A 260,536-nucleotide genomic window follows, 5' to 3' on the forward strand; every position below is an offset into this window, starting at 1 on the left:
TACTTGGGGCGGTGTGGTAGCCTAGTGGTTAGAGCGTTCGTTCGTCACGCTGAAGACCCCGTTCGATTCCCCACATTGGTACAGTGTGTGAAGCAATTTCTGGTGTCCCCCAACGTGGTATTGCTGCAATATTGCTAAAAGGGGTGTAAAACTAAACCCACACCCCATTTTATTGTATTTGGACTTCCAGATGCCCGATGCTTGAGATGTGTTTTTTCTATGTGTAGGAGGTAAGGGGGTTTTCCCATCCACCCAGCCTTTTTATTATAATATAGTATTACCAGAAACTATTGAGAATTTGGAAGTTCTAGTACAAACAACCTTGACCAGCTATCAAGTGCTTGGTTTTATTCAAGAGAGACAACTCCGTTAATCCTTTTTCATTAGTTTGTGAAGAGTTATCCCCCTTTGTTTACTTGCTAGCAGACGACATTTTCAGTGATCCTCAGTATGGATCATTTAGAAAAGAGGAAGTTGATTTTAGAGTATTATAACAAGGACATCAGATAAGCTAAAGTGATTTCAAGTAGAACAGGCATCCCTTTGTCCACTGATTATCGTGTTTTGAAAAATATTGCAAATGGAAATGGCATTGAACACCAGGGAGGCGCAGGTAGGCCCAGAAAATTGAGTGTCGGTGACAGGAGGCGGCTTGGTATTCTTGTTTCTAAAAACAAACGAAGGAGTTTAGAAAGCTTAAGGCTGGATATGATTGATAGAGGAACTGTGGCTGTCTGTAAGGAGACAATTAGAACTGAGCTGCATGCATTGGGTTGGCAGAAAAGTCGAGGAATTCCATCACCGATCATGAAGTCTGAACAAAAAGAGCGAAGGTTGAACTGGTGCTTACAGCATAGACATTTTAACTGGGACAATGTGATTTTCTCAGATGAAAGTTCTGTGTGGCTGTTTCCTAATACACTGAAATTCTGGACCAAACAAACTGAAAAACCTTTGTATCAGCGCCCAAAGTACAGTCCGAAATTTAACGTTTGGGGTGGCATATCTCTGTTAGGGGCCACGCCCCTCTGTGTATCTGAAGGGAATATGAACAGTGAGCGGTACACAGATATTCTCGAGGGACATTTACTTCCATCTGCTCACGTGTTCTATGGAAATGTTTAGATTTTCCAACAGGAAAACAACCCAAAACATCGCTCAAAGCATTCACCGGCCTGGTTTCGGACCCAAAATATGACATTATTAGACTGGCCAAGCTATAGCCCTGACCTAAATCCAATAGAAAATGCTTTGGGACTTATGAAGGAAAGAGTCAATAAGAACAATCTGACAAATATTGCTGAAATGAAAGAAGAGGTGGTCCGATATTGGGACAGCATGTACCACGACTTTCTAACTTCTTTGATCAGTAGTATAGCCTGCATTGCTGCCCATGGTGACTTGACAAAATACTAACTGTTCACCTGTCTTTGAATCTGGAGTTATGTTCTGCTAATATTGCCATTTAATACGTGAGTAATGAGTGAAAAAAAAATACAATCTTTAAATTCTCAATAATTCCTGGTTGTACTGTAGATAGGATTGATCAGCATAGGGCTGGATGAGCGGGAATAACCCCAGATAAGTGACTGCTTCAGAGAATAGTCCCATCAACAACAGTGTTTGTACAGTCTGGTACTGCAATGATCGTGTGGAAACATATCATATGTACTACAGTCAAATCCCGACGAGTCGAATGCCGGTGTCTCGAATATTATGCATAACTCGAAGTACCTGTCGGTCCCGACCATTCCCTGTTATAGTTGTCATCATGAGAAAAATCAGAATAACATTCTTATATACCACCAAAGATTCTATAAAAATTATAATGAAATGCTGCTATCGGAATTCAAATTTATTATATTATTTATATGGACCTAGACTCAGCCACGTTCTCGTATGTCATCGTATCCCAATTGTGTAGATCGATGCCCATTATTTCAATCACTGGATTGTCTAGCCCAGACTCGATTATTTACAGGCCGCCGCCATATAGCAGGAATACTGCAAACAAGCCAACCAAATCACTTTTATATATATGTTACCTACCAGTCACAGATCATGGTTTAATATTAACACGGATACCCCGCACTTTATGTATATATTTTCCGGCTTACCAAATTGTCAATTCAAACAGAAAAAAAGAAAAGTAGCCCGTTAGGCGTATAAATGTAATAACCAGTAAATGTCAACCCGTGATGATCCGGATCAGAATTGGGTCCCGTTGTTCAAGGCGATCCTACCAAGGCGATCCTACCAAGGCGATCGTAATCGCTGGAATGACCATGTTGATACCATGTCTCTCCATTTGCGTAGATCGATACTCGTGATGTCAATCAACAGATTGTCTGATCCTCGATTATTTAGGGGCCGTCGTCATATTTCTGGAATATTGCCGAGTGTGGCTTTAAACAACAAACACCAATAGATCTCAGCATAATTATTCAGACCCATGTTTTGTCAGGCTTCGCTGGTTATGGGTTAAATATGTATATGTTTAATACACAGCTCCCCAACAACGCATCTTGTTGCAGGAGCGGGTTGTCACGGTGTATGACCCAGCTGAAAGACCCTGTAGGGAGTCTGGGTTGGAAGTGGTCATAAACAGCCGACGAAATAGATCCAGGGGTCAAGCTAAGAGACCGCATTGTACTTGTCGTGGTATTGTGATGTGGGTCATTGCTCATATCAATCATTGGATTGTATGGTCCACGTCCAATTATTTACAGATACAGCTGGAATATTTCTGAATGTGACCTTAGTTTCTGAGGAAAAAAACGATTTTCAAGCTTTATGATCATAAACGTTTACTTCAAGGATAAGTGTGTCAAGTTGCAAAGATCACACACAAAAATGTTATATGTTGTTGTGGGGTCAAGACACTTGATATTGGCACACCTGGGTGAAAGATCTATGTGACCTTACAAATTTACATACCAAGCATAAATTTTCAGCATGGCAATGAAATCGAGTCTGATGCGAAATTAGCAATATTCCAGCCGGGGAAACCAGAAATGCATGGGCTTCACACATTGTGCCATGAGGGGAATCGAGCCCGGATCTTTAGTGAGACGAGCGAACGCCGGGGCGGTGGGGTAGCTTAGTGGTTAAAGCGTTCGCTCATCACGCCGAAGACCCGGGTTTGATCCCCACATGGTACAACATGTGAAGCCTATTTCTGGTATCCCCCGCCGTGATATTGCTGGAATATTAAACTAAACTCACTCACTCACACATTCACTCACTCACTCACACACTTCTACATAGGCTCACAAAAGTCGTAGTGCTAAGAATGGTTTGTGCAATTGGGCCCTGGGCAGTGTACAAGTCGACCCGTGAAGATCCGGGGTAGAATAGGTCTTCAGCAACCCCTGCTTGCCACAAAAGGTGACTATGCTTGTCGTAAGAGGCGACTAACGGGATCGGGTGGTCAGGCTCGCTGACTTGGTTGACACATGTCATCGGTTCCCAATTGCGCAGATAGATGCTCATGTTGTTGATCACTGGATTGTTTGGTCCAGACTCGATTATTTACAGACCGCCGCCATATAGCTGGAATATTGCTGAGTGCGGCGTAAACCTAAACTCACTCGCTCGTTCAGTGTACAAGTCCTACCTTGAATGACCCTGGATCACGGTTAGGTACAGTGGGTAAGCTTTACGAAAACAGATAGGGATTTAGAGGTAACATGCGTACATTGATCGCAATGGATCAACAGTTAAGCGGATGAATCACTGCGGTAAAACCATAATACATGATACATGTGTATTACTTCGTAGTCGTAACCAGTCGTATATACGTGGCGTAGCTTGACACGGTTGACCTGACTGATCAGCTGGTCGATAACCTTCAGGAATCAGGTTAAGTACCTACACGTCAATGTTAAGTCATTGTTGTGGTATAGAGTGAGTGAGTATGGTTTTACGCTGCTTTTAGCAATATCCCAGCAATATCACGGCGGGGACCAGAAATGGACTACACACATTGTACCCATATGAGGAATCGAACCTGTGTCTTCAGCGTGACGAGCAAACGCTTTAACCACTAGGCTACCTTACCCGCCGCCCCGGTATATGGTGAGCTACCATGGTCGAATGTACTGTTACATGCATTATGATATGATGTACCATGTTTTGCTGTCAGTGTACCACTGATTCCAGGTTGAATATATCCTCAATAACATCATTATTGAACGCCACAATCAGCAATATTTCATATATTTGACGGCGGTTTGCGATGGTAGCCATAGGACGAATCTGTTAGAATATGCAAGGTACCGCCGTGATATTGCTGGAATATTGCTAAAAGCGGCGTAAAACCATACAAATACAATACAAAAACAAGCACAGGTTGCTAGATAACTCAAATATATGCATCCCCAGAAATGCCAAAGGGCTCGTAAGGCAACTATACATATAATCATGGTCGGTCTCTGTGGATGGTCAAGCCAGGAAGGTTAACAGGACATCTCTGCTGTCTGCGGCGTTAAACAACATTCACTCAGTTTGAGTCAGTTTGACGCTGTACACGATACACGCAAATAAACTGAGGGTAACAAAAAAGGTAACATAGGAAAGTGCAAGTGTTCATTCTTTTCCAGATTTCGTCACAAGCTTTGCATTGCATTGTGGGTGAAAATCTGAGAATAAGTACACATTAATTTAGTTGTAAGTGACTCATCTCAATACGGGGAATCACCAAGTGAAACCTACGAATATAATCAGCAAGAATCTGTAATTCGGATCCGGGCACGAATAAGGGAGGAAACTCATTACAGGGAAATATGCTGCCTCAGACGACGATAGTCGGACGATGTAGAAGCGAGAACCGATGGGCATGCATGTCAACGAGACGATGAGCGAAAATTTGGTGATTAATCGTGCTTGTCACTGACACAGACGGGTACTAGTACTTCACTAGTGTCTGTATATACTGCCTCTGCCGGAAACACAGGACGGGCGCGTATTGAACTTGACACTTCTACTGGACGGCGAGTCGGAGTATATTACGGTTATGCAATTGGTGGTACAATGTCGACCTATATAGCCTGTCACTCTACAGGTTAACCTTTAGACATATCAAGGCTTAATGATGACGTATGCACCCATGTTATACTGACCGATATATGTGGAAGGCGTGCTGAAGGTCAAATTTTCGCAAACACGAACTTTGGTATGACTGGTCTATGAACCTACTAGTTCCTGGAGCAATCTAGAGAATCTGATTAAATTCAAGTAAAACAAGACGAAGTTGAAGAGTGGTGCAATGCACAATGAGTGAGTGAGTGAGTTTAGTTTTACGCCGCACTCAGCAATATCCCAGCTATATGGCGGCGGTCTGTAAATAATCGAGTCTGGACCAGACAATCCAGTGATCAACAGCATGAGCATCGATCTGCGCAATTGGGAACCGATGACATGTGTCAACCAAGTCAGCGAGCCTGACCACCCGATCCCGTTAGTCGCCTTTTACGACAAGCATAGTCGCCTTTTATGGCAAGCACATGGGTTGCTGAAGACCTATTCTACCCCGGATCTTCACGGGTCGGTGCAATGCACAAATTTAAAACTGTTAAATCTGCAGTAGAAGCGGTGATAGACTACACATAATCCCATTCAACCCAACGATCCAAAACACTAACGATATATTTGATCGCTCTTCTTAAAGGATAAAGTGTTTATGTAATTATTTGCAGCAATCCGCAAAGGTCCTGGTTAGGGACAGTTCATAATATATCGCTTGGGGTGGGTGGTGTGGTGTGGTGATGATGATTTTATGGAGAATCATGTACAATGTACAATGAACTGAGTTTGGTTTTACGCCCTTTTCAATATTCCGTAAAATGTCACACATGTGCCCACGAACCCGGGTCTTCGTCGTGAAAATAAATAGGCTACCCCACCGCCCCCTGCATGTACAAAATAAATGACCCCCTGCTTGTCATGTACAAAATCAATTTTAAAGCATTATTTTAAACATATTTTTATGTACAAAATTGCTGACCACCCTCCCCCGCCCAAGTACGCGTGTACAAAATTGCTGACCCCCAGTACGTGTGTAAAAATCCTACAAAACTGCTGGCCCCCTAGTACGTGTGTACAAAATTGATGACACCCCCACCCACCCACGCACCCCTCGTTCGCCAGAACAAAAATGGTGACAACATCACTCCGAGCCATACATTATAAACCGTCCCTTAGAATCGGTCTTCAGTAAACCATGCTTGCCATACGAGGCGACTGCTCGGGCTCACTAACTTATCTGTTGGGTTGTATTGCAGCTGCGCAGATCGATGCTCATGATGTCAGTCACAGGATTGTGTGGTTCAGACTCGATTATTTACAGACCACTGTCATAAAGGTGGAATATTGCGGAGTGTAGCGTAAACCAACAAACAAATGTATTTATGGATCGAATAAACTGCTTTCTTCACGGCATATGTACATTCCATACCCATCAAATACTCCCCTTTTAATACGAGCCGTCCATGTATTCTTTCCGTCAGTGATATTGTGGGTAAGCACTTTCTATATATGTGTCAAAGAAGACGTGTATGTTATGCATGTGCGCCACGCCCATTTATGTACGGTCAGTGATCCCATAGAAGCTGAACATTTGTATACAGAATATATAGCGGTGTACTTTCTTCCTTATGTACATGCATGTATGCATACATGCATGCGTACATAAGTATGTATGTGTGTGTGTGCACGGGGTTTACTTTCTTTAAACTATTTGAGAGAGAGAGAGAGTGCGTGCGTGTGTCTGTGTGTCTATAAACATTAAGTATATTTGAATCCGGAGTTGCCGCATAGCTACAGCAGTCTAGGCCGTTACTGCTGCACCGAGAATAACTTTACAAAGGCGCTGAAAGTGTAAGTAGGCAAGAATACGCCTTCATCTATTGACAGGCCATCAACGAAAGGACATTGAGATGCTTTCTCAGTTCCGCCCATGTGAGCGTTCGAAAACAGCAGCTCAAATTTCCTACTTCACGCAAGAATTATCGTTGTGACGGTGTCATGTTTCAAAATATCTTCACTTGATATGACTGTTTACATTAGGTGACATTAACGTATTGATTTTCATGATCATTAATATGTATGACGACTTACTGGGAGGGGCGGTTGTGTGATGCACATTTTCTCCTCCACCGCCATATATAGCTAGAATATTGCTGAGTGTGGCGTTAAACAACAATAAACAATACAACATCTTTTGTCCTCCGCCATGATATTGCTGGAATATTGTGGCGTAAAACTACACTCAGCCACTCAACATTCTTTTCTTGATTATACTGACCTCTAAACATTTCGCGTGTATGGGGAAGTTTGGAAATGCATTGAAAGTAGTTTGCTGTTGTAAAGATTATTTTTTCTCTAAACAAACACACCAACAAATAACTTGGTGAATAATTCCCAAAAGATATCACTCATGCTTTAATATGCATGCGGTCGATCTATTAATTATGCACCGTTTCATCAAAATGTATGTAAAGTGTGTGCGTGCGTGTATGTTACATAACAGCACATACTAGTACTCATTAATAATCCGCACTTTTATCCGGGTTATCACGATTGCTGCGGTGGAGTTGCCATACAAGAATACTTATGTGAAAAAAACGGATGCAATGAACGTTTCTATTCGCACTGTAATTTGGGGTCCGTGGCCGTCCGTCTCACCCAAACCTTTTCCTACACACGTGGCTCGTATCCATAAATGACTTTGGAGATATGCTTGGTTATATGGCAATCGTTTATCGATCGCAGAATTCTAAAAATAATACCTGTATTCCACATTGGTACGGAATAGATCCTTCTGTCGAATGACAGAGACAAGTGGGTGTATTTGCGTGACGAGCACTTGTTAGTGAACGCGGATTCTGATTGGTTGCGAGACCCGGATAACCTCGATGACGCCATCAATGGCGGAGTGATATGGTATATTCTTATGATGAAACTAGTACCCTTCTCGCTTACTGATGTCGTTGAAAGTACTGTTTTTTCATTTATCGGGTTAGCAATTATGAAAAGTACTTGCAGCTGGGCGATGACACTGTCATTTGCCTACTTTTCGAATAAAAAATGAATTATCATCCTAATTTGGTAGAAAATAAGAATGAGAATATTCTCCTAACAACATATGTCTCTCGTGGGAGCTTTTCTCGGACGAAGCGGAAGTAATTTCACAAGGATGACTGCGAACATATGTATTATTGTCCTTTTGTTGTGTTATTGAATTGGAAACTACTTCCATGTTACAATGAAGTAATTTAATAAAACTAGTTCCAAGAATACACCCTAACTGCATATTTAAGTGCCTGGACAGTTTCATTCAAGAGCTATTTGTAATATTTCTCAATATATACTAGTTATAGTTACAGACAATAATACACGAAAGAAAATTAAAAACTGTTGAAACAAACTTTCTTTTACAAATATATGTTCGTTAAATCAGAAATATTATAAGGCATTAATTTCTTTAGTTATGTATATATCCTCAATACTCCCCAAGTCAACCATTAATGGAGATTTACAAAAGGGAAGGCAGAGAAGGATAAGAAATAAACTGTTCGTATTTATCACAAAAAGGTTTGGTTTTAAGATATTTTGTCATATCCGCGATCACGAATACCCTTTAGTCTGAATTAAATACACGCTTTAGCTAAGTAAACACAATGAGAGGGTTATGTAACCACTCAGCGATTAATTAATCAGCTTAATTAGTGCTTGTTCAACTCCTGCAGTTTTCACAACACTAGCAGCTCGTGTCAGTAGCGCACAGTGTTCCTTAAATGCTTATTCCATTGTTTAACGGTGTGTTGTGTGTAAATTGTTATTTATCTTTGTATGCTTTCTAAATAAAATAAAGGCAGAAATAAAGTATATTTCAATAATAATTGTAATTTCCTTGTACATTTTACATTTGTTACAAGGGATACGTCTAAGTCTGATTTCTTTAGCCATTAAAAATTACAGATTTTCACAGGTTGCCTCCGTTTTCTGTGCACCAACAGACGTTTTGTGTTATTCGTCACTGAGAAACAGTTTCAAAGAAATTACTATTAAGGCTATTCCCGGAACTACTTGCGCAGAACCTCTCCACGGCGGCAGCCATCTTTGTAGATAAGTGAAGACGGTCAGCGGTAGAAGGCACCGGTCATTAACGGTTAGGGCGATATTTGGCAACACAAAACACATCTCAGCACCTGGTGCACACCCAGACACCGAGCATCTGCTGAAGCGCAATGACGCAGCTGCTTCCCATCCGATTTCAGGAGCATCTACAGGTGAGTCTGTCATACCGGTGGTGATGTCTCAGCGTTACACGCCCCTAATGATGGAAGCCAGGTGCAAATACACACATTGTCTAGGTTATAAATGTTACCAATCGCATTGTCATCTCTTTTAAGATGAAGTTAGATCATGTATGCAAACAATAATGCACCAATCTCTGGCATATAGTGGTCTTCTTATCTGTTCATTCTTCGCTGCGATCGGGTAAAATCGACTCGAGTGTTGATGACTTGGCAGTCGTGTGATTCCAAACCAGAAACCGGAAGACGATTTTGTGATTCAACCACACATATTTTTACGCATATAGTGCCACATGCACCTTTCCTGTTTAATAAAGACTGGTAATATAGGTACGTGGGTATGTATATTGGTATATTTTAGATGTTTACGCCCCCTTTCTGCACGTAGTTTTGATATAGGAATATTGTTCTCAGTGCAGCAGACGTGTAAGGGGCGTGAGTCACTAGTTATTTTTGTCAATTACAAAAATTACCGGTGTTTTAGTCTAAGATTGTTGATAAGGTGCTTTGAAGTGTCAGGCTAGTATAAGGCTGTCTGAATTCTTTTTCATATGTAGAATTTTACATATCAGCTATAGCCTATTGGTGTCAATGACATCCAACTCCACCCCTTCAACATGTACCTTGACCCATTCGTAATGTGTAATGTATTTACGTCTTCTTTGGTGTATGTAATTAGGTGATTCATAGAAACCTTTGCATTTTGTATAGTCTGTGAAGCCACTATATTCTGATATGTGTTTTTAGGACAGCTCTATAATTAAAGTAACAGTGATCAATCGTTTTGAAATTGTAATGGCATCAGTCTCACATCCATGTATGTATTAAAATTCTATGCATTATTGGTAACAAAGCAGTTGTTTGAATATAATTAAGTAATCTTGAAAGTTATCTTGAGTATTGTTCAATCTTTATACCATATCCACTCTCCTATCACATAGGTAAAACTGACAGCTTGTGGTTAGGTAACGATTATGTGATCAGTGTAAACAAGATGAGCTATCAATACCCTGTGTTGTTTGATCATTGAAACATGGTGCAGATTTTGGATGCCAAGGTCATATTCTTTATACACAAGTACTCAGGTGTTTTTATTAAATGCCGAAAGATGATAGAGAAACAACAAGACATCAACTTTTAACTATACAAAATATGTGTGCCTAATTTGGCCTCTTTATGTTTCAAAGACATTAAACTAAATTTATAGAGGTCACCAGTATTACCACATAGTGATTTCCTGTTAAGATTGTACTGGAAGTCCAGAAAACTTTGAGTACCTTTGTATGGTATGCTTGTATGATGATGTGTCATGTTAATATGCTGATTATGTAATGTGACATTATTGATCATTAGGTATCACCATATGAGAAGCCTAATGGTTAAAGCATTAGATCCAGAGGCCCAGATAAGCTGCGTATCCGGGTAAAATACGCATAGAAAATTTCGAATTACGCATTGAAAAATAATTGTTGCGTACCAATTACGCATTTAAACTGTTAGATACGCAAAGAGTTTAAAACAAATGCGTACGGAATATACTTATAAAAATCGCTTGCGTAATGAAAAAGACATCAATTGCTGTCAATTTGTACTGTTTGTATAGGACAAGTGTTGTACTGTCAGTATAGGATGACTGATTTTTTATGAAATCATTTCCCTTATATTAAAGTTGGTTTTGAGTAGGTATCACATAAGGCAGAACATACCTGCTTAGTAAACTTACTCAATGACACAATACTTAGGTGTGTAAAATGACTGAAATACGCACATATTTGAAAGCAGTGGGTAACGGAAAATGAAATACTCACTCAACATTCATAATACCCACTCCAAAAAAATACAGTGGGTACAGTACCCACATTAGCTAAATCTTATCTGGAGCTCTGAGATCATTAAGCCCTTGATTTGGTTCTGATTCCTCACATTATTACAGTTCATGAATGTGTTTTGTCCCTAACCAGGATAGTGCTAATATGTTGCTCAAAGTAGTGTTAATCGGTATTTATTTGTTGAATCTTTTACTGTCATTCAGGTCATTTGTTAGTTGTATATTTTGAAAGTCTGTTACACTCATGCATTGATGCTATAATCAGTTGTACTCCATGAATGTTAGTAAAAGGAAATACTTGAATCTTGTCTGTTAATGGTTTTTCATGGACAAGTTTTCTGACTTAACTTCCCAAGAACATGATGGGCATTATTTCTGTAGTTGACTATTTCAGGTGTAATCGTACAAGGAACCAAATGATGTTATAGAAAATAATCTGTCAGTTGAAGTGATTTCCCAGTTACAGGTATCCCATGACTATTAGCATTTCAGGCTTTAAGTTATTTAGGGAAGTCACAAAATATGTTCAAGTACCTGGAGAGCTGAAGATAGCCCCAGCAATTCATTCTTGTTGTAAGAGATGACAAAATGATCGTGTGGTCAGATGCACAGAGTTTTTAATGACACATCATTCCAACTGCAATTGCCTCCCATAATCCCAATTGTATGAAACAGTTCATTTCAATCACTGGATTGTTTGATCCAGATTGGATTATTTACAGAATCATCATATGGTGAGGGGGACAGTGGGGTAGCCTAGTGATTAAGGCTTTCGCTCGTCACGCCGAAGACCCGGGGTCGATTCCCCACATGGGCACATTGTGTGAAGCCCATTTCTGGTGTCCCCTGCCATGATATTGCTAGAATATTGCTGAAAGCAGCGTCAAACTAAACTCACTCATATGGTGAGAATATTGCCTGGTATAGTGCTAAACAACAATTAAATCAATATACTGTGAAGTCTTATACATGTTCAGGGTTTGCATTTAAGCCTGAGTGTCATGTTACACAGCTGACACAAATGTTGACTGATGTTGATATGCAGTCAAGACTGATATGGCCTACTGGGGTGAAGGGTCCTTTGCAGCCAATACAAACCACCTACCTTATGTATACCAGTGCATCATAATGTGTTATATATCCAGTATGTCTAACCATTTAAGAGAGCAAAGTGAACTCAATGGCTATCCAGCATCAGAAAACTATAGCGTGTACCAAACATGAATTCTTTGGTTTATCATCTTTTAGATTTGAGCACTCATCTTGAAAGTTAAAACGTAGCTGCTCTTGAAGGGGCTTTCCTGCTGATGATTTAGGGAAACAGCAGTTTGTGATGTGGATTACATAGATGCATAATGACAGCAGTTTGATAATATTGTATTATCTGTAAAAATGTTAAAGATGTCTTGAAATGTTAAACTCTACACAGGTAAAAGAACTCATGGATTTTTCAAGCATTATATAATATATTTACTTAATATGATCTGAGACCGCCTCCGTGGTGTAGTGGTTAGAGCGTCCATCCGGAGAGCGGAAGGTCGCGGGTTCGATCCCCGACCACGTCATACCAAAAGACGTTAAAATATTGTACTTGTTGGTCCCTGCCTGGCGCTCGGCATTAATGGGTACAACAAGGACTGGTCGGTTTGGAGTCAGTATAATGTGTCTGAGTGGGGTATTCCTGCTTCACTGCGGCATGGTATCTCAGTGGGCTAGCACTATAAAACCAGCTTCTGTCTGGGCTAGTACAAGCAGCCGCACATATACACGCATGCACGTCGTCATATGAGCAAAATATTCTCAAGTACGACGTTAAACCCAATTTCACCTCACCTAATAGGATCTGAATGACATGTTCATCACTAAAGCTGGCTTTATTCAACAGCTTGGATTTCGTGCCAATTCACAGAAAATGATGATCAGTGATGATTATTATCAAAAATGTTGCATATTCATCAAGTGATAAATAATGTATGTGGAATAAAGTGAATTGCTAATATCAACCAAATGAGATTAGTATCATGGTTACATCAAAACATTATTTGGAAGACCTTGTTATGCAATGTTATTTTAGTGCTTAGACATGTTTTTTCTTTAGATTTTTTAAAATAGTTGACAGATAATCATTTATCATGTTTAGTGGTAATATTGAATTTATTGGCAATGTTGGTTGGTTTGGTCAAATTGGCAGGAAAAATAATTTCTGGTTTCCATTTGTGAGTCTGTTCTGAAACATTAGCATGGAGCTATTTCTGATTATGTGCAGTGAAATGAAGTGTGAGTAAAGATTGGGGCTCCTCCCATCACATGGCCATCCTCATTAGAGTGGCTTACACAACATGGGTTCCCACACAACTGAAAGACAGTGAGCTTGTCAGTTTTAGAATGTCAATGTATTGATTAAGGACTATTGAGGAATAATGTATGATTAATGGCAGAGTGAGCAGATTTTGGGTCAAGTTAAGTGTAGTGAGATCAATAGCTACATGAATAGTTATCCACAAGTCGTAGCCATTCCATGCTGTGATAGAAATCCATTCTACACTCACATAATTAAGATAACCTGATAACCTGAGGAGAAGTATGTTATTTCTGTGTACTACAGGCTGGTCTCTGCATGGCTGTGTTGTAATGGCCAGCATTAGCACATCACTAAGTCAAGCTGTATGACATGGAAATAGGATCAATCGACCATCGTACACCTTGCATGTTCTAGTGGGTATAAAATATGTCTTACAATTCTTGGCTGTGAACGGTGGTTTTGTAACATAGCTATGATAGTAAAGGTTGATGCATGATTGATGTTTTATGGATTATTTTCATGGGATTTGTACAGCTTTTTGGATTTTAGATTTTGTTAGACCTTTTCCACTTCCATGTGGAATATCCATCTTAATGTTATTCTCTTTTCATTACTAGGTGAAAAAATATGACTAAACAGTGTTTTACCCACTCTCACCCCATTACTTGATCAGTCATGGAATGTTTGTGGTTGTGATGTTTAATCTGAAGGAAAAAGAAAGACTTGATATGACTTTGGTCATGGCCAATTTATTTTATTAGTTGTGGACTTGAACAAATTCAAATTCAATTTTCCCCTTCTAGTCGTAGATCAACGGTGTTGTATCTATTGTGGCCATTATAAGAAACATGTATTTTTAAAACTTGTTAAAAATCTTGAGAACATGTCATCAGGAAAGCACATAAATCTACATTAAGAGGTACTGTCAGTCTTTTCCCTTGTTTCGCAACAGTAATTTTCATGAGTAATTGATGTTGAATTATTTCTGACAATGATCATATGAAGGAATGAAGTTTCCAGTTGACTTTCACATAGAACACCAATGTCATGGTGCTTTCAGAAGTAATATTGACCATGTATTCTTTCAAGGTCCTTTTTACAATTAATCAATATCAATATTATAGACAGTTTTTCTCAGTTTTCTAAAGCTAACTGCATGAATGAGTAGGATAAGACCAAATAGTGTTGATTGTTCAGAGTAAAATAGTTTTGTTCTGAAGTAGTCAGCTTTTTCTTTATTGCAATGGAGCAAAAACAAAAGTACTAATGGTTTCAGAGTATTATTGCATTGTCAGAAATGCTCAGTGTAATTTGCATGTAGAAAATGCTTGAAGAAAGTAACTAAACTTCATTTGATCTTGACATGTTTTTTTTATATTAAAGTTCCATTTCATTGCATAAATCAGCTGAGATAATTTCAAGCTGTATTCTCCATCCTTGCTATTAAGACATTATAAAGATGGTGTTTCTCTATCCCTTTCACATCTTGAATCATGTGGTAGTGGTTATTTGTCCGCACCAAACTGATTTATAAGCGGAGTTTTTGATTGAATACTTCTTCCTGGTGCTGCCATTGACCAGAATTGACGCAGCTCATTGTTCTGTGAGTTGAGGGCGGAATTGATTTGTGCCAGGCTGCAGTGTAGAGGAATCTTGTCCCTCTCTGACCTGCTTCTTCTGATCAATCAGCCGGCAGCGAGGCTCTTTATCAGCCCATACTGGTACTTTAATTTTATAAATAGCCAGTGGTCACTGTCAGGTAGAAAACCATTCTAAAAAGATACTTGAAGGCATAGATTTACTGTGCAGGATTTTAACCTACTTGCACACAAATAAGCATGAAACTATCATAAGATCAGTCATATGACAACAATGTGTGCAATTGTCCTATGTAGCTTATTCAGCTTCAGTTCCTTTATTTCTTTATCGTGATTAATGCATAAAGGCACCTCTAGCCAATTGCAACTTAGACATGCCTATGACTGGTGTGAGCTAATGTGATGTGACACATTGAGGTCAGCACATGAACAGATATAACTTAGGAGTTACCTGAATCAGTAGTTAAGCATTTTTTTAAAAAGAAAAACCCAGGTTACTGAACTTCGGGAATGACCTCAGAGTTAATGTGCAATGGTTTAAGCAAATTCTGGAGGTCTGTATATAACATCATGTTTGATTATCACTGTCAGAAATTGACAACGAGAATTATTGTGGGGTCATGCATACAAAACACGGTAAATCAGGGCTCCATATAAGGGGCGTATGTACGGATATAAAATATGCATGATACGGAAGAACATGTTTAGGAAAAAGTAGCAGATACGCACCACTGCAATGGTGTACGGTCTTAGAATCATTTACAGTCGTATTTAACCGAAAAAAAAGTATTGTTTTATTGTTCGTTGAACTGTTTACACAAGAGTGGCAATGTTGTGGTGCATACATGAAATGAAACACAAGATTACTGATATTCCTTTAAATTCCATTCAGTACTCTAAATGTACTCTTGAAGTTTTCCAGTACTCTTATATTGAAAAAGTAAGGAGTACGTACTCCTTGTTCTGTGAGTTGAGGGCTGAATTGATCACTGTCAGGTAGAAAACCATTCTAAAAAGATACTTGAAGGCATAGATTTACTGTGCAGGATTTTAACCTACTTTGAAAAATTATCTGGAGCCCTGTAAATGTTTTTAGAAATTCAGCAGTGGTAAGCAAACTTCGTTCAAGTGTTAAAAGTAAGACCCTTGATAATACTTATTAATTGTTATATACCCCTTTCTGAACTGGTAGAATTTATTTTGTAATATACCCAAGAACAAATTGACTGTCATCTGGATTTTTGGTTTAGTAGCTGGTGCTTTTATTGATCGCATGATTGGGCAAGAATTTGGTTTAGTGGGTTGAGCAGGGTGCCTAATTAGGATACATTATGTTTAGACATCATGTTGGGGTTAAGAATATGAACATATTGTGGATTTTGTTCTTACATTTTGGGTTAGTTCATCATGACATCAAGGTTAAATGATACATTTTGAAGATTACGCAGGTTTCGGGGAAAATGTCTTGGCATCACCTATCATTATCACACCCATCATTCAGTGAACAATATTAAACAGCTGAGTTATTTATTTTTTAAATGGTGATGGAAATAATGCCATTCATCTGCTTGGAAACCTCTGTAGTAGTGCAGACACTTGTACTGATATCCAAACATTGACATTCTCTGGAAAATGGCTGTAATTGCTGTTAGTCATACACTTGATAACAGCTGCTAGTTATGTGTATGAGTAAGCTAGTACTTAGTTGTGTTCTTGTAGGTCAGCATTGTGGGCTCGTGCAGAGCTCCAGATAAGATTTAGCTCATGTGGGTACTGTGCCCACTGTAATTTTTTGGAGTGGGTATTATGAATGTTGAGTGGGTATTTTATTTTCCATTACCCACTGCTTTCAAATATGTGCGTTTTTCAGTCATATTACTTACCTAAGTATTGTGTCATTGAGTAAGTTTACTAAGCAGGTATGTTCTGCCTTATCTAATCAAAACCAAGTTAAATATAATGGAAATGATTTCATAAAAAAACACTCATCCTATATTGACAGTACAACACTTGTCCTATACTAACAGTACAACTTGATAGCAATCAATGTCTATTTCATTATGCAAGCGATTTTTAAAAATATATTCCGTTACCATATATTTTAAACTTTTTGCATATCCAACATTTTAAGTGCGTAATTGGTACGCAACAATTATTTTTCAATGTGTAATTGGAAATTTTCTATTCATATTTTCCCCGGATATGCAGCTTATCTGGGCCTCTGGGCTTGTGGAATTCAAGTTTTGATGTCCGTATCATATTGTTTTGGTCAGAAGTAGTTCTGCTCTATATAAAGTAATAATTTTATAACCAAATCTTTCTCGAGCAGAGCATTTATCACCAGAGCTAATGTTAAGCTTACCATCAAGAACAGTATTGCTGAGGCTAATCAAAAACATGCATTTTTTTTCAGGCAATATGGAACCAGTATGGGTCACTACATCGGGTTCTTTTGTATTTAGTAGAATTTACAGTGTGTAACTCGGATGGCTTGTTTGGGACTGATGTTTCTAGCCATAAGTTATCTGGAAGACACATGTGTTCTGTTTGTTGCCAAAGTCAGAAGTTTGTTGGGAGGGATGCAACTAGCCCTGTGGTTTGAATAATCTTGTCCAGTGTTATTGGTATCCAAAGGGAGAGTGGAATTTTTGTTCCGTGTTATGTCATCACTTGTCTAGCTGGCAAATGTTTTAGTCTCTTTCTCCTTTAGTTGCATCACTAATAGAATTAGGATCCTGTACAGAGTGGAATAAGTTCCAAGGTGTCCTTGTATTATGTAAGAGACCAAGAAAATGGAGTGATCAAGGTGACTTGCTTGTATTGTCTGACACGGTTTCTTTGTTTTGCAGCTCCAAAATGTTGGCATCAACGCCGCCAACATTGGTTTCAGCACCCTCACCATGGAGTCTGACAAGTACATCTGTGTGCGGGAGAAGGTGGGGGAAACGGCACAAGTTGTCATCATTGACATGAACGACACAGCCAACCCCATCAGGAGACCCATCTCAGCTGACTCCGCCATCATGAACCCAACAAGCAAAGTCATTGCACTGAAAGGTAAGACTGACATTGACACCCTTTTAACGAGAGCTAAAGAGTGATGAATTGGTAATGATCCTGTTTAATATATGATGAGTCTGTGCCTGTACCACTTGAGTCTACTGCATTCTAGAACCTGTCCTTCAGCGTCATTATTGGAAGATCTGTATCTTAAAATGTGAATTGTTTAATAGTATTGAAAGAGTTTTAAAGACCAGGGCCTAGATTTACGAAGCTCTCTTAGAGCTAAGATAGTCGTAAGTGCCATACAATAACATTAACTTACTACTATCTTAGCGCTAAGAGAGCTTCGAAAATCTAGGCCCAGGATAATGTTTTCTTCACTTGTATCTACTTAATAGCATGGTATCAGGTAGTATGAAGACCTTTATTGAAGATTTATTTCATGTTTCTGCAGTAAAATGTGTATTTGGCCTGTAGAGTAAAGTTATTTAAGGAATCTGTTGCCTGTCATTCGATAATTATTGACCTAGTAATACTTTTGAGGGTTCTCAAATAAAATGAAAAGGTCAGGTTCAGGCAGTTTAGACATGTGGACACACTTCACACATATTGATAAGACTAACTGAATCTGTGATATTTCATGCTGTTGTACAACATTCAACAACTGCAGCAATAGATCTGTATTGTGTATATATTTTCTTGTACAGCTGGGAAGACCCTTCAGATTTTCAACATAGAGATGAAGAGCAAAATGAAGGCCCACACAATGACAGACGAAGTAACTTTCTGGAAATGGATCAGTGTTAACACCATCGGTCTCGTCACAGACAATTCCATTTACCACTGGAGCATGGAAGGTCAGTATCTTGTGTTGTCTTGTCTTGGATTCATAAGGGATCCTTGTTGGAGATTATAGTGTTCTGCTACAAATTGAATGCATGGGGACAGGCCTCCCTGGCTCTTGGTCTACTTCAAAATTTGGTTACATTTTGAAAATAGTGGGGCCAATGTTTGAGATGAGGTAAATTTATGCCTAGTGATGTACGAGTGGACTAATATTGAAACTTCAAAAATATAGATCTAAACACGGCAGTGTTTGCTGTTATCTGTAACTGGTGCAGAGTTCAAGTACAGCTACTGTTACACAGTGCTTGAGTCACTTAAAGTTAGTTATCAGAGCAAGAACTTGGCAAGGAACTTCAGGTATTATGAATCAATTTCCTCTGTTTACCGATCTCCAGTGCTGTAGAGTGAAGATAATATCCAATTCAACAGGTGCAACACGTTCAGCTTTAACAAGTTTGAGGTTGTCCACTCCTTGGAACTGTGTATGTTCCTTTGTTGGGTTTTTATTTGATTCTGGGTATTGAAGCCCTTTTCACAATCTGCTGAGTGAATATTGTTTAGAAATTCAGATGGTTTAGAAAGGAATGTTTGTGATGCTCATCAATGAGAAACCAGAGACTGGACAATTTACAACAAGTGTTTTCATCATACTTCGCTCTTGCCTTGTTGCCACAGGATCAATAGGTGCAATACATTTGCTTGTAACTTCTTAGGCTTTTTCCTCCCCAAACTGGTTGATCAAAGTGTTAATCTGATGTCATTAAAATGACTGAGGTTGTCCTTTCTCAGGAAGGATATTGGAGACCAAGCACACCAAATGCATAGATCATGTTCCTGTTTTAAACAGAATTTCTGTCATCACTTTTCTTGAAAGTTTCATCAATGAACTTTTTCTTCATGGAATTAATGTTGTGTTTCCCCTAAACACAATGGCTGCCCTTGAAGATAAGCTTATGAGCCTCTGTTGTCATATGTTCATTCTGCAGCAGTGTATCTGAATGCTTTCAAACACCATCCAACTTTGTTGTGCTGTTTGTAGAAGCTATGAAGTAGTAAAATAAACCTGTTAATGTACTCTGGATGTGTCTCAGGTAGTCGGTTTCATCTGCTGCTTGTGAAGTGACAAGGGCCAAACGATGAGCAATACGCTGAAAGCTGATTAGCATTAGATTGACTCTGAAGCAATGGCCAGTAACACCTTCAATCGTACCTGTTATCCCTCTTTATGTCTGAGCCCAAACCCCTGACTCGGTCAACAGAAACACATTTCCTCTCACAGAACAGCAAGTGCTTCAGCAACCCTTTAACCAGGTGTGGACATGATTTCAATGATGGTAACATAATGTGTAGATGCTACAGATGTCTTGCATCTATTGTCCTGGTATGCACAACCAACTTCTTTTTGCCAACTTCTGTGCTCTCATTGGCAAATGGACTTACAAAGAATGACCTCATCAGCTTAAATTCCAGTTGCTTCTGAATAACATGTCCTAATGATTGGATCATTAAAATTATGTCCAGCCAGTGAGAGGACCCCCTTACACTAATGGATTTGATCACTTGCTGCTTCTCAAACCTAAAATGAATTTTGAAATTTTCACTTCATTGCCAAATTTGTTCAAGAATGTAGGCCTCATGTTGAAGTAAGTGACTTACAATAACTCTTGGTGTGTGTGCACTGACTTCCCACACGTCCATGTGGCTTATCTCAGATCTTCCAGGTTTCAAGAAGATGAGTTTATCTGGGTACAATGAGTCACCTTTATCACACAGATATAGACGTTGTGGAGTCTGACTCCAGCTTGCTGTGGCCCACTTTGATGGAGATACTTAATCACCTTTGATTGGAACTATACTGGTACACTTTGATCCTTCAATATCAGCGACAGTCCACCAACTTGCCCTTGTTTATTAGGCTTAAGGAAGTATTGAACTGGTAGTTATTGCCAACTGCTGACTACACCACAGTTTGTTTGATTGGTTTCTAAATTGTCTTCACCCACCTACAAAACAAATCCTATGACCCAAGTTCATTTGTAATAAATTCTGATCAGTGGGGTAAATTGTTCATCACCAAAAAACTTTTTTAATAAGTAACTATCAGTAAGCTGACAGACCTGTTGTCTTTGTACATTGGCTGTGAAAGAGAAACTGTGAAACTGAAAGGAAGGCATTGAGGCATAGAAAAAAGTGCAGACAATGACAATATCATGACGCTGTACACCCATAAGGCAATTTTTGTTTGGCTTTTCCAATGTCACCTATTGAAAATAATTTGTTGCCAAATGAATATGTCAATGGTTTAAATACAATCTGAACAAAAATCAGTGGTGAGCACTTCAGTCGATTGTGTTTCACAGTTTTCAATGAATCCTCCCTTTAATATAATCTAATGTTGAGACATATTTCCTTGTATTTTATTTAGTTTCCATTTTGGGGTTTTTTTTTGTAGTGTTTGAGTCAGTTTTCATTGTAATTTTCTTTCCTTTTGACTATATATCATGTTGGATCCTAAGCAGTAAAATATTACGTGAACCATATTTCAGGCTGACAGCATCTGTTATAATGTGAGTCTAAATGACAATATGCAATATGTATTATGTGCAGGTTTACTTGCCAACATTGTAGACATGGTGGTCATTAGTTTAATTGTTTCATGAGGGTTAAGTTGTGCACATTTCAATTCTGACAAATAGTCCAGCATTCAGACAAACTTATTCCATAATCTCCAAATATCTTTACTAGATTGCACAGTTGGTTTATTTTGTAAACAAGAACAGAACTATCAATAATAAGCACAGGGCTTGAGAGTACTTGGGTTTGAAAATACAAGAAGTAATGAATTTGATAATTGTCTCATATGCTCTTTCCCAAAATCATTTGACTTGATTAGTTCCATCAAATATAGTTAACACAAAAACTTATAACATGTTTGAAATTTCCAAACTGAAACTGAATAATTAGTGAAGACCATGCTGTCATGTTGCAGGAACTTTGTCAATAATGGTGTCAACAAAACACACTCACTCTAAATTAATAACATTGCAACCTGATTTGGCTTTGGTTACAGTCTTGACATAGATACCCAGATGCAATACAATAAAGAAACCACTTTGGAGAGTCATGCAGCAACATGGAGGAGACGGTGTCGCCCAGGTTAACTTCAAAGCTTGGGCCTGAGTTGCCGTAACCTTAATGGTTGCCTTGGGTGGAGATCCTGGTTGTTGTAGCAAATATCCAAAGAGAACTATGGATTCTTACTTAAGATCCATGCTTTGTTCAGCTGAGTGCAACAAGAATATTGCATGTCAGTATTGATCAGGGTGAGCTTGGAAGACTGCAGAATGCATTAGCACTATACTGTGGCAGATGACACAATGGGGGAATTTCAAAAGCTCTAGGCAAGATTCTTGCAAGATAGAGATAATGGCCTCCAAACATTTAGATATATAGGAACATCTGGTGATCACTCAGGACAAAGCAAGTAGGGAGGAGAATGTTACGTTCTTAACTCATATGGTATGATTGCAAGCACAGTGATCGGTGTTTATTTCTGAGACTGCCATACTGTGTTTTGAACGTGGATGTGTTTGTCTCGTCGATTTGACAAGACTAAAGTGAATTGAAACTGCTGTTTTCAGTCAGTGTTTTAGTGACAGTGGATGCCTTTGTGACAAATTGGGAAAAAGTATATTTCAAATTTTAAGAAGCTGATTTTTTCATACAGTTGTAAATGCTTAAACAAAGATTGTGGTCTATACTGACCAACAAAATATGTTGAGCTTTAGGCATGTCGGCTGTGGGGTAGCCTTGTGGGAAAATTGTTTGCTCGTCACGCTGACAACCCTGGTTCAATTCCCCACATGGGTACAATGTGTGAAGCCCATTTCTGGTGTCCCCCAGCCGTGATATTACGGGAATATTGCTAAAAGCAGCATAAAACTAAACTTACTCACTTTTGGCGTGTCAAGTTGATATTTGTAAGTCACTCCTTGGGTATTTTGCTGTTAACTATTGGGAAAATATCTGTCAGAGCAAAATGGAAAAATCTCTCCAGCCTGTTCCCAATGTGCATAACAACCTTGGTAAATGGATTATTTGTTTTTATACCTTTTGTTCAATTTTGTATTGATAATAAATGGTGGGTTTAAGTCATTGCCGTTACTCAAAATTAGATGAAGATTAACAGGGTGATGGTCCCTACCCCTTATATATATCAATTCAGTAACAACACATTGAAGGACCACAGAGCCTCATGTTTTCCATCACTTTGACAGTTTGGCAATGATCTTTATGTACTATATTATTTGGCACCATTTCATAAACTTGATATATGAAGGTTCTTTGAGAGCAAGTAGCTAAATACTCACTGTCTGGGCAACCATGAAGATTTGATGGTAATGTCAGTCCTACTTGTTTTCTTTTGTACAGAGCAACTGTTCTCTCTATTAAGGTTTACTGGCAGCAATTAAGTTGGCATAATGGATAAAATAAAATCACTTCTGTAGAAATAATTATCATGCACTTGAGTTTTTGTCATGCAGATGCCGTTTTTGAAACAGGATTTGAAATTTATTCATAAACGCAAAAAAGTCATTTCTAAATTGAAACTGATTTATCACAAGAACAGGAACCTCTTTTGTTAGCCAGATTTGTTGCAGGATTAGCACAATAACTTTACGTTGATGGCAAGATTTAGCACAAGAATTTCAAAAGAACTTCACTTCAATGGCATGACTAAGCACAAGAATTAGCGCAAGAAGATCTCTTTAATTGGCAGATTTTCCAAAGAATTAGCATGATGACATTACTTCAGTGCTCACATTGTTCACAAGAACCAGCACAAGAACTCCTCTTCAGTTGCATAATTTTCAGGATATATTCTCAATATTTAAGTCTGGATTGGAGACAGTTATAAATGTGCTCTTTACAGGTAATGATGCACATGTGGTGGCTGGCAATGATAGGTTGGATACACTTGTCGCTGTAGATAGATTCAAGCATAAGCCTGCCACAGAACATTAATGAATACTGAAATTTGTTAAATATTGATTTTTATCATCTCATGTTGATTGTCAGTTGAAAGAAGCTTTGTCTTAAATTTTCCATAACTCTGGCTATTAATAAGGCTTTTAAATTTGTAGTTTTATTTTGCATTGTTGTTTTGTCATCCAAAATGTCCTGGAGTTATTGTTCAAATTTGATGATGAGATGGGAAAATGTCCAGTCAAACAATGATAGTCATTGAGTCCTGTTTCCATTTATCTGCAGCATAATACTACAGTGTTGAACATGCTACTTAAGTTTGTCATCATCATGAATGAACAGAGGTAGATATGACAATATCAATGAGTCCATACACATACCAGTTCTTGCATCATATTTATGATATGATATATTTTTTTCTGTTTTCATGAGCTAACCAGTTCAGTATCTATCAACAAAAATCGTTCAGCAATGTGTCTATTGAATTTCTTAGACTTTGACAACAGTAGTGGGAAAGACGGTATCAATATTTGAATCCTTTGACTTTTCTGTGAACCGACATGGCCAGTCAATGATTGCTGCTGTGTAGAAAGCCTCTGTAGACTTAGGAGGACCATGGTTGACCCCCATCTTCCTGGAACAAGGGAGTTTACAGACCAGATGGCAACTTTCCTTACTGAACTTGGGGTGGTGGGGGTAGCCTAGTGGTTAAAGCATTCGCTCATCACGCCGAAGACCCGGGTTTGATTCCTCACATAGGTACAATATGTGAAGCCCATTTCTGGTGTCCCCTGCTGTGATATTGCTGCAATATTGCTAAAAGCGGCGTACAACCATAATCACCCTTATTGAACTCAGGTGGAATTTTGTGGCTTTGTTGTATGGCAGCTCCCAGTAAAACAATGTGATACATAATCATGATCTATTTCATAATGAAAGAGGTCTTCCTATATGGACTGTTATTAGATTACTAGACTGAACAGACATCGGGCCTTGGACTAGTGACAACATTTTACCTTCAATGCTTGTGGGGCTTACTAGTTATTTAGATGGCCCTTCCGACTTTCCTCGTACATCATCCGGACATGCTGTGATAATACTGATAAACTAGTCCTTGGTGTGTTAAATCAAGTCCCAGTATGGAGAATAGGGTTTTCAAAAAGGGACAATCAGGTAGATGTGCAGAATCCTGTGTCAATGAGAGATGTTTTTGCAGGAGACTCCCAGCCACAGAAGATGTTTGACCGCCACAGTAACTTGGCAGGCTGCCAGATCATCAACTACAGAACAGATCCTAAGCAACAGTGGCTGTTAGTCGTGGGCATTTCAGCTCAGGTCAGTCCAAATGAGGTTTGTGTTAGGGTTATGTTTGCAGTTTCCCAGAGGAGTGATGATGATGGTGGTGGTGGTGGTGGTTATGATGAAATTTATGGAAAATATACTGGTACACGGAATAATGTGAAAAAACCTATTTCGACGTGAGATCAATGATAAAAAAAATCAACAATTAATTCTGAAAAGATGTCTTTTGAAAAGTGGTTTGGAATTTAATCATTTACAAGAATCATAAGAAATTTTGTTCTTGGAAAAATATTATTTGAACAAAATCACAGCGAGGAAATCCAAATGTTTTTGTGTGTTTTAAGAACATTTACGCTGGAATTGGTAGAGACATTTTCAGATGAGTAATTAACTAATCAGTATGCATCTTGTGAACTAAGATGAGTAGAATTGTTATTGAGAGGTTTAACAAGGGAAGAGTTGTCATCACCCCTCTGGTGGTAGGTAGTGTTTTTCTCTGCACCCAGACACTTGGTGGAGGTAATACAGCACTGACACCTGTTTTTGTCAATAAAGAACTGTTTGTATGGATCATACCAGATGAGTATGTGGCGATATATTTTATGATGAATATTATCCTGTCACAATATTAATATATAATCATGTTTAAAAAATGTGTATTCATGTTGTGAAAGTGAGATGGATTTTGTATATGTGGCTTATAGATACACAGGTTCTTTTGCTGAAATCTATGACAACTGCACAGCATGTGAAGCACTTTGCGCAAGTTTGACCTGCATGTTTTTTAAGCTAAAACATCTTCTCAGTGCAAGGCTGCTATGGAACGTGGACCTCAGCCACCTTGCTAGCAGACTGACCTGGATTACTGCCACACACACACACATTTGGTACAGATTATGTCATCATGTTGGCAGTGCTACTCCATTCATAACTGGTGGGGATGAGGAATCGACCCCGCTACCTGGTTGTGTATGCTTAGCCTTCCCTGATGTAGACTTGTACGTCACTGCTTGGCAAAACTGTGTAAATCTCTATACAAATATACCACTGAGGTGATGAGTCCATTTGACACTTTGCCAGACTTGGATGTTGTGAGGGATCGTATGACAGGTTTCTGAGTTGCTGCAAGTACAACATTCTATTGCATGAAAAACTGATTACGGAAATCTTTGGTGCCACATTATGTCTTGTAAAAAATACTATGAGAATATCATAGCTGAACATGTTGTATATTACACACTTGCTCAAAGCAATCTACAAAGTTATAAAATGTCTTTTGAGAACAAAGGTAATATACTATCTTTGATAACTATCTTGGCAGTGTTGAAAAGGCCCCTTCCGTTTCCTGCATTTTAGGATTCACTGCTTGTCTCAGCATGGTTATCTCATGGATTCATTCTCATTCAGGCCAAATGACTGTGCAAACGTTTTTGTTATTTTTGTCTGTTGCTTTATACACAAATGATACCAGATGTGATAGAAGTGTTTTTATGTTTCATGGGTTTAATTAAAGAAGTATGTCGTGATTACTTCATGTATATATTGTCCAACTTGATGTGTCATTCAGCAAAACCGTGTCGTTGGGGCCATGCAACTTTACTCTGTGGAGCGTAAAGTCAGTCAACCTATCGAGGGGCATGCCGCAGCATTTGTGCAATTCAAGATGGAAGGAAATCCTCAGCCATCAACACTGTTCATCTTCAGTGTCCGGGGACCTCAAGGAGGGAAGGTAACAAAACCCTTCTTCAGCTTTCACAAAACACATCTTTGGAGAGAATAAATCATCCTGGTTGGCAAGTTATAGCTGCAAATCAATCATTCTGTTTCTGCTGGGGTAATAATATAGTGTTAACCTTGGTATCTAAAGAGCTGCTACATGCTGAATTTGTGCAGGGTTTTGTAAAATATTTCATGGACATATATGGCCCATTGAATGTATGAGCTTGGTTCCCGAAATATGAGGCAGATAACTCACCCCCATGAAATCTAAAGCAATTTACAAAATATATATCTTCATTTGATTTGTATTGTTTATTCTATTCTCACTGAAGTGGTCAATGAAATAAGAGGCTTTTACTGTCAGTTTTCATACATTCCATTTTCACTTTCAGCTGCATGTAATTGAAGTTGGACAGCCACCTCAAGGAAACCAGCCATTCCCCAAGAAGGCAGTAGATGTGTTCTTCCCAGTAGAAGCTCAGAATGATTTCCCTGTTGCTATGCAGGTAACAGCATGCTGAAAATATAACCAACCATGAATCATTACTGTTTGAAAGTCTGTTTCAACATGTGCATGTTTTGAACATTTGATATTCATTGAAGAAGATAATTTTAATGTGCAGAATTGAAAAATCAGTGCTAGGTTATATATTAACACTGTACTGCTTGTGGATAGTGATGGTTTGAAAGGTTAGCGGCTTTCTTCATTGAGTGTTGGTAATTCAGTGTTGCTGTCAGTTTTACCAACATACTGAAATACTGTCCGAAGTGGCGTCAAACCCAACTCCATGTCTAGTTGAATTCTCAGAGACAGCAGTCAAAAACTTTGTTTCAGTGATTCTTTTCAAATAAAATTGATTCAATAATAAATTGATGAAATTTATTTATGATTATGTATGGTTTTGAAACTAAGGTGTGTTATTGTTTGTTTGCAGACAAGCCAGAAACATGGCATGGCTTTCCTCATCACCAAGTACGGCTATATCCACATGTATGATATTGAGACTGGAACCTGCATCTACATGAACCGCATCAGCAGTGACACCATCTTCGTCACCGCACCACACGAGGCCACTAGCGGCATCATCGGAGTCAACAGAAAGGGACAGGTTAGTTACTGTTCTATAGTTACTATTTAAGCCTCTTATATTGCTCCAAAGTTCAGAGATTCTTGTGTCATACTGCTTAGCACTGTTTCCATCCTTATATGATAAACAGACAATTTGGTGTACTTGCAGTGTTTGTTCTGGACTTTTTAAGGCCAGACACGGCACCTCAAATTGACATATTTGCTTCAACATGTCAAAATCGAGATTTTGATTTTTTTCGTATAATTAACACATGTACTTAACGATACAACACGTTGTTTTCGATAAAGAGTCTTATTTATTGATATAAACCCCTACAAACATAATCGTATATGTGATAATATTCAAAAATGTGTGAAATCAAACCCTGAAAACGCCGAACTTTCACCCCTTACAACGCCCTCCCAGCAGGGACGAACCCATTCATGTTATACATCGCTGAAAGCTCATCGTGTCCGCCATGTTGTTGGTCAAAAACATTCTAAAAATAGATGTTCCACGTGAGGATATCTCTACTTTCCGCGATGGGTATTCTGTGCGAAAACATCCTTGTAAGGCGAAATATCCCACAATGCAACATTCGGACAAGGCGAACTATCCCACAATGCAACATTCGGTAATCTTAGATTTACATCCTTATATGGTAGCGTATCCCACAATGCACCATTCGGCATATCAACAAAACATCGTCCTTTCCGGTAAGCATTCAAAATGGCGGCTGCTTGGCGAAAACATCGACCGATAAACATCGGTATTTGATATATTCTTGACTAACAGTTGTTGTATTCTATAAAATGAGAAGAACACAGTCAAAGCAGCTACACATTAAGAAAAGAGGCAGCTGCGACAGGCATGCTTAAAATACAGTGTCAAAGATCCGACAAGTTTTGACAGCAGCGATCAAGCATGTGTTTAGATTTCTGACAGCTTCTACATTTTCGATGCATCGGAAACATCTGGGGACCAGCCTTTGAGGAAAACATTCCCAATGGAGTCAATGAAGGTAAGAAATAGTTTTTATTGAATCGAGATTCACATAGAACTTTCAAAATTTAAAGTTTTTGAGAACCTCCGATCTCATTTCCTTGTCAATGACAAACCTACACCTCAATCAATGGATGCGAAGGGATAGAGTTTGTGTTGAAGCAACTGACTACTGAGTGGTTGTTGTATGGTGTAGGGGAGTTTTATGTCTTTTTTTCTTTGTATATGAATTGCTTCATGTATTTGGAATACATCCCTTCAGTAAACTGAGACTTTGAATATGTTTATCTCGTGCTAAAGTAGGAAAAAACCCGACCAAATTTATTTCCTTATTTTCTCCATATACGTCATTTTCGATCTTAGTGAACATAGTTCTCAGTTGTTACTGGCCCGATTTCAATGAAATTTTGTGTACATATAGCCAATTGATTACTTTATGCAATAACAGAGAGACTTTTTCAAATTTGTTGCCGGTTTTCTATTTAAAAAATGAAATATGAGTGAAAATCAACCCCCAAAAGTGATTTTTTTAAAACAAATTTTTAAATGAAATAACAGTCTTTTTTAAAAATATCTTAAGCAAAAGTTTAAGTTGATTACAAATACTTGTTAAGCAGTTTATCATTTACTGATAGTAAGAGCTGACAAAATGGACTGTATGGTGACTCATTGACCTGGTTGATTGCATGGCTTTGTATCCCAATGATGTCAATTGCTGCTCACTAAGTCAGTAACCAGATTTTGGGTCTGAACTCAGTCACTCATTGTCCGTCCACATGAAGCTGGAATAGTGCTGATTTCAATGCACACACAGTTTAGTTGAGCTGAAGCTTAAATATATCTAGATCATTAAAAAAAGGCAAATCAAGTTGTTTATGAGAGTCAGAAAGATCCATTGTATCCTATGTATGGTACAAGCTGTCTCTATGATGGTGTAACTGTGATGTGTCTTGTGTCAGGTGTTGTCGGTGAGTGTGGAGGAGGACAACATCGTGCAGTACATCAACACCACCCTACAGAACCCAGACCTGGCTCTCAAGGTGTCATCACGCAGCAACCTGCCTGGAGCTGAGGACTTGTTTGTCAGGAAGTTCAACAACCTGTTTCAGAATGCACAGTACTCAGAGGCTGCTAAAGTTGCTGCGAGTGCACCCAAGGTGATTGCATGACTTTTTGTTTGTACACTTATTGACAGGAGGTGTTACAAATGTGTTGTTAATTATTCTGTGGTAAAAAGCTAAATACATTGAAAACTGCTTGGTCAGGACATTGCCAGTCCATCTACATATTTTAGTGCTATTTGTCTTTGCTAGTGATTTTGTAGTCTATAATTATCTTACTCCGTGGTTTTACTGTAAGCAGTATCATCTGGATAAAATGGGTTTCAGTTTGCATGTAAATTGTCGGCCGCCTTGAAATATTTCCTGTCTCATTACTAGTAAAGGTATTTGACAAAATTGTCTACCAAAAACTTACTGTAATTGTTTCTCTCTAGGGTATCCTGCGAACCCCCCAGACAATCCAGCGTTTCCAGCAGGTTCCCTCCCAGCCCGGCGCCACCTCCCCACTCCTTCAGTACTTTGGTATCCTGCTGGACAAGGGGCAGCTGAACAAGTACGAGTCTCTGGAGCTGTGTAGGCCTGTATTGCAGCAGGGACGTAAACAACTCCTTGAGAAATGGCTCAAAGAGGAGAAGGTACGTATAGCTTCAGCATGCCGTTGTATTAGACAAAGTGGCATTTATGTGTGAGAATAGGTCCTCGGCAACCAATGCTTGTTGTTAAACCAAATGGATAGGGTGATCTGACTCTGTGACTTGATTAAAAGCAATATTTAATGAAGACTTGTTCTGATTAATGATCCTGTCAGTATCATTATAACATACGTGTTCTGTTTCCAGCTTGAGAGCAGTGAGGAGCTTGGTGATCTTGTGAAGCAGGCTGACCCAACACTTGCCCTGTCTGTCTATCTGAGAGCCAATGTACCAAATAAGGTTTGTTAATCTCATTACTCTTCTTAACAAGATAGGATCCCAGAGTCTCTCTGTAATGTGGCCCATATTTTTCACTCAACCTATGGGTATTGAGATCAGTTTTATGCTTTGTAAGTGAAAGAATATAGTATTTATAAGTAATATATATAATATAGTTATTCATGATGAAAATATTGATTCCAGGTGATTCAATGTTTCGCGGAGACTGGTCAGTTCCAGAAGATCATTCTGTACTCAAAGAAGGTGAACTTCACACCTGACTACATCTTCCTCCTGCGTAACATCATGCGCATCAACCCTGAGCAGGGTCTGCAGTTTGCACAGATGATGGTGCAGGATGATGAACCCCTTGCTGACCTCAATCAAGTAAGAACACAGAAATGTTTGCCTAAGGACCTGATTACAGGTGTAACAACGATACCACTCACTCTGGCTTTGTTGATGTGATGCCATTACCAAGGTCAAGCTCAAATCTTGGGTAAATGTGTAAAGTCAAAGCGTATCATGGGTGTCATGTTGACTTGTAAACACATTTTCAACATGGAAGGTATTTTGTCACTTCACTACACAGTACAGCTGAAACATTGTGTAAGTCATTTTAGATTTTCACTCACTCATACATCATTATAGCTGATTATGAATTGCAGTTTTCTGAATATTCTGGTGTCTAGTTTGTCACCAATGTCATTCACGTAAGAACTATCACATCTTGTACTGCAACTTAACACTCTGTTTCAGATTGTGGATGTATTCATGGAGTTCAACCTCATCCAGCAATGTACATCCTTCCTGCTTGATGCCCTCAAGAACAACCGACCATCAGAAGGTCCTCTACAGACCAGACTGCTGGAGATGAACCTGATGTCTGCACCACAGGTACTTACAGACCATGGGACACTAGCCCATTTCAGTCTTGTCCTGTGTATAGGAAACATTTCAATGTTTGGTTAAAGTTTTACAGGTCCTTAACCATTAAATAGGTTTATTGGACCACTTTCGGGCAAGCAAATTTGTATATCACACTGTACCCGTGTCCAGTTGATATTCCAATGTTAATTATGTTGATTATTTAAAAAATCAACAAGAAAATGGCCGGTATAGTGGAAAATTATCGGGGCAAGTGATTTTACATGTGCCACTGTACCGGAGTACACTAGCAATTTTAAAGTTATTTCCACCCCTGGACTAGTGTCTATTCTTTATGCTAATATTGTACTTCTTTGGATTTTGTTTGGTATCTTTCTTTGGAGTAAATTTTATTTTGTATCTGAACAGATCAGAAAGTGACATAAAGTGAAGTTCTGTTGTTATTTTGCAGGTTGCTGATGCCATCCTAGGTAACCAGATGTTCACACACTATGACAAAGCACACATTGCCCAGCTCTGCGAGAAAGCAGGTCTCCTACAGCGGGTGAGTGCTACTTGGAATAATAGACTAATCAGAAATGACAATCATCCAAAACTGGCTTCTACAGGAGATATCCCTTGGTTGAGATCAGAGTTTTAAACTTTGACTCTTGCTGATTTATTTGATGTAAAAAGACATTCGGCTGAGATTATTTTGTGTACCATTATGATATGTCCACTAAAACATATTCCAGTTGTGTGTAATGATATGATTGACTTTCTCTGTGCAGGCCCTGGAACACTACACAGACTTGTATGACATCAAGAGAGCTGTTGTACACACCCATCTTCTCAACCCAGAGGTAAGTCTGCCTCCCCATATAGGTTCTAATTAATTACAAGGGTGATATGGCTGGTTAATTGTCCTTGTTCTTTTCCCCACATTGGTACAATGTGGAAAGCCCTTGATATCTACTGCTTATGACATGGCTGAAATATGGCTACAAGTTGTGAGATCATACTATAGTGTCAGAACAGCTAATGAGAGTTTGTTCTTTACTCTTTGATTGTGCTGAGGGACGTGTGATTAGAAAACCACTCATGCATTAGGCTCAAACTGTTGTCTCTTAGTTGACTTAGCGTAGAGTTAGTCCTGCTCTCATGCTGGTTGTTGCAGACATGAATCAGGTGGCCAGTGTGTTAGTAGAAAATAGACATGCTGACTACCATTGATTGATATCGCAGTGTTATAAATGAGTGACTTGTTGTGCAGTGGCTGGTGAACTACTTCGGCTCACTGTCTGTGGAGGACTCGCTGGAGTGTATCAAGGCCATGTTGACAGCCAACATCCGGCAGAACCTGCAGGTGTGTGTCCAGATCGCATCCAAGTATCATGAGCAGCTTAGCACACAGAATCTTATCGAGGTCTTCGAGTCTTACAAAAGCTTCGAAGGTAAGTCCTGCCACTGAATATTCACTGTGTTGTGTTTATTGTATGAGAGTTGAACAGCTTCAACAGTTGTGCCAATATGATATGTATATTGTTTAGAGTGAGAGGTGTTAAGGGTTTCCACAAAGCAAGAGGTATGTCAGATGTTGTCTGAAAATCATTGGCCTAATGCTTTCGGGTCAGGGAATGTTTCATATCTTAAGGAATCTGATTCAAGGGAATTACAGATTTGTGTCCAGCAAGTTATTGTTTGCTGGACGTCTGTGACTCCTAGAGGAATGAGACCTCAGACAGACCTTTGCTTCAATAAGCAAAGTGTTTCATTCGAGATCCCACATAGGACATTAACGTATTGTAGAATGGTTCCTCAAAACTTTGAAAGACACGTTTAATCCAATTATACAACAAAAGTGTGTATTTTGTTCTGCTAAATGCTTGTCTCCTTCTTCTTGTGAATGATAGTGGAACACTTGAAATCCCTTGAAGTTCCCTTCTAAAAAGCAGACGTAAAATCATCACTCACCCAAGAGTGGCCTCCCTTGCCCCTTTGGCGCCCTTTTCGTCACGTGACCAGCCATGTTTTGTCACTCTCTTCTTCTTCGCCCTTGAGGACGGTTGTGAGAGCACTGGGTCCCTATACGGCACATATCCTTTTCTATTTAGGACCTTTACATCAAAATTATTGCTGTGTACGGCTTTTAGGATTGTATTCTACTATGTGGTTCGAAATTTGATCATCGTTGTCAGAAGCATCATCAACCCTGCAGCAGTCTCTTCAGACATCGCAGAACTTCAACCCGGGGCTGTTCATGCAACAGTTTACAGACCAGATGATGTCGATGATGGAACGCCGCTCGCCAAGCAGGAGAAAGCTGCTACGAAGACCACTGACTACTACCCTATGGAAGATTCAGCAGTCTCTCCACGCGCACTTGGAAGAGAGGGAAGCTCGTGAAGGCTTACGCACCCGAAGATCTTCCCCATCTGAAGTTAGGAGCCTGGACAACGCTACCAACCTCAGCTCATTCTTGGACGTCCCTGAAGGAGTCACTAAGAATTCTCCACGCAGAAGCAGATCGAGGCGTTCTCCCGAACCCTACAGACGTCGTAGATACGGGTTGTCATCACCATCAGACCCAAATGCACATCGGGAACCTGCACTCAGGCACTTCACATCTTACAGAGGGGAAACTATGTCTAAGAATCAACTTTCAAGAAGGCCTAGAGAGACATCTGAAGACTCCAGGAAGGATACATGATCACATAGGGATCGTTCACCTGCGCACAGTTCGTCATACAGATCTTCACAGAGGGACTCGTGTTGTCGTGGATCGTCAGGGCAGGAGATGTCTAAATCATAGGAAGAAGGTGAAGTCATATTCTCCGATACGGAAGTAACTTCATGAATTGCTAATGGCCTGGCCCCGATTTCTCGAAACAAACTTAAGTCTGAGTTTCGACTTAAGTTAGAGTTTTTATTCAAATTTGAGAAAATGCATTTCCCAGAATGAACTAAAATCGATATTAAACTCAAACATAGTAGAAAATTTGAGTTTGGTGGATAGATTACTTAAGTTGTTTGGGCTTTTTTATTTCAAAAATGCAGTTGAGTTAAAAATTCATCTATTTCAAATTGTCCAACTCAGTTTGAAATTTGAGTAAAAACTTAAATTTTTCCTTATCCTGACTCATGCTCTTTTGCTTGTCTTCTTCTTCTTGCGAACATAGTGGAACACTTGTATCTCCTTATTTGAAGCTCCCTTCAAAATAAAATCACTAATTGGTACTCACCACGAGTTGCTCCCCTTTGTCTCCCCTGGCGGAAAAAGGTGTCGCCACCCTCTGGCCATGTGCTTCACTCTCTCCTTCTTAGCCCAGTGAGCAGGATGTGAGAGCGCCTTGTGTCTCCTTACACATATATCTTTGATAATCTCTTAGTTTTTTACCTCTCATAGGTTACTATAGAGGTATAGCTAGTATCCTTTACTATTTGTATTGATTAATTATCATTATTTCTACTGTTTATTCACGTGTATTCGTGATTGTTCAGCTAGCTCTTTACGTTCATGAAAATCTGTACGATTTGTAGATTACGTTTTCTGCCTCGATCCACATGTAATATGCCCTAGTTGTTCTAATACGTGTCGCGTTTAATTCACGTTGCAGTTACTGCATTAATTTATCTCATTCTGCATTTAATAAATATCATCTTTCGTCTTTAAGGCGTGCTGCAGATAGATCACGCAAACAAGGGCAAAACATGGCAGAGAGTCCAGATATTCCTTCCAGTCAGCTGCTAGCGATCGACCCTCTCCGTCTGGTGTTCTGCTAGAGACCCCTGCGGCGAGAGAACGTGGGGCGCATGATCCGTTACCTCGAAGAAACGACCGGCCTCCCCAGACATCCCGTCATTGCAGACTAAGTCTAAAGAGGGCCTCATCGTCGTCTCAACGCAGATTGAGGACACTTCCAGGGCAGCGCGATGACTTCCAAAGGGAAATTCACGAAGACAGCAAGAACTTTCTCAGCGAGATCGTTCCAGCAGCAGAGTTGGGCCTCTACGATGATCAGCCGATAATCATCCCCGACTTTACGGCAGAAGAAGCGACCCGGTGTCAGCGACTGTGACTTCTGCAGAGATCTCCATGCAGCCTGATGCCTCTACACCGACGTCAGGCGCCATTGATGTGAACCCCATCGCAGAAAGACGCCCGGCGACTTCGTCACAGATCATCCCAGAAGACATGATGCGGCAGATTATGAACATCATGGAGGACCACTACAAACTGCGCAAGCGCAGCGTCCGAAGCCAGCGAAGGCTCCAACGTGAACAGCACCCCAGAGGCACCCCAGTCAGCGTAGCAGCCAAGACGATGTCACCTTCGGCGAAGGAAGTCCCGCACCACCTTGACGAAGGACCTAGATGTACAGCCGGCGAAGGCCGAAGGCGCCTTCGGGAGCGGAGATCATCACCATCTTCGATTTCATCTCTAGATATGGACTCAGACCATCAGACATCACGGAAGCCTTCGCGAAGGTCATATCATCGATCCCCGGACGGACGCCAAATGAAGCTTCAGCTAAGGCATTCGCGAAAAGACATATGATTCCAGATCTTCATCGTCTAGAAGAACATCGAGGGACTGCCGAAGAGCTTCGCGAAGCTATCAACATTCACCTCACAAGTCTCGAGAAGATCATCCCATAGGCGATCTCCACTCCGTTCATCACCAGGTCGATCACCCATCAGATCTCCACATAGAGCGCGCACAAGTCAACTAGATCGCCACAAACCTCATCAGATATTCAGATAGCTACACGCGGTCGAAGAGCATCTACAATTTATTAATGATGATGGTTTTGAGGGATGATGGAGGAATCATATTTTCTGATGCAGAGATACGGTATTGGATGGTCAATAACCTAGATCTCACATCACCATCTAAAAGTGGCAATACAGCTCAGGACGTATTTGATGAAGGAAGATGATCCAGATGCAATCACTCTACCCCCGATCGACCCGATTGGCAAAAGTGCCACAGAATCTAGATGCAGCTTTCCAGAAAGCTACGAAAAGTTCAGATACCATCTACCCAACTTTCAAGCCAAGAAGTTCTCCACATAACATGGACTCCTTCTACAAGGCCCAGGACATCGATGAGAACTATAAGATCATCAGCGATGTAAAGAACAAGATTTACAAGATGGATGATGTAAGTTGGCTCATATAGAAACCATGATTCTAGACGTATGTTCTTTGGGTTAAATAGATCTAGGACGATCAATGAGACTCTTATTACTAGATTCGGGATTCACGGCCGACGGAAGATGATAGAATGATTTATTCTGCCTTACTTATGCAAAAGAAAGATCAGCAGTTTTAGCGGATCATCTTACATCTGTTTCAGCAGCACTGACCTTAGCTTCGTCGTCAAGGCCTCCTCAAGCTCCTGTAATTGGGGAGAACTTTTACAGCCCCACTTTTATACAGCCCGTGGTGCGACAACATCCATCTTTGGCGGAGAAATCGACAAAGGTCAAGGAAGTCTCTAAGGATTCCAGGGAAGTCCTTATGATTAGATCGATGGACACACTAGCCAGCGTCATTCGATCAGAACTTCACAAAGATACTCAGGCAGATCTAAGTTCGCGGGCCTACAAAGAGCAAGAGACAGGAAGATAGCCAGCTCTAGAGGTAAAGATTCTTTTAGAGTAGCCCATATGGCAACTATAGAGGAGGATCAGGAAGAGGCAGGACACCCAGAGGTTCCCCAATTATAGACGGCTGAAACACAGGTTCGGAGCGACTGGAGTCTTCCACCCCCAGCCGTTCCAGTACAACCAGCTCAAGTGGGTGGGCGCCTCCAACTACACTGGGAAAACTGGGAATACTGCAAGATCCTTACGTCTCCAACATTATTCAACACGGTTTGGTATCCCTCTACAGGACAAGCCTCCGCTGACAATCAAACCCCAAGTTCGATTTACAAGCAACAACTACCAAAGATAAAAGAGGCTGTCTCATCACTCCTATCCAAACAGGCCATAGAAGTAATAGATCAAGCAAACGTCGAACCAGGTTTCTACTCCCCAGTTTTCCTAGTTCCCAAGAAAAAACTCCACGGAGAAATACAGACTCATCTACAACATGAGCTTTTTCAACAAGAACTATCTACGCAAACCACCGAAGTTTAGCGATGATACATTTACCTCAGTTACGCCAGATGATTCGGTCCTATGGACTACATGGGCAGCATAGATCTACAGGATGCCTACTTGCACATCCCCATTCATCCCCGATTCCAGGAAATACCTACGATTTACTCTAGAAGGGCTACATTACCAGTGGAAAGTACTCCCATTCGAGATATCATCAGCCCCTGGCTATTCCGCGAGGATAACGAAACCGATTATCAAATTTCTACATCGTCAAGGGCTCACGCGAGTGCGTTTTACCCGACGACGGGATACAAGTAGATCAAGATCCACTGCGTCTCAAACTACAGTTAAATTACATCATAAAGCTACTAACACAACTAGGTTGGTTAGTAAACTTTACGCAAGTCGGACCCTAGTACCATCGAGAAGACCTACAGTTCCTAGGTATTCGATTCATCACAAATCGCAACCGTATTATGGTACCAGAAGACCGTTGGCTCAAGATACAACAGACCATTCCACCAGCTCTACTCTCCGTTACCACTGCGACAATGGCAGAGCCTACTAGGTCTTCTCACATCAGCCCAAGACATGACTGTCACAGGCAGATTACAGTTACGTCCCCTACAGGTCTCATCAACGCACATCTCAACGATGTACAACCATTCAGTCTACGAAACATCTCAGACCACATCTACTATGGTGGACCAAGAAATCGAATGTCTGCGAAGGGATTTGTTTTAGCAGAGCAGGAATACAAAACCCATCTGTATGTAGAGGCGCGTCACTCCAAGGTTGGGGAGCTCATCTCACCAACCACACGATATCAGGGTTATGGAATCAGCAAGAATGCAAACTCCATATAAACAGTCTAGAAATGAAAGCTGTAATCAGCGCCATTCTACATTGGAGCACATTTCTACAAAATGGCAGCCTAATGATCCATACAGACAATTCGACAGTGGCGTTCTACATAAACAAGCAAGGCTCAACGAGATCGATGAACCTTTTGAACCTAAGCTTTCAACTGTTCGATTTAATACAAGATCTAAATCTACATGTCAAAAAGCAGTGCACATTCCCAGGAGCCAGAAATATACTAGCAGGCGCTCTCTCGGCCTCATCTACCATCACCGGACAGAGTGGATGATCAACCGGAAATTTTGCACAGATAATCAAGCAATTAGGGCCGCTAATAGACCTATTCGCCACGCGATTCAACAATCAGCTACCGACATTCGTGTCACCAGTCCCAGACCCCAAGCTTGGGCAACGGACTTCTAAGTCTATCATGGAAGGCCTCAATGCGTGCAGCGCTTCGCCGCCAGCAATAATACCTCAAGTATTACAGAAAATCAGACAAACACAGAGCCTACAACTCACTTTAGTCAAGCCTCTACTGGCCGCCAGAACGTGGTTTCCATACTAATTCAAGAAATCGGTCAACCAACACTGGAGCTACCCAAGCGCTTAAACCTGTTAATTCATCCTCACACCAAACAAGTGCACGGAAACCCAGCAATGTTCCAACTACACGTATGGACTGTATACAAATGTGTTTAAACAAGAGAGGATATTCTGCCAGGGCGGCAAAAGCAGTCAGCAGCGCTTGCTTTACGTTACTCAACTCAGTATTTGTGCGACTAACAAGTGGCACAGTTTCAAAATTATGCAACAAAGAAAGGGTTTACAGCAAGAGAGGCTTCACAACCTCAAGTGGCAGACTATTTGTGTTACTCCACGCCAAAACAAACATTTAAAAGGTTCAACGATATCAACATATCTTGCAGCTTTAGCTCTGTAATCACCATGAGAACGGGTGTCAAATTGACAAGATCTCCAGAGTTACTGGCCTTACTAATGAGCTTCCGATTGGAGGACCAAAGCGGAAGTTCCACTTCCAGCTTGGGATCTGAATGTAGTGTTACAACACCTCACGAAAGTGAGGTCTATGAATAACAGGAATCGACAAACTTTGAATTTCTCTCACAGAAAACATTGTTTCTGCTATCGCTAGCCACAGCAGCAAGAATGTCTGAAATTCAGCTCTGGATTACTGTAGAGGATACAGTTTGATGACAATCATAACACAGCACCCTCGGATTAAGATGGGATTTCATTGCAAAGAATCAACTGCCAGGTCAACCAGACAGATTATTCCACATCCCGGGCTATCCTCTATTCTCGGATCACAAGATACACAAGACCTATCACTGTGTCCGTAAGAGCTCAAAGTTTATTCTGACGATCCAAAACAAGGAGAAGATTTCTCAAGCGTTTATTCATCCCATTATAAGCCCACGAATCAAACAGAAGTGTCACGGACCTACAATATCTATTTGGATAAGGACTGTCATTCTCCTCCTGCCTACAAGGCAGCAGGCTTGGACCCACCAACAGCATCAAATCCACATGAGATCAGGGCACTGGCCTCTACCCCTACACCTACACGGTAACTGTTCCTTGAACACGACATGGAAGGATGCTATTGGAAATCTAACATGGTATTTGCTAATCACTACCTAAGAGACATCACTACAGAAGATGTCTCTGGCATTCCTCATTTCGGACCACTGGTCCTCGCTCAGCAACTGACAGTCCCTCGTGAGGCGTTAAAATATTAGCCTCACAAGATTAATATGTATTTTATACATACTCATCTAGCTTATAACTCTAAGGAGTTTTAGGGCTATATATATGTTCAGCTTAAGTATTCTACCTTAAGCATATACTTGGATATAGTCAATTTCAGTGCCTCTATCAGAGTCACCTATATATATATATATATAATTTATATGTATTGTTCAATATATTCATAATGTAATTCCCTTTAATGGCTTTATATAACCTATGGTTTTCTTTTATACAGGATACATCCTAAATCTAAGACTTCATGAAGTTCCGTGAGGGGGATATTACAGTATATCTATACAAAATCACTAATTATAAATCCAAAGTATTCTGTTACCCACCTCCGTTCAGTTAGGATGCTACAAACAAAAGAGCATGAGTCAGGATAAGGAAAAATATGTAAATTTTAGAGTAAAATTGATATTTTATACTTTATCCTGACTCATGAGGTTAGCCCTCCCATCCTCCCCACATAACACTTTGGATTTCCCTGTAAATTCAAGTGTTGGGCTCGCTAAATCAGGAGAGAGTGGAGCACATGGCCAGAGGGTGGCGACACCTTTTCCCGCCAGGGGAGACAAAGGGGAGCAACTCGTGGTGAGTACCAATTAGTGATTTTATTTTGAAGGGAGCTTCAAATAAGGAGATACAAGTGTTCCACTATGTTCGTAAGAAGAAGAAGACAAGCAAAAGAGCATGAGTCAGGATAAGTATAAAATATCAATTTTACTCTAAAAATTACATGTTTGTTTCGTGAAATCGGGGCCTGGACCTAGCATCACCTTCCAAGGACACAGACAAAGCGTTTACATACAAGATGTCCAACGATGATTTCGACACCTCACCTTTCCTCCTATCGACCTGATCTCCCCAGTACCAGACAGTCTCAGCTCAGCCTTTGATATGGCTACCAAGTTCCAGAATCAGCATATCCCGACGTTCAACGCCAGGAAATTTCCCTTACATCACATGGAACCCTTCCTGAAGATCACCAGAGATTGATGAGCACTACAGCATCATCAACGACTTCTGCTATAGAACTTACAAGATAGAAGACAAGAAGCTAGCGCAACTGGATACAACTAGACGTACCTTCTTCGGACTAGCCAGGTCTAGGGCTATAAACGAAGCACTCATCTCGAAGTTCAAGAACTCCACCGCCGAAGACGACCGGATGATATATTCTGCGCTACTGAAAAAGGACCACCAATTCATGTCGGAGCATCTAGCATCCACATCAGCGGGCCTGACTCTCCTGAGGATCGTGCACCTGGAGTGAGCGGTTCACCAACTCCTTATACAGAGCCCCATGGTCAGCATCATCCATCTTCGGAGGAGGCATTGAAGAAGTCGCCGAAGAGGTTACACACGAATCGAGGGAGGTCATGATGATAAAGTCCATAGATACCTTGGCAAATGTGATTCGCCAGACGTCCCAGCGCTACTCCAACAAGTCCAAGTTTGCAGGAGTCCAGAGAGACAGATAAAAGAGGTTCTATTCGTCGCCAAACCGTAGCCCCCAGAAGTAACCCCAGAAGAGGCTGAGCACCCAGGGGTGCCAGGGGAACCAAGCACTGAAGGACAGGTTTGGAAGGACTGGAGTCTTCCACCCCTAGCCATTCCTGTACAACCTTTGACAATGGGTGGACGTCTTCAAAGGTACTGGGAGAATTGGGGAATACTACAGGATGACTACGTATCCCAGATACTACGCAGAAGGTACAAGATACAGTTAGAAGCCACCCCGCTGCTTACAAGCAACCCGCTGGCCTTCAACTACGCAGCTGACCAGACAGAGAAACTGGACGACGCAATCAAGACTTTACTCAACAAAGATGCTGTAGAAGAGATAAATCAAGATCTCATCATGCCCTGTTTTTACTCCCCAATTTTCCAGGTACCGAAGAATAATTCTAAGGAGAAGTTTCGGCTCATCTACAACATGAGGAAATTCGACCAGGAGTATCTCTGCAAACCAGCAAAATTCAAGATGGTACATTTTCCTCAGCTCCGACATCTCGTTCGTCCAGCAGACTACCTCGCCAGCATAGATCTGCAAGATGCGTACCTCCACATCGTGATACATCCAGACTCAAGGAAATACCTAAGATTCCTTTTCAACGGACATCACTTCCAGTGGAAGGTTCTACCGTTTGGAATATCTTCGGCCCCCTGGTTGTTTACTCGAGTGACCAAGTCCATCGTCACATATCTACATCGTCGAGGTCTACGCACTGCTTTTTACCTGGACGACGGAATTCAAGTGCAAGATCCCAGTCAACTCAGACAGCAACTAGACTTCACCATCAGGCTTCTCACTCAGTTAGGATGGCTGGTAAATCTCAAGTCCGAACTGGAGCTGAAACAGGATCTTCAATTTCTAGGAATACGACTCATCACGCCGGTGAATCGCATAGTCGTCCCAGAGGATCGTTAGGTCATGATACAACATATGATATCTCAAGCAATGCTCTCTCCGTTGACACTACGTGCTTGGCAAAGCATGCTCGGTCTACTCAACTCAGGTCAAGACGAAAATTCAAGCGCCTATTCATCCCCTTATCCACTGAGACGCGGAGTCTCACGGACAACGATATCGATTTGGACTAAGGGCCTACAAAGCAGCAGGACTTGAGCCTCCAAGAGCCTCCAATCCCCACGAAAACGGAGCCCTGCCTTCTACACTTGCTCTGCATGGAAATGGCTCGATTACAACAATAATGGAGGGCTGCTTTTGGAAATCGGACACGGTGTTTGCCAACCACTACCTCAGAGACATTGCCACTGAAGACGTCTCAGGCATTCACCAGTTTGGGCCACTTGTTGTAGCACAACAACTAATGGTTCTACAAAGGCGCTGACAAAAATTTCACGCTTTTATCACGTGACTTGTGAAAACCAACGCTCTGGAGAGCAAATGGTGAAAGTCCATGCACATGTCTAGGACAGGCTAGCATGAGTGATAGACCCTGTACTTGTATAGGACATACTCGTACATGAAGAAGGGTCACATCTCCACTTGATGCATGCATCAAGAGATGGAGTTGCAATAGATAACTAATGGACTCCGACTCATCAGATGGAAGTTGGAAGAACAGAATCATCAACAGTGCCGTCATAAGTTCCTATGGGGGGTAATACAGGACGTAAATCAATAACCAGTGAATCCAGAAGTGGCCTGACCCACCACAGATTCCAACGGATTCTGCAAGCATTTAGCATGGGTCAGGATAAGGAAAAATATGTAATTTTCTGACTAAAATTGATATTTTATACTTATCCTGACTCATGACGTCAGCCCTCCCAACCTCCCCTCTCATGGCACTCTGGATTTCCCTGTAAATCCGGGTGTCGGGCATTCATACGGAGAGAGTGACAAAACATGGCTGGTCATTTGACGAAAAGGGCGCCAAAGGGGCAAGGGAGGCCACTCGTGGGTGAGTGAGTTTACGTCCGCTTTTTAGAAGGGAACTTCTAGGGATTTCAAGTGTTCCACTATCATTTGCAAGAAGAAGGAGACAAGCATTTAGCATGAGTCAGGATAAGTATAAATTATCAATTTTAGTCAGAAAATTACATTATTTTCTAGTTATTAAACCAAGTTTGTAATGAACTGAATAACAGCAGTTCAGGTAGATCATGCAATTCTGGAAGGGGTTACTGACTAAAGAAGTGAAATGTGTATAGTTAAGTCAGTCATTAAATCTGTCTCTGTTTTACTGTTGAGAGGAGCTACAGATTTGAGTTCTACAGGTTGTTCATTAAACTAGTTTTGTTCCAACAAAGTTTTGTTTGAAGGACATCTGTTACTCCAAAACAAAAGAGACCTCAGACAGACTTTTGCTTTCATAGGCAAAACGTTTCATTCGAGATCCAACACATCACATTAATGCACATTTCAGAAGTGTGACAGAATGGTTGCTATATGCTTTGAAAGAAATTTAATCTGTTCCACTAGTTGTCTATCTGTTTCTGTGCCTCTTGTTGTCAAACTGTTACTCAAGGTTATCAGGAATATGACCAGAGTGGTCTTGTTTTTGTAGGTCTCTTCTACTTCCTGGGATCCATCGTGAACTTCAGCCAGGATGCTGATGTTCACTTTAAATACATCCAGGCTGCCTGTAAGACTGGGCAGATCAAAGAAGTGGAGAGAATCTGTAGGGAGAGCAACTGCTATGACCCTGAGCGGGTCAAAAACTTCCTCAAGGTAAGACTGAATACTTGGTGAGAGAAGCTTTATGATGTTGATACCTCAACCAGTCATACATTGGTAGAGCTCACTGAAAACTCAAACATTTTAGCATGACATGCCTAACAGAAGCAAGCCTGTATGATAACATTTCCTCTTCTTGGATATGGTAGTGATGGTGAACTAAGTTGTTCCCATGGTTTCTAATTCTGAACAATTCTTTATGACGAGTCAAGGTTTATAGAACCCGTACTGACCTGGAAATAATTTTCAGATGTCTGTCATTTAAACCCTGTGTAGTCCAAAGAGAATCGGGAAAGCTAGTTGCTGACCTATTACTGTTGTTTCCAGGAGGCCAAGCTGACTGATCAACTGCCACTGATCATTGTGTGTGACAGGTTCGACTTTGTACATGACCTGGTTCTCTACCTGTACAGAAACAGCTTACAGAAGTATATTGAAATCTATGTACAGAAGGTGAGTCTTGTGGTGACATGCGACACCAACTTGTCTTGATGCATGTCGTCTTATGCCAATCATGTAGAACAGTGCTCATGATGTCTGTTTCTGGATTTTCTGGTTCCAACTCAAGTATTAATGACCAATATCATATGGCAGGAATAGTGCGTTGTGTAACATTAAACAACAAACAAAATGTAGGCCAGTTCTCACTGTGTTGGATGTCCGAAGGATGTTTGAGTAATTGAGGTTTCAATATGTATTCAATCTTTTACTGATTTTACCTTAAGTATGACAAGATATGCAGATAAATAGCTCCATTCTGAGAAATCTGGAATTTTTAATTTGTTCAGATGCATTATGACGTGAAAGTTGCGACACTGTGATGTCTGTCTCCAGGTGAACCCTGCCCGTCTCCCTGTTGTTGTGGGAGGTCTTCTCGATGTAGACTGTGGGGAGGATGTAATCAAACAACTCATCATGGTGGTCAAGGGACAGTTCTCCACTGATGAACTGGTGGCTGAAGTAGAAAACAGAAACAGGTACAGCTTGTCCTTGGAGAATCACCAATAGGAAAAAAGAATATGGCCTGAGCATTTCTTGATCAAAGAATTCTAAAAGAAATGCTTTCGCTGATAATAAGGTAGACCCACATGGGGATTCCGCATTGGAATAGGTGCCCAGTAACAAATCATTGGACTGGACTGAATGATATGAGACACAGTGACAGTGTCGATTGTGTTACTGCATCAACCTATAAACAATTCAGGAAGAAGTTTGCATGCTGCTTATTGATTGTGTCATTAGGGATCCTAAAGACTGCTAGCAGTTGTGTGTGATTCTGAAGATTCAAACTGTTCAAATACTTTTGTGTAAGAGAAATATGTTTGTTACTTTTTATTTCCCCCCTCCCCTGGCATGTAATGCGGGGGATATAGTCGACGTCTTGTCTTGTCCTTAATCATTTTGTTTCCAGAGCATGACTCAAAAAACGTTCAATATCTCAACAAAATTTGGTAGGTTTATCAAACAGATCCTTCAGTGGTGCCTCTTGCTATTTGCAGATTTTTGGCATTTTTATTTTTCACGGTTTCCATGGAAACGATTCAGACGTAGTCCCAAAAGGGAGGGGTGGGCTTCTTGTCTGGAGCACAACTGGAAAACTTCTTAATATCTTTCAGCAAAACTTGGCAGATATGTGAGGCAGATCCCAAAGTGGTGCCTTTTGCTATTTGCAGATTTTTGTGATTTATTATTTTCTCAGTTTCCAAGGAAATGATTCGGACTTAGTTTTTAAAAAAAAACATAAAAAAAGTCAAGCTGGACTTAAGTAACTGTCAGATGATTTGTTTTTTCAAATATGTGGGGGCCGGGGGGGATATGTCATCTTTTGATGACTCTTGTTGTGATATGAGGTTTCTGGTTATGACTGGCTGCTGATCTGCTGTGTTCTCCTTCAGATTGAAGTTGCTGTTGCCATGGCTGGAGACAAGAGTACACGAAGGAGTGAACGAACCAGCTACACATAATGCTCTAGCTAAAATCTACATTGATAGCAATAACAACCCAGAGAGGTTCCTCAGGTATGTGTACTCATGGCTTACGTGTAAGAGACTTCTTGTCATAGTAAATCCTAATCCAAGGTAATCATAGGCAGGCCTACCAAAGAAACTTTCCCACTGTGCAGAAAAACGCAGAAAAGCCCACATTAATCGTGGAAATAGCAACATAAAAATAATACCTCGCTACTGAAACAGTGAAAACGGTAACTTTAAATCGCTAACACTGCATCATAAAATGAGGAGCCCGCAACTTCGATTTTGCGCATGCGCACATGGAAGAGGAAGTCTCGACTGCATGTTGACATTTTCCAGCATGGACAAAAGTTACATTCCTTTTTAAGTGTTTCTGTTGTGTAATTTGGCATATATCATCATGATACTTGTGTGCACACTTGTTTAGTTTACTTTCCATTCATATGAAACAATTGACAGCAATTATTTCGACATATTTAATATTTTTTTTACGCGAGGCGATTCACGGTTGCTCGGAAATTGGAAAGAAGCCCGGATCGTAATGCGCATGCGCAGTAGAGGTCAAAGCTCGCTGATAACTATGAAACTATGAAAATGTTGCAGTTTCATAGTTTTTCGTTGCAGTTTTTACTGTTTCAGTAGCGAGGTAATGTGTTTATGTTGCTATTTCCACGATTAATGTGGGCTTTTCTGCGGTTTTTCTGCACAGTGGGAAAGTTTTCTTTGGTAGGCCTGATAGGTAAGACTTTCCCTTGTAGTTTTCAGTAGCTGCCATATTTGGAGAAGTTAGTAAGTATTTAATTGATTGCCCAGGGATTTACAGGAAGCAAATTCCTGTGTCCTATACACATAAAAATTGACAGTGGACGCAACTAAATTTATTAGCTCATCCACAGGGCCGCTGAAAAAGTCCAAATATGTTGTGTAAAAATTCCAATCAAGTAATATAAGTTATCACTCAGTTAGCAACTAGCTGGGTTATGGCATCATTTGCAGTTTAATTACTGTAACAATGGGATATCATGATACACAATACAATAGCAGTATTAATAATAATATTAAAGTGTAGTCCAGGACCCCTGAAAATTAGAGTATGAGTCCCAAGCACCCTTAAATACAGGACTCGAGGTAAATCCCTCCATTCCAATACAGAATAATCTATGCAAGTGTATTTTGTGTCTTCTGGTGTTATGCATATTTGATGCTCACATCCATCTTTTGTGAATGTAAAACTGTTTAAAAAATATTGATGAGAAGTAATTTAATTGGATTTTAAGACAGTACATTGATGTCACTTTGGTGATCCATTGTAATGATAGTGATGTTGACTTACAGAGAGAACCAGTTCTACGACAGTGTTGTCGTTGGAAAGTACTGTGAGAAGAGAGATCCTCACTTGGCCTGTGTTGCATATGAGAGAGGACAGTGTGACCAGGAACTCATCAAGGTATTTATTTCATTGCTGAATTTAACTGGGAATGATACATCCAGATGACCAGGCTTCCTGTGTAAAGTTTCACACATAAAAGGACCTTCATGTCTTTTTTTGAATTAATGATAAAAAACAATAGCTTACAAAAACTTGTGTGTTCTGAGCATTTCAGAGATAAATTTGTTCATGGTAATATTTGAAATGTGAGTTCTGACTATATTTTTAAAATGTCATTCACCTCTTTTAGTTATCTGTAATTCTAATTGAGTTTGTCTAATAAGCTAGCTGACAAAAGTGGATATGATCAGATCAAAATCTGCAAATGATATAAACTTCTTTAGACATGCACTAACAAGATGTGTATTTTCTAGGTGTGCAACGAGAACTCACTGTTCAAGAGTGAGGCAAGATACCTAGTTAGGCGAAAGGATGTTGAGCTGTGGGCTGAGGTACTCCAGGAGACCAATGAGTACCGGCGCCAGCTCATTGACCAGGTGGTGCAGACTGCACTGTCTGAGACTCAGGACCCAGAGGAGATCTCCATCACTGTCAAGGCCTTCATGACCGCTGACCTGCCCAATGAACTCATTGAACTACTGGAGAAGATCGTGCTGGAGAGCTCCGTGTTCAGTGACCACAGGTAGATGCCTGCATCTATTTGTTAAAAATAGACAAGTCCTTGTCCTAACACTAATGTTTAGGAGAAAAATAGTGGGATTAGATACAAATACAGTGTGAGCAAGCCTCAAGGAACCAGGGACCTTCCATAAACAAACACTACTCTGTCGGTTGGTTGGTTGGTTGGTTGGTTGGTTGGTTAGGTGAGCCAAATTGAAAAAAAAATATTCAGTCATTCAACAGGACCAATTTGGATTACCCACATCAGTAGTATGTGAAATCCAGCCATGAGATTTGTGAGAACTTTGTCCTGACATTTGCCATTTTGGGGATGTATGCTCCTATGCTGAATTTATACCACTGATATAAAGGAAACATTTATGACAGATTTGTTAAATACCTTTCCAAGTAACCTCAGCGTTGTTATATTTACACTGACATCATATTAAGTGAAGCCTTTTCTCTATGAAGTTTCTTATATTCCATCCCTTGATACAATTGCAAAAAAGTTTGCCCTGTGTAGTATGTACATTCTAAGGCTGGTACATGCATAATAAATGACAGGTGGATACTTTGCTGAAGCAGCATATCAGCATGTTAAACATTACCTTCTGTAATCTCTGATTTTAAGGAACCTACAAAACTTGCTGATTCTGACCGCAATCAAAGCTGACCGTACTCGTGTGATGGAGTACATCAACCGTCTCGATAACTATGATGCACCAGACATTGCCAATATCGCCATAAGTAATGAACTATATGAAGAAGCTTTCGCCATTTTCAAGAAGTTTGAAGTCAACACATCAGCCATCTCTGTAAGTTGTCTCCCCTTTGTACAAACATTTGTATAGGGGCATGGGTAGCCAGGTCTTCCAAATAGCTGCAGTTTGCTGTGTCAGATTGCTTCTCTGGTGTGCCAGATTCCTATGATAATAGGTTTGAATCCAATATTTCCACTGATGTTTCTGCATGTGTCATCACCATACCCATGCTGGTGTGTTTCACTTACGTGATAAATATCTGAAACCTGTATGAACTCCAGCCTTCCTCCCATTTGAAGCTGACTCACTGTAATATAGCTGTGTACTTTTAGAACCAGACTCAATTTCTAGACAACTTAAACTGTTTAAACAGTGATGTAACTAATTTCATGTCTGAATCAATAAAAAGATGTTTCGTTATAACTAAATATCTTGGTTAACTTCTTGTTTCAAAGCTTTTGTTCCTTCTGTGTTGACAAGAGAATTTAGAACTGTATATCTATTTACAGGTTTTGATAGACAACGTGAACAACCTTGACCGGGCATATGAATTTGCTGAGCGCTGTAACGACCCAGCCGTGTGGAGCCAACTGGGTCGTGCCCAACTGACCAAAGGCATGGTGAAGGAAGCCATTGACTCCTTCATCAAGGCTGATGACCCCTCACAATACATGGAGGTGGTGCAGGTGGCCGGTCAGAGCAGTAAGTGACACTTTACATCTGTTCAAAACCTTAGGGCATTGAGATACTGAGTCGTCGGCTATGCAGAGCTATGTCCCTTTGGAGTGGTAGTTTCCTGTGATCCTTGGTTGAATTCCCTGATTTTGCCTGATGATAATTTCCTAACCTTGTATGTTGGTTTTACCATGATGGTAAACATCTTTGAGGTGTCTTCTTATGCTTTCTTCTTACATTTATCTGACATGCTATTGACTGTTCAAGTGCTCCAGCAAACTTATTCACACACACATTCACTTGATGCACTTTTTTTACAAATTTCCTTTGTGTAATTTTTTGAGAATATGTTTTGGTGTGCTTATTCTACTTTAATATGTTGGTGTCATGCTATGTCAGTATTCCAGCGAATATATGACGTTTTGATTGGTTTTCAGACAACTGGGAAGACCTGGTTAAATTCCTTCAAATGGCCCGCAAGAAGGCCAGAGAAACATACGTAGAAACAGAGCTAGTGTATGCTTTCGCCAAGACCAACAGGTTTGCAGACATGGAAGAGTTCATCTCTGGACCCAACCATGCTAATGTCACTCAGGTAAGAAAATAATATCAAAATACATCATTAACAAGAGCCCAGTTATGGTGACTCAGCATTCCCAAACTATGCCAGCCCTTCTTTGGTAACAGTTCTGATGGCAATGCAAGATCAGCTTGTATTGGATCGTATATTTAGACCAAACTGTACTGGAAATAATGCCAAAATACAAGTTCATCCTGAGAGATTTACTGTTTCCTTAAGCATTCTCTGTTGTGATCCTTGGTCTGAATGTGCCAAGTCATCCATCTTGCAGTTCTTGCAGATTGATTTTTGATGTTTGAAGAGAACTGAATTGCATTGAATCCTTCTGTTTGTAGGTGGCAGACCGATGCTTTGATGACAAGATGTATGAAGCTGCTAAATTATTATACAACAACGTGTCCAACTATGCCCGATTGGCTATCACTCTTGTCCACTTGGGAGAATACCAGGGTGCTGTTGATGGGGCCAGGAAAGCCAACAGCACAAAAACATGGAAGGAGGTTGGTTAACACTCACTTGTTTCTCGAAGTTTACCCAAAAGCGTTAGGTAAAACAGTTGCCCCAAACGCCAAAGTCATTGTTCAAAATTGAGGACAAATGTCAAGGGACATTGCTCAGAGTAATGTTAATCTTCATAATTGTGTGGGTTCATGTGGTTGAAATATAGTAGCCATTATCTTTGAGTATCTCACAATATATTGCATTTTGCAGGTTTATGTACATAGTAGTAATGGAAGATTTATGTTGCACTCACATAGTTCACCCCATGAATTGTAATCAATCCCAGGTTGTAGATCGACTTAGTTTTTGACATTTCCAGCTCTGACAGACATTATCAGTTCTTTCATGTTTACTGGTAATACATGAATAAATGTTTCATGTTACTGTTTTTCAGGTGTGCTTTGCATGTGTAGACAATGAAGAGTTTAGGTTAGCTCAGATGTGTGGACTGCACATAGTCGTACATGCAGATGAATTAGAAGAACTTATCAACTATTACCAAGACAGAGGATACTTTGAAGAACTTATTTCCCTCTTAGAGGCAGCTTTAGGTAAGTCCTTGCTGTTCACTGTTCTTGACCCCTGTGGGCATGCCACATTAGAAAAAGTCAAAAGGTGACTCCTTGGTTCAAATGGTCTAAGCTCATGAGATCAATCTCTGAAGTGTTTAGACCAGACATGATTACCTGCATGTCACCATCATAGAGCTGCAATAATGATTAGTATTAGATTAAACTAACAAGGTTATTGGCCTTACTGTATCAGTTGATGTAGATCCATTGAGATTGAAAAAATAGGTTCCCAGTACAATTTATGTGTTATGACCACCAACTGAAATGCGGATTTGGGGGCGGTGGGGTAGCCTAGTGGTTAAAGCGTCTGCTCATCATGCTGAAGACCCGGGTTCGATTCCCCACATGGGTACAATGTGTGAAGCCCATTTCTGGTGTCCCCCTGTGATATTTCTTGAATATTGCTAAAAGTGGTGTAAAACCATATTCAGTCAGTGAAATGCGGATTGGGTGCTTTTGTCTTGGGTGGTGTCCCACCTGAATGTGTTTCAGTGTACTCCTACAAGATGGATCGTAGCTCACTGGATGTAGTGAACAAGTAGACTGTTTGGCCAGCCGGTTGTGATGTACCTGGATTGATAAACCCAAAGCCTTAAACAATATTCACTCACTCATGCTTTGTCCAGTCCCTTGTTCAATTCATAAACCTTCCAATCTTAAGTTTAATCTGGGTGAAATAGTAGTTTAAATCTTGGAAAGTGTTGTCAGGGTATGTGTTTGTGTTTGCAGGTTTGGAGAGAGCACACATGGGTATGTTCACAGAGTTAGCAATATTGTATTCCAAGTATAAGCCTGAGAAGATGAGAGAACATCTAGAGCTCTTCTGGTCCAGGGTCAACATTCCAAAGGTGAGGATGCTTTATCATGACAACAGTGAAAGTTAATGAGAAATGGGGAAAGCTATTAAGCTTTATGACATACAAATATAGAAGAATGTGTTGTTGTACAGTACAGTATGTCCTGTCGGTAAAACAATATTTCATCATTAATCGTACTGGAATGTGGAACAATGTTAATCTGTACCCTGTTTTTTTAGAAACCATACTTTCGAATGATTTTGTTGGCTAAGACTAAATGTGATTGAAGCTATATTGGTGTGAATTCTAATTTCCTTAATGTGGAAAATATTCATTCTAATATGAATATTCTGGGAACAAAACTATGCATGTTGACAGGGTATCAAAATCATGTTATAGCAATTCCCACTTATTTCACCATTAATTATGAAATTAAAGAAGTTGAGTAGATCCAGCAGTAACATTGAAATATAGGACTCCATTGTATGGTATTGTATTTATGTATGGTATGTGGTGTTGATTGCAGGTTTTGTGAGCAGCCGAGCAGGCTCATTTGTGGTCCGAATTGGTGTTCCTGTATGACAAGTATGAAGAGTTTGACAATGCAATCCTAACAATGATGGCCCATCCTACAGAAGCCTGGAGAGAAAGTCAGTTCAAGGATATTGTCACCAAAGTTGCAAACATAGAGCTGTATTACAAAGCTATTCAGTTCTACCTGGACTATAAACCAATGTTGCTTAATGACCTGCTTCTGGTTCTAACGCCCAGACTCGACCACACTCGCTCGGTCAACTTCTTCACCAAGGCTAACCAGATCCCCCTCGTCAAGCCTTACCTGCGGTCTGTTCAGAAGAACAACAACAAGGCCATTAACGAGGCTCTTAACAACCTGTTCATTGAGGAGGAGGACTACCAGGGACTTCGGGCATCTATTGATGCATATGAAAACTTTGACAACATCTCCCTGGCCCAGCGTCTAGAGAAGCATGAGTTGATTGAATTCAGGAGAATAGCAGCCTACTTGTACAAAGGCAACAACAGGTGGAAGCAGTCGGTTGATCTTTGCAAAAAGGATAAACTATTCAAGGTAAGGTATCACATTATACATAAATGTAGGGAAGGCATGGCAACCTTGCTCATTTAAACACAGTTCATGAGGGTGTAAGTCGAAATTTATGCTGCTTTTAGCAATATGCCAGCATTATCACGGCAGGGGACACAAGAAATGGGCTTGACACATTGCTTCTTGTGGGGAATCGAACCTGGTTCTTCGTCGTGACGAGTGAAACCTCTAACCACTAAGCTACCTCACTACCTCTCTAGTTCCTTGAGGATTTGTTGGAAGAGTGGGTCTCACACATTTTGTTTTTCCCTGACTAGGGACTACAGAGATACTCCAAGATTACATAAAATTCTTGCTAGTGACCTTAAGTACATTCAAGGGGATTGATCAGAAGGTTGAGGTATGTGACTGCAGACCAGGTACTGTTTCCAGAAAGGGTTTCTGTCTGGCATCACATGCAAAACAGTTGCTTGCTTGCACCCTATGTTTTAAGGGCAGGTCCAGTTGAAACAATGCCCAGTTCAGGCCAATTGTTGACACAAAGACCAACTTTCACATCTAACTGTTTGCCATTGTTTCCTTGATAAGGGATGGTTGCAATGTAGGACCTTTTGGGACATCAGGACCTGATCTGACAGACTGTAATCTTCATATACTTGACTATATATGTTGACAATGTATATTGACTTGTGTAAATGTGACTTGGTGACCAACCTGTTCTCTTGTTTCAGGATGCCATGATGTACGCCGGAGAATCACGACAAGTGGATATTGCAGAGGACCTGATCGCCTGGTTCCTGGAGAGTCAAAACAACGAGTGCTTTGCTGCATGTCTGTTCCAGTGCTACGACCTACTGCGGCCTGACGTCATCCTGGAGCTTGCTTGGCGACACAACATCATGGACTTCGCCATGCCTTACATGATTCAGGTCATGAGAGAATACATCGGCAAGGTGGGTCTGCATACTGACTTTTACACACTACACGACTCCAGCAATGCAATCTCAACTACACTCAGTACTTCTCTGCATTTCTTCAAGTCTGAACATTTTGTTTTAAGTTTCCTGAAATCATGCAAATATTTAGGCGATTGTTTCTAATCTCACATGATTCAGTCCTGAGCTACTCTGTTTGGTGAACCATGAGACCATGATCGACTGTTATTCCACAAATCCCCTCTTCTTGTGGTTTCTTTGGGAACTTTTGCATGTATACACTCAAAAGAACAATGCTTAATTATAACATCAATTACGCTCTGAGCAGATTCAAGCTTAAGAATGTCCTGTTTGCAAATTGTTTTGTCCCTCTTTTGATTTTCATATGAAAGAAAGTGTTGGTTATTCTTCATACTTGACTTATGATCATCAAAGCAAGTTGAGATTGGATTGCATTCTGTTCTGCATAGTTTATCTGAAAGTTACGAAAATGACCGTGAAATAAGCTAGGTGTCATTCAGCGTAAGTACCCCCTGTTTACGATGTTGAAGTTGCTCCCTGCTTTCAGGTCAACAGTCTAGTTGTGAAGGTAAGAAGTTGTTTCAGCTCAAGGCTCTGCTGTCTAGTGCAGTTTTATCTGTCACCTATTTTGGACGGGCTGAACATTGTATTTAATTCTTGTGAAGGACGTCACATCTTTTTCAGTCTCCGGGCGAAGAGTACTAGGGTATCCCAAAGTCCTCCGCTGGTGGTAGTAGGGATCCTTGACACACCCCATGCATTTTCACTGTCCCTGTTTGCGACTTTAATTTTTAGTCGATTGGAATGAGTGTGCTTTTTTTTAAGTTGAATTTGAGTTAACTTAAGTGTGCATTTATTCTCCTTTGTTGCCACAGCTGAAATGCACACAGCTTGAGTGACATAACGATGGTGACAGTTTTGCATGGGGTGTTGAAAGGGATTTTTCTTTTATCTGATCAACAATACTGTTAAAATAATATTTGGTCATAGTCTAGGATTTGCCTTAAGTCCTTTTGAACACCTTTTCATCTTTTAGTGTGCCTCTTTTGCACTGGGTTTATTTCAGATCCTTTTCCAAATTTAATTATTTATAAAGAATGTTTGACTGAATCCAATCGTTTTGCAGAAATTGCTTTTCCCTATTTTCTTAACAGTCTGAAATTGTTTATTTGTTAAATAGCCTAACGCTCCCGTCTCCAGAAATGAAAGAGAATATTAAACAAAACTGCAAAGCTTATCCATTAGGCACTGTGTCATCCTAATATACTTACACCAACTCTTGCTTCACCACATTTCAAAGTCTGTGCAGTGTAATTGGTTTTGCAACACATTTGAAGTTTGGTTGACATACAAATTTAGGAATGGATTGACACTTTTTGCTGAATACTGCTAATACTTTCTAACAAAACATTTGTGTATTTTTCACATTTGGAACCACATCCATATTTGAGATGAAGCATAGCATCATTTCATTTTTCTGTGACATAACAATTACAGTTTTACCAGATCAGTTTCAATAAGCTTTCTTAAGACCTCTGATTATTGCCTGTTAGTAATACTATCTAATGCTGTAACTAACAAAGGTTTGATAATAAATGCAGACAAATGCTGCTCTATAGAAGAACACAATTTGCTTTTAATACAACTAATAAAAGAAATCTTTTTCTGACCAGTTATTGAAGGCAAGCCTCTTGGATGTAAGGCATATTCAAGTCAGTTTGAATTTGTTGCTTTCTTTCCATTTTGTGGAAAGGAACTTTTCCAGTAACTTTTAGTCAGTAGTACCCTTGAGTATGCTTGTCTTCAGGGAATTCCACTTGTTTCTTTTGACCCCAGCCGAGCCCAGTGCAAACCAACCAATCTGAATATGGACTGACTGACTCCTATATAAACTCCTCCTCCCATTATCGCAGGGCTAAAAATCAGCACTGAGTACAATTAGCCATGTCCAAATAACCGAAACCTGTTTTCTTTGTAGGTTTATTGGTCTTGTTTGATTTACTAGAAGCTCAGAGTTTTGTGTTATCACTAATAGGTGTAGACTTTCCTTGTTAAATTCTACCCCAGCACTGCAGTTGGAACATGTAGATACTGTGCCAGGGCTGTCTTCCTTGTGTGTAGGGCAGAGACCAAAGAAGGATAAATGTGGGATATTTGGGGAGCAGTTCTAAAGTTTGATTTCAGATAGTATTCCTTCAGTTTTGAGATACCTCCTCCTACTTACCCTAGCTACTTCATGTGAAGGATGACATCTTTAAAGAGATTTTCAGAAAGGTTTACAGATCATTGTACCACTGCATTATTGTTTATACAGAGATGCAATGCACATTTTGAGTAAATGTATGGTTAGATTTTATCTGAAACCCCCTTGAAAACATGATTTCGATGGTGAACTTACGTACATGTTCACATCCTAGTCTGTCTCACAGTCCCTGAACCCCATTCACTACTGCCTAGCCCTCTCTGCAAAGCTTAAGCCCTAAGCGAAGCAAGTCTAGATTTCCTCAGGTTGAGGGCTCCTTTTGAATTTAAATGTGTTTGTTTGAAACTTTGTTACTATCAAAATTATATGTATTCAGAGACTAAGTGTTTGTCTAGTTCACATCCCCACTCCCCAACTTCAGGAATGAGAGTTTTATCTGACATCAGTCTGTTGAACTGCTCCCTGTTAATGATGTGTGTGTCCCAGTATGTGTGCCATGCAGGCTTGTGATGTGTGTGTGACATCTGTGTTCTGTTTTTCAGGTGGACAAGTTGGAGCAGTCGGAGGCTGTGAGGAGTGAGGAGGAACAGAAGGCTGAAGAAAGGCCCATTGTCTTCTGTGAGTAATCTCCCCTGTCCCCCTTCTTAGCATTACAGTAACAAAAGTCAACATGTTCCTAGACCAGTAAATCATGGTGTTGGTAGAGTCGCTCCTGATCTGGCTGAATTTGTGTCACAGTGCTTGACATTGTTGATTGTAGTTAAGTCTACCACATACTGTTTTGTCAGGACTAAACTTTATTATGTACGGAATGTTGCAATGCAGTTGCAGTATTGCTGTCGGTGACGTAAAACAAAAGCACACACCAACAGTTTCCATGGTAACCTGGTAGTTTTGCTCACACAGACATCCACCCAATTCCATTCCATGTATCTTGGAACCACACATTGAATCAGGGAAATTTCCGGTTAGTTACCAATATATGTGTCACAAGAATCAGCCAAAATGGATTGGTTGTCAGGTTTTGTGACAGATTGACTGTGTATTAGACATGTATCATTACTCAATCATGCTTGTATTTCAGTCGCTGGCTTGTCAGGGTCTACATACACAAAGCAATCATAGCACAGAGACTAATTAAAGGCTGTTAAATGTATAAGTGTTATGATGGCCTTTGGGCTAAGGTCTCTTTGGAAGCAGGCCCTGGTTCTTTGTTGATATGATGTGAATGGAATATTGCATGTTGGAGCAACTTTCTCTCTACAATCAAACGTAATCCCACTGACAATACCAGGTTCTGTCTAAAACCCTGCTTTCCTCCTCTTCCAGCTGAACCTCAGTTGATGTTGACAGCCGGCCCCGGAGTTGTCCCCCCTGGGGTTGTTCCTCCCCAGCCTGGCTATGGTGGTGCATATGGTGCAGGACCAATGCCAACAGGAATGCCGTTCGGCTACAGCATGTAGACAGCCAGTCAGCCCTCATCACTGCCTGTCTGACAGTCTGGCCTAGTCCCTGGACCACACCATTCACTCATGAGTCGAGCAGTGTAATATAAGCTCCCACCTGCCTGCACTTGTGTCATTTGGCTGTATCGCCACCCATCCTCGCGACAGGGAGGCGGCAGCGTTAGAATCATGTGATTACTGGCTTGCTAGCATAAGTCATAACTGAATCAGAACTCAACTGGTGTAATAATATGAAATTTTAATCCCTTGTATACATAACATATTCACATTCCTTTATGAAATACAGATGTTTGCAAATTTTCTTTTTTTTTATCTTGACTGTTTATTTGGAGCCTTGGCTCTTCGTGTGAGCTGCGTAAAGATACTCTTTCCTGACCTGAATCACTCTTGGAAACCATTAGTATTTATTGTTACATCTTGATGATGGTCATAGCTGTTTCCGATTTCATTCAAGCATATTGGCACACGTCAGGGTTCTAGACAAATACTGGGTAGTATTGAAGTTAGATGTTGATCTATTCGTGTGTGTCCTTGTTAACTGAACTGCCTCGTATTGTATGGTTGGAACAGTCAATCACTGAGTGTCTGCCGAGTGCGAGCCAAGTTACAACTTCAAGTAGTGCCATGAGCCATATAACATATGGGCATAAGTATGTACGTGTTAGTCACTCTGTGCAATTAGAATACTGTCTCCTCCTGCCTGCTCGGGAGAAGCATGCAGCTATATGAATTAGAAGCAAATGTCTAGCATTCAGTTTCCATGGTGTAAAGCGGCGACCGACTGTGACACCGGCTCCTACCCGGAGTCCATGTCGTCACAGAGATAGTAGGCTATGTATATTGTGCATGTAACTATAGAATTGAAACATATGTAAGTAATCGGCTTTGTTGAGTACTAAACTGTGCAGAGCTTCAAGCGATGCAATTTGTGAACTGTGAATGCATCGGGCTGTATTTCTTATTTACAGGTCCTTTGTTATGCGTTTGTTTGGTTGGTTATGTTGTTTCTTTGCAATGTACAAAATCTAAATAATTCTGATTTTTAACTAGCCACGTGATCAAGGTACATAACAGTTATATTCATGTCATTATTATTACATGTTACCAATGTGTATTATTATTAATATTATTGAAAATGGGTTTATTATATTATTAGGCAAATCATGTTGAACCCTACTTTGGAAGGGTAGAGATGAAAATAGTGTAACATCCATTCTCCTATAGACCTGCGTCCTGTTATCAAACATGAAGCTGAATTAATTCAAAAGTCGGACATCATCTAGGGGTTACTACCCTAGAAAATGTTGTAGATGTACCAGATACACGTCATCAATAAATAATGTATAAATATAAATAGCTCTTCTGTTGTTTTCTGCCTTTGAGCACAAGAAGGAAAATAGTTGAATTCAAACTGTAAAAGAACGTGGCCTCCATAGTGACACTTAAACTGTTGGTGTAAACGGCTTCACATATCTCCAAAGATTGTAGACAACCTTCCTTCAACAATCATCCCAAACCACTCGGACTATTTCAGAATGAACATTGAATGACTTCATAATTGGTTCATAATAAGTTGTAATTTGTTGCTCAACACAAAGCATTAACGCAGGCATAGGATGGTGGCCTGGAAATAATCAAGTGCTATGAACAAACTACTATTCTGAAGGTGGAAATTTATGGATGTCAACTTTTGTGATAGAACACATTTCACACTATATTCTTACTTGTTCATCAGATGAGTAATCATATACTCCAAAAGATTGTGTTCCTTATATTATGGATGTCAACTTCTGTGAAATGAGGAACACGATGTCAGAAAAACTTTATATGTCAAGTCAGACATGATAGGAAACCCTCATATATATATATAGATAAGACATTGTTTGGTATCCTGTATTTACAGCTTAACCAAATGTCCTGCAATATAAACTAATAAAACTATAGTAAATTACTATAATATGGCTTTGGGGAAATAAGTTGTTCACTGGCCTGAAAGAAAAGACATGGGCCTCAATAAAAATTCTTTGATTAATCTCTGGGAAGGGAATATTTATCTTGAGTAATGTACTATAATGAACCACTTAGTGCTGTCGGGATTTTGTGTACAAGGGGAGGTAACCCAGTCCGGATTATCTGAAGGTGCAAATGAACACGCGCTTCCATCAACATATGCATAGGCAAGCACTCTGTTTTGTCGCGAAAGGGTTTGTACTGGAATGCTGGTAGGGGTGGGAGGGGGTCGACAATGTTTGCCACTGACATTATGATTTGTTGTTTTATGTAATGCCCAAACTACAGACACATCGGGCAGGTTCTACACCAATGTGTCTGTATTCCTATAGTGACTCGCCTATGTATATTTATCCATATATTAATATGTCGAACACCGCCATATAGCTGGAATATTGCTGAGTGCGGCGTAAAACTCAACTCACTCACTATATATCGAACTGTATTGAATTTCACTGTACACACATTTCTGAAGATCCGTTAAAACATTGCAAGAAAAAAACACTTTAAAATTATTTTCAAAACCAACAAAGCTTTATAAAGAGTGTGAGTGAGTGAGTTAGTTTTACGCCACTTTTAGCAATATTTCAGCTATATCACGGCGGTGGACTCCAAAGATGGGCTTCACACATTGTACCCATGTGGGGAATCGAACCTAGGTCTTCGGCGTGACGAGCGTACGCTTTAACCACTTGGCTACCCCGCCGCCGCCTTCATAAAGAGACAGTATGCCGCTTACTTCTAACCACACAAGTCATATCAGTGTACACAGCTGGTACCAATAAAGTAGACTGACATATTACATAGCATGCATAGCCACTCGCGCTCATAAGCCTAGAGATCAGTATTTGGTTGATTAGTCGCTCTTTTCACGAAAAAGTCGCAAAATCTAGTTCACATTTAAATATTGGCGTCCGAGTACCGGATAAGCGCTTCATGGCATCCAGCATACTGCAGCTCGCTATCCAGGATGCCTCTTGATAGGGACTTAATGGTGTGCGCAAAGTGCGCAAAATCGAAATCGAGAAAACATCATTTGATCACCCGATCTTGTCGACGTTCACGACACGCATGAGGTACTTGGAACGTAATCTCAGCCGCTCCCATCCCTCATATCCACCCCCCATATCCCCATCCTCATTGGTCTGTATCAAATGTTATGGATGAAGCGCAGTAGATTAGTTTAGCAAAGGCTGACATGTACCGGAATACTTGACGTATATATTTAACTTTGAGTGTATGTTACATGAGTGCAACAATAACATGTCAGGGTCGTCATCGTCATTATCATCCTAGACATGAAACACATCATCATCATCATCATCATCATCATCATCACCGGGGGTGTTGTTAATGCACGCCATCGTATCCCAATTACGTTGATCGATGCGCATTATGTCAAATCACTGGATTGTCTCGCCCAGATTCGATTTTAAAGACTGCATCATGCGGCGTTAAACAACATGGAAACAAATCATCACCGCTGAAGCTACTGAGAATTAATCCCAGGCGACCATATCATCCACTCGACAACAGGAGAACATTTTATGTCTGCACGAGACAAACAAGTCCAACCCGGGAACAAAGGGCGGTGAGACCTCTTAATTTGTGAATCAATAAACACATCTCCCAACACCGGCATGAATATTCATAAAGGAATCATCACAGGGAGCAGGTTAGTGTCTGTATACACACAGATGCGGCGACAGGTGGGTGTAGTCCCTGTCGGCCACCTCCGTCAATAATTGTCTCCATTAGTCTTGGTATAAGCACAGTTGTAACTGGTTTCCCATTGTCGTTGCACATACACAGAGTGTCGTCATAAACTTACTACACGGAGAGCGTCTGAAATTAGGACTATCTTAACACACATGGTACTGATTATCATAACTCGTGGTCACTTAAACAGTAAACGTTGAACAACTGATCTACCTTGGACCTTTTGCTGTCCAAGTGAGTGTCACTGCGGGAACACCAGACATGGGTTTTACACATTGTACCCATGTGGGGAATCGAACCCGGGTCTTGGGCGTGATGAGGGAACGCTTTAAACACTAGTCTATCCAATTTAAAAAAAGAGGTACAATAGAATCAGATATGTACGTTGGTGACTGCTGATGGGTGAAGGAAGCCAGACCCCCCCCCCCCCCTCTCTCTCTCTTTCTCTCTCTATCTATCTATCTATCTATCTCTCTCTCTCTCCAGCAAGGTTCCCCGTCCATTACCAACTGCTTTGTGCCCATCACGTTCCGTCACCCCACCCTACACACCTCCCTGTAGTATTCCAGCCACCTTACATCCAGAGTTCCTACCACAATATTTAGACAGACTAAGATGCACCAAGACACCCAACCCTACTGAAACTCCAGCACTCTCCACCCGTTACATCCTTGCCCCGTGTTGATGGAAACAGGGTAGATTACCCCACAACCCTACAGTCCATTCACTGACCCATGTCACTTCTAAACTGTAGCCGGGTTTAATCATGAGGCTGAATATCGTCAGTGTCCCTTTACAGGATCAGCTATTGCTGTGTGTATCCACAGCGAACACCACTCTACACTTTAAGCCGTGCTTGTATCAAGATACGACGGACCGACTTGGTATTCATAACCATCGTTTGGTCTCCCGACAATGTAGGGTCATTGCCTTTAGGGACCCGGCGTTGAAACCTCAGACGGTCTTAAGTACGTTTATCGTATAATAAGAGCGTTCCAAAGCCCTGCCATAGACGGCACTCAGGAACATATACTGTTATTGAAAGGGAGGTCAAAGACGGGCAAGCAAATACATGACTCAGTTTTGTCCTTGTGTCTGGTTCAATAAGAGATCGTGTCTGGTCAGATTCATTCCCGGCACATAAACTCTGTGCATTGTCCGATGAGTGAGTGACAGAGTGTGGTTTTACGCCGCTTTTAGCAATATGCCAACAACATGACGACGGGGGACACCAGAAATTGGCTTCACACATTCTACCCATGAGGGGAATCAAACCCATGTCTTCTCCGTGAGGAGCGAACGCTTTAACCACTAGGCTACCCCACCGCCCACATTGTCCGATGAAATTTCACACTTCTGTAATTGATCTAGCCAGTTGTCCCAATTTTGACAGACCTCGGCTCACACATGTTAATTAATCCATGATTGTGGGAGCTACTGTAACAGAAGCTTCGGTTGCGACTAAAACTGAGACTAAAACAAAAAAAGACTAAAACTAAAACAGTTTATTCTTGAAAGCCAATCACTTCATGAACAGTCATGAACTCTACTCCCTTGGGAGAATACTCACGAAGATGTGCACCACTCATCTGCAATGTCTGTCTCTATGGCAACACAATCAAAGCTTTATATTATAAAACTTTGTAAAATTAACACTTACATGCATGTTTTGTATGTCACAGTAGTGTTATACACCACGTACTACGAAGAAACATCAAAGCTACGAAACTGCTGACTGTCGGGTACCCATATAATATTAGGAAGTTGGAGACTGACCTCGCATTCAAATGAGCGTGCGCCAAACGTTTAACATCGCGATATGGTCTCATTCACACCGCCCACATTCACCCGGATTGTGTCTATCTTCGTCAGCACCATACCCGAGCTCAGGGGTTTCACCACAATAGCGAACGTCTATGACCTACAGGGGCGGTGGGGTAGCCTAGTAGTAAAAGCGTTCGCTTGTCACGCCGAAGACCCGGGTTCGATTCCTCACATGAGTATAATGTGTGAAGGCCATTTCTGGTGTATTGCTGGAATATTGCTAAAAGCGGCGTAAAACTACACTCACTCACTCACTCACTCACATAAAAGCTACATTACTTCGGGCTCTCCTCCCCCATGAAGCAGACGTGTCGTCACAGAACAGAAACATTGTACAAAGAGGAGAAACATGTTTTGAAACGTCGTTCAACAATGTCACTCACTGCTAAATGAGTAGATGCTGTCTTGTCGGACCGTCCATCTCCGTGTTTAGGTCACGTCTCTGTAGCGTCTGACGTCGAGCAGTAACTGTGAAACTTACGTGCACTTAGATTTTACTCCACTTTCAGAAGTCAGGGTGGGGGACACCAGAAATGGGCTTCACACATGTTGGGAATCGAACCCGGGTCTTGAGAGTGATGCCAGAACGCTTTCGCCATAGGCAACAGAGCTTACCCCTACATACACTAGATTGCTGCTTCAAACATTTGATAGTAACTATTCCCATGCTCTGAAGTAACTTCAACTATCCGCGTGTTACTGTACAGGTGTAATTATGAGTATGTTACTACAAACTACAAACGACCACACTCAAGTCATCTTGAACGGTTGGATGGAGGGCGGTTAGCCGAAGGTCCGGGTTCGATTCAGGGTATTGCTAACGGCGGTGTTAGTCCACTTATTTACTCACGCAAATATAATGTGGTAGGATACCCGATAAATCAACCAGATAAGATCTGGGATAGAACTATAAATAAAAAAGTACTTTTTAAATATTTTTTTTATAGTCTTCATCAACCCAGGCTTGTCGTAAGAGGCGACTAACGGGTTCGGGTGGTCTGGCTCGCTGACTTATTGATACATGTCATCGTATCTCTAGCAGTCTAGCAGATCGATGTTCATGAGGTGAATCACTCGATTGTCTGGTCATGAGTTGATTATTTACAGACTGTCGTTAAATAACTGGAAAACTGCTGAGGGCAGCGTTAAGCAAACCAACCTGATCAAGTAACAGCTGCTTTAATACAATCGTGCACAGTGTGTGAAGCGGTCGTAAAATAGGAGTATTCCCTCGACCTATCAGGGCGACTTCAGAAAGACATACAGACGCCCTGTTGTCATCAATTTGTACAGCCGTCTCCTTCCAAATACCATTCCCTAGATAAGCTTAGATCATATTGATCCCGTGGCGGTTGTTAGAAACAAATGTCAGTGGTTATTGTAAAAGGAAATGACAATTCAAGTTTCAAAGGGAGACCCGTAATTTGCTACCGTATTATGAAGCTAATGTGCTCAGAGCGGTGATGTCAGTACCAAGCTTGACACCTGGCTCTCTGCTGTCGCTCTGATGAAGTAGATTAGCGATGAGACTGTTGTAATGGCCGGTAATGTTCCTAACTGTTTTGACATTTTTAATAACCAGAGACCGGATATATATGGATGTTGGGTTAGATTCCGTTTTGTACACATGAAATGTATTCTGTTGTACGGAATACCTCGGTTGTCAAATGTATTATCTTGCACGGAAATACCTCGGTTGTCAAATGTATTATCTTGCACGGAAATACCTCGGTTGTCAAATGCATTGTCTTGCACGGAAATACCTCGGTTGTCAAATGTATTATCTTGCACGGAGACGCCACGGTTATCAAATGTATTATCTTGCAGGGAAGTACCTCGGTTGTCAAATGTATTATCTTACACGGAGAAAGCACGGTTGTCACATGTATTATCTTGCACGGAGACACCACGGTTATCAAATGTATTATCTTGCACGGAGACACCACGGTTGTCAAATGTATTGTCTTGCACGGAGACTTTAAGGTTGTCAAATGCATTATCTTGCACGGATACACCACTGTTGTCAAATGTATTATCTTGTACGGAAATACCTCGGTTGTCAAATGTATTATCTTGCACGGAGACACCAAGGTTGTCAAATGTATTATCTTGCACGGAGACACCAAGGTTGTCAAATGTATTATCTTGCACGGAGACACCACGGTTGTCAAATGTATTATCTTGCACGGAGAACAAGACGGTTGTCAAATGTATTATCTTACACGGAGAAAGCACGGTTGTCACATGTATTATCTTGCACGGAGACACCACGGTTGTCAAATGTATTATCTTGCACGGAGACACCACGGTTGTCAAATGTATTATCTTGCACGGAGACATTAAGGTTGTCAAATGCATTATCTTGCACGGATACACCAAGGTTGTCAAATGTATTATCTTGAAAGGAGACACCACGGTTGTCAAATGTATTATCTTGCATGGAGACACCACGGTTGTCAAATGTATTATCTTGCACAGAGACACCACTGTTGTCAAATGTATTATCTTGTACGGAAATACCTCGGTTGTGAAATGTATTATCTTGCACGGAGACACCAAGGTTGTCAAATGTATTATCTTGCACGGAGACACCAAGGTTGTCAAATGTATTATCTTGCACGGAGACACCAAGGTTGTCAAATGTATTATCTTGCACGGAGACACCAAGGTTAATTTTTGTCAAATGTGTTATCTTGCACGGAGACACCACGGTTGTCAAATGTATTATCTTGCATCGAGACACAGGTTGTCAAATGTATTATCTTGCACGGAGACACCACGGTTGTCAAATGTATTATCTTGCACGGAGACACCATGTTGTCAAATGTGTTATCTTGCACGGAGACACCACGGTTGTCAAATGTATTATCTTGCACGGAGACACCAAGGTTGTATTATCTTGAACGGAGACACCAAGGTTGTCAAATGTATTATCTTGCACAGAGACACCAAGGTTGTCAAATGTGTTATCTTGCACGGAGACACCACGGTTGTCAAATGTATTATCTTGCACGGAGACACCACGGTTGTCAAATGTATTATCTTGCACGGAGACACCACGGTTGTCAAATGTATTATCTTGCACAGAGACACCTCGGTTGGCAAATGTGTTGTTATCAGTGGGGCTTCCGGATACGACGTTAGGCCTCCAAGGTTCGGCTGCTTGACAGGATTGTATCTCAACTGCATGCGTCGACGTTTTAGTCACAGGTTTAGACTCGATTACTTAAAGACAGCCATCACATAGCTACAATTTTGGTGTATAGGGAGCTTAGCAACACACAAACAAACAATCAAACAAACAATGTATGCAAGAAATACTTCTTTTGTGAAATTGTGAAAAGGAAAATGATTACAGACGCATTGTCTTGGATAACCAACAATCAAACAAAGTATCTTGCACAATGATGTCAGTCAAACACATTGTCATGTACAGGCACACGTTGTCAGTCAAACACATTGTCATGTACAGCCACATAATGTCAGTCAAACACATTGCCGTGTACAGCCACATATTGTCAGTCAACCACATTGCCATGTACAGGCACACGTTGTCAGTCAAACACATTGCCATGTACAGGCACACGTTGTTAGTCAAACACATTGCCATGTACAGCCACATGTTGTCAGTCAAACACATTGCCATGTACAGCCACACGTTGTTAGTCAAACACATTGCCGTGTACAGCCACACGTTGTTAGTCAAACACATTGCCGTGTACAGCCACACGTTGTCAGTCAAACACATTGCCATGTACAGGCACACGTTGTCAGTCAAACACATTGCCATGTACAGCCACACGTTGTCCAACACATAGTCAAACACATTGCCGTGTACAGCCACATTGTTGTCAGTCAAACACATTGCCATGTACAGCCACACGTTGTCAGTCAAACACATTGCCATGTACAGCCACACGTTGTCAGTCAAACACACCAGCCACACGTTGTCAGTCAAACACATTGCCATGTACAGCCACACGTTGTCAGTCAAACACATTGCCATGTACAGCCACACGTTGTCAGTCAAACACATTGCCATGTACAGCATTTGTCAGTCAAACAGCATTGGCACACGTTGTCAGTCAAACACATTGCCATGTACAGCACACATTGTTGTCAGTCAAACACATTGCCATGTACAGCCACACGTTGTCAGTCAAACACACACATTGCACATGTACAGCCACACGTTGTCAGTCAAACACATTGTCATGTACAGCCACACGTTGTCAGTCAAACATATTGCCGTGTACAGCCACATATTGTCAGTCAAACACATTGCCGTGTACAGCCACACGTTGTCAGTCAAACACATTGCCATGTACAGGCACACGTTGTTGGTCAAACACATTGCCGTGTACAGCCACACGTTGTCAGTCAAACACATTGCCATGTACAGGCACACGTTGTTAGTCAAACACATTGCCGTGTACAGGCACACGTTGTCAGTCAAACACATTGCCACGTACAGCCACACATTGTCAGTCAAACACATTGCCGTGTACAGCCACACATTGTCAGTCAAACACATTGCCGTGTACAGCCACATGTCAGTTGTCAGTCAAACACATTGCCATGTACAGCCACACGTTGTCAGTCAAACACATTGCCGTGTACAGCCACACGTTGTCAGTCAAACACATTGCCATGTACAGCCACACGTTGTCAGTCAAACACATTGCCATGTACAAGCCACACGTTGTCAGTCAAACACATTGCCATGTACAGCCACACGTTGTCAGTCAAACACATTGCCATGTACAGGCACACGTTGTCAGTCAAACACATTGCCGTGTACAGCCACACGTTGTCAGTCAAACACATTGCCACGTACAGCCACACGTTGTCAGTCAAACACATTGCCATGTACAGCCACACGTTGTCAGTCAAACACATTGCCATGTACAGCCACACGTTGTCAGTCAAACACATTGCCATGTACAGCCACACGTTGTCAGTCAAACACATTGCCATGTACAACCACACGTTGTCTGTCCAACACATTGCCATGTACAACCACACGTTGTCAGTCAAACACTTTGCCATGTACAGCCACACATTGTCAGTCAAACACATTGCCATGTACAGGCACACGTTGTCAGTCAAACACATTGCCGTGTACAGCCACACGTTGTCAGTCAAACACATTGCCACGTACAGCCACACGTTGTCAGTCAAACACATTGCCATGTACAGGCACACGTTGTCAGTCAAACACATTGCCGTGTACAGCCACACGTTGTCAGTCAAACACATTGCCATGTACAGGCACACGTTGTCAGTCAAACACATTGCCATGTACAGGCACACGTTGTCAGTCAAACACATTACCAGGCACAGCCACACGTTGTCAGTCAAACACATTGCCAGGTACAGCCACACGTTGTCAGTCAAACACATTCCCTTCTACAGCCACATGTTGTCAGTCAAACACATTGCCGTGTACAGCCACACGTTGTCAGTCAAACACATTGCCATGTACAGCCACACGTTGTCAGTCCAACACATTGCCATGTACAGCCACACGTTGTCAGTCCAACACATTGCCATGTACAGCCACACGTTGTCAGTCAAACACATTGCCAGGTACAGCCACACGTTGTCAGTCCAACACATTGCCATGTACAGCCACACGTTGTCAGTCAAACACATTGCCGTGTACAGCCACACGTTGTCAGTCAAACACATTGCCATGTACAGCCACACGTTGTCAGTCAAACACATTGCCATGTACAGCCACACGTTGTCAGTCAAACACATTGCCATGTACAAACACAGCGTTGTCAGTCAAACACACTGCCGTGTTGTCTGTCACCGTGGTTTCGGACGCATATTTATATCCAGGAATGAATGTTTAGTTTAGGTCCGGGGTGAATACCGGAGTGATTTTTGTTTAGCGCCACAGTCAGAAATATCCCAACTACGTGTTTATCAAAGTAGACCGGAGATACTCTCAAGAGAAACCAGAAGATGATATCACGAGTTATATTCTCGCCTTAAGGCACGCAGTTAAACAAGTGACCGAGTGGCAGCCTGACCACGACATTCTATCAAGTCGCCTCTTCTCAAATTTTACCCGTGAGGATCCAGGTTACAATTGATTTTCAGTAACCCATGCCTTTCGTAAAAGGCGACTAACGTGATCGGGTGGTCATCGTATGGCGTAGATCGATGCTCAAGCTGTTGATCACTTGATTGCCATTATTTACAGACAGGCGGGGGACGGTGGGGTAGCCTAGTGGTTAAAGCGTTGGCTCGTCACGCCGAAGACCCGGGTTCGATTCCCCACATAGGCACAATGTGTTAAGCCCATTTCTGGTGTCCCCCGCCGTGATATTGCTGGAATATTGCTAACAGCGGCGTAAAACTAAACTCAGTCAGTCAGTCAGACAGACAGCCGCCATATAGCTGGAATATTGCTGAGAGCGGCGTTAAACAACAAACCAACCACGAGCACCAGACAATAACCCCGCTCTCCCATTTTACCAGTAAAGGATTTGCCATGTGCATATTTTCTGGCTGCCAAAAAACTTTAAAAGTCATTACAAAATCAAATTCATGTTTTCATGTGTGTAGAATTGAAAAAGTTCCATCGAAACCCGTGGCTACCTGTAACAGTGTACAAGGAACATAGAAACAGCAGACATCGTGCGCTGATTAAAACTCTGTCTGCTGTCGCCAACCACCACTATTCCCGGCGGCAAGTCGGTATAGAAGATAATCAAATAGGAAGGTAAACCACCTGAGAAGCATCAGGTCCCCGCGGTTACAACCGACACCATTGTTGCGTTATCGCCCAGTTGTCGACACTTGAACCTGAAATGACAAAGTTCTCTTCTCACAGCGCCATGATACTATGACCATTAATAACTCTCCCCGGGCCTGTGACCACACTTACTGCTGACCTCAACTGGCGGGAATTTGCAGCATTTCCGGTGACGGTTTTGATAAACCTATATCTGTGTCAGACACAATCATAGTCATAGCGTCTTGTACTCTGGCAATGGCAGTTGACGATGTTGTTGATTGTATGCGTCATTCACAGGTGTTTCTGATAAAACTAAGATTGAACGTAGATCAGCTCACTGGGTTAGGTATTGGGTCTGGCATAATCACACCACGAAATCTGAGTTTAAATGAAAACTTGCTTGATACCAGCGCACACTCCTGCTATCGATTTGGATCCACCCGGGATATTCCTACATAATCACTCGACCTGATATTGCATGACGTCACTGGAAACCGTACAGCACCGACACCCCCGCACGAAAGACTATTACTAATACTCCGCCCTCTGTATTTCCTTTACATTGCATAAAAATAATTTATTTGCTCTTTTCTTGGAGACAGGTGTCAGTTGGATATTCATTTCTTAAAACAAATACACTAACGTACCTAAGAAAGTATACACTTGGTGCGAAAGTAAACGCGGTATCATTTCGGGCTCTGGGGTAGCCTAGTGGTGAAAACGTTGGCTCGTCATGCCGAAGACCAGGTTCAATTCCCCACATGGGTACTCACTCACTCACTTACTCACCCACTTTGGTGTTAAGACGTCACTGGTGGTTAATTTATGATTCCATGGAAAGTATCAAATTACAACATGAAAATAAACTACAATCCGTATATACATATTACATAAGTACGAGCGTAGCTTTACCTTTCACAAAATGACCTCTCCGGTTCTGTAGATTTCACGGATTCCCTTTTGGGTCTTGTTAGACGTACCAGCACTACAGACCATACCATTCTCCTGTCCCTCTGGAACCGAAGGTAGTGCCCTGGCATAGTTTCAGTCATATCTGACTAACCAGTATCAGTCCGTGGTCATCAATGGTTTAAGATAAAGTCGACATCACCTTCAATATGGAGTTCCCCAGGGTTAGGTCCTAGGACCTGTGTTGTTTACTACGTACACTTTACATGTATGAGATATGGTGGTGGTCCGATTATTTGAAATAATCGAAGATTGCTCGCAATGACAAAACGACCAAGCAATCGATCATGTTTTCTCATAATCGAACACAAACAGTTCTGGACCACATGTTCAAAAGGTTGATTTTGTCTCGACATTGCATAAGCCCTACAACCTCGTTCCAAGTCATGATTAAGTTTATCTTAACAACTCCAGGAAATGTATGTTCTTAACACACTAGTCATCTTTTAAAGATGTGAAATTTGCAAATGCATTTCGTGCAATTTGCGAAAAAAACCCGAGAGAACTACATGGTTTTTTTCTTTATTTTTTGTGCATTAACAAACCAGGAAAGTTTGACAAATGATGCTAACCAATTATTTTCGATGATTGATCGGTCGTAATGAACCAATCATCAATTATGAGATTTACACCAATTCCCAACACTTCTTCCTTTACAAACTGGATAGTGCACCCAGCACGGAATTTGGGAGTTATCTACTCGGGGGACTGAGCGTCATACGAGGTGTATAACCTGTTACAGCGACATGACGCGAGAACGGCAACAAGTGAAAGACTGCTTAGTATCGCCTGCGTAACACTGGTCAGATCCGACGCTACACTGGCAGAGAAGCAACAAAGACAATCTTCTATGTTCCGTGACATTTCGCCTGTATTACTGCACTTCGTTGTTGAATGGATCAAACAAACAATGCCTGGAAACCATGCAGAAAGTGCCAAAATCAGAGGCCAATGATAAGTGACGCCAATCTTACACCAGTTGCACTTGCTTCGAATTCAACACAGAATTCAAAACAAACTTCTGATTTTCGTACTTAAAATCCAAGCTCCAAGCCCAAGGTTTGTCATCAAGCTCCATGTACCTGCAGGTATGTATGCCAGGTGCCAGCGAGGGAGAATACTACAATCCGCTTCCTCTCAGCAGTCAACTTAGCCCAAACCTCGAACATCATTAGGAGTTTGGCCAAGGATCATACTTTTAGGGATCATTTCTATAGTATGCATCGCCATGACTTCAGGTAAAACTGACCGCCTCCGTGGTATGTAATGGTTAGAGCGTCCACCCGGAGAGCGCAAGGTCGCGGGTTCGATCCCCGACCGCGTCATACCAAAAGACGTTTAAATATGGTACGTGTTGGTCCCTGCCTGGCGCTCGGCATTAATGGGTACAACAAGGACTGGTCAGCTCGGAGTCAGTATAATGTGTCTGAGTGGGATATTCCTGCTTCACTGCGGCATGGTATCTCAGCGGGCTAGCACTATATAAACCAGCTTAAGTCTGGGGTAGTACAAGCAAACGCACATGCACATACACGCATGCACGTCGTCATATGAGCGAAATATTCTCAAGCACGACGTTAAACCCAATTTCACCTCACCTGACCTCAGGTAAAACTGACAGTCTACCAAACCACGAGGACTAACTCCCAGATCACAAACAGAAGATCACTGACTTTCAGACATTCCAGGATGAAGTGAAAATCATGGTGTTTCAAAGACGTTCACTTTTGAGCAACGTTTGAATTTAGACGCCTTACAAATTTGAACTTTTTTTATTACAATGAATTTTCGAGGATGGGTACACTCTTGGAGGAGACTATTGTCGTATCAGAATGCAAATACTCCTTATAGCTTGCCTGATGTTCAGCAACTCGGCAATATCCGTATGAGGGCCGTCTGTAAATACTCGGGTCTATACCAGATAATCCTGTGATTGACATAATGAGCATCTGTCCACACACATGGGATAAACTTTAACAGACAAACCAAACGAAAACAACAATTAAACAAGCAACCAAACCCTAATAGTGGTAGTTTGTAACAGAAATATAACCCATACAGACACAAAACGGTGGATTGAGTGATTTTGGTTTATAGCCGCTATGATTGTAAACGATACCGACGCAAAGAAGAATTCTATTTAACACACTGAAACTTGTGTCTTTCCCTATCTAACATGTCAGAATCCTGCGTGAGTGATTCGGCGACAAACAGTGCGACTTTGGCCTAAGTGAGTCAGGATCAAAGCTTACTATATTTTCTGCGTATCACGTCGGAATCTCGCGAGAGTTTGGTTTCGGTGACAAACAGTGCGACTTTGGTCTACGTGAGTCACGATCAAAGCTTATTCTATTTCCTGCGTATTATGTCAGAATCTCACGAGAGTTGGGACTTCATAAGACACAGTCAGATGCTGGCCAGCGTGAGTCAGACAACGTCAGATTACCATTTTATCAATTCTAATTTACCAATGAATTTAATATTCAGCTTGAGAGAATTTTGTAATCTGAAATTGAGTTATTGCCAGAACAGCTGTGGGGGGTTAGCCTGGCACAAATAGGTAATTTCTTTCTCGAAGTGACACGATCGTGATTTTTGGTGTAAAATATTGAATTCAGCAGCCCAGTAGAATCAATAACATTTGAGGAGAAGAAAAGTTATTCTGTTCCATGAAGCGAGTAATTATATCGACAAGTTTTGCACACTTTCATTTTTTAAATTTCGAGTCAGAACGACAAACCAAGCATTATTGGTTTCACATTGGCCTCATGGTGCGGACATGTCTCCGATAGATGGAGGAACGAATATTGTTTTACGCCGCTCTTATTAATAGTTATTATATAGCACTATCACGACGAAGGACACCAGAAATGGGCTTCACACATTGTACCAATATGGGGAATTAAACCCGGGTCTTCGGCGTGACGAGCGAACGCTTTAACCACTAGACTACCCAAATACCCCGAGAGCTGATTACACGGGGTGATTAAATGTATGTTCCAGTCAGTACCATCTATGTGAAGATGGCCTGGCCACGATAGTCAGTGGTGGATATGAAAACCTTGCACCTTGTCTGCTTGATTGGCACACAGAAGGCAGAGGCCGAGCTGTAGCCACCTCGCTTTTGAGACCCATCGGATTCTGGCGATCAGTCCTGAGAATGAATGAATGAATGAATGAATGAATGAATGAATGAATGAATGAATGAATGAATGAATGAATGAATGAATGAATGAATGAATGAATGAATGAATGAATGAATGAATGAACGAACTAACGAATGAATGTTGTTTTATGCCTGAATCAGCAATCAAACAGCTACATGGATGTCTCAGTACCGTGGAAATAATCGAGTTGAATAACGCAAGCCGGCGGTGTAATAACTCGGGAACACTAAGTCACTCATTGTAATAAACTTAATTATAGCAGGAATAAGTGAGTCAGTGAAGATGGGTTTACCCCGCTTTTAGCAATACTCTAGCAATATCACTGTGACCAGTGACCGCCTCCGTGGTGTAGTGGTTAGAGCGTCCGCCCGGAGAGCGGAAGGTCGCGGGTTCGATCCCCGACCGCGTCATACCAAAAGACGTTTAAATATGGTACGTGTTGGTCCCTGTCTGGCGCTCGGCATTAATGGGTACAACAAGGACTGGTCTGCTCGGAGTCAGTATACTGTGTCTGAGTGGGGTATTCATGCTTCACTGCGGCATGGTATCTCAGTGGGCTAGCACTATAAAACCAGCTTAAGTCTGGGCTAGTACAAGCAGCCGCACATACACATACACACGCATGCACGTCGTCATATGAGCGAAATATTCTCAAGTACGACGATAAACCCAATGTCACCTCACCTGTAACCAGCAGACCACCCAAGTAACCTCTACACCTCTAACGGACAAAGACATGTATAAGACCGATAAACAAAAAAATATATATACAAAGTTGTGGGTGCACTGAGCCCGTCGATACGCCTACGTTGACGGCAGAGGTCGAGCAGTCAACAACAACAAACAAATACAGGTATTAAAGGGTTAAGATGAAAGTACAGCTATCTGTCTATACAGACTATAGTTTATCGATTTGTCTCGACTAGCTGACCTTTCACCTTCACATTCCCAGACAGATGATTGGCCACTTGGAATCTCGTGCTGGGGTAATCCACGTGTTCATCATGTTCGTGCAAACTGACTCTTTAATCTGGGTGTTGACACGGAGCGATGTGTTTTCTTCTCGGAGATTACACTCTATCAGCTAATATATTTCAACAACCGAGGTACTAGAGATATGTTTGCGGCGCCGAATGGCAATGTTTGTCTCGCTCGCACTTTCAGTTACAACCGTAAAAACGATGATTCTTTCTGTAATTATAGTCTGTTTGCAGTGAAAACGTACCGATGAATTTCGAATAACGTGAAATTAAGATTGTGAATCCTCATAATTTTACCTTGCCAATTGAACATTAAAATCTCAGAATTTTATTCAACTTAGGATAAAAGTTGTTTAACAACCGATCAGAGATTCAAATCGCTGTCTTTGGTTTGTATTACAAGGGGGTAAGCGCAGTAGTTGGAACAGTGAAACAAATGCACGTGTGGCACGTGATGAGCGTGAACTTCGACCAAACGTACATGTACTCGTTGTTTCATTTAATGTGCATATCCCCTTGTAATACAAACCAATAATATCGATTTGAAACTATGATTGTTTGTTAAACAACTTTTATCCTAAGTTCAATACAATTCTGAAATTTAAATGTTCAATTGGCAAGGTAAAATTATGAGGATTCGCAATCTTAAAACTAAACTCGCTCACTCACTGACCACTCAGTCGCCTCTTTCAACAAAGGTTGCATACGACCAGTTCTAGCATATCGAATCCTGAATCTGCATGGAGCTCTGTTTAGCAATGGCGTGGCTGCTTCCGGGCGCAGAGCTGAAATTCACGCAGCTGTCTGATCCGGTATAAACAGGAAGACAGTAGAACTTCATGCACGAGTTATCCATGTCTTTAAGATTCAAAAGACGTCATTAAATTCTGATGTTAATCAAGGCTGGCTTCAAGTATTGAGTCATGAGAAGGCAATGGTTGAGTGTAGAACAACGATCGACACACTTCGCCGTCGATGCTCAGTTTAGTCTCGTACTGTAAACACGAACAACTTGGCCATGTAGACCATGGCGACTTGAGAACATTAATATACGCGATACAATGAAACAATTACAAAATCATGAATGGGCTACCTTCTGCAAATGGCCGTAGCTGTGTAAACTTTGAATGCTGTTTTTATTACTATAAATTTGAAGCACACCTGTCTTTGTTAAGTGGACAGATGCAACACACTAATCTTGTCAATCGCGATTCGTTCTGTAAAGTTGCGGCTCTTGCTCGCGCCAGGATGTGCTATGAATGATACTGGATTTCCACCATTGAAAGAGATGCACTCACTCACTCACTCAGATGCATTTCACGCTGTTTCTGGAATCGTTAATACGTTCCAGACTGCCCCACATCACTGTCCGGTCCACTTCATAGTATTTAATTACTGTATACGGACACAAAATCCATATGCGAGCCACGTGAAGAAAATGGACGCCGTCCTCTTGAATGACAATAGTTTGCGCTGTCTGTATTAGCACGTCCCTCTCAATAGGAAGAATAGCCGAAAAACAAATTAACCCTCAGGATCGGTGGACATTGTGTCGTTCGTGCGTAGAATGTGAAGGAGCAGATTGTAGGGGCACAGATTCTAACAATAAATAAGTTTATTCCCTAAACCCCCTAGCAAATCAGGGCAATCAGTCCGTGATGAGCCAAACGGCATGTTTATGTACACTGTGGTTATAGGGTTTCTTCAGAAGGGAGGCGGTCGTCTTTGTATTGCGAATGAAGACGTGGTAGACAACGTTGCCGGTGGGGTACGTTGTTGGTGGGGGACGTCACGGAGTATACGTTTGACCTTACACTGACCTCTTCTTGTCCCTTGACCATACGGGAACATCTTTTTTTGAACACACAGTGTTGTCATTTGAAGCGGAGGTTCTCGCTGGGGCAAACACACTGTGGAATCCTGCTTGTTTATCATGCTCGATGAGCGGTTGAGGAGATGCGGTCAAGGACTGTTTGCTCTATACTGTATCTTTTATATGAAACTGATGCGCAGTTGGGATAAAATAGGTAACCTAGAAATGTGTTATGAAACTTCTCGTACTCGTTGTGGTTCGTGATATGAATAGGCCGTGTAGACCCAGATATACTTCTATGTAAAGTAGTTGAAACTTTCAACAATTTTTGTGAAAGAAGAACATTTGTTTTTATTAGTTCATACTACCAAACACCTTTCTGTCGAAAGTATGGTTGTCTCGAAGAAAAAGAAACTTGGTCCCTGTATTCTATAGTTAGTCGGCCTTTGACTTTTTGCGTGTCGAACCTCGGGACAATATTGAAGTATATCCTTAGGTCCCTTCAACTTGGAATCAAGGGTTTTGACGGGAATATTTTTTTTAAATTGTTCAGAATTACGTTGGGGCCACAGGCTGTCCAGTATTCGAAAGCTCCGCAATTCGCAGTGTTGTATCGTCTCTTGGTCACGCCAGAAACCTTCGCTGGTTGGATCACAGTTCTGAGATGTCTACACACCTGTTCCCGTGGATTTCACAAAGTGGTAATCGAGAACTGCGCCAACAGTTAACTAACACGCCGTGTCGTAACTGCTATAAGTACTGTCCAAAGTCCTGTTTAACCCAGTCAAGTCTCTTTTGTTAAACAGAGGGGATGACGGCTAGATGCAACAGGGTATAGTTATAGAAGGCGAGGCATTTGATATCATACTGGCTAAATGTTATTTCCGGTGAAGGCGAAGGACAGTTAAACTGGTTCTACTGGCGGCACGAGACGCAAGTTAAGGGAGACAGGAGCCTCGTCAAGAAGAAAATCACCCGATGATCTGCATAATACTGTGTACATGGGTGGATCCGCCAATGCAAAACATTAACTTCAATGTGGTCTTTAGTCATTTCAAAAGGCTGGTTCGAACTCCCTGAAAACCCCCACCCTCTTGGATCCGCCAATGGTGTATATCATTGGAGCAAGCGATCAGAGTTAGTGAGTATAATATTTTGACGTAAATATTCCAGCAATATCATTTTGCAGAATACCAAAAATGCTCTTCGGACACGGGACTTCAGCGAACGCCTTAACCACTAGGCTACCTCAACGGCAACAGAGATCCATCGCTCTCGTCGTTAAAGTCTCACATGAAAACTAGTGTTGGGAATTGGTGTAAATCTCATAATTGATGATTGGTTCATTACAACCGATCTATCATCGAAAATAATTGGTTAGCGTCATTTATCAAATTTTCCTGGTTATGTTTGTTAATGCACAAAAAATAAAGAAAAAACATGTAGTTGTCTCGTTTTTTTTTCGCAAATTGCACAAAATGCATTTTTGCAAATTTCACATCTTTAAAAGATGACTAGTGTGTTAAGAACATACATTTCCTGGAGTTGTTAAGATAAAATTAATCATGACTTGGAACGAGGTTGTAGTGCTTATGCAATGTCGAGACAAAATCAACCTTTTGACAAATATTGTTATTGCAAACAAGTGGTCCAAAATTGTTTGTGTTCGATTATGAGAAAACATGATCGATTGCTTGGTCGTTTTGTCATTGCGACCAATCTTCGAATATTTCAATTAATCGGACCACCACTAATGAAAACCTGTCTCGTCAAAGAAAACGAGCCATTGCAGTTCTCTTTTCACTTGTTGAATACGATACAGCGCCATGAACATAAACACAGTACGTAGAATCTGATGTGTTATATATATATATATACAACATATTTCGGTTCAAATGAAAACGATGAATGATTAAATATCTCGAAATAGAGATAAGTGCACAAAACATAAATAAGACGCATGGCCCTGAAACCTCTGTACCCAAAAGGATCTGAAACCTGGCGTTTTATGATCAATCACGAAAAAAGTTGTTTAAACTATCATGTAACATTGTTCTATTTCCACGCTTCACGGGGCGGTGGGGTAGCCTAGTGGTTAAAGCGTTCGCTCGTCACGCCGAAGACCCGGGTTCGAATCCCCACATTGGTACAATGTGTGAAGCCCATTTCTGGTGCCCCCTGCCGTGATGGTGCTGGAATATTGCTAAAAGCGGCGTAAAACCAAACTCAGCCAGTCCACGCTTCACACAGAGGGGTGACAAATGACTGGTGGAACAGCGCCGGCTTCTTCCTGGCTGGTCGGGATAATCTCACGTGGCTGTGCTGAGCTGCACCTAAATTGCGCGGTGGCGCTGTTCCACTTTTGTGCACTTATCCCTATTTCGAGTACTTCTGTACTTGCATCACAGTGTTGCAGAACTCACGCCATATTTCTTGTGTAATGTAGGTCTTCCTCGATTACCCAGTGTGATAAATATTTCGAGTGATTATATGGAAATATATCATGCTGTATAATCGAGGATGGTTACACAGGCAATTTTGTCATTTTGCTAATTCTCATTAAGATTAAGTTACATTATAGTTGGTTCGACCCCAAAGGACTTTAAAGGCAGGTACTTATTGGTATCTTGCCTGGCGCGCGACGTTAAAGGCGAAAAGCAAAGACTGATGGGCTCTGATTCCGCTTAGTGAGACAGCGTAGGGCATCCACGTGAAACAGCGGCATGGTGGTGTCTCATTTGGCTGGCACTAGAATACAGGTATCAGTCCGGACGTGTACAGACATGCACGTGCAACGTATGTCGCTATATAAATGCAGTGATACTGAACGCGACGTCAAGCCCTCTTTAACGTTACTTCATCTAAATTGTTCAAATATGTATATGAAACATCTATGATATTTTAATATGTGTCCAAGTTACCGATTCCCGTAGAGGTGAGGTGAAACTGGGTTTTACGTCGTGCTTTGAGAATATTTCGCTCATATGACGACTCGCATGCGTGTGTATGTGTATGTGCGGCTGCTTGTACTAGCCCAGACTGAAGCTGGTTTTATAGTGCTAGCCCACTGAGATACCATGCCGCAGTGAAGCATGAATACCCCACTCAGACACATTATACTGACTCCAAGCCGACCAGTCCTTGATGTACCCATTAATGCCGAGCGCCAGGTAGCCTGTCTCACAGTCCCTGAAACATATTATTTTCCCCAATGCTTAGCCTTCCCTGCAATGCTAAAGCCCAAATAAAGCAAGTCTAGATTTCCTCAGGTCTCTGGTCTCGCTGGTGCTCCTTTTCAATTTAAATGGGTTTATTTGCTACTATCAAAATTATATATATTCAGGGACTTAACGTTAGTCTAAGCGCCAGGCAGAGACCAACGATTCCCGTAGAACACTGAACTGATCACCACTGACAAACATATCACCACCTGGCCACCGTTCGTACGGATAACATCTACCAGTCTCCTCATGATGGCACTCGAGCGTCGAATTCCCAGCATCGGAATCCTCTGCCATTCTTCATGTAATACCTGCGTCAATTCCTGCAGATTTTGAACAGGAGGATAACTAGCTCGAGCTTGGCGTCCAAGATAATCCCAAAATGTGTTAGATAGGGTTCACATCGGGGCTCCTTCCGGGCCATGGTAATGTTTCAATAGCGTTGATCTGCAAATGGGCGATGACCCCTCGAGGTCCAGCGTTGTCATCCATGAATATCGGATGACTGGTTGAGAGTCGAACTCTCCGGCATGGGTCATGGGATTGCATCTGGCCAGACGAATCAGGACTCGGGCATCACGGTAAGTGGTCTCCGGGTCTTGACCAACCCTTTACTTCAACGGGGGCTAAGTGCGCTTAGGAAATATATACTACAGCACGTGGATATGCGCCCCACAGCTTTTCGGATATGCGTGCTTTAGGCGTGCATTCCAGTAAGATAGGGTATGATCGACTGTTTGGTTTCAGGTGGTGCTTTCCCTTGGTTTCAGGTGGTGCTTATTAATGCTCATGTATGTATGTGTAACAAATTAATTCTCGTATAGGGGCAGTGGGGTAGTCTAGTGGTTAAAACATTCGCTCATCACACCGAAGACCCGGGTTCGATTCCCCACATGGTTACAATGTGTGAAGCCCATTCCTGGTGTCCCCAGCCGTGATTTGCTGGAATACTGCAAAAAGCGGCGTAAAATCATACTCACGCATTCACTAATTCCCGTACAACCTCGACAAAAACTAGCCGTGGTTCTCAGCATATGGCGCAAGACCGATACAGTCAGAATCAATATCCATCGTAAGTCTGCAAAACTGGACATTATTAACTATATTTGGCAATTTCTAACGGTAATGGATAATTTGAAGAAGATCAGTCAAACCAATAGTCCAGATTGGTTCAATCTTCGGGACAGAAAATAGTCTCATAAGGGACCATATTCCAGTCATTAGTTAGAAAGCCATTACTGAGACTGGTTCTTTGATGGTTCTTCCATGAACCATTACACAATATACCAACGATAAGATGTCTTTACCCAAGAGAGGCCGAAGAAGGGAGACAATCCTTGAAGAAAGATCAGGATACGATAATTAGGAGTATAGCAAGCAATCGCTTACCGTTGCTGCAAGGTTAAACTGATAAATCCCCGGGTGTACAGTTATTCCTTATATTAGGCTTTTCGGAGAAACGTGTTCTTCTTACCTAAATTATCAGAAAATATCTTCACCTAATACTCAATGCATGGGAGACTTATGCACGTTAGCCATCGCTGTACGGAGCTTGGGAACATAGGTCTACACTCAACCATTGGAATATATAACACGGGAAACAGGTTAAGCACCCCCAAATATACTGACCGCTTGTTAATAAGTTCAGCTTGTGTATGATGGACGATACATATGGTAATAAGTACCATTTGAGAATTATTTTAAGTGTACTTGGCGCAAAGTGTCACCCAAAGACACCATGTTGAGCATGTCCTGAAGCAAATTTTCACAAGCGCAGTTTGTGCACGTACCACATGTCGGTATTTAATCTGTATGGTTACAATGTATAATCATTTTCTGCCACAATGGTACGAAGACGATTATCAGATGGCCAGAGATGGCAAATTATGGGTATGGTATGCCTTAAAGCAATTGGCCGGTAAATGATCATGAATGTCCACTACGCTCTTTTCAGCCGTTGTCAGAACATACAGGGAAACCAATAGGGATAAGCTTCGTCAACCTTCTGGACGACCTAGGTTGTCATCGGATCGTGAAGATAAGACACTTTGCGGCGCATCCGATAACAACCATTCGCCACAAGCACTGTTCTGAAGTACCACTGGATACCATTTCGCCGGGTCTCTACGAGAACAATCTGGAATCGCCTAAGGAGAGCCGGGTACAGCTCTAGAAGGGTCGTCAGACGTCATCTACTGAGCGATCATCACAAACAAGGACGTCTGTCTTGGTCTGAAGACTACATTGGTTCTTCTTCATGTAACTGATGGACGCTTGAGTGTTTAGAGGCAGCGAAATACAGCATTTGGAACCCCCGGTAACACATTTGGGGCGACGGATACAAGTACGGACACCACCTATTCAAAATCTGCGTGAGTTGGAAGCCAAGAATGGCGACAGTTTCCTCTGCAACAGATACGAGTACTACTGTTTCTTGTCATAGGGACGCATCACCGTGTCCCGGCGTAGTGATACATTATGGTGATGAATTATGGGAAGAGCAGTTCAACAGTGATTGGACCAGAAAATGGAACCAAGGTTCAAACAATCTAGGTCCTTTCTAGTTCCATTCAATTCATCTAAAGCCAACTTCGTGTGTCTGATGACTTACACTGTGTGTTGGATATCAATGTAAGAAGTACTGATTACCCAGTTTATACTGAGACACCGTCTGGGATACACACAGGGCACTAATTACAACCATTCGTGACCAGTCGTGTCAATCCGGAACACGCTGAATGGCGACTCGTGTTTCTCTTGTGGCCATTTTATAAACATGGTTCCGTCTTCTCGCAAAGTACAGATTAAAAACAAACCTAGTACGCTTGTCTGCATCCGCCTTTCCTGAAGAAGCTTGACTAATTTCTAAGTGTAACATTATTGCCGTTTACTCCTACATGTTAATCAGTAGAGTGAAAATGTTGTCACTGTCACTTTTAGTATAAGTTTAGATTGAACTAAAAAAACATGTATGCATGTTCACTTATTTTTTAACCAAAGTATGTAGTCGTACGTGTAAATAAAACTTAAGAAAAAATTTATATATTGGACATTGTTTTACCAAAGTACATAGTTGTACGGGCATTTTGACTTGTTCATGATGTTTGTGCGCACATGAAAGGGGTGTAACTCGAATTCTAGCACGACATTGTGTGATACTCGATTCTGATTGGCTGAGAGCTCATCAAAACCGTACATAAATGGTTGTTTAAGACCGCTAATTGAAGTGACCGATTCACCGCGTATGAATACAACGAACTCGTTGACCCTATTGTTTGTAAACAAACATGTGGGACATCGGCAATTTTTATCTCGGCAGCATCATTTTAACGCTTTCGGTTTTTAAATTACATTTAGCGGTCTTAAATCAACGATAAATGACCGCAAAATTGAAAACAGAGTAGCTTTATCTTCTAATTACAACTCCTCGCACGCTGCCACTGCACAGTTGTTACAGCGGTCTCTTAATGATCGAGTCTTTGATCTGACAATCCTGTGATTGACATCATGAGCATCGATCTACGCGAATGATTGATGACATGCTTTAACCAAGTCAGCGAGCCTGATTACACCATCAATTTTGTTGTGGGGGAACTACATCCGGAATAACTATGGCGCTCTGTAAGTAGGAATTGGTCATAACTGTCCCTGATATGTTTGAAGTTACGACAACGATTACCCCATTTCGGGCATGTTGTAAAAGACCTACATAACGTCGGGTTTTAATCCCACATCAGACTGTGATGCTGTGATATGAGTGATATATTGTCCCAAGTGGCGTTTTACTAAAAACAAGTGGGTCGCCTGCATTTTGTCGTGTTCTCAATCTCAATCAAGTATTTGTTTACTCCTCGTCCTTTATGTGAACAACTCACTTCATGTGTGTTTGAGCTTGAAAATCAACTCACCTCATGTATGTCTGAGCAGGAAATTGAACCCACCTTACGTATGTCTGAAATGGAAACTCATTACTTGTACAAGAAAGGCCAGCAGAGATTGTATTTCTTCAACGTTTAAACAACTTTAACATTGTTTGTTCTCTTATGGTACTGTTGTACAAAACATTTATACAAAGCATTTTAACTTTTAACTTAAAAAATTCTTTGATGGTTTGGTAACCTGTCTGTTCATAATAAAGCGAAACTCAACAAAATTGTTAACAAAGCACGCAAAATTATTGGCACTGAGTTAATAACATCTATCGGCCTACTTTACGTGCAGCAAATCATAAAAAAGTGCAGCAAATTGCAAACGACAGCTCTCACACTCATTTTTACGATTTTAGAATTTCTTCAATCAGGTCGTCGTCTGCCGATAGCTAGAACAAAGAGGTTCCGTCACTCTTTTGTACCAGCCGGTATTCATTATTTTAACAACAGTTAATCATCAATACTTCAGGGTCACCTTATCGTCTTACCATCATGTATACCATTTCACACCACTGCTTTTTTACCTCAATATTTACTTCATCATATCCTACTCCTGACCGGTTTTAGTGATCTTATCTATCTATTTGTTTACTATCTCAGTGCTTACTGAAATGTGATGTACTGCGATTCCTTGTTTTGTTGTCTCATGTGATTTACGATGTAACCAAAATTTCCTTTGGGATAATAAAGTATTTTCTTATCTTATCTTATCTTATGAGCTGGTAACTCAGATCACCTTTCGTATGTCTGAACTGGAAACCCCCTTTACCTCATAAATGTCTGAAATGGAAACCCCTTCACCTCATAAATGTCTGAAATGGAAACCCCCTTCACCTCATATATGTCTGAAATGGAAACCCCCTTCGCCTAATATATATATATGTCTGAAATGGAAACCCCTTCACCTCATAAATGTCTGAAATGGAAACCCCTTCACCTCATATATGTCTGAAATGGAAACCCCTTCACCTCATATATATATGTCTGAAATGGAAACCCCCTTCACCTCATATATGTCTGAAATGGAAACCCCTTCACCTCATATATATCTGAAATGGAAACCCCTTCACCTCATATATGTCTGAAATGGAAACCCCCTTCACCTCATATATGTCTGAAATGGAAACCCCCTCACCTCATATATATGTCTGAAATGGAAACCCTTTCACCTCATATATATATGTCTGGAAATGGAAACCCCTTCACCTCATATATGTCTGAAATGGAAACCCCCTTCACCTCATATATATATATATGTCTGAAATGGAAACCCCTTCACCTCATATATATATGTCTGAAATGGAAACCCCTTCACCTCATATATGTCTGAAATGGAAACCCCTTCACCTCATATATGTCTGAAATGGAAACCCCCTTCACCTCATATATGTCTGAAATGGAAACCCCCTTCACCTCATATATGTCTGAAATGGAAACCCCCTTCACCTCATATATGTCTGAAATGGAAACCCCTTCACCTCATATATGTCTGAAATGGAAACCCCCTTCACCTCATATATGTCTGAAATGGAAACCCCTTCACCTCATATATGTCTGAAATGGAACCCCCTTCACCTCATATATGTCTGAAATGGAAACCCCTTCACCTCATATATGTCTGAAATGGAAACCCCCTTCACCTCATATATATATATGTCTGAAATGGAAACCCCTTCACCTCATATATATATGTCTGAATGAAATGGAAACCCCCTTCACCTCATATATGTCTGAAATGGAAACCCCTTCACCTCATATATGTCTGAAATGGAAACCCCTTCACCTCATATATGTGGAAATGGAGCCCCTTCACCTCATATATGTCTGAAATGGAAACCCCTTCACCTCATATATGTCTGAAATGGAAACCCCTTCACCTCATATATATATATATGTCTGAAATGGAAACCCTTCACCTCATATATGTCTGAAATGAAATGGAGCCCCCTTCACCTCATATATGTCTGAAATGGAAACCCCTTCACCTCATATATGTCTGAAATGGAAACCCCTTCACCTCATATATGTCTGAAATGGAAACCTCCTTCACCTCATATATGTCTGAAATGGAAACCCCTTCACCTCATATATGTCTGAAATGGAAACCCCTTCACCTCATATATATCATGTCTGAAATGGAAACACCCTTCACCTCATATATGTCTGAATGAAATGGAAACCCCTTCACCTCATATATGTCTGAAATGGAAACCCCCTTCACCATATATATATGTCTGAAATGGAAACCCCCTTCACCTCATATATGTCTGAAATGGAAACCCCTTCACCTCACATATGTCTGAAATGGAAACCCCTTCACCTCACATATGTCTGAAATGGAAACCCCTTCACCTCATATATGTCTGAAATGGAAACCCCTTCACCTCATATATGTCTGAAATGGAAACCCCTTCACCTCACATATGTCTGAAATGGAAACTCACCTGAAGCAAATCTAAGCTGGTACTCCACACACTTCATTCATGTCTGAACTGGAATCTCTGCTCATCACATTCTATTTCAGTCGCCACCAGCAGTAATATTTCATCGTGACACAGTATCAACGTTTTATGATAAACGTCACTTGCCCGTTTGTCTCACCCTCACCATAACCCGACACATTCTGATAATCCCCCAGATTTCGAGTTCAGATGGGTCTGTGTACCCTGTTACTTTTGTGAAAAACTATGCGCGATTTTCCAATAAACCCAGTACTACACCTTTCCCAAAGCCAGTCACCAGACTATGAAAGAGCGCCCTTACTGTGCACAGATACGTCTAATCCTGACCGAAAAAACTAACCAGAGCGTCTTCACAAAAATTGCTTCGTCAGCATTTGGTTGACCTGGTCGAGTTGACAGACAAAGCTGATGTGGCAATATAAACATTGTCGACAGTCAGGGTTAACCCAACAGGTGTCAAAGAATGTCCCCTAGAGACTCTTGTCTGACACCCTCCTTCCAACGTTTCCTCTTGATACAGTTACGGGTGGAATTCTACCCGGGTTCAAAAGTAGCGAGACAGATGTTATCACAAAACCAATTGTGTATCTATTTAAAGGTGTACAGGTTTTGTTGGGTCAGGTCTTTAATCTTTCCCCCAGCGAGATGGTCTGCAATTGAGGAATCTACTTGTTACGTTTCAATTTCCACTTCATGCAAACAGATAAATTAGCATATGTATGGTCAACCTGCAGTATCCAGCATGCACCTCATCCACAATGTTAAGCTTCCGTGGCCAACCGGCCATACTCTAAGGTTCAATAGGGTTAATTACACGCGGGCAGCTGATCTGTACATGGCTGTGATGATGGTCATGATAATAAGCTGCTGATATTTCATGTATATTGTCAACAGACAGCTGTGATTTAGAGTACATTAAGATAACTTTAACTGACTGTCAGGCTGCCCTGTAACTCAGAGAATATACAAACATGTCTATATTTCCCGATAAAACCCATACCCCATCAAAGTGCCTACGACACTTGTATTCTGTTTACCCTTGAATGCCAATCTTTTTTGTATTGCAGTAATGATGATGCCTTTGTATTGATTTGTGAACTTGGTTCCATTTAGAAAACAAGTGTTAATTACATCTCATAACTATGACGCTTGTTGGTGTCACACCTAGTTCAATTACATACTGTTTCCTGGTTTACTGTTGCACTTAACCAAACACAACCTTGGAAACAACACATAACACTACTGTATGTTAGCCTGGAGCAGTGATTCTGTCAAATGTGTGAAACCCATTACAGGGCGCAACGTTGCTGGGCCTAGATTTTCGAAGCTCTCTTAGCGCTAAGATAGTCGTAAGTGCTATACATTAACATTAACTTACGACTATCTTAGCGCTAAGAGAGCTTCGAAATTCTAGGCCCTGGTATGTATGTAATGCTTCAGACAATACACAGGAAACTAATGCAACATATACAATGCACAGAAAACGATTTGTTTTTGTGAGTTCCAATAACAACAGGAAGACAAAGTCATCAATATCCCCCGCAATAGCAAAATACTCTTCATGAATATGTGTACGTGTTATGATTATGTCAAATGTTTTGGTGTGTATATAGAAAAGTGGAAGGAGAGTATTGAAAGGTTTTAAAAGTTCGGCTTCAGAAAGGAGCACTACCACCAATTTCAGTCTAAGTCAAGCTTGTTGCCATGGAAACGCCAAAAATATTTTATTCAGAATTCCAAAATTACCAAAAGGCACCAGTACATCACTAGACCAATCTATGTGCCAAGTTTGGTGAAGAAATAGTGAAAGGTTTTAGAGTTCTGCTCCGGAAAAGAGCACTACCACCAATTTCAGTCTAAGTCAAACTTGTTGCCATGGAAACGCCAAAAACATTTTATTCAGAAATCAAAAACTACCAAAAGGCACCAGTACGCCACCAGATCTATGTATGTGCCAAGTTTGGTGAAGAAACATTGAACGGTTTTAGAGTTCTGCTTCGGAAAAGAGCGCTACCACCAATTTCAGTCTAAGTCAAACTTGTTGCCATGGAAACGCTTAAAATATTTAAAGCAGAATACCAAAACTACCGAAAGGCACCAGTACACCACTAGACCAATCTATGTGCCAAGTTTGGTGAAGAAATAGTGAACGGTTTTAAAGTTCTGCTCCGGAAAAGACAAATATGCACGGACGGACGCACGCATCCACGGACGGACGCACGCACGCACGGACGGACGGAGTCCATTTTATACCCCCCGCAAAATGCGTTGCGAGGTTAATGACAGGGGACACATGTCATCTGTAGGAAATCTAGCCTGGCCCCTAGTAGACCACTACCACTAGACCACTGTGCTATTCTACTGGCAGTCCTCTGAGAAGTCTTGTAATCTTTACAGGCGATTTGGCCTCACGGCTTTGTATCACAGGCATCGCATCTTGTAAGACCCATTTTCATTCAATCTACTTTTTCTGCTACTTTGGTTCTCCAATATTCCGATTCATTCTAGAAAAAAAGCATTGCTATAAGAATGTCCGAAAACCATTGTGCAGTAGCTTCACTTTAATAGCGCACTACTTTCGTATCGATGCATTTCATGATCACAGTATACGAGAAGTGTATGTAGTGATATTGTAACACAACGGTCATCAGTAACGTCAGTTACGACCTACTACTCATACCTAGTCTGACCCTCCGCAAATATGTGTCAGTCATATCTGTGGATTATCAATTCCTTGATCATAATAGAAACGAGATAATTTCAAAGACGATTTATTAAACATTCTAAATCCACAAAGTTTCGACCGAAGCAGGAGAAACGTACCAATGCATCACTATCGGAAAGTAGTCCGCCATCATCTGACCTAAGGTCATTTACCATTTACTTGCCAATCACGAACCTGCAGTTTCATCTCACACGTGTTTGGTACAGAGGTGTATGAAATTATCACTTCCACCTTCAGCCATCTCTATTCTGAAAACCCCCCAACTTTTCGGGAAACCAAAAAATGATTTCAAACTGATCATTGTTAACTTGCTGCAAAGGGAAAACTTGATACTTTCAGACTTGGACACATTCAGTGCTAAAGAATTTACCTCAGGGATTAGTTTTCGAATCTATATATGAACCAACGACAATCTGCTGTGCCATATTTCGCAAATACGAAAACAACGAGTAGCTCCAGACTGTAATTAGAGTGACATCCCTTTCCCTATAATGAGACTTCGCAGTGGACGGTGATCCATGGTCACCAAGTGGGATAAATTCATCTCTACTTATCCCTTGGCAACGAGGAGTCGTAACGAGTTTAGCAGTGCGACCGTTATGCAAACCCAGCCTTAAGTACAAAGTACGGAATTGTAGAAAAAACATAATGGATTAAAAAAAGACATCCATATTTTTTTTTCATTTCACAGACACGGAAAGCAGTTTCCCCTTCCCAAAGTAGGTTTGTGCCCTGTTGACCGAACCCGGCAATATTTCTGATGGTCGTGTGCGTGTTTGGAACACGCACATGACAACTTTTTTTGAAAATCGTTTATATTAAGTGACACAAATTCAACTTCATAGTTTTATACTTTCTCTCTTTGTGCAGATGAAGAAGAAAGAGGGTCAATTCATCTTAAAGCAGCAAACAGAACCGGCGTTTAGCTCCTGGAAACTTCTCATTGAATAATGTCCATGATGTAACATCTATACTGACACGCTATTGGAAAACGTAATTATTGTATTTTTGTAGAACGCATAGTTTCAGTTAGAGACAAAAAAGTAGTGCTGGAATGTTTTGAGAGCCATTACAGTTTAAAGCTGTACTTGTTTATGGTTTTAGAACTAAATAAGGATCATCGCTGATAGTGTCTGTTAGCCACTGGCAACATTACTTTCAGATTGGTATCATTGGAAATAGTGGCAGCACAAGAATTGACACAAGAAATACAAGACAGACACAATGATGATTGAAAATATGCTCCCATATCTATACAGCTGGCACTGAAATAGAAATGTTTTGAACTAGCTAGTGGGCTGGTTTCACCACCGATTTGAACACGATTCCAGTTACAAAGTGTCCGTTTGTAGATTACAGATGTAAGTGTTAGCGTCGCAATGCATGTTCCATTTTCAATATGGTTGACCCAACATTCAGTCTTCAATGAACATGTTAGCCACTGAAATATTTGCTTGTTGCGTTCTCTGTACTCATGACCAACTATAACCTAAAGCCTTAATTCGGTTCTGTCTCACCCCAAAATACATCCGACAATAGCATGTCCCCAAATTGCATGCGTCCTTTGAAAAAACCTCATTCCGTACGGTGTTGAAAGTCAATGACGGTCGCTTGGGAAATTATCATTGGTAAATTATGAGCATTTTTTGCATTAACTTACTGTTTACAGCAATTTCTTTGGGCAAGAAAACAATTTGCTAGTCCAGTTGGTCTTGGAAGTGGACAATTTTTTCGCATTTTTAGTCACTTTTTCTGCTCCTGTCTGCTGGTAATGATACCACTGTGACTAACATTGCATTGTCTTCCAGAGTCTTTCAGACCAACTATTTGAGCTGTCCCTGAAGTGTCAATGCAAACGGCGTTCAGCTCGTATTGGTGAGGCCGATGAACGTATATATTGCTGTAGATTTGACAGTGTGAGTTAAGAATGTAAAGTTGCATGTGTTGCATCATCCATCTATCCATCCATCCACCTGTTCATTCATTCATCCATGCATTCATTCATTCATTCATTCATTTACTTATTTATGTACTTGTATATTTATCAGGAACAAGATGAATGGCGACTGGTGTTTTTCTTGTGGCCATTTAGTAAACTTGGTTCCGTCTTCTCGCAAAGGGGCACAGAATAAAACAACTAGTCAGTTTGTCTACACCCACATTTCCTGAAGAAGCTTGAATGTTGTTTAAGTGTAACATTATTGCCCTTTACCAATATATGTTACTCAGCAGGTGGACATGTTGTTCCTGTCACTTTTTTTGTACATGTTTAGACGTCAGCTTCCAAATATATATATATATTTGGACAGATTTCTTTCACCAAAGTACATACGTGCATTCAAACTTACTGGGCACTCATCTCACCTCACGCGTTCCATGATGGAACTCACCTCACCTCATCTCACCTGATGTGTTTTATGATGGAACTCACCTCACCTCATGCGTTCTATGATGAAACTCACCTCATGCGTTCTATGATGGAAATTCACCTCATGTGTGTCTTTCAAGGAAACTCGACTCACCTCATGCGTTCTATGATGGAAACTCACCTCACCTCACCTCACCTCACCTCACCTCATGCGTCCTATGATAGAAATTCGCCTCATGTGTGTCTTTCGAGGAAACTCGACTCACCCCATGTGTGTCTGAGCTCTAAGGTCTGCTCACCTCACATATGTCTTAGTTAGAAATTCAACTCACCTAATGTATGTCTGAGCTGGAAAACTCACCTCACCTCATATTTGTCTATGATGGAAACTCAACTCACCTCATATGTGTCTATGATGGAAACTCAACTCACCTCATATGTGTCTATGATGGAAACTCAACTCACCTCATCTGTGTCTATGATGGAATCTCATCTCACCTCATATTTGTCTATGATGGAAACTCACCTCACCTCACCTCGCCTAACCTCATGATGGAAACTCAACTCACCTCATATGTGTCTATGATGGAAACTCAACTCACCTCATATGTGCCTATGATGGAAACTCAACTCACCTCATCTGTGTCTATGATGGAATCTCATCTCACCTCATATTTGTCTATGATGGAAACTCACCTCACCTCACCTCGCCTAACCTCATGATGGAAACTCAACTCACCTCATATGTGTCTATGATGGAAACTCAACTCACCTCACCTCACCTAACCTCATGATGGAAACTCAACTCACCTCATATGTGTCTATGATGGAAACTCAACTCACCTCATATTTGTCTATGATGGAAACTCACCTCACCTCACCTCACCTCACCTAACCTCATGATGGAATCTCAACTCACCTCATATGTGCCTATGATGGAAACTCAACTCACCTAATGTATGTCTGAGCTGGAAAACTCACCTCACCTCATATGTGTCTATGATGGAAACTCAACTCACCTCATATGTGTCCATGATGGAAACCCAACTCACCTCATATGTGTCTATGATGGAAACCCAACTCATATATTTCTGAAACGAAATCTCTGCTCACCACATGCTATTTCAGCCTCTACCAACAACAATATTTCACTGAGACACAGTATCAACGTTTTCATGACAAACCTGACATCCCCGTTTGTCTCACCCTCCTGATAACCCGAGACATTCTGGTAATCTCACAGATTTCGAGTTCAGGAGGAACTCTGTACAACGGGATACTTTTGTGTAAACAATGCGTGACTTTCCGATAAAACCAGTCTACACCTATCCCAAAGCCAGTTACCACAGGGTGAAAGTGAGCTCTTACTTTACACGGATATTTCTAAACCAGACCGAAAACCTAACCAAAGTGTCGTTATACAAAATGCTTAGTCAGCATTTGATTGACCTGGTCGAGGTAAGGTAACAGACACAGCTGATGTTGTGGCAATATAAACATTGTCGACATTCAGGGTTACCCCTAAAGGTGTCAAAGAATGTCCCCAGACACTCTTGTCTGACACCCTCCTTCCAACGTCTTCTCTTGATACAGTTACGGGTGGAATTCTACCCGGGTTCAAAAGTAGCGAGACAGATGTTATCACGAAACCAATTGTGTATCTATTTAAAGGTGTACAGGTTTTGTTGGGTCAGGTCTTTAATCTTCCACTCTGCGTGACAGTCTGCAATGCAACATCTGCATGCAAACAGAATATACCCACCCGTTTCGAAATCTACTTGTTTCAACTTGCCATGGGTACCAAGTTATTGGAGATGGGGAATTTTTGTAGTGTTTGTGAGGGAACTGAGTCCCATCTGTCATGTTTGTTATTTGATACAATACTAATTAGCGTATGTTGCTTTTCCGACCTTCTGTTTAGTGCTTGTTGCGAAGACTGTCGACTTTGAACTGAAGTGTTCAAGCATATCCATTCTCTAGAGTGAAATGACAAGGTATTTTGTTTGCAAACTCTTTTGTTTGTTTTCTTAATACAAGAAATATGGCGGTGGTGTAATTTAGTGGTTAAAGCGTTCGTTCGTGAAATTCCGAGGTTCAATATTTCACAGATTTACTTTCATGTGGCAATGTTCTTTGCTGTGTGACAATGTCCCAAGTGTAATACATTGTACGTGTCATATTCAGTGAGGGGGTGCGGTGTGCTATATTTAGACTTGTACTAGATCCTGACAGAAAGATTTGGAGAGAGCTACAATAAGCCTGAGTGTGGAATTGTCTGGCAGCTCTTTTCTCGGTATATAAGAAGGGCAACTCCTTCCTCTGATCTCCGATACATCTCAAACCAAAAGAATACCAGTTGTGTGATTACTGTATGCCCTGAAATACTCTGTCTACACCTAATTTTGGAAGATGGATTATTGTCACTGAGTTTCTTTTTTTTTTGCTACAATCACTGCTCTTGTATTATAAACTGACGTTCAAAAGAAAGTACACACCTGATTCTTTGGTATTTTTTTCCCCTTAAAACAGCTTTATTATTTAAAAAGTGTTCTGATTCTGCTTGTCACAAACATTGTGCAAGTGTTTCCAAAACACCACAGATATTGTACCTAATTAAAACATTGCTAGCAAAATATTTATAGTTTTAATGGGAATAGTCCCAAAACACCAGGTGTGTACTTTCTTATTCACGTCAGTATAGTTGCCTTTGAATACCACCCTTGTTACGACTGCTATAATGATACCTTTGTATAGATATGTATTAATTTTTTAACTTTAATTTTAGAAAGCAAGTATTAATTACATTACATAACAGTGCTTGTTGGTTTTACACCTAGTTCTATTACGTACCGATTCCCGGTTAACGTTTAACGTTTCAACCTGAGAATCAACACAAAACACTACAGTATGTGAAACACCTTTCTCGTGTCGGGCGGAGTGATTTTGGTGGAAAATAATAAGACCATATTCCCTCACTCACTCTTCACGCAAAAGGTCCTGTTAATTCCCGACTTGAGTATAATGTGTGAAACCAACGTCTGGTGTCTTGGACGCAACCTAAGTGGCATGTAGGTAATGCAGCCTAAAGCAATTTTCACAGACTATTGCAGCATAAACAATGCAGAGAAAAGAGTGGAATGAAAAAGGATTTGTTTTGTGGTTTACACTTATAATGACAGGACACATTTTACAATTTTACCTATCCCGTAATAGACAGCCCCTACCTCCAGACTACTGTGGTGTTCTTCAGGTAGCAATCGGAATGGTCTCGTGGTCTTTACAGATACAGCGCGGACAATTTGGCTCCATGGTTTTGTAGTAAAGGAGAACTTGGCCGGGCATATTGTGAGACCCAGAAAGTTTAGGTAAATCTACCTTTTCTGGTATTTATGTCTGTAAGATTCTGATTTATTCCATATAAAATCATTGCAACAAGAATATCTGACAACCAGTACACAACACCCCAACATCAGTGACAACACCCCAACATCATACGATTTTAGCATCCCATCGAGGTATATCTTGTCCATTCTCATGATCACAGTATAGAGCACTGAGAGTTAACACATAGGTCGTGAACAGCATCAGTTACTGTCTACCACTCACACCTAGTGTCAACCTCTGCAAATACGATCAGTCTTTCAACGAAAGCATGAGAAACATATCACTACGTTGCTATCAGGAAAGTAGTCCGTCATCATCTTACCTAACGCCATTTACCATGGACGAGCCTAACCATGAGCCTGCAGTTCCATGTCACACATATTTGATACCAGTAATCTCAAATGGGTTTCTCACCCACAGATGTGTATACAGTTATCTCAAGCGATCTCTGTTCCGAGAAAGGTCCCTTTGCAATAATGAGGCTTCGCGACCATTATGCCAATCCAGTGTTGAGTACGAAGTACGTAAATTGTAGAAAAAGAATAAACGTGAAGCAACATCGGTAGTTTTTCATTCCACAGACATGAAAATCAATTTCCCCTTTACTTAATAGGTATGTACCCTGTTTGCCAAACCCGGTAATATTTCCGTTGATGATGTGTAGGAAGGCATGTTCTGAACACGCACATGGCAACTTATTTAAGAAACGTTTATATTAAATGACACGAATTCAACTTCATAGTTTTATGCATTCGTTTTTTAGTGCAGATGAGGTAGTAAGAGGGTCCATTCATCTTAAAATGGCAAACAGAACCGGCATTTAGCTCCTGGAAACCTCTCAGTGAATAATGTCCATGATGTAACATCTATACTGACACGCTATTGGAAAACGTAATTATTGTATTTTTGTAGAACGCATAGTTTCAGTTGGAGACCAAAAAGTAGTGCTGGAATGTTTTGAGAGCCATTACAGTTTAAAGCTGTACTTGTTTATGGTTTTAGAACTAAATAAGGATCATCGCTGATAGTGTCTGTTAGCCACTGGTAACATTACTTTCAGATTGGTATCATTGAAAATAGTGGCAGCACAAGAATTGACGCAAGAAATGCAAGAAAGACACAGTGATGATTGAAAATATGCTTCCATGTCAAGAAAGGATTATATTATATAGGTATGACTGTTTCAACAACTTTATGGTTTGCAGGTGGCCAAACACCGTCACAGTTGGATGTGCAAAGATTCGTCCCTTTGGCTTGGCAGAAACTATGATCGTTGGTCCGAATCCTCGATTCTCTGTTACAGTTTCCAGGATTGTCAGTGCCAAACCTCTGAGAGTGTAGTGAAACCTCACCCACTCACTCACTCATTCTTAGCACTTCACGCCATCCATGAAAAGAACACCCAGACCAAAAGTAGTTTGGTTTTTCCAAAAGTGATATTGATACGGCAACAGGGTATCCGTTTGTAGATTACAGATGTAAGTGTTACCGCCACAATGCATGTTCCACATTGAGTATGACTGACTCTACATACAGTCTTCAGTGAACACATTAGTCATTGAAATATGTGTTTCTTGCTTTCTCCACACCCATGACCAGCTATAGTGCAGGCCCTAATTTCACTCCGTCTGCCCCAAAATACACCCGACAATAGCATGTCCCTAAATTGCATGTGCCATGAAAAAACGCTCATTCTGTACGGTGTTGAAAGTCAATGACGGTCGCTTGGGAAATTGTCATTGGTAAGTTATCACTTTTTTGCATTAACTTACTCTTTACAGCAATGTCACTGGGCAAGAAAACAATTTGCTAGCCTATGGATGCAGTTGGTCGCGGAAGTGGACAACGTTTTTCGCATTTTTAGTCTTTTTTCCTGCTCCTGTCTGCTGATAATGATACCACTGAGACTAAGATGACATTGTCTTCCAGCGTCTTTCAGACCAACTATTAAAACTGTCCCTGTAATGTAGAAAGGTGTTTAGCTGGTATTAGTGTATTGCTGAGGCCCAATGGAACATTTGTATATCTGTTCTCAACCTTCAAACCGCTCTGTTCTGAAAAAGGTCGACCTTTCGGGAAAACCAAACAATACATTGAAACAGTCAATTATTTGTTGCTAAATTGCTGATATGGGGAAAATTGTCAATATTATAAATTTGACAAAGAATACAATTTACCTGAGGGATTAGTTTTGGAATTAATATACGACAATCTGCTATGCCATTTATTCGCAAAACAAAATCAGCTAAGATATCTCAAAATTGTAATGTACATTAGAGCGAAAACCCTTTCCCTAAAATCAGGCTTTACAGTGGACAGTGATCCATAGTCCCCTGTTAGAGGCGAGTGGGATAGATTCATCTCTACTTATCCATTGGCAACGAGGAGTAGCAACGAGTTTAGCAGTGCGACCGTTATGTTAAGCCAGCGTTAAATACGTGCTTTTTGTACAAAAAGCATAATGGATTAAAAAAGACATCCATATATTTTGGCATTCCACAGACACGGAAAACAATTTCCCCTTTTCAAAGTAGGTATGTGCCCTGTTCGCCGAGCCCGGCAATATTTCCGTTGACGATGTGTTGGAAGCTGTGTTGTAAACACGCACACGGCAAATTTTCTTTAGAAACATTTATATTAAATAACACAAAGTTTGACTCCATAGTTTGTATACGTTTTTCTGTGCAAATGAAGTAGAAATTGGGTCAATTCATCTTAAAGCAGCAAACAGAACCGGCGTTTAGCTCCTGGAAACCTCTCAGTGAATTATGTCCATGATGTACAATCTATACTGACACGCTATTTGAAAACGTCATGATTATGTCTGTCGGTGCATTTCGTAGAATCCATTGTTTCGTTTAGAGACAAAAAGGTAGTGTTGGAAAGTTTTGAAGTGTTCACAGTTTAAACTTGTATTTTTTATGCTATTAACATCAGATAAGGAAGTGTCTGTTCCCCAATGATGACATTACTCTCGGGGATTTGTGTATTTTTTAAAACAGGCCGGGGCATCTCAAGAATGTGACATAGAAAATACATGAAAAATTTGATTGATATTATGCTTGTATATCAATTGAGTTATTACCAAACCCAAAATGTTTACGTTTTCGACTGAATGGGTTGGTTTTAATGACACTTTGAATATAATCCAGTTTTATGACAGCGTGCGACAATAATGTCTGTGGAACACTCGGGTTTAAGCAGGTCTCGGACGTTTTCCACACCGGTGAAACAGGTGAGCACTGGTTTGGTCCAGACATACCTGGAGTGAGTGAGTGAGTGAGTGAGTGAGTGAGTGAGTGAGTGAGTGAGTTTAGTTTTACGCCGCACTCAGCTATATTTCAGCTATAGGGCGGCGGTCTGTAAATAATCGAGTCTGGACCAGACAATCCAGTGATCAACAGCATGAGCATCGATGTGCGCAATTGGGAACCGATGACATGTGTCAACCAAGTCAGCGAGTCTGACCAGACATACCTAGAAACACAATCGGGGGAAAACGGGATTCGAAACACAGTCATAAGTTTCTCGTGTGCTCCAGGGACGACTATGCTATCAGTGCTCACACACACTGACGATAATCCCCAGTTTATTTACACTATGATGATGACCTTATCGTCATCAATTAAATGAATATCGGGACAAAACATATTATATGAAAAAGATATTTGTTTCTAGATGCTGTACATGTTGCCGTCAAAACGAATGTTCCACATTTAGCATGGCTGACCCTACATCTTCAGTGAACATATTAGCCACTGAAATATGTGTTAGTTGCTTTCCCCGTACTCATGGTCGATGAAGGCCTTAATTCGGTTCTGTCTAACCCCCAAAATACATCCGACAATAACATGTCCCCAAATTGCACGTGTCCTTGAAAAAACTCATTCTGTACGGTGTTGAAAGTCAACGACGGTCGCTTGGGAAATTATCATTGGTAAGTTACGACTTTTTTCGCATTGACTTACTCTTTACAGCAATGTCTCTGGGCAAGAAACAATTTGCTAGTCTAGTGGATGCAGTTGGTCGCGGATGGGGACAATTTCTTTTCGTATTCTTTAGTCTTTTTTCCTGCTCCTGTCTGCTGATAATGATACCAATGTGAGTGAGATGACATTGTCTTCCAGCGTCTTTCAGACCAACTATTAAAACTGTCCCTGTAATGTAGAAAGGTGTTTAGCTGGTTATGGTAAAGCCTATGTACATGTAAACTCTTCAAGAAAAGAAACGCATAAGCCAATTACAAAATTTGCTAGTCCACTTGGTCTTGGAAGTGGAAATTTTTTCGCATTTTTTAGTCACTTTTTCTGCTCCTGTCTGCTGGTAATGATACCACTGTGACTAACATTGTATTGTCTTCCAGAGTCTTTCAGACAAATTATTTGAGCTGTCCCTGAAGTGTCAATGCAAACGGCGTTCAGCTCGTATTGGTGAGGCCGATGAACGTATATATTGCTGTAGATTTGACAGTGTGAGTTAAGAATGTAAAGTTGCATGTGTTGCATCATCCATCTATCCATCCATCCACCTGTTCATTCATTCATCCATGCATTCATTCATTCATTCATTCATTTACTTATTTATGTACTTGTATATTTATCAGGAACAAGATGAATGGCGACTGGTGTTTTTCTTGTGGCCATTTAGTAAACTTGGTTCCGTCTTCTCGCAAAGGGGCACAGAATAAAACAACTAGTCAGTTTGTCTACACCCACATTTCCTGAAGAAGCTTGAATGTTGTTTAAGTGTAACATTATTGCCCTTTACCAATATATGTTACTCAGCAGGTTGACATGTTGTTCCTGTCACTTTTTTTGTACATGTTTAGACGTCAGCTTCCAAATATATATATTTGGACAGATTTCTTTCACCAAAGTACATACGTGCATTCAAACTTACTGGGCACTCATCTCACCTCACGCGTTCCATGATGGAACTCACCTCACCTCATCTCACCTGATGTGTTTTATGATGGAACTCACCTCACCTCATGCGTTCTATGATGAAACTCACCTCATGCGTTCTATGATGGAAATTCACCTCATGTGTGTCTTTCAAGGAAACTCGACTCACCTCATGCGTTCTATGATGGAAACTCACCTCACCTCACCTCACCTCATGCGTCCTATGATAGAAATTCGCCTCATGTGTGTCTTTCGAGGAAACTCGACTCACCCCATGTGTGTCTGAGCTCTAAGGTCTGCTCACCTCACATATGTCTTAGTTAGAAATTCAACTCACCTAATGTATGTCTGAGCTGGAAAACTCACCTCACCTCATATTTGTCTATGATGGAAACTCAACTCACCTCATATGTGTCTATGATGGAAACTCAACTCACCTCATATGTGCCTATGATGGAAACTCAACTCACCTCATCTGTGTCTATGATGGAATCTCATCTCACCTCATATTTGTCTATGATGGAAACTCACCTCACTTCACCTCGCCTAACCTCATGATGTAAACTCAACTCACCTCATATGTGTCTATGATGGAAACTCAACTCACCTCATATGTGCCTATGATGGAAACTCAACTCACCTCATCTGTGTCTATGATGGAATCTCATCTCACCTCATATTTGTCTATGATGGAAACTCACCTCACCTCACCTCGCCTAACCTCATGATGGAAACTCAACTCACCTCATATTTGTCTATGATGGAAACTCACCTCAGCTCACCTCACCTAACCTCATGATGGAATCTCAACTCACCTCATATGTGCCTATGATGGAAACTCAACTCACCTCATATTTGTCTATGATGGAAACTCAACTCACCTCATATGAGCATATGATGGAACCTCAACTCACCTCATATGTGTCTATGATGGAAACTGAACTCAACTCATGTGTGTCTGAGCTCTAAGGTCTACTCACCTCACATGTGTCTTAGTTAGAAATTCAACTCACCTAATGTATGTCTGAGCTGGAAAACTCACCTCACCTCATATGTGTCTATGATGGAAACTCAACTCACCTCATATGTGTCTATGATGGAAACTCAACTCCTCTCACCTCATATGTGTATATGATGGAAACTCAACTCACCTCATCTGTGTCTATGATGGAATCTCATCTCACCTCATATTTGTCTATGATGGAAACTCACCTCACCTCACCTCGCCTAGCCTCATGATGGAAACTCAACTCACCTCATATGTGTCTATGATGGAAACTCAACTCACCTCACCTCACCTCAACCTCATGATGGAAACTCAACTCACCTCATATCATGTTCTATGATGGAAACTCACCTCACCTGATATTTGTCTATGATGGAATCTCACCTCACCTCACCTCACCTAACCTCATGATGGAAACTCACCTCACCTCAACTCACCTCATGCGTTCTATGATGGAAACTCAACTCACCTCATCATGCGTTCTATGATGGAAACTCAACCTCATGTGTGTCTGAAACTCACCTCATGTGTGTCTGAGCTCTGAGGTCTACTCACCTCACATGTGTCTTAGTTAGAAATTCAACTCACCTAATGTATGTCTGAGCTGGAAAACTCACCTCACCTCATATGTGTCTATGATGGAAACTCAACTCACCTCATATGTGTCTATGATGGAAACTCAACTCACCTCATATGTGTATATGATGGAAACTCAACTCACCTCATATGTGTCTATGATTGAATCCCAACTCACCTCATATGTGTCTATGATGGAATCTCAACTCACCTCATATGTGTCTATGATGGAAACTCAACTCACCTCATATGTGTCTATGATGGAAACTCAACTCACCTCATATGTGTCTATGATGGAATCTCAACTCACTTCATATGTGTCTATGATGGAAACCCAACTCACCTCATATGTGTCTATGATGGAAACTCAACTCACCTCATATGTGTCTATGATGGAAACTCAACTCACCTCACCTCACCTAACCTCATGATGGAAACTCAACTCACCTCATATGTGTCTATGATGGAAACTCAACTCACCTCATATTTGTCTATGATGGAAACTCACCTCACCTCACCTCACCTAACCTCATGATGGAATCTCAACTCACCTCATATGTGTCTATGATGGAATCTCAACTCACCTCATATGTGTCTATGATGGAAACCCAACTCACCTCATATGTGTCTATGATGGAATCTCAACTCACTTCATATGTGTCTATGATGGAAACCCAACTCACCTCATATGTGTCTGTGATGGAAACTCAACTCACCTCATATGTGTCTATGATGGAAACTCAACTCACCTCATATGTGTCCATGATGGAAACCCAACTCACCTCATATGTGTCTATGATGGAATCTCAACTCACTTCATATGTGTCTATGATGGAAACCCAACTCACCTCATATGTGTCTATGATGGAAACTCAACTCACCTCATATGTGTCTATGATGGAAACTCAACTTCACCTCACCTCACCTAACCTCATGATGGAAACTCAACTCACCTCATATGTGTCTATGATGGAAACTCAACTCACCTGATATTTGTCTATGATGGAAACTCACCTCACCTCACCTCACCTAACCTCATGATGGAATGGGGCGGTGGGGTAGCCTAGTGGTTAAAGCGTTGGCTCGTCACGCCGAAGACCCGGGTTCTATGATGGAATCTCAACTCACCTCATATGTGTCTATGATGGAAACCCAACTCACCTCATATGTGTCTATGATGGAATCTCAACTCACTTCATATGTGTCTATGATGGAAACCCAACTCACCTCATATGTGTCTGTGTTGGAAACTCAACTCACCTCATATGTGTCCATGATGGAAACCCAACTCACCTCATATGTGTCTATGATGGAAACCCAACTCATATATTTCTGAAACGAAATCTCTGCTCACCACATGCTATTTCAGCCTCTACCAACAACAATATTTCACTGAGACACAGTATCAACGTTTTCATGACAAACCTGACATCCCCGTTTGTCTCACCCTCCTGATAACCCGAGACATTCTGGTAATCTCACAGATTTCGAGTTCAGGAGGAACTCTGTACAACGGGATACTTTTGTGTAAACAATGCGTGACTTTCCGATAAAACCAGTCTACACCTATCCCAAAGCCAGTTACCACAGGGTTAAAGTGAGCTCTTACTTTACACGGATATTTCTAAACCAGACCGAAAACCTAACCAAAGTGTCGTTATACAAAATGCTTAGTCAGCATTTGATTGACCTGGTCGAGGTAAGGTAACAGACACAGCTGATGTTGTGGCAATATAAACATTGTCGACATTCAGGGTTACCCCTAAAGGTGTCAAAGAATGTCCCCAGACACTCTTGTCTGACACCCTCCTTCCAACGTCTTCTCTTGATACAGTTACGGGTGGAATTCTACCCGGGTTCAAAAGTAGCGAGACAGATGTTATCACGAAACCAATTGTGTATCTATTTAAAGGTGTACAGGTTTTGTTGGGTCAGGTCTTTAATCTTCCACTCTGCGTGACAGTCTGCAATGCAACATCTGCATATACCCACCCGTTTCGAAATCTACTTGTTTCAACTTGCCATGGGTACCAAGTTATTGGAGATGGGGAATTTTTGTAGTGTTTGTGAGGGAACTGCGTCCCATCTGTCATGTTTGTTATTTGATACAATACTAATTAGCGTATGTTGCTTTTCCGACCTTCTGTTTAGTGCTTGTTGCGAAGACTGTCGACTTTGAACTGAAGTGTTCAAGCATATCCATTCTCTAGAGTGAAATGACAAGGTATTTTGTTTGCAAACTCTTTTGTTTGTTTACTTAATACAAGAAATATGGCGGTGGTGTAATTTAGTGGTTAAAGCGTTCGTTCGTCAAATTCCGAGGTTCAATTTGTCACAGATTTACTTTCATGTGGCAATGTTATTTGTTGTGTGACAATGTCCCAAGTGTAATACATTGTACGTGTCATATTCAGTGACGGGATGCGATGTGCTATATTTAGACTTGTACTAGATCTTGACAGAAAGATCTGGAAAGAGCTACAATTAGCCTGAGTGTGGAATTGTCTGGCAGCTCTTTTCTCGGTATATAAGGAGGGCTAACTCCTTCCTCTGATCTCAGATACATCTCAAACCAAAAGAATACCAGTTGTGTGATTACTGTATACCCTGAAATACTCTGTCTACACCTAATTTTGGAAGATGGATTATTGTCACTGAGTTTCTTTTTTTTGCTACAATCACTGCTCTTGTATTATAAACTGACGTTCAAAAGAAAGTACACACCTGATTCTTTGGTATTTTTTCCCCCTTAAAACAGCTTTATTATTTAAAAAGTGTTCTGATTCTGCTTGTCACAAACATTGTGCAAGTGTTTCCAAAACACCACAGATATTGTACCGAATTACAACATTGCTAGCAAAATATTTATGGTTTTAATGGGAATAGTCCCAAAACACCAGGTGTGCACTTTCTTATTCACGTCAGTATAGTTGCCTTTGAATACCACCCTTGTTACGACTGCCATAATGATACCTTTGTATAGATATGTATTAATTTTTTAACTTTAATTTTAGAAAGCAAGTATTAATTACATTACATAACAGTGCTTCTTGGTTTCACACCTAGTTCTATTACGTACCGATTCCCGGTTAACGTTTAACGTTTCAACTTGAGAATCAACACATAACAGTACAGTATGTGAAACACCTTTCTCGTGTCGAGCGCAGTGATTTTGGTGGAAAAAATAAGACCATATTCCCTCACTCACTCTTCACGCAAACGGTCCTGTTAATTCCCGACATGAGTATAATGTGTGAAACCAACGTCTGGTGTCTTGGACGCAACCTAAGTGGCGTGTAGGTAATGCAGCCTAAAGCAATTTTCACAGACTATTGCAGCATAAACAATGCAGAGAAAAGAGTGGAATGAAAAAAAATTTGTTTTGTGGTTTACACTTATAATGACAGGACACATTTTACAATTTTACCTAGCCCGTAATAGACAGCCCCTATCCCCAGACTACTGTGCTGTTCTTCAGGTAGCAATCGGAATAGTCTCTTGGTCTTTACAGATACAGCGCGGACAATTTGGCTCCATGGTTTTGTAGTAAAGGAGAACTTGGCCGGGCATATTGTGAGACCCAGAAAGTTTAGGTAAATCTACCTTTTCTGGTATTTATGTCTGTAAGATTCTGATTTATTCCATATAAAATCATTGCAACAAGAATATCTGACAACCAGTACACTGTGCAGTGACAACACCCCAACATCATACGATTTTAGCATCCCATCGAGGTATATCTTGTCCATTCTCATGATCACAGTATAGAGCACTGAGAGTTAACACATAGGTCGTGAACAGCATCAGTTACTGTCTACCACTCACACCTAGTGTCAACCTCTGCAAATACGATCAGTCTTTCAACGAAAGCATGAGAAACATATCACTACGTTGCTATCAGGAAAGTAGTCCGTCATCACCTTACCTAACGCCATTTACCATGGACGAGCCAACCATGAACCTGCAGTTCCATGTCACACATATTTGATACCAGTAATCTCAAATGGGTTTCTCACCCACAGATGTGTATACAGTTATCTCAAGCGATATCTGTTCCGAGAAAGGTCCCTTTGCAATAATGAGGCTTCGCGACCATTATGCCAATCCAGTGTTGAGTACGAAGTACGTAAATTGTAGAAAAAGAATAAACGTGAAGCAACATCGGTAGTTTTTCATTCCACAGACATGAAAATCAATTTCCCCTTTACTTAATAGGTATGTACCCTGTTTGCCAAACCCGGTAATATTTCCGTTGATGATGTGTAGGAAGGCATGTTCTGAACACGCACATGGCAACTTATTTAAGAAACGTTTATATTAAATGACACGAATTCAACTTCATAGTTTTATGCATTCGTTTTTTAGTGCAGATGAGGTAGTAAGAGGGTCCATTCATCTTAAAATGGCAAACAGAACCGGCATTTAGCTCCTGGAAACCTCTCAGTGAATAATGTCCATGATGTAACATCTATACTGACACGCTATTGGAAAACGTAATTATTGTATTTTTGTAGAACGCATAGTTTCAGTTGGAGACCAAAAAGTAGTGCTGGAATGTTTTGAGAGCCATTACAGTTTAAAGCTGTACTTGTTTATGGTTTTAGAACTAAATAAGGATCATCGCTGATAGTGTCTGTTAGCCACTGGCAACATTACTTTCAGATTGGTATCATTGAAAATAGTGGCAGCACAAGAATTGACACAAGAAATGCAAGAAAGACACAGTGATGATTGAAAATATGCTTCCATGTCAAGAAAGGATTATATTATATAGGTATGACTGTTTCAACAACTTTATGGTTTGCAGGTGGCCAAACACCGTCACAGTTGGATGTGCAAAGATTCGTCCCTTTGGCTTGGCAGAAACTATGATCGTTGGTCCGAATCCTCGATTCTCTGTTACAGTTTCCAGGATTGTCAGTGCCAAACCTCTGAGAGTGTAGTGAAACCTCACTCACTCACTCACTCACTCATTCTTAGCACTTCACGCCATCCATGAAAAGAACACCCAGACCAAAAGTAGTTTGATTTTTCAAAAAGTGATATTGATACGGCAACAGGGTATCCGTTTGTAGATTACAGATGTAAGTGTTACCGCCACAATGCATGTTCCACATTGAGTATGACTGACTCTACATACAGTCTTCAGTGAACACATTAGTCATTACAGATGTAAGTGTTACCGCCACAATGCATGTTCCACATTGAGTATGACTGACTCTACATACAGTCTTCAGTGAACACATTAACCATTGAAATATGTGTTTCTTGCTTTCTCCACACCCATGACCAGCTATAGTGCAGGCCCTAATTTCACTCCGTCTGCCCCAAAATACACCCGACAATAGCATGTCCCTAAATTGCATGTGCCATGAAAAAACGCTCATTCTGTACGGTGTTGAAAGTCAATGACGGTCGCTTGGGAAATTGTCATTGGTAAGTTATCACTTTTTTGCATTAACTTACTCTTTACAGCAATGTCACTGGGCAAGAAAACAATTTGCTAGCCTATGGATGCAGTTGGTCGCGGAAGTGGACAACGTTTTTCGCATTTTTAGTCTTTTTTCCTGCTCCTGTCTGCTGATAATGATACCACTGAGACTAAGATGACATTGTCTTCCAGCGTCTTTCAGACCAACTATTAAAACTGTCCCTGTAATGTAGAAAGGTGTTTAGCTGGTATTAGTGTATTGCTGAGGCCCAATGGAACATTTGTATATCTGTTCTCAACCTTCAAACCGCTCTGTTCTGAAAAAGGTCGACCTTTCGGGAAAACCAAACAATACATTGAAACAGTCAATTATTTGTTGCTAAATTGCTGATATGGGGAAAATTGTCAATATTATAAATTTGACAAAGAATACAATTTACCTGAGGGATTAGTTTTGGAATTAATATACGACAATCTGCTATGCCATTTATTCGCAAAACAAAATCAGCTAAGATATCTCAAAATTGTAATGTACATTAGAGCGAAAACCCTTTCCCTAAAATCAGGCTTTACAGTGGACAGTGATCCATAGTCCCCTGTTAGAGGCGAGTGGGATAGATTCATCTCTACTTATCCCTTGGCAACGAGGAGTAGCAACGAGTTTAGCAGTGCGACCGTTATGTCAAGCCAGCGTTAAATACGTGCTTTTTGTACAAAAAGCATAATGGATAAAAAAGACATCCATATATTTTGGCATTCCACAGACACGGAAAACAATTTCCCCTTTTCAAAGTAGGTGTGTGCCCTGTTCGCCGAGCCCGGCAATATTTCCGTTGACGATGTGTTGGAAGCTGTGTTGTAAACACGCACATGGCAACTTTTCTTTAGAAACATTTATATTAAATAACACAAAGTTTGACTCCATAGTTTTTATACGTTTTTCTGTGCAATGAAGTAGAAATTGGGTCAGTTCATCTTAAAGCAGCAAACAGAACCGGCGTTTAGCTCCTGGAAACCTCTCAGTGAATTATGTCCATGATGTACAATCTATACTGACACGCTATTTAAAAACGTCATGATTATGTCTGTCTTTGTGCATTTCGTAGAATCCATTGTTTCGTTTAGAGACAAAAGGTAGTGTTGGAAAGTTTTGAAGTGTTCACAGTTTAAACTCGTGTTTTTTATGCTATTAACATCAGATAAGGAAGTGTCTGTTCCCCAATGATGACATTACTCTCGGGGATTTGTGTATTTTTTAAAACAGGCCGGGGCATCTCAAGAATGTGACATAGAAAATACATGAAAAATTTGATTGATATTATGCTTGTATATCAATTGAGTTATTACCAAACCCAAAATGTTTACGTTTTCGACTGAATGGGTTGGTTTTAATGACACTTTGAATATAATCCAGTTTTATGACAGCGTGCGACAATAATGTCTGTGGAACACTCGGGTTTAAGCAGGTCTCGGACGTTTTCCACACCGGTGAAACAGGTGAGCACTGGTTTGGTCCAGACATACCTGGAGTGAGTGAGTGAGTGAGTGAGTTTAGTTTTACGCCGCACTCAGCTATATTTCAGCTATAGGGCGGCGGTCTGTAAATAATCGAGTCTGGACCAGACAATCCAGTGATCAACAGCATGAGCATCGATGTGCGCAATTGGGAACCGATGACATGTGTCAACCAAGTCAGCGAGCCTGACCAGACATACCTAGAAACACAATCGGGGGGAAACGGGATTCGAAACACAGTCATAAGTTTCTCGTGTGCTCCAGGGACGACTATGCTATCAGTGCCCACACACACTGACGATAATCCCAAGTTTATTTACACTGTGATGATGACCTTATCGTCATCAATTAAATGAATATCGGGACAAAACATATTATATGAAAAAGATATTTGTTTCTAGATCACAGATGTAAATGTTGCCGTCAAAACGAATGTTCCACATTTAGCATGGCTGACCCTACATCTTCAGTGAACATATTAGCCACTGAAATATGTGTTAGTTGCTTTCCCCGTACTCATGGTCGATGAAGGCCTTAATTCGGTTCTGTCTAAACCCCAAAATACATCCGACAATAACATGTCCCCAAATTGCACGTGTCCTTGAAAAAACTCATTCTGTACGGTGTTGAAAGTCAACGACGGTCGCTTGGGAAATTATCATTGGTAAGTTACGACTTTTTTCGCATTGACTTACTCTTTACAGCAATGTCTCTGGGCAAGAAACAATTTGCTAGTCTAGTGGATGCAGTTGGTCGCGGATGGGGACAATTTTTTTTCGCATTCTTTAGTCTTTTTTTCTGCTTCCTGTCTGCTGGTAATGATACCAATGTGAGTGAGATGACATTGTCTTCCAGCGTCTTTCAGACCAACTATTAAAACTGTCCCTGGAATGTAGAAAGGTGTTTAGCTGGTTATGGTAAAGCCTATGTACATGTACACTCTTCAAGAAAAGAAACGCATAAGCCATTTTTAGAAGAATTTATTGTATTAGTTGAAGAGTAATTATTTCATGTAATTTCAATGGTAAAAAGGTGAAAATTCACACGTCAAAGGGTTCGCCAATACAACAGCAGCCTTTATTGTTGTGTTTCTGTTTACTGGAGTCCACGAGATGGCGTCAAAGTCAGTACTTTGTATGCCCACCATTGGCATCAAATACTGCTCGGTACCGTCTCGGCACAGACTGGATCAGTCGACGAAGTCGCTCTTGCGGAATTCTTCCCCACACTTCCTGCAATGCCACGGGAAGTTGTGGAAGTGTGTGAGGCGTGTTTTGACGTGCACGTCGATAGAGTTCATCCCATTGGTGTTCTATCGGGTTTAGATCTGGTGATAGGGAAGGCCATGGCAAGGTATTGACTTTGGAATTGGCACGTGACGCGTGTTGATTGTGAATTAGCGTTGTCATGCTGGAACAACTCCCTCTGTCGGTCCACACTCAGAAGCATGTGAGGTGCAAGTACTTCGTTGAAGTACCGATTTGGTTTCAAATTCCCCTGAACCACCACTAAATCAGATCTTTGTGTGCTGGATATCCCTCCCCACACCATGACACTGACTCCACCGAATCTGTCGACCTGACGAATACAGCTAGGGGCAAAACGTTCATTTCTCCGACGGTAAACATGCTGTCTTCCATCTCGCCGGTGAAGAAGAAACAGTGACTCACATCCAGTTTCTAAGGTTCCAGTTCCGGACTCTACGACTCCACCGCAAGCGATTGCGCCGATGGAAGTCTCTCAAAACAGGGGCGACAACTGGCCTTCTTGGTCGAATCCCAACTTCACGCAATAAACGAATCCGGACACTTTGGTGGGAAATTCTTCTCAAACCAGGGATACATTGTGCAGTCTCCACGGCTGTGGCAAGACGATGAGGCAAGTTAGCAGCACGGATGTAGCGGGCCTGGGCTTGGGTGGTAACTCTGTAACCGCCGCTTCTCTAGCAATCTTGGGTGGAATTGATCTGGAGGAAACGATCCGAAAGGCGAGATATGGAGCTCTGATGAACGTTGAAATGTCGGACAACTGCAGACTGCGACTCCCCAGCTTCAAGGCGGCCTATGGCGATGTTTCGATTGGATGAGGATTTCCTCGTTTCCAGACAAAAAAAGAATGACAAAATTAAACACAACGTTCGACTTTTTATAGTCACCGATACCGCAAGCTTTTCCGCTTACTTGCACGTGCAGTTTGCTTTGCATGTATTCTTGGTGACGTTTTGACGAATATCTCTTCAAACGCTTCTAAAACAAGGGGAAAAGTTAAATTGCCCCGTTTTGGCGCTGAAGCTGTTTACAATCACACAAAGAATGTAGTATACAATCACGCAAAGATATAGTATATTTGTATTGTTTTTGCCGCATTGACGCAGCCACATGAGTCTAATATTCTCAAAATCACCTGTGCGTTTCCTTATTTTTGAAGAGTGTATGTTGCTGTAGATTTGTCAGTTTTGAATCAAGAATGTAAAGGTTTATGTCTTGGACATGTATTCGGCTTAGTAACGCTGAATGACCACGTTCCTGAAACCAAGGTACTTTCATGCTACACTGTCCAGTAGAGCATTGGTCGGCATTTGCAGGTGTTCAATATCACGAGGTTGTATATCCATTCACTCGCCCATTTCCTCATTCATTCATTCATTCATTTATTTATTATTTAACGCCACACGCCAATGCGCCGAGAGCTTCCGGTAGGTAGCGGAAGAAGCCGAGTGGATCCGAGTGTTTTGTGTTTTGTGCTCACGTAAGTAGGATGCCGTTAGTCGAAGAGGCGGTTCAATTAGCCTCGCGGTTTAAGCGTTCGCTTGTCACGCCAAAGACCTGGGTCGATTCCCCACATGAGAACAACGCATGGTGTCTGTCACAGCGATATTGCTTGAATTTTGCTAAGAGCGGTGTTAAACCATACTCACTCCGCCTGTTTGACAAGTGGGCCATGTACTTTCAGCTCGGCCAATGATATAGCTTGGTTTACCGAAAATAAGCATTCTTACAGGTTCGTTCTACATAAAGACTGAAAGCTACGTGGGGAATCCTGATAGATCCAGACAAGTCTCATATCCACCAGTGAAATAAACAATCTCTGTCTAAAGAATTACTTCAGCTTTTCATGATTAATGGCCAAAGTCTCCACCATATGTGATCAATCATAACCGCATTTGCCCCCAAACTGCCCTTTAATTGCACATGTTGCTAAATCCAGAGGAAAAGGAGTCTGGGTGTTGAAATAGTAGACAAGTCTGCAAACTGTGACTGGTATACAAACATTCCCGTGCATATATGAACTTTAGAAATGTTTGCGGTTGTGACCCAAAATATGCATAATTTCTGCTTGCTGTTGACGTTGTAATTAATTTCTTGGATGGAAACGCAATCGAGGCACGCAGACCGGAAGTGTGGGTTCCAAGGGCGAGACAGCTGACACAAGCGACAGATGAATGTGACAGACGAGGTATTTGATTGGCTACCTCCCAGACAGATTTTGACGGGTAAGTTAAAGTAGACATGGAATCCATATGTTGGCGGTATCATTTCGGAAACCAATATATTGATATAACGAATATATCATGTCAAGAACACGGGACATATTGTAACAACATTTCCTATAATGTTTGTAGAATTTACAAATATGTTTTTTTTTAACATTTTACGGAAAGGGGTCCATGTTGTTGTTGTTGATAGTCCCGCTCAGCAATAAAGCTTAGTTGCATAGCTGTATCCTGTAAGTAATCAAGGATCAGACTAACCAGTGATTGATATTATGAGAAATAATAAACGCCGTCTGTGTGCAATGACATGCGACCGCCTCCGTGGTGTAGTGGTTAGAGCGTCCACCGGAGAGCGGAAGGTCGCGGGTTCGATCCCCGACCGCGTCATATCAAAAGACTTTAAAGTATGGTACTTGTTTGTCCCTGCCTGGCGCTCGACATTAATGGGTACAACAAGGACTGGTCGGCTCGGAGTCAGTATAATGTGTCTGAGTGGGGTATTCATGCTTCACTGCGGCATGGTATCTCATAGGGCTAGCACTATAAAACCAGCTTAAGTCTGGGCTAGTACAAGCAGCCGCACATACACATACACACGCATGCACGTCGTCATATGAGCGAAATATTCTCAAGCACGACGTTAAACCCAATTTCACCTCACCTCACCTCACAGTGACATGCAGTCTTTAAAGCATCCAACAGACCTCAAGATTAATGCTTCGTCTCTGAAATATCTGGTTTGTTTTGGGGTTTTGCATAACGGAGATGGACGATTGGGAAATATTATACATAGGTTCAGGACTGAGAGACCTCTTCAGCGGTCTCCTACAACTAGCACAGGGTTCTATGGTCTTATTCTAACCTTGGATCCCGGCAGAACTTTGTAAATAATTTACAATAGCTGAAGGTTAGAAATAGATTTAAGAACAGCTGATAAGATAAACAAAACTACACTGACTTTGTTTGAAAGTATAAATGTATTCGACGAACTATGGCCATTCCGACTACCGAGCGAAGGAATGGTTTAACTCTGAAGAAATAGCTAGGCCTTATCCCCACTTTTCTGTGCATTTTGGAGAAAAGAGTGATGTATTTGTCAATTGTATGTTAAAATTCCATACTCAGAAATATCATTAGAAACGGCTTTATATAGTATTTTGTTCATGACATTTTAAATAAATGAAAACTAGTTGCACTCTGTCTCATGTGCAGCTGGTGTCTAAAGGTATCTAACAGCAGCTCGACAGGAATATGTAGAAAGCTCGCATCAGACTGACTGACTGAGTTTGGTTTTACGCCGCTTTTAGCAATATTCCAGCAATATCACGGCGGGGGGACACCAGAAATGGGCTTCACGCATTGTGCCCATGTGGGGATTCGAACCCGGGTCTTCGGCGTGACTAGCCAACGCTTTAACCATTTGGCAAGCCCACCGCCCCAGCTCGCATCAGAGTCCTAGTAAGCATGTCTTATCACTATAACGTTTGACATATTCGTCTCTCCGTGTATTCAGCGTTTTCTCGGAACATTTTTTTAACCGAATATTTTCGTAGCTCGTTTACAGGATTGGTTATGAATAGATTTCATCACAACCGTCCATGCATTCAACGTTTGTGTTCTCATAGCATTTTGTGAACCGAATATTGTGTTTTCGAAGCTCGGTTACTTCAGGATTGTTTATAAATAGCTTTAATCAAATCACAACCAAGTATTAGACGATAAAGTGTGCGTGAGAGAGTGGTTGGTGACGTTGTTATATTGAACCTTTAACAAGATTGCAGACACTGGGGAACATCTAGAATGGACGTCACGCTTTGTACCGGTGTTCGAAATGAAAGCAAGGTGACATATGGGAGCTGGTACGTGACATGTTTCCTCGAAGTCGTGACTCAAGTGACAACACAGTGTGATACATTTATACATATCAATTGGTTGTATTACATGTTTATTTGATAAAGACTGTTTAGACCTATTTTTATTAACTCATTTTCGCCTCATCCCTCATCTATTGTCCAAACATCTCATGTATATATATCACCCAAAATTACTTTTCATGTACCTCTTGCTTGATATTAGAATCTGTCGAAACGTCGCCTATACAGAATAAAGAAGTCGTATATCCATAAGAATAGTCCTCATTCTTCAAAGACTGTTATCCCATGGCTGACCTAGGTTTTCGTCCAAGTTGTTTGGCTTCCATCTTCACGAGGCAAGGGAGTTAACTGAGTTCAAACTGGCCTTAGAAATCAGTTAACTCCCTTGCCTCGGGGAATTGTTACGTCAGTAATGGCGCCAGTCTAAGGGCAAAGAAATTGTGTTTGGTCGTTAAACAATATTTTGTCTGCAAAGTGAGATAGATGTAGGCTTTTCGCGTTCAAGATGAGAGCGAGGTTATTTCTGTGTGTTTGGACCAATGTCGATTTTGACACAAGGTTAGGGCTGGGCTACCCATGGTACTTGCTGTTTCCTGGGGTTTGTGTTTAAGATTATTGAACTTATGTAGAAAGTGAGTGCGTCTCTGTGTCCGAACCAATGTCAGTTTTAACGCAAGGTTCACGTCAACTACCTTTGTACCCTTGTTACAAGACCCGTGAACATCCGGGTTAGAAATTGTTTTCAGTAACCCATGCTTGTCGTAAGAGGCGACTAACGGGATCGTTGGTCAGGCAGGCTGACTTGGTCGAGGCATGTTATCGCATCCCAGTTGCGTAGATCAATGCTCATGCTGTTGATCACTGGATTGTCTGGTCCAGACTCGACCAATTAGAGACCACCGCCATATAGCTGGAATATTGCTGAGTGCAGCGTAAAACTAAACTGACTCGCCTTGTTACAATATGCTACTTGTTGTTTCTATGGCTGGAACAATACATTTAGCTGATAAAACAATGCATAGAGACATTGAGTTCACCCAGACATTTTTTAATCACGTTTATGCCAAACTGAAAAGCGATGGTAAAATAACAACATGGCACACACTGGCAAAGAAAGTGTTTATTTTAGGCAAACTCCACATGTAAACTTCGTGTAAACACCGGCCTAAAATGCTGTGAAATACAAAACTTTGCAACAGCCATAAAAAGAGTCTAAAAATTCAGTACTTATCAACACTTGATGACGTTGATCTATGTTTAAAAATAATTTGTACAGTTAAAACTTATGAATGCTTACATACAATTGTAATGAACGGAAATGCGTAGATAATAGTATATACAAGAGGTACAGAGGGCTACTAGGGCATCTAATGTAGGATAATTATGTTATTAACCTGTGAGATTGCCTTGAACATTGGTTACACAAATGTCAATAGGTTTAATCAGTCAAACAGGAACTTGAGTTGGATGCATTTGAATATGGGCTTCCTTTTTGCTTGAAGCTTTCACTTAATTGCTACAATTATGTATGTTTACTCAATCTCAAAATGCAAATGATACATAACCGTATTCTAGTTTTCCTTTACAAAAATATTAATTTACAGAGATTGTTGAAGCACATTTAAAAGATTTTGGCCCCACTGCAGTACGAACGTGGACTACCAAATATGGAAAACCCAATCACATGACTGATGACCCCTCAATCTGCCACTGGACACATGACTTCATCAAAGACTGGACATGTAAACATGGAAGTCACATGACCATGGCAACCATGGAAACAATCATGTGACTGGCTGGTCACCATAGCAACTTAAATGTTGCCATGACCTTTCAGCACCATTTTGATCAGTGTTCACTTTGAGGTGAAAATTAAAATTTTCTGAAACAGATATAAATAATAAAATGTTGCTTGATAATACACTAGCGTGCAATGCTGAAGCATTTGTACAGATCTAACTGACAATGCTGAAAAATTAAGCTCAATACCATGCTAATACTGACAAACTAATAGGTGTTAGACAGGGCTGTCTCTTGTGCCATACTCTTTCATGCTTTCATGCATCTTTTCTATTCAACGTCTCCCACTATCTGTAAATGTAAAAAACTAGAAGTGTTCCACCACATGTAAGACCAATCACACATCAAAAACCTACCTACACCTGCTGATTAGAATTAATTGCATGGAACTGAGATGGAGAAGGATTTCTCGGACATGACAACCTCATCCCATGTACAAATTAAAAGGAAACAGCATTCTCTTCAGTCTTTCCTGAGTATAACCAATATCTTTCACAAAGGTATTTATGCACTTGCAAGATAAATTTCAGAGACCAGTCCTTTTGCAGCTGTGCATATTTACACTAGATTGTAGCTTGATGTGTATGTTGTGTGTAAACTACAGAGCTTGATGAGGGGATGACTAATACTATATGATAATGTTCCTAACAGAGGACAACAATGTATGTTATCTATACAAAGACATGAATGCTGTGACAAAAATGACCTATGACTAAGCAGCTAACAGCATTCGTATTTTTATTTAAATAATTTTTTGGGTGGTTTTGAATACATTTCCAGCATTCACCAAACAAAATGTTTGAAATATTTAAAAATAGGGCTTTTGTTATTACTGGTGACAATGACAATATTTCTAGACCATTACGCTCACATGTTCCCAAATGCATTCAAATATCCTGACAATGTAAGCACACCAACGTGTATCCTAAACACAACACTTGACAACACTTATACACTTCCTGTAGAAAATTAGAAAGTTGGCCTTTGTACATAGACAGCACTAGGATGACGGGGGTTGAATAATATGTTAAACATGTTAAACAATAAATAGCTGCAATGAGTACACTGTAACACATCATTACTGAATACATCACACACACAGATGGTACAAGATGGGTACAACTGGTGGTACAAGATGGGTACACACTGATGCAAGATTCCTGGAAGCCTGGGTCATGCTGGCTACTGCAGTGCCAAATATTCACATACTGTATCAGTAAAGAGTTTGGCTAAATCAGGCTAGCTATTCTCGAAATGTTCGTAGCCCTATGAACTTCTTAAGCCCATTCTACACACAGGCTACGATCAAAGTTAAGAATTCTTAGGGCTACGAACGTTTCGAGAATAAGGGCCCTGTTCAAGATGTGAACAAGGTACTGAGAATCTTGCTTGTCTTATGTCTGTAGGAATCCAGTAATCTATCCTCTGACCAATGAAACAATTTATTGATGTGCACTTTCACTTGTTAGTAGACTTAATGAACTATCTGAATTGAGATCCAATGGAAAGATCAGCGTCAAATTGAAATTCACAAAATTTAACAAATACATGCCAGTTGTGTAATAATGATACAGTGGGACAGCAAGCTACGGACCATACAGTAAGAAGGTTAATGCTGTGAACTAGAAACTAACAGTTGGTATGTAATCTAATGTTGTTCAACACAACGACTCCTCAGGCAAACAAGGAGACCTATGCACGAATGTCAGAAATGGGGAAGGATGCAAAACATTGTAACAATAACCTCGAATGAAATTTGCATTAATGGCACCTTATTACAATGGACAAACTCTTGAAAAGCAGGTTTAAGGGACATATAAGTAGAGTACCATTCAGGCATGAGAATGAAGTTTTGAGAAAAACTGAAAACTAGCCGGGGGTCTGGGGGCCGCAGGCTTTAGATGATTCACAAAAATGACCCTTGGCCTTATGAAATTCCCGGAATTCCGTGGATCTGCGGAAAATTCTCATCCCTGACCATTATGTCGAGTACTGGCCAATAATCCTGGTTTGGTAGTTGAAGAACCTGTCCCGTTGGAAAGCTGCTAACTGGTGTTCTTGATAGAAGATGGTTGTTTCCAGCAAAGCCTGAATTTCAAAGACAAACCATGTCTGCCAAACCAGACAACAGAACGTCAGCCTTGGTGTAATGTTATTGCATGGGCAGAAAGAGACTATTGGTAGTGATCTTCCTGATCCTCCTGCCAGAGCTACTGGTGCAGAATCTCCTGGTTTGCCCTTAGAACAGGTGCCACAACATGTGCTGTACAATGATTACAAAAGTATGTCCCTGTTTATAATAATGTATTATACATGATAGTGAATGAATCACTAGAGTGTGCTACACTAGACAGTCCACAGTTCTATACAAACAATCTACAGTGCTCAAAGACACCAAGTGGTATAGCATTCATTCTGTCAGTACTTCCTGCATACAGGAATTATGGGAAGGTGTGAAATGCGAGCAGACTTGTCTCCCTTGAGATAAGACAATGCCATCTGGCAGATGATCAGATCTAGTCTGAAGATGGTGGTTGGTTTTAAGACATTGTTTCAGCGATGTCTAAATAAAGATGAAGTTTCTTGTGGGTCCATCTCTGTCTGCTGGATCATCATCAGGGTCCTCATCCCGGTCACAGGTGCAGGGCTTGTGATCGACGGTCATGGTCCACTCTCCCTTGCAGTGAGGTACGTTGATGGCAGTCCATCGCGTCAGCTTGTTCATCACTCCGTGGCCAATACAACGGACGCCACGGTCTCGGTCCATGGCTGTCGGCTGACACTCCACGCAAACCTCAGCTCCCTTGTTGAGTGATCTGGCCCACTTCTGGTTGACCTCGGTGCTGTTGCAGGCTGCGCGAGAGCTTGTCACCAAGTAGTAGGCACAATAGCTGAAATGTAAGAAGTCAAATGAATACATAGAAAGACATGAGAGTGTGAACATGTAAGGCTATGATTGTTTATATCTATATTTGGGGAAGAACATCTTGGGATATGACTGACTGACTGAGTTTGGTTTTACGCCGCTTTTAGCAAAATTCCAGCAACATCACGGCAGGGGACACCAGAAATGGGCTTCACACATTTTACCCATGTGGGGATTCGAACCTGGGTCTTCGGTGTGACGAGCCAACGCTTTAACTACTAGACTGTACCCCACCGCCCCCTTGGGATATGAAGCTGGGTAGGAGTGCAGGGATTCCCTTAAAGACATACTGAACGTAGTCTGTAGTCTTGTAGTTCAACCCACTGCAGCTTAGTGTCTTGCAGTCTAGCCTATAGTCTTAAAGTTACATCCACTTCATCCAATTGTCTTCCAACAAATGTTATATTTGGAACTACACTTTCTAAGTAAAGTACAGATACTTTTTGTGGTTGAGTCCCATCTGGAGTGAGTCACCAAATCGCCAACACACAAAGTCAATGATCTACCCTCTCACTTAGTGCAGTCCCCATTTAAGTGCAAAGGAGAGTTACTATGTATGATAACCACACAACAGTTCTCATTATGCATTATCTGAGAATACAACATCTATTACATCATGGACTTTATTTCTGTATAATGGCTGTCCTCGAACTATAAAATTGTAAATTTTTCACCAGACATTGCTCTTCACTTTTTGAGGTCCCCATTTTATGCTGGTATAGCTAATGACTCGGTGCAGTCTCCCTTTAATGCAGGCAACAGTTATGTACCATAATGACCAGTCTATCTGGTATAGCCAATTACTGAGAACACAGTCCACCTTTAATGCAGGTCACAGTTATGTACAATAATGACCAGTCTATCTGTTATATCCAATTACTGAGAACACAGTCCGCCTTTAATGCAGGTCACAGTTATGTACCATAATGACCAATCTGGCTGGTTTAGCCAATTACTAGGAGTAACAGTTATGTACCATAATGACCAATCTGGCTGGTTTAGCCAATTACTAGGAGCACAGTCCACCTTTAATACATGTGACTGTCACCACCAAGGTGTGTGCAGGAATAGTGCATTCCATGATCGCTGTTCTTTTCCAATTCAACCTGTTTTGACAAGCTTAAACCTTTCACTGCTGCACCCATAATCGCACTAACCCACATTTCTGTGTGTTTACTTCCAGCAACAGGTCATCAGAAAGGGACCCATTCAGATATTTCAAACAAAATTAATCTAATAGACTCCCATTTAAACTTTTGCTAACTGTGTAATGGGCAGATGCAACGGATGGTACAAAAGCCTGCGGTGTAACGTAAGCGTTGGAACATGCTGGCCTTCAGCAACATTAAAGTGACATGCTTTCATCGCCGCACATGACAATGAGGTGCTTCTCAAGATAAACACGAAGAAAACCACAGCCTAGTGAAGACAAATATTTAAGTTTGCTTCGTTTTATCCCCGTCTGCTTTTTTGGTCTTACAAGGTTGGTGTGAGAAGCGCATTCGGTCAGTGTCCTGTAGGAGACGGCGGTCACCTATTCTGGAAACTCACTTGACACACAAACACAGACACACCACAAGAAAGGGAAGTTAACTAGATTTAGTCCTTGAGCCAGACTTGCTGTGTTTCGTACAAGGGTGAAAGCTATATTGGCATTGTCTAAGTTTAGGATGTACCAACATCTGGTGTCTTGTTGTTTAACCTTCTTTAGAGAAACAGACCCTGCTTAGTTTGAACAGACTACAGCAAACAGCTGTTTATGTCAGATGATGTACATTGTTGCAAAGATCAAACAAACTGGTTATTTCTAACCGTGATGTCTTTTTAATGTTTTTTTGGTTTCTAATCGGGCTCAGTTTGAATAAAATCAACATTTCACCAATCTCAGGATCATGATTATCAGGGAGCTTTTTGTCTACTTGAGTTCTGTACCTGTTTTGTCTATTGTGTATGTGTTTTTTCTACCTGTGTTATCTGTTCTAACTTGACATTTTTGTAATCCTTCTTGTTGATTGTTCTACTAACATTATACAATTAGACCAACAACTTTGCAGATGCCCGGTTTCCCCCCAGTTTTATTTATTCTACAGGTGAAGGTCCGGGTTAGAATATTGATCTTCAGTAACCCATGCTTGTCGTAAGAGGCGACTAACATGATTATAGGCTCGCTGACTTGGTTGACACATGTCATCGGTTCCCAATTGCGCAGATCGATGCTCATGCTGTTGATCAGTGGATTGTCTGGTCCAGACTCGATTATTTACAGACCGCTGCCATATAGCTGGAATATTGCTGAGTGCGGCGTAAAACTAAACTCACTCACTCATTTTATTTATTCATAAGCACTTGTCTGTCAAACCTGTATGTTTGGTGATGTCAAATACTGATCATGCTTCATTACATTGCTAATGGGTCGCGGTTTTTAGCCGGTAGCAAATATCGCAGGTGAAAAACATGAACACGAAGAATTTGGAGAGTGTACAGTAAAATGTAGAACCACAACCTGGAGCTACTCGATCACGTACTGTGACATCATGTCTCTAACATCAGACCGCTTACACTTCCTGTGTGTTGAACTTTATGGTGTCATAACACTGGTGTGTACTTGAGGACAAAACAAAGGTCACTTCATCAAGAGATGTCAGCTTTGGGGAGTGAGTGAGTGAGTGAGTGAGTGAGGTTGGTTGGTTGTTTGTTTTACGCCGCAGTCAACATTATTATTCCAGCTATATGGTGGCTGTTTGTAAATAATCGAATCTGAACCAGACAATCCAGTGATCAACAACATGAGCATCAATCTATTGGGATAAGATGACATGTGTCAACCAAGTCAGCGAGCCTGACCCCCTGATCCTGTTAATTGCCTCTTATGATAAGCATGGGTTACTGAAGACCAATTCTAACCCGGAGTGAGTGAGTGATACTTTGCTACACTTTCAGCTGAATGGTCCAGACAACAAGAGGCACCAGAACATCTTCACACATTGTACCCATGTGGAATGGAACCTGGGCCTGCATGATGTGTGAACACTTTAACCAGATATAATAGATGGTCTGCATTAACCAACTATTTTCCCTGGTGTGTGTGTGTGTGTGTGTGTGTGTGTGTGTGTGTGTGTGTGTGTGTGTGTGAAGAGAGAGAAAAAGAATATATGCAAAAAATGTCAGTTCATTTCACTGCCTTTAGGGGTGGTGGGGTAGCCTAGTAGTTAAGGCGTTCGCTCACCATGCCAAAGGCCCGGGTTCAATTCCCCACATGGGTACAATGTGTGAAGCCCATTTCTGGCGTTCTCCGACCGTGATATTGCTGGAATGACCCCTGATATGGTCTCCTACCATTATGTTACAAACATATAGAGTTGTACACTTATTGAACGAGTGAACTTGTGGAAGTATTCATATTTCTACTTACGTTGCTCTGGTAAGAATTTCGTTGAAGTTTCTTCCATATAAATTTTTAAGGATTCCCTTCCATGGGTCATACTTTGAACTTGTTCTGAATATTCCATAAGCAGCAGGCAAAATACGGCCGGTTTCTGAAAACAAAATTTAGAAATAAATACACAGAATCCACGTTCATTATGCATTCATAATATACATGTAAAATTTGTTGGTTATCAGTAAAATAATATTAGTTTCCCTAAGGCATAATAAAATAAATTGCAAGAGATCCCACATCATTTGAAACACAAACACATTATATTTGTGTTTATGCTTCCAGAAACTGAAACACTTCAGCCCACTCCCACAAGCAGACTTTTGTCTCCTGATCATGGTGTGGGTGGAGCTTGCGTTGCAAAAATACTGTGAACATGCTCAGTGTTAATCTGCTGTGCATGTTTGTAACAATCACACCACCATAAAAGCAAAACATCCTAAAGTCAAAACTTCACTACACTGAATTATATTTACATGAAGATTATTATATATACAACTGAAAATATACCTCAGAATATTCAAACTACAGATTTTTGATATCACTACAGTTAAGCTGTCATGAAACCGAGATGTCCTTAACTTGACAACTGTATAGTTTCACTTGAACTAAAGTTTAGATTGTGAATATATACAATTCTGATAGTTACAAATAATCCCCTTTAAATCTAAAAAACCCCAGTGAGTTGAGTTTCCTGAGGAAATCTAGACTTGCTTCATTAAGGACTTTAGCATTGCAGGAAGGCTTAGGCAGAACAGATCATAGTGCAGTTCAGGGACTGCAAGACAGACTAGGTTTCACTACAATCATCAAGTTCCTACTGACAATTTATCAAATAACTAAACTCTGTTCTCAAGCCCTCTCAGTTGACATTTACATTATTTCAGCCTTATGTACACTAATTTCACCACCCATGTTGTCAGACTGAGTCAACCTGGATAGTTTGAAACAATTATCAAGCCAAGTGCAGCGTCAAAAATGTATTTACATTACATATTTTTTTAGGTCATTCGTATATGGACAACATTTGCCACGTTGTGATATTGATGATTGGAGTGAGTGCTGAGATCTACCACGACAAGAGAATGTGATCTTGCCTCACTATGAACCTGGTGGGGTGAGACTATTTGACATGTTGGTGGCTTGAATGACGAGAATTGGTCACATTTGTCAGCCGATTCATGCACTCAGTGCCCCTAGTGGACAAACATGGCGACAGAATCCCTCAGATTCATGCTTCTATTAACAACGTGCAAATCTGTCTGCAAACATGCTTGGTATAGCTCATCGATGACAGATCCCAACACTGGGCAATCGACACATTTCAGTATTTCACCCGAGACATCGTCTCAAAGCTTCAAGAAACATTAACCCCATCCTCCTTGTTGGTGAAATTACTTTTCTGTAATTTCACCAATTTTTTTTAATTTAATCAACTTCAACAAACAAACCAAAAGATAAGTTTAATAACATCCGAGAAATAAGGTCCATTTAATTGATCAAAATGTTTTGAGACGGTCCCTATCAGACAATGACCTTTCTAACATCAGGGTCAAACTTGTCAAACAATGTACTACATTTTTGTACGTGGGGGTTAAATCGTGTGACAATATTTCATTAACTTTCTCCGGTGAGGGAGAATTGAACACACATGAAGCCTAACACCAAGGTGGCTGCTTGCATACATCAAGCTCGTAGCTAGCCAGCAGAACAACAATTGCCCCAGCTCCCTCTTTCAATAAGTCAAACAATTAAATCACCCATAAAACCAGCAAAGGGACAAAGATTAAGCGAATACTGTATCAGTAACAATAAAAAGAAGAAATCATGACAGCCACACCTGCCAAACTCGTATCCACTCAGGATCAAAGATTGATGGATGATATATCGCTAATGTGTTCATCGTTTGGAAGGAACGTGAAACAAAACCATCCCCGGATGACAATGCGGGTGTTACGGGAAGTGTGGCCACATTACACACCCCAGCACCTGAGAGGCTGCAGTTTGGCTGTAGTTACAAGGTCATTAGCACAACACAATGAACATGTCAGGCAGAGTTTTCTCCGAGGATGGATGAGGTTTCACATGACCTTATACCTTGACTTTCAGCAGATAGCAATCTCAAGTGTGAAACTCAAAAGATTAGGTCATGATCCAAGCTCACGCTCAAATTACAAGCATTGGCATTTCAATATCGCCTTTAGGGAATTTGGTTCCTATATATAATTCATTGAGAAGTTTATCTGCTACATTTGGTCAACTGAGTGAGTGAGTGAGTGAGTGAGTGAGTGAGTGAGTGAGTGAGTGAGTGGGTGGGTGGGTGAGTGAGTTTTAATGGTGCTATGAACAGCATTCCAGCTATATGATGGCATGTCCGCTCTGTGTCGGAGCAAATCCTAGACTAATGCAGGTTTCCGATATTTACTATTTTGATGCCACCCGTTAACATGGGTATAGAGCTAATTAATCGAGAAACATAATCAGATGATGTTTGTTTGTTTTTTTGTTGCTTAAACACCACACTCAGCAATATTCCTGCTACATGGCAGCAGACTGTAAATAAAATCAAGTCTGGGCCAGATAATCCTGTGATCAACAGCATGAGCATCGATCTATGCAATTGGCATATGATGACATAAGTCAACCAAGTCAGCGAGGCTGATCCCATTAGTCGACCCTTATGACAAGCATGGGTTACTGAAGACCAATTCTAACCCAGATCTTCACAGGTGTAACCAGGGTGTCTAACCAAGATCTTCATGGGTGTAACCAGGGTGTCTAATCCAGATCTTCACAGGTGTAACCAGGGTGTCTAACCCAGATCTTCACAGGTGTAACCAGGGTGTCTAACCCAGATCTTCACAGGTGTAACCAGGGTGTCTAACCCAGATCTTCACAGGTGTAACCAGGGTGAAATGGACCCAGAACAGATTCTAGCGTGCGTGAAGGACACAGAAGTCTGTGCAGCCAATTGCTGCACCTTAGATGACTATGCCACCCGTGCCAACACCAGTGTGGGCAATAACTCCATGGTCACATTCATCACAACATCTCACACGTATTACAACTAGAGGCATTCATCACGACATCTCACACATTTACAACTAGAGACATTCATCACGACATCTCACACGTATTACAACTAGAGACATTCATCACGACATCTCACACGTATTACAACTAGAGACATTCATCACGACATCTCACACGTATTACAACTAGAGACATTCATCACGACATCTCACACGTATTACAACTAGAGACATTCATCACGACATCTCACAGTATTACAACTAGAGACATTCATCACGACATCTCACACGTATTACAACTAGAGACATTCATCACGACATCTCACACGTATTACAACTAGAGGCATTCATCACGACATCTCACACGTATTACAACTAGAGGCATTCATCACGACATCTCACAGTATTACAACTAGAGGCATTCATCACGACATCTCACACGAATTACAACTAGAGACATTCATCACGACATCTCACACGTATTACAACTAGAGACATTCATCACGACATCTCACACGTATTACAACTAGAGGCATTCATCATGACATCTCACACGTATTACAACTAGAGACATTCATCACGACATCTCACACGTATTACAACTAGAGACATTCATCACGACATCTCACACGTATTACAACTAGAGGCATTCATCACGACATCTCACACGTATTACAACTAGAGGCATTCATCACGACATCTCACACGTATTACAACTAGAGGCATTCATCACGACATCTCACACGTATTACAACTAGAGGCATTCATCACGACATCTCACACGTATTACAACTAGAGGCATTCATCACGACATCTCACACGTATTACAACTAGAGGCATTCATCACGACATCTCACACGTATTACAACTAGAGACATTCATCACGACATCTCACACGTGTTCTCACATCTACGATTACAACTAGAGACATTCATCCGACATTCATCGACATCTCACACACTTATTACAACTCACGGGATATCCGCGACATCTCCTTACGATCACATTACAACTAGAGACATTCATCGCGACGACATCTCACATCTACACGATATTACAACTAGAGACATTCATCTCACACGTATTACAACTAGAGACATTCATCACGACATCTCATACAACTAGAGACACATCGACATCTCACCGCATTATTACAACTAGAGACATTCATCACGACATCTCACACCGATTACAACTAGAGATCTATTATAACATTCATCGACGACATCTCGCATTCATCATTACAACTAGAGACATTCATCACCTATTACATCTCACACGTATTACAACTAGAGACATTCATCACGATATCTCAACTAGAGACGCCACGTATACAACTAGAGACATTCATCACGACATCTCACACGTATTACAACTAGAGACATTCATCACGACATCTCACACGTATTACAACTAGAGACATTCATCACGACATCTCACACGTATTACAACTAGAGACATTCATCTACATGACTCACACGACATTACAATCTAGAGACATTCATCACGACATCTCACACGTATTACAACTAGAGACATTCATCACGACATCTCACACGTATTACAACTAGAGACATTCATCACGACATCTCACACGTATTACAACTAGAGACATTCATCACGACATCTCACACGTTACAACTAGAGACATTCATCGGCGACATCTCTACACACGATATTACAACTAGAGACATTCATCACATTATCTCACACGATACAACTAGAGGCATTCATCACATCTCACACGATTACAACTAGAGACATTCATTACAACGACATTATAACTAGAGACATTCATCACTTACTATTCATCACACATCGATACAACTAGAGACATTCATCACGACATCTCACATTATTACAACTAGATTCATCACATTCATCGCGACATCTCACACGATACAACTAGAGACATTCATCACGACACTTACATTCATCACATCTCACACATTACAACTAGAGGCATTCATCACATGACATCTCACACGCATTATTACAATAGAGGCATATCACTATCTCACACGCATTCAACTATGACATCTCACACATTCTCACTACATCTACAACTAGTGACATTCATCACGACATCTCACACGATTACAACTAGAGACATTCATCACTTACATCTCACACGATTACAACTAGAGACATTCATCACTTACATCTCACACGATACAACTAGAGACATTCATCACGACATCTCACACGTATTACAACTAGAGACATTCATCATTACATCATTCATCACACGACATACAACTAGAGACATTCATCACGACATCTCACACGATTACAACTAGAGACATTCATCACTTACATCTCACACGTATTACAACTAGAGACATTCATCACTTACATCTCACACGTATTACAACTATACAACTAGAGACATCTCATCAACTAGAGACATTCATCTCACACTCACACGTATTACAACTAGAGACATTCATCACGCACATCTCACACGATACAACTAGTGACATTCATCACGACATCTCACACGTGATACAACTAGAGACATTCATCATGACATCTCACATGTATTACAACTAGAGACATTCATCACACGACATCTCACACGATATTACAACTAGAGACATTCATCCACGACATCTCACACGTATTACAACTAGAGACATTCATCAACGACATCTCACATTACAACTAGACATTCAGACATCTCATCACTTACATCTTACAACTAGAGACATTCATCACTTACATCTCACACATTATTACAACTAGAGACATTCATCACTTACATCTCACATTATTACAACTAGAGACATTCATCACTGACATCTCACACGATACAACTAGAGGACATTCATCACATTCATACATCTCACACGATTACAACTAGAGGCATTCATCACGACATCTCACACGTATTACAACTAGAGACATTCATCATGACATCTCACACGATACAACTAGAGACATTCATCACGCGACATCTCACACGTATTACAACTAGAGGCATTCATCACACTTTACATCTCACACGATACAACTAGAGACATTCATCACATCTCACACGATACAACTAGAGACATTCATCACTTACATCTCACACGACATTGATACAACTAGAGACATTCATCATATTACAACATTCATCACACATCTCATCACACGTATACAACTAGAGGCATTCATCACGACATCTCACACGACATCTCACATTATACAACTAGAGACAACTAGAGACATCATCATCACGTATTAGAGACATTCATCGACACACGATATTACAACTAGAGACATTCATCATGACATCTCTCACACGATACAACTAGAGACATTCATCAATCATTCACATCTCACACGATACAACTAGAGCATAGACATTCATCACTTATTCTCACACGATACACAACTAGAGACACATTATCGATTGACATTCATCACGACATCTCACGTGATATTACAGCTAGGACACATACAACTAGAGACATTCATCATCTCACGGTACACATCTCACACGATACAACTAGAGGCATTCATCACGACATCTCTCACACATTATTACAACTAGAGGCATTCATCACTAGAGACATTCATACATCTCACACGATATTCAACTCACAGAGGACATTCATCACGACATCTCACACGATTACAACTAGAGACATTCATTCACACATTATTACAACTAGAGGGACATTCATCATCACGTGAACACTCACACGTATTACAACTAGACATTCATCACGACATCTCACACGACACATTCATCACGACATAACTCAGAGACATTCATCACATTCATCATCATCTCACACGATACAACTAGAGGGATTCATCATGACATCTCACACGATCACATACAACTAGAGGCATTCATCACTTATTATCACACGTGATACAACTAGAGACATTCATCACGCACATCTCACACGATACAACTAGAGACATTCATCATGACATCTCACACACGATACAACTAGAGGCATTCATCACTTATTATCTCACACGACACGTATTACAACTAGAGACATTCATCATCACGCATTATTACAACTCTCACACGATACAACTAGAGACATTCATCACGACATCTCCTCACACGACATTACAACTAGAGGCATTCATTCATCACGACATCTCACACGATACAACTAGAGGCATTCATCACGACATCTCACACACGATACAACTAGAGGCATTCATCATGACATCTCACACGACATACAACTAGAGACATTCATCACGACATCTCACACACGATTACAACTAGAGGCATCTCATCAACTAGAGACATTCATCACGACACATGTATTACAACTAGAGGCATTCATCAACTAGACATCTCACACGTATTACAACTAGAGGCATTCATTACAATAGAGGCATTCATCACGACATCTCACACGATTACAACTAGAGACATTCATCACTTACATCTCACACGATACAACGACATCTCACACGATTACAACTAGAGGCATTCATCACGACATCTCACACGTATTACAACTAGAGGCATTCATCACGACATCTCACACGTATTACAACTAGAGACATTCATCATGACATCTCACACGTATTACAACTAGAGGCATTTCAGTATTGATTTTTTTCACATTTGCAATTTTTCCTGACTGTATCTAGAAACCAGTGAAGTGCCTAGTGTCTTGTGTCACACTTTGACAGCTGTCTTAGCTGGAGAACTTGTCGTAGCCAAAGCCCACAAACTTCTAACCTCTATTTCTGATTATTTATACACCACATACAGTGCAGAGGCTTCTTGACATCAGTCTTGATGCTAGTTTACAGTCTGTTATGAACACATTAAAAACATGCATCTCACAACTATAGGTGGTCCAATGTTTTTTGTCTTACTTCAGCTTCTTCCATTACACATTATACATAGAGCTGGATATCACCTCCACCAAATGGGTTATAAAGTGTACCTAGCACAGTGGGGCCAGTTCCAGCCTCAACCAGCTGTACACTGTCAGCTCCACACCTAGCAACAGGACCAGGTCTTATCTGAATCACCTTGGTTCATCCATAAAACATATATACCTAAGTACACCTTTCATATGTTCCAAACTTCCAATGCTTTTCAATACATTCTTTTCTCAAATTACAAAAATCATTTTGTATTGCTCCTGAAAGCTATTACAAGCTATAGAAGGTGTAAAACCTTCGTTTCAACACACGACACCATCAAGGAGATATTGTTCACCACATGATTCAGAATTGAACTGTTGAAGTCACCTCACTGAATGTCATCGACCTGTGTCATCAATATAGATTGATCATTATCTCATTACACTGCCTCTCTCTGTCACGCAAGCACACTCACACAACAAACCGCGCACGCAGAGAGCTGAACTACATCAAAGATTCTGTCAGGCATGTTTACTGTGCATGAGCACCGATAACTAAATGTCATTAAATGTGCAGTAGCGATCATATTCATGCAACATGCACATGCCACCTTGCGGGCAGAGGTCAGGACTGTCTTTCAGTACCCGTCAAATGTGCACAGGAAAATGTAAATAAAGTTGTACATATGTGGCACTAATCCAAAATAACTTCTGATATGGCTTTGGGGCAGTTCAAAGTTTGATGGGGAACAAACACGTTCATTTCATCATTTCGAGAGCGGGGCTTGTAACAGGTTTTCAATGTATCTGACAATCAACTGTTAGACCAGTTGAAGTATTTAAATTACAGCTGTAATCCACACTTTTCTCACATAATGGTATGATTTATCAATGTGATAAAAAATTATCAATCTTGTTATGCAATAAATATGCAAATGAGCTAGGGAATTATTATTGTACATCATTGCTGTTATATCTGTATGGACCCGTGAACATCCGGGTTTGAATATTGATATTCAGTAACCATGCTTGTCGTAAGAGGCAACTAATGGGATCAGGTGGTCAGCTTGCTGACTTGGTTGACACATGTCATCGGTTCCCAATTGAGCAGATCGATGCTCATGCTGTTGATAATTGGATTGTCTGGTCCAGACTCGATTATTTACAGACCGCTGCCATATAGCTGGAATATTGCTGAGTGTGGCGTAAAACTAAACTCACTCACTCACTATCTCTGTAGACTCAGATAACCACTGATGAACATTCCTAATGTGTAGTTGATTTTCAAGATAAACATGGTTGAAATGATTTTGCACTATTTGACAGACATTTTCTGAAATACTTCATTCATACATGGTTTCTGAAGTTATCACAATAAGAGTACCTGAATCGCAATACAATTTATTTGCCAATACACAGCCCTAAGGCTACTCCACAGAAAATGAACAGGTACCAAAAACCAAAAGGTGTGTGACATGATACAGATGTCCGTGTTACAGCAGCTAATGGAGAGGTGACCAGGTGCATCCTCCTCATGTGACTGAACACGGAGACTGCCCCATTGATGACACCCCTATGCCAGGTGCTCCCTGATATGACACGTGATAACGTGGGAGGGAGGAACATCCATGGGAGTGGACATTAAACAGTCTCCAACAAAAGTTTTTTAAATGGGTGCACCTGAAATGCTCCATTACATGAGCAGATTGGCTCAAAGATATCATAGCATGGACTGACAAAACAGTTCTGAAGATATACGAGAAAACCTGATCTTGAAAGTTTACGACTTGAACATCTTCAATCATCACATTCAGGTAAAGATATTTTTGGATATTTTGAAATTTGTCTTAGCTTCTGAAATAACAAGCTTATCTCATGAAGAGGCCAGAATAGTTGACATCTTAAACAGTGGCGTAGCCCAGAATGAAAGTAAGTTTGCAAGAAATGGATAAATCTTGTAATTATTAATATTTTCTCACTGATCTTTATAATCTTACAGGGGCGGTGGGGTAGCTTAGTGGTTAAGGCATGCGTTCGCTCGTCACGCCGAAAACCCGGGTTCGATTCCCCACATGGGCACAATGTGTTAAGTCCATTTCTGGTGTCCCCCGCCGTGGTATTGCTTGAATTTTGTTAAAAGCGGCGTAAAAACTAAACTCACTCACTCATAATCTTACACTGAAAACAACAGAGGCAATAAGGCATATTTCAAGCAGTTCTAGCATAAAAGGTAATAGTATATTTTCAAGAGTGAGAGTGAATGTCACTAAGAAGTCTTCCTTTGCAGAGTTGTGTCCCTTTGGCATGCCAGAAACCAATGATCTTGGGTTCAAAAGGTTTGACAGCATAATACCACACACTACTGGGTTTCACCAAAGTGGTAAACATCAGTGAGAGAGTGAGTTGGGATTTAAGCCACAATATTCCAGCAATATCACGGCAGGGGACACCAGAAATGGGCTTTACACATTTTTCCATATTGGAGAATTGAACCTGGCCTTTGTGACGAGCAAACGCTTTAACTACTGGGCTACCCACCATCCCGGCAGAGACATGCAATAACTTCAAGCTTTCCTTTAACAATAAGCCGACACACTGTGATGAACTAACTTACTGCTTAAAGTGGCACTGAACCCAACTCACTCACACCCAAACAAATCAGTGATATTCGTGCTATATATTGAGGCCCGTCAATGAGTGTGGCGGAGACAAATCTGTACAACCCAGACTACTCAGGTCATTTAATCCCCTGGAGGAATATTTCACAAACAGCTTATAACAAGAACTCAGTACTGTCTGTGGAAATGTGCCTCTCTGATTACAAAAAATAATCTCAAACATATAAATACTAATGGTCAGATTCCATTGACATGATATTTCCATTTCATCTGAATCCTTCACTCAATGTTAGAATGACAAAAATGTGTGAAAAAAATCCATCCTTTGTAGGATAAAAAAAAACATTAAAAAAAACAAGAACAAAAAAGACCCACCATGAGACATTTTAATTTTTAAAAGCTGCTAAGAACTTCACAAATTTTCTTTGTAGACGGGATGATCAAGCTCTGAATGGCAACTGGCTGACATTGTAATTTAGGTATGTAACGAAGGATGGCACATTGCTTTGATCCACCCCATGTATACAGGCAGTAAAGGTCAAGGTCAAGGTCAACTGACAGGCATGTGCATGTTACTTATGCTGCAGGAAATCAAAGACCAACGCTTCATGACTTATGAATAAACCAATTCTTTGAGGACGTCAGCGTTGTCAACACATTCTGACAGCCTTGAAACAAGTGATGGTGTGGCTGTTGCCTTTGAACATCTGGCTTCTTGTTCCAAGCTGTTCATACCAGCATTCATTTACAGCAAAACAGACTGTCTAAGGTGCTTTGATCAGGACAAATCATTTCAAGAGTCATCGGTGATTCGAAATAACTTTTTGGAAAACACAAGTTTGAGGTAAATTATAATTGATTAATCCCACTGTTGATAAATATGAGGTTTATTTTTTATAATACAATTCAAATAATACAACTATAACTTAAATAAATTTATTTTTTAATGAAAATGCAAGTTTACATTTATAATGTCCAGATAAACCACGCTAAAGAAGCAAAAACTATGGCGATTTTTTTTCCATTTGTGACATGTCATAACATGCCCGCGACTTTTTCTTTTATATTTTCATTTTTACGTAATCGGTGAAAATTATTATAAAAAGATTTCTTAAATAATATGTATGGTCGCACTATTTCCCCGATATCAGTGGCTTTTCGCCGGTAACATGAGACAACAACGAAAATACCTCCGCTTTCTAACCTTCAGATGAATAACACGCGAGGCTTAATTGTTTGATGTCGGGCAATCGCGTTCGAAAAGCTCTGAACATCAACAATATCACTGTACCCTTGCCGAAAGAGTATTTTCACAGTTGCAAGAAGTTGCATTTTATTGGATAAAGATTGGTTTCTAATGACGCTTTATTAATATATCATATCAGTTGAAGAATGACGTCTTTGTACAGTTGCCCACTTAGACAAATGCTTAGTCTCTGAATATACATGTATATAATTTTGATAGTGACAAATATACCCATTTTATTGAAATGAGCCCCAGTGACATGGGAAATTCAGAACCTGAGGAAATCTAGACATGCTTAATTTAGGGCTTTAGCATTGCAGGGAGGGCTGGACAGTAGGGAAAATAATATGGTTCAGGGACTGTGAGACAGACTATTGCCGCTGGGAGTAGCCTGCAGCTGTGCTGACCACTTAACTAAAAATTTAGCTGGTAAGTTTTTTTTACAAAACCACCCCAAGTACTGTGCAACTCATTTCATAATATATTTCTTAACATTTAAATAATTTGAGACAATAAGAACTCAGAAAAAAATTCATAAGTGTCATTTAGAAGCTGGTATGATGAAGAGGAACACACAGGATTGACAACTTCTGTTATTGCAATAGATTCAACATTTTGGTGTAGATGCTAACAAATCCATAAAATTTGTTCCTCTCCAACATAGAAACAGACTTAAAGAATATTGTTTGTCAGCATCACCTTATTTACACATATTACACAAAAGTAGTTAAAGAACACCAGATTCTTTCATATCCCTATGGAATTACAGATTAGTTATTGACTATTCTTTTGAGTAGAATGTTTTTCAACTGTACAGTGTTTCAGTCGCAGTTTGTATTTTCTTATTTTCAAACCTCACATTTAAACAAGTCAGTGGCAGTTATGAAGAAATTGGCCTTAAAGTAAAACTTGTCCAAACCTCATTCATTCTTGGATTACGGCAATGAGTTGTAAAAACTGTCGCTACTGGGAGCTGAAACTCATCTTGGTGTCGGACATTGCTGAGCATCTCAAGCCAAAATGCCTCACTCCAAATATCAGGACTCCCACAGGAGTTCAACCAAAACAAAACAAATAAAACATAAATATAAAAATGTTGCATTATACACGCTACCTGCACATGAACATTTCACAGTCCCACGTGGATCATAGAGTCGCTTCCATGACGAGACAAAACTATCTCATCCACAGAATATTGTTGCATTATTCCCCTGGAAGTGAGATTTCAGATCTACATATTACCTATGAGAGACCACCAACTGGTTGACCTGCCACAGATGAGTGTTATTGGTAGTTCAGTCCTTCCCATGTGGTGCATGTGTGTGGTTAATGTAATGTGTGTGTGTTTATGTGTGGCTAGTGTATGTGTGTGTGTGTGTGCCTGTGTGTGTGCCTGTGTGTGTGTGTGTGTGTGCGCCTGTGTCTGTGCTAGCAAACTGATATACCATGTTACAATTTGAGATGAGTACCATTGTTTTACTCCATTAATGCCAAGTGCCCGACCGCTGTGATATTGCTGGAATATTGCTAAAAGCGGCATAAAACCCTTCTCACTCACTCATCAATACATCAGGACATGTTAAATTTGATGGTTAATTATTTTGGTTGTGTCTGGTTAAACAGTACGATCTACCAGATAGTCTGGATCTTAACAGGACAAATGAACTCCAGGAATATGAAATAATCAGATAATCCTTAGCCTTATATTTCATTTGTATTTCTGATCAGAAACGTCTTGCTCCTGTTGTCTCAAGAACTAACAACAAACAAATGTATATACACACCGTTGTCCTTGACGGTATTAATGCTGGTTACACCAGGAGTGTTTGCTTTTCTCATTACAGTCTATATTTACTGATAACGCAGTTTCTGGTGCAGCCAGCAGTCACCAGGTGGCAGCACCAGGTTAACGTGCATCATGCTCTTTTGGCATTTCCTGTCAGGATATACGTCTGATACACTCTGGGCCAAGATTCCAACAAACAGGCCATTAACGGTTTTATATAGCACAGGTAGTCAATATGCACTGTTATCTCTCTAAAGTTTCTTATCCCATATCAGAAAGGAGGGAAAACTCATTTTGAACATGGAATGGAGGGGTTCACACCAAGTGCCAGGCCATGTAACAAATACCATCTTGTAACTATGTCTTGAGGCCACAATACGATCCCGATGACATAGGTGCCATATGATTCATATCCCAATACAATATTGTTATTTCAGAAATTCACAGCTTCTGCATATTCACAGGTGAGTCTCCATGATCACAACCCTGAAACTTTGTTTCAAATCTCAGACAGCAAAGATGGGGTATTGTAAGGATAAACATATATGCGTTGGGGCACTGGGCACATGCTGCCAGGAAATACTGGAGAATCTACATAAACAGGCGCTTGACCGGTTTCTGTAATTTTCACATGTTCTTACAAGAATATAACTTGTAGCCAGGGTATGAAACTCCTAAAAATTTCAGCCAGGCCACAGGGCTGTTTAGATGTAAAACTTGCCAGCCCTGACCAAAATTTACCTGCCCCAAAATATCTTCATATACATGTCTAAATTCTAACCCGACCGTCGGGCAGGTGAATTTAAGAATCTGGCAGTCCATGTTGAAAATAACCCGTCCCGGGCGGTCGAGCAGGCAGGTATTTTGAACGTTGTTGTAGTGTAATTAATCATATGTGGTGATACAGGGGTGTAAATTGATGTATTGTATCTAGACTAATGCTTAGTCTCAGAATATATATATAAGTTTGATAGTATCAAACAAGCTCATTTAAATTGAAAAGGAGCCCCAGGGAGACCAGAGTGAGGAAATCTAGACTTGCTTTATTTAGGGCTTTAGCACTGCAGAGAGGGCTAGGCAGTAGTGAAAATAATGTGGTTCAGGGACTGGAGACAGACTATATTGTATCATGAGCCTTGTATTGAAGTATCATCACACCACTAATGACAGGGTTAGGGATTTAAACCCTCCTTAGATTCTTCTGGCTGACACTCTGTCTGCTGCACCATGGAGACAGTTTGACACTGAAGTAATATATCAGTAATGGACAAATCAATATGTTGCAGATTCAAGTGATTTCACCAACTTCAACAATGTTTCAGCTGAAATGGTTAATTTATAAACTTCTCATTAATTTTGTTTGCTGACCTATAATGTCATTTTAACTTGTATCAGTGCAATGAAGAGTGAATTTCTTGCTTGGAGAAAACTAGAAGCAGCACTATCATGACGCCGTCATAATGGTTTAATTTGTTAGTTTATCTTGCCCATAAACAAGTAAAGATAGCTGCCAGGACGCCAGTCTATTCCCCAGTGAACATATGTCTGAAAATCACTCTAACAATCAACACATAATTCCACTCCAAAGATTTTTCTCACAAATGTTTAGCAATTCCAAATATTCAGAAATTCCAAACAAACTTCATCCTCAACCAAAAAAAGCATTATGTTATTTTCAAGAGACGGAACCGTAGTTCTGGTGCGCACATTTTGATACAGAGCTTTCCGACTGTCAAACACCATTCAAATAATATTTGCCCAAGGGGATTATCAGGGGGATTACAGCACCACTACAAAATACAACATATGACTGATGACGTTTTGGCTTGTCTGGGCAAGTGCGACTGAAAGCCCCAATGAGGTAAAGTTAGAGACAATCCTCAGAATGGAGAGACAAGACAACATGGTTGTCAGTGGATGATGGATGTGTCTGGAGTTTTTGAGAAGAGGAACACGAACGCATCACTTACCATGTTTAGTATTTTCAAGAGCTGGTGTACTCACAGTATATTATAGACCATAACAGTGTCTTATTTATCTTTTCTTTCCTTCATTTTATGTCTCTCTCTCCTTCCATCTCTCTCACAACTGGCTTTACACTTTGAGCTTTATGGGGAACTGAACCCGACCCTTCAGCATGGCAAACAGATGCTTTATCCACTAGGCTACCCTACTGCCCTGTATGTAATCATGTACATGTGTGAGTGAGTGAGTGAGAGTGAGTATGGTTTTACGCCGTTTTTAGCAATATACCAGCAATATCACAGCGGGGGAAACCAGAAATGGGCTTCACACATTGTACCCATCTGGGGAATCGAACCTGGGTCTTCGGTGTGACGTGCGAACACTTTAACCACTAGGCTACCCCAGAGATGGAAATGAGTGATGATAGACAGAAACATATGTAAGTGTGAGAGAGAGTAAGGGAGAGAAAAACAGACAGACATATACACATTTTGAAAAATGGCTGTCATTGCATTGTCATTTCATCACTCAACAGAGGTTTCAAAGCTTTTAGTACTGCTTTCTTGACAAGTAATAATACCCTTTCAAATATGAAGACATAATGAGAAGTCAGCTACAATGGAAACTCCAATCTTCTCATGCCACTCTCAGACTCCTAAAAATACCTACGGTCATAAACCAACTGAAATAATGTTTTTCATCACTAAAGCAGTTAACATGTGTGAATGATCCCTTTTGTTGTCGTGATCAATATTTGTGTATGTCAGTTAAGTACCCTTTGTAATGTTAGTTCTATGAATGCCAAAAGTGTTCATATTCCAAAAGACTAGACAACCTTTCCTTGCTAAAGCTGTGACACTTTTTCACTTTTTACAGGATTTTTTAAAGGAATTTTTAAAAAAAGAGACTCTGGACATTGTTTTCATGGCCCCAAGAGAAATTCCTATAAAACAAAAAAAATATGTCTGGTAAGTCATTGTCTGAGGTCAATGCTCCGTGTCTTGGACGCATCAATCACCGAGGATGGTGATCTCGGGACAGGATGATGCAGCACCTCATTGGCTGCTGTTGTTTCCATATCTATCAAATATAGGTGCACGGGGAAGGCTAAACCCACTTATGGTGACGGATGTGCTGGGACGATTTTAGTATTCCCTGAATGCCCCAGTGCTTATGTTGGCCAGGGGTCTCCCAGCTCTGTGACACAACTTCATGGGCCCATTTGTAAAACATTCAGGCAACAAAGCTCCATAAATCTTGAAATCAATCTGAACAGTGTCTGCTGGAAAATAGAATCAGTGAGTGAGTTGCGTTTAATGTCACTTTGAAGATTATTTCAGTTATATCACTGCATTGCAGCTTTCTGTGAAAACAAAAGTGTTTGCTGTTGCGTGAGGTTACTGTGGGGAAACTGACCAATGTGGACTTGGTCTTCAGGAAGTATCTCGCTCACAGGCCACTGTGGTGAAACCAACCAGCGTGGACATGGTCTTCAGGAAGTATCTAGCGCTCACAGGCCACTGTGGTGAAACCGACCAGCATGGACATGGTCTTCAGGAAGTATCGCGCTCACAGGCCACTGTGGTGAAACCGACCAGCATGGACAAGGTCTTCAGGAAGTATCTAGCTCACAGGCCACTGTGGTGAAACCGACCAGCGTGGACATGGTCTTCAGGAAGTATCTAGCTCACAGGCCACTGTGGTGAAACCAACCAGCGTGGACATGGTCTTCAGGAAGTATCTAGCTCACAGGCCACTGTGGTGAAACCAACCAGCGTGGACATGGTCTTCAGGAAGTATCTCACAGGCCACAGGCAACTCACAGGTGGTGAAACCGACCAGCGTGGACATGGTCTTCAGGAAGTATCTAGCTCACAGGCCACTGTGGTGAAACCAACCAGCGTGGACATGGTCTTCAGGAAGTATCTAGCTCACAGGCCACTGTGGTGAAACCGACCAGCATGGACATGGTCTTCAGGAAGTATCTCGCTCACAGGCCACTGTGGTGAAACCCACCAGCGTGGACATGGTCTTCAGGAAGTATCTAGCTCACAGGCCACTGTGGTGAAACCCCACCAGCGTGGACATGGTCTTCAGGAAGTATCTAGCTCACAGGCCACTGTGGTGAAACCAACCAGCGTGGACATGGTCTTCAGGAAGTATCTAGCTCACAGGCCACTGTGGTGAAACCAACCAGCGTGGACATGGTCTTCAGGAAGTATCTAGCTCACAGGCCACTGTGGTGAAACCGACCAGCGTGGACATGGTCTTCAGGAAGTATCTTGTTCACAGGCCACTGTGGTGAAACCAACCAGCGTGGACATGGTCTTCAGGAAGTATCTAGCTCACAGGCCACTGTGGTGAAACCAACCAGCGTGGACATGGTCTTCAGGAAGTATCTCACGCTGCACTCAGCAATATTCCAGCTCACAGGCCACTGTGGTGAAACCGACCAGCACGGACAAGGTCTTCAGGAAGTATCTCGTTCACAAGACTGCCGACTGAGTTTGGTTTTACGCCGCTTTTAGCAATATTCCAGCAATATCACGGCGGGGGACACCAGAAATGGGCTTCACTCATTGCACCCATATGGGGATTCGAACCCGGGTCTTCGGAGTGACGAGCCAGCGCTTTAACCACTAGACTACCCCACCGCCCCTCGTTCACTAGACATTCATTAGGTAATACATGAAAACCAAGATAGTCCATGACAGTTGATGTGCTGCCTAAGTGATTGTTTTCTTCTTATGCGCCATAAAGTGGAAGAAACAGTCTACTGTTTCCTGATAGGCTCATGATGGATTAGGTGGGGCTTGTGTTGGATGATGACACTGATATATTTTCATATGTGTTAATGATTAAACAAGCAGTCTGTGAGGTTATTACTGTTACAGTTTTTATCTATATGAATTGATTTCAATAATTTGTGGCCTTAATGGAGTATAAAATGTAAAAATCTCCAGGCATATACAGATATACTCAGTGTGCACCCACCAGTTTTTACATTTATATCTCCATAAAGAAAAAAATATATCTGGAAATCAATTGTCAAGTATCTCGTTCATAGCTTAACATCCAGAAAAATCTTGTATCTGAACCACTGGCGCCAGACAGCCAAGGGAAGAAACTTAAAACCATCTGCATGCCTTAGAAGACACCTATATATCCCTACAGACAAAAACAACCAAATCTGTTTAATCAAAGCTGATGTGAAGACTTGACTTTTCTCATGTTTCTTTCACAGAAAATGCAAACTAGGGGTCATATTCTGCCACAGAGCAGAAAATCTTTGGAGATTTAACATGGGCCAAACTTGATCAATTGGTAGTCGAAACAAATTTGATTTCAAGTCATTCAAATGCAACTTGGTCCATAAATTTAAATCTTATTATGTAAATCAACTTGGCAATTTAAGATTACCCAAATTACATGTACATGTGTCGGTTTGACATCCATCACGAACTGTACGATCCAGACCCACACAGGAAATGGCTGAGCACCATCTTGCGCTACCATTCTTTAAAACACAGACACAAAGGAACCAAACAGGGTGTAGCTAGGGGAAATCAAAATGTAAGCAAACATGTTATAGTACATTGTTATTGTAAACACTTTAACACTTCTCAAACTCAGACCAAACACAAGCAGGCCTGTACAATATATCTGAAAAAGAGATCACAAAAATATCCCAGCCACATGCCTTACGTAAGTGTAAAACAGTTTGATCGATCTGATCAAACCCAGATATCCTCAAAAAATATACCAACAACCATGAAGCAACTCAACAACAACGACTATCACACAGGTGTCTGGGTCATATACAAATGAACCAAATAGTCATGTAACTATAACAAACGGCTGAAAGAAAACACTGTATTCTGTTCTTAAAGGTAAGTGTCTTTTTGGTAATGGTTTCAAAGTGTAAGTGCTTTATTTTTTGTTCAATGTAGTAGCTACATAACAACTATTCCTCCTTAGTAACGCTGGTCTCCTGATTATCACAATATCTCAACATCAATAGGATCTGGGGCAATGAGGGAGAATGAAGTTGTCAGTTGGTGGAAAAGAAGCAATTATTTGTCAGATTCCGTCTCTTTCTCAGAGTCCAGTCTCAGCAATGCATCAAGCTTATATATGTTCCTAATTAAGTCTTCTCCTTACATACAATGACAGCACGATACACCTAACTTGTTATTGTATCACCGAGGTGAGCCATGGCTAGACGTCTGACATTTTGAATAATGATACCCTAACAACTAATGTTACTGATATACTCACAGATGACTGTTTACCCACTAATAGAAGGATTTTTATTACCGTAAAATAGCCTTCAGCATTTGGAAAAGCATTGTGCTCAGACATGATAGAAAATTGGAATACGGTAATGGTTCCAGTAGTGATATAGTCCCATCATCAGCATGAAATGTTTACAGAACTCATCTTTTATGATTGGTTTGTAGGGCATTGACATCCTCCGAATAAATTGAGTAGCTATTTGTGAAAGAGTATCAATTTACTGTGATATAATAGAATATTGCACCATGAAACGGCAAAATGCAAAAATATACACATAGACTGTATGTAGAGCATAACTACTTTGTTACCTAAATACAAAGTTTTAGAAGAAATCAGTAAAACATGAAACCAATTGTTAATTTGTGCACAATAATTTATGAAGTTGATTCTAGTCCTTAATCTTGTATTACATGTTGCTAAATTTATTCAGGTGAAGAATTGACCTGCCTATGCATGTGTTTGTGATGGGAGTCATCCAACACGATCATAGGATATGCTTACTCTATTTTGTTTCATAAATACTAGTTCAGACTATAGTCAGATTTGAACATAAGACGTGCTTTTGGCCGAGAAAGACTTTGTGTCTTTGATTTATGAGAAAACTGACCAAAAAAATGTGATTTGAAAACAATCAATGATAAATGTGAGTGAGTGAGTGAGTGAGTGAGTGAGTGAGTGAGTGAGTGAGTGAGTGAGTGAGTGAGTGAGTGAGTGAGTGATGTATTTAATGACGTCAGGGACAGTATTCCAGTTATATCAAGGCATGCAATAATGATCTATCAAAAGTGGTGCAGGTCTCGGGCGTTTGTAACCACATTCGGTGAAACTCATGCACAAGGGTGTAGGCGCTGGAAAGGAACTTGCATGCCAGAACCAAAGGTCTTGGCAACCTGCAGCATTGTAGATGACTTGGCCACTTATAGCCCCCATTTCTATCAACCACGCCAAAACAATCGATGCCCTTCATATCAAGAAAAATGTCAAGCAGCCCAGACCAGCATGTCACAGCACATGTTCCCACACCTCAGCATTCCTACAGGCTTGATTTCCCCCCATGTATTCATTACACAGCCTGAACAGGGTGAAAAGCCTACAGTTATTATACAATTAAATAAATGCACAGTCAGCAAATTATCTTCTGCCCCTACTGTGAGCACTAGTTAACAGAACACAGTTTCATTCATAAGTAAAACTGGGCTAAACCGTCGACAGCTTCACGTTCATTGTTATTGAAATATTTCACTCTGTACAGTCTGTAGATTGATGTAATGGTCGTAACTTTCACCTAGCTTTTCTGTGAGCTCTGTATGGCCTCAACGTAATCGTTTAGCTTTCAGTGGTGACATTTGACTCTTAAATACTAAGCTGCTTAAAATGTTTTCCTCTTTCTGACTAATAACATTTCAACATATGGTCATAATAAGTCTGTTCTTGCCAAAAATAACCCAACAGCAGTTTTACGGAGCATGTCACAGTAACTTTAAACCATCTTCATTCCATTATTTTAGCATCATAAGTCTATCAGGTTACAGAAAACTTGTGCTTGATGACATCACACAAACAAGAGATTTAAGACAAATAATAATTGTAACTTATACTGGTACTTATTCATATGAGTGAGTGAGTGAGTGAGTTTAGTTTTACACTGCTCTTAACAATATTCCAGCAATATCACGTCGGGAGACACCCACAATGGGTTTCACTCGGCTTCTAACAACATGACGAGAGAACTCTCAACCAGTAGGCTACCCCACCGCCCCACTTATTCAAATGATATCCAATTCCAATTTGGAACCAACTTTAAGGAGTCACAAGCTAGATTTCATTTTAAATCATTTTCAAGGATAAATGTTTCCTTTTAAAATGCCATTATGATATTTCTCAGAATTGGTAATTGCATAGAAGAACGTCCCATTAAAATTTGTCAAAATCCTGAAATGTATAACTGACATTTGTTTTTAACTGAAGCAGACATTAAAAATTTAAGACCTTGTGGTACTAACAAATCTTGAACAAAACTCTTATGAAAAATGTATAAATCCCAGACATATATGATCTGCCATGATCATTTACCAATCTTGTCTGAAAAACAGCACGTCACTTTTCAAAGACTCTGGTCCAAATCTGTCAATTAAATAAGTTGCCAAATCTGTCAATTAAATTAGTTGCCAAATCTGTCAATTAAATAAGTTGCAATAACCTAAGTGAAAATACTGTCCAGTAAACTCCCTGTTCTTTATTCAAACATATTTCATATCTTACTGAGAACAATCAGGGAGCAAGTCATAACTGTACTTGGACTTTAACCCAAATTACTGCTCATCCAGACTTTTTTCTCAGGGAACATATTTCAAAAATATATGTAGCATGAATTGTCAAAACTGGCTTCAGGTCTGATTGGCTCACCTAGAATTTTCTAACATGATCCAAATGTTCCTTCATTGACCTAGTTGTGTGACAGATTTTGAAAATGAAATATCACTTGATTTATGGGGAAGCACAATATCAAAATTTCACGAACCAAATATCTTCACTTCAGACATACATACATCCTTAGTGGATATCATGATGATATTTGAAAACAAAGTTGACTAATTGGCAAATATGACCTTTTCAATATGGCTGCCTTGGAAGCCATGTTGAAAGTTGGAACAAAACTCTTTGTTTCAGACAATATTTCTGGTATCATGCATATAGTTTGTAATGTCAGGTTTCCAGAATGCAAAACATTAAAATAGTTGGATACTTGAAAATAATTTATGTTTGTCTGTTGTTAAACGCCACAGTCAGCAATATTCCAGCTATATGATGGTGGTCTGGTCCCGACAATCCAGTGATTGAGCATCAATTGGGATATGATGACATACATGAACCAAGTCAGCAAACCTGACCATCCGATCCCATTAGTTGCCTCTTATGACAAGCATGGTTGCTGAAGACCAATTCTAAATTCATGAAAGATGCTACCTCAGAATTTGTTATTCATAGCTGGTCTTGGCAACATTCCAGCTATATAACTCTCATCTGGACCAGACAATCCAGTGATTACATGACCCTGTGGGTAAGGTGAGCTACAATGTATGCACACTGTGCAGGAGATGAATATTTGTGGACAGTTTTACACACTAACATTTATAGCTTTTTTCCTACTAGTGAACTTTACAAGGGAAATATTATTTCTATTTTCAGCCCATTTATCATGAAGTTCTTTCCAAAGGAGAAAATGTCAGCCCATTGAACCAGCGACCTCCATTGTAAAACCGCAGTACCTGATTATTTATGACCTTTCGTCTCAAACAGTTGTGTTTTTGTGTGATGTAATAACCATAACATCATGTCTGGCCGAGCAGAAATGGTCGTAACACCATGCCTCTCTCCAGTCATAACCTTTCGTAGTGATGGACGGCAGCCAAAAACAAACGCTGTCATGTTGGAAACTTGGCTCCTGACATTCAAACTTGGATTTAGGTGATGTACCTGCAGGTGCCATTGAGCAAGGCTATTCCATTCTATAACTTCATCGACATACCAAGCGAATATAATTATTGCAAATAAAAAATATCATTTTTTGTCATGAAAAGGCCAGACAGATTTGATTACTCATTTTACAGACTTCTCCGTGATTTTTCAACCATTTGGCAAAAAACCCAAGGTCTGCACTTGGAAATAACTGTGTTGAGAAACTTTTTAGCTGAAGTTACACGAACACTTTCACAAACACTTTTTCTTCTCTCCTGTTCGATCAAGCAAAGATTTCTTTTCAAGTTTTACATATATCTGTGCAATATCAAGAACCACCAGATATATGCAGGTTATACTTAGACACACATTCAGAAGAAATATGCAATTATTAAAAAAGAAAATGTATTCATTAAAATTTCATCATAAATGAGCATTTTCATTATTTTTTATTATAGACATCACAAAGAGTATAGTACTGCCACTTATGATGCAGATGATGATGATGATGACGACGACGTCGACAACAATGATGAAGTCTCGACACAACCATAACATATTTATGATGTTCATCCGAAAAAAATTGGGTGTTCTGAATTATTTCTATGCAGTATACATAAATACTTTTGTTATCCCCCGAACAATCATACACAATAATCACTATCAAAACTGTAAATTGATCTATTTGATAATCAAAAAGTATCATGCCTTAATAAAAACTGATAATGTCAATATTTTTCTGAATTGTTTTTGTTAGTAATCATCTGTACAGTCATAAATATACAATGTTTTCATAGTATACAAATATTTAGAGAACAATGTTTATCTACAGAGTCTCTTGATAGTTTGCCTTTAGAATTCCATAGAATGTGCAAGACTGTGAGTGGCAGACCTTCTTATCTGAGAAGGGTCAACAATGTTCGAGAGGCTCTCCAAGAGGGTGGAGTATGACAGGTAAAAACCACATAACATCATTAATAATTCAGAGGTCAGACAATGTCAACACCAGGTATGACCCAATCGCTCACAGGTAAAACACTTTGTCAACAAAGCCGTATTTAATCTGAATGAAATAGGATTCTAGCCCCATAACAGACATATTTAAGCTACTTTCAATTTTCACAACATGCTGCTTAAAATGCAGTCTCATGGAACATTCTGAGACTCGTGTTACGAGCTTAACCTTATGTTGTTAAAACCAACAATGGTTACTGTCATAGCAAATTGCTGTTATATTTTTACGTTTTTAATAGCAAATGGTTTTAAGAGAAAACAGACAGTCAAGAAAATCAAAAAGATCAATTTTGAACTCAAACAAAGACTTGCAAAAACATGGATGGTCTTCTGTAAAAACTATACGTTAAAATGGTGATTAAAGTAGTTTTAGGACAGCATTACAAGGAAACACAACCAATTCTGAATAACATAAAAATATAGAAACATACAGAAAGGTTTATGGGTACAGAATATGACATAAGCTGAATGAGGTTGGTTTTGCACACTTAAAATGTGTTTCAATTCCTTCAAGTATTTTATTAAGTAGGAAAAAAGCAAAGACATCTAAAACTTTGGTGAAGTCCTGAAGCTGACATATTGAGTTTTTGTCACCCAAAGCAAAAACATCACAACAAGCCCTTGTCTATAATTGTTAGGCAACTCAATGTCGAAAATGAAGGAATACTCTTAGCTCTACAGCAGAAGACACTTTAAAAAGAAAAACATTGAACATTTTCAGTTTTAGAGACTCAATGTTTGGCTTGTATTGGGCTCACAAACAGAATAGAATCAAGGCAGGGGTTCAAACACATGACCATGGGATCAGCCAGCAAAGGGACATAACTGTGGCATCACAAGATCAGGGTTGATTCTAACATGTGATACATCGATAGCTGCTAGTCTTAAATGAGATATACCCGTGAAGATCTGGGTTAGAATTGATCTTCAGCAACCCATGCTTGTCATAAGAGGCGACTAATGGGATTGGGTGGTCAGGCTTGCTGACTGGGTCTACACATGTCATCGTATACCAATTCAATATGAATTGTGCAGATCGATGCTCATGCTGTTGATCACTGGACTGTCTGGTCCAGACTCGATTATTTACAGACCGCCGCCATACAGCTGGAGTATTGCTGAGTGTGGCGGAAAACTAAACTCACTCACACACTCTAAAATGAGATAATTAAAGAAAGCTGAAAAATGCCAAATTTTACGTCCACCCTGATTTTGTACTGATAAACTTTACAGAAACTGAAACATATTTGTATTTACATCTGCCTGTCGAGGTGAATTTCATAGAGACATGCATGTGTGTGGCTGCTTGTAGAGATATACTGGTTTAATAGAACTAGTCCACTGACTCAACATTGCAGTTCAACACAGATACCCAACTCAGACACAGTACACTGAATCAGAGGAGAACAGCCCTTGTCTTATCCTCTCAATAGTGAGCGCCAGCCAGGGTAACAACAACTATCACTTTAAATATATTTGGGCGTTGCATGGCAAGGTATGGAAGCACTGACCTTGTTTTCCAGACAGACCCCATCTATTAGACCACAAAAGTAGTCCACGTCTGTCCAGTGGTAGGAATGACAGACTCAATAACAATATATTCAAATGGAAAAAATTGCCTCCTACTGTCAATCATTGTAACAGTTGATTACTGAACAATTTCATTCAATATTTGTGTCAAATGTAGCGTCGCAGAGAAACATCACCATAACAACATAAGCTGACACACAAGTGTTTGTTCAGTCAAATGACAGAATCGAAATGAAACCATTTTGGCATATTGGTAGACTGAAGCTTTTTAGAAGTGTTTGAAATGAAGGTTAAACAGCAATCACAAATGCCCATCTGTCATTTAGCGTCAAGTAACAGAACAGTTTACACAGATCATACTGCTTCAGTCACAGAACGTACAGAACAGCTTCATACAACCATCATACATTATCTCCTTTGTAGACGTTATTCCCAAACCAGATTTCAAGTTTCAATGCATAAGCTTGCATGCTCCTATCACAAAAGCTGAATATCAATTCTCATAAAATCCACCACCTTGAACACACTCATAGACCAATCAGATCTCGAAATGAGACCGTTTATTCCGAACATTTCACCTTATGAATTTCTATGTTTCTGACGATGGTTATTAACTTCTGAGTCACTGTCAGACAGACTGAACAGAAGCCATATCCAATACAGCAAGCATACACCCATAACTCTATCAAAGCATGATGCAAAGTATTGCCCCATGGGAACACTCAGCTGACAGGCATGCATCTTTTCAAAGTAAAAGCAGGGGAAAATATTTAACTCCCTTTTATACAAGTTCAAAATGATTACAAAACCTAATAGGTACAAATCTTGTTGATATTCACCATCCGTTTCATGTTTGGTATTTTAAATATGATATCTTTAGTGATAACAATGTTGCTATAACCTTCATGAGTCCTTAAACTTTGAAAATGTGCAGTGTGTATAAATGTGTAATCACAGATAATAAAATGTTAGGCGTAAGTTTAACATATGTCATAAAAGATGACATTTTGTAATGACGCGGAACTGAAATGTTAATGGCGTGTAGATCATCACCCATCTGATTCTTATCTGTCATCCAGCTGTCAATTGTCCAACACATGCATCCAAATTGTAAACTAGATTCACAATCTTTGTCATAAAAATTCTTTAGCTAGCATACAGTAACATTTCCCACGAAGCTAATGGGAATCACTTTCATTATAATTTTTTTAATTACAACAGGGCATCATGAGCTCTCAAAAACCTGGACTAAGTGACACTCAAAGATAGAATAGTAAATATGTCTTTCAAGGCATAATGTTACAAAACCTATCTTTAGATCTTAACAATACAAAAGGAAAAGTCTTCTGAGGCCTTACAATAAAGAAATGTATTTCAAGTCTTAATGCAACAGAGTCTTTTCAGTCATAATAATGAAGAAGCCCAAAACATTTTGTTACTGTTGCTATGAGAACGTCTTTAAAATCCAAATGTAGCTGAAAAATTCCCTTGAGTCATAATGATACAGAACTTGCACTATTTTTTACATCATCTGACAGAAAAGCAGTCTTTTAAGTTTTAATGTTACAGAAAAACTCTTATGTCCTTTTCCACAAAAACTATATAATGTCCTGTTACAAAAATATCTTTTAAAGAAGTTCTGTTAGAAAAGAAAGTCTGAATATTGGATATTAAAGATAAATATTCCTTTAAGTCCTAATCATACAGAAAAAAGGTCTTTCAAGCCGAAATGATAAAGAAAAGAAGTATTTCAATTCACATGCAATATATAGCGTGAGTAAGTAAATAATCGCAGGGACACCAAGATCTGGCATCACAGACAGACCCCAGGACTGAAACCATGTCTATGGCGCCACAAGGAAAGGCTTTAACAACTACACCACAAAACTGCAACTGACAACATACGGATTGCAAAAAACAAACAGAATTCACTAAAATGTGTGCAGAATAAATAATTTATTCAAATGCTTGTTAATGGCGTTGACTAAGCTCACTACACTGTTCCCACCTTGAAGCTCCTCTGCATGGTGTTCCACACTCTGTTGTAGACACTCCTCTGCTTTGCTGTCTCCGACACACACTCGGCGTTGTTTCAATGTCGGGCAATTTTTACCACCATTTTCCGGGTACCTTTTAACTTTTCTAGTTCTCCTGCGGCTGCCAAGTCCACAAGGGTTATCACACTCGCCCCAGTCAGTCCAGTCGGAGACATCGCAGTCTATGGCTGAAAGACAGGACAGATACATGGTCAAGCAGGGTCATACTGGTACATAGTCATACTGGTACATAGTCATACTGGTGGTACATAGTCATACTGGTACATAGTCATACTGGTACATAGTCATACTGGTACATGATAATATGGTGTGTATCATTAACTGTGAAAATGGCACGTGATTAAAAACAAAATTTTACTTATATGAGTAGTGATTGAGTTGTGTCAACTGATTTGAGTAGTGATTGACATGGGTTTTCTGAGGTTTTGAGCAGTGTTTCCGTTTCGTCACATCGTGTCAGCATGACCTGGAAGGAAAGCCTCCAGTCATGCAGGTCTTAGACGTTATCAATTTGTCATATCCCACAGGTTCTGACAAACCAAGAAACATTGGGGAACAGCCATCATTGTTGTGTTCTGGTATGCCCAAGGGAGGCAAACTCACTGTGTTTCCATCCCCTCTGGTGACAACTGATGTCCCCAATCGGTGAGTGAGTGAGTGAGTTTAGTTTTACACCGCACTCAGCAATATTCCAGCTATATGGCGGCGGTCTGTAAATAATCGAGTCTGGACCAGACAATCCACTGATCAACTGCATGAGCACAATTGGGAACCGATGACATGTGTCAACCAAGTCAGCAAGCCTCACCACCGGATCCCGTTAGTCGCCTCTTACGACAAGCATGGGTTACTGAAGATCAATTCTAACCCAGATCTTCGCGGGTGCCCCCAATAGGAGAGAAAAGCCTGAAGTGTTGCAGGTGTTAGGCTCATCACTTTAGCAGGTGCTGACATAGAATCAGAATCATAAGAGATTCGAACCCGTGATACGGTTGTGGTACACTCACTGTTTCCTGCTTACTGCTGCCCCCAGCAATATTTCAGCTATATCATGGTGGTAGGCTATCAAATCCAGACCAGACAATCCAGTGATTTACATCAAGAGCATTGATCCACACAATTTGGAAACCATGAAATGCATTAAGCAAGTGAGAGAGCAATACCATCTTGTTTGTTGCCTCCTACGACATGCATGGGCTGTGAAAGACCAAGTATAGACTTGACACATCAAAATACATTACACATAACATGAGTTTGATACCATCATGATTATACACGCAGAGTGAAATAGTGTGTGTGTTGTAGTGCAATGGATATGAGAGGTGTTTGACTCAATATGGTTGCTGCTTTGAATGTGTGAGATTGTTGACTTGAATGAATATGGTTGCTGTTCTTGAATGAATATGGTTGCTGTTCTTGAATGAATATGGTTGCTGTTCTTGAATGAATATGGTTGTTCTTGAATGAATATGGTTGCTGTTCTTGAATGAATATGGTTGTTGAATGAATATGTTCTTGAATGAATATGGTTGTTGTTCTTGAATGAATGTGTTTGTGGTTCTTAAATGAATATGGTTGCTGTTCTTGAATGTGTGCAACAGCTTGCCATGCCTGTGTGAGGTACATAACAGATTCTGTAGGAGCCAGCCAGGTTTTATTAGCTTAATTCACTCATATCATGTAGATGGCACAATGAAACCCCGCTTGTGACCATAAAGGCTAAAAAAACCTCCATACAACCCCCACAAAAAACAAAAACTCAGGTCTTCAGTCAGCTGACATATGCTGTTACCATTTGGCTGGTCTGACTCACAGTCCCTGAACCATATTATTTTCCCTACAGCCTAGCCCTCCCTGCAATGCTAAAGCCAAAAATGAAAGTTTATTCATTACAATCACAATTATATATAGGCAGAGAGCAAGCTTTAGTCTACCACTTGGCTACCAGACCTCCAAACACTGGGAGTTAGCCAAGCTGTGAAATCTGTGGACACTATAAACATCCTTCTGTTGTCGATTCCAGGAAGTCCTACTTCCACACTGATACCTACACAACTACAAACATTTCCTTTGTGTAACTGGAATCAGCTTACAGACAGGATCTGGATCCATCTGAAGAAAGGTCAGAACTCCTGACAGATACACACACAGAAGCCCAGTGGAGGAGCATCTGGGGATGGGTGTATATCACATGCTGAAGCTCAACCACCAGTAAAACAGTCTTAACAGCCTCTATACCATCAGCAACAGCAACAACTCACACAGCATCATCGTCCTGCAACATCAGTGTTCTGATTTCCTGTATCACTGGGTCATTGTAATCTGTTGCAGTCTCTCAACCCTTAAGCCTTTCCTGTAATGCCACAAGTCTAGATTTTCAATAGCTTCCGAATATTTCACGCCTAATTTTTAAATTTATGGGCTACAAGGGACCTACCAGTCCCAGACAAAAATAGTTGAATGACTACAATATATATGAAATTGTTATATAATTCAGGTGATAACTTTTCTTTCACACACATACAATAATACATGAGTGAGTGAGTGAGTTTTGTTTTACACTGCAATATTCAAGCAATATCATGGCGGGGACACCAGAATTGGGTTTCACACATTCTACCCATGTGGGGAATTGAACCCGGGTCTTCGGGGTAACAAGTGAACACTTTAACCACTAGGCTACCCCACTCCCCCAATAATACATGAGGGCGCTGGATGCCAATCTCGGCTGTTCACCCAGCACTACTTGACACATATACCAGGCAAGATCACTGATAACAAGCACTGTGCTAATATGTCAACATCATTTGACCAGGGCTTGAGGTAAATCTCAAGGTAGAACTTTCTTTTCCTCTTATCATTTAACACATGCACATACATTAGGAAAATATTACATTCACCGATCTAAAACATTCATTTGTTGCCAACGTCTACTGTGATTTATGATCTCGTGTTTGGGTGCTATATCACTTGTGTACCTCTACAGCAAGTGTCTTCGTATCTTGACAGTTTATCAACCTCTCGGCCATATATCTCGCAGTTAGATTCACCCTTCCCTCCTCTGGGCTGGAGGTTCTTGTCCCCCTACACACTGTGGTTCCAGGAAGCATGGGTAGACTTCTAACTCTGTTCCTCTCCCCTCTGTGGGGAATGCTCAACCCACCCTCAGAGCTAATGTCCCCTCAGGTAGACTGTTCCCATCCTATAGGGTCCCCATATGACAAGTGAATGCTCACCCCAACACTCAGAGCTAATGTGCCCTCAGATAGACTCATCCCATCCAATAGGGTCCCCATATCACAAGTGAATGTACACCCCACCATCGGAGCTAATGTCCCCTCAGATAGACTCTTCCCATCCTATAGGGTCCCCATATCACAAGTGAATGCTCACCCCTAGAGCTAATGTCCCCTCAGATAGACTCTTCCCACCCTATAGGGTCCCCATATCACAAGTGAATGCTCACCCCTAGAGCTAATGTCCCCTCAGATAGACTCTTCCCACCCTATAGGGTCCCCATATCACAAGTGAATGCTCACCCCTAGAGCTAATGTCCCTTCATCCTCCTCCTAGGGTCCCCATATCATGAGGGTAGACTTAGCCCCTCCCCCTACTGTTCCCGATGTAGGTCACTCCCGCCTGTGTCTAGTCTACCAAGCTGCCTCTAAGCTCCAGGACACTAAGTCCACAAATACAATTGTCATTGGACCCAGACTTACAAACTGGACAGGTAGGAAGACGTTGGCATGGAAACCAGACAAAACTGCTAACTGTGAAGAGGCTAAACAGTTTCTCTTGATTCTTGACAGTAGAAGTTGCCAGTAACTACAGAAATTAGTAGGTGCTTCAGTCAATGTCGTGATAACAGGCAATTAGACACTGTAAAGTCCAGATCCACATCCGGATGGGATTCATGAGAAGAATATATCCCTAGTACTGTACTAAGCTTGTGAAACAGCATTCTTTGAAATGACAATGATAGGTCCCTGGGGTTCACAGTGTTAGGATCAGGATATTGAGGTGACCAAAACATTATACTTATAAAAGTACGCTTACAACACATGACCCTCTGATTTCTATGCAAAGTTTCTAAACCTTCTAAAAATGCATTTGATGGTTATAATGATATATTCAGACTATATTTGACCTGTAACTTGACTGGTCAGTCATGGTCAGTGATCACAAACCTTATACCAGAACCAGCAGCTTACCAATATATTTAAACCCAGAACAACCTCTAACCTTGACCCTGTCTTGTAATGGAGGATTGCACTCAATAAATCTACATATTCCTAAACTGATAAAACAGTGTACAATTCAATGAATAATTATAAATTTGGATGATTCGACTGGGAACAATTTGTCCTCTCTATCAAGGTTCCACTGTACATGTGCCACCTTCTTTTCCTCAAATGTCCTTGTTTTGCTGTTTTTCACATCAAGCTCTGGTCTCTTGGGAACTCTTCTGTCTGGGAAACCACAGAAGTGTTTGATAACCCAGCTTAACTACAGACAGAAGTTACATAATCCCCGTAACGATTCAGCAGGGTGGAATTACAATAGTCTCTCGCCTATCCATCTCAGACATCTTTAGCTGAAAGATGATTTTTTATCATGTAAAGCTACACGATAAATCAGATTTTAAAAGCTTTGGGTTGATTTCAACTTAAGCTACTGTTACTCTACTATATTACAGGAAACATTTGTAAAAGGTTGGTGAAAGTATTTCCCAGCTGACAAACATTAACTCAGAATTTTATCCGCGGGAGGATTGGTAGCAAGGGTTTTGACAACAATATGATATCGCTGACCTAATCCTAATGAGAGGAGCTGTAGTTACAAGAAGTGGATCAATGCTGGATCGTAATCTGATTGCGTTCACAGCTGTTGGACAATAAAACTTTCCAAACAGCCTCGCAATGACAAGTTTCCATTTTCAATAAAATCATGGATTGTCATTTACTTTGTAAAAATGTTTTATCTGGCATCACGTGAAAGATCTGTGGCAACATCAATAAAAAGGAAATCAATTTATCAAATAATAAGCAAGTTCACACGAGAATGTCTGTCACATAAAAGAAACAGTTGAAATATATAGGGATAACTTCATTGAGGACAACAATCATAAATCATTGCATCTTGACAAAGATGGAACAATGTGGTCAACAAAAGGTGCCATGGGTTGCTCTTAACATGGAGACCCATGAAGATCCGAGTTAATTGATTTGAGTTGGGCTTTACGTCACATCGGCATTATTCCAGCCATATAGTGACGAGGACAAGTCTGCATTAATAAACATTGTAAGTACAGAGTCAAAATGAGTTTTATTGCAAAAACATATATTCATTACATTGTCATTTAAAGACAGAAAAAGGCATAGCACTAAATTTAAAGGCAGGCAATTTGTAAGATCCGAGTTAGAATTGATCTTCAGTAACCCATGCTTAGGCGACTAACGGGATCGGGTGGTCTGGCTCGCTGACTTGGTTGACATGTCATTGGTTCCCAATTGCATAGATCTACGATCTATGCTCTATGCTCATGCTGGATCACTGGATTGTCTGGTCCAGACTTGATTATTTACAGACCATCGCCATATAGCTGGAATATTGTTGAGTATGGTGTAAAACTAAACTCACTCACTCTTTACATGCATATTACTGAGAATTTACTTAGAGCAATTCTGTTCTTGAATGAATATGGTTGTAGTAACTGACAGCATTCTGACAGCATTCTATTCCTGTCAAGTTTGCTTGTCTATTGTTTAACACTACACTCAGCAACATTCCAGCTATATGGCAGTGGTTTGTAATAAACGAATCTGGACCAGACAATCCAGTGATCAACATCATGAGCATCAATCTATGCAGGTTTACATGCTGAAATCATCAAAGTGTCGCCATGACCTTGAAAATTATGAAACCTAGAAAATCCAGAGAACGGTTCAAGCAAGTAAATCAGGCATCAGACCAATTATGAAAAGAATCGGACCACCCGATCCCATTAGTCTCAATAAGTAAATCAGGCATGGGTAGCATGGGTTGCTGAAGATCAGCTTTAACTTGAACACAAGGTGTAGTTAATACACTGTATTGACTTGGCTCAATTTATTGCTATTTGAAACCACTTCTCCGTTCACACAACTCCTTCGGCCGAGATCTGGGACACCCTTATTGAACTGGGGCCTGTCACTTGCCCTGGAACGTGCAACAACAGACCATGCTGATCTATGTAATTTCACACACAAGGTTGTAAAGATCAAGTGGAATAAATATGTTCAAATAATTTATTGTTTACATTTTGCAATTCTCAAAGGAAACTGGTCTCTTGTAGTGATATGACATCATGGTGCTTCATTGTTAAGAAGACACAATACAGAATGACATCATCCATTGACAAAATGTCATTTGAACAATAAATACACTGACTTGAGTTAAGATTCTTTGCAGCAATTCATGTTTTTCTTTAGTTTTTCTTTGCAAGAATGCCAGTGAGTACTATATGATGAATAACGTACTTGAAACTTGAAATTGTTGATTATCTGTCGTTTGTGAATGAATACTGTCTCCAACAAAGGCTTGTGACATCCGCCTTCCAGCCACTTGAGCATAAAATCTGTTACCAGGTATTCTTAAACTCAATAGCTGTCTTCTAAGTCCACCATAAACATACCAATAGGGTCACTGTATCATCCAGCATCCACTCATCATCATCATCATCATCATCATCATCAATATCAATTATTTATTATCATCATCATAATCCTTTCCTTTTCAATTTCTGATATTCCCGTAAGCTACTCCATTGTCCTCAACCAGTGTCCCAATGTTGCACCATCTATGTCCTAATGTTGTACCATCTATGTCCCAGATGGGGTAGGGAGAATCCTCTGGTCCCCATCCCCAACCAGGTCTAACACTAACTAACCCCTGAGGTCCGCAATAACAATAATTGCCAATATCCACACACTCTGGTGATTACAGCTTCTCCTGTTTGAGAGTGTGGCAGAACCACTGTCACTGCCCGGCTGGGGTCAGAATGGGAAAATCTGTTTCAGATTCATCGATTTTGCTTTCAATTTAAGAATAATTTGGATCAAACGCACAGTAATGTCAAGCTGTCCTGGGTTGAGGTAACACGCGATTCCTCCTCTGCCAACAGGAGCTGCCCAAAGATCAAAGTTGATGTGTTTTCAGTATGGAACTTCTAGCAGATGCTGGAGGGGAAATACCAGCAATATCACACTGCTTCCCTCAAGAATAGCTCCATATCTCCCCACCTAGTTCAGTCAGGGTGTTAAATAAAGGACGTAGGACCAGTAACAAAAGAGTTTCATTCACAAATACATACCAGTTTTCCAACACAAGACAATTTTATTTTTGTCCAAAACAGTTCTTCCTTCAGACTAACTTATTGTCCATAAAATACTTTATTACACAAGACAATTCTCTCTAGTATATTTTCATGAAGTTGATTTTGTGGATGGCTAGACTTGTCTTTTTATAATCTAGGCTAGATTTGTTTCTATGAAATACACATCTCCCTTAATCATGTAGATGTTAAATCACAGTTTGCATAAATATTTTGTTCAAATGTGATCATGTAGGTCTTCAAACAATTAAAAGTTATTCCATATTTTAGCTATGTTTGAGAATAATATACCATTAAACTTTGTGTAACTGGTTTGGCCAGAATATTTTCTAGAGTTAACCAAGTGCAAAAATATCAACTGATAAGTTAACTCACTTTATAAACATTTCTCCCTGAGATGACAGTTTCATTTGACATAAGGGTCAATAGAATTTAGACCCAAACCAAGATTCAGGATATAATAATTATGCTGCAGACAGATGAAAGCCAGTAAACTAATGGAAGCAGTCTTGTCTTCAGCTTGCAGAGAAGGGAACCAGAACAGTGATCCAAGCCACACACAACATGCTTTGTCTTCACAAAAACATTTTCACCATCCACAACATTTCAATAGCAAAAAAGATGATGCAAATATCTTTAACGGCAGTCCTGGATTTTATGAGCAATACGGTCTTGTACATATTACCCAAACTTTTTTTTCCGCTGAATGCATCTACATGGAATTAAATATCACTAAAAATTCTTTTCATTGAAAGCATCTACATGGAATATATATTACCGAAATTTCTTTGTGCTGAAAGCATCTACATGGAATTAGATCTCCAAACAAGAAACCCAGTTGTGATATGTAGTTACTACATTAAATATGACGTCAACATGTCTGCACTTATAATGGAGGTCTGATTTGTATTGGTACTTACAAGCTTAAGATAGCTTGATTTCATAAGAGAAATGAACACAAGACACAGGATGATTTCCACAAAATATCAACACCATAAAACTGTCATGTTCAATCTTCTTCAACTGCCAAGAATTACAAAACTTTGCATTAATGAGAAGCATATTGCATGGACAGGTCCAAACTATTCCATTGAAAAATTTAAGGAAAAAAAAAAAATTCTAAAAATATATTTATATTAAAAATCCCATCCATTCCATGTTCAAAATGAGTTTTGTCGTAAGTACCAAACATTATTTCCCTCCTTTCTGATATGGGATAAGAAACTTCAGAGAGATAACAGTGCATATTGACTACCTGTGCTATATAAAACCGTTAATGGCCTGTTTGTTGGAATCTTGGCCCAGAGTGTATCAGACGTATATCCTGACAGGAAATGCCAAAAGAGCATGATGCACGTTAACCTGGTGCTGCCACCTGGTGACTGCTGGCTGCACCAGAAACTGCGTTATCAGTAAATATAGACTGTAATGAGAAAAGCAAACACTCCTGGTGTAACCAGCATTAATACCCTGTCACGGACAACGGTGTGTATATACATTTGTTTGTTGTTAGTTCTTGAGACAGAACAGGAGCAAGACGTTTCTGATCAGAAACACAAATGAAATATAAAGCTAAGGATTATCTGATTATTTCATATTACTGGAGTTCATTTGTCCTGTTAAGATCCAGACTATCTGGTAGATCGTACTGTTTAACCAGACACAACCAAGACAATTAACCATCAAAATTAACATGTCCTGCTGTAATGATGAGTGAGTGAGTGAGTAGGGTTTTATGCTGCTTTTAGCAATATTCCAGCAACATTCCAGCAATATCATGACAGGGGACACCAGAAATGGGCTTCACACATTTTACCCATGTGGGGATTCGAACCCGGGTCTTCAGCATGACGAGTGACTGCTTTAACCATTAGGCCACCCCACCGCCCTGCTGTAAATGATGAGTAACATACAGTAAACTTGAAATGCCCTGAAATGGGTATACTTCAGTTAGATGTCCTCTACCCGGGATTCTACCCGATGCCAGCACCGACCTTCACGACCCAAGACACAATGCCCCCTCCATCACCCAGGATACAATATAGATTGTTAACAGGATCAAACCTATTTGACATGAGTACTTCAATAAAACACTTAAGAATTCTACACAACTGCATGAACAGACAACCAAACAGATGCCTTTCCTAACAAAAATAAAAAAATTCCAAATTGTTTCTGAACTCCAACAATGCCTAGTATTTGTTTTACCTTCTATCTATCCTAATCCCAACCTTTTCTATATGGGACCAGCACACTTGAGCAAATACAATGTTTAGGGGCCTGCAATTGTTATAAAGCTTTCGACTGGGAGGTAGTGACATTTGGGAAGCAATGTTTTGATATAATGAAACCACACCGGAGGTTGTCAAGTGGCATAGCAGTGAGAACCTGCTGTTTGGGGAGGTGAAAGGATTAGCTGGGTTGTACAGAGGGGACATGTCAGAGGGAGGTCAAAGGAAGGGCAACAGCTAACATACCTCTGTACTATGCTCCCATACAAAGGGAGATGGTACACTTTGTGTCAATGTTTAGTTTAACAAAAATACAACTGATAGACACAAAGAAAAAACAGGTACAAGCTATTCTGTGAAGCTGAGATCACTTCTAGTAGGTTGATATTACAAAATAACTAATTCTTAGTGCTGGAAGGAGGTGAATTGAAACATTCCTTGAAAGTGATGTTGAAGACTCATCACATATCAAAGCCATTCATAATTTGCCCTATCAGTGTGTGAAGCCCTCACCAGCAAGAAAAGAGAAGTTGAAAGTGGGGTGGCTGGGGGTTGGGGTTTGGTGGGGTTTCGCGTCACCTTCATGATGATCACGCTTTCATCATGGCAGGCACAGTCTGCCAGTGTTTATGAAATCTTTCATTACACAATACATTTCTTCCCTTTAAAGTTTAAATTACTGATAGCAATTATTAATAGTGCAAGCCCACAGTTCAACATGGACACTCAGTTCAGTGTACTGACTCTCAGCTCGCCAGTCCTTGTTTTAACCCTAATGCTGAAAGCCACCAGATCAACAAGCACCATCTTTAACATCTTTAGACATCGCCTGGACAGGGAAGTGAATCACTGACCTTCCCCTGGGCGCTAGTCTGTCTTCCGGACCGTTGAGAGTATATAAAAAATGTTTACGTCTGGAATGATTGGGCAAGTCTAGATTGGGCAAGTCAAGATTGGGCAAGTCTAGATTGGGCAAGTCAAGATTGGGCAAGTCTAGATTGGGCAAGTCTAGATTGGGCAAGTCTAGATTGGGCAAGTCAACAGTGCTACTTAAATTAAGCATTGTTCATGGCTCTATTTGGATTATCTTTTGGTACTTTGTAGATATATATTTTTTAATAAGATAACTTCATTCCTGGAATAACCAGTCTACCTGGGCAGATGCTCTATCCATGATGGTGGTTATAAGCCAGAAGAAGGGTTGAGATAGATACAGAGACAGACACTCATCTGCTTCACGATATGCCGCCAGGATGTGCCGCCACCTGAGTCTGACCAGGCCGTTATAGGACCTGCCCTCTACAGGACAAATCCCTTGTTTATAACAGTCATAATACATACTGGCCAGGTAAACACGTCCACTGAAATCTACATCACCTCTGACACACTGCTGGTGTTCCTGTCAGAAGTAAGACAAAATATTGAAATGGTCACTTGCAGCTGACATGGACTAAGGTAGTTGTGTAGATTATTTGGAGCTCTCAAGGATTTGTCAAATCAACGTTTACTGTAGACTTGGTAACAATAACAATGCTCTCTAATCGGAATACATTGTTTTAGTGCAGGCCATTTTGTTTGGAATTTGATGGGAATACATTCCCCAAAACACACTCTTTCTTTCCTTAATTCATACTTGTAACTTTTTAACTTTATGTTCACTAGATTGTTTGAGGGAGAGGAATAAGTATACTCCAATCACTGACCTGAAGTCACCCTGACATTGTGGTTTGGCTTCTGATTTTCTTGGTAAAGAAATTCGGTGATAATATAATTGAATTTGCCTCAATAGAAATGACTTCCAGAATCTGTGATAATTTCCAATTCACAGCACTATAAGTATATACATAAAGCACATTAAAGCAAGACTAGGAGCTGGGAAAAAGCCAAAGGATGGATAATTCACTTCATCTATATCTATCATCCCTGCACTCCCACCATGACAGAAGCTTATACCTAGGTCACAGGCTGCAGATAGTTCCAGGTGTGAACTGGGGATTAAAGTCCCATATCAACCCCGACTGAGACATAATATAGGCCAGTATTACACTTTATATCCTCTCCAACATCCATTAACCTTTAACCAGCCTCTCTAAGTGGCACTTAGAAGATGAACCACCTGCAGAACAGGCAAGATTAAGGAGACGTAAACTAGACAGAATTTTATGTTTTCTTTTCATTTACTTTTTTTCGGACTGTGTCAATATCATTCAAGGGCATTAGTAATCTCAAGTCTTTTTTAAATCTGATTACCATCAAACACAATATGATATGTAAAAGGTGACCTTCATATTTAGATGGTCGGTATTTCTTTGTGTCTTGTTATTAGCCCACACATTATGAGTTCAGTATTTTAAGGTTACAAAGTTCGTATTAGTTAGCGCATGATGAAAAGCAACTCGGCACAAAGCTGCCTGGGAGGTACAGAATGAAGACTGCAGTATTAGATGCTCCACAAGGTGTCTACATAAACACGCTTGTGTTAGGGGCTATCATAGACAGGGTTTAGGAGTATTAAACCTGGCCACCCTTAAAATAGGCATCTTATTCGGGAGTTTCAAATCAGGGCACCCTTAACATGGGCATCTTATTCAGGAGTTTCAAACCAGGGCAAGTTGAACATGGGCATCTGGTTCAGGAGTTTCAAATCAGGCACCCTTAACATGGGCATCTTAATCAGGAGTTTCAAATCAGGGCAAGTTGAAAATGGGCATCTGGTTCAGGAGTTTCAAATCAGGGCACCCTTAACATGGGCATCCTATTCAGGAATTTGAAACCTGGGCACCCTTAACATGGGCATCTTATTCAATAGTTTCAAACTAGGGCAACTTTACCATGGGCATCTGTTTCAGGAGTTTCAAACCAGGGCATCTTAAACACGGGCATCTGGTTCAGAACCATTATTCCATGTCACCTTTAACATAGGTATCTGGTTCAGAAGTATCAAACTCACTTCATCATAAGCAAGATAATAAATAATTGATACCATTAGACAACTAATTATTTTGCAAACTACCTCTGCACCACTTTATTTAAAAACAAAAGGTTATATTGTTAATCAAACTGTTCACCATGTTCATATGATCCCTGTCCGTGAGTTGTCCTGCTAAGTCTGTTCTGTAGTGTTTATGGGTATTTATTTTAGCAGTGCAAGACTTCAACTCTGCCACTGAATCCTGCATTATATTCTCTATACATTTTATGTTCTTTCTCAAAACCAATCAACTTGTATGTTTCCAAGACTCTGATATTCTAAACATCATGAGGCTGGATAAAATGTCATTGACATTTCCATAGATTTGAAGTAAGGGATTGATATTTCATATTGAAGTCAAGGAAATCTGAAGAAAGTGCTAAGATATTTGCTGCATAGTGAAAGTACATAAAAATATTCTTCACATATCGGTTTACCGAAAAATTCCAAACACGTGTTCACCAGCATCCTAACAGACTGGAATCTACAGAAACACAAACAATATTCTTACTTTGTTGACCTGAGCATGTTTTGAGTTTTTGACCATTATTTTGTCAGTGGCAAGGTCGTGGGTTCCATTCTCTGGTAATTGGCCACACTGCTTGAACAAACAGCTGGAGCATGTTGATACACAACAGTGGCAGTGTGGTCGGTGGCAACATCTGCTGGCCACTTGTAACATCTGATACATCCTGGAGCTGATATACAGATGATATCGCACAGCTAGTGTTTGTATACTGATGATATCGCAATGCCAGTGATGATATGGTATATGGGTCACCTGTGGCTGAAACCCCTCTGCTGGATTTGATTTAGAAAACAGATCATATCTCACTGCTAAGAATGATTCACTCATGGCTGATATCCTTCTGCTAGTGTTAATTTAGTATATGAACCATATCTCATTGTGATATCATATGTGGATGACACCTCACTTAGACTATTATTTTCATATATTAGTGAGTGAGTGAGCGAGTGAGCGAGTTTGGTTTTATGCCGCTTTTAGCAATATTCCAACATTATCACGGCAGGGGACACCAGAAATGGGCTTCACACATTGTACCCACATGGGAAATCGAACCCGGGTCTTCGGCGTGACAAGCCAACGCTTTAACCACTAGGCTACCCCATCGCCATTCATATCTTAAAGCGAGTGAGATATCACTCGAAGGGTAGTGATATTAGTAAGTAAAATAACATTCTAATTATTCTTTTAATAAGTGAAGTTAAATGGGCTTTATGACTGCTGACAGATTACATTGAGTGAGTGAGTGAGTGAGTGAGTGAGTACCATCTTTCACTGTTTTGGGTGTGATGCGACCTACAGATGCAGACACAAACCTTCATCTTTCTGATTCTCCATCATCCACTGCACCATGGAGACGGTCTGTTCTATCCCTAATGGTTCCCAGATACCACCGAAATCCAGGAAAAATTAGGACATTCTTGTGTCTGACCCCCTGGTGTGACCTTAATCGACCTCCTGATTAGGAAGCACTCGACAGCAGGTATTCGAGGCAGTTTGGGAGTACTTGACAGTATATTGCTTCCACTCACCACAGAACAATGGAGGTGGTGTTTGCCAGTGGGGATGTTCTCAAATACCAACATGACAGATAGAGACAAGCAGTCTTAAGTGTAGCATCTACTTAACACTGGTCAGGGTACAAGGGCGGTTGAGTGCTGGAATTTCTCAGTGACAAAAGACCAAATCAAGACATACCTCAATTTTCAGACGTGCCTTAGCAAATCATGAATTTCATCGGAAAACAGAAGTTTACAAGTCTGTTACATGCTGTGATACATTGATCCTGCTGATGTTTGTATCATTATGTATCACTTTATCAAGTTACATGTAAATGACACAAATTTGAACTATGCAGTCAATGTCAATACAAAGGTAACGTCAATGATAACGTTAATGACAAAGTTAATGTAAAAGACAATGTTAACATCAATGACAATATTTAACATCAATGACAATGTTTAACATCAATGACAATGTTTAACATCAATGATGATGTTTATGTCAATGATGCAACCAACGTCTATGACATTGTCTGGCAAGGATCCCAAGTCATAGCCATATCACTTTTTAAAGTGTTTCTAAAATTATTTATGATATGCTCTGCCCGAGATCAGCCTCCATTAATGCACAAACTGTTTGTACTTAGTTTCTTATAAATGCTGCCATTAATCCCACATTATTTACAGCAGCAGTTACGTATGTCCTACCACGTTGAGTAATGAAAAATGTATTACATTTGTAGTATAGATTTGTTGCCATGCACAGCGAGTTGTTTTACATAATAATTTATCTTCAATCGTGGATGTTTTCCTCCTGCGTCTACTGTAAATGTGAGGTGAGAACTGTAATCATCACATTGCAACAAAGTGTAGTATTACTACCAGACCAGGTGATAAGTAACTCAAGACATCGCTATCAACGTAGGGAAGCACTTAGTGGATCAGTTTACAACAAATACTGGTCTAATTTCAATGACTCATTGACAAATTTGAAAATTATTGCTCAGTTCTTCAACAAACTGATCCTCACTCTTTGTCTAGGTGAAGATTTACAGATAGAAATAAATCAGGTGAGAATGGTAGAAGACGGCAATAATGTGACTTTAAATCCTTGGCGCCTTACAGGCAACTTGTATATTCCTTAGGGAGCTGAGAAAAAATATTGAGTGCACACTGATCCATAGTGTGTCTCACAGTCTCTGAACCACATTATATTCCCTCCTTCCTAGCACTCCCTGCAATGCTTAAGCAGTAAATGAAGCAAGTCTAGATTTCCAGAGGTTCATGGGGCTCCTTTTCAATTTAAATGGGTTTATTTGTTACTATCAAAATAGATATATTCAGGGACTAAGCATTAGTCTAACTCATCCATTGACTGGAGTACTAATCTAGCACTTTGAGCTTTCTTTTAGGAGTGGATAAAAAAGTTTGCACATCATCATCATCATCATCACCATCATCATTATTACCATCATCTACAAATCCTGGATGCATGGAATGGAAACTTCTAAAGAAGCAAGACTGACTGACTGAATTTGGTTTTACGCCGCTTTTAGCAATATTCCAGCAACATCACGGCGGGGGACACCAGAAATGGGCTTCACACATTGTACCCTAGTCTGTCTCACAGTCCCTGAACAACATTATTTCCCCCTACTGCCAAGCCCTCTCTGCAGTGCTAAAGCCCTAAATAAATCAAGTCTAGATTTCCTCAGGTTCTGAATCTCTGGTCTCCCTAGGGCTCCTTTTCAATATAAATGGGCTTGTTTGTTACTATCAAAATTATATATATTCAGAGACTAAGCTTTAGTCTAGTTGTACCCTAAAGAAGCAAGACTTATGCCTACCCTATGGCTTTGATTCACAGATGATCGCTAGTTGTTGTTAACAGGGCAGACATTTATTTGCAGGGCGGTGAGAGGTCCTTCAGGGACATTAATCTTGACAGGGCACACACCATGTAGATATGAAGGCTGATTTACTGCACACCATATACACCCTCACAAAACTAGCTGCTCATGGCTCTCGGCCATTGTGGAAGTCAAAACCACTTTCAGGCTGGAGTTGACAGTGACAGTTTGATTCGTCATATACAAGTTGATGCTTTCTAAATCAGCTGGTTCTCAAAGCCTTGGGTTTGAACTGACAGGATATTGTTGCAAGTTCTGCGATTTGAGAATAAAATATTGCCTTAAAAGAGGTTCCAAATCAAATTGGTGTTTATATGACTATTGTTAATGTTTCACCCTGATAGGTATTGCAACACAGCATATAAATTGTGAATTGTCTTTCACTTAAAACTAAATGAGTGAGTGAGTGAGTGAGTGTGAGTGAGAGGAGTGAGAGTGGTTGAATATGCCACATTATTAATCCAACAACAGGAGACACCAGAGATTTCCTTAACATGTACCCATGTGGGAAACTGAACCCCTGCCCAGGGGTGGAAATAACTTTAAAATTGCTAGTGTACTCCGGTACAGTGTCACATGTAAAATCACTTGCCCTGATAATTTTTCCGCTATACCGTCTGTTTTCTTGTTGATTTTTTAAATAAACAACATAATTAACATCGGAAAGTCAACTGGACACCGGTACAGCATGATATACAAATTTGCTTGCCCGACAGAAAAAAACACTGGACTCGGACGTCGGGCAATGGGTTATTTCCACCCCTGCTGCCTTGGTTGGATGAGAGAGTGCTTTAACCACTAAGCTACCCCCTGTCCCTCCAAAACTAAGAGTTAAACACAGTGCACTTATTGGAACAGAATCCGCAGTACAGAACCTGATTGATACAATTTCAGGTAAAATAATGAGGACATGGACCGAAGGACATCAGCAACCCTATTCTTCTGTAAAGGGCACCTCCGCCTCTTGACAAGGTTAAAGATATCCATGTAGAGGTTCTGCACATCCATATCTGACTGTGGTAATCCCGGGGCTGCTAATGGCGGAACAGAGCTCATGACTTTCTCATGACACTGACAATATCATTCACAGGGCCTAATACATCAACTTGGGGTCTCTGACTCCATGCTGACCCGGGTTGATTTTTGTCTCATTATTTCACCGCTAATGCACATGTCACATTCCGATATTCTTGTATAATGCCAAGACGTCTGTGTAATTGGTCACAGCATTGGTCCAGTTCTACAGGATGACACATGACATGGGTTGGAATGTTTTCTTGGAGTTAATTTGGACTGCACAATTGTCATATTTGATGTTTTGTTTAAGTGGCATTCTAGAAGTTGGTGGTACAGAGATGACAAAACTTTATGGATAATTAATTTCTTTAGTTTAACAATGGCACCGTTTTGGTCTAGATCCTTATACCATTTTCAAGCATATGGGGGAATGATAGGGTACAATATTTGATGTTGATGCAAATAAAATCAGTGAAAGGAATTTTAAAGCTGTAACCATAGTTACAATTATGCCAGCAAAATCATAACAGTCTGTAGGTGACAAGCAAGGTGTACTGAATACATCACCTACTCCACATCCTAAAGGGAAACAATCAGGGTTACTAAACACCTGGTCAGCTCAAGTGAGTGAGTGAGTGAGTGAGTTTAGTTTTACGCCGCACTCAACAATATTCCAGCTATATGGAGGCGGTCTGTAAATAATCAAGTCTGGACCAGACAATCCAGTGATCAACAGCATGAGCATCGATCTGCGCAATTGGGAACTGATGACATGTGTCAACCAAGTCAGCGAGCCTGACCACCCGATCCGGTTAGTCGCCTCTTACAAGAAGCATAGTTGCCTTTTGTGACAAGCATGGGTTGCTGAAGACCTATTCCACCCCAGATCTTCACGGCTCTATTCAGCTCAAGATCCAAAAGGGTGACAAACAAGTGTTCCAGAGACCCATATCCTGCTCCTTGTCCAAAATGGAAAGTAAGCTTTCTGGAGACCTAGTCTGGTCTGGATGCCAACAGAAGACAAAAGCAAGGCGATCTAGAGACTTATTATGCTGTGAAATCCAAATAAAAGACATGCAAGGTGCACTTGTGACATATTCTGCTTAGACCAAAAGGGACACAAGCAAGGTGTACTGGAGACTCTGTTCTGGATCCCAACTGGAGACTAAGTGTACTGGGAGACCCATCAAGCTTGGTAATGGTCCAACAGAAAGGTGTGCCACATGATAAGTGTGATACAACAATATGCTGGACATGATGAAAAAAACCAAACAAGCACAATAACGGGAACAAAGAGTGCATCAATTTCCCCAGACTTGATAAATCTAACAGTGTCCAGAATCTGTGGTGGAGGTTGTGACATCTATCAGGTTAAGGCTAGTGCACCGAGACACAAAACCAGAACCCACCAAGGCTTAATGTGCATCACATTAATCTGTCTGGTGCACGATGCATCTCTACATAAATGATGAGGCAGCGAAGAATGATGATCTTTAACCACATCAGCCTGTCACGAGTGAGTGAGTGTATGAAAGTGTATGAACGAGTTCAAATTGGGATTACTTTAAAAATTCATATTTTCCTAACTTCAGAGTTATTTCAACATCTAATCTAAATACTGCATTCAATGCAATGATGTTTAACTAAGCATGGAAACCTTCTCTTTCCTACAGGTCCTGTGATGAAGGAAAGTCACCTCCATAACCTCTGTAACCATGGATAATAACAGCAATAAACATTGAATGAGCCTTTTACTGACAATTGCTGCATACTTGGGGGCTGCCTTTCAGTAGGTCTGGAGAAATCTCTAAACCGTGATGACGTGTAAGTTCTGAGAATGAATCAGATGAACCGGTGACGGAAAGCATGGGCAGTGAGCAGCGCATAATGATAGTCAATCAGTCCACCAAACCTGACCACCCAATTCTCTTCAATCAGCTTTCTTCACAAGCTTTACCACCCAACTCTCTTCAGTCACCAAACCAGCCAATCTACCAAACCTGTCCACCCAATTCTCCAAAGTCACCAAACCAGCCAATCTACCAAACCTGACCACCCAACTCTCTTCAGTCACCAAATCAGCCAATCCACCAAACCTGACCACCCAATTCTCTTCAGTCAGCTCTTATCACAAGCATGGGATATGCATTATTCGCTTGAAACCCCTTGGGTATGGTTCACCTGAACAGAGACCACTTGAGTCATGTCAATGCAAAGGTTAGTCTTTGAAATGATCAAATCCGAGTCAAGTGACTGATTAGGTACGCAAAGGAACATGTGGGCTTCACGACCTCCACAAAATCATTGCAATTACTCACTACATATTTATACAGTGCGTGTCACGGAGTGATTAACCCTCCAGAATCCCACCTTGTGAGAACCAGTAAGTCAAACACTATACACAGCTTTAGTGTATTTATTCACAGTAAATGCTCATAAGGGCATCCATTAATACTTGGCAAGAGCTGCCTTGTAACACAAATTGATCACATCAAGTTAACCCCATAATCAAAACGGGGATAAAGGGATCCTTGCTCCAAGGTCAAACTGTTATAGAAGAGAGCACCCAAGAACTCATAATGGGCTGCCACCATGCAGAGGCTCCATTAAAGGAACAAGCTGGGTTGTGGAGCCAAACGAAGATCAGGAAACCATAGGTCACCATGTAACTTTAATTGTTTGCCTATAAGCCGTGTGTTCAATGTTACACATGGCAGTATTCCAGCTATGGGGAACTGTAATCAATCGAGTCTTTTACATTCATATTGCTAAAAGAAAAATATTCAAAACAGACTTAATTTTCTTTACCACCAGCAACAAAGTGGTGGGAATCCATAAATTATAAATGTTAACAATAACTCAATTTGTCGCTATGAAATATCTATAAACCTACTTCTGAATCAACAGGCAGCATCTAAACAAAACAATATAAGTATTTATCATCCCAAACTTCCAGAGAAGATAATCCTACAATAGAATTGCATCACAATGCTTTGCAGGCTATTGTGATGTCACTGGTTGCCATGATGCCGGTATCAAATGACATCACTAATCCCTTGGTCAGTGAAGCCGGTTGGTTCTACTTTTAACACTCGCGACAGATTTTTACAGTTCACAAACTGAAATACGTGGAAGAATGAGTTTAGATGATAAACATGCACCATCATGTCTTTTGGGAACAGGTTTTGAACTTTAAACGACTTCTAATGCAATATTTGACAAAAGGCACCTCGATTATTCTCCTTATCAATCCAGTTCTGAAATAACAAGAAGCATCTAAGCGAACTGCTATAGTCTTTAGGACGGCCTGAGCATACCCCCACAAAAGAGCACCCCTTCTACCATGAGGGGACTGCTATAGTCTTTAGGACAGCCTGAGCATATACCCCCACAAAAGAGCACCCTTCTACCATGAGGGGACCATTTTCAATTACACCTCTTCCAATCTGACTCATCCCTGTCTTCACAAATGTGATTTTACACATGATGCTTCTGATTGGCTGCCTGATGACACCATCACAGTCTGATTATAGGATAAACGCTAATATTCCCTGTCGGTGTGCCAGGACACAATTACTGAATTAGGTGATATAGTTCACAACCATGTGTGAATCTTAACATTTTTTCTCAATGGAACAAGTCGACCCTGAGGGTTACAAATCACACTTTATCCAGCAAGTATACTCATGGTCATATACATTGTCCCTTGAGTTATCTCAAAGCTGGATGTGAATCAGGCATCATGTACACTAGACGAGGTGAAGTATATGGACGCTTCCCACCAGGGGTTCTAATGACATGGTGGCACGCTCACATTCATCAGAAGCTCAATGGACAGAGATGAGGCAAAAAGTATTTAATGTCGCATTAAAAATTATTACACTAAAGTGAGTGTGGTTTTAGATATATTCAAGCAATATCGCAACAGGGGACACTTTCATACGTCTTTGCACATTGTACCCATGTGTAGAACAGAACCCAGGCCATAGGTGTGATGAATGAGTGAGTGAGTGAGTGAGTGAGTTTTTAGTTGATTTGATTAAACATATTTTATTCAGTGAAGAAAGGGATGAGGAACAAGTTATCCAACTTTTAACCATCTCCTGAGTTTTTAGTTTTACGCCACTTTTAGCAATATTCCAGAAATATCACAGCTGGGGATACCAGAAATGGGCTTCACATATTGTATGTGGGGAATCGAACCCGGGTCTTCAGTGTGATGAGCGGACGCTTTAACCACTAGGCTACCCCACCACCCCACATAGGTGTGATGAGCGAACACTAGAACCACAAAGCCACCCCACTGCCTCTAGCCACCTATCAACAAGCAATGAGCATGTCCGATGAACAAGTTGTAAGTGTGGCTTGAGCTAACAAGGACATTAAACCACAGAAATAAAACACAAAAACTCTCACTGCCACAGTCTCCAGAGCTTTCAACAGCCCAACTAAACTTAGTTAAAGGAATCGAAATGTTGATTCAGTAGCATCACAGACTAAACATTTGACACCTGCAAAACATTTTAAATTCAGGAAATCAATTCAAGGTACTCCGCACAAAACAGTTCAATCTTGCAGACACGGCGGAAATGAGAGGGAGATCTCTAGTGTGGAATTGAGACTCCAAGATTGCACCATGAGACCATCTTCCATCACACAACTTTGAGGAATTAAATGAAAATTCCAAATTGTTTACAGAAGCAAAATAAAAATCAAGATCAGATAGCTAAGTAATTACTGATTCTAAAAACTTGCAATGAATATTTAAACTTACACATTTGCTCAGGAAGTGTGTATTTACTTTATCAATAATGCAATCACTGGAACATATTCTTGCACAACTTTACTACAAACCATTATCAAGTTCCAAGTTATGAACATATTCATATTTAAACCATGGGTAAGATGATTAGATGTCAAATCTTCGCATGAAAGAATGGAATCGGTAAACAGATTGGAATTGTTTTTAAACAGCTTTACTTCTCACAATGTCTTTGAATTAGACTCGCAATACATCACTGATGTATAACAGTCCATGATCAATAAATGGTTTGAAGGACTTATCAATATAATTATCACACAATTCCAGGTATCTGTTAATTTTTCCCCACTTATTCATAAGAGTTATAAACTCATCTTATGAATCTGGTTATCACAAGTGTCTGTTTGGTGAAGTCTACTCACTGATAACAGAGTGTGAACAATCATGTACCTCCAACGTGAAACATATCAGTCAAGTATTCTACAAACTAGAGATCCTCAACGTCATGCACCAAGAGATCCTCAACAAACCTGTCAAAACTCGAAGCTAATATTGACCTATAGGGTTTTGTTTTTCAAATTTCTGTAGCCATTTGGACACATTTAAAAACATTCATTTAGACTTTTGCAGCTATAACATGAATGTTCTGAGTATAAATTAAGCAAAAACTTTGAGAATGACCTCTGAATCATGAACAACCACAAAAAACAACCAAATAACTTTCTTTAAGTTACACATTTTCACGAACCAATAGTTTCTTTCCTTGTTCGTTTATGTCACACACAGGAATATTCCAGCTAAATAACAGTGGTCTGTAAATAATTGAGTCAACAGACAAGACAACATGAAAATTGAACCATTTGGACTACATGACCAATGAGAGAACCAAGTCACAGATCCTGTACTTTGGTTGGCTCTTACAAGCATGGATCATTGGAGACCTATATGCCAGGGTGAGTGAGTGAGTTGAGTTTAATGCCAGTTTAATGTGGGAGTAAAGTTGAGACGATTTAGGTTTCAGACGTTCACTACTTTGGAGAAACCCACGAGTATGATTATGGTGCTGGCAAACCTAGAACCATAACTGAACCAACGCGGGATTCGAACCCACAATCAGACTTCTGGCCCAATGGCCACAACTCTACTGTGCGATGTTTGTCTTAGATGACTGGGCCTCATGACTATCTACTGAAAACGGATGGGGATGGACCTCCCATGTGTGTCTCTTGCGATGAAGTGTTCACCATCAAGCATATTCTGCTTGACTGTGTGGACATTTCGCCTGTAAGGGATTCACATTACGATGCGACAAATCTGAAAGATCTGTATTCCCGCATGATCGGGAATCTGATTGTTAACTTCCTGAGGGAAGTTGACCTGTATCATAAATTGTAACCGTGTGTAATGTGAATAACAAATTGCATGCTTTTGAATTTAGTGCTATTACATTTTCTGTCTGTAAATGACAGTGAAATGAATATATATGTCTTTGAAATATAACTCATTTGGATTTTGTATTAGTAATGTTTATCAAAGCAGACTTGGTCTCGTCATTATATGGCTGGAAAAATGCCGTAAAGCCCAAGTCAACTCAACTCAATTCCAGAGTCCAGAGAGTACCATGAAACATAGACACAGATTCCAGTGGTGAAAGTTCCCTTTGTAAGCAAAGGTTGTGGGACCAGTAATACCAACAGTCGGCACCCACGAGGATTTCACCTGTACAAGGTAAACCAGCGTATAGGCTATGTTATTGTGATGAAGTGGCAGTGATAGCTCGATGCTGCTGCTGCATTGCTGAGGAGTCAGCCCCAAGTCATCTCCAGATGTTGCGATGTCTTGAGATGGGTCAGAGAACACTGTGTATACCACACCGATGACATTTCTACCTCCAGGATGCAGAAACAAAGACCGAAATGCTACAAACTACCCAGCTGTTCCACCATTAATATTACAGCACAGTTGTCTCCATGGTCGAATCTATGTGTGAATATCAAAGATCACTTATAGAGAAATATCTACAAACATCCCATCATTTTATTGTCACAACAGAATCAATGCAGATATTGGGTGGTCATCTTGAAATCAACATCTGAATGTCAAACAGAGAATTCATCCAAAATATTTAAAAAATGTTCCAAAGAGCATCCTACTAGTACAAGAGGAGGCATTTAAAAATATCACCAGCAATTGCAGTGTTTGCCCTAAGCATAAACAATTAGGAGTCATCATAACACTCTGGTGTTTGCCCTAGGCATAAAAATTTAGAAGTCATCATGACACCCTGGTGCTTGCCCTAGGCATAAAAAATAGGTGTCATGACACCAAAGAGAAAAATCTGTTTCTAAAAATCTATGGTTCTGTCGTTTAAACACTGATAACATTCTTTCATGTATTCTGAGACTGATAAGGCTCCTGGCATATGTTTGGCAAGTATTCATTCCAAATGATAACATAATCCCTACGTTCATAAAAGAAAGCATAGATCACTTCACAGTTTCAAAGGAAGTATTCAGGTAAACAGTATCACCTGCAGATTTAATTAACTCAGAAACAGCCATTGATAGTGGCAGTATACATCTCACTTGAACACATCTCTCGACATATCACAAGAAAAGTTTTTAGAACACAAACTCTCAACAGTTGCAGGTGCCCTTTATCGACTTGTCAATGGTGCTTGTAAACACTGGCAACGAACCAATCAGATAGGACCTGCCTTGTCTACATCCACCTGTCATCCAATCAAATCATCAGAGACATATCAATCACCCAATCACATTTGGAGCTCGGAATAAATGGATATCTGGTTCCAGACGATGTTAACTTAGACAGATAATTTGTTTTAGGATGTAATCATGGCAGCAGATATAGCTGAAATTAGCCATACTTGTGCCGGGTTTAGTTCAAGCAGAAAATTCTTTGCCAGTATGTTACAGACAAGTGCAAACGTGACAGGTTACATTTGTAGCTGGCTAACTGAGGCGATGTTGCCATGTTGGAATAGATTAAGGGCGCCTTGCCAAACAGGCTATTTTATGTATGCTACCGATTTTCTAGCTATTTCTAAGATTCAATTCAGATAAGTGATTCAGTTTGTTGTTACCAGTAAGTGGATCATATATATTTTTATCAAGAAATGCAGAAGAATTTAAATGAACACCTGTACAGCAGACGACTTTCATTAATGCATACAGTTAATCTTATAAATGCATACCAGACAGAACCTGAATAATGCATGCAATAAACGTAACACAAGACCACTAGCCACACCCTTATTCATTGGCACTGTAGTCCCAAGTCGGCCAATTATTAACCAATAAGTCAGTGTGTTTAGTTTTACACCGCTTTTAGCAATATTCCAGCAATATCATGGCGAAGGACACCAGAAATGGGTTTCACAAATTGTACCCATGTGAGGAATCGAACCCGGGTCTTCGGCGTGACGAGCTAACACTTTAACCACTAGGCTACCACACCGCCCTCAATAACTGAACGGAATGTCACCGTTCATATTTTAAAAAAGAATATTCCGCTGAGAAAATGTCCTTAAGGTCAACAGTATTGAAGACAACATTGATCTTAAAAATCAGTTTGTTTCCATGGTTACTGACTAAATGAATTTTCTGATAATTGATAAGAAAAACTGTCTTGTCATAAAATAATGATTGATTTACTAAACCATCTTCAATCAACAAAAAGACATATTTTGGTGAAGAATTAATCTATTTTGTGACAATCAAATAGATCCACACATACTGATTCCAAGAAAAAGACACATGTGAACTTTTAAATCGACATCAGTTCTCAATATTTCCAAAATTTACTAAAAAAAATAATGACCATGTACAGCAGTAAAATCAAACAGTGAGACTGGACAAGAGTTATTTCATAATAATCTAGCATCTGTCAGAAGATTTCTGAATGAGTTTCCTTTAGAAATACCAGCTCTATTCAAACATGCTCTCATGAATGAACCCTGGATCGTAAACCCTTTCAGCCAAAATACAAGGGGTCCACTTCTCATTCACAAATCCATGAATACTCAAAAGAGAAAGTACAATGGCTCTATTACTCAACAGAAAATCTCCCTTTTATCTATATCCTGTATATTTACTTAAGGGAAAACACAGACTGCCTTGTTTATGTATACCAGATCCATCAATTTTAACAAACGGATTAAATATCAGACAATACCTCGCGACCTGATAACAGTATCCTACACAATACCCACATTGTTGTAGCAGACACTAGGATAGTGTTACGCTGGGAAAAGTCTGACTAACAGGATTATTATTATCTAAACCTTTTTTCTATTCTCTGAACCCCTTGTTGAATAATCACAAAATTGAGTCACTTGAAGCCTGTCTGGGTCAAACTGCAAATCGCAACAGTGTCGAACAAGCCATTTATATTTTTTCCGAGTTCATTCGATCATTTATCATATGATATAACCTACTGAACAAACATGAACTTGCCTTCGCTCGCGGAATATTCGACAGAGCAGGGTGAAGGGGTAATATCTTCATAGAAGCTGAAGACAGGTGGTGCTGATTCAGCAGAAACCATTCAGTGACTCATTTGTGACAAGATGTGCGGGGACATGGGGCTTAAAGTCACTTTCATTATCATTGCATTTACGAAGCAATGTGCATTTGCGTGCGTGTGCATGCATGTGTCTGCACGTATAAAAAGTGAGTGAGTTTGGTTTTATGCTGCTTTTAGAAATATTCCAGCAATATTATGGCGGGGGACACCAGAAATGGGTGTCACACATTGTATCTATGTGGGGAATCGAACCGGGTCTTCAGCGTGATGAGCAGATGCTTGAACCATTAGGCCACCCCACCGCCCCGTGTGCACATATATGTGTATGTGTGTATATGTGCATGTGTTTTTGTACTAGTCTGAAGTGCACATGCATGTGTATGTACATGCATATCTGCGTGTGTGTGCATGTTTGTATGAGTGTGTATGTGTGCACATGTGTGTATGCATGTGCAAGTGCTTGCACATGTCTGGAGAATGTCGGTTATATTTTACAAGCCTACTCAGACACTATACAGTAAAGGCCCTACTCTCATTGCCCACTAAAAATAAAGGTCTAAGATCTATGTGCCTACAAACAGTAACGATACTCAATTTTAGTGCCTACTGACAGTAATGCTTCAACTCCTTTTGCCTATTGACAAAGGTGCAAACTATATATATCAACACGCTTTTAAATGTAACTCCCTGACAATGAAGGTATTTCCTTTCGTACTGACCACCCCATGAAGACCCTCAATTCTGCCCAAAGCAACCTGATGACTTTTCCATTCTATGAAAGCCTCCAGTAAGACCCAGTCTACATGGGTGGGCAAGACGCTATTATCTCCTGGACATAACCCACAGCAACAATGAGTCTTGTCAATCCCAATCTCCACAAAAGCAAACATCACAATGAACATCATAACACCAACAGCTACAATGAAATGTCGGAATGACTTTGACAAAAACCAAATACATACCGATGAATATCCCAACAACTATAGCAAAGATATACTCGAATAGGTCCCTGACATCTGCACAGCTACAATGAGTTTGTCGGAATGACTTTGACAAAAACCAAATACATACCGATGAATATCCCAACAACTATAGCAAAGATATACTCGGATAGGTCCCTGATATCTGCACAGCTACAATGAGTTTGTCATTCGCACAATCTTAACAAAAGAAATAATCTCAACTCTCTATCATAGCCACTGCATCTCCAATAGTTGAAAATATTAACCTGACAATGTATGGAGTCGACTCCTTCAGCAAACAAAAGCGGAATGTATCTTATATATTGTCCTTGTAATCCTATCAAGCCCAAGGCTCATCTAAGCTGTCTCCAGCATCGACTTCGTATGGTCGACAATCACTTGCTACTCTACTTCATAACCCTTCACTTCCAGCTTCATTGATACAGTTCTACTTTATTTGGAGACAAGAAGTGTAGCTCACACTGTGAGATTAAAACTGAGCATAATCACCAATACACCATAAAGATCATATTGCAAAACCTCCCATGTAGACTTTTTAAAGACAATGTGGAAATGGTCACAGGTTATATTAACAGACAGATTTCTGCAACACAAATATTTTTTCAGACAACCTGGCGTCTAGTGAAACTTTCAAATCATACTTTGGGAGTTATTACATGAATTTTATCTTCTGCCAAGAACAATTACTTGTAGCTTGGGGGACAACTCATTCCCCACAAAATTTTAATCGAAATATGATGCCTCCAAATATAATATAGAGTGACCTTTGAACATTAGATCAGATTTGTCTTGTTAGCATTAGAGAAAAGCCCAAAATGATGCAGCACATGGAATTTCTACTGATTTTACACACGTAGGGTGACTAGATGGGTGAGGTGTAGTGTTGGGAAACGGAAACCAAATCCACTATCGATTATCGGAGGATTGTGGTGAACGATTATCAATTATAATTGAAATATATACATTTTTAATGAAATCACCAGTTTGTAGGATTCTTCCCCAGGTTTTTTCTAATAAATGTTTCTTATAACTAATACTGCCATGCAATGAAATGCATGCATGCAAGAAAGACACTGGAATTGTAATTAAACAATAAAAGTAGTTAAAATTTTACAATGCACTTAGCTTTATGCTGTTGATCACGTTTGTTCATGAATGTTCGTCAAATTTTATTGCTAGTTTACTTCATTCAAGTGTGTTAAACTAAAACAACAACTTTCCAATTAATCGAAAATGGTTTTTTACAATCGATAATCATTTTAATCCTTCTTTCGATCGATTTTCGATTATTTTCGATCATCGAAACACCACTAGTGAGTTGAATGTGAGAGTGAGTGTATGAGCGTGCCTGCCTGTGTGCCTGCCTGTGTGCCTGCCTGTGTGCCTGCCCGTGTGCCTGTTTGTACTAATGTGGAATAATGCCAATTTTATAGCACAAGCTCCCCAAGAAACAATGCTACAGTTTAACACGGATACTTAGACACAGTAGACTCACTCCAAACTGGCCATAGTTCCATTCCAATAAAGCTGAGCATCAGCCAGGGTAATAACAAGTACCATCTTTTAACATCTGAGGTTCAAACCACCTGCATTCAACTGGACAACAACCAGATCAGAATCGCTAATCTAATTACTCACAATATATATGATGCATTAAAAAAAATATTCAGCTTAACTTAACAAGAAAAATTTCAGAATGCTCTTTCAGGCAGGCACTCTATCCACTTGACCTCTGAGGTGGTCTCAAAGCTGGAGAAAAAGTAGCAGTCATCATTGATAAAAAATAATTGAAATGTGCCACAGGGAACTCACTAAGATGTTTAGATGTGTCCTTTGGAATGAATTGTGAAAAAGGAAACTTTAATACATCTTTGGACTCATTTGGATATCATTTCACCATGAGTTAAATGACAGGCCATTATTATTTAGAAGGTACAACCTCTATTTTCAATGAGAAAGATGAACACTTTTCAATTTCAATCCCCGCAATCATTTTGTGGATCATAATGTGCATTAAGCAAGTTTCCCCCTGCCATAAATGGCTATGTGTTTGTACAAATTACTTGTGCAACAGCATATTTATACAAAACTAATTTTGCAAATTGTTCAATTCAGGCATAGGAATTTATATCTGCTGTGACATGTAACAGAAGGAATTTCAAAGCACTGCTTCCTTTTTGTGTCGTCATTCAATCGGACAGATATGTCATGTCGGAAAATGTCATATCCACCATATTACAACCTCAATAATTGCAGACGCAGCAGCCACCATTACCATTGCTAAAGTGTTCCGTTTCCTCAGATTTCCTTTTCTTCTTTAAAAGTATTTGAAATATAGCTGCCGATCTGCTTCTTCTGTTGTCCCAATTTCTTTTGTAGTTGAATACATTTCCATGGAAACAAAGCATTTACAGACAGGCAGCAGAAATATGTCTATGTAAGACAAGATTAATGGCAGACATAGAATCATTCATGGCAGAAACATGGCAGATTTTTATGAGACAATATCAGCCTTTAAAGATTGTCACAACTTCCAAGTTCTCACATTTCAACATTTGACTGAAAAAAACTTTGATAGACTTTGCACAAACTGAAGAACAGAAGCTACTGAAAACAATAACTGGACCAGACTCGCGCATCTCATTACACAGAATACATGATATGCATTCAAAGAAAAATATTCTGCTAAACTTTCGTACCACAAGAAAGATTTGAGAATGCTAGGTCAGATTAAACTTCAAAAAAGATCAATTAATCAAAAGTGTCCTTAACCCAAACCAACACTGCGAAGACAGCCTTGACTTACCACTGTGAGCTGGTGCTCACATCGTCAGTCACTAGTTTGTCTGGGAACTTTAATTTATGAGCATGATTGGCTTTGATCTGGAGGTGAGGTGAAATTGGGTTTTACGTCGTGCTTGAGAATATTTCGCTCATATGACGACGTTTTTGATCTGGAAACTTTCTCAATACAATCCACTCTTGACATTGTTGCAATGTCCACTTGACTGCTGTTGTCATATATTTGGAATACTGATGATTATAGCATTAAGCATTTCACAAACAAACGCAGCAAAAGGTTACATGCAGTGCACTTCTTAAACTAACAACTAGTCTCTGAAATGAACATACTTTACACAAAAAAGGCTCATAGTGAAAAAAATCAAATTATAATAAAAAAGGAGCCCTGAGACTTTCTTCATTTTCAGTGCCTGAATCTGTGGAAATCTAGACTTGCCACATTTTCTACACTTGCATGGGATTTCTTGGATATATTTGTTTCAGGGTCTGTATGACAGACTATGCACTTCTCAGCAGATGTTTATTCTCTGCATTCTCAAAACATTTCTTGCAACACCTCAATACCTGAAGGTGAAAAACATTCAATTGATCAGCTGTGACACAACATATTCAACAGTCTGGAAACGTAGGTTTGCTCAAGAGACTGGAAATATCTGAATTCTTTCACTTTGTGACCAGACTTATTGACTTAAATTATCCAATGACATAGCCACTTTATACCAAACTGCCTGGCACATGGTTTTAGGGCATGGTGACATTGTCAGAGGTGACAGCTGAGAGTTACCTCCCCTTGTGTTCACCCACCAAAAGTAACAGTCTGTCATTGTAACACACTCTCTCCATTACCTCAACATATGGTCCTAAGACAGATTCCGCCCCGAGGACCACATCAGTCTTACAATACACAAACTCTTTCAGTCCAGTTTCAGTGACTCACAAAGCCTCAGGCATTCCTGAGACAAGAAACCAAACAAAACCTGTCAATATACTTTGATGAAGGTGACAGACGCACTGATATGATCTATCACAGACAAGAAAACACACACTATTTCCTCATTGCCTCCATACTGAAGATACAAATCTGATCTGGGAGCCTCTCCTGGCTGATCAGTGCAGACAGTGTAGGCCTTGAGGCTTAACACAAAGAATACCCATTCATGGATGACCAATATCATTTCCTGATGTCCATCATTACCAGTGGATCATGTATGGATGTAATATACCCCTGTCAATACCATGTCTGGACGGTGCTATATCATCAGACGCACAACACCAGAATAGCACAAGAATGATTAGATATGTCTTTCAACAGTCAAAACCGGACCAGTTCTAACGAAACTGAAAATTCTGTTTGAAGTTTTCAGTATTCTGAAACTTTCAGCTATAAACAATAAAGCCAATGTCTTTTCTCAATTTCCATAAATTCATAGGCATTAAGAACACTTATTATAGTCATAAATGTTCAGACTATCCAGATATTGGATGCCATTGTATAGATACTTATTGATATATTATTAAATACTTCATTGAGTTTGTGAGTGAGTTTAGTTTTACGCCACACTCAGCAATATTCCAGCTATATGGCGGCGGTCTGTAGATAATCAAGTCTGGACCAGACAATCCAGTGATCAACAGCATGAGCATCGATCTCCCCGCAATTGGGAACTGATGACATAGCCACATCATACCAAGCCAGCACATGGTTTTAGGGCCTGATCACATTGTCGATCCTGAGAGTTACCTCCCTTTGTCAACCAAGCCAGCGAGCCTGATCACTCGATCCTGTTAGTCGCCTCTTACGACAAACATGGGTTACTGAAGGTTCATTCTAACCCAGACCTTCACGGGTACTATATTGATATAAGTTAGGACACATATGAATTATATCCTAAAAGTGTCTTAAATATCATGACGTAAGTTTATAAAATGATACTTTGCCTGAATTCTATGCATCCTGTTTGACAATGATCATTTGCATCCATCCTCAGTATGTGAGGTGAAATTGGGTTTAACGTCGTGCTTGAGAATATTTTGCTCATATGACGACGTGCATGCGTGTGTATGTGTATGTGTGGCTGCTTGTACTAGCCCAGACTGAAGCTGGTTTTATAGTGCTAGCACACTGAGATACCATTCCGCAGTGAAGCATGAATACCCCACTCAGACACATTATACTGACTCCGAGCCGACCAGTCCTTGTTGTACCCATTAATGCCGAGTGCCAGGCAGGGACCAACAAGTACCATATTTTAACGTCTTTTGGAATGACGCGGTCGGGGATCAAACCCGCGACCTTCCGCTCTCCGGGCGGACGCTCTAACCACTACACCACGGAGGCGGTCTCCTCAGTATGTATGCCAGAAGGATGCAATATTTTGTGTCTTGTAAAACTGTTTAACAATGCTCTCAGCTCTATTCCAGCTAGATGATAGTGGGCTGAACCTCTGCTCCATTAATGTTTCACAAATTAAGAGTTGCTGGCACATTACGTCAACGTAATAATTCATGTTTCAGTACTGAATACAAAGCCTCTAATTTCCATCCTTTACAACCAATACGATTGACAACCAGACTAATTCTACCAGAACTTCCCATTTCAGTTCTGATTATGCTGTACTATAACGATGCAAGTGGATAAGATTCCTTTGAAGAGGTATAAAGAACATTGTATCTGACTATATGAGATTATCGGCTTATCTACTCAGTCTTGACAGAAGATGCTCCATCAAACTATCAAAGCCAATCCTCTTCACAACTAACCACAGACTGTAGCACAACCCCAGATCATGTAATACTCTCCAATATTGACATCAGAGATGGATCGGGGCTACACTTGTAGGCTTTGACATTTGTCAAGTTCCGACAGCTCCATCACAAATTCAATTTGGTATGCATAAGGTTATCTGCTTCAGTCTAACTACCCTCAATAACATGATCAAGGAATGGATAATGCTGTACTCTGTCTTTCATTTTCATTGGTCTAGACAGCCAGGTTATGATCAAAGGTTTATGACAACAATCTTCTAGATAAAACAGATTTTTCATTAAACCAATGGTTTGGACGTTACACATATTCATTGAACCAGTTGGTTATGCATAACAATGTACAAATGGTTCATTTAAAACCATCTCCCTAGAATGGAGCCAATTTGATATCCCAACATCAAATATACTCCAGAATTACTGTATGAGGATATGAAACTTGGCTTTGTATGGTTCTGAAGCTTGATGAACTGTGTCTAAAAGTTTAAATAAACATATGTCAAACAAATTAAACATAGAACAGAAACTATTTTCATCATGCCTCAAAGGCAAAAACTGAAACTGTGCTCCAGTATTTTCAGATCATACAGCACCAATATTATGAATACTATCAGACATCACAGACACTTCTGAATCAATGAAATCCTTACATTCTACACAGCCTGTTTATCCAGCAGAGCTTTCCATAACCATCACTGAAGCAGGCCAATTTTGATCATACCCCTGGCCAAGCAAATCACATGTAATCTATAACTGATCTTTGATCTTTAACGCCAAAGCAGATTGTGGCTATCAAACCGGATGAAAAACGGAACAAAATCAAATGCTACTTGCCATGAACTAATTTCATTTGCAGTCACAATCTCTTCACAGTTCAGTGTGAATGAGAAAAATAATCAGGTTGTATGAATGGAAGAGATTTGCATTGCTCCAGAGTTACATGTATAGGTTTGGATGATGACTTGTAACCATAAGCTAAACCTGCTTTGTCCGTTTGCTCGGATCTATTGTCACGGCAGAACATAATAGCTTGCTCAGAGAGTTTGGATATTACACACGGCAGCAATAACCAGTCTCTATTGCCATTCATCTATACTGTTTGCCTTACAACTCCACGACATACTTGGTCATCGAACAATAGGTACATGGCATGACAGACCAACTATAGTGACATGAAAGAATCAATTGTATATATGAAGAATCATCTGATATTTCTTCACCGAAATGTAGAAATACCACTTTTGAGTTAAACATGATTATAATTAGTTGTCTTGAACGGTATGTTCTTAGTACTAGTTAATGTTGTAGAAATACCTATTTTGAGTTGCATGTATAAAGGATCAACTCGGAAGATTCACGATACATCACAATACATTTTAGTTTGATACAGCTATCGTATCGTCAACTCGTGTATCGATACAAAATGATACACAACTTTTTTTTCAAAACAGTATTATCTTAAACATGTCTAAATACTATGTAGAGAAAAATACGCAAGTATGATAGAGTTACTTGTTTATTACAATAGTGTTATTGTTATACACAAATACCGTCAAATAAATCATTTTATATCTTAATACTGAGTCATTCTTTCAAGGTGTATGTATCGTGATACGTATCATATCGCAGGTAAAATATCGCAATACGTATCGTATCGTATCGTATCGTGACATAGTGTATCGACCCTGCCCTAGGATCAACAGTTGCTGTTTTTCTTCAACTAAACATTGTAGAAATACCACGTTGGAGCAGTATATATTAAGAACCAGCTATTTTTTGTTTCGCTGTTGTTTCGACAAACTCTACTTATAGCATTATTTACACACTATTAATGGCATTTCTCCATGGTGCCATGTAATCCTGCAGGATCTTTAATATACAATACATGGTGTTTCTTTACAGTGGCACCTAATCCTTAGTATCATACACTTCACAGGATGATTCATAACTGCAAATTCATTACCAAAGAGTTCATTAGTTGCCTGGCAACACAATAAAATGAAGACAAGTGATTCATTACCAAACGATTGATAGTCTTGAAGACCATCAAGGCATGAAGCCAAAGATGGCATTGTCAATCATTGTCAATCACCACCACGGCAATCCACTCTCTATCATACAACAATCTAAAGATTCCAGCAACATGAAAGAGCAGCAAGATGGCATTCAATTGTCTGCGGCAAATGAGTCTGAGTAAATGTGATACTGGCTTCATTTTTCCTAATGGAGAAGGGACGTACAAGTCTGTGACAAGACATCAATGAGGATCAGATGACAAGTCTTGAGGACTATCAATGGCAATTACACTCCATAAACAACCGGGAGGATTGATAGTCAGACAGCCTGACCAATGGCTTCTCATGCATCACGAGGCACATATAGCCATTGGAAACTAACCATCACTGTCACTGAACAAAATGGCAAAGGAAGGGTACTGACCTTGTTGAGGAACTTATATTTTGCTGGTAACAATCCATCACTGTACAGAAGGAAAGTGTTCTTACCATTCTGAGAAACTTTGATTTGGTCATTAACAATCACTGTCCATTTCCATAGTAAGAAAATGGTGATTTGCCTGTTCCAGAGTCCAGCCGCAATATTTCAGCTATATGGCGGTCTGTAAATAATCAAGTCTGGACCAGACACTCCAGTGATCAACAGCATGATCATCGATCTACGCATTTGGGATGCGATGACATGCAGGGGTGGAAATAACCCATTGCCCGACGTCCGAGTCCAGTGTTTTTTCCAGTCGGGCAAGCAAATTTGTACATCACGCTGTACCAATGTCCAGCTGACTTTCCAATGTTAATGATGTTGTTTATTTATAAAACAAACAAAAAATCGGAGGAAAAATTATCAGGGCAAGTGATTTTACATGTGCCACTGTACCGGAGTACACTAGCAATTTTAAAGCTATTTCCACCCCTGACATGTGTCAACCAAGTCAGCGAGCCTGACCACCCAATCCCGTTAGTCGCCTCTTACGACAAGCATGGGTTACTGAAGATCAATTCTAACCCATATCTTCATGGGTCTATTACCCTTAGAAGTTCCTGTGATATAACTAACATATTGCTGATGGTGGCGGAAAACATTACTGTCATCAGCAGATTAATTTACTCACTCACTCAATCATGAAAGTTTGAGATCCTTCTTTAGGAAACGTCATTGTTTCCTAAACATTCTTAATACCAAACTGTCTACTAACACTCATTTCAAAATATATTTATTAAGTCTACACCTTCTTTAAGTGAAGTTGGGAAGTACAATATTGACAAAATTCATGGATTACAACTTCTCACCCTTTCTTAAGCAAGAATCGGTATCGTAATGTTGCACTCACGAAATAAAAGAACTTGCTATCCATAAATTTTGTCAATATTAAGTCTACACCATAACCAGATTGTTCGACCTGTTAAGGACAAGGTTTAGGAGACACTGGTTTCGCTGACGGTTCTCCTCATCAATCATCGCTGATGCTTCAGCATCCATCCACACTGAATCCTCAAAACAAAAATCCCCACAAAATTAGCATAGATTTTTACACAACAAAAATATAGATAGGACCAGATCCATCATTGTCTGCTACAGATCATATTAGGGAAATGCAATGCACAAATATGTCTGCAAAGACATCGGATATTTATGGAATTCAACTTTTCTTCAACAAATATGGAAATCTAATTTGCTTTCTTCTGCACGTTTTCCAATTTAAATAACCATCTCTTGTAATTACGAATGCCTAAATCGTATTAAATTCAAAATTAGTACATCAAACTTCAGCAAAAACCACTGAATATGTATATGTAGAAACCCACATTACATTCCGTCTGGTGATTCTTTGACGATCAGAGGCACTATTTTCTTGACAACATAGGAAAATGTTCGATGAAAGATCCCCAGGGATTCGCACATGTCGCACACAAAGTTTTGCCGCATAAATGTGATTTTGAAACAAATCTTTTAAGTTTATTCACCCTTGAATAACCTAAGAATAATAAAACCCTTTTGCATGTTGCAAAGTTTTTATCAAGTATGGTCCAGTTGACAGTCTCTGCCAGAGAGCAGAGGGTTGGTGGTTTGGACATTGGCTCCCTCATACAAATAAATGGTACTTTTTGTTACTCTGCCTGGTGTCCAGAATTAAACACGATGTCAAAGATGGTACTTTTTGTTACTCTGCCTGGCACCCTGAATTAAACAAGATGTCAAAGATGGTAGTTTTTGTTACTCTGCCTGGTGTCCAGAATTAAACACGATGTCAAAGATGGTACTTTTTGTTACTCTGCCTGGCACCCAGAATTAAACACGATGTCAAAGATGGTACTTTTTGTTACTCTGCCTGGCACCCAGAATTAAACATAATGTCAAAGATGGTAGTTTTGTTACTCTGCCTGGTGTCCAGAATTAAACACGATGTCAAAGATGGTACTTTTTGTTACTCTGCCTGGCACCCAGAATTAAACACGATGTCAAAGATGGTACTTTTTGTTACTCTGCCTGGCACCCAGAATTAAACAAGATGTCAAACATGGTACTTTTTGTTACTCTGCCTGGCGCCCAGAATTAAACACGATGTCAAAGATGGTACTTTTTGTTACTCTGCCTGGCACCCAGAATTAAACACGATGTCAAAGATGGTACTTTTTGTTACTCTGCCTGGCATCCAGAATTAAACAAAATGTTAAAGATGGAATTGTTCCCTCCCTGGGCAAGGTACTAGGATTTAAAGGACTTGATTAAGGGTCAGAATGGATGTTAAACTGAGGATTCACACTATAGAACAAGCATTAGTCTGGACTAGTACAAGAAGAATTCAGGATCATATCAAATACTATGTCAAACATTTTACAACACCTAACATGACTTTGCATACTGTCTTGAAATACTTGGCTCAAACATCACATGCATATTTCTTGCACCGAGCCCATCTTGTTCCTACTATAGGCATATTTGTACATAAATCATCAACACAACACTGATGGTAAAATATAGTGAACGGGTTGGGCTAGACTAACAACTAGTCTCTGAAATGAACATATTTTACTGAACAAAGTTTATAGTAAAAAAATAGACTTTCTTCATTTTCAGATGCTGAGGAAATCTAGACTTGCCACATTTTCTAGACTTGCGTGGGCTTTCTTGGATATTTTTGCTTCAGGGTCTGTACGACAGACTAGAGTTGGGCCTAACGCCACATTCAGCAATATTTCAGAAATGTATCCATGTTGGAAATTGAACCCAGGTCTCTGGCATGATGAGCAAATACATAAACCACTGGGCTACCCAACATCACCCTTATTATGAGAGAAAAATCCACTTGGTAAAAATATTTGCATGGTAATGACAATCCAAGTTCCATGGTTGGAAATGGAAACCCACAGCCACGGGACTCTGGCATGCCTTATGGCGCCAAAATAGACATCCTTCAGCAGGTGTTTTCATGTTTTCACAGCTGGTTAACAGTATTCCACAAATCAGTCTAAATGTTGATGATTACATCACACTCAACCTTTGCAACTGAGCCCTTGTTTAGTGGTGAAATGTCAGCCCATTATCAGCTTCATCGCACGTCTATCTACAGCTACTGGAAAATGTCTACCTCTCAGTGAATGTTGATATACGTCAGTCAGCAGAATAACAGTTATATCACTGCTTGTAAGTAACTGAACAAGAAGAGTTCTATGGATATACAGTTTCTTTATTAATGTGTGCGACATTTCGGTGTAGCTGCTAACACCATTATCTACCCTTGTTCATCACAATAACATCTAAATGTCATTCGAAGAAGTTGTAAGTAACTAAATCTGAGGTCTAGAGGTCGATGTCATGAGCAAGATCCAGTCAGCTGTACATCAGTTATATGATAGCTCCCTTTAAGATACTGAATCTGGACAAGCCAAACTAGTGACTGACGTCATGAGCAAGATCCAGTCAGCCGTACATCAGTTATATGATAGCTCCCTTTTAGATACTGAATCTGGACATGCCAAACTAGTGACTGACGTCATGAGCAAGATGCAACTGCACATTAGTTATATTACATCTGCCCTTAAGTATCACTAATGTCTAATGTGTATTCATTTGTAAAGAGTGATATAAATATTAAATTTTAAACATTTTAATTTGGCCAAAAAGTTAATCACTACAAGGGACTAAATAGTTATCAGCCAAGCTGTCTGTACATTCCCAAAGGCTCCATGAAGAAATCTTGTAAAACAACCCAATCCAAACACTGTGAAACAACCTAACATAAACCATGACAGCAATCTATCATTTCTTTGGAGCATATCATAAATGTGACCGGATGGTCTGTGTGTAGAGTCTAATCTTAAAGCTGATGTCAGGTTTCTGTGTCGCACCAATTACCAGTACCCGAGAGACAAGAGGCAGGCCATGTTCACATCTGAAGAAGCAGTTATGAAAGCCAATAATCGGTTGCTGATGACAGCGTTCAGTAACATCCACTTGACAAAGTGTGTTCCCAGACTCCCTGCTTGCTCCTCTAAGAAAATTAACTGACACAAAAACTATTTCCTCCAATAATAATCAAATTTAACCATGTCACTGCAACATTCATCAGCTGACCCACAGGCAAACTCTGAAATGAGAGCTGATGTCATGCTGCAGCAAACAAAAACAGAGAATCTGATTGGCTGATACTCACAAACAAAGGTTCTGATTGGCTGAGTGCCTAAACCATGAGAGAGGATGTACTGCTTTTATCATAAACTCACACTCTCATGAGTGGTGTCCACGCACCAGATGAACATAATGCACCTGTCTTTCATGATATTAGATTATAGAATCTGTGTTACACTTGCAGCAAGATGCTCGTCAACCCAACACAAGGTTTATTGCAAGCGATGAATCTCATTAGTCTTCTTCCCTGTCAAAAATATACCTGGAACATTTAATGACTTATATTTTAATTTTTGTAGTTATGAAGATATGAATGTAAAAACTGGTGTGAGATTTGTGTGAATCTGAGGAATTCAGAGGTGTAAAACCAAATACTTGAAAAACAGTTGGATAGACTTAAGACATTCATGTTTTTTAGGACTTGGATCACTTGCTTGATAACAGTGTTCGTACCTACACCGAAACGTCGCACTCATTGCAATAAAGAAGTTGACTCTCCATAGAACTTTAATTTTCCTTCATTTTCACAACTTCTAAAATGGCTCTCAAAGAACTTTTTAGGACTTGTTCAGAGACTCCATAAGTTCTTGGAGTTTGTAGCTAGTACTTCAATTTTCTATATTTACAGTCATTTTTATTCAAATTTGTTGCAAAACTGAATCAATGGAAACTGGATCCCAATTAAACTCTCAAATAGTTCTAGTCAATGAAAACTGCCATTATTACATCTTTACTTGTCCTCAGCTGATTTTACCAGACTTAAGACTAGCAGACAAGCTTGAATTTCAAAGGCTGGTTTGATTCTACAACATCATGGCGAGTCCTACATTTCAAACCCACTATCACAGGCTGCACAAGGGGTGTAACTCTACACGACACATGGGTTGTGAATGAGCAGTGCAGACGGTGCACTCAAGATGACTCCTTGGTACAACTGCGTAATTCAGCCCGAGATCTCAACATCATCCCATGTCAGGGTTACGTGTACTTTCCAACACATCCCCAAACACACAACTATATCAAACCGTTATATAATGTGATGAATCGGATGCCAAAATCATACACACAAACATTCATTATGGCAATAGCAGAACTACTTGCACCGCAGCCAAACTTCAACTGAAACCTCTGGGAGAGATCCAAGTTCAATGATATGATAATGTTTATCATGGCAGCTGTACAAAGTCATCGGATGCTTCCAGGGTTTAATGGATCTGAGAGCAAAGATCATCGTCATAAATCAAAAACCATTTGTACTTAAATCTGATTTTAAGAATTTGTGACAACAAAAACTATCTAAGATTGATTGGAACAGAGGAAACTCTGACACAGAATTGATGAAATATGACTTTCGCATACATGTGGGTGATGGATGATACTTTCCCTATCAGAACTCCGTTAAACGAAAATAAATTACATCAGCCACACGACATCCAATCAAAACACAGCAGAAACAAACAGTCCTGTCACTAATGAACAATCTTTTACACTATCCATTATTTTCGTCAATAGTCATTACTGACAAAAGGTTGCAGATATCATTAGGGGTATTGTTTGAAAAAGCTTCATGGTTGTTTCGTTTCATCAAGAACAAGCAGCAACAACCACGACATGCTATAACAATGATATGAAACGTGCAGAAACATTTGTAACGTCCTCAACTGTCACATACACCACTCCTTGTCTTGATGTTGTCCATCACTCAGACAGCTATTGATTGAGTTAGACACAGGCAAGGAATCTCGCAATTAATCTGGATTTACCAGACAAAAGTTTTCATTAACAATCAATGGCCACTGGTGATAATATTCTCTTTGCCCAGTCAAGCTGAACGGTTGTGTGTCGTGGGCAATTGTATCGAAGCAGTGTGAGTTATCAGACTATTAATCATCGCCATTCACGTTGTGAGTCGGAGAGGTCACGTGACCAGATCATGATGGTACTGGCATGGGATGACTGTCACTTGATTCATCCATGAAATCCTTTACTGCACAATCAATTTATCTTTTTTTTAAAGTAGTACAGCTGATTTCATCAGTAGCTAACAAGAACTGCCTAGTTTTGTCATCTGGTTGCTGCTCCACTGAAGGTTTATTGCAGCAGCATCTGTCATCACTTCCACATTCCACCACAGATTTACGATGGTGTAGGCAGTAAGACCACATTTCAGACAATATTTGATAAAACAGAAACTATTAATAATAGTTTATGGGGAAAAAACATTTCTGGGATCATGTTCAAGGATTTGAAATCCTGTTAAAAACTTAACCATATAAGTCAAATGTCCTGTCATAACTGGAGTGATTAATTGCAAGTCTAAGATGACCCAAGATTAAAATACAACAGCACAAAACCGCTTGAACTCAAGGACCCCTTAATTTCAAACAGTGCTATTCAAATATGAAATCCAGTTGAGAGCCAATGTGAGGAAGTATGACATTCCCGATATAGACCCAGATAAACATCGGAGCCTCATGTGATGAGGGGACTGAGATCAGCATCAGGTCTCCCTGGTGGACCTTATCTGATGAGTGGGACCTTGAAGGAAGTAATGGCTGTCAGATTCAATAGGGCAATCAGATATCACCCACCAGCAATCAGATATCAACCACCATTTTACAAGGGTGAGTGAGGGAGGGAGTTTATTAACACTCCGAACTCAGAAATATTCCAGCTATGTGGCGGCGGTCTGTAAATAATCGAGTCTCGATCAGACAATTCAGTGATCAACAGCATGAGCATCGATCCACTCAATTGGGAACTAATGACATGTGTCAACCAAAGTGAGCGAGCCTGACCACCCGATCCCATTAGTCGCCTCTTACGACAAGCATGGGTTACTGAAGATCAATATTCTAACCTGATCTTCACAGGTAATTTTTCAAGGGAGTCTAGCATGGAGAGGTGAGGGAAATGATGACTGCAGCTATAGCTACATTCCATCACTCTCCATCTCTCTGTCAGCAAGCTTGGTGCGACAGTCAGCGTTTCAGTTGCATCAGTGAGTGAGTGAGTTCAGATTTACGCCTCTTTTACCTATATTCCAGCAATATCATGAAATGGGCTTCACACATTGTACCCATGGGGAACCTTCGGTGTGACAGCGAACATTTTAACTGCTAGGTTACCCCATTGCCCCTCAACATATGAGAAGATAACCTGACATCACAGCTGGACTACAATAATATACATAATCAAGTCAGTGAGCCTGACCACCTGGTCCACTTAGCCACCTCTTCTAGGTTGCTGAAGACCAATTTTAACCCCTATTGTTAGTTGACCAAGGGATTGGGTGATCACACTTGCAGGCTTAGTTGATGCATGTAAACTGTGTAGATATATGCTCTTGATGTTAACCACTGGATCGTCTTGTCCAGATTCAATCATTCACAGACCACCATCATAAAACAGGAATATTGTTGTCTATTGAATAAATGTGTTGTATGACCTGCGACGTGATCTCAACAAGTCCATGCATGGGAAGGACAGCCTCGTCAACTGTGAAATAACAACAAACCGCTAAGCTGACCACCACACGGACTGTTCGGAGCAGTTCCTCGGACAGAGCAGAACATGCTACTCGATACAATCTTGGCGACATATAATCGTGAGAGACGTCTCCAAGCCACAGCCCCTTCATTTATTGCAGGACCACATTGAGGACTACTGAAGCATGGTCAGCTGAGCCTGGACAATGGGGTCAGTTTGAGGAGTCAATCTGGCGAGGTGTCACAAACCAACATGATACCACAAGTGTTTAACTATATATGACAGACCTGAAATATTGAACTACACTCACTGTCACTGGGTAAGTGCTTGGTATTGTCCACATCAGCCAGCAAACAGAACAAGATTACCATGACATTAACTCATACGGCTGAAACCATGTCACATACGATTGCATTGTGAACATGGATGACCAACACAAAAGATATTTTTTTAATAAATTCCTTTGCCAACATTTTCTATAGTTTAAACAATTACCTAGTAGGTCACACTGACCCTAGAGAACAAAAAAAAAGAAGAAGTCCTACTCATGTCCATAAAGTCCTGATTGATTCACATCCAGGAAATTAAGAATTGTTCTGAGCTACTTTGGGATTTCCATTTTCTAAGTTTTGTAGATACACATTTATAAACAAGACAACTTCATTTCCGGAACTCAACTTCACTTCAACTCTTACCCTAATCCTATAACCACAGTCCTTCTTGACTTGATTAGATTACAAGAGTTTCCAAGTCATCTTTCAACTGACAACAACCATCCCAACTTCCTTTATTCTAAATCTGGCTCTGCAATATATTGAGTGCACCTATCACAAGCATATATTATTAAAAAATAGTCTCCATTGTCAATGATTGCAGCTACTTGTGTAACTCACTGAAAATTTTGCACTCTGCTTTCAGCTAAACAAATACTATCTTATGTGAGAATTAAACTCAGACACTCTACTGAACTACCTTATCTCGAAACACGCATGTTTTAAAGATTTGACAGATGGCAACTGTGCATCACCTTCCAATACCTCCACAAAATAAACCAGACACGAACCATCAAACAGCTAGACTCATGAATTAAAATTTGTCAAGTCAGCATAAAATGCATGCCATTCACGAATACTCCCTTTTCTAATCATCTCTCTCAATGAAAGGTTAACACACGTGATATAAGCCCCGCAAGACGTGACATTGATGACAAATATTCACTTCACATGAGTCTGCCTCTAAAACCGAAACGACAGCAATTGAGCGAGTTTCATAGTCCTGTGTGTGTTTAGTGTAGATGGAAACCAGCCAGTCGGAAACGCCAGCCATCAGAAAGGTTTTATTTCTTTATATCAAAAGGCAGTGGAACAAGTTAGAGCCCTGACTGTCAGTGTTGATCAGTGCTTGGTCAGTGATACATGACATCCCCCTAGCACTAATCTATTACCCCGTGATTATATGGTGACGTGGGTTAACTGCAACACACTCGGCCCCTTCACATCACCCAGAAACATAATCCCTTACATACACTCAAACTGATGACCAGGATTAATGTTTTGGTAACAGTACAAAGCGACTCGTCTCAGATGACTAGTATCCAGTGTGATGCAAGGCTAGCTAAAACTATCAAACAGGCCCCATTCCAAACAAGCCATCTTGGCTCTACGACAAGTTACCATAGTCTCAGTGCCAAGACTGTTTGTGGAAGTTAGCCCGATCTCACTATGGAATGTTGTGCAGTCTGTTGACAATCTGATGCTAAACCATTTACTTGCTATCAGCTGTACCTTACTTTGTTAAATGGAGCCCCAGTATACATGTTGAAGGCACAGATTGCAAATATACAAAATACAACTCAGTAATGATTTCAAATCTACTTTCTTGTGGAGTAAGACTACAAGGGAAGATCGTCCTGAGATGTGTTAAACACTGTTTATGGAGAAGTCCCAGCTGAATGTTTAAATAGAATGTCCAAGCAGAATGCTCAACAAGAATTCCAGTGTTCCATCACAATGTTCCACCAGAATGTTCATATCACAAGTAACTCAGATCCTTCATCACAATCAGATTCCACAACCAAAATGGCTGACAGATTTATTTACCCAAGGAATCAACGCCAGTTGTCCAGGTGGGAAACGGAATGTTGGAGAAAGGCCTTCAGCTCCTCATGCACCTGTTGAATACGACCTCTTATCTCCTGGCTGGTTGGAATCACCTGACCAATATCAGCCCACTCTGAAAGCTTCCTTGACAACTCTCCACGCCTGTTTCATTATGTGCTAATTGTTGTCTGGGTGTAGGGTGACAGCTCTGGAAGCTGATAACACAGGCACTATAATCTAGTTGGTTTCATGTCCTCCTCTTGTAAACCTGTGCAGGGCACATTCCATGCTCTCCTGATGACTCCTGAATTGTGTTTTAGAAAAGGTGTTTGACTTCTAACTTGGTTCCATTCTTTGTAAGTTCAAGGTCAGTTTCTAGTGTGCCAACATGACAAAAATCATCACCACCCTCCCTAGCCATAAATTATAAACGGTCCTTTATGATTTTGAAGTGTCAGCAGACTTATTCAATGAACCTTTCTGACATACACTCCAGAGCCCTTTTCCATGACATAATCTTAGTGCTAAGATGATCCTAACTCCCTCACTTTACAATGGCTTATGCATATGGTTGGTGCATCTCTGAGATAGCTTTGTGGAAACAGACTAAAACAATTCTCTGATCCCTTCAAAGGTGATCTCTCTCTATGAAATCATCAACTGAAACCCAGGATCTAACCTGACCCCAAAGTCCATCCAAGTCTCTCTGACCCCTCCCACTGCGATCCTCCTCCTCTCCTTCACTTCAGGTGTCTGCACACACACTGTTTGGTGAAGGTATAAGTCTTATTAGCACAGGTGCTCCACTTTCTTGCTCCTCCATATGGGGATCTACGGCCAATTAGTTGGGTACCAATTCTTGAGTAGGCTGACTGGACATTGTCCAGCAACCACAACCCCCTACTGTTAACACATAACCGGTGTCGGAAGAAACACTAGATACAGACTCCACGTCCACACTGAACAGTGAGTGAGTGGAGAGTGAGTGAGTGAGTGAGTGAGTGGAGTGGAGTGGAGTGGAGTGGAGTGGAGTGGAGTGGAGTGGAGTGGAGTGGAGTGGAGTGGAGTGGAGCGGAGTGGCTGACTGACTGACTGACTTGAGTTTAGTTTTACGCCGCTTTTAGCAATATTCCAGCAATATCATGGCGGGGGACACCAGAAATGGGCTTCACACATTGTGCCCATGTGGGGAATCGAACCCGGGTTTTCAGCGTGACGAGCCAACGCTGTAACCACTAGGTTACCCCACCGCCCCTGGAGTCGAGTGGAGTGGAGTGGAGTGGAGCGGAGTGGAGTTAGTTTGTATGCCCCTTTTAAGCAACAATACCAGCCATATCACGACAAGGAACACCTAAAATGGGCTTTACGGATTGTACCCATTGGGATATCAAACCTGGGCATGACAAGCGAACGCTGCAACCACTCGACTACCCTACTTCCCCTCCAGTTTGGACCAATGACCCTGATCTGTATCACTGGATTGTCATACCCACATATTCACAGACCAATGTCACACAGCTGAAAAAATGCTGAAATATCTATATAATAGTTCTAACTACTGTTATACTTCGGATTACACTTTAGTCATTAATCAAGTATAGTTGTGTTCACAACAAAATCTTAAAGTGCACACTCATCATGCAAAGACCCGGGTACCATTCCCCACATGGGTACAAAGCGTGAAGCCCATTTCTGGTTTTCCCCGCCATGATACTACTGGAATATTGCTAAAAGTGGCGTAAAACTAAACTCACTCACTCACAACAAAATCAGAATAAATTGTTTCCTAGAACCTGTTGGGGCTAGATCTTATAATCATAACCTTGATCCCAGGCAATGAGTGTTACAGAGTTGTGTAGAGATGACATGCAACTGGTGTGTTAATCATGTTATCCTATAAGTCGCAGATGCTGATACTGCTATCGGTGGAACAACAAACACTGACCCTTTCTCACACTAAGTTGATCCTTGTACCACAGTGTCTCTCAGTGTTGACTCAGTCACGCTCAGCGTTAAGCTCACCATAAATACGCCTTGAGTAACACACAGCATGCCCTTCGGATCCCGCTCATCCCATAATGCATCAGTCAGCAGAAAGCCTGGTCACTTTGTATGTTTCAGGTGTGATAATGAAGTCGAGGACTTCTGGTCAGCTTGATACCATTATCATCTACAAACATTCCCACTCTCTCGGGTCAAGAGGGGATGACAGAGGTTTGTTTAACTCGGGGATACAAGAAGGGTTATCACACTCTGAAATGGATTTAGGGCATCAGAACTTGCATCTGTAACTCACAGTGTGATAAATGTTGGACTCAATCAGGCTAGCCTGTTCTCAGAAATATGATTTATTTGCTACAAACTGACATCAACAAACACTGTTTGTTGTTTAACACCACACACAACAATATTCTAGCTATCGATGGGTGTCTGCAAATTATCGACTTCGGGCATGTCAATCCAGTTACTGACATCACAAGCAGAAATCTACACAATTTGGATATGATGACATAGGAAAACCAAGTCAGTGAGTCCGATAGACTAATGCTTATTCTTGGAATATACATAATTTTGATAGTAACAAACAAGCCCATTTAAAATGAGAAGGAGCCCCAGGGAGACCAGACTTCAGAACCTGAGGAAATCTAGACTTGCTCTATTTAGGGCTTTAGCACTGCAGAGAGGGTTTGGCAGTAGGGAAAATAATGTGGTTCAGGGACTGTGAGACAGACTAGGAGTCTGACTACAGGTCCTGTGGCCCGATCATCAGAATGTTCGTAGAGCTACAATATTCGTAAGCCAATGAAACTATATAATCAAGATAGCTCGTAATATTATGTACACTTATTGGATGGGGTCCCCTGTTAATCATCTCTTACAAGCACCATCAGGGTTCTTGAAGGCCAGTTCTAACCTTGATCCTCAAGGGGGAGATAACTAGTGAGAATTAGGCGATCTAAGGTTATCAGGTGTGGACCGATGCTCCTGATATCAGATCCTCGCCTAAACTTGATTATATACTGCAACTACACAAGAATAGTGTAAATAATTTATTCTCATTCTCTAACATTCAAAGAAAAGCTGTGGATACATTATCTGACAATCCGTCTGCTGCTACTTGAAAACAGCAGATATCCATTACCATCACAGGGAACACTGACTTGAGTTGGAAGTAAACTGCTGAATCGGTGAAACCAGATCCGCAGGAAGAACATCAGACAGATGTTGTATATTTGACCCACAATTTGAAGGGGGTCACTAATTTGTGGGTCAGGATTCATACAAAATCTCAGTTCGAAATGTTTAACAATTTTTCTGATGTCTCTACATCAAACAGACATTCACACATCCGGAGAAGTGTACAGGTCTGTAGGAAGACATGCAGTAGTGATGCATGCTGGGACGTTAGAAGGGTCTGGACCAAGTGCTCACGGCTGGGAGGCTGATGTGGCGAGACTTTGATCGCAGACTTGCTTCCATCTGACTGCTAGATAACCCAAATGGAGTGTCACCATCTGGTGGAGAGCGATGATACACCTTCCAGTCAGGACGTGGAATTCACTTCTTCCTCAGACGGAAACACTTTGTAATTTGCAGAAGCTTCAACTTGTAAATCAGACAAAAAATAAAATGGCATTTCCGATATTTATCTAATTGTAGCCAGAAAGCATTTCTTTCTGAACAACATTCTACTTAACCAAATGTAATGAGGCAGTGTGTATAAACCAAATTTCTTTTCTACATTATCATTCGACACATTTCTGTAAAAAGTTCAAGAACATCTGGTTCTTGCACATTCCTGCTGATAATCTGTCGTGGCATGAAAGAATGTGTTCTAACTTCTTTGGGGTAATACATCAAACATTGAGTAGAATACTTTATCTATGGCAAGGAATTCAAAAGAAAGGGGGAAAAATCCATTAAGAGTATACAGACTCTTGGTGAATTTAAATACTTTGGGATTTTTCTTGTTATATTTTCAATTACATTGATTTGCTAATGCTCTGATGCTATCTTTAACAGTGCATACACTTCCGCGCACCTGTCCAAGGTGAGTAACCCTGACCCTCCACAGTTAACGAAGCACACCACCCCTCCCTGCTTAGTCAAGCTTAATACAAATTTCAGTAGAGGTTGAACACAAATGTTGGTAGACACTGAACAAATATGCTGACCACAGCACTTCCTGCTGCCGAACACACATGGCCAGGTCTGTCAGAAAGTCGCAAAGTCATTCATGACACACACCAGCTGCCGCTTCAGGAAACAGAACCCCACAGTGGCATCAGTGCGTGAGTGAGGATGGTTTTATGCCACTTTCAGCAATACTTTCAGCAATAGTGTTTACCAAGGCATAAAATAACATCAACTTAAACACACTCACTCAGTTAAAAAAGGTTCTACTGAAAAAATACAAGTGGAGCCAAGCATGTTTAATTCAACTTTTATCAATAATTTCTTCAACAATAACCTGCCATTTCTAACCCCAATGCCTTTTGGAGTTGAAAAACACACGAATATCACAGAATCAATTACAAAACAACAAGAGATAGTTATCCCTGTCCTGGTGTGTAACTTCTTCATCTGCAGTGCATATTATTTTTACAATCAAATGAAACAAATCCAGAACAAGTCCATTTTGCAAATTTCATACTTTTATGAAGATATACCTCAACATGTTACATTTAACTTACATGACAAAAATATGGTTGACCTGACGCTTGAGCTAGTAATTTTCAGCCATTTGCTGGTCATATAAACTCATTAAGAATCTCCAATGAGAACAGCTCTATATTGACAATACAGTTATATCATGTGACATCTACCATGAGGTCTGGGTTCGTCTCCAGCTGGGAGCTAAACAGTCGTAACAACCCTGAAGTGGGGCATTACGGCTGACTTTCTCCACTATCTGACTTCAATCAAGGGAGGCCTTTGTACCCCATATGAAAGCATTTGGGTACAGTGCAGAGAGCCAGATGAGACTGAAGACGTTGTTTTTGTTTACAAGGGGTGTAACAATGGCCGTGTACAACAGATGGTGTACTCCCTGTAGCATGAACAACGCATCCAGACTGCAGAATCCTGTCACAGATTAACTTTATAGCTTTATACCTACATAAAAGTACGCCATGCTGGACTCTGTGATACTCACAGGTGTTCTAATTCAACAGGAACTTCAGTACAAGTAGTGTGAACAAGTACTCCACGGGTCACGATGTATATTTTATAGATGTACAACGATGGTCCGAAAGAAATGCTGTTGTCATCCATGAAAGGGATGTTCCAAAATGTGCACAGCCATCCCATGTCGCGTTCCACCTTTGTTCGGCTTATTGTATGAACATGATGTATAATATGGTAAATTCTTTATAACCTCAATGGATGATTGTGCTATCTTTGACCGAAGTTATTTGGTATTGTTGCACTAGAGAAAGTAAGTTGTCATTATATACTTATTTCCTACATACAAAAAGATGAACTTGATAGCAGCGATACTGAACATGTAAACAACAGTCCCTTATCCATCTGACATATATTTTTACATAGACAAAGTAGAAACACATATTGTTTTACAGTAAACAACGTATATAAAGAACATGCTAAAAACGAACCAAAAGATATAAAGATACAACAAACTGGTGTTTGGTCCCAGCCACTTAATGTATGTTTTGGATGAAATGGGTATATATAAGTTATAACAAATATGGTCTATAACAAACTAAATTTAGTGGTCTCTGTGAGTCTGTTATAACCGTCGTCTACTGTTGTTATTTTATACTTATCACTTTGATACATATGAACAATAAATATGGTAACTTCTTTGAGTGGCATTTTGGAAGTTGGGAGGTACAATAAAGACAAACTTTATGGATAAGAAGTCCTTTATCTCGTCAGTGAGTGAGTGAGTTTAGTTTTACGCCACACTCAGCAATAATCCATATGGCGGCGGTCTGTAAATAATCGAGTCTGGACCAGAAAATTCAGTGATCAACAGCATGAGCATCGATCTGCACAATTGGGAACCGATGACATGTGTCAACCAAGTCAGCGAGCCTGACCACCGGATCCCGTTAGTCGCCTTTTACTACAAGCATAGTCGCCTTTTATGACAAGAATGGGTTGCTGAAGACCTATTCTACCCCAGATCTTTATCTCGTCAGTGAGACGTTTCGATAGATTCTTGTTCCCTTGTCAAACAGGACAATGATACAAGAATGTGCATCGAAACATTGTCAAAATGACAATGGGACAGTAATCTGTATCGAAATGTCGCACGCACGAAATAAAGAAGTTGTTGTCCATAAAGTTAGTCTATTTAGAAACACGATAAACTCGGACATTGTTGGAGTATCATTCACTTACGTATCTGTAGTATTTAATCAAGTAAAAATAATATATATTAGATCATGATGATTTTAGATTTAAGCCACAGAGCAAGTATGGATTTTGTCAAGACCATGAAATCACTCTTGAACTATAACTATAAATGTAAACATGCATAACTTCACAGACTGTTTATTATATAATTACCACAAATAATTTTAGTCCACGGTTCAAAATCATTGGCTGTGATCCTTAATAATGACTAAGAAGCATCATTAAGGCGAACCAACAAATGTTACCATTATCTTTTATTTCTAGTGATGTAACTCTGCACAGAGAAATGTGGCGCCACAGACGACTAGATAGTTTTATAGAAATGATGTGAATTGAACTTGAACATGAGCAGACATTCATTCACGGTGGCCTTCTAAATACACATGCCGTGGTAAACCTGTAAATGTGGACACAAATGTATCTAAAACTATATCTAGAGTGCAAATATCATAACAGCTGTTCATCCCTGTGTCTGCCTTGTTACACAAACCAGAGCACTCCGTGACAGAAATATGGAGCAGCAAGCCAAATCCAAGAACCACAAAGATGCCCCTCTATCTGGTGTGATGAAGAGCTTTATCAAAGCAAACCACAGGGCTGGTCCAGATATCACAGGACTTTTCAGTTGGACCCTCGTCCTTCCCATGACAGATCCAAGATTAAACCTTGAACTTATTCCAGATCTAATAATGAAAACTGACAGATTCCCAAGAGAAATGAGAGAAATGTCGCATGTTTGAATTACACATGCAATCAGCAGTCAATGAGGACATAACCAAAAACTAACAGAGAGAGTGAGTAAAGGAACCATTTCCCAATTTACCCATGAATATCCGGGTTAGAATTGACCTTCAGTAACCCATGCTTGTCATGAAGATCCGGGTTAGAATTGATCTTCAGTAACACATACTTGTCGTAAGTGGCGATTAACAGGATCGGGTGGTCAGACTCAGTGACTGGGTTGACACATGTCATCGTATCCCAATTGCGTAGATCGATGTTCATGCTGTTGATCCCTGGATTGTCTGGTCCAGACTCGATTATTTACAGACTGCCGCCATATAGCTGGAATATTGCTGAGTGCGGCGTAAAACTAAACTCACTCGTTTGTTTAAATAAGCATGTTCTTGTTCAAATTAAACAGAACTCTTCAATTTTTCACTTTTGCATAATTTGTTCCAGGTCCATCTAAACAAGAAATGAAATAATTTGGCCTAGCTGCTCTCAAATTACTACAGTGGGTGGTATTTTTGCGATGGTGTTAATCTCCCATCTCCACCATGACTGTAAGTGATGGGAATCGTTCAGAATGGGAGATTCAGGCTGAAATGGTCACGATGATCATCCATCATCAACCCTAATCCCTTCTCATTCTTCGCCCTTTCATCTCCACTGTCACTGAAGTGTTGAGTAATATACCCTTGATACAACATCTGTTTGATTTCAGACATTCTCATATAAAGCATCTCACTCAAGCCATACAAACATAGCAAAATCTAAAAAGGACATGAAGAGACAGAAGTGTTAACTCAAACTGATGCAAATTTTCACTGTATGTTTTTCGGGACATAAAACACATTGATGTCTTTCAGTGGCATTTAGAAGTTGTACGTTGATGTCCAAGATATTTTTACGGATTAAACTTCTTTTTAATTTCTCTCACGATGTTTCGAGACCATTCCAGGTCCTTTCATCAGGTGAACTGGCAGTTAGGACTATGACGTCGTCGTTATGACGTCACAATGCAAGTGACATCACAGTACACTATTAAACATATTACCAAACTTTCATAGTTTCTGAAACATGGTCAAAAGTGTAAAAAGAAGCAACAAAAAAATTCCACAACCATAAGAATTCTCTGCTAAAAGCAAAGTCAATTATACTATTATGACTAAATCAGGAGTGTATATAGCACTAACTATTTTCAGGTATGTATAAATTACTAAATTTTCATAGTTTCTGAAACACGGTCAACCCACCAATGAAACATCTTATTTGAACACAAACACTCTCAAATCTATAAAGATATGTAATATTTTCTGGTTGTAAAAAATCAAAATTTAATAGTATTGTAAATAGAGTCAATACACCAATAAAACATCTTATTTTAACACTACCTACTATCATATGTAAAAGGTTGTCAAGGTATGTAATATTATTGTACTATCGAATAAACAATTTCACATATCCAAAATATTCATCAATAAAACATCTTATTCGAACATTTTTCCCAGTAGAGCCTGTCCACTTTCAAACCCCATCTCACACCAAGTCTCCCACTGAAACAAACACTTGCATCTTTCTGTCAGTCCTGCTGGGTTAGAGTTTATCCTCTAATGATAGGAGTAAATAACACCAGCATTGTCACACACACCGGGTCAAACTTCCCACTCAACAAGTCCTCAACAGGAGGCACTTCAACCTCTGAGAAATTATTTCCGATTGAGAGGAAACTATTTCCTTTCCAAGAGCCAGGGGACCCTGGGAAGATTAACCATCACCGTGGAGTGTAATAAATTCATTCATTAGTTACGTAACTGTTGCAGGTTCTACCCTATGATCAGTCATACAACGACACATGGAGAACTTGAGGGGTGGGGGGGGGGGGGGGGAAGAGAGGAAGAGGAGGAGAGAGCTGAACGTAAACATGGACTGTTTAGCTGCATTTTGTGTCCTGGGAACAATGGTTCTCAGATTTGATTGGCATGGGGAGCTTGTCGAGATCATAATGGTTACATTAGATGGAAGGAATGATGTAATTCCGTACCAATTCCTTGCACTTTAAATTTAAATGAGTGAGTAATGGCAGTGCTCCAGTAATATCATAGCAGGAGACACCAGAAATGGACTCTACACTTTGTACCTACCATTGAAATGAGTGACTGACTTATAGTTTTACACCGCTTTTAGCAATATTCCAGCAATATCACAGCAGGGGACACCAGAAATGGGCTTCACACATTGTACCCATGTGGGAAACGAACCCGGGCCTTCGGCGTGAGGAGCGAACAGCTTTAACCACTAGGCTACCCTACCGTCCCTTAAATGAGTGAATGAATACAGGTTCTATGTCACTTTCCTGCAACAATCCAGCAAAATCCTTCACACAATGTTCCAGAGTGAAGTGAGTGAGTGAGTGAGTGAGTGAGTGAGTGAGTGAGTGAGTGAGTGAGTGAGTGAGTGAGTGAGTGAGTGAGTGAGTGAGTGAGTGAGTGAGTGAGTGAGTGAGTGAGTGAGTGAGTGAGTGAGTGAGCTGAGCGAGCTTCTATGACACTCTTCAACAATATTCCCCCAATATCCGAGCAGGGTACACCAGAAATGGTCTTCAAACATTGTGTGAGTCCCCATGGTCCCTAGTATGGTGATCAACCTTCACTTGCTTGTGCTCTATAGCCAGTTTTTATGTTGTAATGTCCTAAATTTTAAGTTACATGCCAATTTTAAATCTCTAACTGTGATATACTAGTTGTTTTACTGTCCTTTGATGGCAGATTGTATAATATAACATCATAAAATATCTAAGTATGGCCTGTTTTAGTCACAATATTGCTGAAATATTGCCAAATTTACTTTAAATTTTAACTCACTCACTCTGCAAACATTGTACTCTATCTACATTGAGTACACATACCTAATTTGAATTATCATATTGATCACAAAGGCTTTACCTGTCACAAAGAAATTATATTTGAATAATGAATGTAGCTTTGTCATGGCATCTTTGAAGTTAGCTAAGTAATTACTTCAAGTTCACAAAAGTGCCTGACTTTGTTTACACGTGGTCTCAGCTGATGGCAAAAACACATCAAACATAGACTAAGTTAATACAGCTAATTTAGGATTCCTAAATTAAACAAACATCAGTGGCCGCTGTATGACACTGTTGCACCTGAAGACAGATTTAGGTGAGACACCCGATCTGGTCTTGTAAACCACAGTTCACATAGTCCGTCTACCTGGACCAGGTGAGTTAACGAGGTGGATGGGTAAACCGTGCTGCAGCAATTGAATACTGTCGACTTAACGACCATTGGTTTGGAGATGAGAGGAGCTCAGGAACATTATGGGGGATTACCTATGACCCTGACACTTGGCGAAAAGGTCGTTGTGAAACCCCAACCTGACTTCATCAATGACCTTCCGTTCTCTATTACAGACCTATAGCTGCTTCTTTGAAATGAGGGGTGGTGGGGGTAGCCTGGTGGTTAAAGCATTTGCTTGTCATGCTGAAGACTCAGGTTCGATTCCCCACATGGGTACAATGTGTAAAGCCCATTTCTGGTGTCCCCCACCATGATCTTGCTGGAATATTGCTGGAATATTGCTAAAAGCAGCATCAAACTAGACTCATTCACTCACTCTTTTGACAAGCATTGGTGGTCCTATAATTGCTTCGTTTGACAAGCACAGGTTTAAGGATGACTGTATGTAGTTGTTTCTCACTACAAGCATGCACAGCTCAAGGCCTTTTCTCACCTCTTATAACAAGCATAGGCTTATGGAGACATATTCTAACCCAGAATCGCAGGAGTTCTCTTATAAATATAAACTTAAGTTAATTTGATGCTACTTTACAACATGTACAAAAACCCTCAAAATGTAAAGCCAAAGCCCCTTACAAATATATTGATTGTATGAACAATAGATAACTGTGATACAACACTACATCACGAGTCTATAACAGCTGAAGACATGACCATATATGTCACCAACATCACTGTCTATACCTGGGGATGGCTGATTGTAATAGCATTTCTATAGTATGTCCGACACATCATTACGATCCTTCAGTCTGAATTCATTCTGCATTAAAGGAGCAGAGTCACCACGTTTAGCTAAATAGGCTCTTTCAAATGTATGTCTCTCTCTTTCAGAGTTGGATGAATCACCTCCCATAAAATCCATCTGCATCACGCATATTTGAATGATACATGTAGCATCCCATTTCTACATCTGTCTTAATGGATCTGACAGAGTTCATCCTCAGGATAACATGGATGAAGCAGGGCTGATGTACAACAGCAGTTAAATCCCTGGTCAGGACGTCACTAACGAGGCAGAGACGATACGCACTTAGCCGAAGGACAGATGATAACCTTTCGTCACGCGAACATATTTCGGTAAATAGCATGGAAATGCATATGTGAATGAATTAACTTGGAATTAAAGGAATATATCAACTCGAAGGGATTATTAGGACTGTATGGGGACACACTGTAAAGATTTCCACGTCGCTTTGTGTGATGGATGGACACAAGATTTAAGAACATGGTGACATCTTGCTGTGACACAAGGTTGTATTCTGGTTTTTCGGGATTTCTTTCTTAGACTGAGGATTGGGTCGACATCCTGACTACATTATTCTGATTTCCGAAACAGTGTGCCTCCAGGGCCTAACTTCACAGATAGCTCTTAGTGATCTTTGTGTTACAGCTATCTTAAGTCAGTGTAAGCATGGAAGCTTGGACAGCTGTTGCACAAACTGTGTGGGTGAATGAAGCTCTCAGAATGTCTATTCAAGAATATTTCGCAAAAAAGCCTTTCTACATAAAGTAATCTTGACACTATGTACAATATATACTGATTGGGGGACAAAGCTCTGAACAGCAACATTCAGGAATATACACAAAATATATCACACTGCCATCTTAGTGGCATAAGATCCATAATTGTATTCTTAATTTTAGTATTCATTACAAGAATATGTGCCATGAACAATAAAGAATATTGTTTTATCTCTTTCCTAGATTATTTGGGAAACATCAACGCTGACATATACTATTTCTAAGGTGTCGAAAGCTTATTCAGCAATGAAATGGTCTCAATGGTATCCTGATGTAATCTTACAAGGTTAGGCACCCCCGAACAGATTGAAATCCCCCAGTTAGGCAGAGTGAGATAACCTAATCCCTCCACACAAACAGTCTAGTGTCAAAAGACGATATCATCTCGGACGATAACAATTCCCCACCAAGGTGATAGGTAGCACGATGTTTTGTTGAGCGAGATAAGTCTTTCTCCCAAACACAAAAGCCAATTACATGGTCTGATAAGTGATGGAGGAAAAGATGGAGAGGCAATATACTTAATGAATCTACAGACAAATATTTGACCATGTTAACGGCTTGCTGTTTGTTTAACACTGAAACACTGTGATTTACCGTCTATTGTGACGCTGGGGCACAGACCTTCGTCTCCCACCTGCAGTAAACCCAACCTACTGTTATCTTCATGATAATTGCATATATTGACTTAAGTCATACACTTCAACTTAGGTTGTAAAGCTTGTATATTGTTTACCGGAATGTCGTTTGACAGTTATTTCTTAGAAATTGATGATGGTGATTGACAATGGTATAAAGATCTTTTAGAAATGTCGTTTAATGGTATATCAAAGAAGTTGTTACCGATACCTTTAATCTACTTTTCACTGCTGTTCTTGCACAATGTGACACAAGTAATTAGCACTCTGACTCTTGCTTTGGCTAGAATGAGTGAGTGAGTGAGTTTAGTTCTACACCGTTTTTAGCAATATCATGGCGGGGGAAACCAGAAATGGGCTTTATGCTCTGTACCCATGTGGGGAATGGATCCCGGATTGGCTACAATGATATGCTTCTCATTGGCTAATGGCTGAAACAAGCATGTATGTGAGAACTTTCATCTCTTCTTGTGGTTTGAAACCTGTAAACAAATTACTGTCTGTCTGTCTGTATCCATAAAATGCTCCACTTGTTGGCTCTTAGCAAGTGACTTGTTCCTACTTGTGAAAGTGAGTGAGAAATTATTAAAAGTACTTCACATCTCTTCTAAAAAATTATCACTGCACTTCTATTTCAAATCGTTAAATGAGGTAAATCTCACCTACCATAAGAAGTATCCACACTACATATTTACTAGAGGTGCGTGCGTCTATGCAAATGTGAGTGTCTAGTATTCATATTTTTTAGTGACCTGTGTCATATATTTTCCTATTTTCTCATTCTTTCTCTCTTACTCAACTTCCGACAAATCTTTCTGATCACTACAATCATTCGCCTTCACTTAAACAGTCAAAGAGATCCCTTTGTGCATGGAGGTTTTCACGAAATGTTGACCAAAACATTTTAACATGGAAGAACATCCTTTAACAATTGATATAATCCGATAAACGTTCTAGAATGTGCTGGCATGTTAACAAAACCTGTGCTCGTATCAGTGCATGAAAATGAGACAACCCTTGTTATTGTCCTCATGCTAAAACATTTAGGGGCCTTAGATTCAAACACAGTAAAATACCTTTATAACCAAATCTCATCGATCACATTTTTCAAAACTACGTTTAAGTAATCATAAACTCAAAATTGAAACTGGAAGATATACAAAACCTGCAACCCCTTTAGAACAACGTCTCTGTGAAATGTGCAGTGTCTTAGACGATGAGCAACACCATAAAATATCATGTACCAAGTATAATGAAGAAAGGGAATCACTTATACACACAATGCTTTATTATGACCAAGAATTTAGTACACTCTCAAAAAAAGAACAATTCTTAATAATTTTCACGAACAGAAGTCCTGAATTAATTTCCAAAATATGTCACCATCTTTACAACTTTAAATGAATGTTATATATTACCATAGTCTCCTCATATATTATTTCCATGTCATTATACCACATGATTACTAAAAATTGTTATAATGTACATCAATTATGTGTGAAATGTATCTATATTTCTTGTACCTACTGTGTAAATATTTGTAGCTTATAAAATATTGCCACTGTTTCTTCATGGAATGCTATGCAATAAATATCTTATCTTATCTTACCAACTCCAAGGGACCACTGAAATTAGTTCATTATATCCGTAGTTCGCTATTCACTTTTTTATATGATAATATAAGATTTATTCGGGACTTTTTAAACAGTTCGCTACAGCTGTCAGTTCATTATATTCGTGTTCGTTATAAAAGTATTCTACTGTACTCTAAAAGCAAACCTTTAGGGTTCCATGAACCCCTTACTTTTAAACACTGACAATGACATCAATTTTAGCATGGAATAAAGTTTTCTTTATCTTCAAGCAGGTCACACCAAACAAAGCTGGTACGTTCTGGAAGATAGGCTACAGGGTCATCTGGCATTACTCTGAGACAGGATGCCAGGCTCGACTTTCTTCAATGAAATAAATCAGGTGGTTTCCAAGACCATAAACATGGAAAAAACATTACCACAGACACTGAGGCAGAGGCCTCAACTAACTGGTTCCTTAACTGGGTTAAAGTGAACATTACAGATCTTCACGTGCACAATAATGCTCCAAGGTATGGGGGGACTTCTTACTGTACAGGGAACTAACACCATACAGAGGAACCCTCTCCAGGGTGTGAAGGTGGATGGTGTTTGTAGCTCTGCTCAAACAAAGCAACATCTGTATCATCCTGGTGCCACTGGGTGGAACTGATGACCTAGTTTGCCGCTCTACAGAAAGACCTTATCTCTCCCAAATTCAGGACGAATGTCCTACAGTGGCAGGCCCTACATAGATAAGTCTGAACCCTTTACCAGTACAAGTTAGAAGCTTCCTAGACTAATGCTTAGTCTCTGAATATATATAATATTGATAGTAACAAACAAGCCCATTTAAATTGAAAAGGAGCCCCAGGGAGACCAGAGATTCAGAACCTGAGGAAATCTAGACTTGCTTTATTTAGGGCTTCAGCACTGTAGAGAGGGTTTGGCAGTAGGGAAAATAATGTGGTTCAGGGACTGTGAGAGAGACTAGAAGCTTCCTTACAAAGATACAAAAAGTTTATCTAGCTCCTTCACAGATCATTTTGGATTGTGGGTCATGTAATATAAATGCTGGATCGCTTTCGGCACATTAACTATAGTAATATGAAAGAAATGGGTGGTCCTATACTTTTCCTGTGTAGTATATTTTTCTGTTTCAGGTCTAAACGTTTAGTTATGTTGCATTTAGACAAACATCTAGTCTCTGAAATGATCATATTATACAGAAAAACAGTTCCCAAATTATATTAACAAACTATATTAAATAGGAGCATTAAGACTTACTTCATTTACAGAGCAGTAATCCTGACTTGCCACATATTCTAGACTTTCATGGTTTGTAATGGGTATATTTGTTTCAGGGTCTGTATGGCAGACAATGCTCAGCTCTGAAGTTGAACTTTCTACAAACATTCCCCATTCAATGAACCACCAGTTGGATTCATACTCTCCGTTCCTTAATTTGTATTAATCTGGAAATGACATTTTAGGTTGAAATTGTTTCGATATGGAAAAAAAAGAGTAAAGAAAATTCAACCTACCTCAATTAAAAATAGGTTTTGAGAAACAAGACTTACTTGTGACTGAAGCAGTTGATTAAAATCAAATAATCTTTTATATTTTGGTAACGCCTGGGACTGACGGAGTAGATATTACCACTTCAGGAAAACTTGGAAACAACTTTAAGCACATCTATCACTGATTTAGCCGGCACAACTAATATGCAGTAAAGTTACATCACAGTCACTTACACATCCTTCATTCAGGAATCTGGAGACGGTAGATAGAGGAAATATTTTTCTAAATCTCAAAACAGTCCCAGAGAAACACATGATGGTATTCATCAGTTGAAATGAAGCATGCTTCATTTGGACAAACATTGGAAAGAATGTGAAGTTTCTCTTGTAAACGACCCAGTTGTCCCATGAAGGGAATTGAGAACCAATCTCGCCTAATGCAATTAAGTGACCCCCTCCCTAGCATGCTCCTTCCCCTAGCTTCTCATGTGTTTCCCATTAATCTGATTCAAGATAAAACTCTCCTGTGAAGCCCGATTTGTTTGTGGCCCCTCAAAAACTTTGAAACATGGCCACTGTATCTTCATCCTGACGTTTATTACTTTTTAACATTCCCAAACAGTTACTGCAAACCGTTTAAATTTTTTAATTCATCAGAAGTGGTGTCCCGAATGCATTAGTTTTAACATCGCGATCCAACCTCCATTATTTCAAGCCCAGCTTTGGCGTTTTCCTTAATGAACTAAAGAAAATGGGATACTTAACAAGATCAGCTGAGACCAGTCACAATAAACAGCATGGGACCCTTTGATGTTCAGGAATAATATGTTATAATGCGCAATTGAATTTTTTACAAATCGGTTCTATCAGCAAAAAATAATTTGGGATAAATAATCATGTTTTTAATCGCAATGCTGACCTCAGATCTTGCTGACTCATTAAAAAACACATTATCTTTAACGAAGAGAAAAACCCAAGTATTTTTGTCTGGTTTGCATGGCCTTGGTGTGTCGATGCCTTGGTTGTGATGTTACTGACCCTAGTACGACTAAGTACTGTCTCAGGGAGTCATCGAAACTAGTCCACACCAACACCGGCTGATAAGTAAGGCTGGATTCCTCGATAGACAGCCACATTAGGTTTGTTTGAAAAGCTATTTGACTAAACACTAAACATGTCTGGCTGATTAGAAACATACGTGCTCCCATTTACTGGAGCAGTGTTTATGTTAGAACTGGCATCTTGGTCTGAGAGGGGGATGATGGGGAGACTGTGGCCCCAAGATCATCTGTATCTCCCAGATCAAATGTCAGTTTTTCAAGGGTTAATCAGGTTTCACAGGGGTTAATCTACACAGGATGGTTGGTAGGGAATGAATTGTCTCCTATCAAACTCTTTTCTGACACATTCGCTCTCTCTCTCTCTCAATCATTCTAACCTTACCCCTCAACCTCTCTCTAGAACTGTTCCCCATCTCTCTCTCTCTCTCTCTCTCTCTCTCACACACACACACATCTAGATCTAGCACTGTTCCACTCTCATTCTCTCATATAGAACGGTTCTACCCTCTCTCTCCTAGTCTGTCTCACAGTCCCTGAACCACATTAATTTCCCTACTGCCAAGCCCTCTCTGGGGTGCTAAAGCCCTAAATAAAGCAAGTCTAGATTTCCTCAGGTTCTGAATCTCTGGTCTCCCTAGGGCTCCTTTTCAATATAAATGGGCTTGTTTGTTACTATCAAAATTATATATATTCAGAGACTAAGCCCTGTGTTCTTGTCTGTCTCACAGTCCCTGAACCACATTATTTTCCCTAATGCCTAGCCCTCCCTGCAATGCTAAAGCCCTAAATAAAGCTTGTCTAGATTTCCCCAGAATCTCCCAACTCACTGGGGCGCCTTTTCAATTTCAATCGGTCTATTTGTTACTGTCAAAATTATATATAATCAGGGACTAAGCGTTAGTCTACCTCCCTCTGTCTCTCTTACAGCCTTTCATCTCTCTCTGCATCCTACCTTTTACAGAACATGGCTGTCAGGTCAACCTTTAATATACCATCTCTTACCCTGATGCACCAAGTCAGCTGATACACTACAAACACTATAACTATACAGGCATTAAATATGAAGTGTCAACTCTGTATTATAAAGAGAGTTTCCACCAACATTTCACTGTCTAGTGCACACAATGATTCTTGTAATAAATATTGTTCCAGTTTAAGTTATATCCATATCCTTGTGTGGCGGGCTGCGGGTTCCAGTTGTCTGGTTTCATGCAGCTCAACATTGATTCTGTTTATCACAAAGTTTTCAAAGTTTTACAATTAAAGCAACATTTCCTGTTCTAAAGAGTTTTCAAAACTGCAGTAACAGCTTTTAATTCACATCTCTGTACACCTATCTCAATGTCAACCAACCAATTCATTCACTGGGATTTCATATGTTTTAAAGTGCATAGCTCCAGCTTACTGTACTAAGTTCTCAACCATTCAATGAAAGTGTGAGATTAAACAAACCCTGAACCTATATCTTTTCCTCAAGGGCCAACAACCGATTTGTCAATCTCCTGTTGAAACTATTTATAGCAGGACATGTGTTTTGACACACTTACATCTCAAAGTGGGGGGGGAAAGCAACAAATGTGCCTTATATTCTGCTGTATCGAGGTAGACAGTTCAACTGGGTCTAGGTAGACAGTTACTGGACAGACATACATATGCATGTGTAGCCTGTCCTATATGCTACTGTTCAGTTCATCAGGGTCAGGATTATTGAAGGGGAGATTGGGATAGAGGGGGGAGATTGGGATAGAGGGGTGGGATGGAATTTGGGGAAAGGACACCAAGAACATGGGGGAGACTTGGAGATAAGACTTAACATTAGCTGGATATGAGGAAACAATAGGAATATGGTTATATTTAAAGAACTTATGATGGTACTGAATGGGTGAAGATTAGTTATGCAGAGGATTAAGGGGAATCTGTTAGATTATCAGTGGTGGGAAGGGTTGAGAGTCAGTGTGGAACGCAGAGAAAAGTAAAGGGAGACTGAAGGGTGGGCTTGCACAAGTCTCCAAGGTAATAATTAATAGTTGAAATGATAATTTCTCTAAAAAAACATAAATAACAGTCTGGGTCCTTAGACTGTCTGCTTATCTAAACTTGCCTTTTTAAAGAATAGAATTACTATACATGCATGGGCTTAGCACTCAGTACAGCTGTGGAGCAAGGCTAATGGAGGGAGAAAGAGGGGATGTAGTTGTGTAGGGTTGTGACGGAAAGCAATGTCACACTAAATGGTGTTTTGCAGGAATCAAACAAAGTTTAACTTTGGACTGGGCACTATTAATCAAATTTGAAAGTACAGATTACAGCACAGGATGTTTTCACAATTAGAGCAATGCAACTTCTGTGTCAATCACTGTGGCATAAGTTGTTCCTGTGAAGAAAGTTCACTATTTATTTATTCTAACTCCGAGCGCCCATCTGAAGGGAGACTGCCGAATGCTGTGCTTACTAATGGTAAACAGTGACTGAAGGCTGGGAGCTGGGCTGCTAAGACTGTCCACGCTGGGGGTCTGCCACAACATTATCGCCACTAAGATCTTATATTTTAGTTTACACCATGAGGAGTGGATAAAATGTGTTAATGTTGCGAACATGTGGTATATAGCTTCATGTTAATCGTTTCCTCAGCTGTTGGAACATGTTGCACATTGTTAAAAGTGTATGGAGAGTTTCATGGGCTATCTCGCTGAAAGAAAATCACTTGATATGTTGGAGTCCACATAGCAAGTAACGGCAGATATACAGTAGATGAAGTAATAGTTGTGTGAAGTAATATTTGTGAAGCAATATTTGTGATTTATCGTTCATGTCGCATGTGTTCACTGCATGGATGAATGGTGCAGTCGTTGAATGCATACACTGTTGAATGGTGTGTGTGTAACGTGGATGTGATTTGTTACCCGATTCGCTGAAACAAAAAAGGGAAATGAAAATATGAAATTGATAAGTAAAATTCACCTACCTTTACAATGTTCGTGGTAGTCAACGCAGCAGTCGGACATCACATAACAGTTGGAATCGCAGTAGCACCTCGACTCATTTGTGTTGGCATCAAGACGGCGACCAAACACAAAACACGTATTGTTTTGGCCATTACAACATAGATCGGCTTCTCCGCATGTGCGAGGGTTGTGGTGATACCTAAGCCCCGATCGGGGTTCTTCGGTGAATGGAGCTGGCGGTGCCTTAGTTGCTGACAACGCCGCAAGTTTGATTTTGAACTTTTGATGAGTCTCCTGTCCGTAACAAAATACACACACAACTAGCACGAGAAGTGTCACGTAAAGATTTCTTATATTCCCCATGTTGAGCTGTGAAATGTTACTTCTAGCGCGATAAGTACTTTCCAACTCGCGCCAGCAAGTTTTTACTCCAAAAGTTTATGTGAGGCGAGCTCGCGATGTACCGTCACTCACAGCACGCGCTGGCTGACTGCGAACTAGTAGGCTCCTCTGTGCGAAGATCGAGGATAAAGGCAACGAGCTGCCCGCGAGCGCAGCTGAAGACAATTATCCAGAATTACCCGAGTTTTCTGACTCACTCAACCACACTCACACGGCTTCTGGTGAAGCGCCGATCTCAGGCTTCTTCTCATAAGCTGTCCAACTGGCCCTTTGTCACTAGCTCATGAATATTCATGTCAATGCCTCCACCCCCCTCCCTGCCTCGGTCCAGCGGGGCCAACCCACCCGTGTCGGGACTTGGGTTGAGGGATCCCTATCATACTTTATCAGGGGCTACCGACAAATGCCAAAGTAAATATAAGTCTGTTTCTAGCAGTCAAAGAGCGGTAACTCTGACCTCCGCGCCGAAGACAAGTTGATGCGCTTGAGTCAATGTTTAACTAGATCGTTCTAAATAACCTGTGACATAAAAAAAGCTTGCTTAAACATTTAGTTTGGGACAGACATATTTATAAAGATCAATTAACATATCCAGCATTAATTTAAAATGCCCTCAGACTATAATAATAACAACAGCTATTCGTACATGTATATCTATCCAAATACAATTTAGCAGCCATGGGAATTGGTTTACCAGGGCACTAAATTTAACTATAATTGTTTATATTTACATGCCATGAAAACAAAATGATTTATTTACTGTGGATGGTCACGATTATATCTGGACAGGAAACACTGGCATGAGACAACGATGCTCTTTGAGTAAATGGGGTAATTGTGGCTAATGACATTTTCAACTGACCGCCATTGTCCGCTCGTCAAGTCGTTTTAATACCTTTAGCACACTCATAACTCCCGGGATACACTTGTTAATATAACTGTTATGCCTGACCTTTGTTTACGGGTCACTGTAATTAACACATTGTAATTAGTTACAACACTACTCCATCAGTGGATTAACCACCTTGGTGTTAATTACGCGGTTGTATTTCCCTTCAGACTAGCAATTGTTCGTGGAGGCCCTCAAACGTCACGCTGATCTGAAAGTGCTTTGGATTTTTTTGACACGTACATTTAAACACCATTATGACAGAGCAAGCTGATAAAGTGTGAAAGGAAATCTAACATGCCATGAATATGCCGTAATTGTATGTTACCCTTATACTCCAGTATTTCATAGCACGTGCGCGTTGAATTTGAAGTGGCAAAAAATTAATAACACATCTTCGTAAATGTTAGGATATAAATGCCTAAGGATTACTTATTGATAATATATAATAATATCGTTATGGTAGCAATGTAAACATTTACGTCTGTGTACAACAGATGCTATTTATTATCATTAAAGAAAACGATAATGTTAAATAGAATTTTGAAGACAGATCGGTTGACTTGTGTTTGTTTCACTCGACTGGGCAGACAGCTTCCTCGGCCATGTTGTTATTAATCATCCCTGAATCACCATCATCAATATTACATCGCCAGTCATCGAGCGTCTGCGTTTCCCAGGGCGATCTGCCCCAGGCATGCACGTGAGGGCGTGCTGCACGTGTTTACCTGCGCACTGAAATCCAATATTCAGTGAAGGATCATCTCTGCCATTGACATTCCTGTATCCTGGTTATTCATCATTTTCTCCCTGAAGTGTTTATTAATAACATAAGTGACGATTTGTGATCGAGTTGTTTATCAAATATTTCGTTATTATTCTGTAGTAATTATTTATAACAAACCCGATTATATTGTAAACATTATAATCTTGATTTTTAGGAAAATGTTTTGTTAAAACTTCGTCAAAATCGCAAAATTGATTTAAAAAATATATATTTGTAACCCTGAATGATAGTGAGTGAGTTTGGTTTACGCCGCCTTTAGCAATATTCCAGCAACATCACGGCGGGGGACACCAGAAATGGGACGCCAAGAAAACGTTCCATAATCTCTGAAATGTCTGTAATCTTTGCTTAAGCGGACTCGCAATGCCATGTGTACCCATGTGGGGAATCGAACCCGGGTCTTCGGCGTGACGAGCCAACGCTTAACCCACTTGGCTAACACACACACACACACACCCCACACACCCCTGAATGATACATACGATGTATTCAATGATTATTTCAGGGGTGGGTGTCCATGCACCATGTGGATGTATAAATTTATGTCACTAGATGGTATACTGCACGTACCCCCCCCAAAAAAAAACAAAAACAAAACAACAACAAACAAACCAAAAAAAAACAACAACAACAAGAGACATTCCTAAAAGATGTAACATACATATAACATATATATAAAAAGAAACTTTGGCTAAAGGTTTCTTCAAATAATCGTGACAGTACACTAATTCACCTCCACCACTACACGGGAAGTTTCGGGTTGTATTCAGGCCACTGCACTCTGTGATCACGGAGAGAGTATGTCTATAATAGACTTATGTCAATGTAAGTGGGGTTAAATGCCATGTGTATTAATAGTTTTTAGGTCTCAGGTCACTTTGGGTGAGTTGTATTAAGGTTCAGTGGCGTTCAGAATGTTAAACTCTGGACGGAAGTCACCAGTACCGTTGATATAATCATCATCATTAAAATGGAAGTTAAAACAGTCATCATGATTATTATTATTTACATAATGACCATTTCAATTATGTAATCATCAGAGTCATTCTTATTGTTATTGTTATATCAATTATTGATGATGCATCACTATCGGGCAGGTGGGGTAGGCTAGTAAGTAATGCTTACGCTCTACACGCCGAAAACCCCGGTTCCTTTCCCTCATTGATGGTTTGTTGAAAACCAACTGACGTGATATTGCTGGAATATTGCTGGCATTAAATCTGCCTCCAGTCACTAATCATCATCATCATCATCATCGTCGTCGTCGTCGTCGTCGTCGTCGTCATACGGTTATTGGTATCATTGGTTCTTTGGTAGGTCGTTATTGACATTTATTACATGTAGGTTTCTGGTAGATACCTAAGCATCGTATACACTACATTTAGCTCCCTCTGTTGATTCCGTTATCTCGTTGGAAGCTCAACACAAATATTACCACAAGCAATTAGTCTCGTAATAGGATCACACATTCTTGAGATATGAATCGCCTTCCAATTTCATCTTCATCAACGCTAAAAGCATCCATTATATCACTTTCTATAAAGCTATTGAAATGTTAAGCATTCCGTTTCCATGGTGAATTTCAGGGTTTTACGAAAGGTTGGATCGGAAATTGCCGCGACGCGGAAAAAACGACGGACAAAGAGCGCCTTATGAGTCAAGCTATGACATCATCGGGTTAAATCAATAGGGTAGAAAGACAATCGATTGATGTATGCGTACGTGATGTTGTTTTATCAACTGTAGCCGTCGTCACTGCATGCATCCCCGAACATGAACAAGCTTCATCATAGCGGACCACCCAGATTCGCGATTCGCGGTTGTTCAAGCACGAAAATAACTACTAATTCCATATTTTATATGGTCCCAGAGCGTCATAACTCTGTTAGTGTGACAACGGGGACCGACATGAACGACATTCCGCTGACCTGAATGACCTCACAGGTTTGAGAAACGGTCAAGCGGTTGCCAGTTTTTATGTGTGACATCGAGTTATCTTTCCAAACAATTTAACGCTTACAGCACGTTTCGTGTTGACCTCTAGTGATGTAAACAAGATCGGTGACATCTCGGTCGCCATGGTTTGATTACAGAGATATACCAAGTGGTGTTGTAACACCCGGGAGATGGTTTAATGACTTACGTGATCAGTTTTAAATAGATGATACCATGCGCTTGGAAGAAAAGGCACATGTTGTCAATATCTCCATATTTCAGTAAGCAGATAGTTGTACAGAGCTACAGTCCACTGTTAACATACACACAGGCACCAAAACCCCAAACAACAACAAATAAACAAGCAAACAAAACACACACCAATAAAATCCCACATAATTAAAAAATATATAAAAATGTTTAAAAAACAAAACAACAACAAATAAAAATAATTAAAATGCACTTAAATATTACCCAACCTCATTTATACACCCACAGCCAAAAGAGAGTGAGTTAAGTTTTACGCCGCACTCGGCAATATCCCAGCTATATGGCGGCGGTCTGTAAACAGGCGTTTTCAGCAGTTCATTTCTATATATATTTACAGCAATCTTCATTAAGACAATTCCTATGTTTTGATATCGTTAATCATGTCGTGGTTGTTCTGTATTGCGCGCAAACGCATCCCAAAATGTGTTTGTAAACGCTTGTCCTAAAAAAAATGAAAACGATACATGAAAAGTTCATTCAGAAAATGTTTTCCACGTAATGCGCGTGCAGTATGTCGGTAACATGAGTAGAGACATCGACTATATAGGGCCAAACCAAATTCATCATTTCATTATGAAATTTACGACCTAAACGAAGATAAAAATGCCAAGATTGAATACTACTGAACGAAATATCGCCATTGGACGTTTGGAAGCAGGGGAGTCCCAGTCTGCCGTTGCCAGACCTTCATCGTCCAGCACAGCACCATATCTCGATTATGGCATCGACATACCCGCTTCATCGACCCAATATCGAACATCCCAGAAGTGGAAGACGAAGAGTGACTATTCCGCTCTTACCGATTCATCCGGGTGTTTAACCTACGTCACCGATTTGCTACAGCAATGGACACTGCAGGACAGATGCGTGGTCTTCGAAAATATTCCATCAGAAATGGTCTGAGAGAAGTGGGAATTCGAGCATATCGACCAAAAGTTGGGCCTGTCCTGACACGGCTACACCGACAACGACGTGTGCAGCCATGGTCCAACTGGCGACGGGCTTGGTTCAGCGACGAATCGCGTGTCCTCCTGCAACGGCGTCATGGTACAACGACGTCAACACAAACATTTTGCGCCCAACTGCGTTCGACAGGTGGACAGGTTTGGCGGAAAGAGCGTCATGGTGTGGGGGACCATGTCCTACACGGGTAGATCAGAGCTAGTGGTGGTTCAAGGCAATCTTACAGCAAATCGTTATATCGACCAAATCCTGCGACCTCACCTCCTCCCACTTTTTAACCGCAGAGGGAGCTGTTTCAACACGACAACGCTCGACCCTACACAGCTCGTGTTAAAGGTGCCTATCTCAACAATGCAAACGCCAATGTCCTTCCCTGGATTTCCAAATTGCCTGATCTGAACCCGATCGAGCATCTATGAGACGAACCTGATCGACGCGTCCGTAAACGTCACCGTCGTCCTCAGGCACTTGCAGAACTTGCCAACGCGTTGCAGGAGGGATGTCGAAGAATTTCCCAAGCAAAAATCCGACGACTTGTGGAATCCCTTCCAAGGCGGTGTCGAGCTGTGACGGCTGCAAGGGGCGGTGTCACCAGGTACTGACCTGAACGCCCCCTTGTGTCCACACATGTGCAGTGAGTGACCTGAATTAATGCTGACAATGACAACAATACATATGTTCATCAGTGTGTCGAATTGCCTTCATATATGTTTAAGATTGACTTATGTATACGTTTAATACATTTCCCCATTTTTCGAGTTCAATAACATTCTTTGACACGAGCTGATTTTCTTAAGATATGTAGATATCAACAGTTCAAAATATTGTAAATTATATCCTTGGCCGGAAGACCTAGATTTTCCCGTGAAGGTTGAAAAGTTGGTGTCTTTCATTCATAGTTACCATATTTTGTCATATCCAAAGTTGGTATTCAAAGACTCCAACTTCCATTATTTAAGAAAAGATAAGATGTCAGCCGTTTGAGATAATTTTCATACCACTATTTAAAAGTTATCGTTACTTTAAACTTTGACATTTCAGAGGGCTACTACATTGGCCGGCTCCACAAAGCCATTTTAGTTCTACGAATATCATAAATCTGTGCATAGGTATAGTAACTTACTACAGATGGCTTTGGGGAGCAGGCCAAGGCAGGTTTACTGGAGCTATCTCCACGAAGACTGTTGTAACTCAGGTCAGGTGAAATATGACGTACAGAACATCACAAACAACACCGTTCACGCCACCACCGACTCACAGGGACGGATCTCACGCCGTTATAATACATCGTCGACGGTGACAGTTACTACAGGTCGGGTTATAAACGTGAACGGAACACCACCGTCACTGACGTCAACAACGCTATTCCTGTCATCGCGATCTCCAGGGACGGATCTTGAGCCGTTGCAAACATCAGCGACGGTGACAGTGACGATACTGACATCACGGGAGCGACCTTCATTCGATACATTTTCTATACAATGGTCTCTGCTCTTTATAAGGCTGCTGTGCGATAGATGTATCTCTAAGGATTCTGTATTGTTATAGAACATTCGAAACCATGGCCGATATGTGCCGTAACTGAGTAAACTTCAATATGTTTCTTGTCCCACGCGTCATGCCGAACACCCGGGTTCGATTCCCCACATGGGTACAATGTGTGAAGCCAATTTCTGGTGTCCCCCGCGTGATATTGCTGGAATATTGCTAAAAGCGGCGTAAAACCAAACTCACTCACTCACTCTTGTCCCACGCTGAGCAGCTGCGGTTAGCGAATCGTCATTCGCTCAAAAATATGATGTTTGTTGTTTAACGCCGCACTCAGCAATATTCCAGCTATATGGTGGCGGTCTATGTATTATTCGAGTCTGGACCAGGCAATCCAGTGATCAACAGCATGAGCATCGATCTACGTAATTGGGATACGATGACATGTGTCAACTAAGTCAGCGAGCCTGACTACCTGAACCCATTAGTCGTCTCTTACGCCAAGCATGGGTTGCTGAAGACCAATTCTAACCTCATCATTAAACACGGACTAAATTAGCCGTTCTATCGGGGGATATCTGTGGGTATTGTTTTACGCCGCTTTTAGCAATATTCCTGCAATATCGTGGCAGAGGACACAAAAATCATCTTCATACATGGGCACCCTAGTGGGAGTTTGATCCCGTGTACTCATCATGGCGACCTTTAACCACTAGGCTTCCCAACAACCCTGACCTGTTAGTAGTGTGCTCGCTGCCCTGGGTAGCATTTACAGACAAGGTTTATTCGAACTTCGCTTTCTTCGAATAAGTTACTGCGGAACAACACTGTTCCGACTTTCGTTAGTCTAAAAAGCCCTCTTTCCAGAACATTATTTTGATAACGCGATGTATGATAAAAGCCACATTACACATTTGAATGTCCGGGCGATGCTGTCTTTATAAACGGATTTGCACTGTCTTGCACGTATGTGGTAGAATCAGATTTTTCTCGAATATTGGCAGATATGATTTTAAAAACGTTAGTGGGCACGGTCGTGGAAGGCGCCGCAATTCGCTGTGAAGAGTTGCGTCCCTTGGGCACGCCATGATCCTATTATCGTGGGTTTGAATCCCGATTTGCCACCGATTATTTGTCTATGTTTGTCAGTATCAGATCCGTGGATTTCACCTAAGTGGAAAACGAATGTGTGATCCTATTACAAGACGAGTAGCGTGTGATTATATTTGTGTTGAGCTGTCAATAAAAATGATCCGCATCACTTCGGGGTTTCCTCCCACCTGAACCAGACACGCTATCATGTAACTGGAATACTGTTCAGAGCGGTGATGCTGACTTGTTTCAGATAGGTTATGATATGCAACCCACCGTAAACCTACAGCTTAGGGACCGTTGATAATTTATGATTGGTGTGTGTGTGTGTGTGTGTGTGTGTGTGTGTGTGTGTGTGTGTGTGTGTGTGTGTGTGTGTGTGTGTGTGTGTGTGTGTGTGTGTGTGTGTGTCGGTGTGTGTGATGATTATTTGTGTATGTGTGTATGTCTCACCCATTTCCTTCTTGGGAGGTAGGAAGGGTAATACATTTTGTACACATGTACTGGGGCGTTTTTGGAGGGCGTTTTTTAAATGTGGAGGGGAGGTCATTGATTTTGTACATGACATGCAGGAGGGGTCATTTACATTGTACATAATCTTTAGGGGGTACTCTGACCTTGTACATGCTTCTCCATAAAAATCATCTTCAACCCACCCCCTAGCCATAAATTATGAACGGTCCCTTACTTTCGAACTGGAGAGGAGCTGAATGTAAACGGTGAAAAGTTTAAACCCTTTTACAATGACTCTCCGTTCCGACGCGCCCCTAAAAACGTCACCATTATTTCTGCCAAACTGTTTGCTCTCATTTGATGTCTACAGTCCTGATGCATCTTTAAAAGACTCGAGGAAAACGACGACAGACAGAAGAGACAAAGGGTAAGTGGAGGCCATCTTCGTCATGCTCATAGTCCATTTACCGCCGTCCACAGTGTTTGCACGACGTCGAGTACGACTTTATTATGTGTGTCACATTTCCATCAAGGAGATCGATGCCCAATCTGCTGCTAGTCACTGCGGACAAAAGTCAAGTAATTGTTTTCCTGAGCAGACGACCAAAGAGGAGACTGATGTATAAAAATATGACCCCGTATTGATGTTGTGTTGTTATAGAGCTAAGTAAACCTTTCTTTTATCCCCATGCATGTCTGTGTTTTTTGCCAAACATAGGGCCAGTTTGAGGAGGAATCTGAAATCAATGTTTTAATTTCAGACTATTAGTCCTCGTGCTGTGCTGAGGAAATATCCGTCGCTGCGACATGCCGTAATCGGCTCTGTTGAATGTCGTAACATTTACCTTGAGAGTGTTATTGCAAAGACCTCCAGCGACAGACGGAGATTCTCGGAGTCGGTAATAGTGAGTCACAACAGGACACTCGCCGTCAAAAGTAAATTGGTCTCCTGTAGTGATCTTACTTTTGTATCTAGGGTGGTAAATGCAAATCACAGATGCTCAAATGTGAAGAGTATTGTTGGCAACGCACGTAAGTCTTTCTTAGTGCAGAATGAAAATAAGAGTCTTTGACCAGCGTTCAGAAGTCGAAGGAAGATGAAGAACTGATGCATCAGTAACAAAAACGACATCAGGTGCATTTCCCTTTGACTTGTACTATATGTTTCCGTGTTTTACAGGTGAACGATTGCCTTGCATTTGCATGTGTTTGTGACGGAAGCATACAATGGACAGTGTTTTAAGCACCAATTTCATACGATTGTGTAAAAGTGCTAGCTCGAAGACCCGAGTTGGATTCACCGTTCGTGTATACAGTACAACCAGAAATTATTGAGAATTTAAAGATTGTAATTATTTTAAAATTTCACTCATTACTGACGTATTAAATGTGAATATTAGCAGAACATAACTCCAGATTCAAAGACAGTTAGTATTTTGTCAAGTCACCATGGGCAGCAATGCAGGCTTCAATGCGGCGGGGCATACTACTGATCAAAGAAGTTAGAAAGTCGTGGTCCATGATGTCCCAATATCGGACCACCTCTTCTTTCATTTCAGCAATATTTGTCAGATTTTTCTCATTGACACTTTCCTTCGTAAGTCCCCAAACATTTTCTATTGGATTTAGGTCAGGGCTATAGCTTGGCCAATCTAATAATGTCATATTTTGGGTCCGAAACCAGGCCTGTGAATGCTTTGAACGATGTTTTGGGTCGTTGTCCTGCTGGAAAATCAAAAAAGTTCCATAGAACACGTGAGCAGATGGAAGTAAATGTCCCTCGAGAATATCTGTGTACCGCTCACTGTTCATATTTCCTTCAAATACACAGAGGGGCGTTGCCCCTAAACACAGATATGCCACCCCACACGTTAAATTTCGGACTGTACTTTGGGCGCTGATACAAAGGTTTTTCAGTTTGTTTGGTCCAGAATTTCAGTGTATTAGGAAACAGCCACACAGAACTTTCATCTGAGAAAATCACATTGTCCCAGTTACAATTTCTATGCTGTAAGCACCAGTTCAACCTTCGCTCCTTTTGTTCAGGTTTCATGATCGGTGATGGAATTCCTCGATTTTTTCTGCCAACCCATTGCATGCAGCTCAGTTCTAATTGTCTCCTTACAGACAGCCACAGTTCCTCTATCAATCATATCCAGCCTTAAGTTTTCTAAACTCCTTCGTTTGTTTTTAGAAACAAGAATACCAGGCCGCCTCCTGTCACCGACAGTCAATTTTCTGGGCCTACCTGCGCCTCCCTGGTGCTCAATGCCATATCCATTTGCAATATTTTTCAAAACACGATAAACAGTGGACAAAGGGATGCCTGTTCTACTTGAAATCACTTTAGCTGATCTGATGTCCTTGTTATAATACTCTAAAATCAACTTCCTCTTCTCTAAATCATCCATACTGAGGATCACTGAAAATGTCGTCTGCTAGCAAGTAAACAAAGGGGGATAACTATTCACAAACTAATGAAAAAGGATTAACGGAGTTGTCTCTCATGAATGAAACCAAGCACTTGATAGCTGGTCAAGGTTGTTTATACTAGAAATCCAATTAAACATATTCCTAAAATTCTCAATAATTTCTGGTCATACTATACAACGCGAGCAGCCAACGCGAGTGAGTGAGTGAGTCAGGTTTTACGCCGCTCTCAGCAATATTCCCGTAATATCGCGGCGGGGGACACCAGAAATGGGCTTCACACATTGTACCCATGTGTGGAATCGAACGCGGGTCTTCAGCGTGACTAGCGGACGCTTTAACCACTAGGCTACCCCATCGCTCCCAGCCAACGGAGGGTATTTGAGTACGCTTCCTGTTATGTTGCCAAAGGCGACGTTGAACCATTCTCGCACACCCCTACTAATGGTTATAATTCATTCATAAAACAAAGAGATTGAATCTCAGTTGATAAAGCCGGTATATTCCTCGCCGGATTTGACGTGAATTTAAAAACACAAGCCCAAAAATATCATGTTCTAAGTCAATCCGCCCGGCCTATATCGATGCCATCATTCCCGACATGTCACCTTTCAGTACGGTCAGATGCTAGCTGGGTAGATGTAACAATATCCCACTTAACGACAGAAAATGTTTCTATTGTAAACACTGTGTTGAAGACGAAGTTCATGTTTTAATTAATTGTCCGGTTTATAGTGATGAACGTTTTAGTCTTTTAAATACTTGTGATAGCCTATGTCAGAATTTTAGTAATCTTACTGATATACAAAAAATGCTTTTATCCTGTCCAATAGCAATATCTGTTTTATAGCTGCCAAAACCTGCCATGTTATTTTAAAAAGGAGAAAATCCGTATTATATAACTTTTAATTATTGTTACTCATAATACATGTACATGCAATGTTTTAAGAATTTTAGTCTCTCATAATTCCGTATGGAATGGCCCTTATGTAAATATATGTTTAATTAGTTTGTATATATGTATAACAGGGGTGAGACTTTAATAAATAATCTGTCTGTCTGTCTGTCTGTCTGCTAAGGTCATCGGGGGTATATGGATTGAGATATTTATGTTAAACCATGGTAACAAGATACACCCAGAAATATGTCTAGGCAAACGTAAAATGTTTAACTTCTATTTTATTTCATACACCAAATGGTGATATCGGGCGAGAAAATACTCCTTCAGTCGGAGCCTTTTGTAGATATAATGCTGCCAAGTTTTAGAATCATAACCCCCGAGCGGGGCAATTTAATAAGAGCTCAACTTATCATTTTAAAGCTATAACACGATTTTAAAATCAGCATGAGGCCTGTTATCTGGATATGTATGAAATATTCATCAACAGTATCAATTTTCTCATGCTTCCATGGACTCAATGTACGCGGTAAAGAGCACGTCAGGTCAAACTCCTTGCGAGGTCACGGTTGGCCGAGTTCTGGGTGAGGCTGACCGAGGGATGACCACAGGTAGTAGAGACACCCTACAATGGTCATATATAAGCCATTGACGTAAACTTGTCACATACGCGACGCTTTTGGACACAGATAGGTAGTTTTAAGTGACTGACATGTATCGTATTTCTCTGCTCGGCCTCAAGTTTGACCGCTCACAATGTCGTTCACAAAGGTGTATTTGTCACACCTAATGGCGAGTGGTATACACACCTTTGGCCATTGTTGGCGGTGTTACAAGCCATCTAGGCTGCTCCACCCCCCTTGGTTCACGGTTACTATCTCGCGCTGGGGTGAGGTAATGACCTATTATCAGTTTGATACGGACACATATTTGCCCTTCATTAGGAACCGGGTTGCAGGGAATGCTGCCCCGGGCCATTACCAATATAAGCAAAGGGCGCTAAAACACGTGGTTGTATAATTGCACAAAGGTGACCGACACCAGTGTTGTTTCTTTGTGTTATACCTGCTGAATGCGGACCTCTGACCTGATAACATACATCATTTTTGGAAAATTGAGTAAACATGGACGATTTTTAACTATGGGCAAATCTTTAACCCATGAAGACTTTTTCATCTTTGTTTTATCTTAAGAAACTCGGCATAAGTCAAAGACTCACCCATGTTTGGATAAAATCGGTTTGGATGTTCCCAACACCTTGGACAATTGAACCTGCCATATATTTAAGTGTTGTTTTGAGGTCCAAGCACTGAATTGAACTGGATAACGTCAAATTGTCATTTATGTGGACACCTCCTCATTATTCAAGTCCAAGCATTTATCTGTTTTCTAATGATCTCTATCCCTGTCTGCTCTTGTCACCCGTTGCCTGCTGATAGCTAGCGTTGCATACTGTTTTCTACCTGTCACAACATTTGTGTAGTGTGTCTGCTGTAGTCTACTGTTGTCTATCGTTGTCTACCGTTGGAGAGCGTTGTCTACTGATCGTTTTCTGTTGTCTGCTGTTATCTATCGTTGCCTACCGTTGGAGAGCGATGTCTACTGATCGTTTTCTAATGTCTGCTGTTATCTATCGTTGCCTACCGTCGTATGGCATTATGTAGTTGGCTAGCGTACTAGCGTTGGCTTGTTCACTACTGTCTAATGTTGTCTACTTTTGTCTATTGTCTTTTAGAAGGCCAAATGTTATTATATATACTTGTTCTAAATATGTGGCATTAAAGCCACACTGCCCTCTCTTAGACTGTTATTGAAGCCACACAACCACTTTCGGACCGATAGGTAATTCACACCACTTACAGCCATGCATTCAGACCGATATTTGAGCCACACAATCTGTTTATGACAACCACTTTCAGAACTCCATACCTATATATTGACATTTAAGCCACACTGCCACATTCAAACTGATTTTCTTTATCGTTCTCATCGCCATATAGCTGGAATATTGCTGAGTGCGGCGTAAATTTAAACTAGAAATTATCGTTCTCAAGACTTTCCAGCACTACTTGCTACAATGACCTCAGGAGAAATAACACGTAATGTTGGTCGCAAAACGGTTGATCTCTCCGTGTTCAACAAGTTTGTAAATGAGCCTCAAAAACGACATTTTAGCCATAAAACCTACATTCCGACTTATTGTAATGCTCAACACTGACATTCAGACTCATATATTACCCATTCGACTGACAACCCCGTTGTTATTTACGCCTCACAGATTGACGTCTGTATTGACATGTAAGCCAATCATTCAGATTGATAATTAATGGCTTTTAAGCACACAGATCAGCATCCAGATGGATATTTAAGCACACAAACAATTAAAATGATACTCAGTGGTTGTTTAAACCACACAAACCGCGCCCCAGTAGATATTTAAGTCACACAAACATTCAGATTTTTATCCAACGGTTAGCCACATGTTAAGATTGATGCTTAGAGAAAGCATATAGTCAAACATTAAGCACACAATTTGACATTCAGTCCAATGTTTAAGCACACAGCTGACACAAGTCAACATATAGGACTCCTCCCGCTACCAGATCATGAAAACATTAAATCGAGTGAAAAGCATAGACATACAAGCTTGCAAAATGCACTGCTTCACACAGGGTCATAAACAACAACAAAAAGACTCCTTAGACGAGAGAGGAAACCTGTTGATATCGAGACTGTCAACTTACCTGTTCGCTCTCTTCTCTTCCCCAAACCTTGTCTCAAACGGTGTCTTGAGAAAGGTGGTTGGTCCCTCTGGTACCTGCTGCTGTCTGGTACGGACACCGAAAGAATCTTGTCATCACGTCTGCCAATTACTGGAGTTTTGCGAGTGCTGGTTGATTTCTCATTTTTCATAACCCGTCCAATTCTTCTGTGTAAGTCCGGATAGCTTTCGGATCGGGAATGTGTATATATTCTGCTATTTATCCGTATTTGTGCTTTGCCAATGCGTGGGACATGTTTCGCATAAATGAAGGAACAGCACGCGAGGAGCACTACAAAACAGAGAGGTGTTGCCATCTTGCAAAGTTGCGAGTCTTGCACTGACTTCAAATTACGGTCAAAGAAAGTCGGTGACGTGAACATCTGCAGTTATCTCCCTTTACGTATCCATTACATTCACTGACGCGTTTCGATATAAGATACTTACTCAGGCTGTAATTTGGCATTATATGCAAAATTATGGCTTTTGAGCTTACGGAAAATTAGGGGATTATTGTCTCCACATGCCAGTTATCTCCCTTCGTGCAAGGTGACAGTGTATGGGCATATTTCAGAGAGTGCGTGGCTTACACAGGTTGTAATTGAAAGTGGCATGTCAGCGAGGTTGTGCTTAATTGATCTTTGAAGAAAGACAATGCTGTGATATATGATTGTATGTAAATATTGATGGTCGTGTCTGACCTTTAACCTGGAGATGAGGAGACGTCGGCCACAAGGACGCATTGTTGTGAGTCAGCACTTTAATCCCGACATGCTTCTCATTTCGTCTGGTGACGCATGTTTCAGGTGCTGGGGATATTGATGACTCGACAGAATCTGTGGCAGTACGAATTTGTAATGTTTAGGTAATAGTGTCAGTGTTATGGACTACCGCGTCAGTTGTTGTTGATGTCCCTCTTCAGCATTACGTAGGCCTCCTCATCCGCAGCGCTGATTTATTAAATTTGTGATTTGCACTTAAGTTAGCCAGAGGGGCGATGGGGTAGCCTAGTGGTTAAAGCGTTGGCTCGTCACGCCGAAGACCCGGGTTCGAATCCCCACATGGGTACAATGTGTGAAGCCCATTTCTGGTGTCCCCCGCCGTGATGTTGCTGGAATATTGCTAAAAGCGGCGTAAAACCAAACTCAGTCAGTCAGTCAGTTAGCCAGACCCTGTACCTCAATAGTCCAGTAGCGCAGTGTTCGTTCCCACGAGGAAATTCCTGGGTGTCGTTGTACAAAGTGATCTAAGGTGATCGTAACTCCGATACTTTAACATAGACGTACGACATTCGTAGCGTAAGGTTATTATGTTCAAGGGCACCTAGGGCTCCGGCCGCTAAGCGATCGCCACGACTTTCGTAAGTCTATGTTTAAGTCGTGAAAGTGCTGAGATTGTTGCATTAATAGGAGTGATTTGTACTCCAGTCACCCGTTTCACAAAGCTCTCGTAAGCCTAAGATCTCGTAACTTTACTTAACTGACTTACTGACCAACACTGACTTACGATAGTCGTAGCGCTACGAGAGCTTTGTGAAACGGGACCCAGCTCGTTAGACCGTGTACCCTCGTTAGTTCAATGGTCCAGTGGTTGTCCATTGGAAGAAGTTCCGAAGAAGATATAAGGGCTTTGTTCCACAAACTGATGTTAGCGCTACGACCGAAAGTCTATGATAAAGCATGCGACGTACGATAGTCTCAGCGCAAAGGTCTCTTTTAGGAACGGGTTCCCATACCTTTCTTCTCATTGGTATTCCAAGACAGAACATGTCCCAGATTCCAAATATGTCCCCTCGTTGGCATGACAACCAGGGCAGGACCAGCCACTGTTCCATTCCTGTCTTTCCAACTCTTGGAAATGTCCGGAACAGATAACTTCGTGCCTGTCCCTCCGAGGGGATATGGGGACACAACATGTCCCACGACGTATAGTTATAGCTTCGGATGTCACGGCCAAGGGCATCTTGTCCCTCCCCACTCTCCATATATTGAATACAGGAGCATATTATGCAGCAAGTGCATAAGGAAAGCTGACCGAATTGGGATTGATTACAGTGTGTCTGAATGAGAGTCATATCACCCTGTTCATGTTGATCTCACCCTGGTGACGTTGATCTCACCCTGACGGCGTTCATCCTCCCCGAATATGTGTCATCTCACATTACAAATTGTTGCAGGCTTTAATCATTACGTTGCGCTCAATATGGGGATTGTTTTTGTTTGTGATTTATGTTGCCATCTCTGCATGGTGCAGGTGCATATTTCACAGTTTGGTTGGCGTCTACAGGTTTTTGGTAGGCTCGTTGATCGGTGTTTTCATGACACGTGCTCCTTAACATACACCACGTGGTCATATTATAATATGGCTTACTATCTCTTCTGTTTTGTACACAAAACCTTTGGCCTAAACGTAATGAAAATAGATTGACTGATTGACTGAATATGGATTTGTTTGCCTCACTATGTCTTCAATCCGAATTAAGAGCGTGCAGATCTTATAGAATCAGGACGTTTGGTTTGTCTATGCGTTCGCTCGTCATGTGTGAGACCGGGTTCTATTCCATACGAACACGATGAAACCACAGGTACAAGCCTGGTGCTGTGGATTTGTTTAATTTCGCTCTACCAAATCCCCTAACTAGTTCCCGTCTACAGATCGGCGTACGTAACATGCTCATTGCAAAAGAAACACCGTCCACGTCTAAGGTATTGCTGGCGTTCATTCTTACGCCTGACCTCTCATCTAATTGCCTATAAGTAGATAAGACAACCGGTATTAGGAAATGGACAGAGGTACCTGGCATGACTAATTATAGACATTACATCCAAGTTGGTCGGGAGGCCGGCTGAGGTTGCACACAGCTTGACGTGAATATGTGTCGTCACGAAAACAGTATCTCTGGCGGGGCGAAGCCGACAAATGGCTCCCTCGCGTGTTGTGTTGGATGTAGATTGTACAGATTCGTGTTTAATCAAGGACAGACACTTTTTCTCTGTGGAAGAATGCGCGCCTGTGTAGACGTATTGATAAACATTGTTGGATAAACATTTCTGCATATATTTATAAAGAAATGCGAACTGGTATGAAATGGTATCTGTATTTTTATAATCATTGTCTAAAGTCAGCCAGTTTCTAAAATGACTGAAATTGACAGTCAGTTTATTAAATGACTAAAACAGTCAATTCTAAATTGATTAAACAGATGTCATATTATAACTGACTGAAAATGAGGATTATTTCTTGGACAAACTCTCTGATTTTGCTTGTGAGATGTTCACATGTGAAGCGAGTGTCTGTGAAGACTGTTCTGAACACACAATGCCATTTGGAAAGTGGTCAAATGTAGCATAGGTTCTATATTGGATTACAATTTCTCAGTAAAGTAGAGCTTCTAGTACCTTTGTTGGGTTGAGTCCCATCTGGGATTCGAACCCACACCCTCAGAGTCAGGCACCTAATCGCCAGCACACAAAGTCAGCCTGCTAACCCGTTCCACTACTGGTGGCTGAGCGGGTTAGGCGGCTGACTTTGTATTTTACTGAGAAAGTGTCATCCCTAATATAACTTTCGTTACAAACACTGTCCTTCCCAGCGGCAAGAAACTTTATACATGTCATTTTATAAACTGCTTTTGCAGTTTGCTCCGTCGATAACACCTAAAAAAGAAATATAATCTGCAAAAAGAGAAAAACTAATGAGAAAGAAAAGAAGTTGCCTCGAGCAGCCTTAACGGAATACAATAACAAGCTTGATAACTGCAGAAGGCAGTCAAATTTATTCTGGTGTATTTCTGCTTGTTCACTGCTTTTTATAGTCATTACTTAAAATTGACTGGAGTTTTAGGAAATGTGCACTAAAACTGACATGTGGTATTGATCAAACAGATCAGACCCATGTGATAAAAATGTACATGATGTTGACCGACAACTGCCTTTGTTACAACATGGAAGGTGGACACAATGCGAAGAAATAAATATTTCCAGCTTCACATATGAGCGTGCACCTTTAACGTCACGAGTCATGTACGAGACGGCTGGAGTTCAACACCCTTACTCCCAACTTCGACGCAGGCGATGATTCAGTTGTGTTCACTCCCAATAAAACCTGCTCTATATTTAACTTGTCAACACAGGGAGAATTGCAATGCTGAATGGGGAAACATCACTGTCACGTACTGACATAGACGGGACCCAGTCGGCATGCACCTGTTGATGAGACACCAACGTCACCGACACAGATAGAGAGACCCAGTCATCACCAACTACCCGCCTACGTGCGTGTCTAGGGCGCGGGTTCAGATCTCAATCAACAGACCCGTGCTCGCCTTAATAGGTCAGGTAACTAAATCTGACGTCAGTTCAGAGCAAACTTGATACAGTGACGAAGACGGAAATTACTTTGATTTTTTTCCACTCTTTGGTATATTTGTTAATTTAACTACACATGAGCGTAATGGTATGTTTCGCCCTCAATCAGCTGAATGAATGTTGTTTAAAGTCGCATTGTTGTTACAGATAAATCACAGTGGGCGGTAAATACCCCTTGACTTGGCACACCAGTGGAATCATATGCAATGGCCATCGGAGGACGTTGAAACGCAGTCAGTCAAGTCAAAAAGTCTGACAACCGGGCGAATTTAGTCGCCCATTACGAGGTAAATGGGCTGTGTGTTTGACGTCGCGTTCAAAATTATTGCATATCACTAGCGACATTTATGTGTGCGTGCGTGCGCCGATATCTTAGTCCTAGCTCACTATGATACCATGGATACCCATATATCTTAGTCCTAGCTCACTATGATACCATGGATACCCATATATCTTAGTCCAAGCTCACTATGATACCATGGATACCCATATATCTTAGTCCTAGCTCACTATGATACCATGAATACCCATATATCTTAGTCCTAGCTCACTATGAGCCGCCTCACTATGGATACCCATATATCTTAGTCCTAGCTCACTATGATACCATGGATACATCAAGCTGACCAGCCTAGTCCTCGGTATGAGGGGATCAAACCCCTGATGTTCCGCTCTCCGGGCAAACGCTCTATCCAATCGAGTGAGTGAGTTTGGTTTTACGCCGCTTTTAGCAATATTCCAGCAATATCACGGCGGGGGACACCATACTATCCAATAGACAACGGACGGGAAACAACGTGTTTTGCAGCTACTGTTACCGCGATCCCCGCTCCCCAACACGATGTTAGGACTGTCGTAAGCCAGTGTTAACGCATGCGAGTTGTGGTCACCTTAGCGGTAAGGTCGCTTCGCGTAACTCTACTGTATATACTCTTTTATAAACCTGATGAGTATATTATAGAGTGAATCATGTTTTGCGCCACTTTGGTCGATGCTCTGATCATAGAAACTGAAATTGGTTTTACCTGTGTATACGTGCTGCCCACCGGTGTACACAGGCATGACGTAAGTAACATTAACACGCAATGTTGTTAAAGATTGGTCACAACTCAACAGCCATTTGCTTCAGTTACACAACACAGGTGACGTATTGTGCTGCAGCACAGACGATGATGAAAATGACGATGGTGATGATGACGACGACGATGATGTGGTGGTGGTGACGACGTCGAGGAGGAGGCCGATGGCAATGACACTGGTTCTACAATATTGAATGTTAACGTATAAGGAAATGTCATGCTTCGGGTTTGGTAGTTCGATTTTAAAATGGGTAATTTTATGTACATATGACTTTATTTAAGTAATGCTCTGAACTGGAGCACCAAGAATGGCCTTCATTCATGTACCGTGTCGTTGTATCGAACCCTGGGCCTAGATTTTCGAAGCTCTCTTAGCGCTAAGATAGTCGTAAGTGCTATACATCAACATTAACTTACAACTATCTTCGCGCTAAGAGAGCTTCGAAAATCTAGGCCCTGGTCTTTAGCATGACGAGCAACCGCGTGTATCTGGAGCATAACATTATCCCACCATCCCTTTTAATTATCAAAGCAGCTGATTAGTGATATATAAATGATAATAGTGATGGTGATGATGGTGGTGATGATGATGATGATGATGATGATGATGATGATGATGATGATGATGCAAGCGCTTGTATCTGGAACTGTCTGCAATCCCACAACCCCTTTTAATTATCAAAGCAGTTAAATAACGGTATATTGGCATTGGTTATCGAGGTTGCAGGGGATCTGTCTTTTCATGTCTGTTCAGCTTTTGTACTTGTTTATATCTCGTCGAGATTATCCGCCTTAGGACTTAAAGGCACCAATGCTTGTCATAACGGGATCGGGTGGCCAGACTGGCTGATGTGGTTGATGCATGTCATCGTATCCCCGTTGTGTAGATCGATGCTCATGATGTCACTGACTGAATTGTTTGTCCAGGAAGCGCTTATTTACAGACTTAGCTCATTTAGCTGGAGTATAGTCCATGCAGAGATGATCAACAACAAACAGTTTTCACATACAGAAGCAAGAAAAATGTAGCAAAATGATCTCCGTGAGCTGAAATTATATGTGCAAGGCCAGTTATCCAATTGCATTTTTGAACAGGGAACGGCACGAAGGAAAACTGGAGAGAAGATTACGCAACGCAATTACAGCAATTACCCAGTACATAAAGTACTGTCTCCCTGTAACCTGTAAAATAAGTTGACATCGGACTTAAATTAACAAATAAATGAATGAATGAATGAATTAATTCAATAAACTATTCGCTTCAATATACTGATGGCTCGTGTGTGCGAGTGTTATAAACACTGGTTTTAGGTATTCTGAGATTTATTTTTTATATTTCGTAACTGGAACAAGACTTTAACTAAAGAGTTTTACCTGTGTGAGTAACACCATTTCACACATTATCGGAAATATCCCATTGTGTCGCGTATTTTTCTAGATTTATCGTTTCATATATTAAATAATCTGCCATGAGGCCATTTCTCAGTACCCCATTGTGTTGTATATTAATATAAATGCACCTAGAAAAAATGCTGGTTGAAAACTCATTAAACTTGACATTATGCAAACTTTCAAACTAAATTCCCCAATTGAGTAGATCGACCTAAGTTATACCTCGAACATGGGCGCTGACTCTTAACACTCACGTCGGTCGTGTAGGCGAAATACAACTATAGACACCAAACATTTTATTTTCATCATGGAGAGACTAACATATGGTACAATATCAACATGACACTCCATATTCTTCAAACAAATATTGATTTCCCTTCGGTCAGACCGATGACCAGAAACGTCCCGGCCATCGGCTATTCTTAAACGTAGCATGAAATCGATCACTGACTGTATTTGTAGCCGGGAATTTCTGATTATTCGTAAATTAACAATCTAATAATTTAATAATAGAACTAGTTAGGACCAGGGTAATCGAATCTGGACTCACAATGCTCTATTGTTGTAAGGTTTTGGAATTTACAGCTGTATTTCTCTTGATTATCGTCAAATTACACCGTCCTTAGCCCTATGGGGATTTCTGGATAGCCCTAATGGTATTAAGATCTCCCTAATTAACCCCTTCCATGCTGAAAAACAATAACGGGTCCCATGGGGAGAGAATTACACGCCCTTTGTCCAGACCGGGCCGTTGGCCTCCACAGAGGTCAGTGCGGTTGGGAAACAATCAAGTATGGGCATTGTTAGTGATTCTTTTGAACTGACTGACTGACTGAGTTTGGTTTTACGCCGCTTTTAGCAATATTCCAGCAATATCACGGCGGGGGACACCCGAAATGGGCTTCACTCATTGTACCCATGTGGGGATTCGAACCCGGGTCTTCGGCGTGACGAGCCAACGCAGTGATTCTTTTGAAATCTCGACGAGTATTTAAAAAATAAATAAATATAAAGTAAGTTGGGTCAATAGAGCATGTGTTGATTGTAGATTTGATAGTAGTTCTCGTGAGTATTTTTGAATAAGCGGTTTTATTGAGAAACGTTTCACTTTGGCTTCTCGCGACACCACGGACAGATAACGAGAGTGTGATGAAGATCGAACCCGACCCTCTGCTGAAACAACAACTTATCATCTCCCAGACATTAAGGGGACAGTTATACTTATGTTCCCAATAACAGAAAGACCTGAATAGAAGATGCTTATGCCCAGTTACCAGTGCCGACCAGCGCATACACGGATCAGCACGTGACAAGATGACCGAGGTGTGACTAGGCACCAGCAAGACAGCTGTAAGCCAACAACGACTAACAATTCCTCAACAAAGCAAAAACATAATAACAAAAACACCAACTCCAAGCAAAAAAAGAAAGGAAAAGAAAAGAAAAATAACAACGACAAAAAAAGCCCGAACACTTGGGTTTCCGACTATGTGCAGCAGTTTTACTATGGAGCAGTTGTACCCCAGCTATCCTCATGAAACTATGAAGCACTCGGCATATCTCGACTGACACTTTTAAGACATCTCTAAGTCCATGATTTCAAGCTCCATTATAATTGATCTCCTGACCACGATCTCATCGCCCAGCATGCATTGGTGGGTGTATTCGACGCATTACACATGTCCATTATTCTCCTCGCCCCTCACTGCTGACCCAGTATGCAAACACGTTTCAGTGCCAAGATTCAATGCATCTCATCCATCTTCGAAATAAAAACAAAGGCCGGAAACAAACAACTTAAGAATTTAAAGAACAGAGAATTTTTAACAGTGACATTTCAACTCATGCATCCTAAAGACAATCGATATTTATGTGCAAAATGTTTGTAAATCAATGAGAACTAAGATTTTTTGTTTATTATATTAACCGTCCGATCTCTATCTCCAACTTCGGCCAACAGCCGACAAAGAAACCTGAAACCCTCGGAAAATCTGCCTGATAAAAGATACGACTTATTAGTTTAGGGCTTAACAATATTTGTTTTGATTTTTCTACTCGCGTGTCCTACGCTCTCGTCAAAACTATTTACAAAATTGTAAAACAATATGAAAACTGATTTTTTTCTCAGTTTTTTTATATAATATTAAACCGACCGACTGCCATCTACGACAGAACGTGGACTGAAGAGTCGTTATCTTTTTTTCTTCTTTGAGTGGCATTTTAGAAGCTGGGAAGTAAAATATTGAACAAACTTTATGGAAAACAACTTCTTTTCTTTGGGGAGTGCGACGTTTCGATGCAGATTCTTGTAGCGTTGTCAAGCAGTTATGTTTGTATTCAGTTTGAAACATGGAAACCCTGTTACTATGTCCCTGTTAAAAATGTCTGAGTCTTCTCAATAAAAGTGACACTGCCCATGATTTTTACTCTTATTTTTGTTAGTTCCATGATTCAAATGCCTTTTTTCTCACATTCCCAATACAACTGCTGTTTCATAAAATGTAGACATATTTCGTGGGAAAGTACCTAAACAGTTTCATTTCCAGATGTAAATATTTTTTTCAATTAGGTCTAGACTAAGCCTTGAATCAAAACTAGCCATTATAATTACGTTTGAATATAAATATCGTCCACAATATGGCTGATATCACATACTTGATGCAGCTCGCCAGGCTGGAATTAACGCCTGCAGACAAGAAGCGCAAGTAAACAAATGTGAAAACATGATTAGTTATCTCAGCGCGACAGCACACACTGTGGAATCTGTAAGCCTGCTGGCTGGATCGAGAGAGTGACCAGTAGGGCGAGGGCAGCCAGATGGTCACCAACTGACTACAGAGAGACCAGCGTTCATGTTGCTGGTGTTGTATCAGACGGATTTGACCACGGGTGGTACGACTTTGCCCCGAGATCGAATATCAAATAGGGATAGAACAATAAGTTCAACAAGTCTAAGTATGTCTGTGTGAGTTTCCTGAGATCGGCGTGTGTTTGATCTGGGCTGGGGCAGACTTTGGGCCACCAAGAAGAGTCTAGTTACGGATGGATGATGAACGTGATCATGTACAGACCGAAAAAGAGAGAAATCGTGATAGAGGACGTGAGAGACGTATGCAAGACTCTGTGTATGTATATGAGAGAGAAAGTGAGAGCGAGACATGCAAGACCGCGTGTGTGTGAAAGAGAGAGGGAGAAAGAAAGAGATCCAAGACTGTTTTTGAAAGAGAGAGGGATATACAAGACTTTGTAGAAGAGACAGAGAGAGAATTATACAAGACTATATATGAGAGAGAGAAGGAAGGAGGGGGGGGGGGGGGCAAGGGACGGGAGTGCACAAGAAAGAACAAGACGGTATATGTGTTTTGTCATCCCAAACTAACCAATTGGTAATGTCAGAGCCAGCATGTTCCTATAGCTACAAGTTCCCATGACAACAAGGGACAGTCAATTGCCTGGACTGTCCCCGGTCAATACTAATCAGAATCACATCAATAAATGTTCCGCCTGTTTTATCACAGTTATAAATCTCCTTTTAAGGAACCTACCCCCTTGTCACCAAACATTCCCGTTCAGATCACCTCCCCCAAAATCAGAGATTTACAACGTCTGTGTGATTAACACAACAAACAAAAGTTGCCTTCACCCCTGACTGTGACATTGTCAGCCAACGACAACACACAAAGCGGTAAGGAAGGGCGTTCTGCTTGACCTTGAAAATTCCACGGATGACCCCCGTCCACTCAACTGACCGATCTTCCGCCTGATTTAGACCGTTGTTCCGCCTTTCACGCCATTTATAAAACCTCCACCAAATACGTTAGACCGTATCTTTTGAAGTGACTGACTTCATGCTTTTGTGACGTGTCCGTCTGTGGCTATTTGTGACCAGTGTCAAATCTACCATGTCCAACTGTTGCAGCTGACCCTCCCAGTCGCCTTTGTCCATTTCTGAATCTGACCAAATGACCGTTTGATCGGTGAACGCCGTGTTGCCATATCACAATCTGTTACAGCTAATCCATTGGTATCTTTGTATTTCTACAAAGCCCGTGACAGTGTTGGGATTACAGCAAGACTCTCTTCCCTAGTACTTGTGCGAATTTGTCTGGACAATTGGTTTTCGATATTGCTTTAACCAGTTCCCCAATTGTTGTTGACATAATGGCCATCAACTCCAGCGAATCATCCATGATAAATCCTTGATACAATTAGTAAAGGGTCATTGACTGTTAGAGCCAAGCTTTCAATATTAGTCCAAGGGATTCCATGGAGTGGAATCAACAAAGTTAGCGCCTATTGGTTCTGCTCGGATTTGATTGTGGAAGAAAGCAAGGGACTTATATGGCCATGTTAAACATCCATAATATAACTGTATTCATGGAGGGATATTTCTTTTGTATTGTAACCTACTTTTATAACGAATTCAAAGGATGCACTAATTGTAGGTGGTTATAACCTTGTTTGTTATACGCGTGCCGACTAAAATAAACAACCTGTGGACAAGAAATGGTCAATATATTCGTCGGTTCGTTATAGGCGTGCCCGGTACACATGTAGTATCCTATATTCCGCACCACCTATTCAAGGGAAGTCGTATGCTTGACGTAATTGGCAACTAGATTGGGTGTCTGGATCGGTGACTTGCTTGACTCTGTGTCAATGTATCAAACATCGTTTTGTGTTGAGATATCTGATCCAGACTCACAATTATTTGTAATCTACTGATGTTCAGTCAGGTAACGTTCTTAAGCAAGAGCATGTCCTTGTGCTTAAGATGTCTTGGAAACTTCAGCAGAGCGTGTAGATGTCACAGTGTCTTGGTTTAAACTGCTCACATGTTCTACCACAACTACTATTAATATTGCTACTACTACTACTACTACTACTACTGTTACTACTGATGCTACTACTACTACTACTACTACTACTACTACTGCTACTACTACTACTACTACTACTACTACTACAAGGTGAAATGGGGTTTAACGTCGTACTTGCTTTCGCTCATATGACGACGTGCATGCGTGTGTATGTGTATGTGCGGCTGCTTGTACTAGCCCAGACTTAAGCTGGTTTTTGTGCTAGCCCATTGAGATACCATGCTGCAGTGAAGCATGAATACCCCACTCAGGCACATTATACTGACTCCGAGCCGACCAGTCCTTGTTGTACCCATGAATGCCGAGCACCAGGCAGGGACCAACAAGTACCGCATTTTAACGTCTTTTGATATGACGCGGCCGGCGAACGAACCCGCGACCTTCCCCTCTGCTGCTACTACTACTACTACTACTACTACTACTACTACTACTACTACTACTACTACTACAACAACAACAACTACTACTACTACTACTACTACTACTACTACTACTACTACTACTACTACTACTACCCTGGGATCGGATGGTCAGGCTTGCTGACTTGGTTGACACATGTCATCGGTTCCCAATTACGCAGATCGATGTTCATGCTGTTGATCACTGGCTTGTCTGGTCCAGACTCGATTATTTACAGACCACCACCATATAGCTCCAATACTGCTGAGTGCGGCGTAAAACTAAACTCACTCACTATTTACTACTATTACTACTACTACTGCTGCTGCTGCTGCTGCTACTACTACAATATTCACTACTTTGATCTGCAACAAAGGAACAAGGCAGACCCCCCGCCTGACAAATTCTACCCCGTACAGAAGCACGACCCCAGCTGCACCCCCATGAGGGTGGTTCCCTGCCATCGATACTCAGGTGTCCTCCTTCTCCCTCCCTGGTCTAGCGTGACCGGAACAATAGTCTCGAGGGACAATGTTTACACCACGTTACGAGCTTAATGATCGGATCCTTTAGCCCCTTATCGAGAAGTTCGACTCACAATGGCTACCCTGGGTCGGCAATCACGCCAGTGTTGGTATTACGTCACAGCCAATTACAGGGTATTTGCGAAAAGGATGCTTCTTTAATGAGCGGGGCCTGTTACGGGTACACCATCAAAAAACCCTAAAAACGTAATCACAGAGGGTAAGGTGAGACAAATTAGGGGTCTCCTGGTGATAGGGGTAGGTTGTGACCTGGTAATGGTTTCTGGGATCATTCAGGGGTGCCCTAGGACCTGTATCTGGGGACCCTTCCCACAAGCATGTCAGTGGTATCTCTCCTTTAACGTAGGTTAAAGCATTAGCTGCTCATAACGTTTCTACTGAAAAGTGTTTATGGTCTCAGTAACGGTGTTATTGTTATGATTTAAGACTTTTACGTGGCATCTTCATCCCCAAAATGACCTGTGTCAAAAGAGACTGTATTTTGGTGTGATGAATTGCGTATATTACTTTCACATAAAGACGAGGAAATTGATTTTCTGTTCCATTTACTGTGGGAATATCGTCACTATAAGCCAAAGTCAGTGAGAAGGATCATTCAAGGTCATCGTCAGTCTGTGTTATCACTGTAGGTCGTCGTCAGTCTGTACCGTCACTGTCGGTCATCGTCAGTCTGTGTTATCATTGTCGGTCGTCGTCAGTCTGTACTATCATTGCCGGTCATCGTCAGTCTGTGTTATCACTGTAGGTCGTCGTCAGTCTGCACCGTCACTGTAGGTCTTCGTCAGTCTGTACCGTCGCTGTAGGTCTTCGTCAGTCTGTCCCATCACTGTAGGTCATCGTCAGTCTGTACCATCACTGTAGGTCATCGTCAGTCTGTACCATCACTGTAGGTCAACGTCAATCTGCACCATCACTGTGGGTCATCGTCAGTCTGTGCCATCACTGTAGGTCAACCTCAATCTGCACCATCACTGTGGGTCATCGTCAGTCTGTGCCATTGCTGTAGGCCATCGTCAGTCTGTACCACCACTGTAGGTGATCGTCAGTTTGTACCATCACTATAGGTCATCGTCAGTCTGTACCATCACTGTACGTCATCGTCAGTCTGTGTTATCGCTGTAGGTCATCGCCAGTCTGTGTTATCACCGTAGGCCCACGTCAGCCTGTGTTATCAATGTCGGCCATCGTCAGTCTGTACCATCACTGTAGGCCATCGTCAGTCTGTACCTTTACTGTCAATCATCGTCAGTCTCTACCATCACTGTACATCATCATCAGTCTGTCCCATCACTGTAGGTCATCGTCAGTCTGTACCATTGCTGTAGGTCATCGTCAGTCTGTACCCCATCACTGTAGGTCTTCGTCAGTCTGTACCATCACTGTAGGTCTTCGTCAGTCTGTACCATCACTGTAGGTCATCGTCAGTCTGTGTTATCACTGTAGGTCGTCGTCAGTCTGCACCGTCACTGTAGGTCTTCGTCAGTCTGTACCGTCGCTGTAGGTCTTCGTCAGTCTGTCCCATCACTGTAGGTCATCGTCAGTCTGTACCATTACTGTAGGTCATCGTCAGTCTGTACCATTACTGTAGGTCATCGTCAGTCTGTACCATCACTGTAGGTCTTCGTCAGTTTTTACCATCACTGTAGGTCTTCGTCAGTCTGTCCCATCACTGTAGGTCATCGTCAATCTGTACCATCACTGTAGGTCTTCGTCAGTCTGTACCATCAGTGTAGGTCATCGTCAGTCTGTACCATTACTGTAGGTCATCGTCAGTCTGCACCATCACTGTGGGTCATCGTCAGTCTGTACCACCACTGTAGGTCATCGTCAGTCTGTGCCATCACTGTAGGTCATCGTCAGTCTGTACCATCACTGTAGGTCAACGTCAATCTGCACCATCACTGTAGGTCATCGTCAGTCTGTACCATCACTGTAGGTCATCGTCAGTCTGTACCATCACTGTAGGTCATCGTCAGTCTGTACCATTACTGTCCATCATCGTCAGTCTCTACCATCACTGTAGGTCATCGTCAGTCTGTGTTATCACTGTAGGTCATCGTCAGTCTGTACCATCACTGTACACCATCGTCAGCCTGTACCATCACTGTAGGTCATCGTCAGTCTGTGTTATCACTGTAGGCCATCGTCAGTCAGTACCATCAGTGTACGTCATCGTCAGTTTGTATCATCATTGTAGGTTGTCGACAGTCTGTGTTATCACTGTAGGTCATCGTCAGTCTGTGTTATCGCTGTCGGTCATCGTCGTTCTGAACCATCACTGTAGGTCAGCAGTCCCTCTATGGGCACTGAGTATATATGTAACATTTTCAGTCTTAAGAATATTCCCATGTATCTACAATTAGCGAAACGGGAAAATGGAAGGCAGAAAAATTGATATCATTAATGCTGCAAATAATTTACCGTTCAGCAGGTTGTTCGTGATGCATTAGCACTGCTACACTGAAAGCACATTGATGCAGGTTAAAGAAGAGCACATGGACGCCTTATCTGGCAACCAACACGTGTAAACACGCTCACTGATACTGAACCTGCACACAGAGAACATTCCACTCATTGTTCGGGTATCAGGCAGCTGATAAATGGTATCGTTGTCGAAGAGTGTACATAGTAATTAGCACATATACGTTCCATTTGGACAAATGGTAAGAACAACATGCTTTTTGTTAATGAATCGAGTGAACCAATGCGAATCTTTTTCAAGGCATCTCTCTCTCTCTCTCTCTCTCTCTCTCTCTCTCTCTCTCTCTCTCTCTCTCTCTCTCTCTCTCTCTCTCTCTCTCTCTCTCTCGTCTCTCTCTCTCTCTCTCTCTCTCTCTCCCTCTCTACTCTCAACTGAAGCTCTCTCTGAGTTTAAGTATTACGCTATCTATATGTGCGGTCTGTAAATAATCAAGTCTGTCCAGACATGTCCAGTGATCAAAAGTCTGAGCATCTACCAACTGGAAACTGATGACTCATGTCGACCAAGTTGGCCTGACCACACGATCCCGGTCTGGCCCAGACATCTACATTTACGGACCGTAGAAAATGTCTGAAATATGTCCGGATGCTGTGTTCAGCAACAAACAGGCCGCCGTCATATACCTGGGAGGAGTTCGACATTAAACAACAACAAAACAACAAACAAACCAAAAACCCAAACTTTGTATAGCGATGCTTAATATCCATAGCTGTGATTCGTGATATATTAAAATCCAATGACCCCGTGGGTACCCTTTCTTCACACAGTTACTGTTAAGTCTACAAGATAATACATTAATCCGTGACCTGGATCCAACGGGTTCCAATGTATACGGACATATTTTTACTGGTAAGGAACAACCGTTTTACTTTACAGCAATAAAAAATCTGAAATCAACATTAAATGTTCAGAAACCCAGAGACTCATGTGAGCCAGCATCTTCCCCCTCCGTCTTCTACCTCTCCCCCGAGGACTTTTGGTATCCGTGCTGTGCGGCCCATGTAAATGTCGGCATTATGCAACCTGTCGACGTGAAGCCCACGAAGTAACGCACGACTCGGTATTTTAACATAGAAATGTGATAATCTCTCCAGCTACAGGCAGTTATTCTATTAGCAGAAACCATGCATATATCTAGATTCCGGAGGAGTTTTCAGCGTTGTAGGGCAGTACGGACACTGACGATTTTATGTTGTACAAATCGCAGTGACCGGAGCAAAAGTACACTATAAGAAACCAAACTGAAAAAAAATTCGATTTTTTACCAATCGCTCAGTTTTTTAAAAGGAATACAATTATAAAAATCGAGTACAATGGCAATAAACAATTGGTTTTTGTAAAATCGATCAATATGTGTACATACTCTCTGCATACTCAAAGCCTAGTCACAAGTAAATACACGCAACTGTTAAAATATTTATGCCGAACTCTCGTAAAGACTAGTTACTTTGATTGGCTGTTGAGTTGAAGCTCATCAGCGACAGAAATTCTGTGTTAGGTTATCGACGTGGTACACGTAGACGTAACTTCCGCATCATGGAAGAGGGTGATGGGTGGGGGTGAGGGTAGGATGAGGGTGGCGTGGGGACCTGCTGGTCATCCATGTAGATAGTGAAAAAAGGACCGTCACGTGATCAGAGGCAGGCGGCGCAGTATTTTCGGCCCATTTATTGAATGACCGTACATAGTCTGTGTAATAACTGCGTCTTATGAAGGGGGTAAGCGCAGTAGTTGGAACAGTGAAACAAATGCACGTGCGGTACGTGATGAGCGTTAACTTAGACCAACCCTCCTTGTTCTCGGTGTTTCATTTAATGTGCATACCCCCTTGTAATACAAACCAATAATACCGATTTGAAACTATGATCGTTTGTTAAACAACTTTTATCTTAAGTTGAATAAAAATCTGAGATTTAAATTTTCAAATGTCAAGGTAAAATTATGAGGATTCGCAATCTTAATTTCACTAAATTTGATTTACTTTTTTGTTTAAAGTGAAATTCATCGGAACGTTTTCACCGAAAACAGACTATAGTGGCGATGTGATGCAGTGTGACCACCAAATCTCAGTGTTATTCAAGTCTGGGGCACACTGAATCTAACAGTAAATAGCCACAGGAAGCAGTCTACGTGTTGGTAGAATGGGAACGATGCTGTAGCCTAGTGGTCAAAGCGTTAGATTTTCACGCTAAAGGCAAAGGTTCGATTCTCTCTACATGGGTACAAATGTGAAGCCCAGTTCTGGTGTCCCCAGCCGTGATTTTTTGGTAAATCTTGAAAACCCAATCCGCCGTAAAACAATACTCATTCATGCACGTGTAATACGTTCCTGCTCGCCCACATACTTTATAATTAGTTTCTGGAAGGGGAGAATGTCCTCTTACTTTGGAGGATAAGAAACAAAACGAAACTGTATGTTTTACATATTTTATTTAAACGTGTTTCACGAAAATAGAACATAATCCATCTTCGTTTGAGGAGCAATCTGCAAAACATTTACACACAAAAAAGGTGCGGTTTTTTTCTTTTATGCTTACCAAATATTATCTCTGGACGCCCCATGTTTGGTTGATTGTATTTGATAAAAACACGTACTTGTGGACGTTGAACGATGAGAAAACAACGAAGTTAAGTCATCCGCTGGGAGTGAAAAACTTGTACTGCTGCTTTGGTGCTAAATGAAGGAGGCAGCAATGACATTGCCAAACAAATTCAACATGGCGTTACAAAACGCATCTTTCAACATAAGAAAAAAATAATACATATTTTCTTTCACACACGAATTTCTCCTTGGTCTTCGCAAAAGATGGCTGCGCTGGGGACCGTCAGATAGCGTTCCGATGTTACTCCCTTGTCGTTTATCTCAAGCCCTCAACACCGCCATCGTCATCGGAATCCACATCGTCACGACCATCATCACTGTCGTCGTCGTCTTCATCATTTGCACGTGCAGCTAGAAATACATTTTCTTCATACAGCCCCCAGCAAACCCAACACCCTTAGCATATATGTTTCTAAGCAACAGTTCTTCATCAATTTGGGATGTTTTGTTTTGTGTCCTATATGTTGCAAAACACCTGTCCTGGAAATGCAAGTGATGTCAGTAAAAAGGAATTACCAATTGCGGCGGGAAGCAAAATTATCTTCTGTATTTTTAACCATCTCCCACAAATTGCTGTCGACTCAATGGGTGACTGGTATATTAGAAAAACAAAAAACACGCTCACGCGATTTTTTTCTGCCGCCGCGCCGCACCGCCATGGCGCTTGAGTGCGAACTGTGCCGACATGATGCTTGAGTGCGAACTGTGCCGCCATGACGCTTGAGTGCGAACTGTGCCGCCATGACGCTTGAGTGCGAACTGTGCCGCCATGACGCTTGAGTGCGAACTGCGAACTGTGTCCATGACGCTTGAGTGCGACCGTGCCGCCATGACGCTTGAGTGCGAACTGTGCCGCCATGACGCTTGAGTGCGAACTGTGCCGCCATGACGCTTGAGTGCGAACCGCCGATGCCATGACGCTTGAGTGCGAACTGTGCCGCCATGACGCTTGAGTGCGAACTGTGCCACCATGACGCTTGAGTGCGAACTGTGCCGCCATGACGCTTGAGTGCGAACCGCAAAGCCATGACGCTTGAGTGCGAAGTGTGCCATGACCATGACGCTTGAGTGAGTGCGAACTGTGCCACCATGACGCTTGAGTGAAAACGAACTGTGCCGCCATGTGCGAACTGTGCCACCGCTTGAGTGCGAACTGTGCCGCCATGATGCTTGAGTGCGAACTGTGCCGCCATGACGCTTGAGTGCGAACCGCAAAGCCATGACGCTTGAGTGCAATGTGCCGCGAACCGCGATGCCATGACGCTTGAGTTGAGTGCCGCCATGACGCTGTGCCGCTGCCATGACAGCTTGAGTGCGAACTGTGCCGCCACACGGTCCTCCACGTCGCGAGGGGTAGAAAACGGCATAATGGTAGACTAAGAGAGCTTAAGTGCGAACTGTGCCACCATGACGCTTGAGTGCGAACTGTGCCGCCATGACGCTTGAGTGCGAACTGTGCCGCCATGACGCTTGAGTGCGAACTGTGCCGCCATGACGCTTGAGTGCGAACCGCGATGCCATGACGCTTGAGTGCGAACTGTGCCGCCATGACGCTTGAGTGCGAACTGTGCCACCATGACGCTTGAGTGCGAACTGTGCCCCGCCATGGCGCTTGAGTGCGAACTGTGCCGCCATGACGCTTGAGTGCGAACTGTGCCGCCATGACGCTTGAGTGCGAACTGTGCCGCCATGACGCTTGATTTCGAGTCGCTGTTCACATCTGACTAGATCGGTCGTAGGGCTGATATTGCTTTGTGAAACTGAACTTTGTCGAAGAGCGTTTCATCTAGGAAACATGGACGCGAGTTATTTACATTCAGAGACATAAGCCGTCTCTTAAGAGACATTCGCGTGGCTTTGATATGTTTTTCCCCACCATAAAAAATGATGCTAAGCATAAAATATCAGAAGTAGTGAAGGTTCTTATTTCAAGCTTGGGTAGTGAATTTCGTTTTAAACTTACGAACTAAAACCTAACGATTATTACCTCAGAAACGTTTCTGTTTTTGAGTACTGATCCAGATACCTGCAAATATATAATTGGATATGACAACAAAGGGAGCTGAAGTCAAACAGACAGAGAGAAACTAATTATAGATATAACAGGACAAGGGTGGTTCACTCGTCTTTGTTATACAGAGTTGCAAACCTTAGTTTGCATAAAATAAAAGATGCCTGACGTTTACATGTTTACTACCTGTGAAGATCCTGATTGGAACTGCTCTTCAGCAATACGGGCTTTTCTTAGGGGAAGATTAACAGTATCGGGTTGTCACAATTGATGATTTGCTTGATGCAAATATGTGAGTTACAATATGTGAAGCCCATTTCTGGTGTCCCCCGCCGTGATGTTGCTGGAATATTGCTAAAAGCGGCGTAAAACCAAACTCAGTCAGTCAGTCGTACCTGAGTTGCGTACATCGATGCTCATGATGTCAATCACAGGATTGTCTGATACAGACTTATTCGATATTTAGCGTTGAGTGTGGCGTTAAGGGGGAGAAAGAGAAAACAAGAAAGAAAGAAACAAACATAGGAAGAAAGAAACAAATTGCGCCGTGGGTCAATACACTTCCGTTATTACGTGAACCGCTCCTGTTCCCAAATCCTGGTTCCGCCATTGGGTCCGTGATAAGATACAGGACATTTGTGTTGTGTGGCCTTGCGGTTATAAACCTAACACTGTAATGATCTGTCACCGTTACAATTCTACTCTCAACTCATGATCCACGTTATAACACAGGCAATGATGTGTTATATGACAAGCCATAAGCCCAAGGCTTCTGGTGGTCGTGTACAACATGGCCGAGATCGCGATAGGTCACCATCCGGGCCACCGGGTCACTTAGGTTGGAGGTCAAGTAACCAGAGAGCATGTTATTCATGTCACAGATGGTCATCTCCGTCAGTGGTCACAATCTTCGTAAACACACGTGTTTAGGACCTGAGTGAACATAGTATCCATGACAGGAGTAGATCGGTCAAGTTTCACACCTTCGAGGGTCAGAATATGTCACGTGGCATTGTTAGGTCCCGGATGTGTGTCATTTCATGGCCTAGATAACTGGGCTGGGAATTAGGTGTAGAGGAACAACCGACTGATGACTGATTTTTATGGGTACGAGTACAGCTAAATAGAATAAAACATTTCTGGTCGCCAATCCCAAGAAACGCAATTACACGTAGAATTTATTCATTTCCGCTTCATACATTTACATTATATAAAGTAAACAGTTTTTATCAGTCCAAACTCATATCCTGAAAACCTGACTTTCAAAACCTCATGTGGATTCCGTTACTGTTAGAATAAATCTGAGAGGAATACACGAATACATGTGGTCACCATATCTACTCCAACAATTTGGTTGTCACACAGCTCTCAAATGATTATTGTGATTGCATGAACCACCATTGGTGACCACATCAGTATCTTGTCTAGCCACCCCTCGCACGGACATCTGATAGCCTACCCCTCATACTGGCAATCAAACGGGGTATTCTCAGTATCGGAATCCTCTGCCATTCCTCATGGAGTGCCTGCAACATCAGATTCTGCAGATCGTGGACAAGAGGTTCTCTAGCTTGAACATGACGTCCAAGATAGTCCAAAAGATGCAAGGCTCCTTGGACATGGTAGTGTTTTGATGGCGTTGTTCTGCTCAGCTCGAGAACGGCGGTGACTAGCGTTGGCATCCATGAATATCGGTGATAGCTATCAAAATGTGGCACGACGACGGTATCCAGTGATTCCTGTTGTCAACGTCGACCATTGAGTGGCCCGGGTGCTGTGATGAGATCCAACTTGAGTAAACACAAACCCATACCATCACTGAGCCACCACCAAAGGGTTGAACTGCATGGATCATCTGGTGATATGCCTCGTTACGACGTCTCTCCATGCAACGGCCGTGGGTGAGAAGAAGTAGCAGTTAGCGACTTTCATAAAACCAATGAACCCTCCTCCATGTTCTCAAGCCTGCACCGCACCAGACGTTCCTGTCTGTGCCTGTGAGAAAGGGACGTCAGATGTGACAATGCTCCCTCAGACCTGCAGCCCGCAGCCCCCTCCTGAAGATACTGGCACAGGTCATGGGACTGCGTCTTGCTGATCTCGATCATCACGGCCATTGGTCTTCCTCGGACTTGGACGATAGTGATTGCTCACAAGTCGACTGGAATCCGTGTGGTTAATGTTCAAGTTAGCAAGCATGTTGCAAGGATGTCGCATGCCAACTCACCATCGTGTAAATCTACGTCTTGGAATGTCAAGAAAACTTAATGCTAAGTAATAATGTCATCTATGAAATGAATTCAGAAAACTGTTTTGCACATGCTGAAGTTATGAAATGTATATGCCAATAATGTGCTTTTCGTCTTCGCAGCACGTGAACATGAGACCCTTAGCTAGTGGGGGCATTGTGTGAAGCACAATAGTTTGCAAGTATGCTAGTGTATGATCGCCTGTTTGGACCAAAGCAATGTCCATTGATTGAGGTGGTGCTTCATTAATGCTCATATATACTCATGTCAATAATGGTTGTCACCCCCCCACCCCCACCCACAACCCCACACCCCACCCCTCCCAAATAAAACAATTGAAGGGGTGACAACCATTATTGGCATGAGTATATATATATATCTGACTCCGTCGCTGGAATCACGCAATCATCATAATTCAAGCAGTTATTTGCTCAGGCAAATCATCTTGGATTATAAGACCCAGGATATCAGTCTTATGTTATGTGAGCTGTATCACAATTACATCTGACAATGCCATCATTGTATGGTTTATGATATCACAATTACATCTGACAATGCCATCAATGTATGGTTTATGATGCCGTTAACTGGAAATTACGCCATAGCATATGCGTTTCATATACGATAATGTTAAGCGAGTTTAATCATTGGCCAACTAATAGACTCTAGTAGACAAAATGGTGTACTAATGAAATCTGTGATGGTATCCTGAACTAAGGAATCCGGTTCGGTTGTCAGCCATGAAACCTCCTCGCTGGCGTAGCAGATTACAGTTAATAATACATCGTTACACGATATAACTGATCTTTGATCCAGTCACAGACTTATTTAAAGCACGTAGGTCTTAGTACACACGTTTTAAAGGTAGTTATCGAACGGCCATTTCAATATCTGTTTTATCCCACTCCCTGTCTAACAAAAACACATGACAGTCCACAGTCTACCTGATTGTATGCAAGAGCATAAGTGCCACAACCTAATGGAGATGAACGACTAATATGCTAGTCAACATTCACATAACATATTCGGAGATAAACATACATGGAAGTATCGTTATAACGGACTCAAAGGGACCATTAATTTCAGTTTGCTATAACCATAACTGGTTACATGCATTTAGAATAAAATAAACTGCAAGTGGCCGGAACTGAAAACGGTTAATTATATCCGTCAGTTCATTATAAACACACCATCTATGTTGTGAAAGAATCACCTATGTAAGTGAAACTATCACCAATGTAAGTGTAAGTACCATCTATATAGTAGAACGTATCCTCTCTGTAAGGGAAAGTATCCTCTATGTAGAAGAGAGTATCATCTATGTAGGTGAAAGTATCACCTATGTAGGTGAAAGTATCACTTATGTAAGTGAAATTATCACCTCTGATAGTGAAAGTATCATCTATGTAAGTGAAAGTATCATTACGTAAATGAAAGTATCCTCTACCTAGATTAAAGAATCCTCTACCTAAATGAAAGTATCCTCTATGTACATGAAAGTATCCTCTATGTACATGAAAGTATCCTCTGCCTAGATTAAGGTATCCTCTATGTACATGAAAGTATCCTCTATGTAAATGAAAGTATCCTCTATGTACATGAAAGTATCCTCTACCTTGATGAAAGTATCCTCTATGTACATGAAAGTATCCTCTACCTAAATGAAAGTATCCTCTCTGTACATGAAAGTATCCTCTCTGTACATTAAAGTACCCTCTATGTAAGTGAAAGTATCCTCTATGTAAGTGAAAGTATGTAAATGAAAGTATCCTCTCTATGTAAATGAAAGTATCCTGTATGTACATGAAAGTATCCTCTATGAGTATCCTCTATGTTGAAATACATCCTCTATGTAAATGAAAGTATCCTCTATGTACATGAAAGTATCCTCTATGTACATGAAAGTATCCTCTATGTACATTGAAAGTATCCTCTATGTAAATGAAAGTATCCTCTATGTACATGAAAGTATCCTCTATGTAAATGAAAGTATCCTCTATGTACATGAAAGTATCCTCTATGTAAATGAAAGTATCCTCTATGTACATGAAAGTATCCTCTATGTACATGAAAGTATCCTCTATGTAAATGAAAGTATCCTCTATGTACATTAAAGTATCCTCTATGTAAATGAAAGTATCCTCTATGTACATGAAAGTATCCTCTATGTACATGAAAGTATCCTCTATGTAAATGAAAGTATCCTCTATGTACATGAAAGTATCCTCTATGTAAATGAAAGTATCCTCTATGTAAATGAAAGTATCCTCTACCTAAATGAAAGTATCCTCTATGTAAATGAAAGTATCCTCTATGTGTACATGAAAGTATCCTCTATGTAAATGAAAGTATCCTCTATGTACATGAAGGTATCCTCTGAAAGTATCCTCTATGTAAATGAAAGTATCCTCTATGTAAATGAAAGTATCCTCTATGTAAATGAAAGTATCCTCTATGTAAATGAAAGTATCCTCTATGTACATGAAAGTATCCTCTATGTACATGAAAGTATCCTCTATGTAAGTGAAAGTATCCTCTATGTACATGAAAGTATCCTCTATGTAAATGAAAGTATCCTCTATGTAAATGAAAGTATCCTCTATGTAAATGAAAGTATCCTCTATGTAAATGAAAGTATCCTCTATGTACATGAAAGTATCCTCTATGTACATTAAAGTATCCTCTATGTAAATGAAAGTATCCTCTATGTAACATGAAAGTATCCTCTATGTACATTAAGTATCCTCTATGTAAATGAAAGTATCCTCTATGTAAATGAAAGTATCCTCTATGTAAATGAAAGTATCCTCTATGTAAATGAAAGTATCCTCTATGTACATGAAAGTATCCTCTATGTACATTGAAAGTATCCTCTATGTACATGAAAGTATCCTCTATGTAAATGAAAGTATCCTCTATGTGAAAGTATCCTCTATGTAATGAAAGTATCCTCTATGTAAATGAAAGTATCCTCTATGTACATGAAAGTATCCTCTATGTAAATGAAAGTATCCTCTATGTAAATGAAAGTATCCTCTATGTACATGAAAGTATCCTCTATGTAAATGAAAGTATCCTCTATGTACATGAAAGTATCCTCTATGTAAAATGAAAGTATCCTCTATGTTGTGAAAGTATCCTCTATGTATGAGTATCCTCTATGTACATGAAAGTATCCTCTATGTAACATGAAAGTATCCTCTATGTACATGAGTATCCTCTATGTAATGAAAGTATCCTCTATGTAAATGAAAGTATCCTCTATGTACATGAAAGTATCCTCTATGTAAATGAAAGTATCCTCTATGTAAATGAAAGTATCCTCTATGTACATGAAAGTATCCTCTATGTACATGAAAGTATCCTCTATGTAAGTGAAAGTATCCTCTATGTACATGAAAGTATCCTCTATGTAAATGAAAGTATCCTCTCTACTATAAATGAAAGTATCCTCTATGTACATGAAAGTATCCTCTATGTAAATGAAAGTATCCTCTATGTAAATGAAAGTATCCTCTATGTAAATGAAAGTATCCTCTATGTAAATGAAAGTATCCTCTATGTACATCCCTCTACCTAAATGAAAGTATCCTCTATGTATGATGAGAAAGTATCCTCTATGTAAGTGAAAGTATCCTCTATGTAAATGAAAGTATCCTCTATGTAAATGAAAGTATCCTCTATGTACATGAAAGTATCCTCTATGTACATGAAAGTATCCTCTATGTAAGTGAAAGTATCCTCTATGTACATGAAAGTATCCTCTATGTATGAAAGTATCCTCTATGTACATGAAAGTATCCTCTATGTACATGAAAGTATCCTCTATGTAAATGAAAGTATCCTCTATGTACATGAAAGTATCCTCTATGTACATGAAAGTATCCTCCATGTAAAGTATCCTCTATGTACATGAAAGTATCCTCTATGTACATGAAAGTATCCTCTATGTACATGAAAGTATCCTCTATGTACATGAAAGTATCCTCTATGTAAATGAAAGTATCCTCTATGTAAATGAAAGTATCCTCTATGTAAATGAAAGTATCCTCTATGTACATGAAAGTATCCTCTATGTACATTAAAGTACCCTCTATGTAAGTGAAAGTATCCTCTATGTAAATGAAAGCATCCCCCTTGTAAGTGAAAGTACCCTCTACGAAGATGAGAGTATCTTCTATGTAAATGAAAGCATCCCCTATGTACTCAGTGAGTGAAAGTGACGAAGATGAGAGTATCTTCTTTCTAAATGAAATCATCCCCTATGTACTGAGTAAGTGAAAGTATCCTCTACGTTGATGATAGTATCTTCTGTGTAACTGAAAGTATCCTCTATGTAGATGAAAGTATCCTCTATGTAGATGACAGTACCCTCTATGTAGATGACAGTATCTTCTGTGTAAGTCTAAGTATCCACTACATAGATGAAACAATTATCCATGTAGCTAAAAGGGTCTTGTACGTCGGCTCTGTTTATGCGTGTCATCGTATCCCAGTTGATGCTCATGATGTCAGCCACTGGTCCAGACTGGGTTATTGTCCGACCGGCGTTACACAGGTGGAAAATTGCCAAGAGCGGCATTAAATTAACAAGATCCAAACTAAAGTAGATGTGATTAGCAAGATCAAAGGAGCGAGTACCTTGTACCCTGTGTTCCAGAACTCCTTGGGTTCATATGTCAGTGTCCAACGTCTAGTTCTATTTCAGCAGTCAAGGTCACGGGGCGACGTCGTAGAACACGTCCGTTTCTGTAAAGGGGGATGGGGAACGTGGGGGTCGCCGCAAGCAGCACCAACACCCCAGATCCTCATTTGTAGCAACTCCTAACACAAAGTGTTTTTTCGCAAATAAAAGAAACATGATCTATGGCTTTCCTGTGGGGATGGAAACAGTATCGGATATACGTCACCATAGATCAAAGACTGGTGGTAGTTATACGAATCAATACATTCTCGGGGGGACTGGAAACAAGCTAAAGATATATATCCCTTCTGCAATCAGGTTCTATAAATTGATAAACGTTCCAGACTTCCCTTACAGATTTTTTTCCCGTTTTTATTTCTCTGCGGTTCGTTTTTTATGTGTACTTTGCAGAGTTGCAATGAAAGTTCATTCGGAACTAATCAATTTGTATTGTTCCGGGGAGACGCGAATGCTTACGATCTGAAACGGAGAGCGTTCAGATTATCTCGGATTGAATGTGCTGCTGGAGATAGAGTGTCGTGTGATATGTCTTGAAATGTCTTAATGAAGTGGAATGTGGAATAACTCGAAATTGTTTGTTTGTTTTAGATGTAGACTACGGCTTGTTTGTTGTTTAAGTCAGCACTCAGTAAGATTCCTGATATATGGCAGCGTCATGTAAATAACTGAATCCGAACAAGACAATCCTGTGATTGATTTTTTTAGATTAAAGATTCACGCCGTCGTGGTATGATTACACGCAATCAAGAGCACGCGTGCGTGCGTGCGTGCGTGCGTGCGTGCGTGCGTGCGTGCGTGAGTGAGTGAGTGAGTGATTGGTTTGTTGTGATAGGTAAGAAATAACAATATTCTTTAATTATTTTAAAAAAATGGTATCTCCAAATATCGTCTCCTCTGTGACGGGCGGACGTGATATCAATTGAGCCAACACTGACTTATCTAAAATATGACAAATTGTCCCAGTGGTTTGTTCGGATACCCAAAGGTCAGTTATAATTCGATCTCGACAGACAATGACAACTTCTTGTTTCGCAAAATATATTGACCCCACACCGACCTAATTTGGTTTTTATCCCCTAAAGGAAGGGAAGGCAGGGTAACAGCAAGTACGCCTTCCGCCACGATGTGTTCAGCATCGAACAACAGAATCCACTCTCTCACAACCTAGCCACCTATATTGGAGTTACAATAATATGCGACCAGTAAAGATCCGGGTTAGAATTGATCTTCAGTAACCAATTCTTGTCGTAAGAGGCGACTGACGAGATCGGGCTCGCTGACTTGGTTGACCCACATATCCTCGTATCCCAATTGCGTAGATCGATGCTCATGATGTTGATCACTGGATTGTCTAGTGGATTGTCAGACTGGATTATTTACAGACAGCCGCTATATAGCTGGAATATTGCTGAGTGAGGCGTAAAACTAAACTCACTCACTCACTACAATAATATGCTCGGTTCAGCTTCACAACGCTGTTGTAGCGCTACCGTGAAGTACACATTCCAACATGGATAACCCTAGCTCTACATTTGCTTTGTGAAACGGGGCCCTGGACAGGACCCTAAGGATGACTTGATTTATCAACGACCACCCACATGGACCCAACCATCACCGACATCTACACCGCCGACACCGACGTGAGGAAGCCGTCAATGTCCTCTAAATCCTCCACGATGCTTGAATACATGGACCAACTTCTGTCGTAATGGACAGCATGATTGGGGGCCACGCACCTGCATAGCGAGGTCAATCACACCACAAGCCAGCATTGTTTCAGAAGTCGTTCAAACGGTGCGAACGGAGTATTTGTCACCCATTTTCAGACGCGGAGACGTGCTAGCTCGAGGCCATTTGTCGTCGAGATAAATCATGTCCGATCAAGCAGGGGCCATGTGGATAATTGTCTCTCGTATCTTCTTCACGGATGGCCCGGGGGTGAGGTATCGCCCCCACAGGATCAAGTCTGCCGTAATGAATTTCTGTATCAATTAGTGACTGAATGCGACTTATTTTCGTTACGAAAACCCTGCTACGAGTGACGTCGCTTCTGGCCTTTTGCCTCTGGAAGATGAGTGGTCTATGGACAAGAGGACGGACCAGCAGTGAATGCTGGAATTAATTCTCTGTTGAGAGTTATGTCTCAAGTAGACGTGCTTCGAAACTTTGGAACTCAGAAGTATGTCCGTGGGTGATGTTGCGTAATACAAAACAAGCACTTGTAACTAGCTGCCTAGAAATAGCTTCATAGCGATTCGGACACAAAGCCCGCCTTGTAGAGAGGGACATCCGTGTTGCTTTGATAATTCGTTCGAGTCATATGACTTGAAAGGTTGGTTTAAAGCGCTTGAATAACGTGGTTTAGATTCTTAAGATCTCGCAAATCCGTTTGAAAAAAAAACAGCTTAAAAAAGATTGATGATTAATTTGTTTGTAGTTAGACATCAGTTGTAAGGACGTGATACTGACGACGGGAATGAAGTTGGGGTATTTGTTAGTTCGGCTTCATTAGTATTTTATACAACCGTGGAGACAATGTAATAAAGTGATGCTAATGTTTGACCCCAGTCATCACTGTTTCTCTCTGTGTGTTGGTACTCTGATGCAGGGTTTTTCTACAAATTCCATAGGCGCCCGATGATGGTCGATATTCTTGTAGAATGCATACGCTTGTCATGTTGTCTTGTGATTTGCTTTGTGACTAATGAATTCATGAATATTCATACAAAAGCTCTTTTCCCGGATTTCATTTTCAGCAAAAAATATTTGCTAACTTTTTTATTAGAAGTTGTGGAATTTTATAATCCTTCAAAAAGTTTTGATGCATTTTGAAAAAAAAGCGTTTCTAAATGAAAATGGTAATTTTTTTGTATCTGGTCTATGTCAACTTTTGGCAATGTAAATATTGGCATTCATAGGACGATAATGATATTCCTATCTGGCATGATATACATACTGAAGTCTGAAACACATTCATAATTATGTCAGCTCTAGTATCTTTATGTCTACAGCAATGTCTGTTATTCGTCATATTTACAATCTCATCCATCCATCCATCCATTCGCCCGCTTGCCCATCCATCCATCCGCTCGCCCCCCTGCCCATCCATCTATCCGCTCGCTCGCCCGACTGCCCATCCATCCATTCATTCACTCACCCTCCCTGCCCATCCATCCATTCATCCACTCACCCTCCCTGCCCATCCATCCATTCATCCACTCACGCCCTGCCCATCCATCCATCCACTCAGCCTCCCTCCTTCCTGCCCATCCATCCATTCATCCATCCACTCGCCCATCCATCCATTCATCCACTCTGCCCATCCATCCATTCATCCACTCACCCTCCATGCCCATCCATCCATTCATCCACTCGCTCCCCGCCCATCCATTCATCCACCCACTCGCCCGCCTGCCCATCTATCTATCCATTCATCCACTCACTCGCCCGCCTGCCCATCTATCTATCCATTCATCCACCCACTCGCCCGCCTGCCCATCTATCTATCCATTCATCCACCCACTCGCCCGCCTGCCCATCTATCTATCCATTCATCCACCCACTCGCCCGCCTGCCCATCTATCTATCCATTCATCCACCCACTCGCCCGCCTGCCCATCTGTCTATCCTTTCATCCACCCACTCGCCCGCCTGCCCATCTATCTATCCATCCATCCACTCGCCCGCTTTCTCCTCTATCCATCCATCCGTCCATTACATTTACAATCTAATCTGCCCATCTATCCTTCCATCTATCCATTCCCACACCTACCTGATCAATATATCCAGTCGTAACACCGTTTTGAAATATGCAATCCTATCCACATCCATCGGTTCATACAAAACTGCCTTAGACAAAGACAGTATACACCAAACGAAAAGCTACTATACCACTTGGTTTCCATTCCAGGGCGCGACTGTACAATGCGTGCTTGATGGAAACTGACACAATATATCTCAATAATGAACTGTTTTGTTGAAGGATATACGAGTTAGATTGACATCAAATCTGCCAGTACATTTTAAGTATAGTAATTTTACGTTTCTTCATGTAAATAGTATCAAACTGACAGCGGCACATGATTTAATGATCAGTTTCGTATCTGATCGTAGGGCTACATTATCATTAAAGGGGGCCTTTTAAACATTTGGCTTCTACAAAATATGTATCCAC

General features: G+C 40.6%; 3 protein-coding genes and 1 pseudogene across 3 annotated transcripts; 3 read left to right on the forward strand and 1 right to left on the reverse strand.

The window, feature by feature from the left end:
- The first annotated feature begins 9,082 nt into the window (after nucleotides 1–9,082).
- On the forward strand, nucleotides 9,083–53,336 carry LOC124283823 (clathrin heavy chain 1). The gene is made up of 28 exons (XM_046719846.1): nucleotides 9,083–9,290; nucleotides 17,895–18,102; nucleotides 18,756–18,905; nucleotides 25,097–25,230; nucleotides 26,750–26,911; nucleotides 27,294–27,407; nucleotides 27,837–28,010; nucleotides 29,933–30,130; nucleotides 30,469–30,669; nucleotides 30,874–30,966; nucleotides 31,150–31,332; nucleotides 31,705–31,842; nucleotides 32,285–32,377; nucleotides 32,604–32,675; nucleotides 33,086–33,266; nucleotides 44,597–44,760; nucleotides 45,094–45,219; nucleotides 45,601–45,743; nucleotides 46,662–46,784; nucleotides 48,072–48,183; nucleotides 48,540–48,808; nucleotides 49,418–49,601; nucleotides 50,057–50,249; nucleotides 50,660–50,817; nucleotides 51,138–51,302; nucleotides 51,698–51,854; nucleotides 52,605–52,723; nucleotides 53,199–53,336. The coding sequence occupies exons 1-28, from the start codon at nucleotides 9,249–9,251 to the stop codon at nucleotides 53,205–53,207; spliced, it is 4,065 nt and encodes a 1,354-aa protein (XP_046575802.1). The 5' UTR covers nucleotides 9,083–9,248; the 3' UTR covers nucleotides 53,208–53,336.
- Nucleotides 53,292–58,360, forward strand: LOC124283843 (clathrin heavy chain 1-like). Its single transcript, XM_046719872.1, has 5 exons — nucleotides 53,292–53,762; nucleotides 54,470–54,691; nucleotides 55,242–55,262; nucleotides 57,440–57,515; nucleotides 58,227–58,360. Exons 1-5 carry the CDS (start codon nucleotides 53,292–53,294, stop codon nucleotides 58,358–58,360), a joined length of 924 nt encoding a protein of 307 aa, XP_046575828.1.
- Nucleotides 58,361–72,822: 14,462 nt separating this feature from the next.
- Nucleotides 72,823–72,907, forward strand: LOC124283856 (annotated as a pseudogene).
- Nucleotides 72,908–115,589: 42,682 nt separating this feature from the next.
- Nucleotides 115,590–215,999, reverse strand: LOC124283824 (somatomedin-B and thrombospondin type-1 domain-containing protein-like). The gene is made up of 4 exons (XM_046719847.1): nucleotides 215,304–215,999; nucleotides 150,439–150,654; nucleotides 122,623–122,746; nucleotides 115,590–119,175 (listed from the first exon to the last, which is right to left on the reverse strand). The coding sequence occupies exons 1-4, from the start codon at nucleotides 215,644–215,646 to the stop codon at nucleotides 118,848–118,850; spliced, it is 1,011 nt and encodes a 336-aa protein (XP_046575803.1). The 5' UTR covers nucleotides 215,647–215,999; the 3' UTR covers nucleotides 115,590–118,847.
- Between the last annotated feature and the right edge of the window lie 44,537 nt (nucleotides 216,000–260,536).

The sequence above is a fragment of the Haliotis rubra genome, unplaced genomic scaffold, assembly GCF_003918875.1.
Source record: "Haliotis rubra isolate DU_JTF1 unplaced genomic scaffold, ASM391887v1 Scf322, whole genome shotgun sequence".
NCBI classification, from domain to species: Eukaryota; Metazoa; Mollusca; class Gastropoda; order Lepetellida; family Haliotidae; genus Haliotis; species Haliotis rubra.

Excerpts from the sequence above, each read along its gene's own strand:
- LOC124283823 (XM_046719846.1), top strand. The coding sequence starts at position 9,249 with ATGACGCAGCTGCTTCCCATCCGATTTCAGGAGCATCTACAG. Across the intron at positions 48,184-48,539 it reads GTGACCAGGAACTCATCAAG|GTGTGCAACGAGAACTCACT; the intron begins GTATTTATTTCA and ends TGTATTTTCTAG. Across the intron at positions 51,303-51,697 it reads GCACAAAAACATGGAAGGAG|GTGTGCTTTGCATGTGTAGA; the intron begins GTTGGTTAACAC and ends ACTGTTTTTCAG.
- LOC124283843 (XM_046719872.1), top strand. The coding sequence starts at position 53,292 with ATGGCCCATCCTACAGAAGCCTGGAGAGAAAGTCAGTTCAAGGATATT. Across the intron at positions 53,763-54,469 it reads AAAAGGATAAACTATTCAAG|GATGCCATGATGTACGCCGG; the intron begins GTAAGGTATCAC and ends CTCTTGTTTCAG. Across the intron at positions 55,263-57,439 it reads TCAACAGTCTAGTTGTGAAG|GTGGACAAGTTGGAGCAGTC; the intron begins GTAAGAAGTTGT and ends TCTGTTTTTCAG.
- LOC124283824 (XM_046719847.1), bottom strand. The coding sequence starts at position 215,646 with ATGGGGAATATAAGAAATCTTTACGTGACACTTCTCGTGCTAGTTGTG. Across the intron at positions 122,747-150,438 it reads CCATGCAGAGGAGCTTCAAG|AAACCGGCCGTATTTTGCCT; the intron begins GTGGGAACAGTG and ends TTTTGTTTTCAG. Across the intron at positions 119,176-122,622 it reads GAAATTCTTACCAGAGCAAC|CTATTGTGCCTACTACTTGG; the intron begins GTAAGTAGAAAT and ends CTTACATTTCAG.